The 288,358-nt window shown below is 36.5% G+C and overlaps 5 protein-coding genes across 17 annotated transcripts; 3 read left to right on the top strand and 2 right to left on the bottom strand.

Annotated features, from left to right (window-relative positions):
• The first annotated feature begins 4,941 nt into the window (after positions 1–4,941).
• LOC106067624 (protein dispatched homolog 3-like) lies at positions 4,942–43,013 on the top strand. Of its 4 annotated transcripts, XM_056007576.1 has the most exons (19): positions 4,942–5,081; positions 19,055–20,178; positions 20,567–20,663; positions 20,970–21,238; positions 21,704–21,864; positions 22,373–22,509; positions 24,397–24,521; positions 26,423–26,533; positions 26,993–27,136; positions 28,441–28,616; positions 29,834–29,924; positions 30,051–30,239; positions 31,039–31,220; positions 32,438–32,591; positions 33,049–33,218; positions 34,370–34,513; positions 37,206–37,338; positions 37,745–37,911; positions 38,945–43,013. In XM_056007576.1, exons 2-19 carry the CDS (start codon positions 19,062–19,064, stop codon positions 39,311–39,313), a joined length of 3,936 nt encoding a protein of 1,311 aa, XP_055863551.1. In that variant the 5' UTR covers positions 4,942–5,081; positions 19,055–19,061; the 3' UTR covers positions 39,314–43,013. The 4 variants fall into 4 exon arrangements, with proteins under 4 accessions (XP_055863551.1, XP_055863549.1, XP_055863550.1 ...); XM_056007574.1 differs by having other exon boundaries at positions 29,834–30,239; XM_056007575.1 differs by lacking the exon at positions 4,942–5,081 and adding an exon at positions 9,217–9,364 and having other exon boundaries at positions 29,834–30,239.
• Positions 43,014–44,473: 1,460 nt separating this feature from the next.
• Positions 44,474–64,700, bottom strand: LOC106059088 (carotenoid isomerooxygenase-like). Of its 2 annotated transcripts, XR_008774494.1 has the most exons (13): positions 64,490–64,700; positions 63,526–63,695; positions 62,625–62,883; positions 61,048–61,195; positions 59,010–59,148; positions 57,674–57,891; positions 57,080–57,328; positions 54,748–54,856; positions 52,773–52,873; positions 51,426–51,540; positions 44,686–44,929; positions 44,644–44,653; positions 44,474–44,609 (listed from the first exon to the last, which is right to left on the bottom strand). XR_008774494.1 is itself a non-coding variant. In XM_056008921.1 (11 exons), exons 2-11 carry the CDS (start codon positions 63,614–63,616, stop codon positions 44,733–44,735), a joined length of 1,626 nt encoding a protein of 541 aa, XP_055864896.1. In that variant the 5' UTR covers positions 63,617–63,695; positions 64,490–64,700; the 3' UTR covers positions 44,474–44,732. The 2 variants fall into 2 exon arrangements, 1 of the variants encoding a protein (XP_055864896.1); XM_056008921.1 differs by having other exon boundaries at positions 44,474–44,929.
• A 12,406-nt stretch (positions 64,701–77,106) lies between these two features.
• On the bottom strand, positions 77,107–241,666 carry LOC106058383 (uncharacterized). Of its 9 annotated transcripts, none has more exons than XM_056008744.1 (11): positions 241,469–241,666; positions 224,103–224,380; positions 101,712–101,778; positions 96,422–96,536; positions 82,813–82,973; positions 80,235–80,313; positions 79,866–79,942; positions 79,463–79,708; positions 78,945–79,070; positions 78,272–78,430; positions 77,107–77,997 (listed from the first exon to the last, which is right to left on the bottom strand). In XM_056008744.1, exons 3-11 carry the CDS (start codon positions 101,773–101,775, stop codon positions 77,645–77,647), a joined length of 1,380 nt encoding a protein of 459 aa, XP_055864719.1. In that variant the 5' UTR covers positions 101,776–101,778; positions 224,103–224,380; positions 241,469–241,666; the 3' UTR covers positions 77,107–77,644. The 9 variants fall into 9 exon arrangements, with proteins under 9 accessions (XP_055864719.1, XP_055864717.1, XP_055864713.1 ...); XM_056008742.1 differs by lacking the exon at positions 241,469–241,666 and adding an exon at positions 225,864–225,981; XM_056008738.1 differs by lacking the exons at positions 224,103–224,380; positions 241,469–241,666 and adding exons at positions 155,514–156,050; positions 190,015–190,634.
• LOC129922410 (uncharacterized) lies at positions 188,724–189,486 on the top strand. The gene is made up of 2 exons (XM_056008380.1): positions 188,724–188,762; positions 188,913–189,486. Exons 1-2 carry the CDS (start codon positions 188,724–188,726, stop codon positions 189,429–189,431), a joined length of 558 nt encoding a protein of 185 aa, XP_055864355.1. The 3' UTR covers positions 189,432–189,486.
• Positions 241,667–266,004: 24,338 nt separating the features above from the next.
• LOC129922409 (putative uncharacterized protein DDB_G0286901) lies at positions 266,005–269,253 on the top strand. The gene has a single exon (XM_056008363.1). The coding sequence runs from the start codon at positions 266,005–266,007 to the stop codon at positions 269,251–269,253; it is 3,249 nt and encodes a 1,082-aa protein (XP_055864338.1).
• The last annotated feature ends 19,105 nt before the right edge of the window (positions 269,254–288,358 follow it).

Genomic DNA, 288,358 nt, shown 5'->3' with positions numbered 1-288,358 from the left:
CTCCGTAAATGACCTGGAGTGTTACAATTCCAACAACGAAAAGTCTTTTTACTACGCCTTGAGGTCTGATAATGTTCCCGTTCACTTAAAGCCTTTTCCACCATTCTTCGAATCAGCCGCGCAGATCCTCCTCTTCCGCCACATTTAACGTCCGACAATAGTGTATGCTCCTCGCTGAAACTTCGGCCGCCTCGTAGGACAGGGCATAGATGAGGGCTTCGTTGATTTTCCGTTTTCCGCTTATTCGGATGGCTTTCTTAAGTTCCGAATCTCGCACTCCATCTATGAAAGCATCTGTGACCAGAACATCCAGAAGTTCCTGTGTTGCCGATGGGTTAGCAAGACGGGCGAGACGTTCTATGTCGGCTGCTAATTCCTGTAATGTCTCTCCGTTTTTCTGTTGTCTATTCTTTAATTGCATCCTGAAAACTTCCTGCAGGTGTTCATTGACGTATCGTAGTTCCATTGTTTTGACCATGGCATCGTAGTCTGTCCGATCCGTCATAGTCTGTAACTATTCGGCTGCCTTGCCTCTGAGTGCCAACATAAGACCAGTTGCTTTCTCTGCCTGGGTATCCCATCTGTTGACTTGCGCCGCCGCCTCGAATTGTAATCGATACACCGACCAAGACACAGAGCCGTCAAACACCGGTGGTTTAATCTTCCCCGTCATTTCAGTCACAGTGGCACCCACATCTTGTTTCTTTTGCAGCTCCGCCTTCATTTCATTTCGTAATTGTTGAATTTTAGAATCAACATCTCCCACCATTTGGGACCTTAATTCAGCGACCTCATTTCTTAATTGTTGTTTGAAACTGTCTATGTCATTTTTCAATTCGGCCACAAAGGATGCTATTGAGCTCAGTTTATTACCTAATTCGTCTTTAGGTTCATCCTTTACTGATTTCAGGTCTTCCTTCATTTGTTCTTGCATCGATTGAAAATGATCCCTCATATCCGGTTCTTTTTCAAACAAATAGGTGTCCGGATCCTGCTCTTCATCTATGATGCTTTGCCTAATACGTTCTTTGAGTGCCTTCTTGTTGCCGCTTACGTTCAGCTCCCTCCCTCTCAGTTCCTGTCTAAGTTCCTGTAATGACAGTTGACTAAGTGTTTTCTTAGACGCCATCCCGTATCAAAACGTTGATCAACTAAAACCAAAACTTATGTTGATCTACCCGAAAATGGAATCGTTCAATGTCTTATACCTAGATCTAGACCTTCTTCTCCACTTTCGTTGAGGATCCCACTTCTGACACCAATTGCTATAACTTAGCAATTAACCTCAACGAAAGTGATATAAAACAGAACGTTTAATAATCAATTATAAACTAAAACTAGAGCCAAACTTAGAATCACATCTCAGGCCTTCTTGTTTACATCGCTAATCATCGGCCATTTTCCTTCCTCCGTTCTCTATCATGTCCTCTGGTACACAATGTCGCGCCAAATGACAGTGCGCAATGTAGAGTCATAACAATATATAGAACAAACAAATATGAACAAAGAATAGGACAAAATAAAGCTACTAAGAAAATAAACACCTCTTGGATATGGTCTGTCAGTTTACATGCAGACTATATTGTGTCTTAAATAATAGTTTTACAAAACTTATATCAACGCACTGGCACTCTGTCTTTTCATGTGGCAAAAAATTTGTACACGTTATTTCTCCCACAACCCAATCTCGGATTAAGCTGAAATTTGCACAATTATTTCTTTTACCTGACAACACAAGAATCAATTTTAAAACATGAATCAATTAGTTAATTAACTATTTGTAACTAAATCTATTGTTCAGTAAATTTAACAAGGGAAAGAAATCGTGCTTGACACAATGGTGGTATAAGTTGAATTAGTCACCTTGAAGACTCTTTAACCCTGAGTGAACATTTTGTTCTATGCATTTAAAAACGATCATGTAAACATTCACCAAGATACCCCGCCCCCTTCTTCCATCCCCTTTCCCAACTTGTCCAGACAAGTGATAGGATCATAGCGCACTGAGAAATCTAAAAACTAAACAAAAATAATTGGTAAAAATATCTCTAATCGCACAGATTTATCATGTCTAATTCTGCTATGAGTACAATGACATGACTGATCCAAACTAATTGATACAAGTACACTTAATTTAAGTGTTTTTTTTTTTTTTTTTTAAAGTATCTTTTATGTTTTTCTTGTTACAAAGTTTCTATCATTTCGCTGTCCGTCTGTCTGTTTGTACAGTTGTTTCTTCCACTTCACAGTCTCGTATCAAGTTGAAACTTTGCACACATATTCATTGTTCCTAACAAAACATGAATCAATAAAAAAATATTAACCAATTACTTATTAAATTAAAAGTAACTAATTATTTTGGTTTTATATATTGTAAAAAGGAAATAAATATTACATTATTGAGATATATTGCTTTAAATTTGCATTTTCTTTCCCTTAAATATGCTTTAAAAAAATATTTTTGTGTATATCTTGCTTGTTTGAAATGCATATCAAATGAAGATTTCTGTTCTAAAATATGAATGATGCTGCCGTCTCTCTTACACTCCTTTCAACTCAGGATGTTTGTGACCTGAGGTTAAATCACACATCAAGATGGATGAGAAGTAGACAAGTGACTCGACACTCGATACACCAGTCTACTTGTTATTACAGGGCTCTAAGGATTGTCACTTCAACGCCTTGCAGTTTAATTGAAGTAAAGGTGAAGACATTTCGTCTGTCTTTTGTGAGCTCATCATAAACTTTCAGGTTGACGCTTTAGTAACTAGTTCTTCTTCTTCCTTTTTCTCATTATTATGCTGGAGCGATCGGATGAAGAGACCAATATATGAGATGAACTTCGCACTGGTATCTAAATCTATCTTTCTATAAGGGTGTTTGGGGCCAGTGTATTGTTCGGGCCTCTTGGTAAAGAATGTAGATTTGTAGTCACTAGTGAAACTTACTATGGGTGAAAGTGCAACAGTGCGGGGTGATTACAGGTGCCCAACCTGTGACCGTAGCTGTTTATCAAGGATTTGCCTCTCGAGACCTAAAATGTCAGAGTATGACATAATATATTAACAGCATTTATGTATTTAGGTCGTCCCTACATCTAATTCCGTCTCCTGTTTATTTATGAGACAACTATTTACAACACCTGTGCCAGAGTATAAACAGTGCATAAAGATTACAAATAATTTATAACGGGTGAACCACAAAACTATTAAAAATCTCCTTGCGGACCGCATGAAAATGTGTTTTCGGATGTTCCTTCAGAGTTGAAAATAATTTACTTCCTATTCCAAACAACCCGCAGAACGACGGCGTATGGAAGCTGGCAGGGTTTGAACCCGGAGCCTGGGACCATCGATAAGTCCAAATGACAGTCCAGCGCGCAAACCGCACGACCAGGCACCATGTTACAATATTTGAAACAATAAAATACTTATTCTCTATAGTCATTCTAAAGTGATCTCACTCAGTATGTAAGTAGATAAGTACAGCCTATATTTACCGCTGCACTGAAAACAAACCTGATGTAGGCTTAAGGAATAAAGGTAACATAACGGAGATAGACACGACAGTTATATTGAAAAACTAAGATAAAAAAGCTTTGAATTGATAGGTCTTAATTTCTTCTTGAATGTTTGTTCGCCTGAGCTCGATGGAGAGCGAGTTCCAAACGTTTCGTTCATAGACTGAAAAACCCCGCAATTTGACGGAACCGTAACTTTTGGGGAGAAACGCGGCACCACTAGAACTTTTTTGTCCATGGAGCGCATGGCTCTGAGAATACTGAAAGAATAGAGTTGATTTCAACAGCGCAGCTACCAGAACAGCATTCACACTCAGGTATATTTAAATATTTCAACTGACCCGAGGAGGGGAACAAAACAGTACCGCACCAAAAGGCTCAGAAAGCTCTAAAACACAGCTTTTTTCTTCCAATTCTTTAAATGTACGTTTTTTTTTTGTGTGTGCATCTAATCTAAGGTATTAACAATGCCAGTAGTTTACCATAAGTCAATCAATAGTTTAACATAAGTCGATCAACAGTTTAACATAAGTCGATCAACAGTTTAATAAGTGAATCAATAGTTTAACATAAGTTGATCAACAGTTTAATAAGTCAATCAACAGTTTAACATAAGTTGATCAACAGTTTAATAAGTGAATCAACAGTTTAACATAAGTTGATCAACAGTTTAATAAGTGAATCAACAGTTTAACATAAGTTGATCAACAGTTTAATAAGTGAATCAACAGTTTAACATAAGTCGATCAACAGTTTAATAAGTGAATCAACAGTTTAACATAAGTTGATCAACAGTTTAATAAGTGAATCAACAGTTTAACATCAGTCGATCAACAGTTTAATAGGTGAATCAACAGTTTAATAAGTGAATCGTTATTTCAATGAAAGAAGTTTCAACACCAAGCAATAGTTTCGTTTAAACTGAGACAATAGTTCGAAGCTCTACCACACGACCAGGCAGCCTCAATGCACTTTGTTTTCTAATGCACTACAAAAAAAATGTTTATTGATAATAATATGTAAATTAGGCACTTAAAGCGTCTCGATGTGCCTGGCGGCAACAACAACAAGCTCAGTTACGGGACTTGACAAGCGCCATCGTGTGTACTTTCTGTCATTGTGTTGACTGTTGACGACTGAAATAACAGTTTACATTCACAACAGGGGAACACTTTCAGAAAACTGCAAGGAATTAGTATAATAGACTAATAGGCAATAGTTTCCATTACTGTAAAGTAAGCATTCCCTTACTTGGACTATGAGGATGACCATTACTGTAAAGTTTTATGTTCAAAAGCCTTCTGTGAATTAAATACAAACAATGTGTTATTAACATACATTCAAGATTTACTTATGTGGTAAATATTTACTCCGTCTGTTCTCATCTGCAGAAATGTAATTGAATAGTGTCTACCTGGTCGTGTGATATGCACTTTGGACTATCGATGGTCCCTGGTTTGAACCTTGCCCGCCGCCATTCCTCGCAGCCCTGTGGGAGATTTGGGCTAGGATATAATACGTCTCAATTCTGAAGGAACGAGTAAAACGAAACAAATAAAAGGTATATGCTTTATATTGTAACCATGACTGTAACTTGTTTTTAAGGATAGCACTTACCTATATAAAAATCTTTAGCAAAAATATCTTCAAATACGGCATTAAAAAAACAACAACTTAATTTTCATTTTAAACGGAAAAATATTACAAATCTTTTTGATAAACATAAAAAAGGGTTGTTATTACCTTTGGTTTGTTACATTGGCGTCAGACTGGGTGACACCAATCGGGGGTGACACTAAAGTGACTAATGCTATTCTTTAAAGCAGTGTTGTTATCCTTCAGGGGAAGTTTTGGAAAGAAGAAGATCGCTCCCTTAGTATGCCTAAGTCCCAGAAATAGTGTAGTTATTTTTTTCTCGTCCCCTAAACTACTACGTGTCATAACCGTAATGGTGGTCAGGGTCGCTGGGACTTATCCTCTCTACGTCCCTGCTTTAGGATACCATGCAAGGCGTGTTTCCTGATAAAAAAAAAACTCGTCTACAGATACGCTCTCTTGCAAGAAAGATCGGGACATAGATCGTTATAGTAACTCCAGGATCTAGTTCACAGTAAATCAATCACAACTGACGTATTAGGTAGATATAGGCTAGTGCTGCACACGTGTAACCAATTCAATAGGAGACCAAAGCATACACAGTAAACATAATAGGGAAAAAAAGTTTGTGTTTGAAACGTCCCACACTATGACAAAGATCCGTGATAGGTCTTCAACGTCATCCATATATAGGCCAGTTCGTTAGTTGCATTTCTTTTAGATTGACTTTGTTCAGTCTTCGCATTTTTTATGTGTGCTGTTTACAATCATAACAAGCAAAATATAAAAAAAAAATCCTTTAAAAAAAACAACAAGAGATCTTATCTAAAGGGAAGAACTCCGCACTTAAAACTAGATCTATCAATAATATACAAGTTATTTCCCTTATTCGATGTCAAACTAAACAATTTAATTACCAATAATTAATTGAAAAATTCATTCGTTTTTCTATTGATTCATGCTTTTTAAGGAACAATAAATAATTGTTTAACACTTTAAAGCATCAACTTGATCCGAGAATGCGTGAGGGAGAAATAACGTTAAACCCAACAAATTTAGCCATATATGTGAATACTGAAGGATTAGTTTCTCTTGTTGATATCTAACAAAATAATTAATTACCAGTAATTTTGTTTTATTGTCTTATCTATGTCAATAAATAATTGTACGAAGTTTCAACTTCATTCGAGAATGGGTGCGGGAGAAATAACGTGTCCTACACACTTTTGACCAGACAGGCAGAGGGAGTTGATGTAAGCTTTGTAAAAATCGGTTGTGTTTAATCCTGGATACACTATTTATACATGCTAACTATCGAATAAGCTAAGAAAAAATAAGTAAACTGTATAACATTTCCATAAGAGACTGGTAGATCTTAAAAGAATGAAGGCTCCTAAAGGCAAATAAAAACAGGGTTTACCAACTTCTAATCTTTACCAACTTAGAGACACCTCTTCACCTTTTCTGCCGTGACAAGTTGGCAGTTCATTGACTGTTCTTTGATATAAAGTGTTTTACAACTTTAATTAACTGCCTTTGAGTCTTACTAGCTAGAAAAGGTGTCCGGCGTTGATTCCTAAGCAAAGAATTCTCCACTGTTGCTTGATTCACTAGAAAAACAATTTTCAAGACAGTGGCGTAGCTGTATTTTAATTATTAGTGGGCAGGATCGCTACATTTTTTTTTGTTAGATAATGTGTGGTCTGATTTGGAGCCTGTTTGTTTCGTATCCTTTCCTCTAGAAAGACACCGGAAGTAGAATATTTCAAAATAGGCTCATCTGCGATCTACGTCATCAATATTGCAGTTTGCACTAGCAAACCCAAAGAATATGCAAATCTATATATATAATTCTCTTCTTCCCTCAACAGTTTAAACGAGAAGTAAAGGAAAGATCACTCTCTTATTTCTGCGGATGGTCCACGAGAAAACAAGAGTAGTATTCACACTACGGATGACTGGCTGCGCGTTTGACTGTCGTTTAAATTTATCAAACCCTGCCGCTCCCATCCCCTCTGTCCTGCGGAAGGTTTGGACTAGGAATTAATCTAAATATATATATATATATATATATATATATATATATATATATATATATATATATATATATATATATATATATATATATATATATATATATATATATATATATATATATATATGTTAATAGCAGGGCCGGATTTAACCATTGTGTGGCCCTATGCAAAACGGATTTCGCGGGGCCAAGTTTGGGTAGGGAAGCGGATAATAAGTGAAATATTTAAGAGTTTGTATTAGAAAATATATTCGTCTATCCATTTTATTCATTGTTTACTACGTACCTACAGAATTACATTACGAGCCTTGCGTGTAGCAAAGTCATACAGTATATCATAATAATTATGTTTCCTACATAGATCACGCTCAATAGCAAGAATTACCAAAAGTTTAAATCTATCTTTGAGAATTGTTGACCTCAAGTAATTCTTCATTAGTTTGAGGCGCGAGAAGCTTCTTTCACCAGATTATACAATAACAGCTGATGCCTAATGCCGCGCGTAAGATTGGCGTTTTCCATATTGAATGACACCCCAAAATGACAATTTTTGTTTATATATTTCCGTATATTTTAAGGGCTGTTTTGTATATTTTGCGATTTCGGGAGATTTCCAGGAGCTCCTGGTAAATCGACAGGAGGGCGAGGGAAATCTGTTTTAAGTTATAAAATGGTTTAATTTAATAATTTATACACCTTGAATTAGATCGGGTCCTATTAAAGTGCGGGTCCTATGAAAGTGCGGGGCCCACTGCGGTCGCATACGTTGCAGTGGCCTAAGGCCGGCCCTGCAGTATAGCGGCGTATGCTACGCCGCCGGTCGACTAGTAATGAAATAAAACCCGTACATAGTCTAGTTTGAAAAACAAAACAAAACTAATAGGGTAAAAAAAAAAACACACCTCCGTTTCCTCTCTAAAAGCGAAATCGATTTGAAATAATAACCCAGCAGTTGACTCAGTCGCTCAGTGTCACGTGTTGGCTAGTGTAGACCGGGAGAGCTGAGGAGTTGGCAGGCAGCCCCGGTGTTATGGAGTGTGTGTTGTTATAGTGACGGTTGGAAGGGCTTAACGATTGGTTAGGAATGATGTAACATTGGTGGCATTGTCGTCATTTGGTCTAAGGACAGACGACTCCAGAACGTGAGACTGAAAAGTTGTGTTAGATTTTGTTAATAAAAGGCTATTACTTTTTTTAAATTTTATATCAACCGGATTTTTGTCTTAATTATAAATAAATTTCTATTTAGTTTTGTTCACAAAAAAGAAGTTATTTAAGTTATTTGATGTTTTATTAATTAAGATATACAAAAAAAGTTTAGTTGTCTATGTCTGTGTGGTGCTACAAGTCAACGACCGGTAACAACACCCAGGATCTGAAACGCAAGATCCACCCTCGCCTCTTAATATAACTGAAACTTAACAAAATCAGGAAAAGCCTTGGGCATAGGTAAACTAGGTAGCCGCCTAGGGCTTCCGATTTGTTGGTGGTCTTGAACAGGAATTATTTTTTGAGAGAAAAAAATGTGAAACATGGACGAAATCTTTGTATGCCTCTATGTTTACTAGCATAGCTCTCGAACATAGCAGAACTTTATGACTCTCTGTCTTCTAGCCTAGTTCTAAAGTCTCTACGATGGACTCATAGTTTATTCACACATTTTTTACATCTACTTGTTAGGCTACATATGATAGAAAGCCATTGTTTCTTTCTTTTCGTGAAATGTCGAAACATTATTTCTAGTCTTGTGACCATGAATCGTCTATGAACCACATTCGTGCAATCGGCGCTTTATGAATATAACTTATTTGTTGATTTAAATATAGAATAGATTCTGGAAAGTTGTTAATTCATTGCGTATTTTTTCGGTCTCATTTTCTGTTTTTTCTATTTCATTTGGGGTCGCCCTATTCATTTCACTTAAGTCCTCTAGTTACCTAAGCCCGGCCCTGACACAATGATGATGTGTGTGTGTTTTGAATGTGCTTGACCTTGTTTCAAACACATGCACATTAGACGGATCGTGATCTAGCTATGGGTTAGGGTTAAAATCTTTTTTACTTCCTTAAATCATCTGCTGTCGTTAGATTTATCCCGGACATGGCCAGATTTATTGCCCTGTATGCAATAGGCCTACTTATCTTTGTGTGCTAATTCTTTGGCCGAAAACGATTTTCTTTAAAAGACAAGGGTTTAAATTTTCTGTCTATAAAGTAAGTGAATAGACGATCTAGCCAATTTGGATATCAATGATTATTCTGGATATAAGGCTTAGTTATTATATGATATTAATATACTCATTTTGGTAGATCATTTTCGTATTTTCATAAGCCAAAATCTTTTGCCCTTTGGTTCTCAAGAATTTGGAGCCTGGGTGTTGTAGACCTACATCTGTTGAATATATCTTCTTCTTATCTTATATAATACAGACGTTACTTCAAAAAAGAAGATGATTACGTCCTACGCGTCATGCATTTAGTCATGCATATTAACCAATGACATGGTGTTCTTACAAAGCTTATATCAACTCACCCTGTCTGGTAAAAAGCTGGCAGCCTACACTCTACTAGTCCCTCACCGAAAGTTGAAACTTTGCTCAAATATTCACTGGCATAGACAAGACATGGATCAATTAAAAAAACAACAACAATATGTCAATTAAATACTGGTAAATTCTTTGATATCGAATAAGGGAAATAACTTATACATTATTGAGATATATAGTTGTAAGTGCGGAGTTCTTCTCCTAATAAGCTTTTTTTTAAAGATCCCCCAACACACACCTTTTATCTTTTTCGTCATTTTGATCTCATCATCCATATCAGTATTGAAGGGCTTAGATAACCATGGTCCTATGTCTGAGATTAACTACACAGTTGTTTCCTAGCTCAAGCATCTTTACATACTATTTATCTTTTAAAAGAACATACTTTTGTTTTCATTTGATTTAACTTGTAAGTCAAGAAATTAAGAAAAGCTGTTCAAATGAAATGCAATATGTTACATTGTATGCCAGACCTGAGCCAAAGCACGAAGTAAACACTTGAAGAAGTTGGTTTGCAGTTGGTGTGTGTGTTTGTGTGGGGGGGGGGGGTTCATGGGATAGCTCGTGTCTTGAAAGAGCTAGATTCACTAAAGTCCTTGCATCGGGCCTACACCGTTGAGTCAAGGCATGTTTAAAAGCTGAGCTAAGACATTGGGTGTCTAAGTGTGCCATATACGCTCCTCAATGGTTTATATTTACAATCGAAATTGTGAGTTTCAAAAAGTTCTAATTTCACTTACGTTGATTAGTCAAAAATCTTGATTATTTTCTTCAGGAGGGACTAGAAACTATTTTGTAAGAAACGCTTAGGTAACAGCCATATGTTTAAACAACCTTTTATTACGCTCTCCCAATTTTGTTGTTACTTTCTCTCTCACTCTGTCTCTCTCTCTCGTGTATTGTCCCTTGTGAATGGTGCGTACTGCAGGGCATGGAATTTTTTCTCCCCCCCCGGCCAAATATATATATATAGGCCCTACCGCCCTATACATATATGTGTGTGTGTGTGTTTGTGTACATAATTACTCTTAATTACATTCTGACCCTTCATTTCTTCGCCAAGCACTATTTCCGGTATCTACAGTGCATTATCCTGCTATTAAAAAGTTTTATTTCAAAAACCTAATCTACTACTCTTTCTTACTTAGATCCTCCCTCGCCGTTGGGCGGCAAGCTGCTTCCACAAAAATCTGTCACTGGAAAGCATCTTCCCACCTGCTCTGAGGACCTTCATGAAAGTGTGGCGCCAAGTTGTACTAGGATGTCCCTGTTTGCGCTCTCCTCGTAATGGCCTTCATGTCATCGCAACTTTTATTATGCGTAATTCATTTTGTCGGAGAACATGTCCCGCAAACCTCACGCGACGCTCTGTCACAACCTTACTAAGGGGCAGACTTCCAGTTCGCCATAAAATACCCTTGATTAAGACTCGATCTCTTCAACTGACTCCTAAAATCCGTCTTAGCCATCTTTGTTGAGCCACATTTAGTCTTTTTCAATTTCGGCAGATGACTATTCACTGAACATTATTAATGGAGCCCAGCCACTGGTAGAAATGTGTAACATCTCTTGGCTACGCTCTTGGAATTAGGTGACTGTAGTTTGCTTTAGATTTTATATCGTCAAAATCATCTGTTGTGGGGGGGGGGGGTGTTTAATCTAAAAAATCTCTGGAGTTTTTTGTTTTTTTTGACAAATTCAAAACCCCCTTAGCTACGCTCATAGAATTTGGTGACTATAGTTTGCTTTAGAATAATATTGAGAGAGGTTTCAACCTCAAAACTCTGTTTAGGGGGATTTAAAACTTTAAACCATTTGGAGGGGTTTTAAACTTTAAAAATAAGCCTTTTGGAGGAGAGGAATTTAACCTCAACCCCCCCCTTTGGAATGGTAACGCTCATAGAATTTTGAGTGTAATTTACTTTTTTTTTTATATTGAAGAGGTATTTTTTAGCATTGAACCCCGCTGAAGGGAGGTTTAAACTCAAAAACCCCTTTGGCTACGCTCTTAGCATTGTAATGTGCTGTTTTATACTGAAAAGGTATTTTTTAAAACTTCAAACCCCGCTGAATAGGGGTTTACACTCAAAACCCCTTTAATACGCTCATAGAATTTTGAGTGTGTAATTAGCATTTTTTATATTGAAGGTTTTTAGCTACAAAACCCCTCTTGGATAAGTTCATAGAATCTGGTGACTGATGTATGGATTTATACTGAAGAGGGGCTTTATCGTAAATTTCGGAGGGGATTTTTAATTCAAAATCTTCCATAGCTATGCTCTTAGAATTTGGGGATTGTCGCTTGCATTATTTTTTGTTTTGTTTAGTTTTATACAAGAGAGGGATTTAACTGCAAACCGCCTGGTAGGGGGTTTTAAATTCAAAACCCCCTTGGCTGCGATGGGGCAAGTGATGATTTAGTAAATTTCCCCTTAAATAAATAAAATCAAAGCAAAGAATCAGTCACTAAATTCCACCACCCCTGCGGCGCGGATTTCAATGCTTGGGGTTGGGGGGGGGGTTGAACCCCAATTCTAGCAGAATATGAAATGGATTGAGCTGATCAGAGCCACTAAATCGATGTAAAGACTTGACCTTTGGTTTCATAAGAGACAAACATATACTTGCTTTATACCTTTTTTTTTTTTGTCAATGTATACACTTAGATTCTCAACATACCTTACAATAAATAATAATAATAAAATACTAGCCTTAGACACTTGGTTTGATATTACCTAATGTTAATTTTCTGATTTTGTTCAAGTTATTATTTTTTTTTGTTAAAAAAGAGACATTTATGATATCATCGATTGCCTGCATCATAAAAAAGTCAAACTGACATGGTGTCCGGTGATTGTGTTAATACTGATATGGTTACTATGGTGATGGTTGGCAATAAGGTGAAGATGAAGATCGATAGCAGGTTCAATTAGGTCTATCTCTCTATCTCTCTATCTATCTATCTATCTATCTATCTATCTATCTATCTATCTATCTATCTGTCTGTCTGTCTGTCTGTCTATCTATCTATCTATCTATCTATTTATCTATCTATCTATCTATCTATCTATCTATCTATCTATCTATCTATCTATCTATCTATCTATCTATCTATCTATCTCTCTGGTTATAAGGTAAAGATGACGATCGATAGCAGGTTCAATTAGGTCGGTCTATCTATCTATCTATCTATCTATCTATCTATTTATCTATCTATCTATCTATCTATCTATCTATCTATCTATCTATCTATCTATCTATCTATCTGTCTGTCTGTCTGTCTGTCTGTCTGTCTATCTGGTTATAAGGTGAAGATGAAGATCGATAGCAGGTTTAATTAGGTCTATCTATCTATCTATCTATCTATCTATCTATCTATCTATCAATCTATCTATCTATCTATCTATCTATCTATCTATCTATCTATCTATCTATCTGTCTGTCTATCTGGTTATAAGGTAAAGATGAAGATTGATAGCAGGTTTAATTAGGTCTATCTATCTATCTATCTATCTATCTATCTATCTATCTATCTATCTATCTATCTATCTATCTGTCTGTCTGTCTATCTATCTGGTTATAAGGGGACGATGAAGATCGATAGTAGGTTTAATTAGATCTATCTATCTATCTATCTATCTATCTATCTATCTATCTATCTATCTATCTATCTATCTATCTATCTATCTATCTATCTATCTATATGTCCGTCTGTCCGTCTGTCTGTCTGTCTATCTATTCGTCTATGTAACTTCTCGTATCTCTGTATATTCATCTATATTTTCTCTATATTTTTCTTTAACATCACAATAGAGTATCACAAAACAGTTTATAGACCTTGTTTTTTTTGAGACTATCAAAAACAAGGAGACAAAAATATTGTTTAAATAGTACAAAATATTTGAAATAATTTAACAGTACTGCATATTGTGCTGATGACGTCATAAACATTTTTGTTCCATCACAACCTCAATAGCAAAGTCATATAACATTATTTATATTGTATAGGTCCCTATCTGCCAAACTGGCATCATCCCGATGTTTGCGAAGTTATAAGATCTGGATCTGCCGCGTTTTGTGCTTTGCCATTTTTGATCAGAGTTTGCATTCTTCAATCGGTCTTTCTTTTCACATTACTCTGTCACATGTTTCGAGTATTTTTTTTAGTGTTTAACCTTATGAATTTTTTGTATTGTCTTTTATTTTGTTTTGGTTGTGTCTGTTCCTCTACGTGTTACAAATTTGGTTGGTAAAAAGACTTGCATGATTTTGGAGAAAATTTTTTTTTGTTAGAGAAACTAAAAGACTGGTATTTATTACAAATCTTACATCAGGATGGCTGCCTGATTGTTTGCGCCTGAACTGTCGTTTGGTCGTCTTGACAGTCCCGGGTTCATGCTTTCCTGCCATTCCTCCCCGTCGTCCTACGGGAGGTTTGGAATAGGAAGTAGAGTATTTTCAACTCTGGAAAACATCTGAGACATTTTACATTTTACAAACTCACTCTGTCTGTCTGGCACACATTTTGTACACGTTATTTCTCCCACTTCTCATTCTCGGATGATGTATCATTATTTTTGTCGCTAACGAAACAAGAATCAATAAAAAAAAAGTAACCAATTATTTATATAATTAATGGTAATTAGTAAATTAAGTTTGGTACTGATTAAGGGAAATAACTCTTACAGTATTGATAGCTATGGCTATAAATGTACAGTTCTTTCCATTATATATATATATATATATATATATATATATATATATATATATATATATATATATATATATATACACTTAAAAAAAAACTTTTTAAAATATATTAAACTTGTTGTTGTCTTCATTTGACACATGACCCCCCCGCCCCTTTTCTCCACCTAGTCTACTACTTGGTCTTTTTTTGGTTGACTGATTCTCTGCCTCCTTCTTTGTAGTTCATGTACTTCTTCTTGAGCTGTTCTATTCTTAGTACAGCTTTAGCCTTCGCTTGTAAGCCATGGCATAGTGTGGGAAATGAATTGTTTGTATTTCAAGCCTCTGTGATTTAAGAACCGTTGAGACTTTTTTTTTCTGAAAATAAATACAAATGACCCAATGTAACATTAGACGAAAAAAAAAGTGTCCTCTTTCCATGGGTGTAGACAGAATTTTTTTGAAGAGGTGTCAGTTTTTTCCCGTTTTGTCTTTGTGCACACACACACACCACACCACACACACACATAACACACACCACACTACACATACCACACACACACACTACACACATCACACCACACATTGAAGAATTTGGTTTAAACCCGACCCACCCACCCCCATTCAATGGCCACGCCCATGCTTCTTTATGCCACTAGTATATATTAAAAACAGCTCTACTCGCCTCTATTCGACTAAAGTTTATAATGAAATTGAAGTTTCTATAAATTATACATGCATGGCTGGATGGTATAAACTTTTTGGCTACCTTACAATTGGACTCTAGTTCGAATCTCGATGTAGACAGGAATTTTAAAAAAATGAGATTCGACTAGAGCTGACCTCCCCTCCCCCCCCCCTCCAGTTGTCCACACAAACTATTAGACCATAGCTCACTGAACAAGATGGTGCATGAAAGATGCGCTGTACAACATCGATTTAAAAAAAAAAAAACAGTGAGCTTTGGTATCCGTGAGTGTGTGTGTGTGCCTGTGTCTGTGCGTGTATGAATCCTAATTAGCTTATGCTTACGTCTATGGACATAAACACAGTCTTGTCAACAAAATCTGCTTTAGGCCATAATGTCAATCTACACAAGCACATTAAATCCTACGAATCATGAACACGGCTGCGTGACTATAAGGAGGTTATAATGTGTCTCTTGCTGCTAAATAATTCTATCCTGGTAGTAAAATGTACAGGCCCTGGATGTAGATTTTCGCTTAAGGTTCGGATCAACCTTCTTAGATTATAGCCTACTAAAGACAATGCATATAGACAAAGTGGTCCAGATGAGCCGGAGGAAGGGTTCGAGAAGGGAGATAAGCCCAACGATAAGTCCACACATCTGAATACGATACGATATTGGAGATTTGAATGATTCATTTTAACTCGATAATCCCCTCTTTGTTTACATCGTTAGTTGTATCACAGTTCCTCTCGTCATGTGTAGATGGAGGGAAAACATTTTTGAATTTCGAAAACGGCTCTAACTAATTTCTGTATAGAAATTTGACAGTATAACTATAAAATTGTTAGCTAATTCGCCACACCATCAAAACACTGGTTAGGCCATTGTAATTGTTCAGAATTATTTCATTACCTTGCAATTAAATTTTGGCTTACATCTTTTTATTTAATCAATGTAATTATTTCGAAAGACGTCAAAGAAAAAAATATTATGTTGGAGACATTGCATCACAAGGCTTCAACGGGACTTACCGCACTCGACTCATGAATAGGAAGTTGAAAAAAGGCAAGATGTATTTCAGAACTTTTTCCAGTTAAAACCGGATACACATGTGTACACTTCCCAAAAGTCCGTTAGGGAACGGATGGCTTGCAATGTGCTCCATTATTCATTTGACACTTAGAAAGAATGTATTCTAAGGCCATGCATAGATCGAGATCTCTTCAAGTCCTGTCTGAAGATTCCACAATGGCGAGACTATTATTAAAATTGGGTCGTGCTCGTGCGACATACATAGCGCGCAGACTCCGGTCCTGTGGTTCCACTTGTCACAAGCGGCTAAAGGCCGCGCTAACCACTGCTAATTTCTTCATATTCCTATTCTGTAACCACCACAAAACCGCTTAAGGACCGCCACTCCAGCCATTGGTCTCTAAATACGGCGCCCTTATGGAACGGCGTGGCGGATTTGCTGGATTATGTTTTCAGTTCTATCTTTCAGCCTCACACCGGATGAGTTTTAAAAAACAAAGCGAAAAGCTTATCCAAGGTAACCCGCCTACAAAGGCCATATTCGCTACCCGTTGTTTGTCTATCCATATTTGTAACCAAACTGATGTTATAGTACACTCCTTATGTCTTATGTTTTTTTATGCGTTCGTCTGAAGCGCAGCGACAAAACTTCTGGTATGGATATTTTAATAATGTTAAACCTTCTTTTTCTTCTTCGTTCTCATTCATAGATGAGGTAGTCAGGTAGTGTGTCAATCTGTTATGCGCCAGGAGACCCATCGTCTCCGGCTTCAGCCTGCTTTTCTTTCTGGGTATGCTCCCATAGCCTTTGATCAGCCTAGATCATCTAAGAGGCAGCAATTGTTTTATTTCGGAGTTGTCTCTCCTAGATGAATTACTATCCCTACAAGTTTCATCTACCCGGTTTTATAGTTTAAGCGCTCTATACTCGCTTTTCGCAATCATTTCCTTAGATTTTTAAAAGATGTTTTAAGTAGATATCCTCATCACTGGAATACCCCCTTCATCCTCCATGACTGCAAACTAGTTGGTTCATGGCTGTTTATTTACACCTAACCCTTTTATTTAAGTTTTTTTCCCTATCCGCCACCTAGCTGGGGACGCCCTTGGTAGAAGATGGAAGCCCCCGTCCCCCACCCCAAGAATGTTAAACCGAAATCTTATCTATTCAATATTTTTGTAAAAATCATGGAAATAGTTTTTGAAGTCTATTCGCAAATTCTCCAAATGTTGTGTTATGCATTTCAGGGTAGGCCAATCAGCATAATATTAGTCACCGAAATGGTTACCAACTCACGAAGAGAAGGAAACGAGTCTATCAACTCTCTTTTGCCATTAAAGTTTTACGATGGAAGCGTTTACTATTTTTTTTTGAAAATGAAACAATTAAATAATATTTCTTTGTCTTGTAACGATAAGTTGAGGTAATTTGAAACAGAGAATATATCACCTAAGTAGGCCTATGCTAGTTTGCAAAACCTTTTTCAACCATGCAAACAATTTCTTAACTCATATTTAGGCTATCATTCATTAGCCTACAGCTGAATGAATAAAAGTTCAAATGATCGATTTAGAATTTTCCCTCTAGATAGTCAAGGAACATCGGTATGGAAAAGAAGCTAGGTACAACTACTTCCCATTTGTCACATATTTGCGAAAAAAAAAATCAGCATAGTAAATCAACGAGTACCCCCTTCAAACTCTTCCCGTACCTCTGGAGGTACGCATACCTCACTGCCCTATATAATCCAATATTGAAATGGATACACCTTTTTTCCATAAAACTAGCTAAAGTATTATCGCTTATTTATTAGACTCAACTACCGGCATTCTAGATCTAGATTTTATTTATAGATACACATCTAGATCAGGATAACTTGTTTTAATAGATAATTTAAAGGTACAATTCATTGACATAAAGCTTGACTTAGCAATATAAATAAATGAGTGACGTCATCATATATTGTGCACAGGACCAACAAAAATAGAATAATAGAGACCTAAAAGTAAACATCTTTCCTCTCTAGTCTAGACTCTAGTCAGTCTAGTAGATCATGTCCCACACAAACACAGACAGATTGTTGGAGATATTACTTCAAAAATAATTGATAGATCTACAGTTTCCGTTAGGATACGAGTCTAGATTATCATTATCATTTGTCGTAAAAGTAAGTAGATCTAATAATAAAAGATTGAAATAGATCATCTACTATGATCTACTAACTTAACTAACTAGAATAGATTGTCTAGGACTAGAAATAATATATCTAGTCTACTAGAGTTAGAGTACTGGAGTGTCTAGAGTTAGAGAGTGTTAGAGACTAGAGTCTAGTTACACACAGTAAGTGACAGTACTACTTACTTAGTTACTATCATAACTATGACTATAGTCAGATAGTATAGACTATCGCATACTATTAGTCACTGTCTATAGTATAGACAGTAACTGAGAGTCTGAGTAAGCACTAGATCTAGTCACAGTAGTACTATAATACTACTAGACTCAAGATTCTAGATTGAGATGATAAATTATAATAGATTCTAGACAATGAAGACAATCTAGATTCTAGATAGATTTACTTTTAGACTTTAGATTTTAGAATGTAGTGAGATTTAGATCTGTAACTAGTCTTGAATATATAAAAATAATCAAGACTATAGATAGTTAACTATAATATAATAATAAATATATTATAGTTAATATAGTAATATAGTTAAAATAGAATCTCTACTAGAGTCCAAATCTATAATAGAGTATATTTATTTTATATAAAATTAGATCTCTATAAATGTAATGATCTGACTAGTATTACAAATACCAATCTAGATCTAGACTCTATTGAACTCTATTCACTATTATATATATGTTCTAACTTAATGTCTTTTAATTTAATGTTTTAAATTTATGACTTTTGGTCCCAATAATTGCCAATATATGTTTTTCAGACCGACTATGGTGTGGGCAGCCCTTTTCAGGTCAAACAATAGTAGATGGGAGCCAGTCTCAAACACAGATGACCATGATGAAACTGGAATGGATGATCTTATGAGGATGGCCAGTGGCCAGTATCAGGAGAATGAAAGCACAGAACAAAGACTTTTAAACGACAGTTGCAGTCAGAACCTTGATGAAGCTGTCTTTCAACAAGCACAAACCTCAGTGTCTTCTCAACAATCACGATCATCATCATCACCATCAATGCTAAAATTTCCACAGTGCAGATGGTACTTCATCCTGTTATCCATCTTTACACCATTGGCCTTCATCGGCCTGAATGTTGGGCTTGGCTATTATGGCATCTTTGTCTATAAGCCTGAACTTCTTGTGATAGACAAGTCTGTCAAATCATTCAGCATTCCCAACCATGAAGCCTACATTCACTATGAGTCTTTCATGTTAGCCAAGAAAAATGTGACAGTAAGGTTTCGCAGGAGTGTAGACGTTTCCTTACCTATAAATACATTTTGGAGTAATTTTTCAAAGAGGATAGAATCAGATAATAGGCTCTTACCATCAGTGTTTTCTAAAAAGCTTGATGATTCTGAATTTCCAAATTTTTTCTCTTTACCAGAGGCTTCAGCTTTTTCATTGAATAATTTATACAAACGTCTAAAAAGGTCATACAGTGAAATTCGATGTCAATATCAAAGTAAAACCAGATGGAAAATGCATGTAATATATTTAGCGCATGGTGATAATGATACAAACATGTTTACCAAAGAGCGACTTCAGACTGCTCACCAGATTGAAAAGAGGATAATGGAGCATCCAGAGTTTACAAATTATTGTTTACGAGATCCTTACTTGGCCCAGTTTATCCCAGCCATGCAGAACATGCAAGGCTGTGTGCCTCCAAACTCACTGCTGACTTATTTCTTCCCATCAATGGATGACCAAGGAAGGATATATTATGACGAGATGGGGGCAACTATTGGGGATATTGACAGTGCTCTTAAGCTGGCTATGAACCATGAATCATTTTACTATTTTGTAGATGACAAAATCAATAAAACATACCCCAAAAGCCAGATGCTGCGGACAGAGATTTTGTTTGGAGCACCATTACATGGTAAGTCAATTAAAATATATATGATACAACAAATTTATATTGATTGCGTACTCTATGAGACTGCAATTGAATTGACAGATGGAAGCATGAACATTAGCTTTAAATGTGGTTTTATTGAAGGATTAACTAACTTATTATCAAATGTCTTTGACTAAAATCCTTCTAGCCGCACACACAATTTAAAATTGCTGGATTTTCTCTAAAATTGTAGCATTGGTGGATGGTCATTGTGATGTACATAATGTCATGCAGTTCACTAGCACTGGTGGACTCTTCTGTTCTTCCAATATAGAGCTAATGGTGAACTATTTTTGTAAATGGGTTAGGCTTTTAATAGATATTATAAATTGTTATGATAATTAACTTTTATTGTTGTTGATATCCTCAGGGTTTTGTTCAGCAGATAAGACTAAAAAAGAGGAAGATGACAAATTTAGAAACTTTGTTGTGACCTATATAAACAATTTATCCCATGCCTCCACAGAGTAAGTCAACTGGAGTTGCATTCCATTTCTTTATTTTTTACTAGCTTGTTTTTTGTATATATATATCAAATCCTTTATGCTTATTGCATGTGCTTTGGTCAAATCTCTTTTGTGGAGCAGCAGTTAAAGTCAGAAAATTAGTATCCATACAAAGTTTTATTTAAGAAGCAAAATAGAAAAATATTCTTGTGCTCTCTTGTCTCATAAAAAGGCAGAAAAAAATATTTTGCTTTTTAATTGCAGTAAACTTGTTAGTCATGAAATAAATTATTTGTGTGAGCTTTAGTTTCTATTTTATCTTTGCAGCAAAGTTCATGTGCTGTATGGTGGCAATGAAATTTTTGATTACGAGGTCACTACTACCTTTTGGAATGACGTTCGCTTGGCAGTCTTCTCACTGGTGGCCATATTTGTCCTGATGCTGGTGCTTTCTTTGTCACCATTTCTGACAGTTGTAGGGATGATCATCATAGGATTGAGCTTCCCCATCTCCTTGTTTTTTTATAGAGTTGTGTTTGGCATTAATGCCCTTGGGATCCTGAATGGAGCAGCTGCTTTTGTAATTATTGGTATAGGTAAGTGCTTCTGATATTTTTACATAAAATATTAACTAATTCAAATCTAAAAAAAAAACTGATTAAATGCCTAAACTGAATCATACATTTGTTCAATTTTTTTTTAATGATTATCAAAATAATGAAATTATATTTCTATGGTGCATATCTTCATGCAATAATTGTACCTCTTAGCATGATTAAAGTGTTCTTGTCCAGGTTGCAATTATAAAAGCTTTTAAAGAAGTTTATCAATGAGAGATTTTACTTGTGCCTGCTAGGTGTTTAGAAAACAATTGGGCTTGAATTAATTCTCTTATTAAAAAAGAATGGATGATGACCTAATCAAGTGGAAAATATTCTGGATCATCATCTGGATGGTCCCCTGCTCCCTGCCATCCCCAGATGTCACAATATATTTTTATATGTTTTAAATGGTATTTGTTAATCAAAACAATAATTTTTTCATGTGCATGACCTTTTCAGGGGTGGATGATGTATTTGTCTTCATCAACATCTATCGTCAGGCCTCACAACTTCAGGGCCCAGTTCAGAGAATTAAGTACACAGTAAGAGTTGCTGGAGTGGCCACATTCTTCACCTCCTTCACCACAGCCGCTGCCTTTGCTGCCAACTTGGCCTCTTCTGTAAGTCATGCATTCTTAGTAGGCACGAATATTCACACTTCCACAGCTCCCATTTGTCCTGAATGGTGAGATGTTGGCAACCTTTTAGCAAAGTGTAGCATGTATTTCATTCAGCGGGAGGCATTTCTTGACTTGATCTGACATACATTGTAGCATTTTTGAAGACAAGAAATTTTGACAATTAGACATTTTGTCAGAAACTATTACAGATGTTGTTTAATTCAGTTAAATATCTGAAAATTGTAAATTCATAAAAAAAAAAAAATACATTTTTTTCATAAGCAAATATTATAACTCAGGTTTTGTTGTATATTATTTGCACACAATCTTAAGAATTTTTGTTTCAAAATAGAAATAGCTTGATAAAAACATTTCTATATTAGCCATTATTTTATAATGCATTCTGTATTGGTTACTTTTTTTGTTACTTTGTTCTAATAATTTTTTAAATAATTCAAATTATAACTGAGAACCACTGCTACCAATCTTTTCAATGTGTTTATTTTAGATCCCTGCTGTTCATGACTTTGGCCTCTTCATGGCTCTGATTGTCTCAGCCTGTTGGATCTCTGTCTTTGTTCTCATGCCCCCAACACTTTATCTCTATGCATGTTTCTTTGAACCTTTGGAGATTTGTATATACTCGTAAGTATCATCAAGAGATTGTTTTAGACAATATCAGTGTCACAAACATAAACAAAAGATGTTAGAAGTTTTGTGGCAATTACTGAAATCTGTAGGTGCCAGAATATCTATTATAAAATAAAAGTAAAAAAAAAGGAAATATCTGAAAAACTATCTTGTAGGGTCTAGTTTAGAAACTGTGTTTCTCCAATGCTTTATACAGCACTCTGGTCTAATTACCTTATTATTGACAGAACATTTATGTAAGCCATTGAAGAATGTTTCCTTGCATAAATAAAATAAAATAATATTAGGAATTTCAATGAAAGTATACTACACTAAATATGAACAAATGTATTCAGTGTTTCACAAGTAAATGAAGGCCAAAGTAAAATTGTGTAAATGTGAGGTGAAGGATAGAATGATTATTAAAAATATTTAAAGGAAAAACAAAAATCCAGAAAAGAAAAAAACATTGAAAAACAAAATTAGAGTTTAATTTTGTTTTGATTTAAGCACATTTAAATATGTTTTAAATGTGTCAATTATTTGTTACTATTTATAATTTTTGTTTTTTATGATTGAACAGTTGTTCTTCTTTCACAAACATCTAAATATGCTGTATATGTGTCTCAGTAATTTGTTCTCATTTTAACTTCAATTAGTCATGGTTGACAGGTTCTTTGCCTGTGTGAATGCTTCACTGAGCTCAGGTATTAACTAGTTGTGTAATGGAATTCTATTGTGTGTTAGACAAACTTTAAACAATGACTAGAGCACTGCTTTACTAGGTTTTAATTCTATTGTTAGGGACTCTAGTAAAAACATCTGGGACTAGGCTTTATCTTTTTAACCAAGAATAAAAAGTACTTTCCTCTAATATCTCTGCATAGTCTTATAGGGTTGCCATGTGCTAGTGCTGCTGGGCTAACTATATAGGATTTAAACTCTTGTTGTCACTTGAGGGCTTGCCATAGTATTAGAGCTATCAGTGTAACATGGTGGCCAAGTCTTAGAAACTTATCCAATAAGCTAAAGTTTCAGGCTTTTGAGTCCTGTAGGACTATTACACGATATTTAAGGACATTCCTGTGTATTCCCAGTTCTGAAGAAACTGATAATCAGTATTATACTTATGAAGTTTTTTGTAAAATATCATTGGTAATTCTATCTCACCTGGGTAAAATTTTTTAAAGAGAGCTTTTATCTTTAAACTAAATAAGAAGATCCTAGATACTTTTTACGGCGCGACTATGCAAAATCTGCTTACATACGAAATAACTTGTTGGCAAGGCAATGCGTCATCTAAACTGTTGCTTTGTCTAGAAAACATCATAAAAAGGGCATACAAAATCACACTCACAACATTACCATATTTAATGGAACTTTTTGAAAAAAAAAATGTCTAAGAAAAATGTTTTAAATCTTGAAAGACAACGGCACCTGCTCCATCAGAACTACGCCAAGTCATCGCGAAGTGGGCGACTGCTCTCAAAACAAAAAAAGAGCGGTACAAAAACTTGTTTATACCATACTTGGTTAGACTATATCAACGCCACTCGTTGATTGGGAAACATGAAAAGGACCAAGATGCCTGTGTGTAGTCGCTGAATGAACTCTTTTATGTTGTGTCTGTTCTATTTATGTGTATGTTTCTGTTGTGTTGTCTTTATATGAGAAAAGAGTCCTTGTTATCCCAACAAATTTCATAAGGATCAATAAAGCAGACTTTGTCTTAGTCTTGGTCTTGTTCATTTAAATGTAAGTAGTTGTTGGCAATTCTGTGGGGAAATGAAGGTGGTGAAAGTCTGAAAGAATCTCAAAACGGCTGTTCACTAACTACATATAAAAAAGTATCTCAGCATCCTAAAATGGATTTTACAAATTTGAATCTTGTACTTCCTGCAGGTGTTTGTACTGCTGTGAAAAAAAAGTGGCTGCACCAGAACATCAGTTGGAAGGCTACACACAGAGTCTGGTTAGTGAGGACAGAGTCTATGAAGATGATGATGTTCAGATGCTGGTGATTGATGGTGAGGAGGGAATTGGGGATTTATTAGGCTTATTTTATTTGTAATTAAAAAAAAAAAATTTTTAAATCAAGCTTGCATATGTAAAACACCATTATATTTCTGAGTGAATTTTGTGGTCCAAATCTTGTGTTTAAGAAAAATCATTTACTTCACCATCATCATCATCAAACTCCATTTGAGTGAGGGCTTGAGCGGCTCAAATCATCTCTTGCAAAAGCCCTGGACAGAAACCCTGCTGTCTTGCATAGTGCATACATGTCACCATATAGGTTGAGAATTTTCGGTTTCCCAGATCTGTCGAGACGGAGATCAGCAATTCTGGGGCAGTCAAACAGAATATGAGGCACGGTTTCATCTTCTTCCCTGCAGATGGGGCACTGTGAATCAAAATTTTGCCATGGCTATGAGAAATATGAGCCAACAGGACAGTGTGCTATAATAGCTTGCTCAGGCCTGGATAGCCTCCACCATTGGAAAGTGTGGTCAGGGCGCCTCATGCACTCCCAGACTCCACAGGCTTTTTGCGACTTGTCCCTGCACTCAAACCACTTTTCCATAATTTACTTAGACAAGTGAGCGTACAAATCAATATACAATTTTGAAAATCTGAGTTTGATTTCACCCATTGCTTTTTGATACGCCTTGTGTTAGAATCTTTTTAATAAATCTGTTTTATTCAGAGCTTATTTCCAACTCACTTTAGACATTATTTTTTTTTAATATATAGTCTCATTAACTCTTTCTCTCCGTAATTATTTTCCTCATTCCAATAGTAATATTCATTTTGTTCATTTGTATTTCACTATCCTGTTCTGATTAAACTTAAATAACTTTTTGTTTTTAATTAGAAAATGTTATATTTGGTATCAAATTATTGGAGAATGCATGCTCTTTTTTACACAACACAAATTAAAGTTTATAAATAAAAAAAAAATTTACTTTAATGGGGTCAAATCAACGATGATATTGTTGATTAGGAGAGAAAGAGTTAAATATCTGATTGAGAGCAAGTTGGGGTTGTTAATGCAGTATTGATGTTACGCATACAAGGAAACTGCTTTCATGTTTTAAGACACTAAAAAAAAAAAAAGAGCACAATTCTAAACATTTCTGAAAGATAACCTTTCTCTCACATTTTCATTGTGTATAAAAAAAATAAAGTTCCCCTTTCAGACCTTGTGATCTATAAGAGAAGATGATGTAAAGGTCATCTGTTTCATTGTATATGGTATTCTAAATTGGTCAAACATATTTGCATGTTTCTTCATTGCTCAACATTGAACACTTTTAGAATGGGAGGATGGGATAGGATGTTCACATAATAAATACTTAATCAAGATTTATCTCTTCCATATCAAATACACATAACTAATACTTAATCAAGATTTATCTCTTCCATATCAAATACACATAACTAACACTTAATCAAGATTTATCTCTTCCATATCAAATACACATAACAAATACTTAATCAATATTTATATCTTTTATATCAAATACACATAACTAATACTTAATCAAGATTTATCTCTTCCATATCAAATACACATAACTAATACTTAATCAAGATTTATCTCTTCCATATCAAATACACATAACTAATACTTAATCAAGATTTATCTCTTCCATATCAAATACACATAACTAATACTTAATCAAGATTCATCTCTTCCATATCAAATACACATAACAAATACTTAATCAATATTTATATCTTTTATATCAAATACACATGACAAATACTTAATCAAGATTTATCTCTTCCATATCAAACTAATGAAAGCAGTTGATAAGCTAATTAGGCCTATACAAAAAACATTTTGAGCTGAAATATTTGTTTTATTTTTAGAAAAAAACATTTTTCTTCATGAGACATTTGACAAGTACTTTATTTTGTACAGGAAATGATCCAGGACTTGTTCAAGGTCAATGTGATGATGAGATGCTACTGATGGATGATCCATATGCCACTGTGGGAGGACGGCTTCTTCTTGTCTCTGATAGTGATTCAGGTGACCAGTCTATATTATCTAAGAAATAAGATACACATAATTTGCAAATCAAGTAATCTTTCTGGCACAAATCCTTATTATGTTTTCAGGCAGTGTTGCTGTAATGACTTTTATGTAACCTACTGTGAAATTACAATTTTTTGAGTGTATTGCGTTGGTTGAGAAAATTCTACAAAAGGCTATTTGGATACTCAAGTTGTATGAGCATAATGATATAGAATCTTGGACTTCATTGATTTAAAGCCAGTGATACTACAGATGTATAAGACTTTTGGTTGCTTATGACAAAATCAAAGTTTTCTTTTTCTTGTGCATAATTTGTCATAATAGCCAGTTACACTTCAGAAATGAAAGTGAATTTAAATGCTAGAGATGTTAACTTTTTACAAATTAATTTAATTAACTTTGCAGTTCTTTTTATTTGCAATCCATTTTTTTTGTTGGTGTTTGAATATTTAGTTAGTGGAGAGCACCAAGAAGTGACCAGGCCTGGCAATAGTGAGCCAGAAAGCAGTGAGAATGTCTGCATAGGCAAACTGATCCACAAGTTGCTTATGTTTTTGACGGATAGAATAATTATTCCTGTTAGATATGCTGTTATTGGTAAGTAGTCTCTAAGTTTTCTTTTCTCTTTTGGCTAATCTTTCCTCTGATTGTGAACTATTTGTTTCTGAGTATTTCTAGATGAATCTTTGTATTGACAAGTTAGATTTCTTTTGCTGTTGCCTTTTTTTTTACTCAAAATTAGGCTATTTATTACAAAAATCATTGTGCAATTTAAACATCAATATTTCTGTCATATCTCTATAGAATTGATCCATTATGGCAGCAAATCCAAAAGTAAAACTTTATCAGTTTGGATGCTTATTGTAAAGGGTTTCTTGACAAATAATGTATTTTACAAGTGTTTACTACTTAAGCTATTATTTTTAAGCAGTCTTAGAACTGCTGTATGATAGTAGGACTTCTATTAAAAAAAAAACAATTTAAACAACTTCTCAATTCTGTAAGTCAAATGATTGTTTACACTAAATTATGTGTGCATTAAAGTCTCACATCCAAATATTTGAATCAGCCAGCAAAACCAACAACTTAGGACAGTTTATGTCATTGATAAACATGCATGACTAGATTGACACATGAAATACATAGAATGTAATTATCTTGTTTTTTGATTTAACGTCTGTAATCTATAAGATAAGAAAAGATAAGACTGTGAGAGCTAATGGTGTATCACATAAAAAAAGCAGTCATGAGTGTCATGTACATTACAATACACAATCAATCTAATTTATTTTTTAAAGCAATGAGTGTTTGAAAAATAAAAAAAAATTCTTTTTAGTACAATTCAAAAATTGATTTTCATTGAAAAATAAATTTAAAAAAAAAGCATAATAATTGTAAAAATTTAAAAAGCAGATGAGTTTATTTATGACCAACAATAATTGGCCATGATGTGAGCATCAAGCTTAGATATAAATGTAAAACTCTAGTAGGATTAAAAAAAATAAAAATTTTAAACATATTGGTGTAAAATGAAAAGTATGGTTGTGATAAAAGGACAAAGAATATTGATATGATAACAAATATTGTCTATTCTGGTTAATTTAATTAGCCAGACCAGGATACTATCATTTTAGTCCTGTTAACTGGTTGATGTCATAATAGAAAAAAATAGGTTCAATACTTAAGGATTTGGTTTGAATAAGAGGCTGGCCCGATTTACAGATGGTCACAATAAACCAGAATCAACTGTATTTTATTTTTGTTTCTCATAGAAGACCTTTCTAAAAAAGTTTTCAAAGTGTATTTCCAAATTAAAAAAAAAGGCACAACAATGTTTTATTTAGATATGAGAAAAATGTTTATTGACATTGTGTCTTTGCCTTGACTACTGTTTCTATTAGGACTATGTGCAGTCCTACTGATAGCTAGCTGTGTGCTGATGTCACATCTACAGCCCTCCACACATCCACCTCAGCTGTTTAGGCCAGACACCAACATCCAGCAACTGCTTGACCTGAAGGCCAACTTCAGTTTCATTGACGCCATACAGTGTGATAGATGTTCAGGTTTATACAATGTCAGTAGAACTTAACAGCAAACTTTCTTGAGATTTGTAAATTTCAGTTTCTTTAAACTTAGCTGGGTTTTTTTTTTTTTTTTTAATCTTTTAGCCAACAGAATTCATTGGGCAAGGAATTTTTAAAATATTTTTTTTCTTTAGAGATGGAGTTAATATTTTCTCTCTTGAATGACACTCTTGTTGTTGATCTGAAACAAATATTTCGGTTGATTCTACACTCTGATTATTGCTGCTTTAAAACTCATCTCCCCCTGCCTCCGCAGCCCCCCAAATGTTTTGATTGTTGCAAGAGTTTCCCATTGTTAAACATCCTTATTTTTTTACTTTTACTTTGACTGAGTTTGATGTGTTTAAAGTGGGTTGCTATGTTCATGATTTTTCCAATAGTTGCGACAACAGATAATAAGCTCAAAGTTTTGATTTTATTTTTTTTTTCAAAGTGTTATTTATAAAGTTTTGTGAAAATATGAATATACATTGTAAAAAAAAATTTTTTTTTTTGTATCTAAATGGGATCAGATAAAATTTCATAGATGTAGTCATGAATTAAAATATTTGTGGGTTCCATACAAATTAATTTAAATAAAATGAGCATGGATTTTCCTATGATTCAATACCAAATATAACATTTACTGATTACAAACAAAAAAGTTCAATTTTAATTATAACATGATGGTGCCCTTTGAATGGACAAAGGGAATAATTCTGTCTGAATATGGAAAGTAATTTCAGAGAGAAAGAGTTAAGTTAGTAGGTTATGTTTTTTTTTAAATTTTTCCTTGACTAACCCTTCAGTGGATTTTACAATTGTATCTCATTGCTTACAGAATCAGTTGCTTTAAACTGTTAGTTAATTTGCAAGGGAGGGGTTAATCAGATATTTAGTTCACAGGGTTCATCAGACATTTAGTTCACAGGGTTTAAGAGAGTATTATTTCATCAGATTTTTCATTTCTAGTTTGAATTAGTGTCAAAGCTAAGGAATGTGGAAAATGTTCTAAATTCTGTATTAAAATCCATACCAGTTTTGGAAGATGGCTTCTCTTACAGAAGACCATCATGATTTTTCATATATTATGTTGTTGAATAATATGTTGAAATTATACATTTATTGTAAAAATTTTATAATTGCATATTTTTTTTAAACAATTTCTTAATGTTATAATCTTTTTTTAGTTTTTGTTTCTTAAATATTTTCTTGTTTAAATTTTCAGTTAAATCAAAGTGCTGGCAGTTCAAGAACAACATCTCTAAATATTATTTACAAGACAACTGTGCCACCTCCTCCCCTTGTGGGTCCAGATGGTGAGTCAAGCAATGATTTCATTAACAAGCTGACCATGACCTTGCTAGCCTACAGCCAGAAAACTGATTCTGTCCTCATTCAAATGGTGTCATATACCTTGTACAAGCTGATTAATATTTTTGCAGTCAGTCAGCCTCATCAGCAGGCACCTCCTACTGACTCTCTGACGACTCTTCAAGTCAAGTCAACCACATCACAGCCTTGGGGTTGGACTACTCATTTAAGGACTGCTGCACCTATCACTCCTCAGCCCTCGCCCAGAACAACAATTCGGAATGATGTACACCCCAGCTCTACACAGCATGACAACACTGGTGAGTAGAAACATGTATATCATCCTCAAAATTATACTTCTTGTGGTGGCTGAGTGGTAAAGTAAGGGATCTTGGGTTTGAATCTTGGGGATGGCTGGTATTTTGAATGTCAGAATTTTTTAGGATGCCCCTGAATCCACATTACCGTAATGAGTACCTGACATTAGTTGGGAAAATTGAAGGCAGTTGGTGGTTGTTATGGCCACATGACACCCTAATTAAACCATTAACTGTACGACCTGGCAACGAGCTATTGGTCTGAACTGCCCACAGGCTGTGATGTTGCAGGTCAGTGTTCAGGCCTTATATAATGAATGGTCTTGTTTAACAATGGGCCACAGAAACAACCCAGATGACCTTAGCTTCACCTGGGTCATAAGGTCTGAAAGAGGTGCCTTGCTTTCTGTTAATAGTTCTCATTTTTTTGTAAACATAATTTAATCAGTTACGTCTCCATAGGCTGATGATATTGCCAGATTTACTAAGTGTTTTAGCACTGCAGAAAACTTCAAGAAAAGACTCCATGATAGCCACTAGTTTTTGGTTATAATGAACGGACCAATAAGATAAAAAGAGAAAAGAAACATTTGATATTTTTGTGAATTTTTGTTGCTTGAATTTTAGGTGAATTTGTACATGTTGAGTTGAAACAATACAAATTTAGAATGCAGTTCTAAAACTCAAAACAAAGATCATGGTAAAGTGCAGAAATTATTTTTTTTATTATGGGCTTAGATTTTGTGTGTTCATAATAATACTTATTAGAAAGAAGGGATTTAACAACTTATTTCTTCCTCAGATGTCGGCACCCAAAAAATTGGTTCCGTAAATGCTACATTCAACCCTTGCTCCCAACAGTCTTGCAATAATTTAAAGGATAGACCCCTTCTTGAGTCTGGGGCCACAGTTTATGTTGTATTTGGAGTAACAGGTGTTGATAGGTCCAGAGAGGATGTAGGTCATGTTCTGGACCAGTACAAGGTTAGAGGCTTTTTTTTTAAATTGGGTATTCATGTACTTAGTTTACCATCACTACATTTTTCTGATTGGTTTACTTGCATCCCAAGAATCAAAGTTTTATAGATGTCAGTGCCCTTTGGGTTGATAGGGACACCATGTTGGTGATATGTTTGATGTGCCACTTGAAATGTAGCATACAATTATCATGTACAACATATAAAATGTAGCTTACAACAAATATGTAGAACACTTGAAATGTAGCATGCAACTATCATGTACAACACTTGAAATGTAGCATACAACTATCATGTATAACACTTGAAATGTAGCATACAACAATCATGTACAACACTTGAAATGTAGCATACAACTATCATGTACAACACTTGAAATGTAGCATACAACTATCATGTACAACACTTGAAATGTAACATACAACTATCATGTACAACACTTGAAATGTAGCATACAACAATCATGTACAACACTTGAAATGTAGCATACAACAATCATGTAGAACACTTGAAATGTAGCATACAACTATCATGTACAACACTTGAAATGTAGCATACAACTATCATGTACAACACTTGAAATGTAGCATACAACAATCATGTACAACACTTGAAATGTAGCATACAACTATCATGTACAACACTTGAAATGTAGCATACAACTATCATGTAGAACACTTGAAATGTAGCATACAACAATCATGTACAACACTTGAAATGTAGCATACAACTATCATGTACAACACTTGAAATGTAGCATACAACTATCATGTACAACATCTGAAATGTAGCATACAACTATCATGTACAACATCTGAAATGTAGCATACAACTATCATGTACAACACTTGAAATGTAGCATACAACTATCATGTACAACACTTGAAATGTAGCATACAACTATCATGTACAACACTTGAAATGTAGCATACAACTATCATGTACAACATCTGAAATGTAGCATACAACTATCATGTACAACATCTGAAATGTAGCATACAACTATCATGTACAACACTTGAAATGTAGCATACAACAATCATGTACAACACTTGAAATGTAGCATACAACTATCATGTACAACATCTGAAATGTAGCATACAACAATCATGTACAACACTTGAAATGTAGTACAGTGAACCTTTCATTTATGCATTTTTTGGACACTTTTAGTTTTAGCACAACTATTTAAGGTACAATCTTCATTTCTCTCTGACTTTGCAGAGCACTGCCAAATTTGATCCTGCATTCTCCAAAGCATTTGATTTCAACAATGCCAACATCAAAGAATACATCAATGAGATGTGCAAAGTGTGTAAACTCTTGGCTAATGCCACAGATCTGGTCAAACCAGGGAGTGCCCAATGTATACCAAATGGTAAATATCAACACCAGTAAAACCTGATTTAACCTGATGTAACCAGATCTGGAAATTTTACATTGAATGCACCACTTCATGCATGTTTGGCTAAGCAGGCAACATTGATCGAAATTCTCTTTCCTACTTGCCGCACAAGAATACTTTACAAAGGATCAATTTCTAATGAACTTGAAGTGGTGTGCAAAAAAGGCCAGAAGATGCTAGTTAAAACTTGAAATGCATAAGACCTTTTTTAAACAAAAGTCTTCTTTCCCTTCTGGTTTCTAATGATACATCTTGTCTCAGTTACTACACAACTGTCTAAAAGGATAAATAGATAAATGTAAAAAGCAATTAAATTTCATTTGATATCTTTGTCATGGCTACACATCTTTTTTAAAAATTTAATGATATTATTTATTTAAAAAAAATGAAATGAATTATTTTTAACTTTTGATGTTTGCTGAATTTTCAGTTCTGAAACCAAATGGACAACTCCTGTTGAATATAAATAGAGACATCCCAGAATGCTTAGATCTCCCAGACAGCAGTATCTCATTCCAAAGTCATGCAGTGGCTCATGCTGAAGGAGGTATTAACATTGTACGCAATCAACTGATTTGGCTAGCCTTTGCCTTCGAATCTGTGAGTCAAACTTGTGTTGTTTTTTTTATACCTAATAGAAAATTAAGGTTCTAAATTTTCACTTTGGATACCTCATTGTTTATAGATCAGAATCAGTAGGACTTCTCTTTATATGTGGTATCATAAAATTAAAGGAAGGAATCCTTTACTTTTTATTTTACCAATTAACTTTATCCCTTTTTTTAAAAACTGCTTATTATATAGTAATATGGCACGATTAGGAATTAATTTTTTTTTTGTTCATAAGTAGGAAGTTTTGACTTAGAGACAATAACGCAACTAGTAAAAACTAGACTAGGTTTTGAGAAAGAATAGCGAAATATGAACTGATGTAAACACACTTCTTTTGACAGCTTTAGAGAGAGTAGCTTTTATGAATGTAGCCTGACGACATTTGACGTTTACCTTTGTTATTATTAAACTTATTCGACATTTGCTATCAGCTTCAACTAACTTATCTTGTCGGCCTACCGCCTGTGTTATTGGATTTCGTTTTTTTGAGTGTTACCTTTGTTTGACTTAGATGCATAAGACAGTGTGGAAGCGCCAAACAATAGCACATCTTTCATGTTCATTGTGTTCTGGTTGAATCTATTTTGTGGACATAGGGAGAGAATCTGGATTTTTTCCATGCTTAGCAAACACAGCTCAATTTGATTTTGAGTTGCTTTGAACTTAGAGTCCCCTTGATAGGTAGCCACATGCCCACAAAAGCTGATGAACAAAGAAAGACTTAAAAATGGTTATAAATATTAATTGTCTTTAAAATTGAACTAGCACTTTGTGGTCCAACAGCCAATGCTCTATGTCATGGACAAGTACCCCTAGCTCATGAGTTTTAACTTAACACATAATTAGAAAGTTTTTGGGTATAGTCTGGCAATAAGAATAGAAGGCTTGAGCTAAGTTTTGCCTTTTGAACTTTGCATTTGTGATTTTAGGATATCAGATTTTATATTAGAAGTATCTGCCATCAGCTTAGGCGTAGGACTTAATCATCTTTTTTTTTGAAGTAACGTCTGTATAATATAAGATACACTATCATTTGCTCTAAATGTTCCTAGTGGTTTTAAACTGCTATTGCTATACATTGTTATAACTTATACAATGCTCTGTAAAATTATAACATTTGTCATATAACATCTGAACAGACTACTTCTGAAGGCCAGGCTTACTTTGAGGCTTATAAGCAGTACCTCAAGTGGGAAGAACTAATGTCACATATCAAAAACAATGTACTGTCAGCCAAGTCACCATTAAAATCTATGTTTCAAACATCTAAATTCTGGACCAAAGTAAGACATCATATTATTCTTCCTTTCTTTTTTATCTAGCTATTCTAAATAGTATTCTAAATATCACATAGTATTTTAAATCTCACAAAATGATCTAAATATTAGACAACTAGATTTGATTGATTTGTTCCCAGGGTATGTATATATATTTGTTTTTGCCATGGACCCACAAGTAGATGCTCCCACATACAATCCTTTGGCCAGCAAATTTTAGTTTGTATTATGCTGAATTGGATCAGCCTGTAAATTAAATTTGAGTATCACATCTCCTAGCCCCCCCCCCTTTCCCAAATCTTTATTTAGAAATAGTCTTATTTACACTATATGACTATACTTCAGCTTTACAGTTCTTATTGAAAATATTTGATAAGCTCTGTGATGTTTTTTGGCCTGGGCCTTTTTCTTATTACATCTTGCAAATTGTAATGCTCACCTAAAACTTTGGCTGTACTTTCTATAATACTGGCCACATTTCAACAATCCCCTTTTGCTCAGTGTATTCTAGTATAAGTAAAGTTAAAATTTGAACAGCCCGCTTTAAAATTTCCTTCCAAACATACTCACTTTTGGCCTGTGGTTTCTGTATCACTTTTTTCTCCCCCACCCTATTTGCCCTGCCCCTTCAAAAAAAAAAACTCCCAGAGATACACTTATTCCCCCCCCCCCCCCCACACACACACCACTCTATGCCTTAGAAAATACAATCTCAAAGTATTCCTTGATTTTTTATTCAACCCTTTTTCAAAATATTTGATATTCTTTCTGATGATTTTCAGCCAGATCCTTCCTAGTTCAATATTAAAGTACCATATTTCCTAAGATCTATGTTGCTTTTGGTCTGACCCCTTTTTTATCACTCTGGCGTCATAATGCTCTCTAACCCAAGAATCTGTATATATAATTCTCTTCATGGCTCAACAGTTTGGACACCAAGATGTAAAGGAAAGATCACTCTTTTATTTCTAAAAGTCGGACTAGAGTTACCCCACATAACACAAAACAGGGGGGGGGGGGAGAACAAGTTGTATTCACCCGTCACTAAATAGCAGGGCCAGACTTAACCATTGTGACCAAGAAGTCATGGAAAGATCACTCTTTTATTTCTGCAAGTCGCACTGGAGTTACCTTACATAAAACAAGAGTAGAGGGAAAACATGTAATCTACTCTGTATTCACCCATCACTAAATAGCAGGGATGGACTTAACCAATGTGGGGCCGTATGCGAAACGGATTTAGCAGGGCCAAGTTTGGGTAGGGATATGGATAATAAGTGAAAATTAAGAGTTGTATTAGAAAATAAATTCATCTTTGCATTTTTTTCATTCTTTACTACGTACAGAATTACTTTACGAGTCTTGTGCTTAGCCAAGTCATACAGCATATCATAAAAATTATATTTCCTACCTAGATCATGCTCAATAGAAAGAATTACCAAATGTTTCAGTCTATGTACGAGAATTTTTGACCTCAAGTAATTCTTCATTAGTTTGAGGCACTAGAAGCTTCTTTCACCAGATTCCACAATTAGGGGTATTGCATAATGCCATTTTTTTTTTATCGCTCGTAGGATTGGCGTTTTCCATATTGAATAAGACCTCAAAAGGACAATTTTGTCTATATATTTCAGGAGATTTCTATGAGTTTTCAAAAGATTTAAATAATTTTTAGAGATTCCCAGGACTTTTTCATATATTTTGCAATTTCGGAGATTTCCAGGAGCTCCTGGTAAATCAGGAGGCTGCGTGAAATCTGTTATAAGTTGTAAAATGGTTTAATTTAATGATTTATACACCTAGAATTAGCGCAAGTCCTATGAAAGTGCGGGGCCCACTGTGGTTGCATAGGTTGCAGTGGCCAAAGGCCAGTCATAAGAAATATTGGTGTATGCTACTCTGTGGGTCGACTAGTTCTATTTATTTCTTTATCATTATATATATAAATATATATATATATATTTATAAGATGATATATACTTTTAATACCTTTTCTTAGAAGTTTTTTTTTGTCATACCTAGATCATAAAGGAGTGGCTGAGTGGCTTCAAAACCAGATCCTGGTGAAGTCTGGGATTTTTAATTTCTGAATCTTTAGGGCACCTTTATGGGTACCTAACATTAATTGGGAAAAGGGTTGGTGGTTGTGTTGGTGACATGACGCCCTTGACTTTTACATCATCTGCCCTATAGATCACTAGGTCTCAAAGGGGAGCTAGATCAAAAGGCATCTTTGTGGTTGTGGATCTCAGGGTGGTGGGTTTATTGCATTTCTTTTACTTTAAAAAAAATATTTGAGTTTATGTTGGCTTCCCTCATTTTGCGAATGGTTCATCTTTTAGAAATAACATTTTACATTAACTATGGTCAGAACAATGTCCTCTAGGTAGTAGTTCCCTTAACTAATGTGTCCAATGAAATGTATACAGTTTGAGATCAGTGTCGTCACACTTTCTGCCTGGAGGTGTAGCACTGTGTGCAGCAAGCTGCCTAAGGGTTGTTGGCTCCTGATTTTTCCTCAAAGTCGACTCCTAAAGCCTTTCCCATGTATGGGTATAGCCACGAGGCAGCATAGTTTTGGAGTTTTCCTTCATCTAGTCTAGTTAATGAACTACCCAAGGATTATGAGCCATATTTTACAGCAAATGTTTTTATTTGTTTTGTTATCTAAAATTATTGTTTTTACATAAAAAATTAGGTACTTATGGAGGTGGTTGCAGTAAACAGTGCCATTTACGGCCTGGTGTTGTCCATGATCATCTGTATCATCTCTGTAGCTATCTTCACTGGGCATTTGTTGTTGCTGCTCATTATAGTTATTGCTATTCTGGGTGAGTACTGGTTTTGAAGTCTCTTGTAACAGTTTACTTTGTTGCATTGCTGTATCAATACCTTGGTGTTTAGACATCTAATGTTTAAGCTAGTGCTGTCACGCCCTATGGTTTAAATAGGATGTTTTATAATACATCCAAATGTTTTATTTACAATACTAAATCAAGAACCATAACGTTTTCATTTACTCATTTGTTGATTTGCAAATGTTGAGTTATAACGTGCCCTTAGGTATTGCAGTTGCTCAACTGGGATACGTTTTCACAGCTAAAATAATATATAAATCATTGTAGTCACATTACCTGTGCCTTTCTTTTGAATACTTTTATTGGATGAAAATGATCTAGATGGACTCTGTTACCAAATGCACTGACCCTGAGTACTTGTAACTGTTCTGTGTTTCAGTAATGATTTGTTGTGTGGTTGGAATATTTTATCTTGCTGGCTGGGAGATGGGGGCAGTGGAGGCTGTTTCACTGTCCATTCTAGTTGGTTCATCCGTGGATTACTGTGTCCATCTAGTAGAAGGCTACATACTGGCTGGCAAAAAAATGTCCCTTGCTATGGATAAGGTAATTTTATATTTCATGCATTCTGTCTGACTTTACTTTCAGCTTATATAGTTTATGTATGTTAGCTAACAAGCATCATTTTGATATTCTCCTCCTTGTATTTCAATTCTAATATGTTGTGATTCCATTTAGATTTAAACTTTACTTCTCTTTTCTCTTTTTTCCCAATTTTGTTAATTAATGTGTTTTAAGTGTTTTTCTAATTAAATTTTTTTTTTTTTAAAAACTTCATTTATTTGTGAGCTTTGAGTATATGTGTGTCACGTATCAATTTAAATAAACCTAAGCTAGGGTAATAAAAACTTAGTATAATTTATCCCAGTGGGAATATGGAAAACCCTACGTGCTGGAGCTGGAGAAACCCATGATGTCATACATCTGGTGACAGCGTAACATCTGGCGGGGTTAAGACATTTTTAGATTTAGAGATATATCGGCAGAATCCCCAGCATCACAGTTACAATATATTAGCATCTTCAACAAAAGGCATTTTCAACAACAAGAGAAACTTAACTGTAATAATATGTAAAAGAAAGAAGCATTCAAATTAGATAAATAAAAAAAAAAGTTGAGAGTTTGTGGTTACATCGTTTATAAATTGTACCTACCATGCAACAAATTATCATCAGTAATAGTAATAATTATAGCTTTTATATAATGCTACTTTCATGCTAATAGCGTGCTCAGAGCACTATGATTTCTGTGTCTGGTCTATAAATATAATAGAAGTAAACTTGAACTGACATAATAGATATATGATTTGATGGCTTGACATTCCATCTGGCATGAAAGGCATTGTTGTCAAAGTTGACTTGGGACGTTCAAGACGTCTAAATAATGGAGCAGTTTAAAAGGAAAAGTAAAATATCTGATGTAATAGCTAGTTTGTGTCATACAATTTTTATTTTTCTGAAAAGGCTGTTAAACATTGTACTCTAACATACATTTATTCTGTAAATAGAGTGAGATATAATTTTCATATATATGAATAATTATGATGTATTTTAAAATTTTCTGTATCATTTTATTGCAGCCTGCTTCTAGTATTCGACGTGAGCGTACTTCTTATGCAGTGCGTCATATTGGGGTGGCTATAGTCTGCTCTGCTCTCACTACCATCATTGCAGCAGTGCCACTGACCCAGACTTTCATCCAGCCCTTTGCCAAATTTGGCTCCATTTTGCTCATTAACACTACAGTTTCCTTGGTCATCACCCTAACCCTGACAGTTGCTTTGCTGGCCACCATCGCCCCTGCCCGCTACAAGGGAACGTGGAAATCATATGTGAAAGCCACGGTGTTGGTCCTTGTTCTGACTGGTGCCTTTTTTCTTGCCTTGTATATAGCCACTGTGGCTGGTGTGACCATACCTGGACCCTCTGGTCAACCTCTATTTTCTTGAGGGCATTAACTCTTAAATATACATATACTGTGGATCAGAAAATTATATTATTATTTATATATATTATTATAGTGAAAGAAACTAAAAATTACTTCAAAAGATTTTAATACTTGAAACCAAGATCAATTTAATTAGAAGTAGAAGACTTGACATCAATTATTCAAATGAATATCTTGAAGTCATTCACAAAATAAACTTTTTGATCTGAATTTTAAAGTAAATTATCAACTTCTGCTTTTCAGCACTGCAGTAGAATTAAAAAAAGAAAAAAAAAGGATAACAACACTTTATGTTTTGTTTACTTGTACATCTTTGGAAGGTTTGACCTGAAATTACTTTTCAAATGACAGAAATGCTAAGTAATTATAGGTTCTAAAAGAATTTTTGAAAAATGTTTCCAAAAAATAATTGATTTTTAAACGAAATATTAGTAACATTCAAAAAAACAAACAATGTGGCAACTATTCAGTTTTGGAATTTTAGTTCAGTATTTGCCACTTGCAAATATAATTGGGTCACAATGTTCTTTTTCAACTGTTGACAAAGAATTCTTTTGAAAAGACAAGGAAACTTATTTTTTGACACCATTTCAAATATCACTATAAAATAATATTATAAGGTAATATATATACATATTTTTTTTTAAAGAAACATTGATGCTAATACAATTGATACCATTACTAAGGGCATAGTGATGACATTTTTTTTTTCGATATCCTTAGGACATCTACATGCATTGTATTTATCATTGCTAACTGTAAGATCCATACACTGGCTTGAATTAATTTGTATAATTTTTTTTACAACATTCCAAATAATTAAATTTCTCAACTATTGGTATTTTACAAGTCTAATTAAAGGATGACTCAGTACATTAGCCTTATTTAAATACTGTCAATTTTCTTTTATTTAAAAATTATTTTGAATGACTTAATGTAATGTTGAACTCTCTGTTTTTGAGTACCGGCACTGAACTCATGAGATAAAAATGATAGTGACCTGAAACCCTTAAAAGCTTGATTAATCAATTTATCAAAGCCGCAAAGGGTTGTGTTTGATGAATTATGAACTACCAACTTTGTGATAAATGTGTATTGTGTTACCATGATACATTAATCCTATGTTGATAACTATTAACTCTCTGTTCTGAAGTATTTGTATATTGGTTAACTAACTTTTTTTTTTACAGCCTGTATATAAAAGAGAGTGCATTGTTTGTATGTTTGTTTCTATATCATTTTGTTTGTAACACTTGACAAGACAAATCTCCACACACCACTGCATCTCTTTTGTTTCTCTACTATTAGATTATAGTACACAAATCTTTATGCAAGTCTTCAATAGCTTTATTCTTGTTAATTTGAATGTAATTTGAAGGTTTTATTTTAGAATCTCTCTCTTTTTTTTTTTAAATTTATAAAGTTCTGCCTGTATATAATTATTTTTTGGTAATTAATGTAAAAGCTTGGTGAATGGTAAATGATGGCAGACTGGAAAAGCACATGACTTCCATACCAAGGGTGTCTTGAGTCAAATCACTTTGAAATCTGGGTAGAAATCTGGGATTTTTTAATTACTGTAAGGAGGTTGGTCATTGTGCTGGCCACTTGACAACCTTGTTTACTGTCTGCCATAAAAACAGATGAGCTTTACATGATCTGCTCCATAGATTGCTAGGTCGGAAAAATGGGTAGTTTTACTTTTGAAAGGTGAAAGTTATTCTAAGGGAATCAATTTATGGAAGAAAAAAAAAGAAAGTTGATGTTCTTATTCTGGTTCTTCTTGTTGTTCTGCTGTGTGTTAGAAATAAATGACATGATACCATGGGTCACAACTTGATCATCTCAATGTTTAGTCTAAGATTTTGTCTTTCACCTTCTTCTATACACACACACATATATACATATATATATATATGTGTGTGTGTCTGTGTGACATTGCTTTCAGACAATTCTCTATCTTAGCATACTGACTTATTCAGCTGTTGTCACAATTTTTGTCCTGAGTCTCACATGACTTTTTCTGTTTTTCAAAGATTGCCATATTTTTGTGTAGATATTTTTTCTCATGCTTTTTTAAAGTGCTTTTTATCTATAGTATAGGATACCCTGGCAGAGGATCATTTTAACAAGGAATGAAATCACTGATCTCATTGTTTTTCTTGTAAAAGCAAAATACTTCCCTATTATAGAATTATGTAAAAGTGTAGTGGGAAAATAGTTATCTCCATTTCAGTTTCAGTTATTGAAGTTTTTGTATTTGTTTATAGATTTTTAATGCCCAGAATTTTTGTTTTCAAGTCATTGTGACTTTTCCAAAAATGTACGTAGACTTTGCCAAACTGTAAATGATGATGAGTTGAGCATAGCATTAGAAGAGTGTTAGCCTAAGTTTTAATAATTTGAGTACAATTAGATGGATTGAAATGAGAGGAGGTAATAATTTGTATTCTAAGTGACATGATACTTATCTAACATCCATCTTCATAGTTCATGTAAAAAACTCAGTTTGTCTAGCATTTATGTAGCTTTAGGTAAGCATGTTTCTATGAATTCAACAAAAAAAAAAAATTTTGGCCATTATTTTGTAGAATTCATAGGCACACCTGTGGCTTAGTCAAGGGGCTCCATTACACAATAACACTTGATCATCTTGTGCAACATGAAGATGTTAGTTTATATTTCTGTACTTATCATTGCAGACATACACATTATTTTTTTTTTCAAATGTGACTCTTGAATCAAGTTGTCTTTCATATTCTACATATTGATGTATCATAGATGTTATAATTTCTCTCTATGCCTTGTATTATCTGTCTTTGCTAGTTTATTAAGTTTGTTTCCTTTAAACCATATTGATAGTACACCACAGTCTTGGAAGACTAAAATTTAGGAAATACAAAAGGAAAAAAAAAATGTTTCCAGAACATTTGGATTTTGTTTAGCATTGAAAGGATTAATGTCTTGTCCCAATGCCAACTTAATCTTTGCTGTCAATTCTGTCCAAGTAAGCACTCACAATGTGGTAGAGTTTAGAGTTTATAAGTCTCTGTGGCATTTTATGTCTTTTGGGGGATACTCTTTTCCCTTTGCAACTTGTTGTGTGACTAAAGAGGCCAATCCTTGAAACACAGCTGTGGTCACAGGTCAACACTGAATGCATCCAATGAACTCTTGCAGGGTGTTATGTATAGTCTTCAAATAGTGGAGAAGTGTCAGCTGTCCCTTTTTCACTCAACACATCCATTCATCAAACTTGGTACCTTTGATTTGTAGCTGGTGGAATATAGCATAATAAATGTCTGTCCAAAGCATCACTAGAAGATGTCTACCTTAGGGTTGTAGAGATGATTTCCTGTAGGCTTAGTTTTAGAACAGAAAGTAACAGCAAGGCATTTTGTTTTTCTAAATGTGATGTTAGTGTTAATGTCTTTTAATGATTTGTTACATTTAATTTTATACTTGTTTTAATGTGGACTAATAAGAAATCTAAAAATTATAAAAACGTAGATCTAATACTGATGTGAAATGTTTTTTTGTGAAAACAAACTGTATAGGTATTATACTTAATTAAATTTTGAATCTGAACAAAACAAAAATATCAAAAAAAATTTGTTTTGTTTGTAAATTACTGATTTGATCAATGCTGTTGTTTACTTAAGAATGATGGGTTTAATAATAAATGTTTTATTTGATCTTCATTTCTGTAATAGTTTTGATTTTTGTTTAAAACTTTGAATGAATTAATCTTGTAAATTGAAGAGCTCCTCACTGTTTAAATATGGATTTAAAAAGGTCTCTATTTGAAGTTGCACAGTTCACCACAGTGTACATGAGTTCACATCAGATTTGTGATTCCATTTGTTTCATACACTAATGGACTAATTATACACATAAAAGATGAGATAAGTTTATACTTAAGATTTCTGTAGACTGTTAAGTGAAATATAAACTCTTCTAGACTGTTTATTCGTTTAGTGAGATATAAACTTCTGTAGACTGTTTAATGAGATATAAACTTCTGTAGTCTGTTTAATGAGGTATAAACTTCTGTAGACTGTTTAATGAAATATAAACTTCTCTAGACTGTTTAATGAAATATAAACTGCTCTAGACTGTTCAGGAAAATATAAACTTCTCTAGATTGTTCAGGAAAATATAAACTTCTCTAGACTGTTAAGGGATGAATATTATGTTCTTATTATTACCTTAATCTGAAAGATTGGGTGACAGTTTGCAAGCACACATTTGATATATAGGTTAGGCATTTTAAAACACAAAATGCTCCTATGTTTCTAATTAGACACGTATCAAGCCAATCATTTGTCTAGCTTAGGGCATCATCCAACAACAAACTTATACAACAAACAAAAACAGTCTCATCCTGTTCATTGTATTTAATAAGTTTCATTATCATGAAAGATAATAGATGCACAGAACAATTTTACAGTTCTTATACAAATAAACATACAATTTTGGAGCTTGAACCAAAACCTATGAATTAGGAGCTTGATGTATTCATCAAGTAATAAATGATTGGTTAGTCTCAAGAGATTGGTAAGTGTTGTTGACTTGAAGCACCAAACTGCTGGTAGGCAACTAAACTGCTGGTAGGCAACTAAACTGCTGGTAGGCAACGAAACTGCTGGTAGGCAACCAAACTGCTGGTAGACAACTAAACTGTTGGTAGACAAACTGTTGGTAGGCAACTAAACTGATGGTAGACAACTAAACTGCTGGTAGGCAACTAAACTGCTGGTAGACAACCAAACTGCTGGTAGACAACCAAACTTCTGTAGGCGTATTATATTTTAACTTGTAAATTTGAAATAACCTGAATAAATTCTTTTGTGAACAAAACAAAATAGAACGTTATTACAATATAGAGAAATTCAACTTGAAATGAAATAAATAATTTAATAAATGCAGTAGTAGTAAGTAATACTATAAAATGGTATACTGAACAAAATCTCACTACAAAAACACGTCTTTTCACTCTGGCGTTCTGGCGTCGTCTCTAGTACCTACGATCGCTGACGACAATGCCATCATTCACAACCAATCGCTAACATCTTCCCAGTGTCACCATAGAAACAGTCTCAGAATGCCATGTTCCAAGTGACAAGTTGAATAGACCTAGAGTAAGTCTACTATCTAGACCTAGAGTAAGTCTACTATCTCCCTTTGGCCTACTTTCTGAGGTTTTGTCTCTAATTTCTTAATAAGCTAATGTAATTATGGTGATCAATATTGTAAATATAACAACACATTAAGGATTTAAAAAATAACACACACAAGTACAAATATTTATTAAAATACTTACACACACAAATACAAATATTTATTCAAATACTTACACACACAAATACAACTATACATTCAAATACATACACACACACAGTCAAGTAGATGCTCGTGAATTACAAATGGATGTCTACACTTGTAAACAAGTTCCTACTTTTTGTGTCGTCGCTGAACGTGCCGTGAAAGGTCATGGACATTTTAACATCGCGTGGAATGTAAGCTCGTGCCAGTTCCGTGAAGGACTTGGCATCCAGTATCAGCAAGAAGGAAGGCTCTTCGAGGGTTTCACATAGGACTGGAGACATCACAACACCTGGAGGAAAACATTGAACAGTCATTGACTACACCTGAAGTGTAGCATACAACTATCTTGTACAACACATGAAAACTGTAGCATACTACTATCTTGTACAACACATGAAGTGTGGCATACAACTATCTTGTACAACACATAAAAACTGTAGCATACTACTATCTTCTACAACAGTGATGCCCAAAATACGGCCCGTGGGACAGATGCGGCCCGCAACTTGGTTCTATCCGGCCCGCTGAAAGATCTTTGCTTTTTTGTGTAACATGATAATAAGCCAACATAATAGTTTTAGAAAGAAAGTGCTACTATTTTGAAAAAAACAAAAAAACAATACATATACGGCATTATCAAACAATTATGGCGGCATTCTTTATTTGAGCCCCAAATAAAGGATTGTTAAACTGCTCTTAAAGATTGGAGGATAGATGGGAATATTTACCAAAAAGAAACAAGAAAATAAGTCGGTGGTAAAACTAGCTACAATGTTGCTCACATTTTAAGCTGAGAAATGAAGACATTGCCAGGTGTGTAAAAAAATAGAATAAACCTCAAAATCCCATTAATAATGTAAGTAGTAGATTCATGGGTTTCTAATCAAATAGTTTCAGGTCAATTTCGGCAAATGGCCCGCGACAAAAGTGTTGGAAATTAAAATGGCCCGCGACATGAGTGTTGGAAATTAAAATGGCCCGCGACATGAGTGTTGGAAATTAAAATGTCCCGCAGGTTGAATTAAGTTGGGTATCACTGTTCTACAAGACATGAAGTGTGGCATACAACTATCTTGTACAACGCCTGGAGTAAAACATGCACCTATTATGTTGTATTTGCTGACCAATAGAAGTGCAGACCTAGAGTTTAGTGTTCTTAACGAAGTCAACAATCATAACTAGTTAAGTAAGGTGGCCAAACGTCCCGACTTACGCTTTGGACCGTCCTACACGCTTTTCATGAAATATCCGGGCGATACAGCCTGAGATGAACTCCAATTGGTGACAAGGCAGGGAGACCTAGGTCTCCCGTAGTGCTCTGGTAAGGAACTCTGCTGTGGCGCGAGACAGCCAATGTCCCCCTCTCATTCAAAAAGTCGATCAATGTCACACTTTTGATTTAAAAACTTTCTAAATCTTTGAACTAAAAACTTAAATGTACCACTTGCAGCGTTTCCTTCTTGATCCTTAGGCTTATTTCGTGTTCGATGCTTCGCAGACACCTGTGCTAGAGGCATGGCAAGTCCTTTTATGTTACAGCATCCTGTCTTCTTCTCAGAAACTGACGTCAGCACGTTTTCAATAGACTTTTGGCGTGTTGTCTTTCTACGTGTCTCTCGCTGATTCTGATTAAACAATCCCAGTTTACAGTACCGGCTTGGCCTTTTTCACTTCTCTTTAAATCGATGACGGAGTACAAAACCATACTTTTCAATTGAAAGCTCCTAGTAAGCCTCCATTAAGGTACTTCTACATTATCTAAATATTTGTTTAATAGTTTATTCGTAGCCGCTAAAGTTACTTTGCCTATCATATAGTTTTCAATCAATATCACTTTAATATTGCTAACAAACGTATGACCCAAAAATAAAACAAGATTATTAAGAGAGTTTGTGTTATCACACAAACTCAGAGGCGGCCCCCATCAAATTCACCAATGTTTTGATCATTTAAAGAAATTTGGCGTTATTTTTCACATGAAAGCAAACAGTGCAACACGTCGTCTTTGATAAGACTCTTCTAACTCTTCTGGAATAAGCAGAGTAGCTTTAAGTGATCACCTAAGATCAGCATGGAAACCTCCCGATACAGTGTGAGCTGATTACCTACTTTTATTGATTTTTACTCAAATGTAAAATCCCAATGTTATTTACATTTATTCAATTGTTATTGCACATTTTACAATAATACTTAATTAAAATTATAAACAGACTTAACATCGCATGAACAGGTTTCTTTTGTTATACTTTAAATGATATAACGTTGTGCGGTCATTTACACTTAAACTACCTTCTAGATGTGTCAAGGCATATTTGGGCATATATCTAGAGATTTTATTATTATATTTTCCCATGTGTCTGCTTTTACCAATTTATAATTTTTCCAACTTGTTTGTCACCCCTAAAATGGTGTCGACTGATGCGGACCGCACCTCTCACACCCCACCCCCTAGTGACGCCACTGCTCCAAGATATATCTAGAGATTTCATTATTATCTTTTTCAATGTGTCTGCTTTTGCCAAGCTATAACTTTTCTAACTTGGTAGTCACCCCCAAAATTATTGTGTGTGTAGGTCTTCTTTGTGTATAAGTTTAGTGGCGTAGCATCCATGGCGCGAAGGGGTTCAATGAACCCGGTCCTACGACCATTTTTTAGAAGAGGGGGATTTGACTGCAAAACCCCCTGGTAGGGGGTTTCAAACTCAAAATCCCCTTGGCTGCTCTGGGGCAAGTGATGGTTTAGTATTAAAATCTCACCTAAAATAAACAGAATCAAAGCAAAAAATCAGTCACTATATTCCGGATTGGGGATTTTCATTTCGTGGGTGGGAAGGGGGGTTTTACCCCCCCCCCCCGATACGCCCATGGTGGAAATTATAATAACTAAGTAGTTGAAAAATTTAAGCCTTCTCTTTTTATGTCTCTTGATCGACATATGTTCCTTTTTCGCTCCCCAAATATCTGGCCACCTTAGCTTAAGACTTAAGTAAAGACTTGAGAATAAAGCGATAACTCGTATGCAGCTGTGCAGTTTTAAAGTTGACATCTACACAATAGTTGTGTATGAATGAAAGAGAAGGGAGATCATTAGGAATCTACATGTACATAGTTTTTCTATAGTTAGTTTAAATTTGAACAATGCCAATTATATCATTGATCTAAGATTTATATAAAAAAAATATACTAAATTTTACTGCATAGATAAATCAAAGAAATATAGGAACTTAGCTTGACATAATTCAGAATGAAATCCTTTTGTAAAGAAATACAAAGAACCAAATTTATCTGCTTCTTTGGACTTATTTAAAACATAAAAAATTCGATTTATTAGTTCGTCGGGTTCGCGTTCTAGCTATAAATGAATTATCCCAAATCATCTATATTAAAGTTTTAAAACCTATATCAATGAATGTGCATTTTCCCCTATGTATATATTACGTAAACATGTGTTAGTTGTTTCTGTCATTTAGCCGTGCCCAGTGTTTGGAGATAATGAGGGTATAGGGTTGAACAAATACAAGACGTTGGTTGATTCTTACAGACCTCCCAAAGATTCCTTAGTTCAGGGGTGGGCAAACCTAAATCGGTACGTGACGTTTTGGCGCCGCCGTTTTGGTGCCGCCGTTTTGGCGACGGGACGTTTTGGCGCGAGATATCATTTGACGATAATTTAATAAGCACGTAGCTTTTATAACAATGTTTATTTCACTCTACCGTAATATTGTATGTATAGTATGAATTCTAACACAGTTCAGCGAATTTCTTATTGTTTTAATTTTAAAGGTTTTGTTTATTTCATGAATATAGGCCTATAATAAGTCAGATTCCTGAATGGTAATGACATGCTATATGTGAGTTCTGCTAATCGCACTGGATGACATTTTAGGATTTCTTTCCAAAAGATTTTTTTTTTATTTGACATTAGTGTAATATACGAACTAGCTAAGTGTCACACTTTAATATAACAAAAACCATGTTAACATCTAAAGCTCTATTACGCTGAATGACGACAATAACTCCACACATAGTAAAGATCAAGACACGGAATGTGGTCAGTACAAACTCTAACGTGAAAAGATATACTTTGAGAAATTGGGTAGGGGTGATTTGGGTGAAACATCTCGTATTGACGCAGGTATAGTTAAACAAATGAAGACAAGACCAGCACCGAGCACTGGTCGTTGGCGTCATGCGTCTGGCGATCATCTCTTTGGGAATGGTCATTACATGTGACACATATCCCGCCCCCTCTCTTCTGCTCACATTTCACTCCTTGTATATACTCTTTCCTCCACCCCTACCCTCTCTCACGCGATTTTTGTTTTTAATTTTAAAGTAATATCTTAAAAAACCTTTTTTGAAAATAAAAGTGTGCCTCTTAATAAACACATATACACAAGCCAAAATGTTTAAGAAAATGATGTGAAAAACAAACACACATTTACATTAATACGTGAAAAATATGTCTTAACACAAACACTCATGCAATGCAAAACATAGATATGAATAATTCTTTTAAAACAAATAATACAATAAACGTCCCGTCGCCAAAACGGCTTGCGCCAAAACGACCTTCGCGCCAATACGGCGGCGCCAAAACGTCCTGCTTCGAACCTAAATAAATCAAGTGTGCCACACATTACACATATAAAATTGCAAATATATTAAAAATCAGTCATTGTAAATATCTATAGAAATTATTTAAACTTTTGATTCATATCACTTATAATGAAGAGGCTAAAGAATCATTGTCTCTAAACGTCCTTATAAAATTTTGTAAGTAAACGAACATTATATTTAATAGCAATATTTTGATAAATTTAGTAAAAGACATAAGCCCAGGCCAGTATTTATTCAAAGCTATGAAGAACTGTGTCGAAAGGGTTGGCTTTTGTACAAGATGGCAAGGGTAACAACTGATGGAGCTTTGACTGAGAAAAATAACCTTTTTAATAAAATAAAGAAAATATCCCGAACATAAACTAGTAACTGGAAAGTTTACAAAACGCTACACTGAATTAATACGTATTGTGTCATACATGGAAATACGTATGTATCATGCATAGGGCTATTGTCCCCAGGGCCGTCCCTAGGCATAGTTTAAGTGTGCAGCTGCTAAGGTCCGTGATTGTTGGGGGCCTCGCAAAGGAAATAAGCTTTGATTTCTAGAGAAGGAACAGTGAAACTTGTATTCAATGTTATTGTTCGAATTTCATACTTTTAGTTTTTTCCCTTTATTTTGTATTTTTATATTTTATTCGGGGCCACCAAATTCACTTCGCCTATGCCCTCCAAGTATCCAAGGCCGGCCCGACTGGCAGTTCCGAAAAGTACATGAAGATTTGGGATTAAAACATTCTGATATTCGGTAACACAGTAGTATTCACTGGCCAATCATTAGATCAATATGGAATCTCAAGGAAGAAAATGTTAGGTTCCTTGATGGACATTGACTGTGACCCTTTCCTAATATTTCTAATGAAAGTTGAAGACAGACTTCATGTTTATCATCGGAAGCATTGCAATGTGTTGTTTGCACATGAAATGTATGTGCATCTTAAATCTTTTCAAACAAAGCTATTCCATTTCTTGAGGCCAGCATAAGAAATTAAGGCTTTATCATTTTACCTTAGCTGAAAGGTGAAACTATTTCTAGTGAAATGGTTGAAAAGTACAAGACTTATTTGGATTCCTTGATTGTGGAATTTTAAAACAAAATTTAAGACGACAAGAACTTGAAACCAGTTTTCAATAGCCTCAGTTCCCATTTCATGCAGAAGCTGGCTGAACTCCAGATGACATACCCCCAAGTAAATTATGAGCTGAAAGAGAAGTTATAGTCAGTTCCTTCGCGGGAGTTTTATGGGGTGCCAGAAGCTGTATATCCACACTTTAAGAAACTTTAAATTTCACATTTTTAAGGAACCACATTCCTCTTTGAAAAACCTTTTCTTTTTGTTTGAAAATTATCAAGTGTTAGAAAAGGTCGATGCTTATTGAAGATAATTTGACAGTAGTCACAAGAAAAACTACAACTAGTAAGGTAGTTCCATGGTTTCGGAACATTAGGCACGAGAGTAAACAGTTATACACTTCATATTAAGTACTACTATACATTCGTGTTGAAATGATGGATGTAAATGGACAATAGCGAAATAAATAAAACATAATTCGTAAAATTAGTTCAAGAAATTGCTAACTCTTGTTTTAATTCCTCATTTATATATATATATATATATACATATATATATATATATATATATATATATATATATATATATATATATATGGCCCGCCTAGTGGCCTAGTCCCCAAATTTTATTAATGCGGCCCTCGGTTGAAAAAGGTTGCCCACTCCTGCCTTAGTGTCATCTAGTGAGGACCAGATGTCCCAAGGTCGTTAACAGAAAAAATTGGAAGTGTGCCGTTATTGTGTATTGTCTGTCTTATGTTTTCGTGAAAATGTATTGTGAAAGGTCTGTCTTATGTTTTCTTGGAAGTGTAGTGTGTATTGACTGTCTTATGTTTTCGTGAAAATGTATTGTGAAAGGTCTGTCTTATGTTTTCTTGGAAGTGTATTGTGTATTGTCTGTCTTATTTCTTGGAAATGTATTGTGTATTGACTGTCTTATGTTTTCTTGGAAATTTATTATGATATATAAATTTATTTTAAAAACAATTCTTACCCTATCCCTTGTGGCCTTGTTTGATCAGTGTGGTGTGAAAAGAAACTATCCTGTCTGTTTGTCCAGTGTAACGAGGTCAAATAAAAAAAAAAAACTTACCATCGTCCTCATCCACGGCATCGGGAGCGGGTACAAAGATGGGTTCTCCAGGATAATAGTATTGAGTTTGTTTCCATTCTTTGTAAGTCTTCTCTTCCAGATCCACCTTGACAAGCTGTCAACAGAAGTATTGGTATTGTATGGTTAGATGATAGTTATATAGGTTGGTGTATCTGTATAGAGACACATAGTCCATTTATATATGTCGTACCTGAATACCACTACCATTTTTTTTTCCTAACAAAAACAAAAACAAAAAAACAACTAGCGGCCGTGACATTGCAGGTTTGAAGCACGGTCATGTCAAACGACAAAATTGTTCCCTAAAAACAAACAAAAAAAGGACTTCAACAAACGAGCCCCTCTAAGAGACGTTTTCAAGGGTCCCCATTGTCTGAGAATGATATGACGGGGATTTTATTTAATAGAAGGATTTGACGCGTCACTGTTTAAACCTGTGTGTATGACTGAGATGAATTGGATGTGAGAATAGGACTGGGCTCCAAACCCCTTGCCGTCAGCCTGTCTACGAGATAGAAACTCCAAAATAAAACCCCTTGTAGAAGACAGGCATAGAAGACGCAAAGAAAAATTAAAGAGACCCACGGTAGACAAGGCTTCTTCTGCATCAGATGTGGGAAAATATGCAGGTGGCAACTGGGTTTGCATAGACACTGCATACATCCTTAATAAAAGACATTGCCATTATCATTACATTTGTGATTACATTTTAAAATAGCGTTTTACGTTTTGCTACAAGTCTAGTAGATCTTTGAACTGTGTGACACAATGCTGTGTCTAACAGGAAAAATAATCTTCTTATCTTATCTTATCTTATATAATACAGACGTTACTTCAAAAAAAAAGATGATTACGTCCTACGCGTCATGAATTCAGTCATGCATATTAACCAATGACTTAAATTCTGCCAAGTCACTGGTTTTCCTGGCTAGCTCAGGCAACCCATTCCATGCTCTAATAGCACTAGGGAAGAAGGAGTAATCATACGAAAAAAAATATCATAGTCCCTACAAGTTCTATTATTCAAGCTATATAGTCCAAATGCAGTGCTATAGTCTTTCCAACAAAAATGTTAATGTTTCTATATTGTATCGAGGCAAGACAAACAGGAGCTACCACTAAATGTCCTAATTTGACGATAATAAAGTACACTACGAAAATAATGCTATTGACATACATACGCCTTCCTATGAAAAGAGTGCCAACTATTTATCTTTTCGAAACCTGGTATATATCATTAAATAATAAACATAAAAAGATAAATATAAGAATCTGTCAATTTCAAATTGCGGTATATCTCACCCGACTTAACCAAAGGGAACCTACCCTGTAACAATCACTGAAAACAGATGAACCATAAACAAATCTGTATTTCTTGCCGGCATATTTCTGATAGTTGATACGAGGTAATTCCAGGACGATTTTCTCTGTAGAGACATACAAGTATGAGCATGACACACAACATTACAACGAATGTCTCCAAAGATTCAAGAAGAAGAGTGCATGATATCATGGGGCTAATAAGACTCAGTTCAAAAACATATTTTAAAAACTACTGGAGATTTTCTTGACAAACTAAACAATGTCAAGGACGCTCTAATGAACTTTAAAATTATGAACCAAATCAAAGTCACAAACAGAAAATATTGAACATTTCAGTCCTAAAATATGCATATAAATTGTCACAACACTTTTAAAAACATAGCTTATCAACGCAAGGTTGTGAGCGCCGGAAGTGGTAATGGTTCTAAGCCCACCATTACCTATAAAATGCTTCCAATGGCACGCGTCTCAAATAGCCTATGACAAGCAGTCCAACTCCATGCCTTTACATATGGTTTAGATACTGAGCCCGGCGGAACTGTTATCACCAACAGGAGAAGGGGCAAAGGCAAGCAACTGGCGCCTAAACCAGTACGCTTCGGGCAGGATGGGCTAGTTAGCTTTGGTTGGCTACCCATTTAGGAGAAGGAAAACGGAATCCAAACCTCCGCTGCCTTGCGGCTATACCCAACACGGTCAAGGTTTCGGGAACAAACCCTGAGGAAAAATCAGGAGCTGGTGACCCTTAGGCAGATTGTGACACACCGTGCTACAGCCTGGCAGAGCCTGCGGCGCTACTGATCCTAAACTGTATCTGATATTAAGTTCCTTTGGTCTCATCAGCTGCGCGGAGAGAGGGGAACTGTGGGCGACATCGTTCCGACAATGGACAATGCCCAGGCTTTCATCTCGCTTGTTCGAGATGAACCATAGTCGTTTTACGACTGAAGGAAGCCATTGTGTTTGTACGACTAAAGGAGGCCAATGTGTGTGTGTGTGTGTTTATGTACGACTAAAGGAGGCCAATGTGTGTGTGAGTGTGTGTACGACTGAAGGAGGCCAATGTGTGTGTGTGTGTGTGTACGACTAAAGGAGGCCAATGTGTGTGTGTGTGTGTACGACTGAAGGAGGCCAATGTGTGTGTGTGTGTACGACTGAAGGAGGCCATTGTGTGTGTGTGTGTGTGTGTACGACTGAAGGAGGCCAATGTGTGTGTGTGTGTGTACGACTGAAGGAGGCCAATGTGTGTGTGTGTGTACGACTGAAGGAGGCCATTGTGTGTGTGTGTGTGTACGACTGAAGGAGGCCATTGTGTGTGTGTGTGTACGACTAAAGGAGGCCATTGTGTGTGTGTGTACGACTGAAGGAGGCCAATGTGTGTGTGTGTGTACGACTGAATGAGGCCATTGTGTGTGTGTGTGTGTACGACTGAAGGAGGCCATTGTGTGTGTGTGTGTGTGTACGACTAAAGGAGGCCAATGTGTGTGTGTGTGTGTACGACTGAAGGAGGCCATTGTGTGTGTGTGTGTACGACTGAAGGAGGCCATTGTGTGTGTGTGTGTGTGTGCACGACTGAAGGAGGCCATTGTGTGTGTGTGTGTGTGTGTGTGTGTACGATTGAAAGAGGCCAATGTGTGTGTGTACGACTAAAGGAGGCCGATGTGTGTGAGTACGACTAAAGGAGGCCAATGTGTGTGTGTGAGTACGACTAAAGGAGGCCAATGTGTGTGTGCATGTACGACTAAAGGAGGCCAATGTGTGTGTGTGTGTACGACTAAAGGAGGCCAATGTGTGTGTGTGTGTACGACTAAAGGAGGCCAATGTGTGTGTGTGTGTACGACTAAAGGAGGCCAATGTGTGTGTGTGTTGTCCACACTTCCTGTATTTCGTACACCGGATACACCAAAAGGCTTGTTATTGTTTGGTTTCCCGCCATTTATAATAAATCTCAAATAGCTACGCTGAAGGTACAACTAACCTGGTCTAAGATAGTCAGGGGTCAAGGACACAACTTTAGGGTTGTCGTAATCAATGACAGCAGTGGCTTTTGTGCGGCACAGTCCCACGAGATTTATGTCACATGGAGCCTGAAATCAAGCACCCCCCCCCCCTTCAATAATATTTAAATTAAATGTTGAGATATTTAGAAGTCATATATATGCTAATTATTTATGATATATGCACACTCAGTTCCTAAGGGACAAAGACTAGGCTAGCAAATGTTAGATAAGTTTTGCTAATGCATAAAATAAACTAAGACTAAGACTGCTTTATTGATCCTTACGGAAATTTGTAGTGATTGCAAGGACTCTTTTCTCATATAAAGACAACACAACAGAAAAATACACATAAATACAACAGACACAACATAGAGAGTTCATTCAGCGACTACATCAGGCATCTTGGTGCTTTTCATGTTCCCTGATCAACGAGTGGCGATGATATAGTCTGACCGAGTGAGGTACGAACGAGTTTTTGTATCGCTCTGTTCTTGTTTTGATTGACAGCATTCGCCCACTTCGCGACGACCTGACGTAGTTCTGATGGAGCGGGTGGCCGATGTCTTCGAAGATTTTTTCGATTTTCCTTTGACACTTTTGTTCAAAAAGTTCCTTTAAATACGGTAATGTTGTGAGTGCAATTTTTGATGCCCTTTTTATGATATTTTCTAGACGTCGCAACAGTTTAGATGAAGCGTTGCCTTGCCAACAAGTTATTCCGTATGTTAGCAGATTTTGTATAGTCGCGCCGTAAAAAGTATCTAGGATCTTCTTGTTTAGTTTAAAAGCTATTGAGTTTGAATATATAATTTTAGTTTTTCGTAATATGAACATTTATCAAGTATTATTTTTTTTTTGAAGCTAATTTAATTATTGTTTTCAAACAAATAAGGGGAAATAATTCTACCAAAAACGTTCTAATGGCTGACCAATGACATCCATTGACTCTTCAATCGGGAAGACCAATATGTCACACGCAGCAACGCTACACAGATGTTCACACCATCGGCAGAAGTTAACACTCGATAGGAAAGAGAATAAAATAATAACTTCTCCCTTCACTTTGTACTAGAGTCTAGGAAGACTCAATGGTCCCTGACAGAAAGTCTGAAGCCAGGGCAGATAATGATCTAAATCAGTGTTTCCCAAACTTTAGACTAAAGTCTACCCTTTTATAATTTTTGTGAGGCTAAGAACCCCTCGGCTTGTACCTAAGAAAAGAATGAACATAATAAATGGGTATTTTGTAAAAAATTAGCATAGTTAATAAGGTGCAGCGCGTACCCTCCAAAGTCTTCCAGTACCCCTGGGGGTACGCGTACCCACTTTGGGAAACACTGATCTAAATACAAGGATGCAAATAGTTATCCCCCGCTATCCCTGCTGCCCATGTCTCAAGTCTACCTCCATTAGCTAACCTTTTTACTTTTATGTATTAGGAATGACGATCAATGCAAATTCATATGGATATAGGATTTAATCCTATATTATGGTGAAGAGCTCAGTGCTACGTCACGTGTCTGGAAGCACCGAAGCAGATTCTTACACTTAGTTCCAGACATTTCTGAAGAATATTTTGTAGTTGATAACAAGTTTCTCTTTCAATTAAATAAATATCATTTTAAAATTGCAACTTAAGTTTTTTTGTTTGTTTTTTTATGCACCTACATATATAAGAAGCAAAGTAGAGAAAATGAGGAGCGTGGTCGAGAGGCTAAGTACCCTTGAACTTGCCTTAGCTTGGCTACATATGAAAGGGGTTCGAGGTTCGACTCCCGACTCGAGCAGAGTAGTGTTTACTGAGCGCCTAAAGGCAGCACGACCCCCTCCCCCCCACTGGTCCACAACTGAGATTGGACCATAGCGCTCTGAGCTTGCTAATAAGCATGAAAGTAGCGCTATATAAAAGGTATACTTTATTTTAAAATACAAACCCAGAACTAGTTGAAACAACATTGTACTCCCTTAACTGTTTCACACACTTATAATACATTTGATTATTGGTGACCCGAAAAAATATTTGGTAATGCAAACGGATCAATGCGAAATGGAATAGAAGATAAAGTGTGTGTCTGTGTGTGTGAGAGAGAGAGAGAGAGAGAGAGAGAACTATAAACATTTATATTGCTCAATGATTCCCAATCACGTAAACTCGTTCGTTTTTTGTCGATATTTCAGCTAAAAATTAGTCTGTTAAGTAATTTGTGTCTAATAATTGAATTAAGTTAAATAACACAAGTCTATGTATTTGTCTCCAACACTTTACAAACTATAAAACAAAAATCTGGGTATTTTCCAAACTCAACTCACATTTTCTAAGTTTAGCGGAAGTACAAACCGAGCGAAAGACCCAGCGTCTGGAATCACGAAGTCCGTCTTTCTCAAGCTCTCAAGATACAGATCCAAGATGGCGTCCACCTTGTGGTAGAGCACCAGATCCACCACCAGGAATCCATCTTCCTCAAAACAGTTGATGAAATGGAACACGAACGACGATGTTGTTTCGTACGTGTAGGGAAGTCGTCTGCTGGTCTGTCGGTCTATCACATGAAACTGTAGCTGTTAACAAGAACATAAAATATTTTATCGCCAGTTTGTCGATTAGAACATTATTATTATAGCTTTTATGTAGCGCTACCTTCATGGTTATAGCATACTCAGAGCGCTTTTGGTCCAATCTCATTTGTGGGCCAGTGGGGGGGGGGGGTATCTAAGAGTTGGTTTTCCGTGCTGCCTTTAGGTGCTCAGTAAACACAACTCTACCCGAGTCGGGTGTCGAACCTCGAGCCCCCTTCTAGCGCATTTGGCCTCTCGACCACGCTTCCCACCCACATTGACATTTATAAAACAAAAAACAACAGATACTCCAGCATTTTTCCTTATTTAAGTTATAGGAAGACTGACCGATTCTCCTTTCTTCACCACCAATGTCCCAGCTACTCCTTGCATGTCCACATGGGATATCTGAAATTTTTTGGTGTTGAATGTCACCGGCTGGTCAAGAAGGACAAAGTAGCGGTCACTCATTCCAAAACTGTGATTGTAAGCGATGTAGTTCTGCCAGCGACTGGGGACACTGGCAAGTATTTCAGCGTCGGACATTGACTGGACATTGCTGCCTTCTGAAACAGCAGATCAATGCACATATCTTATCTTATTTAATACAGACGTTACTTCAAAAAAAGAAGATGATTACGTCCAACGCGTCATGCATTTAGTCATGCATATTAATTATCATAACACTCTCCCCATTTTATTTTATAAGTTACAGACATTACGTCAAAAGCTAAGATAATTACGCCCTATGCAAATCCATGTATCTTGCATATACATGACTGCTAAGTCATTGATATTTTTGGATGATTCAGGTTTTCCATTCCAATGCCACTAGCATATGGAACAAGAAATGTGTCTTTAATTTTGTGTCTTTCTGAGTATTTTATCAGGTTTTGTTTTTGTATTTGTAAATGAACGCTCAGTGCTTCATGTATTATTTGCTACTTTCTTTTTTAGTCTTCTGAGCTGCTCTTAGTGTTGTGATGTCTCTACTCTTACTTTATAATGTGTTCTTATTCTGCTTCGACCAGTACATTATACGAGTCTTAGCAAATATTCGTTCTCTTTCAGTAAAGTATGGGTTGGGAAAGGGGTAATAACTCAATAAATGCCGCGGGATACACAATTGAGACCAAAAGAAAATTCACTGCGGATCACAAAGGTAGACGGCGAACATATAACCTAAATAGACCACCTCCAAACAACGGACACCCTTTGTCATCGGCAGTGAATTTTCTTTTGGTCTCAAATGTGTATCCCGCGGCATTTGTAAGAAACCTCCAGCTGTCTCGCTAGGAAGCCGCCTACTGTCAGGTGCTCTCTTCGATGTCAGTTTAAACAAGTTGGTGCCTAAGCTGGTCTTTAAAGCGTTTCCCGGGGAAGGCCTCTCTGCTACGTCTATCACCTTTCATTTCACCTATAAAGATTGCTTTTGGCATATGGTCGTTCACCATACGGGATACTTGCCCTGTCCAGTGTAATTGTCGAACTACAAGCAGTCATTCTATACTGTTCAACCGGCATTCGCAAGAACATTGTTGTTTGTGGTGCAGTCTTGCCATCTTATGTTTATGATGGAGCGCAGACATCTTGAAAGTGACAATACCACCCTACTACAAAAACTACATATAGTCATTTACCGGAGCTTTATACATACACATACGGAAGACTTATCAATACCCACCTAAATGACGAGGAATCTTCACAATGTTAAATGCCTGCCTGTAATCAAAACTTGTGCCATACGTGAACATATCTCCGTTTGGATTGAAGTGAGGATGTGCTGTTCCCGTGTGAATAGACACGATCTTACTCAGATCAATCTACAAGAGACAACAAATAAAAATGAAAATAAAAAATAGAATATCGCTATCTGCATGTCTGCATTATATTCTTGGTCAATTTATTCCCCTTAGTAATATTATAAGATAAGAATTTTAGGACAAGGAAAATACGCCAGACAAGAAAAAAAATACTTTAAAAAAAAAGCTTATATGAAGTTTAATTGTATCAATTAGTTTAGATCAGTCATGTAATTAAATCTGTAATAGATCTAGAGTCTAGACTACTAGACTAACAATCTGTGCAATTAGACATATTTTTACTAATTGTTTTTTTTTTAGCACAATTTTATATTTTTATGCTACTTTTAGCTTTCTCAGTGCGCTGTGATCCTATCACTTGTCTGGACCAGTTGGTCAAATGGGAAGGGGAAAGGGAACTCATGGCTCAAGCCTCCTCAAGCCGATGTACTGACCAGTCTGCTAGTGAGGTGCGTATGAAAATAGAGGATTGAATAGTCAGGCCTATCTATTGTTTGTTTCAAACTTACTTTAAAGTCGCAACCTAAAAAGGGGACTAATTCAGCTTATACCACCACTGAAGTCTAGTACAATTTCTTTCCCCGATACCGAACAAAATAACTGATTACCAATTGTTAATTAACAAATTAATTAATTTTTTAAAATTGATTCTTGTGTTGTCAGGTAAAAAAAACAACAATTGTGCAAAAGTTTCAACTGATCCGAGTTTGGATGTCGGAGAAATAACGTGTACAAACTTTTGACCAAGCAGACAGTGTGACTTGATATAAGCTTTGTAACAATCTACGAAGACTAACAAGTACAATTGAAAAACATGACTTTATATAGAGAGAATATATAGCGAGTCAAGGAACCAGGTCAGTACAGCGAATATATGACTTTCGTCATTTGTATTATATTATATTATACATATATCAACTCACTCTGTCTGGTAAAACGTTTTTCCTACACCCTATCTCGGATCAAGCTGAAATTTTGCACAATTATTTCTTTAACCTACCAGCATTGCATTGCATAGCATAAATATAAAATGTTCTTTCCTCTCGGTTAGTAAATCAGCCATCTTGCCATAAATGTGTAATACTTTTTTACTTACTTAATGTACAAGACTACGCTTAAGGTAACCTGCTTTCGTCATTCTATTGAGAGAGTCTCTGTATTTGTATAGGTCTAAGCCAACTCACCATTTCAATTCTCTTGAGAGAGTCTCTGTATTTGTATAGGTCTAAGCAAACTCACCATTTCAATTCTCTTGAGAGAGTCTCTGTATTTGTATAGGTCTAAGCAAACTCTCCATTTCAATTCTCTTGAGAGAGTCTCTGTATTTGTATAGGTCTAAGCCAACTCACCATTTCAATTCTCATGATAGAGTCTCTGTATCTGTATAGGTCTAAGCAAACTCACCATTTCAATTCTCTTGAGAGAGTCTCTGTATTTGTATAGGTCTAAGCAAACTCTCCATTTCAATTCTCTTGAGAGAGTCTCTGTATTTGTATAGGTCTAAGCCAACTCACCATTTCAGTTCTCTTGAGAGAGTCTCTGTATTTGTATAGGTCTAAGCCAACTCACCATTTCAGTTCTCTTGAGAGAGTCTCTGTATCTGTATAGGTCTACGCCAACTCACCATTTCAGTTCTCTTGAGAGAGTCTCTGTATTTGTATAGGTCTAAGCCAACTCACCATTTCAGTTCTCTTGAGAGAGTCTCTGTATTTGTATAGGTCTAAGCCAACTCACCATTTCAGTTCTCTTGAGAGAGTCTCTGTATTTGTATAGGTCTAAGCCAACTCACCATTTCTGTTCTCTTGAGAGAGTCTCTGTATTTGTATAGGTCTAAGCCAACTCACCATTTCAGTTCTCTTGAGAGAGTCTCTGTATTTGTATAGGTCTAAGCCAACTCACCATTTCTGTTCTCTTGAGAGAGTCTCTGTCTATCTTGTTCATTGTTGCTGTTTCTGTCAGCGCGTACAAGGCATCTGCAAACTCGACAACACTGACTGAAGTGTTATCTGTCCTCTCCGGTGGAAGCTCCGCGAAGTAAGTCTGCGACCTGGCGACACACAAGATCTTATTATTTTTTAACCAAGTTGAATATCTATATTTGTTTACTTTAGGATTCATAAATGTAAATATTCTGGATTTCATACTTTTGGTACTGCGTTCATCTCAAACTGGGCCAGATTTAAGTATGTGGTGGCCCCGGGCAGGATTTCTTGTGGAGGCCCCTACAATTTTTTCGTAAGCATTAATAAAGATCCACTTATGAATGAAAATACTGACATCTAGAGAGCAGACTATATTTTAGAAGAAAGTATAGCTTTTCATAATTTAATCTCATATTCCTTTACAAAACTCTTTTAATATGTATATTTTAGTTTTAAAAAGAGTAAAACATTTCTAAGTTTGTGGAGAGTAAGGCCGTTGATAGACGCAACATCGTAAATCCGAAGCTGTATTTATTTATTCAGAACATGCGACACACTTGTTAACCCTTTAGACGCGTGTGGTAGTTTAGCCTCTAACTCTAAACACTACGATTGTAATTCCATTTGGTACGCACTCATTGTAAAAAAAAGCTCAGCACTTTAAGGGTTAATACAATTTCTGTAAGACGTAAAAAATGAAAAAAAAAGTTTGACAAAAAAATATTGTACAACAGCAATAACATATCATCAGACAATAACAACAACATATCATCAGACAATAACAACAACATATCATCAGACAATAACAACAACATATCATCAGACAATAACAACAACATATCATCAGACAATAACAAGAAAAAAAAACAACAACAACAAAGACTTCAACATCTGTCAAAAATAAAGGCAAATTCCTCGTTTCATATGCTAGGACAAATTTGTACAAATGCTCCTTCTTCCCTAGTGCTATTAAAGCATGGAATGGGTTGTCTGAGCTAGCCAGGAAAACCAGTGACTTGGCAGAATTTAAGTCATTGGTTAATATGCATGACTAGATGCATGACGCGTGGGACGAAATCATCATTCCTTTTTTTTTTTGAAGTAAAGTCTGTATTTTATAAGATAAAGATAATAACAAATACAGACACAAAAAAAGACGACATAAGAAAATAGCATCCAAAAGTGTCAGATAGCCACAACATCACATAACAACATTAAACAACATCACACAACAACATCACACAACATCATGCAACGAAAAGTTCCTAACAAAAAAATCATAAAAAATGCCAAATCACAACTCAATCACTGCACTCCCAGGGAACATCTACGCAAGCGAACAGAGCCTTGACTTCACGAACCGTTAGAGGGTGAGCAGTAGGTCTATTTTAACTCCCTTCTTCAGAAACTAATTAATAAATCCATTTACCTATTTATCACATTCAAGCTGAAGTGAAATTAAGAAGTAAGGTACCAAGCTTCCGGAAGAGAGGAAGTTAATGACTGCTGGCCCCTTTGACCAGCCATATCGTCTGAAGAACTGCTTCAACTCACCCTTTGAAGACGCTCTTGCATGGATCTGGGATAGACTTAGGCCCACTCTTGGTTGGCACCAGCCTCTTTATACCCATAGCTTCGGCAACTGTGTTAGTGTCCAGCAGAGATGACCGGTAAGTTACCTGGCCATCTCGAACATTGAATTTATGAATGACCGAGAAACCATCGAAGAAGTGACGAATGTTCGTGCCATTGACTTTGTATAGACCGGCACCATTCCTGAAGAGACAGCCAGATAACCAGGCTGGAATACATCCTGAAACAAAGTACGATGACCAATCAATCAATTGATGTCTACATATCTATCTTTTGGGGGCGTGATGGCTGTATGGTAAAGTGCTTACATTCCAAACCGAGGGGTCCAGGGTTCAAATCCCGGCGAAGACTGGTATTTTGAATTTCGGTATTTTTAGGGCGCCTCTGAGTCCACCCAACTCTAATGGATGCCTGGGATTAGTTGGGGAAAAGTAAAGGCGGTTGGTTGTTGTGCTGGCCACATGAGACCCACCATAACCACAGGCTACAGAAACAGATGATATTTATAGCCCCGTAGGTCTGAAAGGGATACTTTACTTTTAAAAAAATCTATCTATCTATCTATCTATCTATCTATCTATCTATCTATCTATCTATCTATCTATCTATCTATCTATCTATCTATCCATCTATCTTATCTATCTATCTATCTATCTATCTATCTATCTATCTATCTATCTATTTATCTATCTAAGTCATTGGTTGACATGCATGACTAAATGCAGGACGCGTTGGACGTAATCATCTTCTTTTTTGGAGTAACGTCTTTATTGTATAAGATAAGATAAGTTTCGAAATGGAAAATGTTCATATTTGACTATTTAGACTCTTAGATTATTAAGAGATAAAGACAAACACTTACCTACAATTTCAGTCGGCAGATCGCCATTGGTGTCAGCGGTGACCACATCAAGTGTCATCCATTGAGGCGTCCTACCTGTCACCGCTTCCATGTCTTCTTAGATCATCGCCAATTATGTCACAGATTTGATGGTATGGGAGACAATTAGGCTACTAACGGCAGGGGAAGTACTAAAAAAAAAACAACAACACTTTTTTTTTAAAATTTCCTTGAAAGCTAGCAGCAAGAAATAAATTAAAAATTTTTCTTGAAAAAAAAAAAAAAAAACAGACACAAAACAATAATAAAAAAATAAATAATTTATCTTAGTAGATCTAAATCTGAAATTCACATTTATAAAGTATTGCATTTCATTAGACCATCACACCCTGATATACTGGACAGTTATCCATACTTTGGCTAAGCTAACTGGACATGTCCATCCCATCCCAGTGGCGCTACAGCCCATGGAGGGCTCTGGCCTGCTTTAACACATCCTTCCATTCAGATCTCTCCTGGGCCTTTCGTCTCCACGCCCTAACCCCAAGCTGCTTCAGATCTGCTTCCACGTCATCTGTCCATCGCAACTGGACATGTAGGCATATTATAAAGTACTTTTGATTTGAATTTCGTTTAAAGAATGATGATTGTTGCTATTAACTCGGACCGGTCTGATGTGCTATACTTGGAATGGTAGAATTAATGTTGCAAAAAAAAAGTTATCAAATCTCTAGGTTTTGATTCGGAACCAAACTTTGTATAATAATAATAAGAGTTGTCTTCGAGTCCGAAGATTATTGAGGAATGCAGTATTTCCCGTGGATACGCGGCTGTGACCTACATATCTTGCCACATCCATCTCTGAATAAAGAAAAGCTAAACGACCAGTTCGAAATGATAACAATTCAACCTACATTCAATTATAATTTAACAATCTTTTAAAATTTAACACTTTGAATATGTCTGAGCACACAAGGTGTTCTACCTTTTAGAAAAAGACCTAAATTGGTTTAATTTAATATAAAAATATTTGTTTCGTCAATACAACTACAGCAAGAATTGTTTCAACACTCAAGTTCAAAAACGAGTTTTGTATATCCTTTGTGTCCCAGAAACTGAGTCTCCTCAAGACGTTAATCACGTGATATCTAGGTCCTAACACCAAATGTGACTTGTCATCTCATCTCTCGTTAGTTAATCCCTTCTACAGCACGCTTCAGGCCAACTAAAAGGTAAAAGAAAGAATTGTGCGAAATGTCAGCTTGATGCTAGATTAGGTGTAGGAGAAATAACCTGTACAAGTTTTTTACCTGACAGACAGACAGACAGACAGAGTGAGTTGATATACGTTTTATAAAAAAAAAGATCAGGTTATTTGAAAGTGATTTTATATTTTCAGCTGTCTGGAAAGTTGAGTTGTAAGAAACTTGTATATGCGGGCTCAGACTAGACTAGCTGGCTATTTTATATAGGCTATAGCTGGCTGTTTTATATAGGCTATAGCTGGCTGTTTTATATAGGCTATAGCTGGCTGTTTTATATAGGCTATAGCTGGCTGTTTTATATAGGCAACTTGTTTACTTTAGGTCTACTTTAAAGTTGTTTTGAGATCTCTATTCATCCTATGTATGTTTTTTTTTGTTCTAGGACCCTGGACAAACAGACAAGAAATAATATTTTTTTTTGAAAACAAAATTACTAACAAATAATTGTGAAATAATTGTGTTTCTTCCTTGTCGATGCCGATGGTATACAATTAATTGAAACTACTGTAAACATTTGATAGAACAAGAAAACAAGACGTTAGTATTCGTTTAAAATATTTTATTATCAAAATCACAGAATATCCCTGTAATATGTTCAACACACATTCACGCGGACACCTAGACCTGCATTTCATACACCGCACATAAAAAAGGGACAAAACATCGAGAGGGAAGTTTTAGAGAAGGTGGAGGGAGAGAAAGAAGCGGAGAAGAGGAGAAGGAGGCAAAGTGAAAAGGAGGGAGTATGTAAGAGATGAGAAAGATTGTTAACTGAGACGAACATACAGTTCACTCTGGTTCACTGAGACGAACATACAGTTTACTCTGGTTCACTGAGACGAACATACAGTCCACTCTGGTTCACTGAGACGAACATACAGTTTACTCTGGTTCACTGAGACGAACATAAAGTTCACTCTGGTTCACGGAGACGAACATACAGTTCACCTTGGTTCACTGAGACGAACATACAGGCCACTCTGGTTCACTGAGACGAACATACAGTTCACTCTGGTTCACTGAGACGAACATACAGTTCACTCTGGTTCACCGAGACGAACATACAGTTCACTCTGGTTCACTGAGACGCGATCGTTAGGGTCCAAATAACTGGCTGATCCGATGACATGATTGTTGTAAGACGGAACGCTATAATTAATGTAACTTATAACATGTTTATTCCCGGGCATGCTACCCTGCCTCAAAGTGGCGCCTGGGTGGACACGATCGTAGGAGGAAACGATTAGGCTAAAGGGTAGCAAAACAAGACTCCCGTGGGGGTGCCTAAGGGGGTGCGAGAGCATCCTCATTGCACTGTGCGGAGTTGTAAAAAAGCTCCCACAACCTTGTCACAATCCAGGCGCCGTTCCTCAAAGGGCCGTTACATAAATGGTGTATCCTGCACGGTTAGCCTGGTATAGAAAAGGAAAATGGCAGGGGTCCATGTGCATGCGGTCTATGGCCGTGGGTCTGACACCCGCCAGACAGAACAGTTTACACTGTTCCCATTCAGGCCGGTGAGAGGGAGCTCTTGTTCACTTTTGCTGGCCTGGAGTTCCAAGAGCCGAAGGCTCAACTCTACCTGACAGTTTCAAGAAGAAGAAGAATAACATGTTTATTAAAACCTTAATTGTGCAATATACATACGACTAGAGAACATAGGCCTACAAACAAGAGCTACTGTTGTGTATGACATAAAAAAATGATCAAAAACTTTTGCCGTAACAATGTAATTCACAATGATTGCAGTCAACATTTAAAGAATTTTTTAATTTAGTGTAATATGACAGACTACACTTAAACCAAATCGCCACAAACCTATAACACAGCAATGGGACTGCCGTTATTTTCCACCTGTGTGAATTAATATCTCAAAAGTCTTACAGTATTTCCTAGCATCCTGCGTTGTCAATTGCAACATCTTATAGGAAGAATCACTTCCCTGGTCTTCCAATGTAGATGTTTCTGTGCAATACGAGCCACAATTACAGCGTCAAAATCGTCACTTTCATCGTTTCATTCTGGCTCGATGTCGATGAATCATTGTTGACCTACTGAAGTTCCACATTTCCGTTTGTCTTTCACTTTGAATGGGCATACATCCATATTCAAGACTAGCTACAGTGAGAAAAACATTGTTGAATTGTCTCGCTTTAATGGCTTCTTTTTACAAAGTATTAACTCTGTCTGGGTGGAATCTTTTACATGTTATTTCTTCATCTTCTTATTCTCTGATCAAGTTGAAACTTTGCACAATTATTTATTGTCGATGACAACATGTGAAACAATAAAAAAAAACTAATTAGTTAATCAATTTGTCGTATTTAATTAATTTTGATTGGTATAGAAGACGTACTAAGCTAAATCGAGATAAGCCTTGTCTAGAGAATAAGGTCATGCGCTAAAAAATTTAAGCTAACAAAGAACTACGAAAGCCTTCTATCTTTATAAGTACTTGAATAGCTCAGTGGCAAACACGTCGGCCTTCCATCGTGGAGGCTTGAGTTCGAATTCAGACTTGAGGACCTTTTTTTTAAAATTGCTTTTGAAAAGGCAGCACGGAAACCTTCTCCCGTATACCTCCTTCCCCCCCCCCCCCCCAAGTGGTTCACAAAGTTGACTGGACAATAGCGTATTGAACATGCTATAAGCGTAAACAAAAACAATCAGTAAAAATATTCCCAAATGTATTATTGTTATTCTACATTTACCTATAATTCGCCTACTCGATTGAGTCGAAATAACTTATGTAGGCCCAAATTTCACTCAATATAATTTTTTTAAATTGTAGGCCTACATGTTTTTATTCGTTCTAACATTGTTTGATTCGTTTAAACGGAGTTTTTGTTCCACATAACAGTACCAGTAGGCCTCTAGGTAATAGGATTTGTTACTATACTCCAGGCTACTTTAGGATTCGGTCCGAATAAGCGGCTTGTCTGATTATCCGTACTCGACTAGACAAGGAGAATGAGCTCCAAGTTTAAAAATAATTTATAGACCTTAAAGTGACCTCTCTCTCCTCATCACATGCGTGTAGGTCATGATCATAAATCATAGAGGAAGTCAAGTCAAATAACTCTGAGAAAAGCAAGAGGCAGACATAAAATTATCCTTCTTACTAGGGTTAAAGTAACCTTGCATAGCTTATTTTTCTCGTAGGGAACATTCTTGCGAATTGTGTAAATTTATAGATCTAAGTTCTGGATAAAAGTTACAGTTTCAGTTTAGCTTGACTTTAACATGGTATTAGATACACATAGAATACAGTTTCAGTCTAGCTTACTTTAACATGGTATTAGATACTCATAGAATACAGTCTCAGTCTAGCTTGACTTTAACATGGATTTAGATACTCATAGAATACAGTTTAAGTTTAGCTTGACTTTAACATGGTATTAGATACACATAGAATACAGTTTCAGTCTAGCTTGACTTTAACATGGTATTAGATACACATAGAATACAGTTTCAGTTTAGCTTGACTTTAACATGGTATTAGATACACATACAGTTTCGATTACTATAGTTCTACGAGCTGAGACAGAACCGCTTTATGTTTCATATCTCTTGACATCATCGTAATCATCTTCTTTTTTGAAGTAACGTCTGTATTATATAAGATACGATAAGATAGGTAACATTTGGAAGTGACGTTTTATGAGAAGTTATAGTGTGTGTGTGTGTTTACATAATGACGGTGAGAAGACGATAGCGATTGGTTGTGAAGGATGCAACAGAGGTGACGTTGTCGTCACTCTGTCTTAGTTAAGTGAGACGACTCCAGATCGTAAAGATGAAAGGTGTTACTGTAGTGAGTTAGATTTTGTTAAGAGATATTAGTACATTTATTTTATTTATGAAAATTTGATTTTGTCTATATTATAAATAAAGTTATATTTAGTATTGTTCACAAGGAAGTTTATTCAAGTTTTTCAAGTTTATTAATTAAGATATATTACGCCACCCGTTTGGTGCTACAAGTCAATGACCGCTAACAATTATTCATACTCTGCAGCAATCAGAAGACATCCTTAGAAGACGTCACGGGTCAGAACGAGTCAAAAAGAGAGAAAGTGGGTCGACGCCCCTCCCCCCTCCCCCCCCCCCCCAAAAAAAAAGATGGTTTTGCACAGTAGTTGAAATAAAAGAAAAAAGTACGAGGTAAAGAGAAAAATACACCTAAAAAATTGTTTGATGGTGATTGGATGAGCCGGGTCACGTGATAATTACAAAGCCAACTAAGCTGCTAGATTCAGGCGCTCAAAATGTAAAAGTATACAACACTTAGTCATATTGCTGTAGAAATGAAAAACTGTTATGGAATCCGCATGTAAATGAAAAAAAAATCAAATAAAGCATTAGGGTTTATTAAAAGAAGTTTCTACAAATCAAATAAGAACATTATACTAAGATGTTATTTAACCTTGGTTAGGCCATTAATAGAATATGCATCTTCTGTTTGGGACCCCTCAACTCAAGAAAACATGAAGAAACTAGAACAGACACAAAATAGGGCAGTGAGATTCATAACAAACGAATATTCACATTTGACTAAAGTAACACCTTTAGTAAAATCACTAAATTTAGAAAGCCTGGAATGGGTTGCCTGAGCCAGCCAGGAAAACCAATGTCTTGGCAGAATTTAAGGCATTGGTTAACATGCGTGACAAGATGCATGACGCGTAGGACGTAATCATCTCTTTTTTGAAGTAATGTTTGTATTATATAAGATAAGATAAGATAGGATAAGATATGATTAGCGACGAGTCATGAGTGCAGAGTTTCACATGACTACACAAACCCTATGAATTATAGATAAATTTTTAAAAATTAAGCGGAATTTTAAAATTTAATAGGTTCTCATTTTAAATTTGTTTAACAATCAAATAACGTAGGTAATTATAAAACTATATGTATTACAGTTTAAAAAAACGAAAAAAAAAAAGATTTTTTAAAGGGAGTGCTGTGGAAAGGGGGGGGGGGATGACACCCTGAGCTGACCGCACAGATTGACACCTACCCTAGTGGCGCCACTGGACGTAATCATCTTCTGTTTTGAAGTAACGTCTGTGTTTTATAAGATAAGAAGATAAGATAGAATTAAGACTTTAATCCAAACCACTGTTCAACGTGACTAAGTTAAGGAGGAAGAAGGAGAAAAGAAATCAATGACATATAATTTAATGGACACTCCCTGCTAACAGAAAGGTCACTGGGGCTACCGGTACGTTTTTTGTTTTCTCGTTATAATCTAATTTCTGGACAAAATGATGACGTAGGCCTACATGCAGTGCCGGATTAGGGTGAGGGCAGGTGGGGCTACTGCCTAGGGATTGTTATGCTCCATCCAAGACATATACAAGCGAGTCCGCACAGCTGCTCGGCTTTTCAGACGCTCTTTAAAGAACTGGATAACGCTTTGGTAAACCTTTAATAAGTTTATTTATAGGGGAAAATGGTCGCCGAGTCTTGTCCCAAAGCGTCTCTATTGTCACTCCTTCTATATAGCGTCTCTAAACATGGCGTATTTTCTGTCTAATTCTATCTACTCCCTTGGTCCTGAGATCAATAATCAAAATGCAATAAATATGTATCAAAACAGAGTCTAGACAAGAGAGGGACATCCACAATAGATATTTTTAAAAGAATTTCGTTGGGTCATTCAATTTTACCCAACTTATCTTATATAATACAGACGTTACTTCAAAAAAGAAGACCATTACGTCCTACGTGTTATGCATTTGGTTATGCATATTAACCAATGACCTTAATTCTGCTAAGTCACTGGTTTTCCTGGCTAGCTCAGGCAACCCATTCCATGCTCTAATAGCGCTAGGGAAGAAGGAGCATTTGTACAAATTTGTCCTAGCATATGGAACGAGGAATGTGCCTTTATCTTTGTGTCTTTCTGAGTATTTATGTGATTTTCTTTTGTATTTGAAGATTATGGTTCAGTGTTTATTTATAATTGCTACTTTACTTTTGAGTCTTCTATCCTGAAGTCTTTATAAATTTAGTGATTTAACTAAAGGTGTTACTCTAGTCGAATGTGAATATTCGTTTGTTATGAATCTCACTGCTCTATTTTGTGTCTGTTCCAGTTTCTTAATGTTTCTTGAGTTGAGGGGTCCCAAACAGGGGATGTATATTCTATTATTGGCCTAACCAACGTTAAATAACATTTTAGTCTTATGTTCTTATTTGATTTATAGAAATTTTTTAAAATAAACCCCAATGCTTTGTTTGAGTTTGACATGTATTACTGTCTGTTCAATTCTTAGAACTTCTAACGACAGTATTTTACATCAAACAGTTGGTAACACTGTCGTGGTTACGTAGTGTCCGCTTATAGCGTGCTCGGAATATAGCCTAAATGCAGCTTAGAAATTACCCTCTACATATACATATTTGGACAAAAATATTCAATTTAAATATTTGTTTTGGAAAAGAAGGAAAATGAGATTAAATTTACAACACTCATGTTTCCTTCTTCCTAAAATATGGCACGCTTTTAGTATAATTATTTATAAGTGGATTTTTTTTTGTAAAGCTTTTGAAAAAGTGGTGGTGGTATCCACAAAAATTCTACTGTGGGGGCCTCCACTTAATTAAATCCTGCCCTGCCTACATGTTTATCTCCCTCACACATTTAAGTTAAAATGTAAGACTCTTAAAGTGTGGATTATATAATATGTCTTTGTTTTGTCTATCTCACCAAATCTCGTTGCAATGTTCGAATTATCTGTATAACAGTAACCCAAGCAAAGTTTCAAAGTATCAAACCTGATTCATATAGATTGTCACCTCAATTGTCTAACATTTTACCATTGGAAATCCTATGCCGAACTGGGAGCCGAACTGGGAGTCGAACACATAATGAGGCTGTGACATAGCGTCGCGTGAGGTTTGCGGGGCATGTTCTACCACAAAATGAACTACGCATACCAAGAGTTGCAATGACATGGAGGCCAATTCGAGGAAAGCGCAAACAGGGACATCCTCGTATAACTTGGCGACACACTTTCATGCATGACCTCAGAACAGTGGACACAAGGTGGGAGGAGGCTTCAGGCATTGATCTTTATGGAGACAGCTTGCCGCCCAATGCGCCGAACGGCGCGAGAGGACTTAAGTAAGTTTTCAATTGATAGTGTATTTACACTTGAAAGGTCCTAATTTTTGTTAGATTTGTGGCATTTTATAAGTGCTAAATATTTTTGGGGATCTAGTTTTTTTCTTTCTTTCTTGTTCAGAAATGTATTTATATGCATCTATAACCATTCAGTAGTGCAAATTATAACATAGTATGTCTTGGGAATTGTGATATAATCAAAACACTAGTATGCGTGGAAGTTAGGAATGAAAAAGGTGGAGCTCTGAGATGAACATAATTTCAATAAATGGATGGATCAAGTCCATTTTTTTAAAATAAACTCTTGGGCATTGTGGATGTGTGTTATATATAGGTTGCACCACTCGGTGTATGGGAGTAACATCCCTTGTAACTGTTGTTGTCAACCAAGATGGCGTAAAATTAAACAGCTGATTTGGTGTCTTATCTTATATAATACAGACGTTACTTCAAAAAAGAAAATGCTTACGTCCTACGCGTCATGCATTTAGTCATGCATATTAACCAATAACTTAAATTCTGCCAAGTCACTGGTTTTCCTGGCTTGCTCAGGCAACCCATTCCATGCTCTAATAGCACTAGGGAAGAAGGAGTATTACTATTTGTACAAATTTGTCCTAGCATATGGGACGAGGAATGTGCATAGCTTATACCTAGAGTTTTGTAATTATTCATTCATGTTAATCAACAGGCATGACTATTTTTTTTTTTGTCATCTGACAAAATAAAAAAACTTGTTGCCATATTGGACCAATAAAGTTTACAAAATAAAAAAAAAAGTATTATTAAAAAGAACAAATAAACAAAACTTTTTTCAAATATTTGCCCATGTTTAATCTGGCAAAAAATTATTTCATTAACATTACATCCAAAATAATGGCAGCAATAGAATTTATGATCATGTACAGCTCAAGTCATGAAAAGATGAAGAAATAGTGTCTTAATATTATACAAAGAAATGTATCGTCAGAGGACCACATTAATGATAACATTAAATACTGCAGAACATTCAAAATATTTTAAGTATTTACCTAACTTCTGTAGAATTATTTCTGCTATGGAAACAAGTTGTTTGTAGATTCAAGTATAGGAGACTATATATGATATGTATGTAAGTCAGATGGGAAATTATATTTTAAAAACAAAAAGTTAAATTTTTGCTTTCTTTTATGGTTTTACAAAGAAGTCTTTTTTTTTTTACTATTGATTACATTATAAAGCTTGGCTCTGATTGATTTAAGATTTATGAAGCAAAACAAACAAAACAATAAGACAAAGTTTATTAGATTCTACTACCAGAGTAGACCCTCTCAAATGTGTAGCTAATAGAAAAACTGCAAAGCGAAAATCTATTTTTGGGATCAGTTAACATTGAAACTCTTACTTAACACATGCACCAAAGTCAGTTGCCACATTGTGATTCTTATTTAACAGTTGCTACATTGTGACTCTTGCTTAACACATGCACCAAAGTCAGTTGCTACATTGTGACTATTACTTGACATATGAACATAAGCTTATAGACAAGCAAATTTTCTCATCAAGCCAGATTTTTCAAATATATTGTAAGTTTTTGCATGTATTGCAATTCAAACATTTTCACTTATTTATCCCATATATTTTGAAAACATTTAAACACAATTTGTACAGATTTATATTCAGTTTGAAAGAAACCTAAGTATGGTTATGCCCACAAAAACAGTAAAAATAAAATAAAAAAATGGTGTAATAACTAGAAAATATAAAGTCATTATTATGACAAGCTATGAAAAATTATTGGCTGAACAACAAAATTTAGAGAAACACAATACAGGCCTTGATGCTGCTCTAAATTATGCCAACCAAATATATATATATATATATATATATATATATGATAAGGAACTAGGTTTACACCTAAGCAAAAGCAATAAAAAAAAAAAATAATTAGTTTTTGATGTTACATTGTTTGTTTACAATTACAATAAATTCAGTCAAGTGATAGACTATAGACTTTAGTCAGCATCACTACATGTTTATAGTAGATGTAAAGAGCTGCAGTGAGCTCATTTACACTGAACTGATATTGCTACTAGAACAAATGTTGCTTGAAGGACTAAAGGATGCTAAGGAAAGAGATAAACACCTGGAAAAAAGTGGAGATTTCATAAAAAAAATTGAAATTTATTAATTGCAACAGTTAAATGAGGATTTTTTTTAAGAAGATTTCTCAGCTCTGCCCTATACATTCTTCTGGATGGAAAGAAAGGTTAAAACTGGGGACCAATACCACAAGTTTGACAGCAACTGACCTATAAACTTGTTTTAAACATTCTTTTCAATTTTTTTGGTTGGGATATTATTTCATTTATGAGATCTCACAAAAAGACTCAGGAAAGTTTAATAAAGAAGATAATAATAGCAAAGTGATAAGAAATTCTTTTGATGAAATTTTTTTTAAACTTTTAAACATACTGCGCTGTGGTAAATAGACCACACCTTGTGAATGGCTGTGATACATTCTATAACACCTTCAATTTTCTTTTATCACAGATAAAAACACTAAAAACATTACTTAGAAAATACATAATGCGTAAAAGAAAAGAAAACTGAAATAATATAAATCCATGCTAAACAAAAGCAACAACAAAAAGCTGAAACAACATTGGGCAAATGTTTGGTTTGTATGTTGTTTTCGAATCCTTCAAATGTTCCTTCAGAGTTCAAGATAATTTCATCCTAGCCCAAACTTCCCACAAGATGATGGGGGATGAATGCGGGTTGGATATAAAACCGAGACCATCCAAACTTGATTCGAGTGTGCATACCACATGACCAGGCAGCCATACCATTGGAGAAGCATTGTAAGAAGCAGAAGTGTGGTGTCATGAAGGTGCACAGTTACCTTGCTAAAGCAGAATAGTGCTGTTTCCTACATTTAAAATAAAGCTTGAAATGACTTCATAACAGTACGGCTACATTGAGCTTTCTGGAGAGTGGGGTGTAAGAGCTACCTAAATTTGTTTGATAACAAATTCATTCACAAGAATGTTGTGTGTAACATCTTAGTAGGTATAACTTGTGATATATGAATACATTGTATGTAATGATCCTAAATGAAGACTTTATTTGGAGGGCCTTAATTAAATATAATGATGAAAAATAAAAAACAAAAACAAAACACTATTAGAAAACTTACCTAACAAAATTTTTTTTTTTACATTTAACCTCTAAGGACATGAATATCAAATATATTTGAAACCATGCACCATTTGTGAAACACTGAATGCCAAACAAAATGAAATAAAGGGAGACAATGCCTATTCATAAAACAAAAAATGCAGTTAACTTTATAAAAAGAAGTTAACACAAAAATATCAATAGCGAAAATGTTAAATGCTTAGTCTACTTGACTGGAAAATATATCTGCACATGCAAATACATCAATAAAAAAACAACAACATTGATGAAGTAAAATGAAGCATTGAATAAAACTATAAAATAAAACAACAAACAACAGAACCATAGAATTGTAATCTACTTGGTAAATCTCTTTTACAAAAATATAAAGTAATAATTAGAAATGGAAGTAGTTTATGTACATAGTCATTTATATCCTCCATAATTTGTTACCATTTCTGGCTTGAGTAACATCTTTAATCCCCATTAAACAGATTATATAATAAGATTTGGATGGTTGATACATTTCACTAAAAATGTTTACTAAACTCAACATTTGTGAAACTGTCCAATGAGAATGATTGGACATACAAATTTCACATCAACTGTGTAAGTTATTGGGATTATTTTTTTTTTAAATGTGAAAAAGTAGAAATAAGAAGGAGTACAGGAATTTTATGTTGATTTCAGGCTGGGAATTACTGAAATACATTTCTGTTAAATGTGGTACTGGATTTAAAACAACAAAAAAAAGAGAGTTTTAAAAAATTCAGTTTGAGACATAATACAAAATGAAATGCAAAAATATTGAAGCATAACACATTCCTTCCAATAATTAGAATATTATTATTTTAAAGGACATTTTGTTCAGCAAATTAATGTTTGTACATCATCACAAAGTCAAAGGTCATCACAATCATTAACATTATCATCAGCAACTTAGAGTTCAAGCACTCATTTTAATATATAGAAGTGTTCTTTTGTTCTCTCTATTGAACACATGTACACTAACAAGTATTTTAATACACATTTATGATAAGCTTGTCAATATAATGCAAGTTTTATATACACAGGAACCCATTGAGGGGCCCAGTTTCCATGTAAACTCCACTCAACCACGACATTTGAATGAGCAAAAAAAAGGTTTGAATAATAATAATGGATATATTTTAATCCAAACGAGAAGTAAGTTTGCTTTCAGAAACAGGCTCACTTATTGAATTCTATTCCATTAGTCACAGTTGACTATAAGTAGAAAATAAAATAAACAGTTTATAAAACTAAAGAATATCTCAATTTTTAAACAGAAAATGTATGTATACTTTAAGAAGAAAAACTTTTATATTAATGTAACTGTTTTCTTTACAAGTGCATTATTTTAACTACAAAAGTTACAATGACAAATTGATGAATAAAAACTGAGCAAATAAAAAAATGAAAATCCAAAAGTATCTAACAATTCACACAAAATTTAAACAAATTATGCCTGACAATACTTTATTTTAATATTTGTATGACTAATTGGTACTTATAATATTTTAATTAGCTGGAAACTGAATATGCACAGAAATTTAGATGTCTAAAAAGTTGTTTAAAATTTTTATTATATAAAATCAATGATTTTTAGAACACCAAAATTCTGTTTGGAATGTGCATTTTGAGTCTATGTTGTAAGCAATCAACTTTAAGAATCTAGATGTAAAAGCTGAAAAAAAAAAGAAAAAAAAAACAAAGACAAAGCAAACAAAAACAAAAAAAAAACATTAACTAAATATAGTAGCAAAACTTTGGTGATAACTTACATCTCAATATTTCCTGAATTTTTTGAAACTTTATTTGAAATGAATTTTAACTGAAGCTTAAATTCATAAACTATTTAGCTTTTTACTCACTAACTTTATTTATTTAATGTGCTTCCTTCAATCAGATTTCTAAAATAAGATAAAACTGAAAATATTTCATTTAAAAAAAAAAAAATCACACTAAAAATTATAATTGATTATAACATACTAATAAAATTTCAGTAAAATGCAACATGTCAACTTTTACTGACAAGAGTCACTTAATAAAAAAAAAAAATTACATTTGTGACCTGGTTCTATATAATTTTATTCAACACATTTATTGTCATCTACCATTTGATGAAATCTTTATATGCTGTAAAACAATTCCAAATTAATTATCAAAAATTTTCCTTTTCAAAAGAGTTGCAAAGGAATCCTTCATTCAAATAGATGTCAAAACAAAAAAGATAAGAAACAAAAAAAATACCTACATATATTTTTGTAATTAGCCATTGTTACTGTTATTGAACTATCATTAAATATTGCTACAAGCTGCATGCAGTACACATTAATATATCCATTCAGGTCTGCATATGAAATAAGGTATTTCTTCTAAATCCAATGCCCAAAGCATATTCATTTTTGTCCAGCAGCAACGAAGTATGCCATTTGTTGTTGTCTTAATCCTCTATTTTTATTGGTCAAAAAATATGTGAGCTCATCGGAAAGTACAAGCCCTTCACCCTGTAATGTTGCCTGGCAGTCATTTTGTATTAACTGGATTACATACTGAAGTCTCATGATGTGGCCTGTACAGGTTGTGACCACTGGCGGCTGAACTTCACCTCAGGGTAAACAGTAGAGTCTTCTAAAGTTGGAGCGCTCGGAGAGAGCTGGGGGCTATAGAATGTTCCAGGGGGTTTGTCCCCAGCCCCATCATCAGCACCATCTTCCAAATCATCTGTGGCTATGGCCAGAAGTTTTGTTCCTGCCTCTCCGTTGTCATTTTCCACAACAACAACACCACCCATTGGGACGGGAGGTGATTTCTCGTTGGCTTGGTAGAAACAAGGGAAAAATATGTAGACACAGTCATCTTTTAGAGATTGTCTTTGGTATCCAGTCTGAAAATCACCATCAACATTATAATCTGGAAAATAAACATTATTTTCTTTATTAGACATGATGATAATGATTAGACATATTTAAAAAAATATATAGCAATCAAATCCTAATAAAAACATAATAACATTATCTTAATATTACTTCACATTATATTATAAAACTTAAATGAATCAGATAAAAAATGTTTTTTTTAATTTTATTTTTCAATTCAAGACAATTTGACCACTATACATATGGCAGTAATTTATAAGCCCAACTATATGAAACAGTTAAAAAAAAACTTGTATAACTCTACTTACTAACGTCACTACGCAGACACATGCAAATCTCATTGGCTATGTCATCTCTTTTGACCTGACGAAGACCTCTAAAAAGCTCTGCAACAGTGTCTTTGTTATCCCCCTTCCACTGCTTCCAGTCTTGTAGGTAGCCATTCACAGTATACTTTGCTTGGCTATCTGTTGAATCATTGGAATGTAAGATAAGACAACACTTCAATCGTAGTCTGAGATTTGACGTAAACTCTGAGCTCTACTTCTGATTATATTCTACACATACTATGGAGTGAATGTGAATGTTTATGAGGTAACCACAAGGAAAGTGGCAAATGTTTGGCTGTATAGGCTGAAGAGTTTCTGGTGAAATCCAAATGTGGTCTGGAATAATTCAAGCCCAGGCATGCTAATTTGCCTCATAGTGGCAGGAAATGGGGGGGAAATGGTCCTAAGAGGAAGCAATTAGGCCGAATGAGAGTATTCCCATTGCACTGTGAGGGGTTCTAAAAGAGCTTCCACAACCTTGTCAACAATCCATGCAACCTTTAGAATTGAATAGACCTGCATTGAGTTGTACTAGCTGTTTGAAGATACTAACCACTAACCAACAACTAGGTATCAACAATAATATTTTTCCCAATGCCATAAAAATATTTTGGACATTCTCCCAAAATGGCTTTAAAAAAATTTTTTTTACCTTTATACTTTTCTACAATATGTTCAAAATGTCCAGGCTTGGGATGAGTCCTAAATAATTCTTGAGCAAGAGTCCAGATTTGTCTGTCTATCCTTTCCTCAATAAAACTAAATGATGTGGTCAAAACTTAAAAGAAAAAAAAAGAAAATTACAAGGAAACTTTAAAAAAAATAAAATAATTAAGAGAAATGTTGGAAAATTTTATAAAAGCAGAAAAAAAAACTTACTGAAAACATAATTTAAAGCAAGAAAATGTAAATAAAATTTCAATTTAATTTTCAGTTTAATAACCCTATTTTCTAATTTTTTTTTTATGGATATAGATTAAGAATAATTAGGTCTAATGACATTTTTTATTCTTTATATTTGATATATTTGTAGATAAATTTTACCAGTTCCATAAATTCTCAGTAAAAATTATGGGTATTCAAATTAGTTTTTGTATTAAGCTAGTATCTTTTAGTTTAAAAATAAAGGATTCCATAACAGACTCTCTACCTAACAAATTAATGTCTCACCTTTTCTACAAAACACCTGCTCTTTTTCACTTTCTTTAATGACTCTCTGACGCAGCTGCTCCATCTCTGACTCAGTCAGGGCTCTCAGATTGTTGTGCCGCCTAAGACTTTTCCGCCGGCAGATAAAGAACAACAGTAATGTCACTACCAGGAGTAAGATGAAGATAATGCCGCCAATGATGGCATACTGAAGGATGTCAGTGGAAGATCTTGATGGAGGGTGCAACTCTTCACAAGTACTAAGGTCTGCAGAGATAAGAGAGAATTTAAAATAATGTAATAGTATCTTAACTTTTTTTTGGTCCAATCTTAAAGTTAATATTGTTCATTCCTATTTTTATACAATTCAAATATTAAATAAGATGCATTGTTGCAGAATAGGAATTAAAACACAAATTCTTACTTTTAACTTCTGGTCCACACACATTGTCTTGTTCCCCATTACTTGGGACTAAAGTACATCTGTTCTGTTTCTCACAGCTGAAAGTGCCAATACATAAATACATTGAAAGCAATAAGAAATGTATATGTCAACAATAATGAGAAAGCGTACACTAATATAGTTAATAAATCATATAATAGCCATAAACTAAATCTAATTACGTCCACCATTTAGCTCTACATCTGGTTAAAATCTAACCATCTTTTATTTTTTTGTTTCATTTATATGCCAGTGGAAGTTGAACTAATTAGTTCCCTGTCTGATTTGTTTTGCTTTCTCCTAATCACGTGATCTGATGCTGTCAGCACTAATGAAGGGGTTTTAACTTACTTGGTTATAGGCTTGCACTTCTTAGCCCTGCCAATGGTGTCAGAGAACATCCCTTTGCTTAGACACGGCTCACAATCTCCTGGAAACAAACACAGATATATTTAAATATTTTTTCAGTCTAATTGCAGATATTGAATTTAGCTTAAACTAAATCATTTTTACGAGACATTTCAATCATTTTATATTGATCAATTTGGTTGTTGTTCCATTTACTTGTGACAAAAATATTTGGTATTCTTTAAAGAGGTCAGGATTACCTCCTTCTAAGCAGTAATAACATTTGTACGAAGGAGTGTGTCTCCTCCATGTTACAATGAGTTTGTAGTTAATAACTAAGTCCTAACCCTTTCACAAACTAAGGTAATTAGTAGAGATTTTCAAACAGAGGCCAATCCATGCATAGCAAGTCACTTGCTGTCACAGAATAAGGAAGTATTGATAAGTTAAGCATTTGAATAAGTCGTACAATAATTTGTGTGAAGTTTTCAGCATACAGAATGTAAGCTCTATCGGTTTATGAAATGTAACCGGGTTATATTGGCTTCATTAAAGTATATTTTTTAAATTAGTAAGCAACAGTGATCTCTCAAAATAGCGTCTTATATTTATATTATATCTTATATTAGCATATTATCTTATTTCAAAATCAGTCCCAATCTTCATTTTTCATTTTCATATGTTTTTCTTTAGGTTCCTTTAAATCGCCACAGCATTTAACCATATCACTTTCTGTTTAGTTTTGTATTGAATTTGTTTCCTTAACGATGTAAATCGGATCTTAAAAATTAAAATGAAAACAAAAAGCAGACATCTATGATCAGCTTTTCATGTGAAAATCCCTAATATATAATACAGTAGTGGTACTTGTAAGAATTAGTTTCACTGAATTAGCCCAAGAACTTTGGTATGTATCAATGTAATTAAAAGAAATGTACATATAGCATGATGCCTGATATTCAGTTAACCTCGAGGTTGATCAAATATGCATGAATTTAATAGAATTATGTGTAAAACAAAAAAAAAACAACTGATAAATGAAATGGCCATCACAACATTTTATCTGTCCCGGGAAACATTTATTTAACTAATCCAACATGTGATAGAGAAAAAAAATAAGAACATGAGATCATTAGACTGGTGACTGGTCATAACACTTGCAAATCGTAGACCATAGAAGCTAATACAATTTACCAGAAAGTTAAACCTTAGACCTTCAGGTTTTGTAAGAGTACTTCAGTCCATGTATTACTTTTTAAAACAAATTGCCATTCTCCTAAAATGCCAGGGTAGAGTTTTATGAAAGGGAAACAAAATTCCTGGCAGAACTCTCCACAGTGTCCACTGAGCAATGATGTGACGATGTGTGTTATGCCCTCTAGCAGCAGTACAATCTTTTCCAGAATGTTCATGCCATCAAAAATGTCTTGGAGGTCAGTTCTTAGTTTTGTTTTTGTTAGTTCTTACATCCGTTCTTAGTTTTGTTTTTGTTAGTTCTTACATACGTTCTTAGTTTTGTTTTTGTTAGTTCTTAAATCCGTTCTTAGTTTTGGTTTTTGTTAGTTCTTACATACGTTCTTAGTTTTGTTTTTGTTAGTTCTTACATCCGTTCTTAGTTTTGTTTTTTTGTTAGTTCTTACATCCGTTCTTAGTTTTGTTTTTGTTAGTTCTTACATCCGTTCTTAGTTGTGTTTTTGTTAGTTCTTACATCCGTTCTTAGTTTTGTTTTTGTTAGTTCTTACATCCGTTATCACAAATGAGTTCCAAGTGATTGCAGCCAACTCCAATTCTTATTGCCACAAATCTGTCATGCCCTCTGCACAACATGACACAATCATCTCAGGAACTTGAAAACTCTTGCTCCAAAGAACGTAATTTAATGTCTAAAAAATTAACAGCTAATACTCTATAATGGGCAGTAGAAATTCTTCTCAGTAGATAACCATACTATTGTAACTAATTCTACTGGACTCTAGGTCGTGTCCCGGACTCGGATTCTACTGTTCATCACAAACTACACTTAATACTCTCTGTACTGGCCCGTCTTGCTTTACCGAACTGAATCTTCTTGACTCTGACATTCTCGTTCTTTATTTAAGGTTTCCAAAGGTATTATCGAATGCGATAGAAACGCCACCGACGTGTCTCCAGTTCTTTGTAGATGATCGTATGTCCATGGATGGCTGCCTGGTCGTGCGGTTTGCGCGCTGGACTGTCGTTCGGATTTATCGACGGTCGAGGGTTCAAACCCTGCCCACCCCCATCCCCCGTCGTCCTGCGGGAGGTTTGGGCTAGGAAGTAAACTATCTTCAACTCTGAAGGAACATCCGAAACATGTCAAACATTTGACAACAAAACATTTTACAACATGCCACGAGTGATTTTCAAGTGGAGTTGTCAGATCAAAGAACTATTCTGAAAAGTCACGGGTTAGGGTCACGCGATGTACACTTGCCCCTGTTAACTCTGTTGACTGATTATAATATGGCTACCCCTACCCGCTTGGCCACTAAAGTTATAACAATATATATTTTATATATATGTAGCTAACAAAATATCGAACTGTTTGGATGGTAGTTACCATATAATCCAGGGGCCGTGCCCTTTTGACACTCCACGTTAGGCACACAAGCCCTTTGATCCTCATTGGGGAAGTGGTACCCGTCGTCACACATGCACGAGGCGTCTCTCTTGGTGTCGCCCATGTCAGCGTACTTCATGTGGGGCTTGTTGCACCTTCTCCTGCAAGTGAAAGAAAAAAAACACACCATAACGTGAGGTCTTTGCAACAGGAAACATTACAGAGTGAGAAGTGGTGGGGAGTTTTAATTGGGTATTTTACAGAGTGAGAAGTGGTTAAGTGGGGAGTTTTTTAATTGGGTATTTTACAGAGTGAGAAGTGGTTAAGTGGGGAGTTTTTTAATTGGGTATTTTACAGAGTGAGAAGTGGTTAAGTGGGGAGTTTTAATTGGGCATTTTACAGAGTGAGAAGTGGTTAAGTGGGGAGTTTTTTAATTGGGTATTTTACAGAGAAGTGATGGGGAGTTTTAATTGGGCATTTTACAGAGTGAGAAGTGGTTAAGTGGGGAGTTTTTTAATTGGGTATTTTACAGAGTGAGAAGTGGTGGGGAGTTTTTTAATTGGGTATTTTACAGAGAAGTGATGGGGAGTTTTTTAATTGGGTATTTTACAGAGTGAGAAGTGGTGGGGAGTTTTTTAATTGGGTATTTTACAGAGTGAGAAGTGGTGGGGAGTTTTTTAATTGGGTATTTTACAGAGTGAGAAGTGGTTAAGTGGGGAGTTTTTTAATTGGGTATTTTACAGAGTGAGAAGTGGTGGGGAGTTTTTTAATTGGGTATTTTACAGAGAAGTGATGGGGAGTTTTAATTGGGCATTTTACAGAGTGAGAAGTGGTGGGGAGTTTTAATTGGGCATTTTACAGAGTGAGAAGTGGTGGGGAGTTTTTTAATTGGGCATTTTACAGAGTGAGAAGTGGTGGGGAGTTTTTTAATTGGGTATTTTACAGAGAAGTGAAAGAGGAGAATGAGAAACGAAATAGATGGAAGAAGAGAGAGTAGAAAAGAAAGTAGAAGAGAAGTGAAAGAGAAGGGAGAGAAGAGAAAGTGAAAGAGAAGGGAGAGAAGAGAAAAAAAGAGAAGTGAACGAGAAGGAGAGGAAAAGGTGAGTGAGAAATGAGAGAAGGAAGAAGATGGAGACACACAAGAGAGATAGACTAGAGCGCAGTTCAAGTGAAACTAGAAAACAGGACATTAACTCTCCAATGTTGATAGTGCGCGTTCACTACCATACAAGCTAAATAAAAGTAGATTTTCATCGAGGGAGAGGGAGAGAGGTGGGGTGGGGGGGGGGGAGGCAATGTGACGGGGATGAGGAGATTGAGAGAAAACAAGAAACTGTTCTACAATAAGAACTGTAAACTCATGTGCCCTCGATTGCCTTATGCTGTCTGAGCTCTATAGGACAGATGCTGTAAAGGTTATCTGTTTCTGTGGCCCACGGCTAACGAGTATGTCATGTGGCCAGCACAACGAACAACCGCCTTTACTTTTCCCCAACTAATGTCAGGTACCCATTAGAGCTGGGTGGACTCAGAGGCGTCCCAAAGATCCCGAAACTAAAAATCACAGTCTTCACCAGGATTCGAACTTGAACCCAGGACCCCCGGATCGGGAGCCAAGCGCTTTACCACTCAGCCACCGCGCCTCCAAACTTATCTTATTATTTTGTCAGGTAAAAGAAATAATTTGAAAAAATTCAGCTTGATCTGAGATTGGGTGAGGGAGTAATAACGAGTCCAAACTGTTCCCATAGATACATACAGTGAGCGTTGTAAACAAGAAAATGTTTCATTGGCAGAGCTGATTTAAAAGATCAAATAAAAACATAGATCTCTACAATGTCATTGGAAATGCGCATAATAAACATAAAATGCATAGTCTGATAACGCATGTTCTATTGCAACAATGAGCGTCGACTAAAACTGATCCCCGAACAACAAACCTAGTGTTATGTATTAGTTTAGAGAGTAGGTTAGTTTTGTAAGACATATATATTGTGTATTGTTTTAGCGACGGTAAAAGTAGTGACGTAGTAAGACAAACGAATGACGTAGTAGACTAGGACGAACAGAAGAGCAACATGGCGATAGTAAAAGTAGTTTGTTTGGATGTTAGTTAGAAATAGCGACGTGTATGAAGACTAGGAGGACTTCCCAGTGATGAATAAAGGTGTCATTTTATAACAGTGAAAGTTGTTATCAAGTATATCTTAAATTTGTAATGTTCTGTGGCTAAATAATTGAGATAGAAGTGAAGTCAGATTAGATTAGATTAGCCCACAACAATAGTTAAACATTAAGTTTAAAAAAAATGGCAGTACAAACGTGCTTAGTAAAAGCTGGACTCTACTGTTATCAGTAAAAAGTAACAAGGACCTCACTCGGTACAACGTGTTGGTAGCTTCCCTTTGGTTCAGTAAAAAAAGGAAACTCAGTCGATCAGTTTTTCCTCTCATTACTTCTCGAGATGTGGCCGAGGGCGGCGAAAGTTGCTTTGGATCATTATCCAGGGTTTAATGTGGAGTATACGGTGAGTACTTCAATGGGAGATGATGAAGATTTGGGGTGTGAGTAGGTGCCAATGAAGTCTACGGGAGATGGGGGGTTAAAGAAGAAAAAAAAAGGGATGAATATGCGCGTGATGATAGGGGCGCCCCGAGGGCTACTAGATCTACGTGTCTCACAATGAAATGACTTCATAAAGGTTTAACCAGTGATGTATGGTGAACACGGACATAAGGGACGGAATCAGGCTTACATACCAAGGGAAAGAAGCCAGCTATAACACGAAGGGAGAGAATTAGACAGATGAGATTCAAATAGTAAAAAAAACTCAAAAATATAGTGTCCACAATGTCCATATAAATACACACACACACATATATATATATATATATATATATATATATATATATGATTTTAGAATAAAATCATTTGGAAATTACTTAGGCTTTTTTAACAGATCAAACAGTAGATCCAGCAATTTATATGTCATTGACAATTGACATGTCATTGTTTTCTACATAAACACCAATAAATACCAAATCGGTACGTATGTTGCACATATAAGTATGCACGTATATATGTGTATGTGTTCAGGCTAAGGAATCCCTTTGGAGTTATGGGCTACACAATATGTAGATGGCAAACTGCTGGTATGTACTAGATGTATATCATTTTTTTTTTAAAGTTTAAAAGCAATATTTTTGAACCCTTAAACGTCTGATTAAAAGTTTGATGCTCTATCGACTGAGCCCACCGTGCTATTAATATGCGAGGACATGAAGCTTACAAAGCAAAGCGCTTTAATACGGAAGTATAATCTTGTGCTTTCAATATGTCGGCTTAAAAAATTATATAGGGCCGAAATTGTGAATAAAAAAAAAAATCGTATTTGGTAAATTTAACTCTGAGGTTTCAATTATGAAAATATCTTAGACCAAAAGGTAAGTGATAACAGATTAAAAATGTTGTTTATTTGCGACCATGGGAAAAGGGAGAACTGATATTATCTACGTTACACAGCTTACAAAGACAACTGCAGCAATGTATAAGCTTCACAGATTTTAGACAAACTTCAGTAAAATATCTTAAATATCCTAGTTACACAGCGTTAGTAAAATGTCTTAAATTATACATCTGTCTCTGTCTCAGAGAAAACTTCAGCAAATGTTTTAAATAGCGATATCCTAGTTACACAGCTGTCTTAAAGATAAAAAAAACAACAACTTAATTTCACAATCTTTTTATAAAAACTTCAGGTCAATGACAGTGTGTTTTTCGTGTGTGCGAGTGTGTGTTTCGTGTGTGCGAGTGTGTGTTTCGTGTGTGGGAGTGAATGTTTTGTAGGATGGACAGAAAGAGAGATGGCAAATTCATAATCTATAGAGGTCACCGATGTCGTCTCGCCAAGAGGAACCATTATCAAAAAGATCTTACGGAGAAATTAATTTCTTTTCATCCGCACGTCGTCTGGGTTTTGCTGAAAGCAGACATTTTTTTTCTCTCTCAATAACTGGAAAAAAAAATGTACTGATCACTTTGAATTACTCCTCCGGAACACAGCCTCGGGAAACATACGGTAGTGAATTAATTAAATCTTTATCAATACCGGCTCTGACCCACAGAGGAAATAGACGAAAATACACACAGACAGCAACGGGATTTATTTTATACAAGTAACCAGAGACAAGAAAAGGGTGATATTGAATTTCTATACCGGGGAAGCAATTTGGGCCAGCACCGCTCAATTCGATGAGTATCAAAAACACTTCCGGAATAAATCTTTGGGGCACACCGCTGATCTGGTCTTCTCAATAATGAATGGGCAGATGCCGGACAGAAGAAGAGGAGGAGGGAAGAACGAATGAGGAAGAATATATTTGAGTTTTCTGGTTGAAACGAGTTGAGTGAGAATACAAGATGGGCTTAGAGATTGGGAAAAGATCTGCTTTTTCAGTAATAGCCACAGTTTTACAAAACTTATATCAACTCACTCTGTCTGTCTGTCTGGGTGGATACTTTTACACGTTTTATTCTCCCCCCTTCCTATTCTCGGATCAAGTTGAAACTTCATAGTTGAAGACAATACACGAATCAATAATAATAAAAAAAATCTAATTAGTTAATAAATTAGTGGTACTGGTAATTAATTAATTTTGTTTTATATAGAAAAAGGGAAGATAAACCATACATTATTGAGAGATAAGACAGCTTTTTATTTGCTGTGCTTTCCCTTATATAAGCCTAGTATTTAAAAAAAATATTTTCCTTGTTTTTCGGTATAAAACAGCAATGTTGAAAGCCTGTGCGTCTGAGCTTGAAATGTTTCTGTAGCGTCTCCAAAAGAGAAAAAGCATTTGGAAAAGTCAGGAAAAACAATTTTCCCTTGATAAAGTACTTAAGGCCTTTCATTTCATGTGTGGAGAATCGATCCATCTTTCGACAGAGTGATGTGTATATCGAAAGGTATCGTTTAGGTATTTCGACTTTTCCTCTATTTGCGAGAAAACGATTGTGCTAGAAACTGGAAAGTAGAATTTCCCAAATTTTGCAGTATATTGGAATCCGTCTAAAGGTCGATTTTACTTTCTGCGAATTCCATTAACTTACATATATATATATATATATATATATATATATATATATATATATATATATATATATATATAAATATATTTCATGTAAAAGCATAAGAAAAAAATAGTCAAGAGAATTATTAATTAATCCATTCTGGTCAGATATTCGAACCTCTGATCGACCGTAAACATTGATGACAAGGCATCAAACTTTATCAAGAACAAAAAAGATCAATAAGACCCCACCCCTCCGCCCTCGATCTCCTATCCGCATCCTCCTTTTGCCCGCCCCTGCTTTATTTGTTCTTTTGTGGACAGGAAGTAGGAGAGGCTGATCACTTCCGCCGGATGTCATCGAGAGCAGCGCGCGCAAGTCTCGTGTCAATAATGCCTTTTATTGGCGGGAGTTAGCGTAGGTGAAAGGGGGGACAAAGGCTAGGAAGAAAAAAAAAAGGAAGTCCAGGCAATACCAATGTCTGGACATGTCATGTCTGGACTCACACCAACTTAATGAATAATGTTAAATGCCAATGAGGCTGAAAGAAAACCCAAACAAACAAACAAAAAATAAAGTAAAATTAATGACAATAATACAAACTAATAGCAACGTAAGAAAAACAAACAAAAGCAAGACGAGAACTAAGAGAAACAAAACTTGTAATAGAATAAAAATCTCGTACGGGATAAAGTCATGAATCGATGTCTTTATAGTGATGTCTTTACAGTGATGTCTTTACAGTGATGTCTTTCAGTGATCTATGTTTAGTTAAACTTTAATTAAACCTTATTATTTGTCAAAACTGATTTCGAGATCATTTGTGAAACAGAAGATTGTTAGAATGTTATCAGCATCAGACTGGGAACTTGGTTGTGTGGCTTGCGCTTCAGACTGTCGTCGTAGCCCTGGTCCCTGCCCACTTCCATAGCCCTGGTCCCTGCCCGCTTCCATAGCCCTGGTCCCTGCCCACTTCCATAGCCCTGGTTTCTGCCCACTTCCATAGCCCTGGTCCCTGCCCACTTCCATAGCCCTGGTCCCTGTCCGCTTCCATAGCCCTGGTCCCTGCCCACTTCCATAGCCCTGGTCCCTGCCCACTTCCATAGCCCTGGTCCCTGCCCGCTTCCATAGCCCTGGTGTCATGCACGGTGTTTTTACTGGGAATTGCAAAACTTGTCCAAGAAACAAACGAAAGACTCTTGTTGTAAGTTTTCACTCTTCTTTGTCTATGGAAATGTTTTCATCAGGTTTTAAAGGTAACACTACGTTCCAATTCCTTGACCCAGCTCTGTAACAGTGTAGAGTGGATCAATGAAACAGGCCACCCTTCCAACCAATTTCTTTTCTTCCTTTCTTGTGCGGGTCACGTGTCAGACTTTAAAACAACGTATCTCAACCTGTACAACATGCAACACTTAAGATACTTGGTAGAGATTTGAGATGCTTCTAAACTCATATTTGACATCTCTTGAGGGAAAAAAATAAAACATTTTTTTTTGTGTCGATTATCAATGATGAAGAGAGGTAGATTTAGTTAGGAAATGGAAATATAACTCATAGGGTCCACGTGAGAAAGAGTTGAGGAACGTTGCTCTATGATACGACAAGTTGCTAAACATTTCACGACGTCTAATCGTCTGCCTGCACGAGCCCACGGCGAGCATAACATATATTTCCTCCCTAAACCACTGGTCTGTCGGGCGCCCTGTGTGAGCGGATCTTTCATTTGAGTGGTTGAGTTTAGCTCTCTGTGTGAGTGACAAACGAGCTGGGGGAGCTTCGTGAGTTTTTAGATCACTTTAATTCACTCTTTTTTTCATGGAGGAAGAGTATGGAAGAGCGGATGAGGCTAGAGAGGATGGGGATGAAGATAAAAGAGCACGGAGGGATTGAAAGACTGAGAGAGAGGGAGGCATGCAAAGTATACGAGATTAAAGGAGGATGATTAGACACCGAAGATGGTAAAAAAATATAGTCTATAGATATGTAGCTGTAGGTAGGTGGGTGGGTGGGAGGAAGTATGACACCTAGAGAGAGAGAAGAGAATAGACACACACACATAGATACAGAGAGAGACAGAAAGAGAGAGAGAGAGAGAAAAAAAAGCGATAGAAAGAAAGAGAGAGGTAAGAGAATGACAGAGGGCATTCAAGAGACAGAGAGAATGGATGGAGAGAGGAGAGATAAAGAGAGAGAGAGAGATGGGAGAAGGAAGAGTGAAATAAAGAGAAAAGAAAGGGAGAAAGAGAGAACAGAAAGAGAGAGAGAGAAAGAAAAGAGAGAGTATAAAAAGAATAGAAAAAGAGAAACAGAAAAGAAAAAAAGAAGTAGACATTAAAGAAAGTCACAGAAATACAAGTTTCAAGCAATTCTCCAGAGAATGACGAGAAATAGGAATGCTGGGAACACTTGAAGGCGGAGACAAAAGGTCGGATGGCAGGTTTATGGCACTACGAGGACAGGTCACTTGATCAAACAGTTGCTCATGTCTTTATTTCCACATGAGGTTAGAGACCACTGACGAATGTCGTTCCATTCAGTCAAACCACATCAGCTGTAAGGAACTCAAAATTCTACTGCATTCAAACGCTCTCAATTCTAAGAGTCTGTATTAGTTTCATTTAGTTTTGTAAAGATACTTTTGGAATCATTTAGTCTCTTAAATCATTTGTATCTGTTACATAGGAATTGGTTGGTTAATTAATTGGTTTACTACAAAGGCATTGGTTGGTTAATTGATTGGTTTGTCACAGTCGTTTTCTTTCCTTTGTTCGATACCAAACAAAATAATTAATTACCAATTAACAATTAACTAACTGGTCATTTTTTTAAATTGATTCTTGCTTCTCAGGTAAAATAAATAATTATGCAAAATTTCAGCTTGATCGGAATTTGGGTGTGGGAGAAATTAAGTGTACACACTATTTACCAGACAGACAGACAGACTTGATATAAGCTTTGTTAAAAAAAAAGTGTTTCAGCAAGTTCTTCTTTAGATGTCTCTATTTCTGTTTCTTTAGCTTGACCATTTTTTTTACCAAAAGAACACAAAATTAAGTTTGAAAACAAACAAAAAATGTTGGATATGGATTTGGCCCTTTCTGGTAAATTCTCTTTCAAATTAGGTACGATAATTTTATTTAGCGCGCTGACTGCATACCATCCCAATAATCTACCCCGCACCTATCTGGTAATGATATCTTGCAGGTTCTGACCTACTAGCCTAGTATTTGAAAAGCAAACAAATGGAAAAAAAAGGTCTCTTATTAATGCATACAAGTGACTAATTTCATGCTATTTCCAGGACTATTTGCATGATCAACGTTTTATAATTGCATGCTAGAAGTAGACCAAAGCTATCAGTGTGTTCGTGCGCGTGTATGTGTTCATGCGCGTCGAGTCGGAAATCATGAGTTTGTTAAATTCGCTTGAACAATTCACAGGAATCGGTGCGTGGGATTAACGCCCTTTTACAATTTAATAGCAGTCAAAGTATTGAACAGTTTTTGGTTCAATTTGAAGAAACGTAGAACAAGTAGTCTGTGGAAAAAAAAAAAAAGTTCGTCTGCTATCACCAGCAGCCAAGCAGAAGAGCTAACAAAATGGCGGCGGACAGCTTATGCAACGAGTCGGGATATAGAAAAACATTTAAATCTGAGATAAATGCTTTTGGTAACACGTGCATTATAGATCACGGAGGTTCTCAGTGTTTTAGGCATGTGCACTGAATAAGGCAATAGGTCTACAGCGGATCACTGTGTTGTTATGGAAAGTTAAACAGGCAGATCTGTAGGCCTACAGTGGATCAATGTGTTGTTATTGAAAAGTTAACCAGGCAGATCTGTAGTCCTACAGGGGATCACTGTGTTGTTATAGAAAAGTTAAACAGGCAGATCTGTAGTCCTACAGTGGATCAATGTGTTGTTATGGAAAAGTTAAACAGGCAGATCTGTAGGCCTACATGGGATCACTATGTTGTTATGGAAAGTTAACCAGGCCGATCTGTAGGCCTACAGGGGATCAATGTGTTGTTATGGAAAGTTAACCAGGCAGATCTGTAGTCCTACAGTGGATCACTATGTTGTTATGGAAAGTTAACCAGGCAGATCTGTAGGTCTACAGGGGATCACTATGTTGTTATGGAAAAGTTAACCAGGCAGATCTGTAGGTCTACAGGGGATCACTATGTTGTTATGGAAAAGTTAAACAGGCAGATCTGTAGGTCTACAGGGGATGACTATGTTGTTATGGAAAGTTAACCAGGCAGATCTGTAGGCCTACAGTGGATCACTATGTTATGGAAAGTTAACCAGGCAGATCTGTAGTCCTACAGGGGATCACTATGTTGTATTGGAAAGTTAACCAGGCAGATCTGTAGGCCTAAAATCGACCAAGTATGAAAATAGAAACGTATTTGTATGTTCCACATGTTTCGGATGTTCCTTCAGATTCGAACATGTACACATCCAAGCACAAACATCCCGAAGGGGACTAAAAGCGAACAGGCTTCCATTCAAACACAGGATCATCAAAACTATGGAAACATTCCACAGCACCTACCATACAAACAGGCAGCCATCCCTTTTTTTTTAAAGATATGCGACAATTGCGTGAAAAGCTGAATATCAGATGAATAAATACATCTAATTTATTTTCGCCCACATCGAACAGATAGAATGATGGCGATCGAGGCTACAATGGTGCAAATGGCTACAGACGAAATATAACGCTTCTGATTATAAACACTACAGATTGTTATAAAATATTATTATGTTTATTACTATTTTTACCGTAGAGCGTCTCTTAAACAAGCTCAGTGGTGGCACAGGTTTGGTTAAGGAATTGATACAGAGATCTAGAAATAATCATGTAGTCAGAGCCTCTAGCGATAAGCAGACGCGATATCGGCCTCAGGAGAGCAAACAAGATAAAAAACAGAGATGGAGGAGAAAGAGAGAGAGAGAATAAAAAGACCAGAGGCTTTGAAAATGGAAAATACCTATACAACGGACAGTACAAGATGTAGAGGCACAATATTTAAAAAAAAAAGGATGAAGGCCTATTGAAAAGAAAATACCATACTTTAGATGACTTGAATGTTAGATGACTTGAATGTTAGATTACTTGAGTGTTAGATGACTTGAATGTTAGATGACTTGAATGTTAGATGACTTGAATGTTAGATGACTTGAATGTTAGATGACTTGAATGTTAGATGACTTGAATGTTAGATGACTTGAATGTTAGATGACTTGAATGTTAGATGACTTGAATGTTAGATGACTTGAGTTATGAGACAAGAGAGCGTGGAAAAAGAATGAAAAAGAAAAAAAAACGACAGACAACCCCAAATATAAATCCTTAATTTTAAAATCCATAGTCTGATCAACAAAGTTCTTCGATCTGTTTCCGCACTCCCCCACCCCTCCCCTACATCGAACCATTTGCTATCTCTGGGAATGTTTTCCTAGCGTCCATGCTAGCTCTCAGATAATTTAATTTGGTGAGTAATTTCCTGCTTGACTTGGGGCGCCCGTGTAGGTTATGTAGCTGAGTACTTCCTTACATGGGGAGCTGTAACGTGCGCCCTTGCAGTGTATCTACCCCGACTGAAGGGATTTACAGAGTCGTTCGTAATTTGATTATATTTATCCTATTAGACCGCAATATATTTACTAAGCATTAGATGCACGCCTCAGTTCGTGCTTACATGGGTTGGATCAAAGCCTTTGCAGGGTAAACTGACTTAATGAACATTTTATGAAGCGATTCGTTACATTTCCTAAAGGGGCAGACTATACAAAGTATAACTAAGTAAGATAGGAAATTTACATACCGGGCAAGTAAAATATAACTTATTCATGAAAAAAAAAAGCAATCTATGGGGTCAACGACCAACCGCCTTTACTTTCCCAATGTATGTGTAACTTTGACTGCCATTGTAGCATTTGTGCTTAGTGGCAAAACAAATGAATTGTTAAATCGTCAAAACTGTTGTCTGGGTACCCATTATGGTAGAGGCGCCGTGGCTGAGTGGTTTGGCTTCCAAACCGGAGGGTCCCGGGTTCGAATCTAGGTAAAGATTGGGATTTTTAATTTCGGGATTTTTTAGGACGCCTCTGAGTCCACCCAGTTTCTAACATTCGTTGGGGAAAAGTAAAGGGGGATGGTCGTTGTTCTGGCCACATGAGACATTCGTTAACCGTGGGTCACAGAAATGGATGACCTTTACATCATCTGCCCTATAGAACGCATGATCAGTAAGGGGAACTTTACCAATTAGAATAGGGTGGACGCAGGGGCGCCAACAGGCTTCAGGAAAAGTCTCAGCCAACAGGCTTCATGAAAAGTCTCAGCCAACAGGCTTCATAAAAAGTTCAAAGCCAACAGGCTTCATGAAAAGTCTCAGCCAACAGGCTTCATGAAAAGTCTCAGCCAACAGGCTTCATGAAAAGTCTATCTTAATAAGTATGAAGCATTCGATAGTCGTTTATTTCAATAATTTTTGTTTGGTTGGAGCTTTGAAATGCACCATAGTTAGGCCTACATGTTAACAAGTCAAGGATTTAGTATTCATATAAATCTATGGGACAGATAACAAAAAGCCAAATAAGCGTCCAACAAGGCCATCGTGTGGTCAGCTGTCAGCCATCTGAGACGACCAACAGCTTTCACTCGGATCCGAACTCTGGCATTTGGTTACGAAGCCCATCACCTTATCCCTCGACCACAACGATTCCTTTGTTAATTAGGCTGAGCGTGAACTGCCGTGAACAAAGCTAGTGCAGAAATAAAATAACTTATCAATAGCTTACAAAAGTAATGATACAGAGCACCTGCACCGCCCTCTCCCTTTTGTTTTCAGTATTCACCTACACCTGGGGCTTGCACCAAGAGGACGTGTTAACCTCAAAACACAGACACAAGGATTACCCTAACCCTAACCCCAATGCAGGATGCAGGTTACTTTGTTTATCAAACAAGTTTGGGTCATTGGTACAGAGCACTGTAAAGACAATGGTTACAAGTAAGCCCTGTGAGGTAACTGTTTCTTTTTAAATGATTGCTCTCTGGGTTTTTGTTTCGGTTAGTCGATATAGTGATCTGGGTTTTGATATCATAAGGAAGGCCCTCGTGGTGCTATCAGTTTTGAAGATCAGCATGGTCGATAATATGACTAACTCTTCTAGTAACTAAACATTCTCTTTTAAATGCCATTTTATCATGATAAGGCTATGTGGTGTGATGTTACGCCTATGTGGTGTGATGATAAGGCTTGGTGGTGTCATGATAAGGTCATGTAGAGTCATGTGATGACATGGTTGTGTGTTCAGGACCGTATTTGGATAATAAGGCCCTAACCTATTTAAGATATGGGGCCCCTTGTAATTATCAAAAGGAAATGTTTCCTTTGTTTATTTTTTCTTTCTTAAGAGTGATTTAAAATATTCAAGAAATAATTTTTAAGGGGAGGGGGGAACACAAGTAAAATGAGGGCAATAAGCTCTAGCTTATGTTGGCTACAGCGCTGCATGTGCTAACATGATACGCCTATGAGATGTCATAAACATAGGGCTAAGTGGTGTCGAGTTAAGTCTTTGTTGGGTCATGAGTGTATATGGTGTCATTATAGTGTCATAACATGTGTATGTGGTGTCATTATATTGTCATAACATGTGTATGTGGTGTCATTAATAGTGTCATAACATGTGTATGTGGTGTCATTAATAGTGTCATAACATGTGTATATGGTGTCATTAATAGTGTCATAACATGTGTATGTGGTGTCATTAATAGTGTCATAACATGTGTATGTGGTGTCATTAAAAGTGTCATAACATGTGTATGTGGTGTCATTAATAGTGTCATAACATGTGTATATGGTGTCATTATAGTGCCGTAACATGTGTATGTGGTGTCATTAATAGTGTCATAACATGTGTATGTGGTGTCATTAATAGTGTCATAACATGTGTATGTGGTGTCATTAATAGTGTCATAACATTTGTATGTGGTGTCATTAATAGTGTCATAACATGTGTATGTGGTGTCATTAATAGTGTCATAACATGTGTATGTGGTGTCATTAATAGTGTCATAACATGTGTATATGGTGTCATTATAAAGCCGTAACATGTGTATGTGGTGTCATTAATAGTGTCATAACATGTGTATGTGGTGTCATTAATAGTGTCATAACATGTGTATGTGGTGTCATTAATAGTGTCATAACATGTGTATGTGGTGTCATTAATAGTGTCATAACATGTGTATGTGGTGTCATTAATAGTGTCATAACATGTGTATGTGGTGTCATTAATAGTGTCATAACATGTGTATGTGGTGTCATTAATAGTGTCATAACATGTGTATATGGTGTCATTATAGTGCCGTAACATGTGTATGTGGTGTCATTAATAGTGTCATAACATGCATGTGTGGTGTCATAAAGCGTTATAGGGTGTCAGAGTATAGCTACTTTACTGCTCCATCTGGTCACTTTATTTCCGGATATCTACTTGCGGGTGAGGTCACTTACTTGAGTCGGCATCTGTCATTTTTCCAGTTCTCGTTGGGTTGAAACGTACTGTCAGTACACGGCCGGCATTGGTATTTGTTGTCATCTGGTGGATCACATGGGGCGTGGAACTGTCCTGAAATACAACAGTGCACGGTTTATTTAGCAGCTCCGAAACTTAACTACAAAAATACATGTCCAGATAACTTGTCAGCATTTACAGGGACTACAAAAGAAAATGATTTGTATATATTGGTCCTTATGTTAGGTTAAAAATACATAACAGCGAGTTGCTAATCTGACTGAAGAAATAGCGACTGAGAAAATATTAATATGAATTTTGCACAATTATTTCTTTCACCTGACAACACAAGAAGCAATATAAAAAAAAAACAACTATTAGTTAATTAACTATTGGTAATTAATTATTTTGTTTGGTATCTTGAACAAGGAAAAGAAATCGTACTTGACAGATGTGGTGGTATAAGTTGAACTACTACCCTTGAGGACACTTGTGCCATGAGTGAACATTATTTTTTTTATGCATTAAAAAAAAACGATCATGTAAACATTCACCAAGATACCCCCTTCTTCCCTCCACCCTTTCACAACTGGTCCAGACAAGTGATAGGATCAAAGCTACAACCTAAATAAAAACAATTGGTACAAAAATATTTCTAATTGCACAGATCTATTATGTCTAGGTTTTTCATCTGTATAATTAGATGACTGATCCAAACTAAATGGATACAATTACATTGATTATAAGCTTAGTTTTTATTTTAAGTATTTTAAAATGTTTTTCTTGTTATAGTTATTAAGTTAATATTTATTTGATTAACATTGTCAAATTCAGTAGTATGTCTGATTATTTTGCGTTCTATACATTGAAAAATACTTAGAGAAACTTTAAATATTCCAATCCTCCTATATGGTCATATGTTTTAAAAAGAGCTCAATTGTTTTTTAAGAATGAAAGGAAAATTTTACTAATTCTTGCAAATATCAGATGTAAATTAATAATTTATAAAGATCAGCTGTAAATGTTTAAAGACCAGCTGTAAATGTGTACAATCTTATCATTTGACTGAGAAAAATCACTGCGTAGCAGTTATAAATAGTACATACACAAATTCTTGGAATTAAAATTAGCAGCGATCGTGCACGCTTAACTTCTATACACACACACACACGCAAACTACACACACAAACAAACAAACAAAAAGACATATCGATATACAAACAATAAACAAACTTATGGCGCCATTTACATTTAAGAAAAGTGTCAACGTTTTTAGTATATGTTTTTTTGTTGACGTCAACCAAGCAACTGAGGCCAGCAATCAGGTCATAATTGGATGGCCTGTGATCATAACTTTAACCTTGAAACAGTTTTGAGCCGATGTAAACACGAAACAATCAAGTCTTTCAAAACAATGTATCCCCCAACCACCCCCGCCCTTTCCCCTCCCTTACCTCTTATGCATTCTCACTTCTTCCAGACGACACTTTTCCGAATTCTCCCGGTATCGAGTCCACGAGAGAAAAAATAAGGTAATGATAAGTTAGTCGAATACGCCACCTATCGATTGCCACTCATCCAGCACAAGCGATGTGTCAGGGTGAGATCGATACAAGATGACGTATCAGAAATGTCAAACGCATTGTTTTTTCAAGTGCCGATTTTTTTTTATCACATCCTCCCACCAAATGGTTGTATCATCCCAGCCCACCATGTGGTTGTCCCCCAACACAGACTCAACTTGTCCTCGGAGAGTAAACACATGGAGGAGATAATTGCACTCGTTTAATTGAGGCAGGAGAGGAGGGTGGGGCTGGCGAGGCGTTGCGTCTTAAACCTTGTGCGTGTATCAAGTAATGAAGTAAATTGCCGTGCCTAGTGTTCAACTGTTAGTTACAGGTGATGATGACGTAACCGATGACGCCATAAGAGCACATGTTGTTGTATTAAACAACTGCATCAATACAAAAACAACAACAAAAACAACAAAAAAAAAAAAAAAAACATCAACAATAAAACGTCATGGGGTGATTTAGAGCTCCATGGTTCAAAATCTAGTTTAAAGGTGTACGATTGAATCCATTAAAGCCTGCGCACCTGGCTGACACGCATCGACTCCTTGTAGTTACAGCTTTATAATTGTGTCTGCTTTTTGTACGCCAACGGGTCAGACGCGAGAGCGGACTTAAGATTCCAGCCATTATACGGGAATCAAAATTCAAATTAGTGACCTCATTATTAAGATGAGAACATTGGTAACGTCGACATGTGTACAGATAAAGAAAAACGTCTAGTGACTATGTCCGAATTTCAACCTATGTATATTCAAATAAACTGTTTAAAACGCTGTGATATCTGCTAAATTAATTCAATAAATACGTATGTCAGTGAAATTTTTAGGGGTTTGACTATAAATAGCTAACTGAATCAGTGAATAATAATAATATATATATATAGGTCTTGATAATAAAAGTAACTGCTTTGATATATAGATCGTGATAATAAATGTAACAGTTTTGATATATAGGTCTTAATAACAAATGTAAGTACTTTTCTGTAGGTCTCGATAATAAATTGAACTGCTTTGATATATAGGTCTTGATAATAAATGTAACTGCTTTGATAAATTTGTCTTGATAGGGGCCTAATAAATGTAACTGCTTTGATAAATTTGTCTTGATAGGGGCCTAATAAATGTAACTGCTTTGATAAATTTGTCTTGATAGGGGCCTAATAAATGTAACTGCTTTGATTAGTCTCTTCTTCGAGTGCTCTAAATGTCAATCTTATTTACGAGTCTCGACATTCAGTTAAAAAAGAAAAAAACAAATTCCTGAAAGTGAATTCAAACCTACTAAGGGCTATATTTTAAGACGATTACTCCCCGTGTCTAGTCTCCCTTGAGTCTTTGGGCCAGGAAGAAAATTTCAACTCTGCCCCATAGTCTTGACTAACAACCCGAAGGCACTTCCGGTCAGTCCTAGAGACCTGGCCATTCGAGGTCAACTGTAATCAGATTAAAGAAAGAAGGAGAGAAAAAAAGGGCCGCAATCAGGAGCGAAAAGAAAACCTGAACGCAATCAGGACCTTAGTCTAGCATCGATTGGGTCGTCAGAGGCGTCTACTTTGATGAGGCAACGGAGAAATCTATGAGAAAAGGAAAAAGAAGGCGGGTGTTCGTCTGTTTTGTAATTGGCGCTTTATAATCGGGTATGGACTCCCCCGGGGGGGGGGGGGAGATGAGGCAGTGTCACAGTCTCAGTTCATTATATTTGTCATTTGCACGACGTACAATTTTTTTTATTTTAGTGTTTGTTTTTTGTTTTGTTTTTATATTCCTTGCAATTTGCTTACACTTTGTTTTCATGGAATTATAAAGCTGGGCAAAACTTGGAAGCAGGACAGGAAATGACGTCAGAGGACTCATACCCGGATTGTGTTTTTTTAATACCTTTTTTAAAGTAGTTAAAAGATAATTCAGAAGTTGGGATATAAAAACAAACAAATACTGAATGATTAATTTCCCTTGTTGGTATAAGAAAAAATAATTAATAACCAATACGTGACTTATCGGATAATGTTTTAATGAATTCGTGTATTGTCTAAGCCAATGAATAACTGTGGAACGTTTCAACTTGATCCGAGAATGCGTGTGGGAGTAATAACGTCTGCAAACATTTTGACCAGACAGAATGAGTTGCTATAATCTTTGTAAAAAGCCAGGTGTCTTTTGAAGAAATATCAATTAGATTGCTCTTCGCCCTGGTGGATAAACAAAGATGACTTATTGTTTCGCAAACAGCTTAGACAACTGTTCCAGGAAAAGATTAAAACTGAACCTACGAACTCTTAACAAATATTGATCAGCTTATGTTTCCAGATATAGTACTTTGTTGTGTTATAAAGTTCAACATATGTCAACTGTAGGCCTTTTTTTTCCGCGCACCTCATCGCCAGTGTCATGATGTGTACTTTAAGCGCCAGTGTCATGATGTATAGCCCACGCCTACATAGAAATGCCATGTCTCAAATAAAGAGAATTCAGTGTATGATGCAAACAAACAAATAAGAGAGATTCGAACAATCCTTTCATTGATTCCACGAACACAATGTGCGAAATATTTTTTAAGAATTATAAGACACCTACACATATACCAAATAATTATGTTATCTTGTATAATAAAGACGTTACTTCAAAAGAGAAGATAATTACGTCCTACACCTCATGCATAATTATGTCGCAAAGACATGTTTAAAGAAAATCCTTTGCACATATACCTTTAGGCTTCAGCTGCTGACTGATAATTAGCTACAAAAGTGCAGGGTAGGATTTACCTACGAGCAATATAAGCTATAGTTTAGAGGCCCCAAAGAAATAGCACTTCGACACAATATCTGCACATAAAAAACTTGACGTTTTTCTTCTACTTATAAGCAAGTTTGTGTATTTATACCAGAAGAAATGAAAGATTCACACTTCTGATAACCCTAACCCTAACACAAGACAAAGGTTACTTTGCTAAACGGCATGTACATTAGCCCTGAGTTTAAACGTACTGCTGAAATATAAACATAACTCAAAAGGGTTGATAATGATACTTTGATAACAATAGTTCAAGAAAAAAACAAGGTGTTTAGCACATTTTAAAAAGCTTCCCCCCCCCTCAACCGTGCGGACAATGGTCTTGTCAGATCTGACAAATATGCAGGTCTCAATTGGTTCTGTACACTCAGGTGAAATTCAGCAGCTATTCATAATGCTCAGACGAGTTCTTAATTTTAACAAGAAAAAGAAAAAACTTACATTAAGGGTATCAATTAGTTTGGATCAGTCATGTAATTAAATTTGTTATAAGCCTCAGTCGACAATTTATAAAGGGGACTAATTCAGCTTATACCACCACTTCAGTCAAGTACTATTTCTTTCCCTTGACTTAGATAACAAAGTAATTTATTACCAATAGTTAATTAACAAATTGGTTAATTGAAAAAAAAAATTGAGTCTTAGGTTGTTAGTTAAAGGAATAATTGTGTATAATTTCAGCTTGATCCGAGATTGGGTGTTTATAGAATAACGTGTACAAACTTTTGGCCAGACAGACAGACAGAGTTGATATAAGTCTTATAAAAGGTGGACAATATGTTCTGTTATCGGTATTATGTTAAATTGTTGTATAGGGTTTGTTCATTCAATTGTGTCTCAAGTAAAGTTCACAAAAATCTCTACCTAAGAGAAAACTCGAGTAGTTGGACATTGTAAAGTGGACACAACGAAGTAGATAGCCTTACCTGCTGGACACGAGTCGTTCTCTTTCTTGGGACAGACGGAGTTGTCCCCGTTGTGTGACGGCATGATCTGAAAAAAAAATAAAAAAAAAATTTAGTCAAGGCATACAACACATAATTATTTATATATTATGGGATTATAAAATAAAAGATTCTTTTTATGCGCAGTTGAAATAATAATATGGCTAGCCTTCAAGTCCGAAGATTAATGAGAAATACATATTTTCCGTGGCTAGTGGCTACGCAGCCCCAGCAGTGACCTACATATTGTGCCACACCTAGCGATATATATATATATATATATATATATATATATATAATATTTATATATTGTTATGACCTATGACCTGCAATCCACATTACTATTAGGATTAAGTGCACCATGAGACACAAGATATTTGTAAAAGATTACTAATGACAAGCATGCAGTAAAAGGTTTGAGGTAGAGGCTATGTTAAGCTGGTTTGGCTTGATATGTAATTGGTCTGAATAACTTAGCATGTTTTTGTTTTTAAATACAAATAAGATTCAAGATCAAACGGAGAACAATGATACTTGATCTATGGCTATAGCTAAATGTACTAAATCCTGAATGTATTTTCTCTTGAAGAACTGTACATTAACTCTAACCCAGGGGTTCTCAACCTGTGGGTCGCGACCCCCTTGGGGGTCGATTGACGATTTGCCAGGGATCGCCTAAGACCATCGAAAATATGGATTGTTATTGTCTATTTTTTTTATAGCTGTATGTGTGTGTGTGGGAGGGGGGTCGCATCAGAGTGGGGGATTGTAAAAAGGGGTCGAGGAGCTTAAAAGGTTGAGAACCGCTGCTCTAACCCCTTTTTTTTTCCTGTAAGTTTTTAATTCCAGAAGATATGAAATTTGACCATGTATTTGGTCCACGCATAAAGATTAGAACTTCTACCAAAGTTTACTCAATTTTGCTGATTACAGAGGACTAAATGTATTAAGGAAACCCCCGATCCCCCCCCCCCACACACACACATTCTGACATCTGGGTATCAGTATTCTAAGTTTGTAAAGAAATACAAAAGTAAACTGCGTGCCATGTTTTATATCGAAAACATGAACTTATTTACGAAACGAAAAATCGATGAACATTGTTTATTTTCTTCCCCCGAGAGAATTGCTGACAATTTCATAATACCACAATTAACGCAAGACTGTTGTCAGTGAAGATGTATATGTGTGTTTATATGTGAAGAATGTGTGTACCTAGACAAACTATACACACATAAGTGTAAAACCACAAAAGAATTCAAGCTGGGCTCTCTAGATCTAGCGAGCCATGTGAACATTCAATACCTGTACAATATCACATTCTTCCAGGTCACGGAAAGCTCTGACATAGTGATCGCTCGCGTGATAGATTATCTCGACGATAAGCTAACACCTTGCGCTCGCTCGCGTGACAGGCTTTCATTTCTAAGAGAAAATGCATAGTGCTCACCCGCAGAACCGAGACTATCACTTCCACCAGCCCACACCTTGCAGCTCGCTCACAAGACACGCCGAGTCTACGCCTATGACTTTCGGTGACCTTTATCATAATGACCTGCAGAGCTTAGATGCACGGTCTTCGATGATCGCTCAACGCAATGTAAAAAACAAAAACAAAACAAAAGCAAAGAACCAGTGGCGTAACTAAGGGGGGGGGGAGGGGGGGGAGAAATTTAAAATCCCCCCGGGCCCCCACCTAGGGGGGGCCCCCAAATGGGTGTCCGAAATTTATTTGTAAATACATACATTAATATATTTGATTGACAAATAGTGTCAACGGGTGTCTTTTTTTTCAACATTTATGGATTAAAAATTTATCACAAAGACTAAACCTAGATCTAGGTCTATCAGTACGTTGACTTTGTTGACATTTTAAAAATATTTTTTCCCACAGAGATCAAAGTTTTTTTTTAAAGTTAGTTTTACATTTTAAACTTTGTTGCCACGAATAAAACTGCATGATATACAGCGAATTCCAGGTATCTTATTACCTTTACTAATAATAGATCTAAATGGCGAGTATTTTATGGCTACACTAATTAACCTTGAAGCAAAATTTACAGAATCGAGTATAACAGATCCAAAAGTTATTCTTAATAATGCAAGAATAGTCCATTATTAGGGTTTGGCGTCTTTAATTTCAGAATTAAACTTCACTCTCGAGTTATTACCCCTCTATTCATCTTTCCTCAATCCAATGGAAACTCTATTTTTATTTCCATCTAATCCTGTTGAAGTTATTATCACACCCTTCCTTTTAAAGTTCTTAAGAGTGATATCTACCATTTGGAGGCCCTATGCAAAACTGATCGCGCGGGGCCTAGTCTGGGTAGGGATGAGCATAATGTCAATATTATTTTTTTTTGAATTAGAAAATAGGCCTACTTTCGTCTTTGCAATACATTTTTATCAAATGAAAGCTCGAAATGCCACTTTTTATTTATTGGCACCCCAAAATGTCAATTTCGTCTATTCTTCAGGAGATTTGAATAAATTCAAAAAAAGTTCAGGACTTTATCGTATATTTTGCCTTTTCATGAGATTTCCTGGAGGCCCTGGAAAATCAGGAGGTCACGAAAACCCTGTTATTTTATATACGTTATAATGGTTTAATTTAATAATGTACACTTAGAATTAGCGCGTGTCCTATGAAAGCGCGGGGCCCACTGCGACCGCATAGGCTGCAGTGGCATAAGGCCGGCCCTGTCTACTAGGAACTTTAACAATTCGTCCACTTCTGGTTGTCTTGACTGGCACAACAAGTTCTCTAGACGTTGGTCTATAACTGTCTGTTTCGTTTGTTCCAACAGTTTGCAGTTCATTGTCTCCATCGGTATCATAGTACCCAGAGATGTCTTCATCGAAACTCTTATTCAAAAAGCGTTGATTTCTTCTGTATGTTTTTCCGTTTGTCTTTAAGATGTAAGATCTGGGTGCTGAATGTTTTTATGACAACTGCTTTCTGCCATGTTTGACCTAGACGAACTCTCCGACAGAATAATCTTTAGGTAGTCTTGCTTTTGCATTGTATTTCACTTTGCTTTTCATCTGTCGTTCGTTGAGTAATGTCTCTGCATTTTCAGCTACCGATGGTTTAAATAGTTTGGGATCAGTTCGAATGATTCCCTGAGTCTTCTACTCGTCACCAGTTGTGATGGTGAATACGGCAGTCCACTTATCGGAGTATTTCTATACTCGAGCATAACGAGATATGGATCTTTCCCACTTTTGTATGCTCTGAATCCTTTTGTTTGCGCACAAAACATAAACAACCAACAATGACGTAGTACCATATAATATTAGGACAGAATCTTCTTCATGCAGTGGAAAATTAAGAATTTTTTGCCTATCTTGAATTCTGGTCAAAGCTCTTGCTCCCAATTAATATAGTTCGGAAGAAACTACAAAAGTCTGGACTGCATATACGGGAAGCTGCTGAAGAAATTAGTACCCTTTCATGCTTTCTGCAAAATGATGAGAAACTGACAAAAACCCAATCCAACAAAAAAGCAAAAGAAGGTAGTGAATACTATGGATTCCCTGTAATCCCTGTGGGAAGCGTGGTCGAGAGGCTAAGTGCGCTTGAACTTGGCTTGTCTTGGCTACCTAGAAGGGGACTCGAGGTTCGACACCCGACTCGGGCAGAGTTGCGTTTACTGAGCGCCTAAAGGCAGAACGGAAAACCAACTCCTAGCTTTGGACCAAAGCGCTCTGAGCATGCTATAAGCATGAAAGTAACGCTATATAAAAGCTATAGAAGAAAGAAAAGTTGAGATGGGAAGTTGAGTTCTAATGTAGGACTGCAATTCAACAGATTTCATATGGAGATGAAGGGCATTTTCAAAGGCTGGAAAGAAAATGGATACCTTTGGGTTTCTTCTTGAACCAAGACACCTGTTAGATGAAGACCCGCTCATGACAAACTGTGCTACTTTTCCTGTTTGTATGATGTCATTGATGCACGAGCACTCTTCATCAACAAACCAGTAATACAATCACCAATAGACATATTGAGGAAACAGGCTTCATATGGTAATTACGTGTGCTCAAACTTTGCAACCTCCTCCGAATACTGCTAACTCAGGCCACTTCCATTACGTCATGTGAGAGATCATTCTCAAAGCTCAAGTTCATCAAAAGCTATCTCAGAAGCACAATGACACAAGAAAGGCTTATCATGGCTTTAATGTCAGTGAAGTCACAAATACTAGAAAGTATCGATGTAGATGATGTTATAGATGTCTTTGCTGCACAGAATGCACGACGTGAAGCGATATCAATTGAGATTTGTCACTTGTGCATTATTTAACTAATAAACAAAGCTTTTATTCATTAAAAGAGTCTTGATTACTTTTTGTTAAGTTTACTGATATACTGAACCAATTTGATTTGGGGCTTATATATCTTTGCGTACATTATTCCATGTCATATGTCGAATGTCAAAATGCAAGGGGCCCCCAAAGAGGTCAATCCCCCCGGGCCCCCAAATCCCTAGTTACGCCCCTGCAAAGAACAAAAACTGTAGTTTAAATCTGCAAACCATTGAGGACAACGGAAAGAAAAAAAAAAAAACAAATATGGCAGATCTAGAGATGCTGGATGTATTGGGAAAGACACGCAACTCATTTCTATTTCACACTTGAGCATACAAAGCGAGAATAAATGGCGATGGACGCAAAACACAAAGTACAAACACACTGTGATGGAAGTGAATGTCAAATTGAGAGTGAAGGCAGCGTCGTCGTCTGCTCTTCAGGGACCTGGGGTCAAGAAAATGATGGGTGTCTCCTTGCCTCTAAGAAACTGCACGTTGAGAAACGACCTTTGACCTCTTTCAAGTGCCCTAACTCTCAACGTCTGGTACAACTTCTAAAAAATAATCAACGTCTTTTAATGTCCCTATGAGCCTGAATGAGCCAGGGAGCCCCTTTCGCGCCCTGATTGCCCCCTATGTTGTATCCACCTCTCACCCCTTCCCCCTCCTACCTAACCTCACAACCGCGGGACAAAGATTCTCTTTTAAAACTAATACGTCTGAAGTTTGAAGAAAACTACTGAGATTGATTAGCTGATTACCCAGAAGGCTATCAGTGTCAAACGTTATTTGGAGCTTTAAATGCCTGTGAAGTGATCGCTGCGGGGGCATGACATAGACAGATTTCACCCCTGTAGACTTATTGTACGTCAAAAGGTGAAGAGCTACAGAGAATAAGAAATGGTGGCAGTCGTATAAAGAACTAAGCATGCATCCAAATAGGAAAGATTACAGTCAAAGTTCCATAGCAACAAAGTTATGATAAGCATAGACTATAAGGCACAACGTAAAGTTTATCATGCGCATCTTTTTGCAAAATAAACAATGAAAAAAAAAAAGTTGAATAGTAAGGTTATGCGCTCAGCGCCTTGTTTAAACCACGTGACCAAACTCAACCAATCTAGCACGATGACATCCGTTTTTGTTTTGTCCACTTGAACTTTTTTGTATTTATTTTGCTGCTTCCTACCTTCTCTGGAATACTTGAATTGATTAAGATTTAACTCTTTCTCTCCGTAATTATTTACCACATTCTGATGGAATCAACGTTGGTATCGTCAGTTAGGAGAGAAAGAGTTAAAGGGTAATCCACAACAAGCTCTCGTGAAAATTCTGCTAGAGCCATGATGTCATGAATGGGACACAGCTATTGAAGCCTTTTGCGATCGTTCTCAAATGTAGACACTATACACGCATCGCAAGAACTAATACCAGCTGTCGGTGATTTTACCTTCATTTTGATTGCTTCGCATGTGGATCTAGATCTACTTTCTTTTAGACAGATACACTGTACGCTATACATAACGATAGACTTGAATACCTACAGACAAGATGTTGAAGTAATGACCAAGACAGAAGAGCTTTCAACATTATCTCTAATATAGAAGAAATATCACGTCAGTTCAAATGCTATTTAATAACAAATACCATTCTGAAATCAAAGCTCTATGACATTTTAAATTATTAAAAAAGAAACAAAACAGAATTGTAGGACAGCAATCCCAAGATCGTTATTCAGTAAAACAATATTTCAGTACATTGATAGTTGTTTTGTTTTTTGTTTTGCTGAGGACCAACTCAGCCAGGGAGCAACCACGGAAAAAAGTAGATGTATTAGAAGTTTGTAGAGTGACATTCGAATTTCTTTTTGGGACAAGACTCCCCCACCTCCTAGCCTTTAATTATTGTTTTTTTTTTACAGGAGTTTCCAGATGATAAACAAATGTTAAGGTGATCAAGTGTACATACGTAAACTATTTGAACTAGTGTTAAAGGCCAAACTTTTGTGGCTGTTGAAGTGTTGGTATTATGTTAACTTAAATAGCGCCATTGAACTGGACTTTAAGAGGATTTAGCGTTAGAAAAAAAAATCGCTCCCAAGCTTAAAAAAATGGATTTGCACATTAGAGAAGAAATGTTAAAAAACAAAAAAAGGTATTTTGTGTTTAACTCTACATCATCGTAAAACAAATGGTAATGTATTGAATAACTATAAATGTCGTTCCACGCAATAACTTCTTTTATTTTTGGAACAGACTCTAAGCAACACAACGCTTGTAGACAAGTACATTCCCACAAGCACAAGATGGCAACATTCCCTAAACAAAACATGAACTCCTAAAACTTTATGGCAGTCTTAAAGAAACTCAGCCGCCTGTCAGAAAGATTGAACAAAAAAAATCTAAACAAAATTGGATTTTAAAATTGAATTACCAGACCATTACTGTTCCCTTAGCAACGCCAGGCCTGGGGATGCCTTTATATAAACATAAGTTTTTTTTTCTGGGTTTTCCAGGCATTCTTCTGAGGAGATTTTCGTCTATGTTCGAATTAAACTTGGGGATTAGGTACATCAGTCTCTGTTAGTTTCGATACAGTCACTAGTCTTCAGTGATAACTCCATATAGACATTTATTTAGAAAGGAAAAGCCATAAAATAAAAGAAAAAGAAAACTTCTTTACACCTTTTTATCTTATAAATGACGGACGTTACTTTGCTAAATTATTTTCATCTCTGTCTCTCTCTCTTTTTCTCACACCGAGACATATCGTAATAGAAGGCCTCAACACTGACCTGCAACGTCACTATCTAAGGGCAGTTTTACGGACCTGTGACGTGACAACGATATACTGGTCTAAAACTGCCGACAGGTTGTGACGTTGCAGGTCTGTGTTCAGACCTTTTATAACGGTTGGTTACGCTTTCACTGACTCTCTCTTTGTAACTCACAAATACACTTTTATTAGAGCAACGTTTTCCTTACACAGGTAAATAGTAGGAAGTAAGTACACTCGCCTAGCATCAGCTTTCAACATTTGGAGACGCCACTGAGACTTTTTCAAGTAAACTAGCTCTATAGTTTAGCTCATTTCTACCCATACATTTTATTTTGGCATTCTAAATTGTACATTTAAACACAGACTATAAGTGATTTCTCATTGAAAAAAAAAACGCTTTGTATAAAATGCATACTGAATAAGGATTACAATAAGAAAGGAAACATCTGATATATTTTGTTAAGATTGTCCGAAATTTGTTGAAAAATAAATTGTAACGCCCCAGTAGAAACAAGCGTTTATAGATGAATGTAAAGTTTCATCTATCACAGATCTTAAGAGCAGATTTTTTGTTGTTATAAGCAGAAAAAAACCCACAAAAATTCCTTTTTTTTTGTACATGGAGTAAGGTAGGCTTAAAGAAATCTTCCAAATTGTGCATTCATCCGTTCCTTTTTGTAACAATTGACAGCATTTCTATGACATACTGCTTTGTGTTTTTTAAAGCATGTCAACGAAAACAAAAAAATACATCATGTAGAGATTTGAACCCTTTGAAGTTTATAACATTCAACTTACCACAAGAAGGTAGCGCCTGGCTGCCCACATTGTAATCAAGCATAGAACAAATACTCCAACCACAAGCCTTCCTATAGTAGCGCAACTCGACTAAGCCTCGGTTATCTACACACCATGACGAGCAGGAAATAAACATAAATTGTTTCGTTAAGCCTGCGGGATGTAAATCCAAGTTTTCTATTGCGCCGAGACAACGATTGTCTCTGCTATTCAGAGCCAAACATGCTGGCAGTGGAAGAAGGAACCGCGAGTTCGATCACAGTTTAACATCTCGTTGCCAGACGAAACTGTTCTCTGAATAACTTCGATATACGCCTGATACTTTAGGGGAAACTTCGCGGTAGAATAATAGCAGGTAATTGCCCTTCATTCACATGCGGAGTGCAGTGTCACGGCGAGCAGATGCCTCCCCCTCCTTTTCTAAACCGCTTCGTGTTTTTATTTCTTTTAATTTCTTTGTTCCGAGCCAACAGGAACTTTAAGTCTCAAGCTGAAGCTGCTTAACAAGAAATCCGTTTATACGGCATTCCCTTTGCTAGATATGGTAGTTTGTATTGCGGCTTGTTTTTTTTTTTTCTGATTTGAACTTGGTAGATAACGACCCTTGTTACAAAACATGCTTAGCATAGAATTAATAAAACGATAGAAGAAACACAAATGTCAGACATTTTGAGGAAAGGAGGGGGGATAGTTGTATTATGGGCTGACGGTGACAAAAGATTCTCTTAACCGCTGGGCCCCCCTGTAAAGCGTGGGGCCTGAAGCGGTTGCACCATTCACCACCCCCATAGGCGGCTTCTTCGCAAAGACGCGTACACGGACAGACACAGACAGACATAAATACATGTGCGCACTTTTAGCTTCCCTGATCAATTATGACGCATCTGGTGTGTTGCGTAAACTTCACTTTCACGGCTGAAATGTTTACGCAACATGCGCAGTCGTGCGCGGTCACTGGGTCAAGGAGCTGGAAATACATATCCACTCACGTACCTGTCCCGCTCCTCCCTGCACGACGCCCCTTAAATCTTGCACGCGTCTAGGTGAGTACTTCAAGTACTGAATCTAAACTCAAAAAAGAAAATCTTCCTCATAAAGATAGAAGAACGCACCTGCCTGTGGCTATATTGTGATACAATCAAATGTCAGAAATGATCAACAGATCTGAAATATCAGTCGCAGACGATAATAATTGCATTGTTGCACAGGTGACATAATGTTAGGCAGAGCCAGCTCTTTTTTATAAGATTAAAAAAAAACACTTTTGTCGTGAGGTTTTTATTTAGACAATAATCTTCTAGACATTTCTAAAGAATAAACCTGCCAGATAAGAGATAGTATATTTGTTATTTCATCATTTAGTACTTGATTAAATAAAAAAAAAATATATCAATAAACAAGTCAATTTTTAGCATGTAAATTGTGTGCTTTAAGTTTAGGTTAGCGAGTCTGTAGCCTAGGTAACCAAGAAGTTTTACTGACTACAAAAACACAAAAGTATACATGCCAGTGATAAATTAGATGAGGAGACGATAGATTGATAGATGGAAATGGATGACAGATAAATTAGATTGATAGACAATAGATTGATAGATGGAAATGGATGACAGAGTTAGAATGATATAAAGAAAAGAAGATGATGAGAAAGATAATAAAAGAATGAAGCATAGAGAAAAGTCAGAAGACAATCCTGTGACAAGAACAATGTAGAGACACCTCAGAAAGAAGTGATACAAGCTGATAGAGCCCCACCGCTACATTGAAGCTGCTAGAGAACAATGTAGAGACACATCAGAAAGAAGTGATACAAGCTGATAGAGCCCCACCGCTACATTGAAGCTGCTAGAGAACAATGTAGAGACACATCAGAAAGAAGTGATACAAGCTGATAGAGCCCCACCGCTACATTGAAGCTGCTAGAGAACAATGTAGAGACACATCAGAAAGAAGTGATACAAGCTGATAGAGCCCCACCGCTACATTGAAGCTGCTAGAGAACAGGAAAGAGCTGGGAATAGTTCAAGAATAAACGACTGCTAAGAGACTGCGAAGAGCTTTGGTGGGCATCATGTCTCCTCAACTATCTCAAGAGGACACAATTTAACTTTTGCTGTACTCTAGATGAATAAAAAGCAATAATGTTTCACTTCTATTCCACATTGATCCCCCCGACACCTTTCATCCAAGGATCTCCTTGCATACGTTAAAGAGAAGATTAGCCAAATAGTTTCTTCAGTACAAAGAAGAAGATTAGCCAAATAGTTTCTTCAGTACAAAGAAGAAGATTAGCCAAATAGTTTCTTCAGTACAAAGAAGAAGATTAGCCAAATAGTTTCTTCAGTACAAAGAAGAATATTAGCTAAATAGTTTCTTCAGTACAAAGAAGAAGATTAACCAAATAGTTTTTTCAGTACAAAGAAGATTAACAAAATAGTTTCTTCAGTACAAAGAAGAAGATTAGCCAAATAGTTTCTTCAGTACAAAGAAGAATATTAGCTAAATAGTTTCTTCAGTACAAAGAAGAAGATTAACCAAATAGTTTCTTCAGTACAAAGAAGATTAACCAAATAGTTTCTTCAGTACAAAGAAGATTAACCAAATAGTTTCTTCAGTACAAAGAAGAATATTAACCAAATAGTTTCTTCAGTACAAAGAAGAATATTAACCAAATAGTTTCTTCAGTACAAAGAAGAAGATTAACAAAATAGTTTCTTCAGTACAAAGAAGAATATTAGCTAAATAGTTTCTTCAGTACAAAGAAGAAGATTAACCAAATAGTTTTTTCAGTACAAAGAAGAAGATTAACCAAATAGTTTCTTCAGTACAAAGAAGAAGATTAGCCAAATAGTTTCTTCAGTACAAAGAAGAAGTTTAACCAAATAGTTTCTTCAGTACAAAGAAGAAGATTAGCCAAATAGTTTCTTCAGTACAAATAAGAAGTTAAACCAAATAGTTTCTTCAGTACAAAGAAGAAGTTAAACCAAATAGTTTCTTCAGTAGAAATAAGAAGAAAATTCCCAGAATGTTCAACTAGAACTGTGGCATGACAAAGTGTAGAGAAGACAATGATTACAAGTAATACTTTTTTGGATCATCTGCATCTGTTCTCTCCCTTTCTATAAATATATCTTTATCTTTTTGTACTCTATATCTGAAACTATCTTCGCTCTCTTTCTATGAAACTTCCTCTTTTTATATTTTTCTCTCTCCCCCTCATTTTTCCACTCTCAATCTCTAACTCTCCCTTTTATGTCCTCTCTCCCTCCCTCTCAAACACACCCTCTCTTTCTCAAGTGTGTATGAGAGAAGGTGTCTTAGATCACACTATTGATATTTCTGAAACCAGGTTAAAAAAAGAAGGTCCAGAACACAAACTCACATTCTAACCCTTCACACTATCCTCATTATGTTCTCTAGGAAGACTGGCCCAGCTCTATTTAACACTAAAACATAGCCACGTTTGAAGTGGTTGGTTGTAACCGCTCCTACCTACGTTTGGAGACGAATCGATTCCTACGGCAAACAACAGATGTGCTATATAATTAGTCTACTGGTATCGGAGCCATATAATTAGTCTACTGGTATCGGAGCCATATAATTAGCCTCCCGGTATCGTGTACTTGTTCGTGTTTTTCCAAGTTTTTTTTCTTCTTGTACCCTGGGTGGATAATTTGATGTCATTCCAGAATGGGAAACGTGTGGGGCTTGTGGGAAGGAAACGTGACACAGGGAGAAGGGGAGCCAGGGGTGTTTACTCAGAGGGAGATATTTGCACAGTTTTATGTTTGAAGATGAGTACTAAACGTAGGTCCGGGGAGGGGGGGGGAGGAAGTAAGATTCTCTTTGACAACATTTGAAAAAGTTCAGGGTGAAATAGAGAAACCTATGAATGAAAAGGGTGCCCAGTCGGGGAGCTGGGGGAGCGTCTGTGTTGACCAATATTGTCAATATATCTTATAACCAGATCTTGTCAAGTATTTACATAGGTTAGTCCTCTAGATTTAAAGATCTTTAAAATATTGATATATGAGTTCTATTATACAGAAAAAAAAAACCCATAAAGAATGGTTTGGAACATTCCACTGTTCCAGAATGAGAAAAGGTAAACATTGATTTGAATGAATCCAAATACAGACTATAAACTAAGTGATATAGATCTAGATAGAATCAAACTGAAGTGATATATCTTCATGTCAGAAATAAATATGCGATTAAAATCGATATATATATATATATATATATATATATATATATATATATATATATATATATGATGATAATGTTCTCATTGTGTTTACAAATATCAGACAACTTTGTATCTAAAAATGGTTTAGCCTAGCAAGAAATATTGAGTTTTAACAAAGAAAAAAAAAAGTAAAACTTTTAAAAGTTATATAAGTGAGGAAAATGTATTTTTCCAAGACTTAATGGTCAAAAGGAGGAGCGGTGGCTGAGTGGTTAATCTCTGGGCTTCCAAACAGAGGGGTCAAGGGCTCAATTTATGGTGTAAACTGGGACTTAACATTACGGGATATTTAGGGCGCCTCTGAGTCCACCCAGCTTTAATGGATACCTTATATTAGCAAGGGAACAGTAAAGACGGTTGGTCGTTGTGCTGACAATAGGACACGATCACTAACCATCGAACCATCGGCCATAGAGTGTGATGAGCTTTACATCATCTGCTCTATACATCCCAGGTCTGAAAAGTTTTTTTTAAAAGTGATTCGATGGTAAGAGATGACACCATAATAAGTCACAAATATATGTACAGTGCAATCTTAAGTCTGCGACTTTATTAAAGGCTTTGTCTTAAATCTTACTATCGATAATAAACATATAAACTATTCAGCATACCGCTATTCTCTTAAATACACACAATATATTAGACACACACTCCTAAACACATAAACACAAACAAACACAAGCGCTCATACACACACACAGGCATTATCTTTTATCCACTTTTCCACCTGCGTATAAACATTTGGATTTATCAGTCATCCAGCCTCGAAATAAGCCATACGTTTCCGGATAAGCCAGCTATTTATAGCTTGGCGGGTAAATCATTGTGGCCTCATCAGAGCCATATCAAGTTCAATCAAGGCACTCACATGTTGCATTCCGGACCAGGGAGGGAAGAGCAAAGCGCACGGTAACTGAGAAAACACACAGAGTGCTTCCCCCTTCTTTCAATTTCGTCTTTGAAAGTATTTTTCAGTCATTTCCCTTGAAAGACGCTCCCCCCCCACACACACACCCTTCAGTTTTTCTTAAAACGACAATTTGAGACCCAGACCTTGGTCTTGAAAAGACATTTCACCAACAATTAAGTACAGAGTAGGTAATAGAGACGCAGCAGCGAGATGGCGACGACAAGGTCAAGATTGCAATCCAATTGAACTTTCCAGAACCTTTTTCAGTTGATGCTTGTACTAGCTGGCAACATCAAATACTGACAACGTCATGGATATCAACTAGGGGAGACTAACTCACCCAGAAACTAAAAACATGATGAACGGGAACGCAAAGTTTTATGACGCAATAATCCTGTATATTTAAAATGATGTACAGGTACACAAAGTTTTATGACGTAAAATTGTGTAATATTTCAAGGATTTCAATCTGCCGAAAAAATTACAAAGATAGAGTGTCCAATGATTTTTAAAGGTTATAACGTATATTGCACACGAGAATAAACGATAATTTAATGCGAAATGTTACTTTGTAGATATTTTTAAAAGTTCTTTTGAAGATTTTGATTACAGTGTCATAAAAGTTTTAACATGTGCCAGCAAAGTGGTTTTAATTTTTATTTTTGGCTATTTTTTTTTTTTATGCTTGTTAACTGGTTACGAAGATGGCTTAACCAACGCTTAATTTGTTATCAGAGCGTAGCAGGGTTCCCGTGAGCCCAGGTTCAATAATATAATTATGCCTCGTCCCAATAAACAAAAGAGAAGGTGAAGTGTGAGAAATATTCCCCTGGTGGCACCGGGCGCAAAGACACCCATGTACGCACCTATACATTAGTAGACATATTCAAACTTGAAATCTTCGGTTGAGTAGATGGTGGCTCTATCCCCCAACCACCACGCCGCCTTCCTTAATCTCGATGCTAGGAAGAAATGCAATTACATCCGGCACTATGACAGCGGCCGTACGAAATGTGTACCGATAATCTTCCAACACACCTGAGTCAGAACTGAAAGATCACGTGACTGTCTCTGCCTCCAGACGGCACTATGATGAATGGGTGACGGGTTGCCTGTTGCACCTAAGATGGGGAAGTCAGATTAGAACAGACGAGAAGAGAGAAAAAAAAAGGAGGGAAGGCGCATTAGCCAGTTGTTTAGATTCCCCAAGGTGAAAACATTGCACCCAATTGCACCACATGCTAGCAGACGAGAGCCATGTGCACACATTGTTTGTTATTTTCATGCCAGTTTGTCTTTTTACCGGTTTTTCATCAGACGTCATTTTTTCCCCCCAACTCTTTCACTCAAGCTCTTTCCCGCGTAAAAAGTGAAACATTCAGAGGAAGTAGCGCCATATTTACAATCATGGCCGACAAACTTTTGACATCTGCTGCTTAACAAAATAACCGCCGAAAAAGTTTTTGTTTTTGCTACCGCTGTTACTGGTAACCTGCTTAAAACACACACACAAACACACACCTACACACAGAGGCGCGCACAATGAATGCCAACAGACTGCTTCAGCTGCAGGTAACTTTGTGTGCTCGTATGTAGCGCCTAGAATGAACGCAAGATAGGCTCAGGCTCCAGGTCCATTCATCACCTCGATTGTGTTCAACTCACGTGACTGAAGTAACTGTCAAACAGAGGCCAAGAGTCGAAGTGGCGAACACCATTTCACGACTTTCCGTGTCGGCTTTCTTGGCACGCGCTAGTATGATTCCAGGTGGTAAAAGTTTTTAACTTCTGCATCGAAACTTCTTTCAGTCAAGCTTTATATCGTCTGACATTTTTTTTTATCCCCCCCCCCCCACACCTTTTTCATATTTTTATCTCCTGACATTTCTGTATTAAATCAGAATAAGAAAAAAAAACATTTCCCGAATATTGTAATACATAGCAACAAAAAAAAAAGGGGGTGGGGTGAGGAATAATAATAGCCTGCTTTAGTAACATAGCCTTAGGTTGCATTTGTCCAGTTGTCCAATGTGTTATGTATATAATAGAATAAACTCCTGTATTTCTATGCTGCTGTATCGATTTATAAATATCATCTAGGTTTACTTCAAAGATAAGAAAACTGAAGTAAAATTATAGTTTAAAATATTTTTCAGATTTTGCTTATTTTAGAAATAAAATAAACATTTTAAAAGAACTTATTTAAAAAATCAACATTCAGACTTTGATTTGAAAATAAGATCAAAGTATTGAGATACTTCTTAGTAAAACACTCTTAGGACGTCATCATTAAGGTAACGTCTGTATTTCATAAGATAAACTAAGATGATTGATACTCAAGGGAGACAATACAGAATAAATAATCTATGTTTGTTTTTTAATAACTGTACAATTTTTACAATCACTTTTTTTTAAGCGTCAGCTTTCAAACAGTTCTAAAATCTCATAATTCTTAACGCAAACACAAACACGCAAACACACACACACACAGAAACACTAGCTCCCCAGGAAGACAGAGAAAAACTATAGCCTAAAAACTGGTCTGCCCTTCGAACGGGAAATCCATTGTTCTAATTATATCCGACGGAAGAGCACCGGAACTTGTCTATTATCCAAAAGATGGATGCCTTCCATCAGTAGCTGGTAGCGAATCAAAGAGAAATGATCCAATTATCAATGGAATAAAGATAATTAAATCCGAATCTTTCTTTCTTAAATTCTTTTTTCTCTAAAACCATTTTTTTAGGGCTCTGGATATTATAGCATCTTTAAAAGAAAAAAAAAATGGATGCCCCCTCTGGCAATAGGCCAGGTGATTTCTAAAACTAAGCCAATATTAAATTGTCGAAAGATTATTAATACGTATTTTCAAAAGGTTATTTATTGCAAAGACATTTAATTCATGCTTTCATTAGAATTAGATCAAAGAATTAAGCACTGCAATGAGGATTTTAATTAGTTTTTTTTTTAAATTTTTGTAAACATCGTCATTACCATTTCTTTATTTCTCTCATTCTTTATTGCAACATTTCAAATGATTTCTTGTGTTGTTTTTTTTTTATTTCATTCTATCCTCTTCCCAATTTATTCACTTAAATTATTCATTTCTTCAATTACCAGAAAAGATATTATTTTGATGATTATAAACTGCCTCGCTGATGAACGATAATTGCGTAGCGGCCACAACATATAGTGCATTGCGATTATTCGTGTATAAGAGAATGTTAGAGAGTTTTATTGCTTATATTATTTGCAGTTAGCGTTTAACATTATTGTATATATCTTTTATAATTTAGTTCCATATATCAAACAAGAAGAAGCTATAGTCAAAATCAGAACATCTAGGGGGAGGGAAAGGGGGGGGGTGTGGACATACTGTTGGACTAAATATTGGGCGTAATTTACAAAACGATGAAAAGATGTCTTCTGGAATAGTCACAAGACATCCATATTTATAAAAAGAAAAAAAAAAAGACTTGAAAAACGACAAATAACAACATGATACAAAATAAGATTAATAAAGTCTATCTCGAAGCTGTTTTCTAAAAAAAATACAATTTTGAAGTCGACTTCCTTAAATTCTTCCCATTGATCGTGACTTTGTTATGTTAACTAAAAGATAACAATTCCTAGGTAAACATTGGAAGTTGCACTGAACAAGTGGAAAATTAACTTCTTAGTTTGAAGAGCTCACGTGTCCTTTCCGAGAGCAGACCGCGAGTGGAACACGTTCTATAGTATTCTCGCGAGGAAGAGCGAGTTCCCAAGTGCTAGTGATGTCACTAAAGGGACTCGAGGTAGACTCTAGCTGACCTTTTCGCTGCAACAATACCTTGGTTAGCTGAACCGACTGGAGGAAGACCTCGCAGCTCCTGGTTTGATGTGATCAGTCAAGAGAGCGATGAAAGCAGGGGGCTAACCGATGAAAGAAGGGGAACTAACCGTTTATCTTTATCATTGATCATCACCTGGTCTCTTGAGGTATATGACAAGGGTTCTCAAACTTTTCGTGAGTTGTTTAGCTAAGTGGGGAGGAGGGGGCAGTACCACTTGTTAGGAGGAAAAATCAAGATGTATGTGTTTGTGCTCTTCAACAATCAATACTAGTTTAACAAGACACGTAAAACTAGACACGTTAAACTAGACTTGTTAAACAAGACTCGTTAAACTAGACTCGTTAAACAAAACTCGTTTAGTATAAGTTTTTATTCTAGTAAAGATATATCAAACAGCAGATATATCGACTTAAAGAGAAAACAAAATAGATCAATAGATCGAAGATCAAATTGAAACGCCGAAGTTTCATAAGCACTATAAATTATATATATATATATATACATATATATATATATATATATATATATATATATATATATATATATATATATATATCAAATGGAGATTATACATTTCAAAATATTAATATATCAGAAAAGAAATATGTCTCATTGATGAATAGTTAATGAGGAATATTTGTCAAAGTTTAACATATTTATGGATGTTATTAACTTAACGTGACACACAAGTAATAATGTTCCAGACGTTTTGGCGCACCGGTTTTGGCGCCTGCCATTTTCGCGCTAGCCGTTTTAGCGCAGGGGTGTGATCGTCCAGTCTCAAGATAGCAGCTGTGCGCGTGGCTCGCTAAAGCTGGTTGGAAACTTTCTTTATTTACAGAGGCGGCCCCCACACAATCCTCCCAAACTGGGTTTCTGGCAGAAGTTGAAATGACTTAAAAACTCAAATGGTTGCGCTATTATTATTTTAATTGAAAGTGACAGGCAGCCATTTTCTTGCAGGGTCGAGATTCATTAGAGAGAAACTAACTTCATTGTAGTCCACTTATCAGTATTTCCTGAGGTGTTTTCTGATGACGTGGCAGGTCTGCAGTAGAACCGTACTTTGAAGCATAACTAAAAACGTCTCAACCCCCTTTAGCTGATATCACGATTTGGGTATATTGTAGTTTTTGTAGACTTCCATAGTCACCTGACTTCCATAGTCACCCAACTTCCATTGTCACCCGACTTCCATAGTCACCTGACTTCCATAGTGACCCGACTTCCGTAGTCCCCTGACTTCCATAGTCACCCGACATCCATATCCATAGTCACCCGACTTCCATAGTCACCCGACATCCATAGTCACCCGACTTCCGTAGTCACCTGACTTCCATCGTCACCCGACATCCATAGTCACCTGACTTCCATAGTCACCTGACTTCCATAGTCACCTGACTTCCATAGTCACCTGACTTCCATAGTCACCTGACTTCCAAGCGTGAGTTTTAATATTTTGTTCTTTTTACATTTTCAGCTTAAATTTGATGAGAGAGTGATACAGCAATGTCAATGACAAATGCAGATTTTTAAAATATCATTATTATTATTGTTATTATTATTATTACTATTATACATGAAATGGAAGCGGCTTTTATCCAGATGACACAAAGGCAGACGCGCCGTGACGTCATAGATGTTCTATTTCTGGGCCCAGGGAAGCTTCCAGTTGCTCAATTGCTCCAGTTTAGAGAAGTCTATCAATAGCGGTCATGAAGCAAGCATTAAGTTTATTTTTATCGCACAAAATCATAAATGAGGACACTGTGTTAGTAAGTTGGTGTGTCGACAAGCGACATTCCGACTTGTGACGACATGGCACTAAACATCGTACCAGAAATAACTTCCTTCAAATTGGACTGACACAAAAAGGCCGTCAGTCGATATATATTTTTTTTTTTGTTACCTGATGACTTTTTTTTCCCCCGACAATTTATTATTTTTGTTGTCGGTTTAACAGTTTAACAGTTGAACATTAGAGCCGAAAGATATTGTTGTAATGTATCTGTTAGTTGTTAGGCGCTTCTACGCTGTGTCTTATGCAGATACGTCACAGGGAGGTAACACTCAACTAACGAACTCAAATAACACAGGCGAAAGGCCAACACTAGAAGTTAGTCGACGCTGATAGTCGAACAAGAAGTTTAGTAATAACGAAGGGAACTGTCGAATGTCGTCAAGCTAAATCTCTACGTTCATAACAAACTGCTTTTCTCTAAATCTGTCAAAATAGTCTGTTTAAGTTTATATATTCTTTCTAAAATCCTATTCTTGTTTTTACTAGTCGCGTCATTGCATCTTGGTCATTGTGTTGGCCAAATGACACCCTGGTTTACCATAGTCATAGAACGAGATGACCGTTACATCATTCACTCACTCAGGACTCACCTGGACACGTATCAGACGGGTAGTCCTGTAGGGGTAATCCTCCATGGCGGAGCTTGCTACGGTTCTGTACATATTTTATCCCTGATACTCGACCATCATTTAGGTGTAGTATGTCTTCATAAATATCCATTAAATCAATAAAGCTGTGTCTTTATAATGGATACGGATATAATCCACAAAGTCTGTTATAGAATATGTCCATTAAGAAAATGCAGTATATTTTCATTCATGATAAAATTTATCGTCTATTACTGTTAGACCCTTTGGTTCACCGCGAAACACAAAGCACTTTATAGACTTCAGCATAGGAAACATTTATAGATCTGATACTGAGCACTTTAGACTTCAGCATAGGAAACATTTATAGATCTGACACTGAGCACTTTAGACTTCAGCATATGAAACATTTATAGAACTGACACTGAGCACTTTAGACTTCAGCATATGAAACATTTATAGAACTGACACTGAGCACTCTAGACTTCAGCATATGAAACATTTATAGAACTGATACTGAGCACTTTAGACTTCAGCATATGAAACATTTATAGAACTGACACTGAGCACTTTAGACTTCAGCATATGAAACATTTATAGAACTGACACTGAGCACTCTAGACTTCAGCATATGAAACATTTATAGAACTGACACTGAGCACTCTAGACTTCAGCATAGGAAACATTTATAGATCTGACACTGAGCACTTTAGACTTCAGCATATGAAACATTTATAGATCTGACACTGAGCACTCTAGACTTCAGCATATGAAACATTTATAGATCTGACACTGAGCACTTTAGACTTCAGCATAGGAAACATTTATAGATCTGAGACAGAGCACTTTATAGAGTTCAGCATATGAAACATTTATAGATCTGACACTGAGCACAATTCAATCGGAGAAAAAGAAGAAAAAAATCACGTAGTCGTCACGGAACGTTTGTACACATCATTCTCTCAAATAATTGTGTCTTACATGTTAGCTGTTCATCCTTTAATTTATGAGATTAACAAGAAAAACATAAAAAAAAAATAATTTTAAAAAAGTAAAGTAATGTTGAATGTAATTGTATCAATGAGTTTGGATCACTCAAGTACTTATATGTATTATTGTACTAGACATAATAAATCTGTGCGAGTGGAAATATTTTTTTTATTACGAATTGTTTTGTTTAGTATTTAGCTTTCTCAATGCACTATGATCGTATCACTTGTCTGGACCAGTTGGGAAAGGGGGATTGAAGAAGGGGGGCTCTTGGTATATGATCATTTTTAAATGCATAAAAAATTTTCATTCGGGCCTCAAGGGACTCATTCAACTTATACCAACACATCTAACAAGTACGATTTCTTTCCCTTGTTCAAGATACCAAACAAAATAATTAATTACCAATAGCTAATTAACTTATTGGTTATTTTGTTATTGATGTTTGTGTTTGTCAGGTAAAAGAAATAATTGTGCAAAATTTCAGCTTCATCCGAGATTGGGTGTGGTAGAAATAACGTGTACAAACTTTTTACCAGAAAGACAGAGTGAGTTGATATAAGCTTTGTAAAAAGGTACACTCAGCCTATGGTAAATAGGTAAGCACAGATTAAGGTAAACAGGTACATACGACTTTAAGAAAATAGGTATAGAAAACTTAAGTTAAACTGTAAACGTGTTTATATTAAGTTACAGATAATTTGACAGATAATGCCACGGATAGTTATGTTCAGATCAACGAAACCATTGATTCTGGCACAAATGCACGTCATTTGTGATCAATAAAGTGACTAAAACGTACTAATTAGCGATCCGTGACCCAGCTCAACGTCCTAATTAGTGATATGTGACCCCGTTCAACTTATTTTGATTTGACATTCGTTACTTATATAAAACTATCAACGCGACACTAAGCCCATCATTGCTCACTTCATGATTACGTACAGAAAGAAAACGTTTCATCTGAATTAGTTTTTGAGAAACCTTTTTGTTGTATAAACCTGTTTCTGAAAATGACACAAACACTACTGTGGGTTATAACACGTGAAAGATAACTTCTAACGTTACAAGACCAATAGACATGGAAGATTGCACGCGATGCGAGTCATGTGGCTGATATGTTTTTATTTTATTTTTTTGTAAATACCCTAATCTTAAACATTTAGCTGTCAGAAACACAGAACAAACCAAACATTTAGCTCACAGTAACCCAGAACAAACCAAACATTTAGCTGACAGTAACACAGAACAAACCAAACATTTAGCTGACAGTAACACAGAACAAACCAAACATTTAGCCCTCAGTAACACAGAACAAACCAAACATTTAGCTCTCAGTAACACAGAGCATACCAAACATTTAGCTGACAGTAACACAGAACAAACCAAACATTTAGCTCTCAGTAACACAGAGCATACCAAACATTTAGCTGACAGTAACACAGAACAAACCAAACATTTAGCTGACAGTAACACAGAGCATACCAAACATTTAGCTGACAGTAACACAGAACAAACCAAACATTTAGCTGTCAGTAACACAGAACAAACCAAACATTTAGCTGACAGTAACACAGAACAAACCAAACATTTAGCTGACAGTAACACAGAACAAACCAAATATTTAGCCCTCAGTAACACAGAACAAACCAAACATTTAGCTCATAGTAACACAGAACAAACCAATTATTTAGCTCTCAGTAACACAGAAAAAAACAAACATTTAGCTGTTATTTAGCTCCTATTGACATGTCATCCAAAACTCTAGATAAACCAAACATTCAGCTCCCAACATCACGTCATCTCAATCTCAGAATAAATGTTTAGCTCCTAGTGGCATGCCATCCAAAACTCAGAACAACCAATTATTCAGATCTCAATAACACACCGCCATCTCAAATTCAGACCAAAGAGTTTATATTTTCTGTTGGACGCCTCACGAACGTGCCATTTCCCCTTTTTTCCCCCACTCATTTTAGTTTCCAGATTGTCAATAACAATTTGTTTCGGTAAAATGACAAGATTTTCAACTACATGTCGAAAGATGTCGACCCCCCCCCCCGGTCGTAGGACACAAGGCCTTTCCCCTCCCCCTTCATTTGCTTCTTTCTTCACCTCGATATTGGATCTAAAGGAAATCTTCAGGGGGAAAAAATGAAATTCTGAAGAGATCTCGATAGGCACTCCTTAGTACGCATGCGCGAGTCGTCTCCTTGACTCGAAGCAGAAGTCAACAATTTCTCATCAAGTTTAAGAAGACCAAACAATCAGGTAATGATGATATAAGCCGATTATTTACATTAATGTAATGCTTTTTTTTTTAAAGATGTCATTTTAAAATCAGAGCTTCTCAAACTATAAACTACATACAATAGCGACCACGAACGCTTTCCATTTAGACCTACTCAATTCGTATTTACTTAAAACCAACATGAAAATCTCCTCGCATCTCTAGTAAGACTTAAATAAGAAACTGTCAACTTTAATGTCAAGGCGGTCCTACTGTATGGTTCTGAAACATGGAGAACAACTGAAGCAACAATAAAAAAAAAAGTACAGACCTTCTTCTACAGATGTCTGAGAAATACCTAAAAATACACGGGTATGACAAAATAGAAAACACCAAATAGTGGGAGATAAGTGGACAGATAAAATATAGAAGTGCAGATCTTAGATAGAAAGTGGAGATGGATCGGTCACACCCTTAGAAAAGATACCAACAACAGAGCTAGACAGACCTTAAAGTGGAACCCCAAGGGAACAAGACGTAGAGGAAGACAAAAGAGAACGTGGCGATGCAGTATACTAGACGAAGCCAAGATGACAGGACAAGAGCTGGGAAGCCATTAAAAAACTAGCAATAGGAAGTGGAGAGTGGCGTGTTTTTACTGAGGCCTTATGTTCCACGAGGAACTCAAAGGAAAGACGATGATTATGATGAATTCGTATTTAAAGATAAAATCAAATTTAAAACCAATGTCAACAAAAACAATGTCAAATCACTGACTGAGAAAGAGGAAAAGCTCCTTCAGGTCAACTGAGAATGTGATTTGTTAAACATACAACGTGGTTGCAGACTTTTAAAGTGCAAAAAAAAAATGAAACTAAAAGAGAAAAACGTGGTCTCGTGGAAAAACATTTCATATGTACTGTTGGAGAATATTTATATTTATTTGTATAAGCTTAAATGTATAAGTATGAACAGAAAGTATGGCCTGTAGTCTTAAAGAGATTCAATCTAAATACAGGTGTTATGTCAGCATCACTGAACAAAATGTTCTTGAAGAGATGTAGAAACATGTCATTACGAACAGAAGCCAATCACGCGCACACACACACACATACCTACGCAAACAAACACACACACACGCTTGTGCAAAGAACAACAAAGAATCAAACGAAACTTTAAAAAAAAAGACTTCTAAAGAGTTCTCAGCACATCAAGGGAGATGAGCGAAAGGAGTCATTATCGGTGATGAAGCGATTGCAAATTCTAAAACGGAAGCACCGCACCCCCCGCTGCCCAACGAGTTAACGTCTGATCTGAGCTCGTTATAACATTGAAATTGTTTAGAAGTAGTGGGGAGGGGGGGAGATCACGTGCTCTTTTCTAGACAGGCCAGAGGTCAATGGGGTGTGCACATAAATAAATAACGCTGTAAGCTAAGTCTATAGCAAAGGCTTTGTCCTAACTGCATGTGACGTAACGACTATGTCGTAATTATCAATAGTAAATAAATACATGCATTAAAAAATTGATTATTTGTGTATGTCATACTCTCCGTCTGCCTGCTTGTGTGTGTGTGTGACAAACCCTAATCCCCCTCCCCCCCCCCCCAATTTTTTTTTTAACCAACAGAACTGCAACGTCACAAAATAAACTCTAGCAAACAAAATTTAAAAAAAATTATTTTTGGAAAAAAAAAAAAGCTTATCTGAACAGAAACATCGCGTGCATATTTACGACCCAAACTCTCAATACTGTAAGATGTTTTTCCCTTTTCTATATCAAACACAGTTAATTATAACTTCTAATAATTTGATTAATTGGAGAATTTTCTTTTTATTGATTCATGTTTTGTTAGGGACAATGAATAAGTGTGCAAAGCTACAACGTGATCTGAGAATGGGAAGTGGGAGAAATAACGTGTACTCAATTTGTACAAGAGACAGACAAACAGACAGAGTGACTTTATATAAGCTTTGTAAAAACGGCCGAATAATTTCGAACTCAGAGACTGACTGAGTCGTTAAATGGTCTTGCATCTGAGGAAAACAAAACTTCTGTAATACTATGAACTAACAAAACGGTAAATTCAAAGTAGCAAGCAACAAAGGACGACCAACGGTTGATCAGATCAACACAAGCCTCCCTTAGTTCTAGCATGAACCAGTTCTTTCTGGAATCAATCCCCCACCCCATCCAAAAAAAAACAAAGTTTAAATAAAATTAAAGCTAGTTACATCTGGTTCTACGCGACACAAGTCCCCTCCTTGAATCGCCACACTGACTTCAACTTCAGTAAATTGCCACACTTACTTCAGCCCCAGTTGATCGACCTGTTTTCTCTCGGAGCGTTGTCACATCTTTAAGTGAAGAAGACAAGTGTCCTCCCCTGACACCAGATTCTTGTTTTTATGTTTTTAAAATAAAACTTAGAAGCAGAGCCACAGAAAAAAAAAACTGAGCACTTTATCTAATTAAACTGTAGATATAATACTTTTAACATTTCAGCTTCAACACGCTTTGAATATCTATTTTCTTTGGTCTGAGCTTCAGAGAGTAAAAAGGTGCACCGTAGTGAACTGGATTCGTTCCCCCCTCGGGCTTGGAAAGTGACGTCATTGCACACATACATAGACAGGAGTCACACATACACCTATTGCAGTTTTGTGGATAAACCTTTCAACTAATGTTATAAGTTTGAATGAAACCTTTATCCTATTAGCGTGAAGGTTCTCATTAGGATGCTGGTAACAGTGTGCAAAAAACCAACTACAGAGTCTGGACTTCAATAACTAGACATTTGTATGTGCAAATAAACTACTACAAATAGAGTCAGGACTTCAATAACTAGACATTTGTATGTGCAAATAAACTACTACAAATAGAGTCAGGACTTCAATAACTAGACATTTGTATATGCAAAAAACCAACTACAGAGTCAGGACTTCAATAACTAGACATTTGTATGTGCAAATAAACTACTACAAATAGAGTCAGGACTTCAATAACTAGACATTTGTATATGCAAAAAACCAACTACAGAGTCAGGACTTCAATAACTAGACATTTGTATGTGCAAATAAACTACTACAAATAGAGTCAGGACTTCAATAACTAGACATTCGTATGTGCAAATAAACTACTACAAATAGAGTCAGGACTTCAATAACTAGACATTTGTATGTGCAAATAAACTACTACAAACAGAGTCAGGACTTCAATAACTAGACATTTGTATGTGCAAATAAACTACTACAAATAGAGTCAGGACTTCAATAACTAGACATTTGTATGTGCAAATAAACTACTACAAATAGAGTCAGGACTTCAATAACTAGACATTTGTATGTGCAAATAAACTACTACAAATAGAGTCAGGACTTCAATAACTAGACATTTGTATGTGCAAATAAACTACTACAAACAGAGTCAGGACTTCAATAACTAGACATTTGTATGTGCAAATAAACTACTACAAACAGAGTCAGGACTTCAATAACTAGACATTTGTATGTGCAAATAAACTACTACAAACAGAGTCAGGACTTCAATAACTAGACATTTGTATGTGCAAATAAACTACTACAAATAGAGTCAGGACTTCAATAACTAGACATTTGTATGTGCAAATAAACTACTACAAATAGAGTCAGGACTTCAATAACTAGACATTTGTATGTGCAAATAAACTACTACAAATAGAGTCAGGACTTCAATAACTAGACATTTGTATGTGCAAATAAACTACTACAAATAGAGTCAGGACTTCAATAACTAGACATTTGTATGTGCAAATAAACTACTACAAATAGAGTCAGGACTTCAATAACTAGACATTTGTATGTGCAAATAAACTACTACAAATAGAGTCAGGACTTCAATAACTAGACATTTGTATGTGCAAATAAACTACTACAAACAGAGTCAGGACTTCAATAACTAGACATTTGTATGTGCAAATAAACTACTACAAATAGAGTCAGGACTTCAATAACTAGACATTTGTATGTGCAAATAAACTACTACAAACAGAGTCAGGACTTCAATAACTAGATATTTGTATGTGCAAATAAACTACTACAAATAGAGTCAGGACTTCAATAACTAGACATTTGTATGTGCAAATAAACTACTACAAATAGAGTCAGGACTTCAATAACTAGACATTTGTATGTGCAAATAAACTACTACAAATAGAGTCAGGACTTCAATAACTAGACATTTGTATGTGCAAATAAACTACTACAAATAGAGTCAGGACTTCAATAACTAGACATTTGTATGTGCAAATAAACTGCTACAAATAGAGTCAGGACTTCAATAACTAGACATTTGTATGTGCAAATAAACTACTACAAACAGAGTCAGGACTTCAATAACTAGACATTTGTATGTGCAAATAAACTACTACAAATAGAGTCAGGACTTCAATAACTAGACATTTGTATGTGCAAATAAACTACTACAAACAGAGTCAGGACTTCAATAACTAGACATTTGTATGTGCAAATAAACTACTACAAACAGAGTCAGGACTTCAATAACTAGACATTTGTATGTGCAAATAAACTACTACAAATAGAGTCAGGACTTCAATAACTAGACATTTGTATGTGCAAATAAACTACTACAAATAGAGTCAGGACTTCAATAACTAGACATTTGTATGTGCAAATAAACTACTACAAATAGAGTCAGGACTTCAATAACTAGACATTTGTATGTGCAAATAAACTACTACAAATAGAGTCAGGACTTCAATAACTAGACATTTGTATGTGCAAATAAACTACTACAAATAGAGTCAGGACTTCAATAACTAGACATTTGTATGTGCAAATAAACTACTACAAATAGAGTCAGGACTTCAATAACTAGACATTTGTATGTGCAAATAAACTACTACAAACAGAGTCAGGACTTCAATAACTAGACATTTGTATGTGCAAATAAACTACTACAAATAGAGTCAGGACTTCAATAACTAGACATTTGTATGTGCAAATAAACTACTACAAATAGAGTCAGGACTTCAATAACTAGACATTTGTATGTGCAAATAAACTACTACAAACAGAGTCAGGACTTCAATAACTAGACATTTGTATGTGCAAATAAACTACTACAAATAGAGTCAGGACTTCAATAACTAGACATTTGTATGTGCAAATAAACTACTACAAATAGAGTCAGGACTTCAATAACTAGACATTTGTATGTGCAAATAAACTACTACAAACAGAGTCAGGACTTCAATAACTAGACATTTGTATGTGCAAATAAACTACTACAAATAGAGTCAGGACTTCAATAACTAGACATTTGTATGTGCAAATAAACTACTACAAATAGAGTCAGGACTTCAATAACTAGACATTTGTATGTGCAAATAAACTACTACAAACAGAGTCAGGACTTCAATAACTAGACATTTGTATGTGCAAATAAACTACTACAAACAGAGTCAGGACTTCAATAACTAGACATTTGTATGTGCAAATAAACTACTACAAATAGAGTCAGGACTTCAATAACTAGACATTTGTATGTGCAAATAAACTACTACAAATAGAGTCAGGACTTCAATAACTAGACATTTGTATGTGCAAATAAACTACTACAAATAGAGTCAGGACTTCAATAACTAGACATTTGTATGTGCAAATAAACTACTACAAATAGAGTCAGGACTTCAATAACTAGACATTTGTATGTGCAAATAAACTACTACAAATAGAGTCAGGACTTCAATAACTAGACATTTGTATGTGCAAATAAACTACTACAAATAGAGTCAGGACTTCAATAACTAGACATTTGTATGTGCAAATAAACTACTACAAATAGAGTCAGGACTTCAATAACTAGACATTTGTATGTGCAAATAAACTACTACAAACAGAGTCAGGACTTCAATAACTAGACATTTGTATGTGCAAATAAACTACTACAAATAGAGTCAGGACTTCAATAACTAGACATTTGTATGTGCAAATAAACTACTACAAACAGAGTCAGGACTTCAATAACTAGATATTTGTATGTGCAAATAAACTACTACAAATAGAGTCAGGACTTCAATAACTAGACATTTGTATGTGCAAATAAACTACTACAAATAGAGTCAGGACTTCAATAACTAGACATTTGTATGTGCAAATAAACTACTACAAATAGAGTCAGGACTTCAATAACTAGACATTTGTATGTGCAAATAAACTACTACAAATAGAGTCAGGACTTCAATAACTAGACATTTGTATGTGCAAATAAACTACTACAAACAGAGTCAGGACTTCAATAACTAGACATTTGTATGTGCAAATAAACTGCTACAAATAGAGTCAGGACTTCAATAACTAGACATTTGTATGTGCAAATAAACTACTACAAATAGAGTCAGGACTTCAATAACTAGACATTTGTATGTGCAAATAAACTACTACAAATAGAGTCAGGACTTCAATAACTAGACATTTGTATGTGCAAAACTACAACTCTGTAAGTAGACGAAATAAACTAATTCTTCTTAAAAAAAATTATGACCATTAAGTCTCTCTTTTAGTCTCTACTTGTATTACAGAATATTATCATATATTATAGCTCTTGTCTTTACATCAATGAATAATACAGAAATCTCTTAAACAGTTTCTCATTAGCAACAATGAAATAATGACGTGAAATGGAAGAAATAAGACGAATGAAATAATGATGTAACCAGGTTATTATTTAAAGCCTATATAAATCTATTGCTAGCATAAAGTATCTTTAGCTATCCTTTTGTTTTTGACAACCAGGACCGCATTTAGATTTGACAAGGCCTTAAACGATTTGGGATATGGGGCCTCTAGTAATCAACGCATTTTTCTAATGTTTTTCCTGAAAATGATTTAAAATATTCCTGGAAGCCTTTTTGGGGCCCCTAGTCAAAGGGGCCCCTACGCTGAAGCTTATGTTGGTTAGCTATAGGTAAATCCAGCACTGTTTAAAAAAACTAAAATAAAGACTTAGTCTAACAAAAACACAGAATAAATCTAACAAAAACACAGAATTAGTCTAACAGGAACACATAATTAGTCTAACAAAAACACAGACTAACTTAAATACAGACTTAGTCTAACAAAAAACACAGACTTAGTCTGACTAACTAAAATATAGACTTAGTCTAATAAAAACACAGACTCAGTTCGACTAACAAAAACACAGACTTAGTCTAACAAACACAGACTTAGTCTAACAAAAACACAGACTTAGTTTAACAAAAAACACAGACTTAGTCTGACTGTACGACACATAAGCCGATTGGACAGAAATACATTTCATTTGATAGAATTACCAACATAAGAAAATCGATGTCACCAGACATTGTCTATGTATTGAGAACTTTGAATAGAACATCAACTAAGTCCATACTAGAGCATTAAGCAACAGTGTTCAGCAGAAGTTATAGTGTATGCAGTCCACACAAATATTCCGAAACTTAATCTGTTCCAAAAATAACGCTAATCAAAGTGATATATACTAGAACAAAAACTGTTTTTAAAGCTTTAATTAATCATGTTATAGATTACATCTTGTCTAGATCATGTTATTGTTATATCTTGTGCCTATACATATATCGAATGTATAAATCTTCTATTTTGATGTATGCAGTGGGTTCTCCCTAACCCCATTCAAAGGATACATAGAATCAAATCAACGTAATGTATACAACAGCAATCTATTTTTAGTTTTTAAGCTTTGAACTAATAAATGTCATATTACATACTGTCCAGATATTGTTGTTGTAATTATTTTCTGTCTGTATTTAAGTAATTGCTATTATCATGTATGTATAAGTAAGATGTATGTTATTATATATAGTGTTAAGGTATACGTGAATCATATGTATTAAACACAACACACTGATGTACATGAAAGGGCTACACGTCTAAGGGTTATAAAATGAGGTCAATTACACACACACAAATCTACACGGTGAGTGATCATGGTAATAGCTGGCTTCAGGCTAAATACAAATTGGCTTTGTATACAAGTAAAACATTATCTGGCTTCGTTAAAGTGTGCTGTTGATTTCTTGATTTGCTGACTCTAGATTAAAATTGTGTACTTTCTAGAGCAAATAGTAAGAACAGTCACCCCCGCTCGATAACGTCAAATGTTATTGTGATAATTAAATACGCCTGTGTATTAACTCTGTAAACATAACAGCGAAACAAAAGGCTAGAAACTTATTAGGCCTAACAAAAAGTCGGAATGTTGACTAACGATTAAATGTTTTAAAAAGCTAAAGAACAAAATTTCATACGAAACGAAATATGAAATAACACTAATTTGAAAATTCTCTAATTATACCACGCCGACTTTTTAAATGTCAACAGATAATAGGCACGGGCAAGCCACGTGAGCCGATGACAAGTTGGCATCTGAAATGTCAATAAACAATAATTTGGAAATCCTCGGAATATCACCACAGAGCGCGTACACATTTGGACTGGTCCCCCTTTCTAAACACGAGTACATTTCATTCGTGGGTAAATCACTTCCGGAATTACCGTGGAGCAAATGAGCGCGCGAGTGAGGGCGGCCAGAGACGGGTGGTTGTAGGGTGGGCAGAAGGAGAATTGGGAACTTCAGAGAAACATTGAGTGACAGAGCAGCTTTGGTGAGTGGTTACGAGAGGGAGTGTGTGTATGAGAGAGAGAGAGAGAAAGAGTGAGGGAAAAAAAGAGAGAGGGGAAGAGAGCGGAATGGAGGGAGGGAGTGAAGAACAAAAGATAAATACATCAAAGAGAAGCATGAAGCAAAGAGAGAGGAAAAGGAAGAACTGCGAGAGAGAGAGAGAGAGAGAGAGAGAGTAAAAGGGAGAGCAAACAAAGAAAAGAATTAAGAGACACAATAGAAGAAAGGAGAGAGGACGCAGAGAGGCAGGCACAGCGAGAATGAGGAAGTTTGGCTACGCAACAGTGGATAAAAAACAACATTCTCTCCCTTTTCTTATTGCTATGAGTGATGGGAATAAGGAGGTGGGGGTGGGGGGGGAGCCTGACAGTGAAGATGGCGCTATTGATAATGTGGATCCATCGACAACCTACTGGAAAGCGGGGAGGGTTACGGAGGTTACACAACCACTCACTGACAAAACCTGGCATTCCTTAAGCAGCTCACTCGCAGAGCTCCCCACTGGTGAGAACTTAAACGTAACACTGCTACACCCTGAACCCCTCCTGGCGACATTTCAGTTCCACGGCTCGCGTTTCTTCCTTTAGTAACATTCTCTGGGCAGACAAAATAATCCGTGCACACAACTGGCAACTAGTTTGAACCGGTTTTAGCCACGTCTATTTCAAAATCAAAAACTTCGGTCAAGAGTAAATATCCAATGAATAAGAAGAGTCGCATAAATTGAAGACTTAAGCCGCGAAGTTTCTGGTTCAAATCTTAATGGAGATCCTTTTTCACTTTGGGATCAAATGCCTTGCACCCAGCAATGTCAATGCCAAGGTCGATGCCTGAGAACGTTAAAGAAACAAACTATAAATGACAACAACAATTTCTGTAGGTTTAGGTTCCTGAATCCAAGTATACAAATAAAGTTGTCTTCTACTCCATTCTCCATTCCACGGTAATTCCGGAAGTGATTTACCCACGAATGAAATGTACTCGTGTTTAGAAAGGGGGACCAGTCCATTATCACCACAGGGTGTTTTCACATTTGAACAGGAAAACATAATGAAATTCATAATGATCTATAATAAAAGATAATAATCTATAATAATCTATACTAATAATAACAGATATATTGGAGTCAACTAATTTTCTCCTCTTCACGAGACAGGCCGATATTGAAAGACTAAATACAACTTATTAGCACACCAGAAACTTGAGATTTATATATATTAAACTTTTATACTAGGGAGTCAGTGGTCTTCAACCTTTTTTGGCCTACCGCCCCCTTTTTGAATTTTTTCTTTAAAAAAATCCTCCAGCGCCCCCCTCAAAGAAAAACAGTTATAAAGAAGCGTGAGAAGGCAAATTTGAACAAAATATCATCTATCTATTAATTTTTATGGTGTCAATAACACTTATCCCGCTTGGGAGACGACCGCATGCTAAAGGCGATTGTTGTGAACTCCTTGGCCTATGACTGACGAGCTTTGAGGTGCCCCTCTCCCTCGTGAGCGCTATAGAGATTTATTCAGGCGCCATTTCGCTCTCACTGGCATAGATGAAAGTACCTGGCAGCATTCTCTGGCAGCAGATAGCCTCTGAGAGAAACAGTTCGAGAGCTCTTACAAAAACTGCTGGACAAACATTTGATACTCAAAGAAAAGCCAGCATACAACGGCTTTGTCTGCATAAAATTCGGGAAAATATGTAGGTCGCAGTTGGGTTTCCGTAGTTATGTGAAACACTGGACCCAGCCATAATCTTCGAATTAAAGGCAATATTATCATTATGCAAAAATTATGTCAAATAATTTGCAGTGATTACACACAAAAATTAATTGTAAAGACTTTCTTTCAAATCCTAAGAATAGTCTCCGTTTGAAGTTTTGAATATTAGGGCCTACTGTTTTTAGGTTTAATTGTAAATTTAGTTTTAATTTTTAATATAAATATTATTATTGCTGAATTCACTACAAAATGAAATTAAGCTAATGGTAACCTTGTGCCTCCGTAGTCTGACAATATTAGAAATTTCAAGCTTTAAGTTAGCCAAGGCAAGGCGAAGGTCTCCTCTATTTGCTACATCCAGTCTATTTCTTTGCTTATTCATTAACTTTCTTACGCACTAAATCTAGGTGGGTTAACCATGTATGTTGATGGAATAGCTAAAACATAATTCCATTTTCGACCAAAGTTAGGAATTTTACTGATGAAACATTTAAATGCAGCCACATCTCTTTTGTGCGTCTAGGGGCGAAGCTAGGAATTTCCATAGTTTGGGGGCCAGGGGGCTTGAAATCTTTGGAGGCCGATGCATTTTGAGTAATATTTAATTTAATTAATTAAAAAAGCAATAATTTGGGCCCCCTTCCTTTAAATGGGGGCCCGGGGGATTTTCAAATTTCCCCCCACCCTAGCTACGCCACTGTGTGCCTCCTATGTTTACATTCTTTTTTACTGAAGACATAGTTTTGTAAATCTATTTTTTCATGCAACTCAATTTGAACGTCAGTAACAGATGTTTAATAATTGTCATTTATATATATATATTTTTAATTTTAGAAGCGAATCTTAATTTCTTCATACAACATTGTTATGTGAATTGCATAGATATCGGTGTCCTTGGGCAGTAATTCATTTGTCAACAAACAAGTTATGTGAGATTGTAAAACTCTTTAAAATAGATTTAATATCTCGATAAAAGAGAAAATGATATTATCAATAAAAGTTAATCTCTTTCCTAGCAGTCGGAGGTTGGTTTCATTCATTTGTGTTAGATGCCTACCATGTAAAACATTTTTTTAGCCTGCTTTAAGTCATCGCCAATAGTTGAATCTTCCCGTTTCTCAAAAAAAATAATTATTTAAGAGCTTAAAAAACGAGCCATAGCCATTAACAAACCTATTTCGAAATCCAGGGAACTTCAGTTTACAGCAAGAGTCTAACACCTTTTTCATCATTTGTTTCACAAAACTGTTGAAAGATGCGCTTATTTTCGGCATGGGTTTGTATTTTATTTACAGTTTTATAATTAGATTCAAATAGAAATGAAATTGCGGGCTAAACTTTTCTTGTGTATCATAACTCACAATGTCAATAGTGAATAGATTTGTTCTTTATTACCTATGAAATCATTGTAGCGTCTAACCACTGATTGTTTCTTATATGTCCCCATAAGCTACATAACTAGACAATTTTGAAATAATATTTCATCTCTAAAAGAAAAAAAAGTCTTTGTGTTACACATGTTTTAAAATAAATTTAGTTTTAATCAATTTTTCAACAATATCATAAAATTTTTAAAAAGCTATGCATTTTTTCTAAGAAGCCACTAAAACATATCCTGCTTTGCTGTTTTTTGTTTTTAATATTGTTTTAATTGTAGATTTTTATAATTGTTCATGAGTATTCTTAAATTATTTTTGGATATCGCCATATGTTCGTGAAGCCGACTTGGTTTCATAACCTCATCTGCAAATGCCATCAAAGTAGAACTTACTATTTTTCTAATGGCAATTCCTTAAATCTCAAGGAAATATTACATGACATACCAGTGAGTTTTCGTAACATTTTATCAATGTTTTTTGTTTTTAAAAAGTTAAATTATTTTATTAAATGTTACCCGTAATGTTTTTTGCAATTAACATTTACATATTAATATATTAACATATGTAGATAACATAAACTATACCGGTAACCTAAAAGGCGTGTTACCTACTTTGTTTATCAAATCCTAAACGTTTATATGCGCGAGATCCATGGACAATAAATACTCTTCAATGATAGCAAAACTGTTAGAATTTTAAAAATAGAAAATGGGATTCCCGAACTCAATTTCTAACGCTGTTCCTATTCTTAAATTAGAAGCAAGTTAACTATAATTTGTCTATATTTAGTTTAATGTTGAAGAATTTTAAAATTTGTTATGTTTCAGAGCACCTTTAGTTTCTTCTTTCCGCCTTTATGCCCAGCGCCCCCTTACCGCCCCATTTTGTGCTCAGCGCCTCCCTACCGCCCCTTTGGCTCTCAGCGCCCCCCAAAATCTCGAAAACGCCCCCTAGGGGGCGATATCGCCCCCGTTGAAGACCACTGCTAGGGACTCATCGATTATGGAATTAAAAAAAAAAGCTAATAAACCCGAATGTAATGAAGATGACCTCAGACATTTACTAAGGGATTGGTTAGAACACGATGAGAAATTTGGTGCGAAAAGTTATTTGTTTCATCAAAAAAAGTTTTGGCTTAGCGGAAATGACGTGGCTATTAAAAAAAAACAAGGACTAGGATTTAAAGAGTAACGAAAGTAACCACAGAATACTCTTAGTAGCTTTAGAGAGAGGTCGGCTTTAGGTTCTGCAGTAGATATTTAACTTAGCGACATTCGACGGTTCCATTCATTACGTATTAAACTCAGTGTCGAGTACCTTAATCAAGTTGACCTTCACCTGTGTTGGTTCCTAAGGTGTGTAGACGTATCTGCACAAGACGCAGCGCGGAGGCGCCTAGAAGATTCTAATAAACATCAGAAGATTCTTTTGGATGTCAGAGGGATGAAGCTGCTACAGACCCGACACACAAGACTATTCTCAATTGACATTGTTAAGGGGAAATTACAATGAATTTTTATTTCCTATAGCGTTTATAGTTTTAGATCCTGACCGTAACAGAGTCAAAGCAGTAAATCCAGATGACCAATACAATAATATTAAGAAGATTTGTTTTCGTCTAAGAAAAGACACCATAGCGCACATTTGTTTTTTTTAACCGCGCCCGTAGTAAATTTCATAGTTGACAACAAATCTCAGAAAGAGGCTAGTACTAAAATCATTTTTTTTTCAGCTCAAAATTTTGTCATGACACAGTTAATATTTTAAAAATATTTATTAAATCGAATTTCCTATTAATCTACAAAAGCAATTAATGGCAGCTCTTCTACTTCTAAAGTTAGTATTCGCGATCTGGAAAGTCACTTTTACCCGAGACAAACTGTCGTACGGTGGTAGAACTATGGGCGCCATCCATCACTAGTAGAGGGGCTAGTACAGGTGGCACGCGAGAGGGAAGGGGACAAAGGGGAGGATGAGAAAGAAACAAAAAAAAAAAGCAAGTGGAAATTGGAAATAAAGAGACGGCTTCTGTTTGAGATGTCTGGAAACGGTCTGCTATGGATAGCCGGACAGTGGAAAAGAAAGGGAGGGGGAGGCGTGAGTTATCGAATGATGGATGGTACAATGATGGAATATTTTCAGATCCCCGGATTTGTAATGATTCTAGAATAAGGTCAGGTGATGATATTCCGAGCTCGTCTCTACCGAGGTCAAGCGAGTTGTTTAACGGTAGTCACGTGAACGAATAACCAGGTCAACTGACTCAGAGGTAAAGAAACAAGTGGTGTCGCTAGGAGATGCAAGAGGTGTGGACCACACCGGATGTCAACCATCAGCGGATGACAACAAGCTGGAAAAAAATCTTATTTGAAAAGTAAGTTGTAAGTGAAGGGGCGAAATAACTTTTTTTTTTGGGAAACTGTGCGATGACACTGTAACCGCACACCGGATGACACTGTAACCGCACACCGGATTACACTGTAACCGCACACCGGATTACACTGTAACCGCACACCGGATGACACTGTAACCGCACACCGGATTACACTGTAACCGCACACCGGATGACACTGTAACCGCACACCGGATGACACTGTAACCGCAAACCGGATGACACTGTAGCCGCAAACCGGATGATACTGTAACCGCACACAGGATGACAATGTAACCGAAAACCGGATGACACTGTAAACGCAAACCGGGTGACACTGTAACCGAAAATCGGGTGACACTGTAACCGCAAACCGGGTGACACTGTAACCGCACACCGGGTGACACTGTAACGCACACCAGCTGACACTAACCGCACACCGGATGACAACAACCCTAGCGACGACTATCAAGGAACTAAAAACGAGGACTAGTGAGAGGCAGGCCCGGCTTACTATTATTATTAAGTTCTCTCATTGACATAGGACTATGCTCCTGGTCTCATCTAGGGGGTCTATGGGAGTGCTGATAGCACATTTATTGTTAACTCTGGCAAAAAAGTTCGTAACTGGCTCAAAACATGCTGCGCCCTAACAAAATTTCCAACCAGAGATTTTCTTAAAAACAGCTCCTTTTCTTTAAAAAAAGTCAATGTTATGTTTAGCTTCCTTCCCGTCTGGATTTGTTCATATAGAGTATACGACGTAGAACCCATGATCAGTTTCGAGATATATGGAGACAGTGTAGAAACTATTCTAAAGACTGTTATACTATATCAAAATCTTAAAAGAATCGAGCTTTCCAAAATTTTGCTCTTAAAAAAAAATGATAGTCAAAATTTTTTTCCGCAACATTTAAAAAATAATCCCCATTAAGACCGTGCGATCTCTAGGTAACCGTAGGTCAATCCAAAAATTGTAAAAAAAAATAAATAAATATTAAATTAAAATAACTTTTTTTTTCAATGCTAGATTACTCAGTTTTCCTAAGTACTTTAAAATTTTTATTGATAGCCTCCCTTGCTTAACAGCGCAACCCTTACAGTACATTTAAGAAAATCAAAATTGCTAATGTTTATTGATGAAAGATTTTCTAACCTACTTGAAATATCTAAACACTTTCATGTAACGGAATGAAAACATTTTAAACCACAATCCATTATTTAATTTCCGATGACATAGGAATAGAAGCCTGCTGTCAGACATATAATAAAGATCGTAAGAGACATTTTGAAATTGAGGAATGGTTAAATGGATATATATATAGATATATATAGATAGATATAGATAGATATAGATAGATAGATATGTAAATTAAAAAACGTTTTTTGAATAAATAAATATCTATATATATATATTTATTTATTTATTATGTGTGTATATGCACTATTAATAAGTTTTTAATACGAAATACTTTTTTTTAAAATGGGAGGTAACTATGTAATCTTAGGACAAAATATTTTTTTTAGTTATCTACCTGTTATCTATCAAACTATTATACAACTCATTATATAAGCACTAGCGACTTGTGTCAGCATCAAAGCTTGTCATATCAATAAATAAGAGGGAAAAAAAAAGATTCTTACAGAATAAGAGAAAAAAAAAACATAGCCCTCACTGGATAAGCCAAGTGACTCGATTCTAACATAAGGTGTTTCGTAACAAGCGAGCAACGCATTTATTCGTGTTGTTCAACGCATTTACATTTTATGCGTAGAATGGTGAACCTTAAAAAGTCAAATAACTGCTCATGTAAGAATACTTGAGTAAAGAGCTGAAACACTTTGACGAACCTCAGCGATCTAAGACCTATATGCAATAAAATTATTATAATAATTTGAAAAATAACTGAGACATTAATAATAATACATTAATAATACATTGTACTGAAAAAGTCGACATAATTATAATGGGGTACAAATGTTTTAGAAAACTTGAAATGTTTTTCAGCGTCCGGTAACTTAATCCCCTGGTCACTTAATCCCTTGATCATGAAAATTTGTCAAAGTAAATAATTGAAAATGTGTGTGTTGGTCACTCTTTGACTGTAACGAAAGTGTCAGCTTGAAGAACGAGTTAAAGGAAAAAAACAACAAGAAGAAGAAGAGACAAACAGAGACACGACAAGGAGGCTGGTATACGAAATGTTTATCTTAACTCATCACACTAATAAACTGGTCAATTAAATAGGACATCTTTACCGTCACATGAACATTACAAACTGCACTCGAGAGGACAGGTCAGTGTAACAAGACAGGTCCATTCAACAGAGAAGGTCATTCCAAGAAGCAGGTAATTAGAAATCATGTAACAACAAAACAATTTCATGTCCATAAACACGGCCACCAAGGTTTAGGAAATTTTTTTATCAGCTTTTAAATAACATAGATACCCCCCCCCCTCCCCATTCCAGCTGTAGTTCCCCCCCCCCCAACAGCTCATTTCGCCTATGTATGTAAACTAGCTGTATTCTGTGCACAATACATTCAACCACGTATGTAATATCTGTACACAAAACATTTAGCCAATGTAGTAAAATATCTGTACACAATACATTAGCAAATGTAGTAAAATATCTGTACACAATACATTAGCCAATGTATGTAAAATATCTGTACACAAAACATTTAGCCAATGTAGTAAAATATCTGTACACAATACATTAGCCAATGAATGTAAAATATCTGTACACAATGCATTTAGCCAATGTATGTAAACTATCTATACACAATGCATTTAGCCAATGTATGTAACACATCTGTACACAATACATTCAGCCAATGTATGTAAACTAGCTGTACACAAAAACATTCAGCCAATGTATGTAAACTATGCATGTATATAAACTAGCTGTACACAATACATTCAGCGCGACTCAAAAGTATACTAAGAAGTTAAGAATGAGGAACACAACAACACATAATTGCGTATTAATTTTGTAAACTGGCGCGGGGAGAAGTAGATTTTGCCGCTACATCCGCAGCTGGAGATCGATCTCATCTCATTCATGGCACTGCGTGGTTCTGCCACAGTTTCCGCCGTGTGGAGCTGTACTGAAGAACTGTTACCAAAATGAGAGAGACTATTGTGGCAGTACAACAGAATGTTTTAATGTAATACACTTATTTAGTGAAACTCAAGCCTCATTTTCATAATCAAATGAGCGATTTAAAAAAAAGACAGATTTGCTTTATTGTAAATATTTGCTGATTAAACAAACAAAAGAAAAAAAAATCAAAGCTTGTCTAAGGGATAGAACCGCTAACTACTGCTATTTAACACAAGATGGAAGGTTTTAACTCCCTTTCTGCTACATAATACACAATTAATTAATTGCTACCACTTGATTAACTCATTTTTTTCTCTATTTATTCGAGTGTTTTCATCGAATTTGAATAATTATACAACATTTTAACTTGATACGAGAATAGCAGAAGAAATTACCTTACCTAACTCAAAAAATATAGAATCAACATTTTGTAAAAGTAATACCACCTCAACATCCCTAATAATAGGCAGCATTTACAGACCACCAAATTCTAGTTTAGAATACATGCAGGAACTATGTAATCAGATTACTACACTTAAAGAGACAAATAAAAATGCAGTTTTTTGGATTATGGGTGATTTCAACCTACCTGATATAAATTGGAAAACACTAACCATAGATAAACACCAAAACCTTAGGACATAAATGAGCTTTTCATAGAAACTTTACACAACCTAAGTTTAGATCAAATAATTAAAAAGCCAACTAGATTAAACAACACATTAGATCTCTTCTTAACCAACAGACCTGGATTAGTAGTTGATTATGATATTATCCCTGGTCTATCAGACCATGAGATCATAAAAATACACAGTCAGATAAAAGCAGTAGCCAATACAAAACCCAAAAGAAAAATCTTACTCTGGAATAAATGTAACCTAACACAACTACACCAAGCTGCATTAAACTTTCAACAAACATTCTTATTAGAAAAAGACATTAACCAACCAGTCGATGACCTCTGGAATTTCATTAAAAACAATCTTAAAAGCATTATAGAAAATCATATACCAACTAAATACACATCAAACAAAATAAATAAATGCTGGTTTAATAATAGACTAAAGAAGCTTTGTAAACAGAAGGAAAACCTATATAGAAAATTTAAAGAAACTAATGCAGAAAGAGTTTACAAAAAGTATAAAAAAATTTAACACTTAACCCAAAAAGTAAGCAGACAGCTGCAGAGTGAATACATAAACAATGTAATATCTAAAGATAACAACAAAAACCTATGGTCATACATTAAGTCTAAGAAAATGGAAACAACAGGCGTAGCGCCATTAAAAGATGAACATAACATAATACATAATGATAATGAAACTAAAGCAAACATTCTAAACAAATACTTTGCATCAGCATTCTCAGCCCCAGGAGACAAAGACATATTACTGAATTTGAACCAAGTAGACAACATAGAAGATATAGTAGTACAAGAAAATGGAATTCAAAAACTATTAGCCAACACCAAACCAAATAAAGCTTCTGGACCTGATGGTATTCCAGCTAGATTACTCAAAGAACTAAGTAATGAGCTAGCCCCAGTGTTCAAAATACTCTTTCAGGCTTCACTTAACCAGGGCAGAGTACCAAAGGACTGGAAAGAAGCTAATGTCACTCCCCTATTTAAAAAAGGAGAAAAATCTGACCCAGGAAACTACAGACCAGTATCACTTACCAGCATCACATGTAAAATCCTAGAACACATAATATGTAGCAACATCATAAACCACTTAGACAAACATAATGTTCTCACACCATACCAACATGGCTTTAGGAAATATAGATCATGTGAAACACAACTAATAGGACTAATTGATGATTTTTCAAAAGGTTTAGATAATAGTGAACAAATAGATGCTATCTTACTAGATTTTTCTAAGGCTTTTGACAAAGTTCACCACCATAGTTTGCTTAAAAAATTAAAATATTTCGGCATTAATGGTCCACTGCATCAGTGGATTAAAGACTTTCTGATAGGGAGAGAACAAACTGTAATAATAAATGGTTCTAAATCAACACCGATAACAGTAAACTCAGGTGTACCTCAAGGAACAGTCTTGGGTCCACTACTATTTTTAATTTACATAAATGATTTACCAAATTGCATTACTTCAGGAACAAAAGTCAGATTATTTGCAGACGATTGCATAATATATAGAACAATAAAAACAACACAAGACACAGATATTTTACAAAGAGAATTAGATGAATTACAGAAATGGGAATCAAATTGGAGCATGTCTTTCCACCCAGAAAAATGTCAGTTGTTAAGAGTAACAAAAAAACTAAAACAAATTAATTCCACTTATCTTATTCATGGCAAACCAGTAACACAGACTAAAAACGCAAAATACCTAGGTGTTATAATAAATGAAAAACTGTCATGGAATCCACATATTGATGAAACTACAAAAAAAAATCAAACAAAGCATTAGGATTTATTAAAAGAAATTTCTATAAATCAAATAAGAAAATAAAACTAAAATGTTATTTAACCTTGGTTAGGCCAATAATAGAATATGCATCCTCTGTTTGGGACCCCTCAACTCAAGAAAACATTAAGACACTATAACCGACACAAAATAGAGCAGTGCGATTCATAACAAACGAATATTCACATTTGACTAGAGTAACACCTTTAGTAAAATCACTAAATTTAGAAAGCCTTCAGGACAGAAGGCTCAAAAGTAAAGTAGCAATAATACATAAAACACTGAACCATAATCTTCAAATACAAAAACAAAATTTAATAAAATACTCTGAAAGACACAAAGATAAAGGCACATTCCTCGTCCCATATGCTAGGACAAATTTGTACAAATACTCCTTCTTCCCTAGTGCTATTAGAGCATGGAATGGGTTGCCTGAGCTAGCCAGGAAAACCAGTGACTTGGCAGAATTTAAGTCATTGGTTAATATGCATGACTAAATGCATGACGCGTAGGACGTAATCATCTTCTTTTTTGAAGTAACGTCTGTATTATATAAGATAAGATAAGATAGAAGTGGGAGAGAAAAAGTAACAAAATTTAATAAGGGAAATAAATCCATATATACATCCACATCTCCCATTAAGTAGCATTTATTCCCCATATTTCTAGAGCAAAAGAAAAATTAATTACACATAATGTATTAAATAATTGGTTAATTTTTGTTTATTGAGACATGTTTTGTCAGGTATAATTAATAAACTTGCTAAGTTTCAACTTGATCCGAGAATGGGAAATGGGAGAAATTTTTTTTTACCAGACAGACAGACGGACTGACAGACAGAATGAGTTGATAAAAGCTTTGTAATAAAAAAAAGTTTTTGTTGACAGTAACCTTCTCCGTCTAGTCATTTTATTTTTACTTGTTAATAGTAATGACCATTCAATTTAGGCCAACATTGCAGCATCCTAAATGAGGCTAATTAGAGAGCTACATTTGACTAATTGTGCGTGACGTCTGGCTTATATTATGAGATGTATGAGATATATGTAGCTAAAGTATGACTAATTGTAAGTGTGGCTTATTAAGACGTGTGGTTAATTGTGAGATAAGTTTGACTAATTGTGACATATGTGAGTCTAATTATAAGTGAAGTGTGAAATGCATTCTCATACATATGTTACATATAGCATACATTAAGTTACATATTTTTAATTACATATTTAATTACATGTTTAGTTACATATTAAGGTATAAATAGCTGTGAGATTTGATCAGGGCCATACATATGCGTTAAAAAATAGGTAGATTCATTAATTAATTTTGATTATTGTGATTCCTTATTTAGTAACATAAAATGGCATACCTGTAGAGAAAACAATTAGGCTTCATTAATATTTATATATCATGCATTCAGTTTTGTGTGTGTGTGTGTGTTATCTTCTTTAAATGTATCTTATCATTTGTTGTTGTTTTTGTACATACAGAATTCTGAAGTTTTTCTGTACTAGTGACGAGATCACGTGACGCTGGTGGTGTGGGGAGACAAGGTCAGCCATTTGTACTGAAGTAGCTAGACATTTGTGTTTAGGTTTATTTCTATCACGTGATTATGACTTTCCTTTCCACCCCCCCCCCCACTCCAAAACAAATTGTTTGCTCCTACACAGAGACAATGTTTTAGCATTTCGCTGGAATAGATTTGAACAGATTTAAAGAAAACAAAAACATATGAGATGTGTGATCAGTGTATTATATCATGACTTGCAAAAAATGTATTAATTCATTCATTAATTCACACACACAAAAAAAGTTTTAATTTTTAAGATGACTGTCTAATGAACGAAATACAACTGGTGAAACAAGAGAGCGTCCAGAGAATACGATCATGGATCAAGTCATTCAGTTTCACTTCAGTGTAAGCTATGCGAAATAGCCGAGACTTGGGGCTGCCACAACGCTAGCTAGTCGAACGCCTGTGGATTTATGGCAGCAGGCGCCACGTAGTGGCTTTGAGCAAAAGTCTAAGAGAAGAAGCAGGCCTATCTGCAGTAGACCCAACTTACCCATGCCATGTGTGTGTCCGGCTTTTTAAAGCCAGGATTGGACGTCGTCTTTGAATACATGGGAAATGAGAAATGTGCTCATCTTGGACTATAGAGTAGCACTTTAATACCGCACTCCTGTTTAGATTCCCCCCCTCCCAACTTGTCACTAGTATGACGACTGATTCTCATAGTATCATTTTTCGGTCTAAAGTTCTTTATATGAAGAAGGGTGCCCATATTATCTCTGGCAGCCCATGACTCATGGTCCCCATATTGTCGACTGGATTTCGAAGAAATACTATTTGACAGATGTATTTGAATTCATGCGGTAAAATTACTTTTGTATAGGTCAAATAGTCCGTAGTTATCCTCGTAGCTGGCCAATTTTACCCAAGGTTTATAAGGGAACAATCGGATATTACGTAACGCCCCCAAAAAATCATGTTTACCCCCTCTCCCCCTTGTAAAAAAATAGTAACAAAACTCACTCCCCCTTCCAGAGTAAAAAAAACACCCTTAAAGAAGATTTATGAAGCTTAAAAGATTATATTGATATTGATGGTAATGACTTTTATAATGACATATCGGCCAATCAACTTCCGGAAAGTTTGGCGATGACGTATTAAGTCCCCCCCCCCCCCCGTTTTCAGCACAGCATCTATACATCGTTTTTTTTTTCATTCGAATATTTTTTTTTGTAATGTTACGAAACAAATCTTCATATCCCCCCCCCCCTTTTTTTTCCTCCTTGTAACAAATCGTTAAACATGTTTTACTTCCCCCCCCCCTCCTTTCCCGAATCGTTACGTAATATGCATGAACGTTCGGCGAGGTCTCATTGGACATAAGCCAACTAAACAACTCTGATAATTAAATACTTGTAGGAAGGGGCTCCAGTATTAAGGTCTCGTTTGTGGATCTTATTTCTTCTTTCTGAAAGGGAAGGAACGCCGGAAGACTTCATCGAAGTTACGCCCCTTGAACAAGTTTTATTATTATCAGGTTATAACTCTTATTGAATCAATTAAATAATTTTTCCCCCTTGGTCTTAAGCTTGACAGTGAGAAGGATAATCGATACCACACAATGCCCTTTTTTTTGTTGAGCGTAATGGGTTCAACAGTTGGTCAGGTATCGATTACGGAGACATGGTGTAGCGATACAACTATTGGTCGTCTCAGCCAGGATAAGGTGAACTTAATGGGTCAAGTTCGGGGGCTTAATGGGTTGATTTTAACGCTTTATTTATGAACTAATGTGTAAATAATGATAACAGGGCCCGTAGATGCTAAACAAGTTCATTAATAATTAACATGTCCATAAATCGTGCTTCTGTGCCATTTATGCAGAGTCTCTATCAATGGGTAGTTATTTTGGCGACAGAGTTCAATAAGTTGAAATATGGTCACGCACCGCAGTGCAATGGTTGCACTCAGTACTGAAAAGCAGTACTTTCCATAGCAACATAAGTAAGATTAGGCCATGTCCTCCTTTTTGGGGCCGTGTCTTCGGTTCGGCCGGCATTAGCCTTACATTAGTGTTAAAATGTCCGGCTTTTTTTCAATGTCGTTAACTAAAGAGGCATATAACCTTTTAATTGAAATTCATATCTTCATATCGTCTGGTTTAAACATGAACACTCCCGATGCTTATAAAGATAAAAAAAATGTAAAGATTCAATGTAAAGTAATTTTACTTTCATGTGTAGTAGAGACTCTATATAACGAGTGGTATAATGAATGCATGTGGTAGTGACCCAGAATAGGTCTACATCTTTGTGTTTATTAATTAGAATTTGTAGTCAAGATGTCAGCTAATGGATGAGTAGCGCCTCTAGTGGACAGGCAGTCGTACCCTCTTTTTGAGGGCAGCTTGCTCACTCTTGGTCCCTACTCGGTACCCAACTCTCACCTGTGGCACCCAGAAGCTGTAGCATGCGCAGCGGCCACATCCCATGAAACGGCTTTGACTGGCCGGCTAAACCAGGCAGAAGGTATTTGACGTGTGAAGTCTGAACTTGGCATAATGTCACAATAACTAGACCAATCGGACAGAAAGGTAACTACCAGCACAGCGCTGTGGAGCACTCTAGAAAGTCGCTGGCCATCCATGCACCCAAGCTCATTCCTGGACGACTTGACCAATTCTAGCCCCTGGAAATTCTGGCGAGAGAGTGAGGTCGACGTATTGCGCGAATCGTCCTCACTTAAAAAAGTTTCAGCGCAAGTCACTTGGTCATACCCCCCCCCCCCCAAAAAAAAAAAAAAAGTTAATTAATAAAGCCTTCAGCCACCCTGGTAATCATCGAACCACGATGGACGAACTTAATGGACAGTGTGCGCGAGTTTCTGATGTAAGTATGAGTAAAGGTGGGCGGATGGTTTGGTTGTATAGGCTGAAAAGATTCTGATGAAACCATGAGGGGGAGGGAGAGAGGGAGAGAGAGAGAGAGGGAGAGAGAGAGAGAGAGACCTAAGGACACTTAACCCACTAAAGACACTTAAGAGAGAGAGAAAGAGGGAGAGGGAGAGAGACACCTAACCCACTAAAGACACTTAAGAGACTTAAGACACTAAAGTTACTAAAACCAATGAAGACCCTAAAGTCCTAGCCTATGCATTAATTTCAAAAGATATTGGAACTTTTCCCAGCATTCAAATGTATTTCTTAAAAACAAACTACAGCGGCACACAAGACAACTATAAATGTACTGTATTGAACTGAACTCAACCGCTACCACCCGGAAGTGTGCAGTCCAGTTGGTTCTATTTATTGACCACCGCTAATTAAGTGACTCAATCAGCTGATTACAAACCGTGGAACCATGACTTACTCTGATTGCGATGTGAGTGATTCATCTAATAGGCAAGTAATCTTTCGATGAAGAGGTGATGTCCCCTGCTCCAGTGCAGCTCTAGTCACGAGCCATGTTTATGGTTTTTAATTTTTTGTCGTCAGTCCACAAACACATACACAAAAGATACACAAACAAGAAAGACATTAAATTACTTTGGATCAGTAATGTCATAGGAATTATGGGATGTATGATTGACCTAGACTTAATAAATCTATGCGATTGGAAATATTGCTACAAATTGTTTTTGTTTATCCTTAAGCATTCTCAATGCGCTTTGATTCTATCACTTGTCTGGACCTGTTGGGAAAGAAGGAGGGAATAAGGGGATATCTTGGTGAATGTTTACACGATCGTTTTTTAAATGCATAAAAACCCCCCACAAAAGTTTACTCAGTGCTCAACATTCCTCAAGGGGACTAATTCAACTTATACCACTACATCTGTCAAGTACGCTTTCATTCCCTTGTTCAAGACACAAAAAAAAAATAAAAATAAATTAGCAATAGTTAATTAACAAACTGGTTAATTTTTTTAATCGATTCTTGTGTTGTAAGGTAAAAGGAATAATATTGAAAAACGCAAAGTTTCAACTTGATCTAAGTAATAAGAAGTGGGAGAATTTGTATCAGACAGACCGACATACAGACATAGTAAGTTAGCTTTGTAAAAACTATACCGTATCAATAGTCAAGCGATGTAATGTAACAGAAATGACACAGTGCACAGGTGAACAATATCTACAAACATTGCGCTGAAAGTCAAAGGAGTGGTGAGTAAATCAACATGCCCTTAATGAAACTCACGCACACATACACACATATCTTTACAATAAATACGTTTGACATTTACACAAATTACAATCTTTGCTTTTTTTATATTTTTTTCTTTTTTATTTCCATTTCAAATGAATCTCTCCTCACCAAAAAAAAAAAAGTTTAAATAAAAAGGTGAAGAATTCCTGGTAGTCATGGCAACGCGTAAAGGGAAAAGGAAAAAAAAACAAACACTATTTGATGTGCTTATACAGCTGAACGGTTGGGTGATGACAATGATTAGAAGTGAACCAACGTCGACAGAACGTCAGGCTTTGTGTGAGCACAGCTTTAAAAGGCGACAAGCAGAGGCGTGAGCTGACATGGGGGGAGGGGCCCTACTATTAAATCACGGTAAAGCACAAAACTAAAAAGATGGAGGCGCTCAATAGGTAATTAAAACGTGAAAGTAAAAACGGACAATTCTAAAACACATTATAGTAGCTGGGTTGTCGCTTTGAAAACAACCAACAACAAACTAACAGAAAAAGAAACAACACAGATCTAGTAAAAAAAATAATCTAGAGCTGAAAACCGGTACTGAATTTCTGGTTGATTGATACATACATTTAAAAAAAGCAACCAAAATATAAAAAATCCTTTCAAAAAAACAACAACAAAAAAAAAACAAACAACAAAGTTTATCTTAAGGGGAAGAACTCCGCCCTTAAATCTATATGTATCAATAATTTACAAGTTATTTCCCTTATTTGATATCACACAAAATAATTAATTACCAATATTTAATTGACAATTTGGTAATTTTTTAATATTATTATTATATGTTAGCTACAATAAATAATTGTTTAAAGTATCAACTTGGGCGGAGAATGCGTGATGGAGAAATAGCCTTAACAATTATTTAAGGGGACTAAACCCAACAAATTTAATCATATCTGTGAATACTGAAGGATTAGTTTCCCTTGTTGGTATCAAACATGATAATTAGTTACCAGTAATTAAATGAATATTTGGCTACTTTTTTCTGTTGATTCATGCGCTGTCTAGGCCAATGAATATTTTTGCGAAGTTTCAACTTATCCGCAATTGGGTGTGGGAGAAATAACATGTACACACTTGTTACCAGACAGACAGACAGCTATTGGTCTCCACTGCCCACAGGTTGCAACGTTGAAGGTCAGTGTTCAGGCTTTCTATGACGATGGGTCTTGTTCGAACTCGGGACCATCGTAAAACATTCCTAAGCGCATACCACTAGGCCAGGCGGCTATCTAGTTGATCTCCCAATAAAAAAATATATGACAAAAAACTGAAATTTGGGATGTTTAAATGAGAGGCAGAAACCACTTTGCTACCTAACAAGGGGGCTTGAGTTCAAATCCCAGGTCGAGCAGAGCTGTGTTCAATGAGCGACTAAAGTCAGCACGGTAAACCTTCTCCCAGATAACCCCTCTCCCCCACTGGTGTACAAAAGTGATTGAATCATAGCGATTTGAGTCATGAAAGCTGCGCTACATAAGAACAATTGAAAAACAAAAAACGTGGACCAACAATTCTTAAATTATGAACGAATTCGATCAAAATGATAAAACCATAGCAGAACGCAAAACGTGATGCCAGTAAGCACGTGGTTCCGACAATTATGGCGGTGATATTTCACTAGCATGTCATTATGTCTCTCTCTCTCTCTCACACACACACACACACACGAGCGTGAGGGAGTGAATGGGAGACAACAGGAAGTACAAGGCTAAAGAGAAACGAATTCCACGTCATTCATGAGCATAGGAACATTCTTACAATTGTTTGTACACGTGGAATTTAGAAATGCGAACAATGGCAGGCTTCTGCATTTCTATAACACGCACGAGACTCGCAGTATTTTACCCCCCCCCCCCTGCCTCTGTAAATGCTTTTAGAAAAGTACGTGGCCTGCAAAGTTTATGTTTAGGAATATCTACATTTTCATGTGTTTTATACGTTTGGGATATTCCTGTCCGAAATGAAGATTGTTAAGTCTCAGGCTAAACATTTTACAGGAGGACAGAGGATGGCGGCAAGCAGGATTCGAACTCGGGATCACTACAGTCTCACTCTGACATTTAATAATTGACCAGTGTGATACTCTGACATTAGTGGATTGAGCAGTGTGATACTCTGACATTTAATAATTGACCAGTGTGATACTCTGACATTAGTGGAATGAGCAGTGTGATACTCTGACATTAGTGGAATGAGCAGCTTGATACTCTGACATTAGTGGATTGAGCAGCGTGATACTTTGACATTAGTGGATTGAGCAGCGTGATACTCTGACAGTGGATTGAGCAGCGTGATGCTCTGACATTAGTGGATTGAGCAGCGTGATACTCTGACATTAGTGGATTGAGCAGTGTGATACTCTGACATTAGTGGATTGAGCAGTGTGATACTCTGACATTAGTGGATTGAGCAGTGTGATACTCTGACATTAGTGGATTGACCAGTGTTTCACTATGATCAGTGTTTTACTATGACCAGTGTTTCACTATGACCAGTGTTTCACTATGACCAGTGTGTCATTTTGAAGTTCATGGTAACTTAACGTTCATGTCGTTAGAATGTCTATCAAGATTGAACACACGTGAGTCAGTGAAGACTGCACACAAGTGAGTCAGTGAAGACTACACACAAGTGAGTCAGTGAAGACTGCACACAAGTGAGTCAGTGAAGACTGCACACAAGTGAGTCAGTGAAGACTGCACACAAGTGAGTCAGTGAAGACTACACACAAGTGAGTCAGTGAAGACTGCACACAAGTGAGTCAGTGAAGACTGCACACAAGTGAGAAGACTACACACAAGTGAGTCAGTAAAGACAAAGAACAAAAGACGAAGAACGGCACACTACAGGAAATACGAGGCAAGAGAAGAAACTCCATGTTATATTCGTGCTAGTGTCCCCAAGCAAAGATTTCAAATCAACTAACATTGGATGAAATATAAAAATTAATGCTAAATTTTTGAAATTCAGATATCGGAATTCTTAACCTAACACTGTCGCCCCAGCAAACAAGTAAGACTGTTGACCTACTTTAAGCACCGAGTGCTAATGTGATGGGTAAAATAATGCTTGGATTAACTTTAGAACTTATCTGTAACAAGCCTGAAACCAAAATTATACTTTAAAACAGAAAACGAAAAACAAAATTGTAGGAACATCTTAATAAAATAAATGGATTACTCCAAGCATTTCTTTTTAGTAGACCCTCAGATCTGGAATTATAAAATAATTCGATATTCAAAACTGCCTAAACCAAGAAATTCATCATAAATCTTATAGTATTTAAATAAAAGGAACTTTAACCATCTATGCCAAAATATCCGAAAGAATTGTATATGCAATAATGGTTACGCAAACTGCATCATGTATGAGATAAATCATCTTGACATTTAGTAAGACTGTTATGTATAAAACACAGTTGCATACATATGGTACACTTATAAATATATAGGTAATGCTTATGTGTAATTGTCCTATCCTATTAAATAAGATTTGCTCTGTTACAAAGTATCCTTACAAGATTCTTACTAGCGTACGTTACGTTGATCTATTTGTGAATTATTATTTTCTATTATTAATACTAATACAAAACTGTATTTTTATTGTACAAGTCCTGACGAATGAAAACTATTGTTATATTTTGATGATGTTTTTTTTACCACGAGGGTATTTTTTTTTTATAAATATATCTGTCTACATCTCATACTTGGAAAGAATATTCTTGTGTGAGTGTGTGTGTGTTTTCGAGTTGAAATAAGAGTTACATATGTGTGCGTGTAAAAAATATTGTTTGCGTGTGAGTATGCTTATACCATAGTTTTATTTATTAAATAGAGTTCTTGTGTGTGTGTGTGTGTCTGTTAATACAATTATTCCTTACAGAGTGTTCATGTGTATGTGTGCTGATACCATTGTTTTAGTGTTTGCTCAACTGATTCAAATTTCATAACAATAACACCCAACTACAATGCTATCAGTGACGTGAGACTGACACATGTGGCCAACCACACAGATGTGACGTCAGCACATCTCAGGTAAACTAACACCACAGATCGATCTTCTGGCAGACATTTTAATTGGAGACATTTTTTTTTCCTAGTCTTTCTTCAGTCTGAAGATAAAATATTTTCTGTCTCTGTATGTTAGTGGACAATTTGGAAAGTAGATTGGTTTGAAGAACTAAAAGAAAAAAACAGAACAAATCTTGTGAAAACATCTTTCATGGGAGAAAGCGCTGAAGTTTGAAAAGATATTTTTAGCTTCATCTCTAGGTCTTCATAAAGCAACAAAGGGTTTGCATGCTGACATAGTACTATATGGTACACTATATGTACTTGTCTTCCAGTTATTCATGCAATGATACAACATTGAGAGAATTAGCAGTCTAGAATACCCTTTGGTGTTCGTTAATCTTTAGGGGATACTGGCAATCTTTGGTATTGCAAAAAAAAGCTTGGTAATGGTCAGTCTTTTATGGGGTATTGACATTCTTTAGCGGTGCTAAAACAAAAAAAGCTTTGGTAATGGTCAATCTTTTATGGAGTAATGGCAACCTTTGATAGTGCTAGAAAACGTTTGGGTACTGGTCAATCTTTTAGGGGGTACTGACGATCTTTGGCAGTGCTAAAAGAAGTTTGGGTACTGGTCAATCAGAGAGATATAGGGAGGTTGGCTAACATTTGGCGTGACAGCAATCATTGGAGTATTGCAAGTTATTGCCGTACAGGCAATCTTTGGAGAGATGGTGATCTTTTGGGAGTGCTGATGATCTTTGGTGGTGCTAGCAATCGTTTGGGGCGTGTCCTGGCAACCTTTTAGGGGTACTGGCAATGGTTTAGACCACATTAGGGGGATACTGGGTAATCATTAGGATACTGGTAATAAATCAGGTATAGAAGTTTCTGGTGGTAGTAACAACCATTAGAATTGCTGAATCTAAATTGCGTGAGGTGTCAAAAACTTAAGACGACATCCTGATAAAACAATGTTTTCCATCCCCAAGATTTATGATATTTCAAGTAACCACGCAAACTCAGTTGCGATCTGCATATTTTGCCACACCTAGGTCGTCAGTGAGTCGTGTCTAAACAGAGAGTGTGAAATTGACCAGCGATTTCAAATAGGTTGGTTACTAAACACAGCGCTATTACACTGCAGTGGACAAAAATATTTTTGTTTTCAAAATAAGAGATGCTCGTGCAAATACGTTAGATCCAACCCAATTTACTTGAATGTTATAAATGAATAACAAAAAATACGTTCTAAAGAATGTATTAACTCTTTCTCTCCTAATCGACGATACCATAGTTGATTTTGACCTCATTAATTAAATTAATGTTTAGTTTTTTAAATATATAAAAAGAGCATGCATTTCCCTTTAATTATATACCAAATAAAACATTTTCTGATCACAAACGACAAAGCTATGAAGCCCAATCATAACAGGGGAGTGAAATAGTAACGAGCAAATGAAGAATTCCTTCGAAACGTGGAAAAATAATTACGGAGAGAAAGAGGTAAATTATTAAAAAGGAACACTATTCCAAAGTGAAGCTAATAAAACAGAACTTTTTTTAAAAACATGCTTTAGAGCACAAATCAGAAAAATCATCTAGTAAAATTGGATTGTATTTATTTTACACGTACACAAATTCAAATTGGAACCTATACATTTTGAAGCTGATCTGGTGAGTTGGAAAATAAAAAAAAATAAAAAAAATAAGAATCAATCGACTTTGACATGATCTCAAACGACTTTTGGCACCTCATTTCTCTTCCCACAGATATGAAATATTGGGTCGTGCCAGCAAACATTACCCAATTAGAAAATACAGTGAAAAGTATACATTTGGGGGGAAAACGAAGCTAAAAGAAAGAAAAACTCCTTACCGGTTTGGCCAAATCGACAAATTCGTAGACAGTATTCCAGATTTTATTCAAGTCCTCGTCTGATTTCTTTGTGTTGTTGAAGCTTCTGGTCATTTTCACAAAACACAAACGACAAGTATCCTAGGTTAGTAGAATACGTATTGTCAAGAAGTGGTGCAGTCGTTTGTTATAAGCACTTTGCAACGAGCGGGCGCAGTTCGGGGCTCATCCTCATCTATTTGATCTTTTTCATAAATGAATATTGTCGAAATTAATAACAATGGTAACGGATCCATTCTTCCGCTCGTCTGTGGAAATGCACAAAAAACAGTCTCGGGCTTTCAGATTTGTCATTATTAAAGATTTGATCTCGATAGTTTTGTGTATTTTTTTTTTAAAGAAAATGTCATTGCCCTCAGTGTCACTTAGTTAAACGATGAATCCTAACGCCAGACACAAGCTGCAGAGTTTATAAAAATCGCGTCACAGCGTCAAATCATTTGGCTAACCTTTTGATCCGTTGGTCAGAGCGGCTTTGCGGGGGATAACTCCAGACGACTGTTTAAACACAGGAAGAGATTAGCTAGATTAATTCCCCCTTTTTTTTTTCTTTTTGAAAGTAGCGCCAATGCTTTCAGTACTTAGATCCAGAGGCGTATCACACGAAATTCATATTACGCAGCCACGTTTTTATGACTTTGGTGACATGCGAAAAAAAAACAAAAAAAAACAACTAAATGCCGAGAAAATGTCCAAAAATTGATTTAGGTGCTGATTAAATCCAAAGAAAAATATTCAAAGAAAATAGCGTGTATTTTGTATACAGCAGATAAAATCAACTCTTGTTCAATTATACGTTAGTCAATAGTTATAACAAAGCATTTATTTAAAAAATTAAAATATATGGATATCTTAATATATCAAATGATACACTAGTTTCACATTTCTGGATAAGTAAAATGAAAGCCAAAACGGGAAACACAAACCTTCTAAAAAAAATTAAAACGGTTATATAAAAAAACTAATACACTACTACGTATAAACTAAATAAAAAATTGACAATTTTTAAAGCTTTATATTTCAAAAATCCATCGCCGTCTGCTATAGTCAGAAAGCTGTCTTTGAAACTTGATCATACTTGTGTGACCAAAAAGAATCGATAGTGCACGAGCTCTCCCACAAAACCCAGCGATTGAGTCGAACAAGGGAGAAAAACCTGGCTATGTAGGAAGTCTACCATAATCAGACACAGTAGAGAAGCGGGAAATGGATCATTTGACGCAGACGTTAAGTGTACAACAACATTAAAAAGATTTTTTTCCCCCAAGAGACAAAGTAATACGATTTTTTGTAAGATCTAGTTTATGGACTTTTTTTTTTACCAATTTTTTTTTTCACATAGTTTCTCAACGTAAAAAGAACAACCTTTTCCCCCATCTGTCAAAGAGAGCAAATTATGGGATGTTCTTGCTGGCCCAAATGATAGGTTTCATAATGACAAGCTGTGTGGTGAAAACTCGCTTGTTGTGGATGGTAAACAGAGACCAGGTAACGAGATAATAAGTATCAATTAGATCTGGCCGGCCATTACGTCTTGGACAGTGTCGGGTTACCTGCGGTGTGGCTGCTGTGGACATATGTTGCGTGTGTGTTGACGCGTGTGGTCAGGCCTTGACAGTCCAGAGAAAAAGTCTGTGAAGCGAGCATATGCACCTCTATTGTTGTATCAAAAAATCTCTCGATTTATTTTATCAAGCATTTTTGAAATATTCGATTACATTTATGTACTATTATATCAATACGTTTATGCAATGTTCTGATATAGACTAGTATTGACTACAATTTTCTTTCAAATTCTTTTGACTGTTTAAAAAAAATGCTGGAATCCCCCGTCACCTACTGGTACCAGGCTACAGGTAGTTTGAGAGTCATCGTGACACAAGCAAGCACCAATACCATAGATTTTGATCAACGGAGCACAATACATGCTGCCACTAGACAACGTCGATACAACGGGATGATGCTGATGGTAAACGAACTTTTCGAGTTTGTTCAGTAACATTGTGGGGGGACAATACCATCGGAGGAAAGGGGCGGGGGGGGGGGCGGGGGACACGGGAGTACATTTGATGATAGAACCAGACAGAGAAGGGAAAAAAATCATTTCCGCCACGAGTGGAGAAAACAACGCCGACTACTTGAGCAGCAATTACCGGGATCGATACCACTTACTTGACGCTTGGTATTCGCAGCAGTCATTATGACACGTGATCAATTATTACAGCGGATGCCCCAACCGTATAAATATAAATGTTTATCTTATCTTTCTATGATGTGACGGGGCGCGGAAGGGGTGGGAGGGTGGAAAAACTTCTATTGCAGTTGCCCTGAGGCGTTATAATTTATACAATGATTTTTTTTAGTCAAAGAATTTGAAAGAATGTTTTAGTCAATACTAGACTACATAAGTACGTTGCACAAAGGCATCGATGTCATAGTAAATACATGAACTAGTTAAAAGACCTTTTGGCTCTAACTAAAATAATACTTCTTTTTCGGTTTATTAACAAGTGAGGTGCCGATACATCGTTCAAGATCTAAATAAGCATTGACTCGTTTTTTAAAAATAAAATAAACAAGGTTACAAAGACATTTTGTGGAAACACAAACTCAAAATCGGTCCCCGAAGTGGTCCACCCAGGCAGGCCAAATGGGAAGGTTTCAATATTTTCAGGAAGAATATCATAATGAAATTCTATCAGAGTAAATGGAGAAAGAAGGTTGACAGATCTTGTGTGGTGCCCCAACGGTCCAGCAGACCAAGGGATAGGTGAAAGTGAATGTGAAGTTAGATGTGAGCCTGGCCTAACTGATGTCATATAATGATTATCTAATTGATCTAATTGTTTTGTAAAGGGTCAATCTTTTATTACAAGTCTCAATAAAAAAGTCCCTTAGTTAAGTGTTCTATGCGATATGTGGTCCATGTAGTTAACGAGATAATATGAAAAACTACTTATTAATTGTTGTTTTAAATTATGTTCCTCTTGTATGCATACTAAATAGTTTTTTTTCTCTTTAAAAAAAAAAGTAAACATTCTTTTTATAAATGTAGTAGTTAGTATGACAAAACTTACTTAACTTACAAAAAATCTAAAACCATTTGCATAAATATTTTAAAAATATCGTTAATAGTCTCCTCCCTTACTAAATAGCCTCCCGTATTTGTTACTATTAATAGTGAATAGTGGTAAAAATGGTGTATTTTTATTTAAAAACTGCTTGCATACTTAATTTTAAAAATTGCATTTTTCGCTGTCAGAAAAGAAAAAGAAAAAGGTATCCGTTGCATCAGAACTTTGAAAGGTCTAAAATATCATGATGTCGGATTTTCAATATCTAATCTAGTTTACGAGATCGAAACGGGTCGGACGGACGAGCTGACAGACCACACAAAACTAATAGCGTCTATTTCCCTTTCCGGGGCCGCTAAAAAAACAACAAAATGTTCTGTACAGTATACAAAATGATACTAAAGTGCAGACTATTAAATTTTATTTTCATTTAACATAAAAGCAGTAAACAATATTTTACTTTAATATTTAGGAAAAAAAATGAAGTTAAGGGTCAAGATTCGGTAAAAAAAAAAAAAGGGAAAGACTTCCGTGTTATTGGAGAAATGAAAAAATCTAATTTAAATAATGTTTGAGTAAATTTCAGATATCGTGTCCAATGTCCCGTATAAATATATATTTAAAAACGTTATCTTGTTTCGTAGCGCCATTCAAATGTTGCAGTTCTACTATGGTCGAATACATCGAAATAAAAAGTCGAAATGTCGTATGATCTACGTTGAAATGCCTAAAGTTACAGACATAGGAGATGATAGTGATAAAGATAAGCATAATATCCGCATAGTCACATCCCAGGTCAAAATAATATAAAAGATTTAACCTGTTTATGTTACGTGGTGTAGCCAACAAAGTCCTAAGAGAAGTGTAAACAATACGTTTATTTCTACATTTACAAACCAAATAACCAACACACATATACACCCGAATACACACACAAAGCTGCCGATTTAACTTTAATGTCAAACAGAAGAAAAAAAAAAGAAGCATGGCAAAACGAAAAAAAAAAGGCAATATGTCACAATGATTTCTTTAAGCCTATCGACTCGTATCAAGAACGCGTGTCATCCGAAATGTCAAAAACTCTGTCGCTTCACGCGCCGGCACATTTAATTTCGTTCGAGTCCACTCCAACGGCGCCTCAACCTGAGATGAAGTAAAGGGAGGTGGGGGGGTGTCCGATGCGAGCTCCGGGGGAAGAGGGCTAGAGGTGGGGAGCCTCAGTAAGGTTAAATGTGCGTGTTGGCGAAAGAAGGGTCGTCCTGGGGGAGTGGGGAGGGTGAGTGATAACAGAAAGCCACTACGATGACAATCACATTTCGCGGTAAAGAAAGGTTTGAAGAGACGGGGATGAGGCAAAGAAGAGATGTGTAATAAAAGATTTGTGTCACTGTCAATGGTCCTCCTCCTCCTCCTCCTCCTCCCCCTCCACATGACGACAGAAACAAGAGGATGATGTCAGTGTCAACATGAAAAATGGAAATTAAAATGATCGATCAATAAGGAAACGAAACAAAGTGTCAAACATAGACATTTTATTTAGACCGGAAATAAGTTCCCCTTCTCGCCGCAGATGCAATGGCGGCTAACGGTTAAGTTCTGTAAATTTGTTCGTCTTATCTTATACATTTAAGACGCTCTTCTAAAGAAGACGATAATTACGTCCATAGGTCAATCTAGTTGTGCATGCTAATCAAAGACTTTAACTCTCCTAAATCAAGGGCTTTCCTTGCTGATTCGGAAAAACCCTTTACATGATCGAATGCAGTAGGAAAGGAAGAGCACTTTTAAGAATTTGTCCTAGAATATGGAATAAGAAATGTGCCTTTATCTTCATGTCTCTCTGTTTACTTTAGTGCTTATATAATATTTTATGGTTTTTTTTGGTACTTTATTTTTTACGCTTTTGTCCTGTGGTGTCTGTAATTAGAGTAATTGTACGAATTGTGTCGATGTATCGAACTACGGTTAAAAATGCCAATGAATTCCAATTAGATTTATTTCTTTAGCTCCATGCCTAAAACGAAACTAAAAAACATTTAGAAATTCATAAAGGTCTATACCAAACTCTTGAGGAATATCATTAGGATATAATGAATTCCGGATATAATCGGGTAGTTGGGAAGACACAGAATGTCACAAATCAAAGCTTTAATCGGTTCCGTGGAGTTTATTCAAGGAAACGTTACAAGATTAAATCTTGTCTTTGACAATATCTCACTTTGGGTGAACAGAAGACAGGGAACAAAAAAGGCGGCAAATTCTAATGACAGTGGGCAGGACAGCCTGACGCTAATCAGGAGGTGGGCCGTGCCGGACGTTAAACTAACTATTGACCAGAAAAACCTGACAGTAACAAGATCATCGTGCTGCCCTAGTTTACCTGTCGTCTGCCGGTCGATGGACAAAACAGTATTGACCTAGTCTCGATTGTCCACAGGGCCTATCGATTCTCTCTTTTTTTACTTTATTATTTTTAATTGCTCAGCGCCCCCCCCCCCCCCGGACCTATCTTTTCCCATTCGTTGAAATAGCGATTGTTTATTTGTTACTTTTATTTCACGCGGTGATTGTTCCAGAAATTTTATGTGTTTGAATTTAATCTTAGGATCGATTTGACTAGTATCGATGCCTCGGTTAAACAGTATCGATGTTGGCCTGAGTGTTTGATGGAGAAATGGATTTTGAAAAAGTGTGTAAATAATAGGGACGACTTTTTTTTCTTTAGGGAATTGGGGGGCAGGGGTTGTTTGAGGCTCTAAGCTACAAATAGTAAACTGTCCAAGGAAACGGAGGGATAATTTAGTTGAGCGTGGTTGAGGGGGAGGGGGGGACTTTAAGGGGGAAATGTGCTTCCTTCAATGCCGACTTTTAGACAACCTTGCTTCAATTTAAATTTTCTCTCGCCATAGATACGTCTATTATTAATGTTTATGTTCAGATCTGAGGAAGATAAAAGGACCTTTGGGGTGGGTGGGTGGAGTAAGGTTAAACTCACTCAGTGGTAGAGAACTACACGCATATGTATCTCTAAACATATGCCTGTTTGTAAGGACTTATTTTTCAGTGTCGCAAAATATTAAGGCCAGTAACTTCTGCTGAACATTTTATTACTTCCCTTATTTTAAAATACTTTTAGCTTCATGCATAATTAATTGCTGCCTCGTAGGCCCCAGCTATGTTAATTCAATAGTTTCTGACATTTAGAGTAAAGTCCTCAAAAAAAAAAAAAAAAAAAAGGACAGCGTGAGTAGAAAGCACATTGTTTTAAAATACATTTCTTAACAAAAAAACAACAAAACGAACAAAGATTTGCATAACCTCGCGTTGCCTTTCTCTGACACTTACTTACCAAGAGTACCTATTGACTTCGAGAGTTGGCTCATTTAAAAACACAACACAACATTTCATCAACATAACCTTAATTGCTGCCCCGACCATAATCACCCGATCTAGCGGAGTTAGGTCATTTTGTGTACCTTCAAACAGTTACCCCAAGGGTACACGTATCTTCTGTTAGAAAAACGCTGTCCTGTAGCTAAATACAATAAACAACAACCATCGTCACAACAGGCGCAACATCATTTCCGACTGGTCCCACGCGCCTCCAGGAGCAGGCACTCCCCCCAGTTCCATCACTTGTCATCAATTCAACATCTCCCGTTCATTCTTTTTTTTTTACTCCTGTGACTTCAATATTCACGCTCGCGCAGCGTTTCCAAACGATTTTCCCTTTAAACAAAAACAAAAGCAAAAAAAAATAAAAAAATACCAGTTTGTCGTTTGACAAATATGGGAGGGACACAAAATCCCCCCCCCCCCCAATCCCTTTAACAATGTTTCCGCCCCTAGAAATCAAGTGAAAAAAAAAACCTAGATTTTGCTCCATGCTTGAATTCCAAATATAAAACGTCTTGGCTTCCACAGCGACAGGGGCGTGCGCCCAGGTGATAGTTAAGTAATTACCCGAGGGCGGAGTGTGCCGGGAACAAATGATATCTGACGACATTGGGTGACAGAGACAATTAGACACGTCAACACACGGCGACAATTATAGAGACTCCGATGTGTTCACCTGACAGATGGTGATTAGAGGCGTTTCCTTCGCCATCACAACTCAACGTTGGAAACACAATTGTGTGCAGGATGCAGTCAATGCTGACAGTATATATGACGGTTTGATTTAGGCATCTGGAAAAACGATGGCTTTCCCCGACGCACCTTTTTTTTGTGTTAAGTTGAATTGATCAAAAATGGGGGGGGGGGGACTTCTGGACTGGTGAGGCCTTTCTATGAAGATTTCTACGCTACGGAGGAATCAATGAATCAACACAAATTGTCAACGTTGTTTTGTTGCTTTGAGGTGTTCGTCTTGACTGCTGTGTAACCACTGATTTCAACTATTTTCGAAACAACTGTGTTTCGAGTGTAACCAGAATAGAGATTCCCAAGACGTTCTGGGTCAAGGACTTCTTCACGTTTGAGTTCAATACTTTCACATATATTTATATTTTTTTAGCGGCACCCGATAGAGGAAAAGGCGCTATTAGTTTTGTGTGGCCTGTCTGTCCGTCCGTCCCGTTTAGATCTCAGAGTCCATTCACAATATCAAACACAAAACCGAAGGATTTTTTTTTACGGAAATGTTTTTTTCTTGAGGCTTTGAATGAGAGATTGACCCTTTACAAAACAATTAGATCAATTAGATACGCATTATAAGACATCAGCAGTTAGGCCAGGTTCACATCTAACTTCACATTCACTTTCACCTATCCCTTGGTCTGCTAAACTTTTGGGGCACCACACAGGGTCTGTCAACCTTCTTTCCTCTATTCTTCTCTGTCATTTGCCTTTGATAGAATTTCATTATGATATTCTTTCTGAAAATATTGAAACCTGCCTTTTTACCTTCTAATAGAATTTAATACTGATATTTTTCTGAAAATATTGAAACCTGCCTTTTATTTCCTCCCTGGGTGGACCACTTCTGGGGCCCATTTTGAGTTTGCGTTTCCAAAAAAACTATCTTTGAAACCTTGTTTTATGATGATGTAGTCTGAATCGTGGAAACATATTTTAGAACAAGCTTAAGAGTGTGTTTAGATAAACCAGAAGAGAAGAAACTGAAAAGAAATGTAATAAGGGGATTAAATCCTTATATATAACAACATCTCACATTAAGTAGCATTGTCCCTCTTATTTTGAAATAAAAATAATTAATCACCATCAGTTAATTTACTAACTGTGTTATTTTTTTTTATTGATTCATGTCTTGTCAGGCTCAATGGATAGTTTTGTAAAGTTTAAACTTGATCCGAGAATAGAAATTGGGAGAAAAAAACACGTTCAAACTTTTTACCAGACAAAGTGAGTTGATATAAGTTTTGTACAAATGAGCTATTATTACAACTTGCTCAGGTATCATTGTGAAGACTCAGACTAACAAATAAATGTAAGTGTACCAACTACTTGAAACAAGAAAAACGTTAAAAATACATTTAAAAAAAAAGATAACTCCATTATAGAACTTATAAATTTGTTTAAATAAAAAAAATAAAATAATTTAGCTTAAATTTGGTATTGAACTCGTGATGTTGGCACAGTCAGCTTCTTGATTGAACCATTCTACCAGTTGGCCAACAGACGTTGTATAAGATATCTATCATTTATTTGTAAGTTTCATACAAGTAGAACTTTAAAGATTTATTCTAAATCTAGATCTACTCCTAGATTTAGAATCTAGACGCTTATGATATTAAATTTACTTACAAATATAAGCAAAGCTTAGATAAAATATCAGTTAACTTAAAGTAGCTTTAAGTTTATTAAAATATTTTTAGTATTGAATAATTCTAAGATCTAGGCATTGAAATAGAGACGTAGAAGACGATGCGCACATTTTTCCTGACCTTTTTGTATATAATGTTCCTCACGGGGCCGCTTCCTGCTACGTACACTGCCAGTGTACATCTCACAGAATCGTTACTATATGGAATTTTTCAAAAATTATTTTTGCAGTGTCTTAGTTTGACCAATAGAAATTGATATTTAATAGACAATTTATATTTAATGCAGTAATACAGTTTTGGTGGTTAATGGGTTAATAATAATTTATTAAACTATTACATAAAAAAAATTCTTTTTCATTCGAAAATTCCCTAACGCGATAGTCCTTTCCAGAACGCGATAGTCCTTTCAAGAACGCGATAGTCCTTTCAAGAACGCGATAGTCCTTTCAAGAACGTGATAGTCCTTTCAAAACCGATGTTGGTCCTAGATCTAAATCAAGTACTCAAGCCAAATTTACATATATTTATTTTTTACTTTTAAAAATTCCAATGGTCCAATTAGAGTTAGAGGCTATCAATTACTTTCTCAGCGATATACATCAACTGTTGAATTTCGTTAGTTGAAAATCGTTAGCGCCGTTTTTGATATCAGTTCATGCAACTCCCAACTTTCTAGTTCCAGATGACATGAAGCTATGACTTGAATAGAGAGATATTGTCAAAACGACAAAACAACGACTTTCAAGCCACAACACGAACTTATTTCTCGTTAGCCCTGGGACAAGAGTCTTGTTTGTGATGTATAAGCAGCTGAATAGGTTTGATCTTCAAAATGAAAGCAAAGAAACCCAGTCACGATTTCAACATTTGACCATCACATGAAAAAGACACGGATTACAAATCAAACAGACACAAGAATATTTTTATTTCCCTTGGCCATTAAATCATTGAATAAAATCCAACTTTCTAGTGTAAAATTCTCATGTCTAAGAGAAACTGAAGTAGGAAAGTACATATACTATACAAACGCAGAATTCGCTAACTTGTATCTCGTATTCCTACGCAGAAAGTTAAGATTAATTTTTTTAATAATAATAATGATCGTCATTGTCCGTATGGAAATTTAAGATTAATGTCTAGATAATATGAAAATATACGTTCTTTTTTAGCTTTAAGATGTATACATACATTGTATGTTTTTAGATAGGCTTTTAATAGCTGGTGCTTATTATGTACAGAAGATTGTTCAGTAATACGTCACAGCTCAGCCAGATGCTGTCTGAACATGTGAAATCAGTCTTTACAGAGTGTAAGTCTATACCAGGGGTCGGCAACCTTTTGAGTCGGAAGAGCCAAAAATTACAATTTACAAAATTTTTAAATTTTAAAGAGCCACAACGTTCTTTTTTTCTTGCCAGCAATACGTAGTACTCACAGTACTGTTTTTTTTTTATGAAAAAAGAATCTTTTCATAAGACAAAATATTTATTTATTCATATATAAGTAGTGTTTTCACAGCAAAAGTAGATATGTATATATATATATATATATATATATATGGCATTATTAGATAATTGTTTTGTTTATGTTGGTAGCAAATCAAGCAGTTAAACATTTATTTGCTACACTAACTTGTACTTCAATAACAAGCAATTAAACAAATTCAATGGGAGCGATGGCTTTGGTTTTAGAAATTTTGTATACATTTGGCTCATAACTTGTTTTTTAGTTTGAAACACGACTCTTTTCATTTGTTTGTTACTTCTTACTTTTAATAATATCATACAAGAGAACGCTTGCTTGGACGAATATGTAGATCCGAATATAACACTCGAAATGCCTAATTCTTCACCTCAATGTTGCAAACTGGAGGATTATTTCTTGCGCCGAATCAACTCGCGGCATTTTTTTTTAATAGATGTCCACTTGTTGCGTTACGTTACGTACATGCATTTCTGGACTTTCAACTTTTCCAACTTGCTTTTCAACTCTTTAAATTTTCAACTCCACAAAGTTTTACTTTCACTCAATGGCATTTCTAGAAATCCAATATCAATTTCAACTGGATCAATGTGGATGTCTTAACTATATGTGTTGATTAACTAGTAATGCTAGAGTGGTATTGTTAGTTTGTATCTTCCTGTTATTGTCTTAGAAAACTGTCAACAAATTCATCTTTGAATTATTTTTTTTGTAACTATGCTGAAGTAATTCGTGTCAACAGTTGCATTGATATTATCGCGATATTTCTTTAGACATTGAAAAAAAAAGTAACTTACCGCTCTTCTGCAATAATTTTAAAAAAAAAAAAAAAGGCTAATCTTCTACCCAAACATCGGCTGGGTTTCCATTTCCTTCTTGTTTAATATTCAGCTCATTTAATTTCGCTGTTAATTCCTTCAAGCACAAGCCAAAACGTTTCAACACCTTACCTTTAGAAAGCCATCTCACACTTTATTGTGAAGGAGATCGGAATACGGAGTTTCCATTTCGCTTAAGAATTCTTTAAACTGACGACGGTTAAGTGCTTTTGACAAGATGCTAATAACAATCTTACCGAACTTATGACCTCAACTATTCTGGCCTGAATCGTTTGGTCTAAAAGCGCTTCTTGGTGTATTATTCAGTGAAACGTAAGAATTTCGCAATTTATTTTGCTTTGAAGAATCGTAGTTGCTCCTTGTTATTTAAACGATTTTAATGTCTTCAATGTATTTTTTGCTCGGCATACGCTCTATCATCCCTTCTAGTTTGTCTCCAGAGCGGTAGCAATCCACGTTCTTCTTTTGGAACTTGGGAAGACATACATGACAAAAGGGTCAACCTATCCTGTCTTTTATGTTGCCAATTCAACTATAGCAAGTGACAAGACAGAAGAATATTGAATATATTCCACCTGCAAATATGTTACATTTGAAGACATTTTAGCTCTTCTATCTTGTATTGTTTTAGCTTTGATTTTTTTCAAGTTTTTTTTTTCGAAATCATGAAAATGTTTTCCAGATGCACGTATAAAGCAATCTTTGACATACCATATGTAAATGGTTTGCCTTTTTGTGCAGTTTCTAGTGGTACGTACTGGTACCCCAACGTTTGCCAGATCAGCATTACTTGTAGATTGCTTCTAGCTTTGAGAAGATAATTCGCTTCTAACTCATTTACCTGAAACAATAAACTATACGTCACAGCCGAAAGCGAATCAAAGCGTACATAGAAGCTTTAGACGACGGCGTCATTCAAGAGCTTCCGACGGACTGATTACAGTGACGACGCGTGTAATGGGGGAGGGGTGTGGTGAAAAGCGAGAACAAGTGGCTGAAGATAGAATCGGTGCCTAATCCTCGTTAAACGATTCAGAACTTTTTGAAAAAACAAAAATTTCGATAAAATAAATAATATTTGCGTATGGAACGAAAGAGCCGCAGCTTCACATCCAAAGAGCCGCATGTGGCTCGCGAGCCGCAGGTTGCCGACCCCGGGTCTATACCGAAACATGAACTCCTACGTAGGTCATAAAGTCACTCAACCATGTACGTTCTAAGCCAGGCATTGAAATGAAATCCTATAACTGCGAAGCCATTTTCTCCCTAGATCTAATTTCCCCATGACCCAGACATGTGTAAGAGTTCTTGTAATGGGTCTAATAAAAAGTAAATAGACTTTCAGTGACCACACAGTCAACAGTAAGAGAGCAATTAACTTGTTACTAAAAACAAATATTTGAGTCTCAAACAGTGGGTCACATGGTACCAGTTTTGTGAGTCTCAAACAGTGGTTCAGATTATATCAGTTCTTTACCATGTGGTCCGAGGAGGCACACAATAACATTTTAAGTCCAAAGCGGCGGTTCTCAACCTTTTTAGTTTATCGACTTCCTAATATAATTTCCCACTATGCGGCGACCCCCATTCGTACATTCCTTTTTCGCTTACAGATAAAGAAATGTGAGCTCAAAAAAGGGTTATTATTCATACTTGCATTTATCTTATCTTATCTTATATAATACAGACGTTACTTCAAAAAAGAAGATGCTTACATCCTACGCGTCATGCATTAAGTCATGCATATTAACCAATGACTTAAATTCAGCCAAGTCACTGGTTTTCCTGGCTAGCTCAGGCAACCCATTCCATGCTCTAATAGCACTAGGGAAGAAGGAGTATTTGTACAAATTTGTCCTAGCATATGGTACGAGGAAAGTGCCTTTATCTTTGTGTCAGTTAGAGTATTTTATTAAATTTTGTTTTTGTATTTGAAGATTATGGTTCAGTGTTTTATGTATGATTTCTACTTTACTTTTGAGCCTTCTGTCCTGAAGGCTTTCTAAATTTAGTGATTTTACTAAAGGTGTTACTCTAGTCAAATGTGAATATTCGTTTGTTATGAATCTCACTGCTCTATTTTTTGTGTCTGTTCCAGTTTCTTAATGTTTTCTTGAGTTGAGGGGTCCCAAACGGAGGATGCTTATTCTATTATTGGCCTAACCAAGGTTAAATAACATTTTAGTTTTATGTTCTTATTTGATTTATAGAAATTTCTTTTAATAAATCCTAACGCTTTGTTTGATTTTTTTTATAGTTTCATCAATATGTAGATTCCATGACAGTTTTTCATTTATTATAACACCTAGGTATTTTGCGTTTTTAGTCTGTGTTACTGGTTTGCTATGAATAAGATAAGTGGAATTAATTTGTTTTAGTTTTTTTTGTTACTCTTAACAACTGACATTTTTCTGGGTGGAAAGACATGCTCCAATTTGATTCCCATTTCTGTAATTCATCTAATTCTCTTTGTAAAATATCTGTGTCTTGTGTTGTTTTTATTGTTCTATATATTATGCAATCGTCTGCAAATAATCTGACTTTTCTTCCTGAAGTAATGCAATTTGGTAAATCATTTATGTAAATTACTTTGAATTACTGAATTACTTTTCCAATGCGTATTCACAACATACATGTTGCATACTTAAGTGACAATTTGACAAATAAGGCGAAGTATGGATAACTATCTTTGACACAGTAAACTACATTATTACAGAGATAGTGTTTCGACAGTATTTACAGACACGCCAATGGCAGTACGAATGTTATTTCTGTTCCACCAGATCATGAATTCAGTAACACAAATGAATGTCATCTTCTACATCGTGTCTGCTTCCGAATTTGGACTTAATAACTAACAAGGACGTCACCAAAACCAAAGAGCCAAAACATTCATTTTCATGGTACCTGAACCTGGCATGACATTGCCCTTACAAAAGGCAATCCGTATAGCTCATGACACCCGGGATATATCAGAGGGACGACTCGGATGACATTCTTACATAGAATTAGTGACAGTGTATTTCTACATAGAATAAGTGACAGTTTAGTTCTACATGGAATTAGTGACAGTTTATTTCTACATGGAATTAGTGACAGTTTATTTCTAAATAGAATTGGTCACAGTTTATTTCTACATAGAATTAGTGACAGTTTATTTTTACATATAATTAGTCACAGTTTATGTCTACATGGTAATAAAAGAATGCAGAGTCTTTGAATCTACATATAAAACATTTTTTTTTTAAGATAACGTATGAGATACACAAGATGATACGTGGGGAGATTTGTCATGTCACTTGAAATGTCACTTGACAAAAGACAACTCGAATGTCTTTAAGGAAAGGCAGTTTCATAAATTGATTAACTCCATCATTCTCATATCCTGATTTTGATAATAATAAGGATTGTCGTCGAGTCCGAATATTAATCAAGACTAAAGTATTTTCCGTGCGACCTACATGTTTTGCCACAGCTAACACAGACATAACCATTATCCGCCGGTTGTCGATTTAGATTTTCTTTTCGCGTCAACGTCTATCCTCGGCAGACGATTTTCTTTTAGCCATAAATGTGTAACCCGCGGTCTTTTGATATTGGGCTATTGAAAGAATATTTTTTAAAAGAATATGCAATGCTCAGGGCTTTCTTTTTTATGTGCTACATTGAGTGTCAGACTCGGGCGAATAAACGGGTGGGTAGGTGACTACGTCGATAGGCGATTATGGGCATATGTTAATAATTGTTTACTCTACATATAACATACATTATGAAACAGCAGAAAACGTCGCCATACAGGCTAAGCAACCCCCAACCCAATTTTTTTCCCCAGATCCTTCCAAATAGTACAATCCAGTCTATGGAAAAAAAAAATAATTTAATGTTAAAAAAAAAAAAAAGGAGACTTTTGCGGGGACGAAGTCTCCAAAAGAAAGTCTTCATTCACTAAATGACATTGATTAATGTCATAACCTTTGTGAATTGCGCACCGCTTTTTTCACCAGCTTTTTAAACGAAAAGAAGAAAACAAATTCCAGTTCAGTCTTGTGCTACACCAGATTTGTAATCAGCCGCCCCCCAAGCCCCTGCTCCAGTGATTTTCAACTGTCTTGCAAAGAAGTTATGCTCGCTCTAATATTTAACACAAATTCGTGACATTGTAGGTATTTATAATAGAAGCCAGCCAGAAATACAAATTAAAGTGATATTGTAGGTATTTATAATAGGAGCCAGCCAGAAATACAAATTAAAGTGATATTGTAGGTATTTATAATAGGAGCCAGCCAGAAATACAAATTAAAGTGATATTGTAGGTATTTATAATAGGAGCCAGCCAGAAATACAAATTAAAGTGATATTGTAGGTATTTATAATAGGAGCCAGCCAGAAATACAAATTAAAGTGATATTGTAGGTATTTATAATAGGAGCCAGCCAGAAATACAAATTAAAGTGATATTGTAGGTATTTATAATAGGAGCCAGCCAGAAATACAAATTAAAGTGATATTGTAGGTATTTATAATAGGAGCCAGCCAGAAATACAAATTAAAGTGATATTGTAGGTATTTATAATAGGAGCCAGCCAGAAATACAAATTAAAGTGATATTGTAGGTATTTATAATAGGAGCCAGCCAGAAATACAAATTAAAGTGAACAATATCCTACGGGCTAAATCCCATTTGTTAGCAAACCCAACTGCTGTAAACATCATTTTTTCTTACATTTTATATAAGCCTATAAATATATATAAACTCTTCTGTTCCAGCAATGTCACTCATTTCCAACTTTACCAACCACACGTGCTTCGGTACTTTATCTGTGAAACTAAAGGCCGACTATAGATGTGCACATTAGCTTATACCTGGTGTCACACGTCGCAAATGAAGCTCTCTTTTTCAATATGGGCCAGTCCACACACGTGACCTACTTACATAAAAATATGAGCACATTACAATGTCATAATAACCTAGTTAGAAGCACATCACACAAATAATAGTCTTAATGGCGCATTAATATCACAATGTCCATAGGAGGCATGTACCAAGTCATGTACCTGAACTGACTCACCGAGGGTTTAAAACCGTTAGATCTACCCAATGGTACTTACAGATCTACGCAATGGTACTTACAGATATTCAGTTTAAACTCGTCGCCTTGTTTACTTACATGCTAAACGAAACTGAAACTGAAATATCACGGAATTTCATCTCACCATTAAGTGTCGTTTCAACCCAGAGGCTGGCATAACACGAAGAGTCTAAATGACTGTAAAAACATGAATAAATAAAACAATAATCTGGACAATAAAACCGGAGCCAGCTTTTCTAAACAACCTCAAACGATACGATAATGGCTGCAGACGACAAGTTGTCATGCCATTATGACCACAGCGATGGATGCCGCTCAGCGGGGAGTTCAGCTCAATACAGCCTGGTCTAACGTTGGGAATGAGTTCAGACATATCTGCTTGATTTCCCTCTATTGTGAAAAAGATGAGCACTTCAAAACACCAGCATGAGCGAGCGTGAGTGCGTTTTACGAGCAACATGTGTGTGTGTGTGTATGCTTATTTTAAGGTAAATGATTGTTGCCTGAACTCTAGCAGGAGGAAAACATTTGAAAAAGAAACAAGGAGGTTTAGAAGCTAAACTGTTTACTCTCAAAATCGTTTGTTAATGATGTCAGTCACGTGACAGTCAGCTGTCAGTAGGTGCAAGTGACGTGGCACCAGACTCAAAGTCTTGACTTAAAAAAGAATCAGAGTTAAGTCTGCAGTCACAAGAAAAACAGTTTTCGAGATGAACTATAATCGTTCTACGACTGTAGGAGACTGACTAGCAATTAGAGTTAAGTGAAGCGTGACATAGGTAAGCGTTGAATGACTTAGTGAGGTGTTAACTGACTTGGTGAGGTTCTGAATGACTGAGGAGTTGAAGATTAGTGAGGCGCTGAGGGACTCAGTATGGCATTAGTGAGGCGTTGGGTCACTAGGTGATGAGTTTAGTGACTTAATGAGGTGTTTAGTGACTTAGTGAGGTGTTAAATGACTTGGTAATTTGCTGCATGACGTGTTAAGGTGTTCAATGTCAACGTTTCAGAGTTATTTGTTTCACTTTTTAGTTTAGTTTCACTGAGATATGAGTTTCTTTTTATTTATTAAATAAGAGAGGAAAGAGATAGAGGGAGGGAGATGTAGAGAGAATGAGATAAAAAGAGAAGTGGGAGAAAGAGATAAAAAGAGAAGTGGGAGAAAGAGATAAAAAGAGAAGCGGAGAGAAAGAGATAAAAAGATAAGTGGGAGAAAGAGATAACAAGAGAAGCGGAGAGAAAGAGATAAAAAGAGAAGTGGGAGAAAGAGATAAAAAGAGAAGAGGAGAGAAAGAGATAAAAAGAAAAATGGATTATAACACTAGTTAAAGAAAACAACAACATTGCATATTAAAGCCAATGGTAGTGATGGTAGTGATGGTACCCATGTTTAATGAATCGGAGAGATACAAGACATAGAACTACATCTCGTAGACTTCTGGAATAAAATAGAATGAGGTAAACATTTAGATAAACGAGACGCGTCATCTGCTTTGTCCTGTATCAAAGTTATCAAAGAGTCCATCGCCTAACTACTCGTCATCTGCTTTGTCCTGTATCAAAGTTATCAAAGAGTCCATCGCCTAACTACTCGTCATCTACTTTGTACTGTATCAAAGTTATCAAAGAGTCCATCGCCTAACTACTCGTCATCTGCTTTGTCCTGTATCAAAGTTATCAAAGAGTCCATCGCCTAGCTACTCGTCATCTGCTTTGTACTGTATCAAAGTTATCAAAGAGTCCATCGCCTAACTACTCGTCATCTGCTTTGTCCTGTATCAAAGTTATCAAAGAGTCCATCGCCTAACTACTCGTCATCTGCTTTGTACTGTATCAAAGTTATCAAAGAGTCCATCGCCTAACTACTCGTCATCTGCTTTGTACTGTATCAAAGTTATCAAAGAGTCCATCGCCTAACTACTCGTCATCTGCTTTGTCCTGTATCAAAGTTATCAAAGAGTCCATCGCCTAGCTACTCGTCATCTACTTTGTCCTGTATCAAAGTTATCAAAGAGTAAATTGCACAGTTTCTCGTCATGTATCAAAGTTATCAAAGAGTAAATTGCACAGTTTCTCGTCGTGTATCAAAGTTATCAAAGAGTAAATTACACAGTTTCTAGTCGTATATCAAAGTTATCAAAGAGTAAATTACACAGTTTCTCGTCATGTATCAAAGTTATCAAAGAACAACAAAACTGCATAGCTTACCTTACGTCTCAGAGGTTAGACCTAAGCGACTTTATCCTGGGGAAACCCAGACCCAAAACAATTAAAACGCGGGCCTTATAGTCACAGGAAATACGTTCTAGATCGGGACCCTACCGCTGACTTATGAATGACACATATTAAGATGAAGGAGGGGGGTATAAAAGAAAGTTCCCCTAGTAAAGAAGACACACACGCACGTCGGTACATATACACACCAGGGAGGAGACATGAAAAAGATACAGTTGACACACCGCACACACTCGATATTTCACACACAGACGCAATAGACAGATGCGGGTTACTAAAAGATGGTTTAGAAATGTTCATGTTTTATCATTCTGATGTTTTGATTACCATACGTGTTCAAACTTGTAGGGTTATGTCCAATTTAAGTCCAACTAGGCCAGACATAAATGGGAGTAAGGAAAAGAAGGTAGTTGACTGTTTCCGGAACAGATGGTAACAGTTCGATTATATCAATCAGAAAAGTCAAAATTTAAATGACAGGATTGTTATATACATTTTTACAACAGTAGATTATCTTATTATAAATATTGTTTCTTCTATCACAAAGCCGATTCTGTTTTTTGTGTGTTTATGTGTCTCACAAGTTTACATGTCTCAGTCCTCTACTGATCTCAGCTAGTCTGAGGTAAATAGATCTCTGAACTATTGGAGTCATTTATCTCCATCTTTGTTCTTATGTTACTCATTGGTTTCTCCCGCATGTCATGGAGTCTCGTAAAATTGTTTTTGAAACGCCGATTGACCTTTTAACAGTTCCAATCTTTCTTCACTTTTGTTTTTTGTTTTGTCACTTTTAGACTTTAAACAATTTTTAAACTTTTAACTCCAAAACAAAGAGCTGAAGACATACAAGTTCTACACTGGTTACATCTCGTGGAGGAGGTCACAACTTGGACCATCTGGCTCTATTTTCTACTATGGTCCATCTTTCTTGGTGACACAGCTTTGATGGTCACCTTTCTATGTATCACAGCTACATATTCCGTAGCATGTTTCTAAAAGAGCTTCCGCCTCTCGATGAGGAAGCCTCGAGACAGAAAGATGTTCATGATTATATTCAGGCCAGTTCTTGCAGCAATCAGGAACCATTTTAAAACTGACATCTAAAGGCCAACGTTGCGCAACAAGACGTTGGCCTACATTGGGAGTGCAGAGAAGTGGCCAACAGTTTTCTGGTGCACAAGAAGCTTTAGCAAACATTTCAAGAGGCTCTGGAGATAGCGAGTGACAGAAGAACAAATTGAAACAGATTGCAAAGGATACCTGCATTAAAATGAGATAAGTATGTGAATGAGAGAGAGAAAAAGAGAGAGAGAGAGAGAGAGAGAGAGAGAGAGAGAAGAAGGGAGAGAGAGAAGGAGGGAGGGAGAGAATGACAGGTGACAGAAGGAGAACAATAGTATGCGTGACTTGATGAAAGATAAAAGTATATGAAGGTACTGAAGCGTAGCGGATCTAAACCCTATTTTTGAAGTTTCCCAAATCTCATCACTATCTAGCAGCCGGTCAGCGAAGCAATATTTGTCCTCACTTTACCTGTAGCTATAGAGATATCAAGGCCACGGAGTACAACAGATAAGATAGACGAATTATTGAAGGTGATCTATAAGTCTGCTAAGTTAAACTTTATATAAGTGCGACTCATTTAGAAGCAATTACAAGAACACAATAAAACTTATCTTACGATGGAATTATGTGTCTAACGAAATAAGCCTATTTTGAAAATTAAATAGCACGCCGTTGTATTGTCAACTACAGCTAAAAGAAACTTTTTTTTTCTGCCTGTTAATGCAGCTTTATTTATCGAGTGCTTATATAAATAAAAAAGATTTTTCCAAAATTAATACGCATTCTTGTAGTCTCCCTCTCTCGTTTAATTCGAATTAATGTTGTATGGTGACTCTGTTTGCTTTTTATTTCTTTGATAAGTTCATGTTATTGACTTTTATGAAACTAATTTAAGCTTTTCGCAAGGACCTACGAACTAAGTTAAACATCACTCTATGCACACACTAATTATATGTTGATTTATTCAATACATCTCTACGCTAATACGTCATTTCTATGCAATATTTGAGCTTTGTATAGCGCCCAGGCTAAGACAGTCGTTTGAAAGGGGGGGAAAAAAGGTTCACCAAGTGACCCCGGCGGAGCTGTGTATATGGCTTAGGTTGGATGGTTCAGATTGAATGGTTAGAAACGCTAGACTTAAGAATCGATAAAGCTTACTGCATAATCCCTAACCTGGTACAAGAGTCAGTCAAGGAGAGTTCACTATTTACAGTTTTAAACTGTTCTAATGGCTCGATAGGGAGTGGACAAAGTTTATTACAGTTGACAAACAATGTAGGTGTGAACAGTCAGACAATGGAACAATAGGAGAGATAGATTAGAAAGAGATGATAGATATATATGTAAAGATAGATAGTTAGGTAGATAGATATATAGATAGATAGATACAGACAGACAGACAGACAAAGTTAGTCAGAGAGTGGAAGATTCAGAAAGAGAATAAAAAAAATAGAGAGAAAAAGAGAGACAGGAAACAGCTCTTTAGAGAGAACGAAAGAGAGAAGTTCAAAAGTAAAGTAAACTTAAATGGTACCACGTGATGTTAGTTAATCAAAATAAAAATAGTTTAATCACAATTATAGCAATAAATGCTAGTCATCTATCAAGCATATATTTATGGACATATTCTAAGATTAATTACAGTCCTCTATTTAAAAACTCGATAACATCACCAGATTTACCAAGGAACACAAACAACCTTGCAATGCTTCTAAAAAAACAACAACACAGGTGTTGATACACTGCACTAATCAACTTTTGATTGGATATTAATTCCACTAGCTTCCACGTAGATCTATATCCACAAGAAATACTGAATCACAGCCACACAGTGTCACTGACGTGAATAAGAGTCTGAACCACCTGTTAGGTCGTGTTACATTGTTCGTTTCTTTACATTAACATAAAAAAAAAAAAATCAAACGACTTTATTAGCTTAGTGAATCAACACATCTATCTGTAGCATCACGGCTAAGTCGATAGACAACACAAGGTGTGTTTCACACAAGAGCGCACACACATTCACACCACTGAGACACACACACACACACACATGTGGCAGTGTTATCGGGGCGACCATAGCTTTTCTTTGGTCTAGTTTTGTAGTTAGGAAAGCCGTAACAGAACTAGGTCTACACCTTTTTTTTTTCTTCTTACTAACCCAGCAGACTGCACTACGCAAGTCAGCTGACAGGTACTGGACATAGACCTACAATAACACTTGCTGGATGGAGACAGACGTTTCTTATTAAGAAAGTTTTGATGTTCTTGTTGATTTGTTTTATTTGTTTCGGATATTCCTCCAGAATTACAGATTTTTGCATGCTAGACCAAACCTCCATCTTACAACCAAACATGTTTCCTAATCAGCATAACTTAAACCTTTATATAATTATAATAATAACAATGCTTGACTAAGAGTCCGAAGAATAAAAAGTAAGATTTATATTGGTCTAGAACTAATACATTTATACTGATTATATTTCCCTAAATAAATAAAGCTTTCCGACTTAAACTTGTATCGCCGACTTCCCAGTATTCAACACTCCAACCTAGCACAACAGGTCGGAATAGGACAGAATGCATCTGACCTAGTTACAACGAAACCTGTTTCCTAATCAGCACAACTTAACCTTACATTTAAAAAATATTATTTTTTGAAACAAAACAAACAATGGCAAATATTTGGTTGTGCTCTCTCTATCAATTAGTTCTCCCCAGGGAGGCTGCTCCCAATTAAAGTTCCATTTGCCCCGATTTGTTGAAATGTGCGTGGCGGATTGGGAGCTTGGGCGCCCTGGTCATCATTACAGGATATTAAAGTAAAACCCTGGGAGCCGGGACATCTGGACAGCTGGAGATGAGAGAGAGAGAGAGAGAGAGAGAGAGAGAAGGGGGGGGGGCAAGTTTTCTTCGCCACGGCACTGGTTCAATAGTTTCACCCATTGGAGCTGAAGAGAAACGCGAACAAATTACAAGGGTTCTTAATCGTGTCAAGATTGACCCCCCCCCTTTACCTCACACACACACACACACACATCTTTCACTCAAACACACACATATACAAACACATGTCAAAGTAATAACTGTCAATATTGTTCCAAAGTAGAATACGGGTTTGTTTGTTTTTCCATTTTGAAAAAAATAATTTTAAAAATTTCTCAACGAGTCAATGTCTTTCAAGTGACTTACTTTTGTGCAATACGTTATTGCATGCAGCAGCAATACCTAAAAAAAGAAAGAGCTGTATTGGTTATGAAGCTGTATTTAGTGGTTACTCACCAGCAGAGAATGGACTAAGAGTCTTGTGGCGTAGCTAGGGTGGGGAGAATTGACCACGAGTCTTGTGGCGTAGATAGGGTGGGGGAGGGGTGTCCAAATTAGAAAATCCCCCATCGGGCCCCCACTAAAGGGTTCCCCGTAATGAAAATCCGAAATTTGTTTTTACATTAAATATTACGCCATTATCTCATGATGTCGGACGTAAAAATGCAGGTGCCCCTAAAGAGGCCGAGCCCCTCCCCCCCCCCCGGGCGCCAGATTCCTAGCTACGCCACTGAATCTTATGACTTAATAAGCTGATAACGCGATGACAAGATCTGAAGGATAAAAGACACTGTTGTTTGTAGATGATGTTCAATGTTCGTTTGTATATTTACCTGTTGGGATTGTTCATTCAGAATTGTAGATTTTTACATCCTAGATCAAACTATTCCTCGGGACGGCGGGGGGATTGCGGGGGGTAGGATTCAAACTCGAGACCATCGAGACGCATGTCCGGAGAGTATACCATATATCAAAGTTTTCATTTATCATTGAAATTAAAATGAATCAATACAGTTACAAACATAATTACGTAATGAGTTTGTGTATTAAGACATTGACCTAAACCATTTGCCTTTGTCAAACACTAAGCGCTGTCACTAGTCCCAGAAGTCGAGGAGATCATGAAAACATCGTCAGGCTTCTTTGTTTACCAAATCATGATTCTCAATAAAAGTAAAATAGTAAAAAAAAATACTTAAAAAAAAAACACCTGATGTAAGGGAAAGAACAACACATTTAGTGGTATATCTCTTAATACTGAAAGATTTATCTTCCTCCTTTATGTAAAACCAAATTTACTATCACTAATTAATTAACTTATTGGTAATTTTTTTGATTGATTCATGTGTTGTCATCGACAATGAATAATTGTGCAAAGTTTCAACTTGATCCGAGAATAGGAAGTGTGAGAAATAACGTGTAAACAATTTGTATCAGCGTGAGCCGATATAAGCTTTGTAATAACTATCTTTCTATCAGATTCTCAAATACCAACTGAGATCTAATTCTCTGAAAGACTTTCACTATCTGGAGTAATTGACCATTTTGTTATTAGGTTGAAACCCAGTTTCTTTTCTGTACGAGGTGTTTTTCTGAATCACAGTATTATAGTAATTAGCATGCCAGTGTCCCACGGTTCTAATTAGAGCATCTGATGTAGGACACAAGTATTAAGTCCAAGTCTAATTACAGGTAGGTCAATTGAAAGTCGTCTAATTGTTTAATTTAGACACGTCCCCAGGTAAACAAAACACTTTTGTTACCAATGCATTGCGTCTAGCCAATTATCATCCGTCTTTCAATTATACAAAATAGAGTGACTATTTATAGATGTAATACATAAAGCTCGAACTAGCGGCCTAGAGGTGATGACGTGTTACTTCCTGTCTTGGTTGGTCTCTAGAGCTACATACAGCTCTGAAATCATCTCAAGATGCCTTCACCTTGTTATAATATTTAGAGGATGTTTTTTTTAAGGACAAGAAAAATAAATAGAACAAACTGGAAGTTAAAACTCGCTACCCCAAAGTCGGTGGTTATTCAAAGTCATCAAAGTCGTTACTTCAAAGTCGCTACCTCAAAGTCATTACCTCAAAGTCGTTACTTCAAAGTCGCTACCTCAAAGTCGTTACTTCAAAGTCGTTCATGTATACATTATAGAGAGATAGAAAAAGAAGGATAATAGAATATCCTTTGTTAGTTTTGTTATTCCTGAAAAGCTGACTGCACACCTTTGACTTCAGTCTGTAGTCTCAATGACTGCACACCTTTGACTTCAGTCTGTAGTCTCAGTGACTGCACACCATTGACTTCAGTCTGTAGTCTCAGTGACTGCACACCATTGACTTCAGTCTTTAGTCTCAATGACTGCACACCTTTGACTTCAGTCTGTAGTCTCAGTGACTGCACACCTTTGACTTCAGTCTGTAGTCTCAGTGACTGCACACCATTGACTTCAGTCTGTAGTCTCAGTGACTGCACACCATTGACTTCAGTCTGTAGTCTCAGTGACTGCACACCATTGACTTCAGTCTGTAGTCTCAGTGACTGCACACCATTGACTTCAGTCTGTAGTCTCAGTGACTGCACACCTTTGACTTCAGTCTGTAGTCTCAGTGACTGCACACCTTTGACTTCAGTCTGTAGTCTCAGTGACTGCACACCATTGACTTCAGTCTGTAGTCTCAATGACTGCACACCTTTAACTTCAGTCTGTAGTCTCAGTGACTGCACACCATTGACTTCAGTCTGTAGTCTCAGTGACTGCACACCATTGACTTCAGTCTGTAGTCTCAGTGACTGACAACATTGACTTCAGTCTGTAGTCTCAGTGACTGCACACCTTTGACTTCAGTCTGTAGTCTCAGTGACTGCACACCTTTGACTTCAGTCTGTAGTCTCAATGACTGCACACCATTGACTTCAGTCTGTAGTCTCAGTGACTGCATACCTTTGACTTCAGTCTGTAGTCTCAATGACTGCACACCATTGACTTCAGTCTGTAGTCTCAGTGACTGACAACATTGACTTCAGTCTGTAATCTCAATGACAGCACACCTTTGACTTCAGTCTGTAGTCTCAGTGACTGCACACCATTGACTTCAGTCTGTAGTCTCAGTGACTGCACACCATTGACTTCAGTCTGTAGTCTCAGTGAGTGCACACCATTGACTTCAGTCTGTAGTCTCAGTGACTGCACACCATTGACTTCAGTCTGTAGTCTCAATGAACGTGAAAAAGACTGCACTGGCCAAAGAAACAATAAACTTTGTTTTATCCTAGATGATGTCTAGTATGAAGAACTTTTTTTTTGTACTATAGTTCATTATTAAACTGGGATAAGAGGCATACGTTGCATAAATAAAAATATTTGCTAAAATGTGCTAAGCGTTTAAACACAGCAAGTGCATACTGGCCTCCCCCCCCCCCTCCCACGCTTCCTGTCTCTCAATCTTGTTAAAATTGGACATAATTATTTATAGTCAATGACAAGACACAAATCAATAAAAAAAAAACAACAAACAATTAGTTAATACATTAGTGGTAATTAAATAATTTATTTTATGTAGAAAAAGAAGCTTATTCCTGCAGTACTGAGATATATGGTAGTTGGTAGAGTGATGTTCTCCTTAGATCTGCTTTGTTTTTTATTTATTTATTTATTTATTTTTTTATTTTCCATCCATCCATCCCAGTGGCGCTACAGCCCATGGAGGGCTCTGGCCTGCTTCAACACATCCTTCCATTCAGATCTCACCTGGGCCTTTCGTCTCCACGCCCTGACCTCAAGCTGATGCAGATCTGCTTCCACATCATCAATCCTTTTTTTAAATTTTACTTTGTTTTAAATTTAAAATAAAGAAAAATAAAACAAAACCTAACCTATAAAAATATATCTATGATGAAAACATGATTGTTACGTGTCTACTAATGATCAAGTATCACCAATTACATAATCAATATATTAAAAAAAATAATTAGAAGTTAGGAGCTCCTACTTTGCATCAGAATCTCGGTTGTTTATTTAAGTGGGGGCCCAGACAGCGAGAGTTATTTGGCAGTCTAATTTGTTCGTGACGACAATGATGAAAGAAAAGGTACAATAAACAGTCAGCTGATGGCCGAGATGAAACGCAAATATTGATCCAATGTCCGAAACTGGTCCTCGGACCAAGGAAAAAAAACATCCACAGATTATCAATTAGACTTAAGACTGATCTCGAGAGTCGGAAAATATTTTTCTTCTTGAATATTTTCAGACCAACTTAAAAAAAAAAAAAAAAGGAAAATGCGTGCCATTGATCTTTAGGTCAATTATTTGATTGATTTTTTTTTACTTGTCTGCTCAGACCTTGTCTTATTATTTCTGACAGACTAGAAGGTGGGAGGGGGAAGGGAGAGATGTCAATTAGGAAATGAGAGATTGGTGGTTACTGTAATTTCTGACGTGGTTAGCCGCGAGGGTTTACTATGGACTAACAAACTGATGTGATTTGTTTTTTTGGTGTGTGGGAGAGAGAGAGACAGAGAGAGAGACAGAGAGAGAGAGAGAGTTGAGTTTCACTGAAATTCTAACACTGTGAGATCAACATATGTTTTTAGATGTTTCTGATAGCATTAAGAATACTTTTGTTATAATTAGTATAAGCTATAACTTTCAACTATTTATATTCAAAAGTTGTGGAATCTTCATATGTATATATATCCATATTCAGTAGAATCAGGTTTAATGGAACACATCAGGATCAGGATGTGATATGCGCTAGTCTTGGTTTATGTAACATGTGACCAATTTAAGAATCAGATATACGATTGCATTTTTGGTTTCAATTATCCTTGCTGGGCTACTTAGGATTGCAAGAAATTGCGTTCAAGTCACGGAACTACTTTTGTTCTACTCAGCAGCAAGCGTAGAGATACCTGACAGGAGATTGAACAGACGAAATGAAACAAGACAACAAACATACACATGTTATAATGTCCCCTACATTACATTTTAAAAAAAAAGTCGTCTTAAGTTTTTCATATATAGGTGAGTGCCATAAAACTGAAATCATATGGAACAAAAATAATGATGCCAATTAATCTAATATTGTATAAATTATGTTTATTTTTTTAAAGTTCCTTTTTTCTGGAGTTAGGAAAATTGTTGAATTCATAACTAGTCAAGAACAATAGACATTTTCAATTTTTAAAATACTTGTGGAGCTTCTGGCGCTGCCTCGAGCCCGCTATTAACTTCCCCCTCCCCTGCATCTATGCACACCTTTTCCTGATCTATAATGGAATGATGTATCTTCTCTAGTGGCAGCATCTGCTTTGGAGAGAGAGAGAGAGAGAGAGAGAGAGACAGTGCATCTCATTAGGTAATCCGCCATTAGATACGTTGCCATGGTGATGGTGGCAGGAAAGTTGACATTAGACGCCATGATAAAGATATTATGAAAACGTCGGACTATGAGATGAGATTAAAACAAAGTACTTTAATAAAGTGACCCCCTCGCCAACCACCATTTTAAATTAATAACTTCCAATAATGGATAAATATACAAAACAAGCGAGCAAATTAAAAATGAATAAAGACGCCAAATTAGTTATCAAGGAACATAACTCTGTGTTGGTAGAGATAATATTTTCATAGCTTTTGGAATCAACAGAACAAACTAAAGCGTAATTTCAATTACAAATACGGAGCTAGTGTAAAATAAAAAGATGTGGCCCTTGGGGCGTGTTACAGCGTCACATTTGGAAATCTAATAGCACCAAAAACAAAAGAACAATTAAAAATAAAAGAAGCTTAACAAATCATGAAAAAAAAAGTAAAAATGTGTTGCTATGGTTACAAGTGCAGTAGAACAATTTGGTGTTGAATGAACTTTAGAATGACAAGATGGCGGGAAGCGGGTGAAAAAAAAAAAAAGCGCCAAACATGACTGGCTCGAATAGTGTTGCATGAAGCGGCAGACGATAATTGTGCAATTAAAAGCGCGCGTGAACCATTATGGCGTGCAGAAAAAAACAAAAACAAATTAAAGACGTTTTTTTCCCAGTTAAACTGTTGTTGCATTAAAAAAAAAGGGGGGGGGGAGATGAATACAAGAATTGATATCGCCACATATTCATTGGTTATGTTTTTACACACAAGAAAATACAGAAAGACATGCAGTATTTAGTATGAAGGGAATATGACCACACATACAGACAGTATTTAGTATGGAGGGAATATGACCACACATACAGACAGTATTTAGTATGGAGGAAATATGACCACACATACAGACAGTATTTAGTATGGAGGGAATATGACCACACATACAGACAGTATTTAGTATGGAGGAAATATGACCACACATACAGACAGTATTTAGTATGGAGGGAATATGACCACACATACAGACAGTATTTAGTATGGAGGGAATATGACCACACATAGCCAGTATTTAGTATGTAGGAAATATGACCACACATAGCCAGTATTTAGTATGTAGGAAATATGACCACACATAGCCAGTATTTAGTATGTAGGACATATGACCACATATAGCCAGTATTTAGTATGTAGGAAATATGACCACACATAGCCAGTATTTAGTATGTAGGAAATATGACCACACATAGCCAGTATTTAGTATGTAGGAAATATGACCACACATAGCCAGTATTTAGTATGTAGGAAATATGACCACACATAGCCAGTATTTAGTATGTAGGACATATGACCACACATACAGACAGTATTTAGTATGGAGGACATATGACCACACATACAGACAGTATTTAGTATGTAGGACATATGACCACACATACAGACAGTATTTAGTATGTAGGACATATGACCACACATACAGACAGTATTTAGTATGGAGGACATATGACCACACATACAGACAGTATTTAGTATGGAGGACATATGACCACACATACAGACAGTATTTAGTATGGAGGGAATATGACCACACATACCGTGTGAAGCTATGTTAGTGTGTGTGTGAGAGAGTGAGAGGGGGGGGGGGGAGAAGGAAATAAAAATGGGAGAGAAACAATATTTTCGGATCACCTTCTTTGCTAAAAGTTGCATTTTCGATCGTCGTGACCTTGACACTCAACACAAATCAATCATTTCTTTAGAACAGTGATTCCCAAAGTGGTCTATATAGACCCCCAGGGGTCTACGAAGACTTCCAAGGGGTCTACGAAAGTGAAAAAGTAAATTGGGTGTCTATGAGATGTCCATGGGGGTCAATGACTTTAATGTTCACACCCCATTAATGTAACTATTTCAAACACTTATAAATGATTTGTACCTTAGTTATAAATGTGCGTAGAGTCTTTGAAAAGTTAAATATTTGTATTTAATTTCAATACTTATTTAAATAGTTAATTTTGTCTACATGTAAGTAATTTTGAACGAAATGAAATCTTGATTTTAAAGCGTTGATTATTTATTTCCTTGTTAAATAAGCGGTTGTCTATAATAAGAGTGTTTATATGAAACCAATTACACACGAGGATTATTTGAGACGATGCCACCCTTATAAAAAGAGAAAAGTGAGAAAAAGTTCAGAATAGACTCACAAAATCTTTCTTCAACATCATATAGAAAAGATGGTGGTTTGTGAGCGTTTTACAAGATCTCTTTACCTATAGCCAAATACGGAAAAAACTGTAGATAAAACATTGACTTTACCAGCCCTTGAAGTAGTTTTAAAAACTTGTACACAAACCTTCATCTGATATTATGAAACGAATTTCTTCTAGTAACACTACAGTTCAAGGGCACATCGGTGGGATGAGCATTAACGCTGCTAACTACCTAATGGTCTTCAGCTCCATATTTTTCCCCAGGGCTGACCCAAGAAACCTTTCCCAGGTTTGGGTGTATAGCTGCTAAGCAGCAGAGGTTTGAATTCTATTTTCCTTCGGCTAGGTGGGCTGCAAGCCAAGGCTAATGAGTTCCTCCTGCCCGAAGCTTACTGGTTTAGGCGCCAGTAACTCGCCTTTGCCCCTTATCCTGTTAGTGAAAACAGTTCCGCAGGTTCAATATTTGAGCCAAACGTGAAAGATCAAGAAATACACGAGAGACTCTTTGTGTAAACTTTTACAATAATACATAAGGCAAATTAATCAATTAATATTTAATGTTTGTACGACTACTTCATAGAACAACGAATTCCTATATGAAACAATAGCCGTAGAAACGGATGATGAATATGCAAAAAAAAAAAAAAAACATTTCCAATGTGTATGGTGATTCCAGCATTACATATTAATTGTTATTTTAATTGGTTTAAATTTGAATTATATCTGTAAAAAAAAGATAGATCTCTCTAACTTATGATGTAGCTTTACATTACCTTTCACTCTTTGTTAGAAATTAGTTTAAAAAATTAGTTTGTGAATGTGCAAAAATGCAATATAAGTTAAGCAGGGGGTCTACCGAAAATCAGAAAACATGGCAAGGGGTGTACGAGAAAAAAAAGTTTGGGAACCACTGCTTTAGAACCTGTTTTAACATAATGACAAATGAGACGTCCAATCTAGTGAGGCATGCAACCCTAACAAGTGCTACACAAACATTTTAACTGTGCTACCTAATCAATTTAACAGTGCTACCCAAGCATTTTAAGAGCTACCCAAACATTTTAAGAGCTACCCAAACATTTTAAGAGCTACCGAAACATTTTAATAGCTACCCAAACACTTTTTCAGTGCTACCCAAACATTTTAACAGTGCTACCCAAACATTTTAACAGTGCTACGCAAACATTTTAAGTGCTACCCAAACAATCGTGCGTCATAAATATTTTGATCACAGTATCGCTTTTTTTTTGGGTAGACATGCATATTCTTTATTGTTACTGCACTTAACCTTAGTTGTTTTATTTTAAATTTCTGATACTGTCCAAGAGAAAAGTCTTCAGCTCATCTGAAATATCATTGCTTAATTCATTAGTACATCGACCCGACAAAAGTGTTTCTACCTAAAGCTCGAGCTGCTCAAGAGGTATTATCATTCTAATTTTCCCTACAATCCCCGCAGATCTCCCCTTACATTAGATTGATTGCGCGAGCACTTTTCTATGTCACGTGATTAAAATTTACATTAAACGTCATTCGTTTAAGACATCGACTTAACCAATTCTACTTTTCTTTTAAAAAAAAATCTATCCGCATGTCATAGTTTGAAGTGCACAAAATTAACAAATAATGTGGATGTTTTAACGAGAAATATATTCGTAAATAAACAATGTCAAGGACGCTGTAGTAAAAGTTCATTGTTGCCAACTAAAAAAAATAAAAATTAGTTTTTGCTCTAAGAAAAAGGGCTTAGATATCTAATAGTACAGTGCTAAAAGTGTACCTATTAAAATGAGTACCTAATCAACAATTCGTAGGCCTACATGCTGCACACAGTATACAACAGTGTGCCCTCAACATTTTCCTTAACGGAACACTTCTCACATTCTGAGTACTGAACTGAACGGAACACTTTGCTTATTTTCTAAAGAGATTAATTCACGTGGTGACCTACTAGTTAATTGTTCCAGTAGGTCGTGGAATACCTATTCAGGCCTCGTGGAACACTAGGGTTCCGCGGAACACAGTTTGGGAAACACTGGTACATAATATAGAGCTAGTTATTCATAGTTATTTGCTTTCTATGAACATCTGAAATAGATCAGTTTCGAGAAAAAATGAATCTTTCCAGTTACTTTCATCAATTAACAAATATTTATCATCAAACGCAATACATGGACAAACCAAACACATTAACAAACTAAAATTAGTTTTTTTTTAATTAGTGGTAATTTTGTTTTATATAGAAAAATAGATACATCTTGCAGCATTGAGAGCTATTTCAGTAATTGTGACTTTTTTTCCCCTTGATGTAAGCTTTGTTTATTCTTTCTTAAGTTTTTTTTTAATGTCCATCTAGTTTTCAATGTATTCATGTTTTGTGACTTTAAAAATGTCCATCTAGTTTTCAATGTATTCATGTTTTGTGACTTTAAAAATGTCCATCTAGTTTTCAATGTATTCATGTTTTGTGACTTTAAAAATGTCCATCTAGTTTTCAATGTATTCATGTTTTGTGACTTTAAAAATGTCCATCTAGTTTTCAATGTATTCATGTTTTGTGACTTTAAAAATGTCCATCTAGTTTTCAATGTATTCATGTTTTGTGAGTTTAAAAAAAAATAATATAGCCTACATAATGTATGGTACTATTAATAATTGGAAATTTTTGAATGTATATTAAAGCTAAGTATCCGACTCAGAAACTTCTAAATGATACAAGCAAAGTTTAGTCTTGTTTTTTTTTTCTTTAATTCAGTCATTGTTTTCCGACACTAAAGTAGGAATGTATAGTTCAATTAGAACTGCTTAAATTATGTATTGTGCTAGGATAACCAATACATTGTGGTCGTGTAGGGGATGTCAACAGAATGACACAAAACTTAGAACCGTTGTTCCAGCTGCATGTCAGGCTGTTGTGTCCCGGCTGTCACTTCTAGTAGCTGTGGCCCATCCGTCATTCACTAAAGCTGCCGTGACAATAAAGAAGATAAAACTGTGACATTGAGCCAGAACGATGGGGCTGCTGCTGTAAGCTTTCCACCGGCATGAACTCTCGCTCGCTTAATTAATTACCTCCCCTTGACACCATGGAAATTTTAAATTTTCAGGCTTTTTTTTTTTAAATGCATAAAAAAATGTATGATTTTTTTTTTTTTTCAAATGTTCTTGATGTCCGGTACTTTTTATAATGGGAGATTTTGAGATCTGGTTGCTGAGAAGGATAGTGGTAAGTAGGAAGGCTTGATGTTAATCTGATCAAATGTGATGTTCTTAAAATAGCGTCTCTAGAAGTGTAAAGCGGTCTAAAGAATTATGCTTACATGGTTAGCGTAGGGCAAAACTGAGTATTTTATTCAAATGACCCTGATTAGCGTAGGACAAAGCGCAATACTGTATTGAACAAGGGTTAGCAGATAGAGTAGATTGGAGAAAAAAAACAATACGAAAGACTAGAGAGGATTTGGCTAAAGTAGAGCAGACCAATGGAAAGAGAAGACAAGACAAGAGAAGACATGAAAAGAGAAGACAAGAGAAGAGAAAAGAAGACATGAAAAGAGAAGACAAGACAAGAGAAGACATGAAAAAGAGAAGACAAGAGAAGAGAAAAGAAGACATGAAAAGAGAAGACAAGAGAAGAGAAGACAAGACAAGACAAGAGAAGACAAAACAAGAGAAGAGAAGACAAGAGAAGAGAAGTCAAGAGAAGACAAGACAAGAGAAGAGAAGGCATGAAAAGAGAAGACAAGAGAAGAGAAGTCAAGAGAAGACAAGAGAAGACCAGACAAGAGAAGACAAAACACGAGAAGAGAAGACAAGAGAAGAGAAGTCAAGAGAAGAGAAGTCAAGAGAAGACAAGAGAAGAGAAGTCAAGAGAAGAGAAGACATGGAAAGATAAGTCAAGAGAAGACAAGACAAGAGAAGACATGAAAAGAGAAGACAAGAGAAGAGAAGTCAAGACAAGAGAAGATAAGACAAGAGAAGACAAGACAAGACAAGACAAGAGAAGAGAAGACGAGAAGACAACAAGAGAAGACAAGACAAGAGAAGACAAGACAAGAGAAGACAAGACAAGAGAAGACAAGACAAGAGAAGACAAGAGAAGAGACGAGAAGACAACAAGAGAAGACAAGACAAGAGAAGACAAGAGAAGAGAAGACAAAACACGAGAAGAGAAGACAAGAGAAGAGTAGTCAAGAGAAGACATGAAAAGAGAAGAGAAGACAAGAGAAGACAAGACAAGACAAGAGAAGACAAGACAAGAGAAGACAACAAGAGAAGACAAGAGAAGACAAGAGAAGAGAAGACAAGACAAGCGAAGAGAAGACAAGATAAGACAAAACAAGACAAGAGAAGACAGACAATATGCGAGTAGACTAGAGTAGAATAGAGCAGAATCTAGATTACGGTCAAATAACTTAGTTTGAAACGCGATTCTTTGGACTAAATTAGATTTTTAAAAATGTATATGTATAACTTACAGCTCACGTGAGAAAACAAAATACACAAACGAAACTTCAAACTATTCCAAGATGTCCAAATAACTCGAGACACACACAAAATATTTCCACATCCTTTAACTGTATTTTGAAAACGAGATCTAGACATCTACCAACAGACGTCGTCTAAATGCAATGCATATTTAAATCAATCCATTTTTATGCGCACGTACAAGTCCGTAAGAATCGCGCGCGTGCCGAAATAAAATTTGAAGATAAATATAAAAAAGGGAGATCACTTGGAAACAATCAATAATGCAAAACTCGAAAAAGAAACAACACACACAAACTTTCTGCTATTGCAAGGGAGACAACTCTCAACATCAAACACAATTCTGCTGCAATAATGATGGCGACAACGTTGACAAAAGCAGACGTCGGATCCGTGAATGCAGAACGTTTGCTTGCCAGTTCAATTGGCGGTGGGTTTAGTCACTGAGATAAACTTAGTATCGATCTGGTCCTCTGCTACCACACACTCACATACTAAAACTCGCACACACTTCGAACTGGTGGCTTTAATATTGCATCGCGGACAGGTGAAAATTGCTGCCAAGGGCAGAACACACACACACACACACACACAAAAGGCATCGCCATAGGTCACTGGTTCTTAAAATATGGCGAATCGTAGCCTACACAAGACATCCATGTAGTTGATAGGTTTTAGAAATAGAGTTATTCAGTAACAAAATTTAAATGACTGGTTCTTAAACCATGATGAGTCGGCTACAAGACATCTCCAAAGATAACTGGTTCTTTAAATATCACTGACAGATTGACTGGGGAGTCTCGCGGGGGCCAAAGTTGTAAATTAACAAACTTGAGAACCTGTGTTATATAGACCTACAAATAGACCATGAGTGGTTATTAAATGAAGAAGTTCTTCCTTGCCTCTTTGTGTCTGTTTGTTATCTTTAACTGTCACTAATTGTTACTTCTTCTCTGTTATTTAGAATTCACCCCATGAATTGAGTAAACTATGACGTCGGACATTGAGTTCAGTATTGGATTGCCCATGTACTAGATCATAATGAGAGATAAATGTCGACATGAGTCAATAACAAGAAATCTTTGGAGAGAATAACACCTACACTATGTAAAGAGAAAGTAAAGATATTTTCTATGTAAAGAGAAAACAAGATATTTTCTATGTAAAGAGAAAGTAAAGATATTTTCTATGTAACGAGAAAGTTAAGAGGTCTTTTACGTAAAGAGAAACTATAGATATCGTCTACATAAAGAAAAACATTTTATATATAGTGCATAGTATAATGTAACCACTTTAATGTCATATCATAGAAACAGACATTAAACATTGAAGAGTACGAGAATAAAAAAAAGAATTATGCGTCCACAAAATGAAATAGGATTCAATGTAAATACAGACATTACAATTTCATTGTGTCGACTAGCCAAAGAGATCGTTTATAGCATGTTTTAAACTTTTAATTACAGTTTGTTCTATTCATGAATGTACTTTCTGTACGTGCGTGTCTGCGACGTGATTCAAAAGTTTCACCATTGAAGCTGCTTCCCTTGACGTTCGTCGCTCTTGGACTGATGGGGGACAGTCACAATTTCTGGAGAAAAAGTCCAGAGATATTTTTCAGATGATAACACCAGGGCCACATCTTTTGTTTTCGATGTTAATTCTAGTTTGTGTTTATTTTACTTCGGAACTACACGCGTGTCATTGTGTGTACATTGAATACATGTGACTATAGGGAAACAAAGAAAGAAAAAGTGATGTCTAGTATTTATCGCTTCACATCGACTGGCCAGTTCGTGAAATCGATCAACGTCTGATCACGTGCACATCTTGCGTAGTTTTCTTAAATACTGTTCTAACAAATGTCAAATTACTTTGAGATGATCAATTTCTATCCTTACTTGTTACAACATGATGAATATTTACGACATTTTGAATGACACATCAGATTGGTATTTTTTAATCTGCATCGATTTGTTGATCACTTGGTAGTATCTGTGCATCGGGTGTAGCCTTGGTCTTTGGCCAGTGAGACGTGACAGTACGTGACAGTACGAGATATGTTCTAGAACTTTCATTTTGCTAGGCCTGTATATATGACACTAACAAGAAAGCATGCATATAGAAAACTTTACTTACACTAGTGATGGTACGCAACGTTTGCGCGGCCAATTTTAGCGCTAGCAGTTTTGGCGATACCTTTAAAAAACCCACAAACCATTTCACTCTACTATAGTATATATAGTATACATTCTCCGCACCATCCGTGTACACGGTGTAGTAAAGTTCGGACTATTTAATGATTACATTATACAAACTATGGTATGTGACATTTATATCGATTGTAACACGCCCTCCTCCTCCCTGTAGTAGAAGTTGTGCCTAACACAGGATAACATTTACGTTTAAATTTAATTTTCTTTAGTTTGGTTGGAGATATCGTGACTAAAATAAACTTTCTTTGTGTGAACCGAAAACTGCATCGATATTTTTTTTTTATTTCTGTCATTATTTCATTTTGTTTTCGGACAATATTAAAACCTGAAGATGTCAGTGACGTAACAAATAATTACATTACAAACTTTAATCTCAAATCTAATGGACGAAAAAAAAATATCGTTGTTCTTTTCAAAATACATCTGAACCAACACACATAAAACAGAGATACGTATCGTGTCTTTAAAATGATAAAATGAACGTGTCTACTCTGTCTAAACCATGTAGCGTCAAAATGTCCCGCGGCTAAAAGGCTGCGCCAAAACGTTCTGTATCCCAAGAGCCGGGGTCAAATACAAATAAAACCGCTGTGAAATAAATCACAAGAAGTTGAAGAGATAAAAGAGGCAGGACAGTCTTGTACAAAAAGCAGCAGACAAAATGAATCTATCGTTACCAGCGAAACCAACAGATATTACCCAGGAATCCACAGCTGCACCGCTTACCTGTCTTGGATCAGCACATCGGGTATTGGCCATTGATTTCCTGGCACTTCGCGAAGCGGCCGGCCAGTCACACTTCGGGTTTTGGCCGTTAAATGTGTAATGCGAGTATATGTGTAAGAGAAGCAAAATATGTGTGTGTTAGTTTAGGCTCGTGTTTGTTTGGAGTCCAAGTTTTGTTTGTTTGTTAGTGTGCATTAGTTGCGTCTTCCTCTTGTTGCTGGTTTTTTTGTTGAGCCATTTTCAGTCCTGCACCAGTGGTATGAGTTCTATGCTATTCTCTGTCATCAGTGAATCAGCCAGAACTTGACAGTAGCCACTATACTCGGAGTGTGCTCCCTGGTGATGTGACGTAGGCAGTAGCCACTATACTCGGAGTGTGCTCCCTGGTGATGTGACGTCGGCCAGAAAATGGAACTGTGTTTATCATAACAGAAATTTTGCGTGCAGATCCGGGTCATGGTTAGAGCAGGTTCAAGGTCAGATTAATAAAGATTTGCATTAAACATCGATATTCAGAAATGTCTCAATCTGACGTGGATGGCCTGACACTGAACGTATTGATGACATTAGATTGGTGTCATCGATTGGTGTCATCGATTTTTATCTACTAAGCAAATACTGTAAGACCTAAATAAAAACAAGGTTGAATTATTTGACATGTATAGGTTTCTGCAGTTCAGACAATAGCAAAGGGACCTCATTCATAATTCTAGAAGTAGCAACCAATGGATGTAGTTTTCTCCAGCATTACTATGTACATGAAGTATATAAATAATTATTGTGAACCATATGACTTCGAATGCATTATGTCTATAATTATTGTGAACCTTATGACTTTGAATACATCATGTATCTATGATTATTGTGAACCTTATGACTCTGAATACATCATGTATCTATGATTATTGTGAACCTTATGACTCTGAATACATCATGTATCTATGATTATTGTGAACCTTATGACTCTGAATACATCATGTATCTATGATTATTGTGAACCTTATGACTCTGAATACATCATGTATCTATGATTATTGTGAACCATATGACTCTGAATACATCATGTATCTATGATTATTGTGAACCTTATGACTCTGAATACATCATGTATCTATGATTATTGTGAACCATATGACTCTGAATACATCATGTATCTATAATTATTGTGAACCTTATGACTCTGAATACATTACGTCCCTATAAAAAACAAGCTATGAACTAGGGGATGCCAGTTGAAGTGGACCAGAAGTTTTTTTTTCAGTAACTTCAAGTGGTCATTCTATTTTTATTGTGGCCGTACCATTGGGCGGCTATAGATTTGATAGTCCCGCAACATATGATCCCTGCCAGTTTGGGTAGCACATTAGAGTATCGCGGCTCAGTAGTCTGCCAAACAACGGAAGTGTCTGGGTGACTTATCTGTTGACATAGCAACGCCGCGTATCGATTGAAACAAAGAAAAAGCAATTAGGGGATGATTGGTTGGACCTGACTGCATAAAACTTTCAATTGTCGCCCACCATACGCCACATTTTCTTTCTGACCGTCCCCCTCGGGGACTTTTCCCAGACCGATTTCTGTTAAGTTGCCAATAAAAAAAAAAGAAGAAACCGTTTTAACGTTGTGACAATGGGACATCAAGGAGGAATGGATTTAATTGAAAATCAATTTCCTTCCTGATGCCGTGCTACAAATCCGCTCAACACAAAAGAGAAACCGGAACTTCGAAGAAGGGGACGCCACACCAGTTTGAACGAAATTTTGTAATGAGGTTATATTTCCCTAAAAACTAAAATTTGCCTAACACGTTGAGAAGACATGAAACATTCACCAGTAATGCTAAGAAAAAAAAATTCTACTATAGAAAGTGTTAGGAACCTGTGCAACTGTTTGTACAGTTACATGCATGTAAAGTGTATAATTTATATATTAACAAATAGAAAGGATTGTCATTATATCTCGGATTATCTGGAAGATAGTTGAAGATCACAGCAAAATTCTAATCGAAATGAAAAAAAAAAAGAGCTTTCCGCCATGTTGATAGAATATATATATAGCTGCCAAATGTTTATGATATATAAATATATGTGTGTATGAGTAGATGTGAAGATTTCACTCAATAGGCCAGGAAGTTTTACTTTCAATTTTTTTTATAACTTAGGATCCATAAGTTGTTACCTAGTATATTGTGACGGTCCAGATGAAGCTTCTACCTTAATTTACAAACATTCCCTAGAGACTAAAAGATCCAAGCAAATATTTATTTCATTCTATTATCAACGTCTCACATGAGTTACTGTAAGACTTACTTATGTCGAGCTATAAATATATGTATCCCAGGCCCCATGCTTTGATTTTTATAGAATCTTGATAATTAGAATGTTAATGTTCACGTCACGCCAATGAACGGTCAATGTAAAGTAGCATTCCCCTTTCAGACCTTGCGATCTATAATGTTAAGGTCATCTGTTTCTTTGGCCAGGGGTTAACGAGCAGGGTGTCATGTGGCAAACACAACGACCAACCGCCTTTACTTTCCCCAACTAAAGAAAGGTACGCATTAGAGTTGGGTGGACTCAGGGGCGCCCTAAAACTCCCGAAATTTAAAAAAATCCCAGATTGAAACCTAGGACCCCAGGTTTTGAAGCCAAGCGCTTAACCCCTAAGCCACCACGCCCGAACGGTCAGTGGATTTTTATCAAATATTTCGTCAAAACAGAATATAAAAACATTCTACAAGTGCCCATGTGTTAATACTCGCGCATGTTAATTAGAGACTTAAGCTCTGCTAAGTCATTGGTTTTCTTGGCTGATTCAGGCAACCCATTCCATACTCTAGTGGCACTAGGGAAGAGGGAGCGCTTGTACGAATTACCCCTAAAATATGGACTAAGAAATGTGCCTTTATTTTTATCTTTCTGAGAAAGGTATTTGCGAGGCCTGTGGATCTCGTGATATGACCATACAGTCTTAGTTTGCATTTTTTGACAACGGTCACAAGGTCATCGCGGGGCCTCATTGCCAGTATGACGCTTGTTTTTTTGTTTTTTTTGTATTTAGCAAATTTTAATCTACAATCTCTAGGCTATCAGCACACGTCATCGTCAGACGGTCGGTCATTGTACATTTTCTACTTATGGAAAAATGCCTGCAGAGTGTAGCTATGTATAGTAAAGATATGAACAAATAGAAAGGATATATAAATATATATATATATATATATATATATATATATATATATTTCATATTTATATATATTTATATATATATATATTTCATATTTATATATATTTATATATATATATATATTTCATATTTATATATATTTATATATATATATATTTCATATTTATATATATTTATATATATATATATATATATATATATATATATATATATATATCAGTTCGCCAATGGTCAATAAATGACGGCTATGATTATTAACTTACAATATTAGTTCTAAATCTTTCGTATATGTACTTCCGACTGTTAATAAGAAAAGATATTTACACATGTACTAACTGTATGGCTGACTGGAAACGTGCTGGACTTGTTCACCTCTAAAGTAAACGCTTAGAAAACATTTTTTGTGAGGTCAGGAAGTAAATGTTTTATCTGTCGGTGCATTCTATTTTAAAATGAAATAACAAATACAATTTTATCTCATTTTAAAATGTCACTATCAATAATAAGAATAAAAAAAAAAAAAAGCTTTCAAGGTGGAAAAGGGAAAAAAATTAGAAATAATGTTGGCTGAACTCCCTTAGCTCTTATCTCACACTGGCCAGCAGGTCTAAGGGAAACAACCAAGAAATAAGAGACGTTCGATGAGAAGCGATGATCTGCCCCTGTCCAGATTTCTGTTATTGAATCAACGAGCACAGAGAGTTCAATGAAGCGATGGGGATGGCGGGAAGGAGGGTGGGGCGAGGCCGCACGAGATTACGTGTCACCGAGAGGCGAGCGCGCGCGAGCGCGTGTGTGATAAGAAGATACTGAGTGTCTTTGACACAGTTCCCGTTTACTGAGCGTTTGGTGTTACGTATTTCCAGTGCCGAATTTAGATCTGAAAAGGCCCTAAGCTATTAGAGATATGGAAGCCCATTTTGGGACACTTCATAAGTCCAGATTCTATACGTCAGTGCAAAATATTTCTTGGGGACCCTAAGCTTTAGCTTACGTTCCCTATAGGTAAATCCGGCTCTGCGTGTTTCATCTATATTGTGGCATCAAGGTGTTAAAGGGGAATTTTACTTTACATTGACAGTTCACTTCGTATAAGGCCTCCCATTATCTAAGGCCGGCCCTGGTGGCATTTTGTCTCGAGAGTCTTTTCTTTTCTCTTTGCAAAGTCTTCTGCGGCAAAAGAGCATAAAGCGAGTTCCAAGCTTCTGATTTTATCATCTGTCATCGAGTACACCATCTTTAGGCTTGCTCTCCATGTGGGCCGGATCCTGTACCTGTCATCGAGTACACCTTCTTTAGGCTTGCTCTCCATGTGGGCCGGATCCTGTACCTGTCATCGAGTACACCTTCTTTAGGCTTGCTCTCCATGTGGGCCGGATCCTGTACCTGTCATCGAGTACACCTTCTTTAGGCTTGCTCTCCATGTGGGCCAGATCCTGTACCTGTCATCGAGTACACCTTCTTTAGGCTTGCTCTCCATGTGGGCCAGATCCTGTACCTGTCATCGAGTACACCTTCTTTAGGCTTGCTCTCAATGTGGGCCAGATCCTGTACCTGTCATCGAGTACACCTTCTTAAGGCTTGCTCTCCATGTGGGCCAGATCCTGTACCTGTCATCGAGTACACCTTCTTTAGGCTTGCTCTCCATGTGGGCCGGATCCTGTACCTGTCATCGAGTACACCTTCTTTAAATTTGCTCTCCATGTAGGCCGGATCCTGTATCTGTCATCGAGTACACCTTCTTTAGGCTTGCTCTCCATGTGGGCTGGATCCTGTATCTGTCATCGAGTACACCTTCTTTAGGTTTGCTCTCCATGTAGGCCGGATCCTGTATCTGTCATCGAGTACACCTTCTTTAGGTTTGCTCTCCATGTAGGCCGGATCCTGTATCTGTCATCGAGTACACCTTCTTTAGGTTTGCTCTCCATGTGGGCTGGATCCTGTACCTGTCATCGAGTACACCTTCTTTAGGCTTGCTCTCCATGTGGGCTGGATCCTGTATCTGCACTTTTTTTCAATTGATATTGAAACGCTTAGCATGCATCAGTACGCTATATCACCAAAGTGGACGACCCGCAGTTCTCCTGCCCCATATCTTTAGATCACTATGTAATAGTGACATAAGGTGCAGGGGGCGCGCTGGCTGAATGGTTAAGCGATTGGCTTGATAACCTAAGGTTCTGGGTTCGAATCTCGGCGATGACTGGTATTTTGAATTTCCGGATTTTTAGGGCACCCAATGCTAATGCGTAACCGACTTAAGTTGGTGAAAGTAAAGGCGGTTAGTCATTGTGCTGGCCACAAGAAACTCTGCAGAAACATCTGCCCTATTATAGATTTTCTGATAAGATATACTCACTGTAATAGAATACTTTAGAACTCTTCAATTCATGAGTTACATTTAAGCTTTAAATAGAACAAGCGCAGTCGACTTCAAATTTATATTTTAAACACATTATAACTACACTGGGCATGGAGATCTTTTTAGAGTACAAAAAAAATTTCTTTTTAAAAGCTGAAAGAAGGCGTTGTTTTGTAAAGTAGTTACAAGAAGTTGTTTTTTTAAACCCTAACCTATGTAACATATCATTTAATGTTTAGATCTAGATCTATAATTAAACATCGAAAATAAGAGCACTCTCGTCTCCTAATTATTATTTTGAAATTTTTAGATACATAATTTAGAAAGATCTTGGTAATCAATCTATTGAAATGTAAATAAGATGATTAAAATCAACAGACGTGAATTATTTCGATCTAGGATTTTCGAAACATTATCTCAATGGAAGAGACAATGGCTTTATTTTCGTTAATTTGCGTTCTGTGATTAATAGCCCATTCTATTTTTAAAAATCGGCAAAATGGTGTAGCATTATTTCTAAACTTTGAAAACTAAAGATCATTACTTTTCTTTTCTTTGATTCGGGGCGACTTCCCTTACAGCTCGAAAAAGAGTTACGTACTTAACAATCTCTCTCTATATATATAGGTCTGTGATCTGATCATTATCGGATTGGAATATGTTTCCGTTTTTCAGTCTAGGTCTAATATATATAGGTCTGTGATTTAAACTATATATGTCATTGTATACAAGCATTGAAAGGAAATATTGGTATTAAAAGTATCCCCCACAAACACACACACACACTTTTCACCACACTCATAATATCATCAATACCAATAATACAAATAATAAAAACAAACTAAATGAAGCTTCATTACATCGCTGTTTGAATCATTAAAACTGACGTATTATTCGCTGCGGATCTCAGACTTAATAATTCAAGAGCAGAACATTTTCTTGTTTTATTAATAAATGAATAGAGCATAATTGGGTTTGCTAGTTCAAATAGTAGTGGTCTTTATTTAGGGGAAATAATGTATTCATTTACTGGGAATAGTTTAGTTATAAACGATCAGTTTCAGAATAATAGTAAGTTGATTTAAATAATAACAAGGTTACAAAAGACAGTTTGTGTGGAAACACAAACTCAAAATCGGCCCCCGAAGTAAAATGTTTTACATAATTCGGATAAGTTGAAGATAGTTTACTTCCTAGTCCAAACCTCCCGCAGGACGACGGGGGATGGGAGCAGGCAGGGTTTGAACCTTCGATCGTCGATAAATCCAAATGACAGTCCAGCGCGCAAACCGCACGACCAGTGGTCCACCCAGGTAGGCTTTAATATTTTCAGAAAGAAAATCCGAATGAAATTATATCAAAGACAAATGAGAGATAAGAATGGAGAAAGAAGGTTAACAGATCTTGTGTAGTGCCCCAACCGTCCCGCAGATCAAAGGATACGTGAAAGTGAATGTAAAGTTAGATGTGAACCTGGCCTAACTAGTTTGTGGTCTATAGGGCAGATAATGTAAAGTTCATCTGTTTTTGTGGCCTACGGTTAACGAGGGTGTCATGTAGCCAGCACAACGACCAACCGCCTTTGCTTTTCCCCAACTAATGTCAGGTACCCATTAGAGCTGGGTAGACTCAGAAGATGAAAATCCCAGTCTTCACCAGGATTCGAACTCGGGACACTCGGTTCGAACTAAATAAATTAATTGTTTTGAAAAGGCTCAATCTCATATTCGAATCCTCAAAAAAAAAAAAAAAAAAAAAAAAAAAAAATTTCGCTATATAGAAAAAATGTTTACGAAAATGATGTTTATAAGATTACTATTAGTCTTAAATTAGGTCTAACATATAATGCATACTAATTAGCTTTTTCTTATAAAAAACTGCTTGCATAATTAATTTTAAAAATTAGAATTTTCGCTTTCAGGAAAAAAAAAAGTAGCCGTTGCATCAGAACTTTGAATGGTCTAAAATATTGTGAAGTCGGATTTTCAATATCTCTTCTAGTTTACGAGATCTAAACGGGACGGACGGACAGACGGACAGACATTTCGCACAAAACTAATAGCGTCTTTTCCCCTTTCGGGGGCCGCTAAAAAAATAATTAAAAAAGCGAACATTTTCTGAAACAGTCATACCATTCTTCATAAGCTGTGCATTGTGCTTATATTTTGACCTCTTAAAAATAATAAACATAACACATATCCTTTATGCCTGAGAAAAAGTTTAAATATATCAACTATAAATAGATAGTTACTTAGACTCTTCTATGTCTTCACAAAATATGTTAGCATAATAAATAAATAAAAATTAGAAGAAAAAAAATTAAATAAAAAAAAAAAATGAAATAATAATAATAAAAATTAGAGGGAAAACAAAATCCACGACATTGTCAATTACTGAAAGTGAAGTCCAGAGAGGCTCAAAAGTAAAGCGCAGTTCTTGTATGTCACATACAGGTCAAGAACCTGTGGTTCACCAGACCCGTCGACAGGGAGATCAGTGATTGGGTTGCAGTCGAAAGAATAGGAGACAAGGTTTCCCATTCCTCCTCGCTGCGGGGCCACCTTGAGTCGAAGCTCTGCCAGAGCTGCCAGAAATATGAGACAAAAGGAAAGTGACCCTTCCTACACTGTTCCATGATAGCTTGCTCAGGCCTTGGCAGACCCCGTCAGGGGAAGGTGAGGTTGAGCGCCCAATGTGCTTTCAGATTTTGTCCCAACACTCAAACCATTTTTCTATTAGTTTTTTTTTTTTTTTTTGTTTTTTTTTTTAGTGTTGATAGTGCATGTTGAAAACTCACAACCTGCTAGGTAGGTGAGGCAAAGAGTTTGTAACGCTGTTGCCATTCACACCCGAGTGACCTGGTACCCACTGCATTATTGCCAGGGTGCCATAGCATTGGTTAAAGTCGTGTGAAGCCATGTGGACAGTATTGAAGGGGAGAGGCATGGTCCAGGGCTTTACAAAACCTCTAGCAAAGGCTTCGAATGTCAGTGACCATGACAACCTGTCTTCCCCTGACACGTCCCTTGCCAAGCCTATAAAGTCAAAGACTCGTTAAGGCTTCTTAGACTGCTTCTTAGACTGCCAAAGACTCCGCATCGAGACCTCAAGCATTACCACGTGATATTTACTATCCAGGAAACTCAATGGCTTCATAGCCCGCTCTTCCAGAATCTATGGATGCCGACCCATTAGTATATTTAAAAAATACGATTTAATTCTATTGTCGTTTTACTATTTAAATTGCGGTGACACATCTGCAATTCATCGCCGGAGAAACTCAAGTTCGATTTTCTTTGACATACCTGTGGATTTCCTTACACCCGTCTCAGCACCAGCAAGTTATTTATAAAATTAACCATTTTGTAATATTCACCAAGAAACCTTAATATTTATTAATAACCAAAGAAGCAGAAAATAAACAATACTTGAATAAAAAATCAAAGCTTATATTAAGCGTAATTGTATCCATTAGTTTGAAGTCATGTCATTGTAGGTATAAATAACAGAGACATAAATCTATGCGATACAAATATTTTTACCAATTGCTTTTGTTTAGCTCTTAGCTTTCTCACTGCGCTATGATTCTTTCACTTGTCTGGACCAGTTGGGAAAGGTGGAGTGAATAATCTTGGTGAATGTTGACATGATCGTTTTTTAAATACATAAATTAAAATAAAATGTTCTTTCAGGGCTCAAGATTCATACAGGGTACTGATTCGGCACAGACAGGTCACACAAAACTTATAGCGTCTTTTTCCCTTTCATTGGCCGCTAATTAACAATAGTTAAATTACTAATTGGTTAATTATTTTTTATTGATTTTTGTGTTGTCAGGTAAAAGAAATAATTGTGTAAAATATCAGCTTGATCCGAGATTGGGTGTGGAAGAAATAACGTGTACAAACTTTTGGCCAGACAGTCAGACAGAAGAAGCTGATATAAGTTTTGTAAAAAAAAAAAAGCTTAACAAAGGAGTAGAACTGTATATTTATAGCCATATCTAGCCGTAAGGTAAGAATTATTTCCTTAAATTAACATCGAACTAAATGAATTAGTTGCCTATAATTAATTAATTAATTGATGTATTCATACTTTGTTAGAAACAATGTATAACTGTGCAAAGTTTCAACTTGATCTGAGACCAGGAAGTGGGAGAGATGACGTGTTCACAAACTGTACCAGACAGTGAGACAGACAGAGTGAGTTGACCGAAGCTTTGTACCAGACAGTGAGACAGACAGAGTGAGTTGACAGAAGCTTTGTACCAGACAGTGAGACAGAGTGAGTTGACAGAAGCTTTGTACCAGACAGTGAGACAGACAGAGTGAGTTGACCGAAGCTTTGTACCAGACAGTGAGACAGAGTGAGTTGACTGAAGCTTTGTAATCACAACATTTAGTGACACTTCTGGACAGAGAATGAAGAGAAAAGAAACTGCTCAGAAAGTATACAAGATACATCCGCATTTCCCTTTTTGCACTCATTCGTACAAGAGCTCCGTATTGCTTTATGCCATTAGAGAATTGTACGGGTTGCCTGAATCAGCCAGGAAAACCAATGACATAGCAGAGGTTGTTTTTTTTTACATCAGCTTACTCGACATGGAGACGCGTAGGACGTAATCATCATCTTTTGGAATTAGAAAGTCTGTATTAAGCGAAAGTATTGATAAATTAATTACTTCACAAAGCAGCTAACAACATGTCTGTGTACTTCTGAATACTGCTTCTAAGCTAGTCCGCTTCTAAGCCAAGTCAAGTACAATGTACACATTTCAGACCTAGCGATTTATAGGGCAGTGGAAGAAGAGAGAGAGCGAGAGAGAGAGAGAGAGAGAGGGAGAAACATTAAAAGAGACATTGACATTAACCTGCAATAAGTTACATGACTGTCTCTAAAGGTTTACGGTAATGCAGTCACTGAAGTTTAAAACAATTGTAATACTTATAGTCTTACTTCAAGCCTACAGCTGTTGTTGTTGTTGTTGTTGTTTTTGTTGTTGTTGTTTAATTTGGTCACGATGATACAAAGAGTTGCAAAACGTGTGTGTTTGTGTGTGTGTGTTTGTGTGTGTGTGATTATGAAAGGGAGAAGAAACAAAAAAAAATGGCCAAATTGTCAAGCATTTATTTATGTCCTCTGTTCCCCTCTATCCGGAGGGCCCCCCCCCCCTTGTTCAACAGGCTTTTAAAACAGTTGAACTGAAAACAGCGCATTAATAGAAAGCACGACAAAGAAAAAACAAACGCGTGGCTCTGTCCCCAGTAGCCACATCCAAGCTGTCTCGTGCTGTCTCCACATTCCCACATCACTTATTGTTCCCTAAGTCCGGGTCGATGGACACTCTCCTTTTAAGTCGTCAAAGTTAAACCCCTCCTTTACACCCGCCTCTGCCCTTCCTCAACCTACCTACTCCGTCTGTCTCCCCACCCCCCAAATTCCCAAACGCCCTCACTTCGTCTCCTGCCAATGTCACGCCACGGACCAGATATTCTCTATAATCTTGAGTCAATACAAACCTTCCCTCGGCCAGTCAGAACTTCAATTGACTTTCGGCTAACCATATTTACACTGAACACATCTTTTCTTTTTTCCTAGTTGATTGGCGCAAGTATTCTTTTTTTTTTCCAAAAAAAAAAAAAGCCCATCTGGCCTTTTATATTCACGTGTTGACAGTAAGATCCATATACTTCCTGGCCAGGAAAAAGCATTTCAAGACTTCTCGGAAACATTTTTTTTCTATATAAAAAAAAAGAAAGAGAAAGAAATTCTTCCCTGAAAGTAGAGAAAGTGAAATGGAGGTTCAGATATAGTGCAAAGAGAAGAATGAAAAAGAATGTTTAATATCTTTCCATCATTTTAATTTTGCGCCCACTAAATAATCGATTTCAGGAAAGTAAAAAAAAAAAACTGCCAAAAATAGCAAACAACTAATCAGACAAGAAATAAAAAGCTTGATTTTAAAAAATTTATGAAACAAAAACGATGATAGATAAAACTTAGAGTGGTGCTTTTATAAAGTAACTAGCTGCTATTTGTGAAACGCAATGCTTGAAGTATTTGGTTTATATATATATATATATTATTTATTTTGACCATTTTAGGCTATGTAGTTATACACTGACAAGGCATTAGCCACCCCAATAAACAACCACAGCTTCCTCACCATGAACATCAACAACCAACAAAACAATCGCAGCATTTTCACCATGAAAATCAACACCACAATGAATGACCACAGTATCAACACTTGACAAAACAACCACAGCTTCCTCACCATGAACATCAACACCACAATGAATGACCACAGTATTAACACTCGACAAAACAACCACAGAATCCTCGCCATGTCTATCAACACATCGGCAATGTTTTGTGTACATCGACAGCTCACCAACATTGACTGTAACTAAATCATTCCTAGATGTGAGCTTTATAATGAACCGGATGCAGAAGGATCATTGGTTTACTATTTAATAGCCACACTGAACTACAAATGGTGACACAATTCACCACTTGTTTGATGTCACGATTTATCACGTTTGATGTCACGATATAACACTTGTTAGATGCCTCTTTTTTATCACTTGTTAGATGCCTCTATTATCACTTGTTAGATGCCTCTATTTATCACTTGTTAGATGCCATACTTTACCACTTGTTAGATGCCTCTATTTATCACTTGTTAGATGCCTCTATTTATCACTTGTTAGATGCCTCTATTTACCACTTGTTAGAGGCCTCTATTTATCACGTGTCAGGGCATAATGTATTATTGATCAATATACTTACGCAAAACTTTAGCATGTTCGATTATTATTCTTTTTTAGAATCGATACTTTAAAAAAAATAAAACTACTGACGGAAAGACTATTGAGCAGACCGAAAAGGAACAATAGGTGTAGAGAAAGAAGAAGTAATGGGTAATTTTCTGCCTGTAGTGAGATTCTGTGAATGGAACAATAGGCGTCCTCAAGCTTTAGACCATAGCGCCAAGTTCTCAAAGTGAAATCAAAGGCACATAGTCCTAGGCCAGCTTCCCTTTTATATTTCCACAGATGGCGCTGCCAGGAACATCCTGTCTCATTAGACACCGAGGACGTCACCGGAAGGAGTAGACATTTCAACTTCCGGCCAAGAAGCCATTCTCGCTTTTCTTTTGCTGCCAGTGCGCATGCGCCTGCGTGAGTGGATGTGTGTTAGTAGGCGCGCGCATGCGTATATCAGTGATTTCTTTAAAGCCTATGTTTTGAGTGCCCTCGACATTTGATGACCAACTTAAGAGAGGAAAGAGGAAGAGGTTTGGAAAAAAAGGGGGGGGGGGAGAATATTGCTGATGAAATAAATCCTGAAAAAAAATTTAGTTTTAGAGCTTCTTAAAGATCTTAAATTGGAGTAAACTTTTTTTTTAAAGTGTAATTTATAATAAAATTATAATCGGATATATTCCACTATAGTATTAGTTGTTCTGCAACATATTTTTTAAATACGTCTCTCTCTCTATATATATATATATTTATATAGCTTCGATCTTTAACATGTCTGAAGCAATATGCACTTAAGCGTCTATCGAAATTTAACAGGTATCTTAAACAAGGTGAGAAAGGTGTGTCCGCAACCGTAGGTGTCGAGAAATAACGTGTAAAAGCTTTTGGCTAGACTGACAGACACACACACAGACAGAGTGAGTTGATATAAGCTTTGTAAAAAGCTAATTCGGAAGACATGTTTTATTAGAAATAGAAGCACTATTTAAATATCTGCTCGATCCAGTTTAAAAAAAAAAAAAATTTCTTCAAATCCGTTTTGTGCTAATAAATTGTAAGGACATCAAAATTAAAATCTCTCCGAAGTTTGGTAGTGAGTCCTCAAAGGAAAAGTCTGCAGTCAGTCAGTGAAGTGTTAAAAACATGCAGAGCAGATAGCAAGGCTTTAGTAGGAGTCTTAGTTTGACAAAAGACAACTATGGTTGAATTAGGTAGTAAAAAACCTAGTGCGGATGAGTGCTCACCCAAATGTTATTCGCCTTGGTCTTATCTGTCGTCTGTTGTGGGAGTTGGGCTTTCAAAGATAGTACACGGTGCTGTGTATGTGTGTGTGGGGGGGGGGTTGTAGGAGATGTAAAGAGTAGTGTAGAAAATGATAATGCAATCCAAGGGTTTAGAAAGCAATGTAAATAACACGCGACCTAATGGATACGTAAACATCTGTGTTGAGGGTAAACGTAACCATGGAGACAACATCCACGAAGCAGAAGGTGTATACAAAAAAAAAGCGCCAAAACTAATGCAGTAATAGATTGTTGAAACAAACCTGCTAAAAATATCTGGAGTGGACAGGTCACGCTGACACATTAAAACTTGTATTTTAACACTTGCTTGCTATAAGAAACTTTCTATAGAGCCGGGGCGTGTTATGCACGAATAGAAGAGAATATACTTGCATCTTGTATGTTTAAAATTTAGTGAGGCAAAGGTGCTTCTGATGATACGTATGTGCGATATAAAAAGTGTATAACATGGAAACTTGTATCTTATATCATCTAATAATTTAGCAGGTGTTCCTATAACGTGCAGCCATGTGTCTGTGAAGGTGCTAGGGTTACTCCTTGTTTTAAACTGAACTTCAAGCATTTCATTTGTGACGAATTCATGACAACTTTCCCATGAATGGTGTAGACAAATAAACGGACTCTTATGAATTGTATGCTCATTACGCGTCGAGAAATTTTAATGGTCAATTTGTATCAAGCCTATATCAACTCACTCTGTCTGTCTGTCTGTCAGGTAAAATGTTTTGTGCACGTTGTTTCTCCCACACCCATTCTTGGATCAAGCTGAATTATTTCTTGTACTTGACAACTCAAGAATCAATTTTGAAAATGTTCCAACAATCAATTAAAACAATTTACCAAGTAGTTAATCAGCTATTGTTAATTCATTATTTTGTTGGGTATCTCGAACAAGGGAAAGAAATTGTACTTGACTGAAGTAGTGATTTAAGATGCATTAGTCCCCTTTATAGGTCGCCGCTTTAAAGTAAGTTTGAAACAAACAATACATAACCATGCAATCTTCTATAGTCATAAGTACCTCACTAGCAGAGTAGCAGACTAGACAGAAATAGCTATCATTATGTCCAACACCAAATTCCTGTAGCGTGCAGGGTTCAAACTCGGCACCATCAGGAAGTCCGTCCGGAGTTTTATTTCAAAATCGTTCTCAGCTGTGACTTTGACTGCCTCTGAAGAACTAGTGCTTTGTGGCAACAGAAAATTATTGGTAAAATGTTGTCGGAGCGTTCGTCTCGGCAGTCACGGTTTCGTCCTAAAATGGTGAGTCAAGTTACTGGTCAGGTTGGGCTCACATTATAGAAGTAAGAAATATTGTAAAATTGTTCAGGCACCTTTCTATAAAAAATTACAACCATATCATAATACTGACCCATACAACATGTCAATACAAAAGTTTAGAACCACTGAGAGAGATTTATTGAGTACACGGTCAAGATATTAATGTGCAGATGTTCGTCTGTCGGGATGTTATTGTATAGATGTTCGTCTGTCTAGATGTGATTGTATAGATGTTCGTCTATAGGGATGTTATTGTATAGATGTTTGTCTATAGGGATGTTATTGTATAGATGTTTGTCTATAGGGATGTGATTGTATAGATGTTCGTCTATAGCAGTGGTTCCCAAACTTTTTTGTCTCGTAGACCCCCTTGCCATGTTTGCTTTTCGGTAGACCCCCTGCTTAACTTATATTGTTGAAAATCCCAGTCTTCACCTGGATTCCAACCCGGGACCCCCGGTACGGAAGCCAAGCCAAGCCAAGGTTTGATTAGCAGGATATATATTTAAATGATTTACCAAGGTAAAAATCATATATTACTGTATAAAATAATTACATTAAATGAATGTAAAAATTAAAATGATCTGCTTTAAATGAAATCTATTATCATAGACCCCCGTGGACCTCTCATAGACCCCCAATTTATTTTTTCACTTTCGTAGACCCCCTGGAAGTCTTCGTAGACCCCTGGGGGTCTATATAGACCACTTTGGGAATCACTGGTCTATAGGGATGTTATTGTATAGATGTTCGTCTGTTGGATGTGATTGTATAAATGTTCATCTGTTGAGATGTGATTGTATAGATGTTTATCTGTTGAGATGTGATTGTATAGATGTTCATCTGTTGAGATGGGATTGTATAGATGTTCATCTGTTGAGATGGGATTGTATAGATGTTCATCTGTTGAGATGTGATTGTATAGATGTTCGTCTGTCGAGATGTGATTGTATAGATGTTCATCTGTTGAGATGTGATTGTATAGATGTTTATCTGTTGAGATGGGATTGTATAGATGTTCATCTGTTGAGATGTGATTGTATAGATGTTCGTCTGTCGAGATGTGATTGTATAGATGTTCATCTGTTGAGATGTGATTGTATAGATGTTTATCTGTTGAGATGTGATTGTATAGATGTTCATCTGTTGAGATGTGATTGTATAGATGTTCATCTGTTGAGATGTGATTGTATAGATGTTCGTCTGTCGAGATGTGAATGTGTTATGCGAAAAGAAATACAACAACGGAAGGGTGGAGTGAATTCAATCAACAATAAAACTAAATATCTACTTAGAAAATAATTTTCTTTTGTTTAGTTTATAGATGATATATTAAAAAAGTGCATTACTGAAGGAATGAAAAGAAAGAGAGAGATAGAAACAAAGAGAGAGAGAAAGAGAGATAAAGAGAAAGAAAGAAAGTGAGAAAGAGAGAAAGAGAGAAAAAAAAACAGAGAAAGAGAGAGAGAAAAAAAAAACAGAGAAAGAGAGAGAGAAAAAAAAGAAACAAAGAGAGAAATAAAGATAGTGGGAGAAAGAGAGAGAGAGAATGAGAGCGAGAAAAAAGGAAAAAGAGAGACAAAAAGAGAGAAAGAAACAAAGAGAGAGAAAGCGAGAGAAAGAGAGAAAAAGATAGAGAAAGAAAGAGACAGAAAGAGATAGAAAGAAAGAGAGAGAGAGACAGAGAGAGAAAGAGTGTGTGAGAGAGAAAGAGATTCTCTTGGCGAGAGAAATCAATGGTAAAAGGAAAGGATAGCTGTGGAGTTAGTAATGAAATGTTGTATCGATCCAGGCCTGGGGGGAAAGGGAGATAAATCAAACATGATCTTTATTTTGAGGAGTAATGGACGGTACACCAAGAGAAGGGGCCTGGATGGTGGAGGAGGGGGAAGGAGTAAAGAAAGAGGCCACATGGGCACGTGACGGTGATGGGGGGAGAGGAAAGCCAAAATAACATTAGAGATACGGGTCTTGCGAAGCCTGGACAAGTGTGACCAGTGGACACGCAGACCGCACGGAAACTCACTACGAGTAATTCGGTCTTTTTAGCGTTTGGAAAAAGGGGAAGGGGGGTAAATGAACAACACCCCCCCCTCTACCCATGCGCAGTCCGTCTTGTCTCAGTGTCGGTCAGAAATTATCGCCATAATGACAGAGAGAGGAACAACAAAGAAACAATTAATAGTTTAAAAAAAAAAAACAAGGTTATAAAGACAGTTTGTGTGAAACACAAACACAAAATAGGCCCCCAGAAGTTATCCACCTAGAGTCCAGGTTTTGATCACGGAACATCCAGTTCCAAGTGCTTTATCCCTCAGCCACAGCATCTCCATATATTCATTTAGTGTACACTTATATTTTTTTTAAATAATAATTTTTAACTTTATCCATACATTCAAAATTAATAACATGTTACATGTAATAAAGAGAAACTAAAAAAGATTTATTCTTCTTACGAAATTAGATAAATTGGCAACACGAAAAAAAAATATTCCTGAACGTCTTTAAGCTACAATTGTGTACAGATGACAAGACTTTCACCTCGAAAATAAAAATTAATATCTCCATTGTCATCTGTCATACAAACTAGACATTGATCTAGCTAGATCTAGACCTAGTTTTAGATCTAAATCTAGATTCAAGATTTAAGTCTAGGCCTAGAAATAGATCTCAGTCTCGAAGTCTATATCTAGAGTTAGATCTAAGTCTATATTCAAGTCTAGATCTAGATATAGAATCTTGATATAGAATCTACTATATCTAGACTCATGGGCGTAGCCAGGGGGGGGGGTTCTTGGGGTTCAAACCCCCCCCGAAATGAAATCCCCCCCCGCAGGGGGGGGGACGGAATTAAGTGACTGATTTTTGCTTTCATTTTGTTTATTTTAGGTGAGATTTTAATACTAAATCATCACTTACCACAGCACAGCCGATGGGGGTTTTGAGTTAAAAACCGTGTACCAGGGGGTTTTGAGTTTAAACCCCCCTACCAGGGGGTTTTGAGATTTTAAATTAACCCTATCAGGGGGTTTTGAGATACAAATCCCTCTACCAGGGGGGTTTTGAGTTTAAAACCCCCTACCAGGGGCTTTGAGTTTAAAACCACCTACAAGGGGTTTTGAGTTTTAAACCCCCTACCAGAGATTTCTGCAGTTAAATCCCCCTCTTCTATAAAACAAAACAAAAAAAATGCAAACAGCAATCCCCAAATTCCAACAGCACAGTTAAGGAATATTTTGATTTCAAAATTTACAATAAACCCCTCTTTAATATAAAAAAGCAAATTACACATTCAAAATTTTATGAGCGTAGCCAAAGGGGTTTTGAGTTTAACCTCCCCCCCCCTTTCAGTTGGGGTTTGAAGCTAAAAAGTACCTCTTCAATATAAAAAAAAGCAAATTACACACTATAAAATCTACGAGCGTAGTCAAAGGGGTTTTGAGTTTAAAATTCCCCTACAGAGCGTTTAGAGTTGAAAACCTCTCTCTTCAATATTATTTTAAAGCAAACTACAGTCACCTAATTCTATGATCGTAGCTAAATGGGGTTTTGAATTTAAAAAAAAACAACAAAAAAAAACTCCAGAGATTTTTTAGTTTAAAACCCCTCAATAGATGATTTGACGAAAAAACTTTCCTTTTCGATATAAAATCTAAAGCGAAATACAGGCATGTAATTCGAAAAGCGTAGTCAAGAAAGGTTACAAATTTCTACCAGTGGCTTGGGCCCCATTAATAAAGTGTGAAGACTTCTGCCGAAATAGAAAAACATTAAATGTGGCTCAACAAAGATGGCTAAGACAGATTTTAGGAGTCATAGAGATCGGGTCTAAATCAAAGAAATCATATGCCGAACTGGGAGTCGAATCCTTAGTAAGGTTGTGACAGAGCGTCGCATGAGGTTTTGCGGGACATGTTCTCCGACAAAATGAATTACGCAAAATAAGAGTTGCGGAAACAGCTTTCCGGAAAATGCGCCGAACGGTGCGAGAGGGTCTAAGTCAGTAAGAATAGCACATTAGCTTTTTAAAATAAAACTTTTTAATAGCAAGATAATGCACTGTAGATACCTCAGAATATGCATTTTGTTGGCTTACAATACCAGAAATAGTGCTCGGCGGCGGGGCTTCGCCCCGCGCTGGGGGAGCGCTGCGAGCTCCCCCAGACCTTCTTGCTAGCAAGGGCAGGGAGTCTACAATAAACAATAAACGTCAGAATGTAATAAAGATTAATTATGTACACACACACACATATATATATATATAATTTTTTTCCTCGGGGGGGGGGGGGGGGTTTGGTCGGATGGGTCCCCCCCCCCCCAAAACCCTCCCCGAAAAAAAATCCTGGCTACGCCCATGTCTAGACTACAACTCGTATTATAAATATAGATCTATGTAATTTAGATTGTTGTCAAGTGTATAGCCTAATGATGTGTGAAAACTGCGCGGTATTAAGTAGTTTTTTGTTTTTTTTAAACTTACAATTGAAACGAAGTTCGTATTAAAATTCTTTTTAAAAACAATATTTGAATCAATATTCTATTCCATGAGTTAGTTAATAAATGGAAAATCTTTTTTATAATGATCCATTGATACTTTTTCAATCGTGATACATTGTTTTTGTACCAATGTGTGAATCTATGAATGAACCTTTTAATAAGACTTACTTCCCCGATAAGTTTTTCATTGAAAAGTGGTGTAATTTTTTTGAAAAATCTGCTTGCATATATAATTTTAAAAATTAGATAGTTCAATTTCGGAAAAGAAAAAGTAGCCGTTGCATCAGAACTTTGAATGATCTAAAATATCATGATATCCGATTTTCATTTTCTCTTCTAGTTTCTGAGATCTAAACGGGACGGACGGACAGACAGGCCACACAAAACTAATAGCGTCCTTTTCCCTTTCGGAGGCCACTAAATATGAAAAAAAAAATTTTGTGTACAAAGATGAGTGACAATTCTAGTCTTTTACCGATGAGCCTCGCATCAATGACTAAGTCGCAAGTCTCTCGAAAACAATCATAGCAGCAGGAAATATTCACGAGCTTTACAATGTACACTTTCATACTCATTGAAGTGTTTTCATCATAAGTATGTAAGACTAATGGTAAAAACCTGCCTGGGTTTTTCCAAATATAAATTTCATAAGTAGGCCGCTAGGTTTTTACACTTAAACATTACTTACTCAATATAACCAATTTAGATTTAGATTGCTTCTTCAAATACAAACTAGTTATGTGAGCGTGGGTCCAAGTGCGTGTTTAGATTAACGTTACTCAGACAATACCCTTTAGCCTCAACGTTGCGCTCGGGTGTAAGAGATCGTTAGAGAAGACCAATAGGCCAATAGGGAAGCAAACAAAAAAAAAAAACTTTGGAGCCTATGGACTGAGTCCGTTGCACTTACGGGTATGGAAGAAAGCCCCAACAAACATGTCACAATTCACAGACCTCTCCTCAAACGGCAAATTTTATGGCGGACATCCGCAAGGCTGATGTGGAACAGGAAAGGAATACGGAGTTTCCCCTAGTGTGCTCGGTCTTCGGTCTCACCTCTAACCCTAGCGTCTTGGGATACGAGGCATCGGTAATAGAGATGTAAAAAATGTATGTCAGCTTGTATCTTTTCTAGACTGGAAGTAGTTCAGCTGCAGGGGATCTTCCATCGACCTAGAGTTCCAAGAGTCTTTGACTCAACTCTTAAGAAAATTACAAAGAAGAAAAAAGAAGACCTTTAGCGTGTCTCGCGAACTCTGCATCTAGAGAAAATATTCGAATAGTTTAAAACGAATCTAAGTGTCTCTAAAGTTCATAGCGCCACTAGGTGAGGCTCGCGTAATATATGTGGTACATGGCTAACTCAAACGTAATCATTACAATGAAAAGAAATATTCAGTGACATTACAAAAAGTAAGTTATTACACAATACGTGTGCCTTAAGTGATTAAAAAAGGATGCGCAGGGGATGAATGGTAAAACGCTTGGTTTTTTAACCAACAGGTCCAGTGTTCGAATCTTAGTGAAGACTGAAATTTTGAATTTCGGGATCTTTAGGACGCAATTTTGTTCATTTCATTTTTTTTAAATTTGTAACTTTAAAAAAATCAGTTGTCTTAAAAAAAACACAACATTACTGCTCAATAGACTGCCAGATGTACAGCGGTTCAAAATCCAATAGTGTCTATATTGCAGACATTGACCAAGTAACAGAGTACAAAAATAGCTGACTAATCGAGAAGCATCTAAAATAGTCGCTTTTCGTCTACATTTAAAAATAAAATAGTAACCACTTTTTTAAAAATTCCAGTCGACAGTAGTAATCAAGAGATGGCAAGCGAGATAACTTTTGATTGTTTGTCTCTTCCTTGCACTTGCTTATCGAACTTGACAATGCCAGGCTCTGAGATGGTATTTTCCGAGCGCGCCTGTTTGTTTACTGCGTTCAAATGTCAAGAGGTGCACCGCGGAGCAGCGTTCATTTAGCACATATGACAGGAGGGGGGCATAATTGGAGACAGAGGCTCTCATTGGCACACAGATCTAGATCTTCGTTAACGTGTTCTGGTTTTTTTCAAACTCATGGTATTGATTTTAAACCGAAGCACTTCTCCACCGAGCAATGAGTTACGTTTAAAAGAGCAGTCTATGATATACAGTAGTTCGCCAAGTGATAGAAGGAACATGGCACTAATATCTTGGCATATCGGAATGGAGGGGTGATGTGGCAAAGCGTTAAAGCGCTTGGCTTCCTAACCGAGGGATTCCGGGTCCGAATCTCGACGAAGACTGGGATTCTGAATTGTTAGGACGCCATTGAGTCCTGACATTAGCTAGGGAATGTACAGGCGGTAGGTGGTCATGCTGGCTAAATGACACCCTCGTTATCCGTAAGCCATGGAAATTGTTGACCTTTACATATTCTGCATTATGGCTCGCTATGTCTGAAAGGGATATTTCTTTTCTACTTTTTTTTTACATTCGGTTATAAGAGCGGCATTCAACCAAATAAAATCGGTAGCACAATTTCTTATTGAAGTATATAAAGTGAGTATAGGTAATATAGGTAACTAAGCAAAACATAAAGTTACAAATATAAAGATACTAATACTTTAGACAAAAAAGGGTAACTTTAAACCTCAATGCAACACACAAACACACACACTTTTAACAAAGTTTATATCAACTCACACTGTCTGTCTGTCTGTCTGTCTGTCTGTCTGTCTGGTAAAATGTGTGTAGACGTTATTTCTCCCACGTACATTCTTGGATCAAGTTGAAACTTCGCACAATTATTCATTGACATAAACACGACATTAATCAATACAAAAAACCATATAGTCAATTAATTATTTTCTTTGATACCAACAATGGAAACTAATTATTTTATTATTTATAACTGTGGCTAAATTTCTTGGGTTTAGTCCCCTAAAGTAATTGTTAACGCTATTTCTCCCTCACGCTTTATCCGATCAAGTTGATGCTGTAAACTAGTGTAAGCAATTATTCTACCTAACGAAACATAAATCAATAATAATAATAAAAAAATAACCAATTAATTAATTATCGATAATTGATTATTTTGTTCGTTATTAAATAAGAGAAATAACTTGTACATTATTGATATAGTTTTAAGGGTGGAGTTCTTCCCCTTTAGATAAGTTATACATATTTTTTATAAGGATTTAAAACAATGTTTTGCTTGTTGAAACTGTACTCAGAAATAAGTTGACGCAAATAGCAACGAATATTTTAAGTGGCTATCATTACACGAGGAATGTTAATAAGTATTTAGACTTCTTTAGAGGTTATAGTTACAATTGGAGCCACACTAAACTATATCCACTTGTAATACAACCGAGCCTTTAAGGTTTACATGTCTTGTATTAACACATATACAACAATAACTTTTACATAGCATGAGCGTCCCTGTTCAGGTGATATTACAACTATGATAGCATATAAATTGTACATAGTTTGAGATTTTCTGTTAATGTGATATTACAACTATGATGGCATATAAATTATACATAGCTACAGATTTTCCTTGCTAAGGTGGTATTACTATTAAGCCTATAAGTCTTAGACAACTTGAGAGCCCCTGTGTTTAACGCGAGCTTGGATTGGGGGGGGGGAGGGGTACAGCTATTTCGCCTATGAAAGTGAGTACGAAATTAGTTTTTGGAGTAGCTCCAAGTGGACAGGAGTGGCTACATTACAGGGGTGAAGTGTGAGCGGGTGGGAAAAAACTTTGTCAAGTCAGAGTGAGCAAGAGTTGGCCTGACAATGAGGAGCTTATATCACTGACTAACACAGTCGGTAGAAGGGTGAGATGAGTAGCTGCTGAAGTCGTCTCACTGCTGTAACTGTGGAACACGTACATATTAAAACAAAAGAGCTGCTAACCAAAATAAAAGGCAACACAAGGAAAAAACAAACTTTACAGTAGAAGCAACAATGACCAATGAGACATCGCTGAAACGGAAATCCAAATCTATATCTATAATCTATATCTATAATCTATATCTATAATCTATATCTATAATCTATATCTATAATATCTATAATCTACAGGTATAATCTACATGTATAATCTATATGTTTAATCTATATCTATAATCTATATCTATAATCTATATCTATAATCTATATCTATAATCTATATCTATAATCTATATCTATAATCTATATCTATAATCTATATCTATAATCTATATCTATAATCTATATCTATAATCTATATCTATAATCTATATCTATAATCTATATCTATAATATAAAGCAGAATGTAAAGCGTTTGTATGTATGAATGCATGTCCCGAATAAAAATCAAAACCGTTTGACCAGTCTTGATAAAATATGGCACAAATTTTCCTTAAAATCATGGCAAAGACCGTAGTGTATTTGTAATGTCCCTACCACAACCGGTGGGGGGGGGGGGCGCTCAAAAATAGACAAAAGTACTTAATTCTATCTCTAGTAAAGAACGACATTTTTTAATACATCGGGTAAACCCGTTTTCACAGTATTTTATATTAGATATGAATAGGTCGGCTGAATGGGTAAACCCATTTTCACATTCTACTTTTATTTCCGTAGCAAAACAAAATAAATAAATAAATAAGGGAACATTCTCCATGTTTAACATAGATCTAAATTCAATGCAGTAGATCAGTAATACCCAAACTAAGGCCCGCAGGCCGCGAATCATATCCGGCGTTGAACATAAAGAGTTGTTATATAAATTGAATCAGTACTGAGATCTTTGTACAATTCCTTTTGTCGTCTGAATTGTCAATACCTAGCAGCAACACAGGATCTGGCGAACAAATTACTCGACCATCCAGATTGCCCATAAGTATTTTTGATCAGTCAAGTTTCGCCAATCCCATAGCTGTAAGCGTAACTACTAATGTGAAGGTGAAGTGTTGAAACAATGCATGATGCACACATATGAAGGCAGCACTAAGTCCACGATGTACCTTTCAACAAGGCTAATAGCAAATGATATCTTGTCTGATCACCTCCCAATAGAAAATGGCGTGAAGCAGGGTTGTGCACTTGCCCCTACATTGAAGAGAGCACCTGACTGCTGGCGGCTTCGGAACGAGAAGGATGGAGATCACTTACAAAGCCCGCGAGATTAACACCCTAACCTAAAATTTATAACGAAAATCCGCGGACAGCTGTTATGTCTGCTCTGAATGTGGCAAAGTATGTAGGTCGCAGCTGGGGCCGCGTTGCCTATGGAATGTTGTTTATATTTGCATGTATATTGTTATTGCACAGTAGTTACGCTGAGGTGGTCACTTGTAGTCAAACTGAATTTCCATTTTGTAGGACCAATAAAAATTATCTTCAGACTCGAAGACAAACCTTACTTTTAATTATAATATCAAATATCAACAAACGTAAGCAGATGTCTTTCTTTAGGAAATAAACTACAACAGCAGTCAGTCTTCTTTTCATACTGTGTCCTTGACATTGTTTAGTTTTTCTATCTTTTAAAGTCTCTCCCAGATCTTCCTCTTGTTATTGTATCACTTTTTTTCCCCTTTAGGTAACCCACATTTCTCCATATTGCTTTATCTTCTTAAAATAAATTAGCCTATTGTATTTCATCACAATACCTCTATTCAAGTCATAACTTCATAGAGGGCGAAACCTGGACTAGCGCTTTCAGGAATGCAAAGCTTTTCTGATTGAAAAGTTTAATTAAATAATGTCCAGTAACGTTGAACCAGGAGTCACTATCGACAGTCTCCGGCAAATGGTAGGGGGGGGGGGGATGGGGCTGGGTACAAACATGCTCCATTGTTTTTTAATCAAACATTCATTAATTTTTTATAGAGACAAACAATACGTGACATAAAGGAGTTAATGTCTTTTATAATAAATTTTTTAATGTTCATCTTGTTGCTTTAAGAATAGCAAGCAAATCTTCCGTGTTACACTATCGTAAATTAAAAAAGGTCGCTGTGTTAAAAATATCTTCATGAAACTCTCCAGTAGTTGGCACAATGTATAGACTAGAGTGAAAATTTATCTCTTAGTTTAGTGAATGATTGTAAATGTCATTATGGACCAATACGTGTCTATCTACAGCGAACACAAACAATCATTGTCAATCGGGTTTGATCTATCAAGGTAGAGTGATCGAAGACAGACAGAGGGAAGACAGAGAAACAGACAGAGGATGGTGATTTCCCTTCCGGTCTTGTCTAGTTGACCAAACTTAATTGAATCTGGAAACTGATTGCTCACGTACGGAGACGACCCGTGATCTAGGCCTGGCGTGAGCAGAAATAATTTCTGGACTTATTTCATTACTTAATGCATGAGAGAGGGACGGAGAGAGAGAGAGAGAGAGAGAGACAGAGAGACAGAGAGAGAGAGAGAAAGAGATGTGTTTTGTATGTGTGCAGGGCCAAAACTTGATAGGATCTTCCCATGTTGATGTTAAAGAAACATTGCTGTGGGAGACACAAAATGCTATCCATTTGAACTATGAAACACAAGTGTTACGTTACTACTGGGTGTCCCGCTGTTTGCATGTGTAGATAGTGTTACGTTACTACTGGGTGTCCCGCTGTTTGCATGTGTAGGATGTTCGAAAGAAAGACTCAAGAATTAATAATGTAACTGGAATGATGATTAGAAAATACTATTTCATAAAATTCGAGTCAGATATCGGAGTTATTGTTGATCTGTTCATTGAGTCAGTCAAGCTCCCATATTATCATCTAATTGTACTGGTACTAACATTTATGTTGCTTAAAATAGATGACCTCAACATCATGTGATAGCAAATTCTGAACGGGTAACTTGACCTACAATGAGACATGACACTAAATTATGACAAACAGAGATATGATACACTGAAATATGACACGCTGAAATATAGCAATGTATTATGGCACACTGAAATATTGCACACTGAGATATGAACAATTTCGATAGCATATCATCTCCAGGTATCCAATGACATACTGAATGATTGTAGCGTTGAGTGCATTAGCTATAGAAACACAGTATGAAAGAGTCTATAAGATGAGATGACGTATACAACTGCGCTGGTGTTATATTATGCCTATACATATTAAAATCCTTTAGCGGTCAATACAAACATACAACTGACAGTGGCAAATAAAGATTGGAATTTTTAAAAAAATATAAGGAAAACTGTAACAGCGAAACCAATGAATCCTTAATAATGTATGCTGAAAAAAGTTTGTCTTTGAGTTGATAAGTTATAAAAACATTAAATTTTGAGATTATAACTTATAAAAACATTAGTTTTTGAGTTGATACATTATCAAGACTACTGGCTAATGTATATATCAATCTATAGGCAATGTCTTCGATTCCGAAGATTTAATATGGAGTGCAGTATTTGACATGACCAAGTCAACCCAGTTGCATATTTTGCCACACGTTATGCAGAAAATGTCGTTGTCCACAGGTAATCTTGTCTTTTCGTCGTCTTCGGCAAGGGCCCTTCTTTCAGTCTCAAACGTGTCCCCGGCAGTCCACGCGACCTTCGTGAGAGCTCTTCAGCTGTATCTTTCAAGGGGCCACCTGCTGTCAGCTGACTTCCTCTATACCAGACACTTCCAGATAGACTTTCTCAAACTTTACCAAAAGTATATATATATATATTTTTTTCGACATGAACATCTTTCCTTACTTGAGAAAACAAATTTGAGTCAATCCAAAAAAAAAAAAAGTCAGAATAGTGATAGTTAGCCCCAGTTGTTGGGGAATACGACATTTAAGGGGCCCCGAGCTCAATATTGAACAGTAAAGCGCTTGGCTTCTGATATTCTGATTCTGGGATTTTTAATTTCGGGATCATTGAGTCATTGAGATTCTGAGTCCAGCTCCAATGTGTACGTGATATTAGTCGAGGAAAAGTAAAGGCAGTTTGGTCGTTGTACTAGCCACATGACACTCTAACCGTGAGCCACAAAAAAAAAAAAACCCGATGACCTTTACATCATCATCATCATCATCTTTCCTTTGAGTTCCTCAAGGAACATAGCGCCTCAGTAAAAACACGAGACTCTCCACGGTCTATTGCTTGTTTTTTAATGGCCTCCTAGCTCTTTCCTGTCCTCTTGGCTTCATCTAGTATACAGCGTCGTCATGTTCACTTTGGTCTTCCTCTACGTCTTGTTCCCTGGGGGTTCCACTCTAAGGTTTGTGCAGCTCTGTAGTTGGTATCTTTTCTAAGGGTGTGACCAATCCATCTCCACATTCTCTAAGATCTGCACCTCTATATTTCTCTGTTCACCCCTCTCCCACAGTTTTGTGTTCTCTACTTTGTCAAACCAGTGTAGTTTTAGGTATTTCTCAGACATCTGTAGAAGAAGGTCTGTACTTTTTTGTTGTTGTGGCTTTAGTTGTTCTCCATGTTTCAGAACCACACAGTAGGACAGCCTTGACATTAGAGTGAAAGAGTCTTAGTTTAGTCTTGTTTGAGATGTGAGGAGATTTCCAGGTTGGTTTTAGGTGTGTAAATGTCTGGCGCGCTAGATTTATACGACGTTTACATCATCTGCCCTATAAATCTGAAAGGAATAGTTTACTTACTTTATACAGTACCGTAGTTTACATTCAAGTGGCGGGTATTGTGTTCGGAAACAAAAGTTATGGCCATTAATGGAGGCCATTCTCTTCAGAAATGTCTAAATGTAAGAAATGTAAAGCCTTAAAATAAATTTGAAGGGAAGGAAAAGCTATACATGGACGTAGAATTCATTCGAGAGAGGATACATTCTAGAAAGAAAGAGATTCCAAAAAAAAGCCAGTGTACTTGATGAAACTGTTTACCTGCCCCCTCTCCCCGCCCATTCTTTCAGTTGAGCACAACAGATAAATTAGGGAAACACAACTTATGAAACCTGGTAACTTTACAAATTACGGCCCCTGCTAAGGTGCCGGCTGTAGATATCGAGGCATCTCAGAAATTAAGTTCCGAGAGACAGAGAGACGAAGAGAGAGAAAGAGAGAGAGAGAGAGACAGAGAGAGAGAGAGAGAGAAGAGACAGTAAGATAGAAAGAGAAAAATATAATAAAGAGAGGGGAAGGGGGAGAGACAGGAGGAGGAGATAGAGGGCAGGCACTTTTGACGATCTGGACATTTCCTGTGCTGCCTTGTACATGAACCCAAAACAGCAACTCATATTTCGTTATTCTCAATAACTCAATTAAAACATTACAAGAATTAACACTTGATCTTCTAATCAGTTTTCTTAAGACATATGTATGTGTAAATAAAGTACACTTTCTAACTACATAGTTGTCGCATACCAAATATTTGTTTTTAAACTAATTCAATAATTCTATATAAATCACTGCACTCGTCCTTAATCCTCGGAGTCTAAGACTTTGCCATTGCTATTACAATTCAATAGAAATAGATCAGGATTATTAATGCATTTATGAGTTTTACTCTAAACTGATATAAATTCAGGATTGATTTAAAGCTATTTGAAAATTGTATTTATATTTGTTTTATAAAAATGTAAGATCTTCGGTTTACTTCAGGAAAATATACAAATAGAAAAATACCAACAAAAAGAAGAAGTAACAATACACAAAACGTTTTTTAAATCTATTCTTCATCTACCACTAGATTATTGTTATAAATTTCTCAGCTTCAACATTGCAAGGAGTGAGTTTACACAGCCAAGTTCTTCTACTACAGCCCATCTAGTTTCTAAACAAGACGGTGCGCAAAATTTTAATTTACGTCTATCTATATACTCCTTACTGGATACAACTTAAGGTTGAGTCCGGGAATTCCCGCTGAAACGTGTTCAAACTAAAAGCGGTAAGCCAAATTTCATTTTAGGATGACTTTATTTTGAACATTACAAAGGCCAAACCAGAAATTCCACTGTGTGATCAATTAGTATTTTTACCACAAAGATGCGCATTAACTGTCAAATTTCTAAGAAAATCGTTAGATCTTCGATTTGATATCCGTGTCCACCCATGAAAAGTTTGCAAGCTAACAACAAAAATGTGAAAAAAAAAAAAAGAACTTTCTAGTCAGAATATTTCATTCATAAGTGTGTGTAGAGCTAGACTTAAGGTAAAGGACAATAAATTTATGGACAAACTTTATCAAAGAAGATGATCAGGCAGAAGTATAAAATAATGACCGAATCGCTTTAAAAAAAAAAGTGGGAAACCATATACAGTGAGGTAGTACAGCAGTACCAATAGTTTCCAAATATGATAGAAATAATGGAAGCAATAGCAGTCCAAAGTTATCTGCATCAAATGTGTCAGATACTTATTTTAAAACATATAAAGTACGTCATAACGTATATACATAGTTTCTGAAACTGTCAGGTGCTATATATATATATATATATATATTTATTTATTTGTTCTATGTCCACAGTGGTAAGAACAAAGAAACATAACACAACGTTCTTGAAATCCTGTTCTAAAAAAGACTATTATGTATATGAATATAAAATGCATGTTTACTTATTTAAAAAAAAAGTAAAATATAAAAACATTATTACAGCGGGCACCGATATTGCATTACTTATCTTGAATCAATAACTAATTTTAAATAGATTAACAATAATAATTGTTTACGATAAGAAATATTTTTATTAATTGTTTTTGTTTAGCGCAACATTGGTACTTATGGCATGCATTCTCTGCAGGGTACCGCATTCTTTACACAAGGCCATCTCCCCTTAGTTGAGTACATTTTCTAAATAAAATAAAATAATACATCTAATCACGACTAATTAATTAATTAACTGTTCAATTTTTTGAGTGATTCGTGTGTTGCTTTCGACAATGAACTATTGTGCTAAGTTTAAACTTGATTGGAGAATGGGAGAAATAACGTGACCAAGACAGACAAACAGACTTACAGACGGAGTTTATAAAAGTTTGGCGTACCTGACATTAGTTGGAGGATAGTAAAGTCGGTTGGTCGTTGTATGACCCTTATATTATCTGCCCTATATATCGCAAGGGCTGAAAGGGTATTTTTTTTCCTATTGATTTGTTAATAAATAGAGATACATTTATTACATGTATACTAGTTGATAAGTATAATGTCAACACAGTAAAATGTCTTTATTAGAACACATTTGTTGAATCTTGTAATCAGGATCCTATTTAAGACTTGACAATGCACTTAGTTATGCGGTACCAAGTTATCTTAAGGCTTTTTTCTTTTCTTTTGCTTTTTCTTCAGAATGATTTAAAATATCCTCAAAAACCTTTTTTTTGGGGGGCCCCAGCAAGTGGGGGCCCATAAACTATAGCTACTGTAGCCTATATGTAAATCTAGCCATGACTTTATCAGAACAATTAGGAGGTGTGAGTGTGTGTGTTTGTGCATTGTAAAGTTGTTTACCAATCCTAAAGTAGATCTAGATCTTGTAGTATTTCAGAATAATTTCATAGATGTAAGTCAAGTCCGTACAAATGTGACATATAAAAAAGTCTACATTAATTTTAAACAATATTTCATGTAAGTGGTGGTATTCTCTGTGTGTGTGTGTATGTGTGTGTGTGTGTGTGTGTGTGTGAGAGAGTGACAGTGGTGCTTGTGTAGAGTATTTGAGATGTAAATCTAGAACAATGTAAAGAGGAACACAGAAATAAAACAGACCAACAGTTCCACATATACACACTCTCTCCCACACAGAAGCAGCGAGATCTAACAACAGTTGATTTAATTAAACCATTACTTACCAGATTAAAATGAAATCTTTATAATCACTCACTGCCTGATGACTTGTTAATCCAAGCACAGAATAGAAACACTTGCTAGCCTATATTAGCCTAGAGACAAAGATAGATGAAGGTGTTCTTTTAAGTATCTTTTTTAAGTTCCTTTTTTTTTAATCCTTGAAGTGAACACACAAAGTAATTAGCGTTAGCAGCACTAAAGGGAGAAAGCACACAGACCACGGGAAATCCACAAGCCAGAGATTTGCTTAAATAATTGACAAGTCCTTCCAGTGTTCACACTGTTTACAGAAAAATAGCCAAACTTAAAACATTGTTTGGGTAACACAGTAACACACACGCGCGCACACACACACAAACAAACAACAAAGAGCAATGACAAAACGGCTATCTCCTTATTACTACAACAAACAATTCTGTTTGCCCCGGGGCTGTGTTTTCAATGGCGTTCCGTTAGGGAGTCAGTTATTCGTCTACACACTGGCACGTGAATGTGGGGGGGAAGAGTTAGGCGTACCGTTGTTCCTCACTCCTCACCAACAAAAACACGGCCACCCCTTCCATCCCCCTATCATATCTTCTCTCTCTCTCTCTTTTCTTCTCTCCCCCTTTTTTCCCCACTTTCTCTTCGCTAATTCACTTAAAACTCAACTCTCTATCATAGCCAGATGAAAAAAAAAAACAACACAAGAGCGCATACCGTTCCCAGCTACTAATTTTCTCAGAGAAAATGGGAATCCTATAAAGAACAGATTCGATTATGTTACAAGGTATCGATCCTCTAAAATGTAAATAATGTGTACAATATATTTTTTTAATGCCTCTGTCTTACCGAATGACAAATTACTATCTTGACATCCTACAGTTTGCCGCAAAACTGATATTACTGAAATTATAAGCTGGATGTAACTGGAGAGTGAGACTAAAAAAAAAAAGTCCTGGAAGATGAATCTCTGGAAATGCCAGTAGAAAGCATCACCAGATCCGGATAATAGCACGTGCACACACACGCACAGACGTACTCACACACTCTTGGCATAGAAGGTTCACAAAATCAATAGTTTGCTAAAATGTTTTGGGATAACAACGTATATGTTTTTTTGTTTGGTTGTTAAATTTGGTGATGATGTTTAAAAGTACGCTGGTGATATCAGACATTCGGTAAGCATTGAGTAATCTAGCATCTGGATAGAAGACTACGTTCTTTATTTATATACATCTTTATATATTATATTATATTTATATATTTATCTTATTGGAAGACTGCTGCGATAAAAGAATCATATATACATAAGAAGCTCTCAATAGCTTAGAAGTATTGACATGCTCATTATTCATTTGTCTAGATACAGGAATAGAACCTACAAGGGCGAAAAGTTTCCCACGGGACCCCTGGGCGAGTGTCATTGGCGGAGCCTGACCCTAACTCTAACCCAAAATATCATGTTTAGAACTTTTCTGGTGATTAGTATCGATGCTGAAAAGGCTTCAGCAACTGATTAACAAGTCTTTGTTAAGGAGAATTGTTTTCGTATAAATCCACCTCATTGTATTTCAGTTTCTAGTGTATTAGTACGATACTTTAGAGTTCATGGTTGAGGTCACGCAGATGTGTACGATGGGATGATGGTGACAAAAGAATCTCCACATCGCGAGGGCAAAAGCAGGCCCAGAACCTTGGGCGGTAACCCCCGTCCAAAGGTCGCATGTAGAATGTAGATTACATTTACAATACTATAATTGTGCTTATTTAACAAGATACACCTCTAAAGATTTTATCTGTTTGCACAAACGTGAATATCTGTAACATCAACATATCAACAAACAGAGCAGAGAAATCCGTGAGAAAATTATTGTAACCAACACATCATGAAAGTTTATATTTTGAATAAGATGGGTGGGGAAGACAGAGACAGAGAGAGAGGGAGAGACACACAGAGAGTGGGGAGTAAACTCACTCATAGCGCTTAACTTTTTTTTTCTCTTACCCAGTTCTATGTGGGTCAGGAAACTAATAAAAGGGGAGTTAGCCGCTGGGTGTTTTTCTTCCTTCCTATTTGTTTGAGTGGATGAGCCGGTCAGACAATGTCCTAGCGGTGAGAGGAGAGTGATATCTAGGAAGGGGGGGGGGAGAGACGGGGGTATTATGGGGGAGGGGACAAGTCATAACAGTACGACACGTGATTTGAGGACACATCTACTAACTACATGATTTGAGGACACAGCTACTAACTTTGTGAGATGAGAACACAGCTACTAACTACGTGAGGTGAGGACACAGCTGCTATCTACGTGAGTTGAGGACACAGCTACTAACTATGTGAGTTGAGGACACAGCTACTAACTATGTGAGTTGAGGACACAGCTACTAACTACGTGAGTTGAGGACACAGCTACTAACTACGTGAGTTGAGGACACAGCTACCAACTACGTGAGTTGAGGACACAGCTACCAACTACATGAGTTGAGGACACAGCTACTAACTACGTGAGTTGAGGACACAGCTACCAGTGGTAACAATATTTCTCATACATTTGTTTTCTTTGGCACGATGCTTTCATTAATCGAGCTCTTGAATGCATAGCAGTTTCAATTAAAGCTGGAGAAACATTCCTAAGTAAACATCGCTTTGTGGATCTGTGTTCAGATGTATCCCCAGACGTTTACTCCCACTACACCATGTAGGCGTATGTTTGAATGTACACATTTGAAGAAAAACTTGAGGTTCTTGTGTTTATGCAACGATTACTTTAATTATATTCACAATATCCTTTTGCATTAGCACTGTAGAAATGAGACGTACACAAATGAAATCAACAAAATGTTCAAGTCATCAGGTTTTCTACTGTTCGAACAAAATGTTCAAGTCATCAGGTTTTCTACTGTTCGAAATTTCACACCTGCCCTCCCCTTCCTTTCGTACACCTCTCTTTTATAAATTGGACATACATTGTATTCTTAACATAGCATCCTGTTCATGTATCACATCAGTCACCGCACTTGACCTTGACCTATCCCTTAGTCTGTTGGACCGTTGGGGCGCAATGCAAGATTTGTCGACCGTTTTTATCCATTCCTCTCTGTCTTTTTCGTTAGTTAGAACCTCTTTGAATGGCAGGCCCGTCCATTCTTTTACGTTGTCTTCCCATCGCTTTCTCTGTCTGCCTCTTCTTCTTTTTCCTGGTACTGTTCCCTAGAGACCTTGTATTATAGCCATAGATTTTTAGTTGGCGTTTTTTTGTTTTACCATAGTTATCAAGTCATCATGGTGTCCAATGGCTGCGGTAACCCGTGTCTCTTGGTTTGTGATGCTGTCTTTAAATGTGAGTCACTACACACACACACACACATTATAGCAATGGAATAGTAGTAAGTTCCCCTTTCAGACCTAGCACTCTATAGGGCAGTTGATGTAAAGGTGATCTGTTTTCTGTAGCCCACGGTTAACATGGGTGTCACGTGAACGGTGAACAGCACAACGACAAACCAACTTTACTTTCCAGAAAAGTCAGGCAGACTCAGAGGCGACCAAAGCTCCCAAAATTTAAAATCCCAGTCTTGACCAGGATTCGAACCCGGCACCCCCAGTTCGGAATCCAAGCTTTACCACTCTGCCACCGATTTTTTCCTATTAGTGTAGAAACTTTAAAAAAAAAAAAAAAAGAAAGACAACAGGTCCTGATTCTAGAACATGTTAATCCAGAAAGTGTCAGACTACTTTTGTAAACCAATGTCAGAATGGATGATCTGTTGAATTAACCTTTTTTTTTTCTCTTATAGAAATCTCCTTTAATAATCCTCTACAGAAGATTTATGTTAGCACTCTAGCTAGACCTCTAATATTATTATCTTACGGGTAGACTCACTGATAGAAATTCAGGGCAATGAAAAATATGAGGAAAGACGTTTGACAGATCATATGTAGTGCCCCAACAGCTCAACAGACTAAAGAATGGTAAAGGCGAGGGTAGACTAATACAAATAAATAAAATAATAAATAAATAATAAAATAATAATTTTAAAAAATTTCATATGAACTTCAGAACACGTCAATTGAATGAGACATTTCAGTATACAAAAAGAAATGGAAGATTGCTGTGATAAAAGACTCATAAAAGACATTTCTTATTTAATATGCTACTTCAAATTCATACAAGTGCTCCCCCTCTTTCTATGTACGTTAGAGCTTAAAACGGGTTGCCTGAATCAGCCAGGAAAACCAATGACTTTTAAGTCTCTAACTAACATGAAAGACTAGTTTCAACAAAGGCCTACATATAATAAGTCATTTTGTTTTGAAGGTCCGTCTGTAACGCCATTTCGGATTAGCTCTACTAGAGGAAAACAACTATCATCCACATGATGAAGATATTAATAGCAGTTAGGTCAAGGTTAACTTTCACATTTCTAGCGCCATATTTTCTACTAGTTTATGTTACTGACTTACTTGACTTAACCTTAAGAACTCCCGAGGGAACATAGGGTCACAAGCTTATATTATTACAACTGAAAAAAAAATCTTAAGATAAAAGAAAGTATAAGAGTGATGCAGAGGTGGCCTTAGGGTGGTTGTGAGTGGGACAACCGCCCCCGGGCCCAGCACCTTAGGGCGGCCCAGCGATAAAGAGAATCGTTTGTCACTGTCAGCACATCGTACAAATAAATATTCGTTGACTTGATATGACTATAATGACACTCGCCCAGGGCCCCGCGCACTGCTAAAGGCTGCTTCTGAGTGATGAAGTGTACAGGGTCTACTATGTATAGAAATGACCTTCAACTCTGACCTGTTCCAGGAAACAGAGAACGCTTTCTCTCGGCCATATCTTGCAGAGTTGTCGTTTCTTTTTATGTTAAAGTCGCTATGACATCTTATTATTTTTAGCTTTTTTTTACTCAGGCAGGAAGGAACCTGTCAGCCGTAATTATCCCAGGTCGCAGTATTTGGATGCCACCAATTAAGATTCGGATTCATGTAGCGCGGCTAAATTGTGAAAACTGGTTGAAAAGATGCTAATGATGCCAAACGGTGCACGACAACTCGAGGATCGAGCACGGATGAAAAATAAAACATGGAGGCTTGTGGAAGCTGGGAGAATGGCTGTTAAAAAAAATAATTCATTAACCAGACCCTGAGATCTCAATTCTGCATAATATAATTGGCTGTGAACATTACTACACAATATCTTCCTTAAATATACAGTAGACATAGACACTGTAAGCCCTTGACATAAGTAGCAACTTATTTTCCCAATACAGATGTTCATCGCGTCAGCAGTTGATTACGGGAATTTCCAAAGACTATTATTGTCGCTCTAGAAGATGAGCTTTAAATGTTCAACACTAAACGCTTGATACTTAGAATTGCTGAAGATATCTGAAAACGCTTAGAATCCCAAGACAGATTCAAGCCCGGGGCTGAGCAGTCATGAGATGTAGACATTATAAAGTTACGTCGAAATTTAGACACATAGAAACGTACTTAAATCTTTATCTTTATAGAGCTTATATCAACTCACTCTATCTGTCTGTCTGTCTGTCTGGTTAAAAGTTTTTCTCCCATTTTTCCCTTCTCGGATCAAGTAAAAACTGCACTAATATTCATTAAACCCGTCAAAACATAAATCAATCCAAATGCACGAATCAATCCAAAAACTAACCAATTAATTAATTATTTAGTACTAATTAATTAATTTTCTTTTATATCGCAGAAAGGGAGATAAACCCGGTAATTTTCAGATAAATGGCAGTACTTAGGGTTCCTTCCCTTAGATAAGCTTTGTTTTCAAAAGGTATTCTTAAAGGTATTATTTTTCTTCTATTGCTTGCTGTTTTATCATTCCCAAACTAAAACTCAATCACGAGACCAAGAAAAACCTAAGAATTTAAAATGCACTTATAGGTTTCTAAACCATTAATTAAGGAGCTATGTATGAAAGTAATAACTTATTAAGATTTGAAATCTAAGAGAAAAGCCAAGCTTGGAGTTTCCATTAGAAACAATAATAGAAATGGGGCAGATATGCTCTCATTCACAATTACCGGAAAAAAAAACGTATAATGTACAGATAATTGTAACTTCTATTTCCTTAACAAAAATTAATTAATCATATGTCGCCCAGAAAAAAAAATTGTTTGCTAGCCAAATACTTAGCTATATAACATTAGAAGAATACACTGTCAGGAGATTGAGTTTTTTTGGCAAGTATCATTCCAAATTAAATTATCGTATAGGAACTTCTAAATCTGAAATATGTGTCTGCTTCTTTGGGAATTTGGTTTGAATAACTCTCAAACCTATTGCTATAGACACTTCTAAATGGTAGGCTATATCTACATTTCTTTTATGCCTAGTTGACTCTGAAATTTTCCTCCTCTAACCCCCCCCCCTTCCCCTCCCTGTATTGCTTCTCCAACTTCTCTCTACAAGAAAAAAAAACAGATTTTCTTAGCTAAGCTTTGATCTCATGGATTATACAACTAATCCCGTCTGAGAAAGATTTAATCTTCTTTAAGCTACATTATATAATAGTTCAACATCTCGCCCCAAATCTTCCTCAAAACACACATACATAACTACACACACATCCACCAATAAGTAATACATGCTCATAGTAAACTACATAGAGACATTAAATTCTAAAGTCCAGCATTAACGTCTGACTCCAGGAAGTAGGACTACATTTCAAATGTTCACATTGTACAACAAGAACAGGAGAAACAATATATTTAAAAAAAAAAAGAACAACAAAAAAAGCTTCTACGAATTGCAATTGTATTAACAAGTTTGGACCAGTCATATAATTAATAGATCTCAGCGGTTCTAAACCTTTTATGCTCGGCGACCCCTTTTTACAATCCCCCCACTCTGCCGCGACCCCCCTCCCCCACCCACGACACATACACACATACAGCGAAAGAAGAATAGACAATAACCATCCATATTTTCGATGGTCTTAGGCGACCCCTTGCAAAGCGTCAATCGACCCCCAAAGGGGTCGCGACCCACAGGTTGAGAACCCCTGATCTAGACCAACAACAATAAATCTGTGCGATTAGAAATATTGTTACTAACTGTTGTTGTTTACCACTATTTCATGCGTTTCACTGTCTCACTACGTTATGGACCAACCATTTGTCTGGACCAGTTGGGTAAAATATTGCTTTCTAAAAGCATTTTTAAAAAGGTGGGAACGACCTGAATTTGAACTCGTGACTCACGCCTCCTCAAGCTGACATTCTAACCACTCTGCTATTGATGTGCGTATGAAAATAGAAGTTGTATAGTTATCTATTGTTTATTTCAAACTTACTTTAAAGCGGCGACCTATAAAATGGACTAATTAATCTTAGACCACCACCTCAGTCAAGAACAATTTCTTTCCCTTGTTCAAGATAACCAAAAAAAATGTAATTACCAACAGCCAGAGTGAGTCGATATGAGCTTTGTAGAAAGAAGCATTCTCGATATAGTAAATTCTTTAACTGATCGAAAATTTAAAACACACTATAATAATATAATTCCCAAGATCATTCTTCCCCCACATAGCCTTAAAGATCACATACACACAAACATACATACACACACACTTACATGATACATACACATAAAGTAAATAACTAAAAAGCTTATTTGAAGTTTCCTTAAACTTTGAAAAAGAAAAAAAAACAACTAGAACAGATCGCTTGATAGTGCCATCGCCTGGGCCACACAAACAAGATAATTAGAAACGATTTTTTAATGCTTCCTTTAAGACGTTCTTTGAAATGTTAATATTCAGTGAGTAGAAACCAAAATAAAAACTATAATTATGTTTTATTCACTAGGTTTTTTAAGTAATCTGTCCGTGTTTGGATATACATATGTCGTAGTGTGGGAAAGCGTAAAATTCAATAGCGTTTTGTTTTTGTTTTTGAATTTTTAATAAGAATTTTTAATAAACTCGCTCAGCGTTAGACATTCTGTATGTTTGACGTGTGCATATCACGTGAGTTCAGGGCGAAAAACAAAAGTCATGTGGCAAAGACAGAGTGATAGGTGTGGCAAAGTTAGGGGTTCGAACACCACACCCCCAGTTCGCTATCCTGGACCAAGTTGTTTTTTTCCGATTCAATCAAGTTAAAGAACAGCCTGTGTAAAAATTAATAATACTCAGCTTATTCATTAATATAAAACAACATATTATTAAAAAGATCATAGTTTTACTAAATCAAAATGTTTTTTTTTCTTTTGGTATTTTTTCTTTAAAATAAAAGCTTTTTTTCAAAGACGGTAAATCGGGATCGAGTTACAGGCAGTAGTTTTTACGAAAACGCTACTCATTAATAACTATATAGTGAAATCATTTCGTTTTAGTTCATCTATGAATTGTGGGAAAGTATAAAAAAAAATTTATACAAAAATAAACAATAAATAAGTTCTTCATACACACCATTCATTTAGTGAAACATCTAGTTTCAAATTTATAATTTCGGAGCTGCTTTATAGCTGCAATATTAGCAAACGTTGGTCCACTCTGTACTTTATGGCTGCAATATTAGCAAACGTTGGCCCCACACTGTACTTTATGGCTGCAATATTAGCAAACGTTGGTCCCACACTGTACTTTATGGCTGCAATATTAGCAAACGTTGGTCCCACACTGTACTTTATAGCTGCAATATTAGCAAACGTTGGTCCCACACTGTGCTTTATGGCTGCAATATTAGCAAACGTTAGCCCCACACTGTACTTTATAGCTGCAATATTAGCAAACGTTAGCCCTACACTGTACTTTATGGCTGCAATGTTAGCAAACGTTGGTCCCACACTGTGCTTTATGGCTGCAATATTAGCAAACGTTAGCCCCACACTGTACTTTATAGCTGCAATATTAGCAAACGTTGGTCCCACACTGTACTTTATGGCTGCAATATTAGCAAACGTTAGCCCCACACTGTACTTTATGGCTGCAATATTAGCAAACGTTAGCCCTACACTGTGCTTTATGGCTGCAATATTAGCAAACGTTAGCCCTACACTGTGCTTTATGGCTGCAATATTAGCAAACGTTAGCCCTACACTGTTCTTTATGGCTGCAATATTAGCAAACGTTAGTCCCACACTGTACTTTATGGCTGCAATATTAGCAAACGTTGGTCCCACACTGTACTTTATAGCTGCAATATTAGCAAACATTGGTCCCACACTGTACTTTATGGCTGCAATATTAGCAAACGTTGGCCCCACACTGTACTTTATAGCTGCAATATTAGCAAACATTGGTCCCACACTGTACTTTATGGCTGCAATATTAGCAAACGTTGGCCCCACACTGTACTTTATGGCTGCAATATTAGCAAACGTTGGTCCCACACTGTACTTCATGGCTGCAATATTAGCAAACGTTGGTCCCACACTGTACTTTATGGCTGCATTATTAGCAAACGTTGGCCCCACACTGTACTTTATGGCTGCAATATTAGCAAACGTTGGTCCCACACTGGACTTTATGGCTGCAATGTTAGCAAACGTTGGTCCCACACTGTACTTAATGGCTGCAATATTAGCAAACGTTGGCCCCACACTGTACTTTATGGCTGCAATATTAGCAAACATTGGTCCCACACTGTACTTTATGGCTGCAATATTAGCAAACGTTGGCCCCACACTGTACTTTATGGCTGCAATATTAGCAAACGTTGGTCCCACACTATACTTTATGGCTGCAATATTAGCAAACGTTGGTCCCACACTGTACTTTATGGCTGCAATATTAGCAAACGTTGGTCCCACACTGGACTTCTTAGGTAATTATATCAAATGTAGCTTTCCACCCCCCACCTTTTTTTTTCGCCTGGTCCAAATGTTTGTTTCATTTCACTACACACTAAGTCTACGTTGGGTGAGTCTAAAGAGAAGGGGGAGTATTGGTTGTTGACAATGCGGAATTTATACAGCAAATGCAATTATCCATGTGGTGTAGGGTCATTAATCCTATTGCATGTCTGTCTTTCTCTCTCTCTCTCTTTCTGTCTCATCTCCTTTTACGACAATTAAACTTTAATGATAAAAACATTATAGGCGAAGCATACGGTTAATAATAATATTTATTTACAGAGAGAGAGAGAGAGTATTTAGAGAGAAGGGGAGAGACAGAAAGAGAGAAAAAGAAAGATATGGAGAGAGAGAGAAATGGGGAGAGACGGGAGAGAGAGATTTGAACATCTTTATAACACGTTTTGTTCACATATGAACATTCACGACTCATGCTCTTCAATACATCACACCATGTATGACTTCACATTGTCTCTATGTCACCAGGTCTCAAATACATCACACCATGTATGACTTCACATTGTCTCTATGTCACCAGGTCTCAAATACATCACACCATGTATGACTTCACATTGTCTCTATGTCACCAGGTCTCAAATACATCACACCATGTATGACTTCACATTTTCTCTATGTCACCAGGTCTCAAATACATCACACCATGTATGACTTCACATTGTCTCTATGTCACCAGGTCTCAAATACATCACATCATGTATGACTCCACATTGTCTCTATGTCACCAGGTCTCAAATACCTCACACCATGTATGACTTCACATTGTCTCTGTCACCAGGTCTCAAATACATCACACCATGTATGACTCCACATTGTCTCTATGTCACCAGGTCTCAAATACATCACACCATGTATGACTTCACATTGTCTCTATGTCACCAGGTCTCAAATACATCACACCATGTATGAATCCACATTGTCTATGTCACCAGGTCTCAAATACATCACACCATGTATGAACTCACATTGTCTCTATGTCACCAGGTCTCAAATACATCACACCATGTATGAATCCACATTGTCTATGTCACCAGGTCTCAAATACATCACACCATGTATGACTTCACATTGTCTCTATGTCACCAGGTCTCAAATACATCACACCATGTATGACTTCACATTGTCTCTATGTCACCAGGTCTCAAATACATCACACCATGTATGAATCCACATTGTCTATGTCACCAGGTCTCAAATACATCACACCATGTATGACTTCACATTGTCTCTATGTCACCAGGTCTCAAATACATCACACCATGTATGACTTCACATTGTCTCTATGTCACCAGGTCTCAAATACATCACACCATGTATGAATCCACATTGTCTATGTCACCAGGTCTCAAATACATCACACCATGTATGACTCCACATTGTCTCTATGTCATCAAGTCTCAACATTCCAATAGTCGCCAGTTTGTGTTTTGTCTCTAATAGAGACTTTTATTCCACTGGCCAACTCAACAAATCAATATGTCGTCATTAAACTGTTTGTATGATGAACAGTCTGCATTTTATGACTTCATTCAAATCTGATGGCGTGTGGGAAAGTATGAAAGAAAGAAGCCAGAAGTTACAACAAGTAACAATGATATAGGCGCACTTCCGTTTCATTTAGTCCAATTAAAATGAAGACTTTCAGATGTATGTTTGTTTCTTTAAGTTTCAGACCTTGCTTTAGTAATTAAGATTATAACATCTTGGCCCAAACATCCTGCTTCCTTTAGTAATGAAAATTATAACATCTTGGACCAAACATCCTGCTTCCTTTAGAAATGAAGATTATAACATCTTGGCCCAAACATCCTGCTTCCTTTAGTAATAAAGATTATAACATCTTGGCCCAAACATCCTGCTTCCTTTAGTAATGAAAATTATAACATCTTGGACCAAACATCCTGCTTCCTTTAGAAATGAAGATTATAACATCTTGGCCCAAACATCCTGCTTCCTTTAGTAATAAAGATTATAACATCTTGGCCCAAACATCCTGCTTCCTTTAGTAATGAAAATTATAACATCTTGGACCAAACATCCTGCTTCCTTTAGAAATGAAGATTATAACATCTTGGCCCAAACATCCTGCTTCCTTTAGTAATAAAGATTATAACATCTTGGCCCAAACATCCTGCTTCCTTTAGTAATGAAAATTATAACATCTTGGACCAAACATCCTGCTTCCTTTAGAAATGAAGATTATAACATCTTGGCCCAAACATCCTGCTTCCTTTAGTAATAAAGATTATAACATCTTGGACCAAACATCTTGGACCAAACATCTTGGACCAAACATTCAGCTCGACTGCTGAGGAGGAAATGGAGAATGATTCAAACTCGGGACCATCGTAACGATAGTCTGATGCGAAAACCAAACGACCAAGCAGTGGCTAGATATGAGTCAAGTATTACAATTCGAGTAGGTAACAAACAGGTAACAAACAGGTAACAAGCAGGTAACAAGCAGGTAACAAACAGGTAACAAGCAGGTAACAAACAGGTAACAAACAGGTAACATTCTGCAATCGTCTTTTATTTTCGTACATTTTGGTGAAAACTTTTCGAGGTGCTTCTAAAAAAAAACGTTAAAAAAGTAATGGAAGGTGAACATTCATGTGTACAAATCAATCTATTAAATCTCAATCCGATGTTCCAATGTCTGATAGTACATGTTTTAGAACTGATGTTACAGGACATACCCAATGTTCGGCACTCTTTTCTTACAGCTACTTAGCACACTTTACAGCACTCTGTTCTTACAGCTACTTAGCACACCTTACTGCACTCTGTTCTTACAGCTACTTAGCACACTTTACAGCACTCTGTTCTTACAGATACTTAGCACACCTTACAGCACTCTGTTTTTACAGATACTTAGCACACCTAACATCACTCTTTGCTGTAATGAGGACCCCCCCCCCCCCCATTTCACTCTTAGAAACGTTCAATCATTCCCTTTACTTGACACTTCAAACAAATGTACCGATTGCCGCGTTATGAAAATACAATCAGGCATAAACTGAAAACATCGCGTACACTTTAGACCCAGTTCATTCCACTAAGGTAGAGACGTCTTCAAAGACACGCCATTAACTCATCCTTCTACTGTACAGAAAGACGTTTTTTAAAAACCGTATAGTATAAAAGCGTCTTCCAATAACAAACACTTAATGTTCACGCTTACTCACACACATGCACCATAGGTCAACACTACGCACACACAGGTATACATCGCCCACTCCCACACCTACAGAAGGAGCAGACACGCGCACACTGGCGCGAAACAATAAACCGTGAGCAAGGGAATCCTGAGAGAAGAATGTTAACCCCACGACAATGTCTGCAAGGTGATTCCTGGATGAAGCCTCACGCTTGACTAACGTGTACCCTAACGAGCGGTTAGAAATAATGGGCCACAATTTATCCCCCCGCTCCCTCACACAGAGGCCTGTCATAGTTTTGTTTTCATTTACCTCGACATCACGTGATCATTACGTAGAGCGAAATATTCCGTCCAGTGTTTTGGCGGTTTGAGATCAGCTGAGCTTATATGGGCTTTATGTCAATCCTGTTATTAAGCTCATTTTTATTTTACACCCGGTTCAACGCATTTATGAGTATTTAGATTTGGTTTCATTTTCCTCACGATTTTTTAAATTTAAACTGGGCTATTGTTTCGTCTAGGCCAGTGATGCCCAAAATACGGCCCGCGGGCCAGATCCGGCCTTCGATGTGGTTCCATCCGGCCCTCCAAAAACGTCGGTGTATAAAGTGGTTGAAAAAGTGTATCTTTACCTACATTGGGGCACTAATATTATTCTAATGGATTGGTACCATGGCCTTTAACATGAATACTTTATGAGATGGGACTCTGAATGTAGAATCTAAAAGTAAAAGTTGAACGGATCTTGACATGATAAAAAGCTTTGTTTCATAAGGAAAGTGTGACTGTTTCAAATAAAGAACAAAAATATAAACGGCATTTTTTATTTGAGCCGCGAATAAAAGATTGTTTCACTATGGGTACTAAAACCACAGGTTTCTACTTTCCTATAGTTTCAGCTTAATTGCATTTCATTTCTGCATCTTTTTGTTGGTGTGGCCCGCGACACGAGTGTTGGAAATTAAAATGGCCCGCAGGAAGAATAAGGTTGGGCATCACTGGTCTAGGTTATTTATTTTAACCAGTTTATTTACCAACCAGGTAGTTTTCTTTCTTTTTTTTTTTGGCTGGTTTGCTTAAAAAAAAAACAGGATACCTTTTTTAATTTATGTAAAGTCGGTAACAATGCAACATTTTCAATTTGTTAAATTCCTACCATTTGAATTTTAAGTCTTTGGAAAATCGAAATAATCTTTTCTTTAGTTGAAACTGTACTATGACAGCGCAACGATACCAGAAATACCCAGAGGAATAATTCGTTTATATCGTGCAGGACAGTCAGCAAAATGTATTATTTTATGTATACGTGAATGTGTGCGCGTGTGTGTGCGTTATACAAAAAAAGTTAAGATTTACAAAGGTTAGGGGCTTAGGGCTAGGGTTTGGAAAAAAATGCACCCCTCACTAAAAAGTTCTGGATTCACTTAGCTTTTTATTTAATTGACAATACATTCACATTGTTTTTTGTTTAAAATTAATTACACATCCACCTTGGTATTCAAATTGGCTATACATCCACCTGTTGTTGTTTTTTTATTGACTATACACCCACCTTGTTTTTTTTTTTAAATACAATACATCCACCAAGCCTATTCGTTAAGCCACTATTTATCCACCAAGCCTATTCGTTAAGCCACTATTTATCCACCAAGCCTATTCGTTAAGCCACTATTTATCCACCAAGCCTATTCGTTAAGCCACTATTTATCCACCAAGCCTGTTCGTTAAGCCACTATTTATCCACCTAGCCTGTTCGTTAAGCCACTATTTATCCACCAAGCCTATTCGTTAAGCCACTATTTATCCACCTAGCCTGTTCGTTAAGCCACTATTTATCCACCTAGCTTGTTCGTTAAGCCACTATTTATCCACCAAGCCTATTCGTTAAGCCACTATTTATCCACCTAGCCTGTTCGTTAAGCCACTATTTATCCACCAAGCCTATTCGTTAAGCCACTATTTATCCACCAAGCCTATTCGTTAAGCCACTATTTATCCACCAAGCCTGTTCGTTAAGCCACTATTTATCCACCAAGCCTATTCGTTAAGCCACTATTTATCCACCAAGCCTGTTCGTTAAGCCACTATTTATCCACCAAGCCTATTCGTTAAGCCACTATTTATCCACCAAGCCTATTCGTTAAGCCACTATTTATCCACCAAGCCTATTCGTTAAGCCACTATTTATCCACCAAGCCTATTCGTTAAGCCACTATTTATCCACCTAGCCTGTTCGTTAAGCCACTATTTATCCACCGAACCTATTCGTTAAGCCACTATTTATCCACCAAGCCTATTCGTATAGCCACTATTTATCCACCTAGCCTGTTCGTTAAGCCACTATTTATCCACCTAGCCTGTTCGTTAAGCCACTATTTATCCACCTAGCCTGTTCGTTAAGCCACTATTTATCCGTCAAGCCTATTCGTTAAGCCACTATTTATCCACCTAGCCTGTTATCTACATCCATTTTTTTTTTATTCTCTGTAGATCTTTACCCACTTTGGCAGCGAATGGCTAAAATCTGAAGCTTGTATATTAATTAACGGAAATTTTTATTTGCCATGAAAACAATTAGTTAATAAAACCATTGCATGTATTACTTTTCAATCTTGGTATTCGAGTAAGTGCATCTCACAAGAGGAGCCAAAAATTCACTCTACTATCTGGGTGTTAGGTTCAAGTATAACAAATGGCTTATCTATAGTCACTAAGAGGTTGGCTGGCCAGACACCATATTGAACTTGTGTCAAGAATTCCTGTGTTAGATTCGCTATTTATGAGTGAGTTTGTGTTTCTGAGCTACTGGACATGAAGGAAGGAATTAGACTGTCATTACAAAAAACAAAAGAACCGGACATTTTCACAAAGGGGCCTCATCGGACACGACCCCAAAAAATGAGGACGTCCTCCTTTTGCCGAATGTATAAAAACACTTGAATAAAAATGTTTATCTTAAAGCAAAAAAATATATATATTTAGTATGTATAATAATAATATAAGTCATTAAGAGAGAGGATTTAACTGAAACCTAGCTCTGAATAAGTTTTTCATGTCATACAAAGACCGCATCACAAACCAAGAGATTCGAGACAGGGTTACTGCAGTGATTGGACCCCACGATGGCCTGCTAACTATCGTAAAAAAAACACAATCTAAAAATATATGGCTATAATACAAGGTCTTCGGGGCCCGCAAAGACCTTCCTTCAGGGAACAGTACCAGGAAAAAGGAGAAGAGGCAGACAGAGAAAGCGATGGGAGTACAACATAAAAGAATGGACGGGCCTACTATTAAAAGAGGTTCTAACTAAGACAAAGAACAGAGAGGAATGGAGAAAGACGGTCGACGAATCTTACATGGTGCCCCAAATGTCCAAAAGACTAAGGGATAGGTAAAGGTTTAAAAAAAAAGGTTTTAACGGATATCTCCTAACCGGGACAAGAGGAACATTAAAATAACGTAACATAAAACTTGACAATGTTATCAACTGATCAACGTAACCACAACAACAATAAACAACTGACTATTGTTATTAAACAAAACAAAAAACAACAACATCTAAAATAAAGCACATTAAAAACTTTCAGCCGTCTTCGAAACAATAAACGAAATTGAAAAATAAAATAAAAATAACACAAACCTTATAAGTGAAACTGTTATTTATCTGACCCACATACATAAAAGCCACGTCTAGCAAGTCTAGTTTTGATAGTTCAAGGACTCGCTTAGTAAACTATCAATATGTTTAGACGTGACCATGAAGTAAACAACTGAGATCACATCAACTTTCACAACCTTTTAAAGCCATTCAAATGGTGTTAGATGTGAAACTCAAGTATCTGATTCAAACCATGGAAACATTTCCAGCATGATCGTGATACATGAGCTCTAAACTACCGCTCGGTAATCGCTACAGAGGATTGAAACTCTGGCCGGCGCCATCACCTATCGTTCTGCGGTGTATATGGACTTGGATGTAAATCACGTTTGAAGGAATATCCGAAATATAAAAAGCATATTACAAACCATATAACTGTTGAAACCAAAAGAACAAAACAAACCATGAAGACCACTCAAAGCATAAGAACTATACATCCTATGTAAACCCTTTACATCATGTAAACCATTCAAGCCAGTAGTAAAACAAAATAAACGAAGATAAATAGAATGACCATTAAAAGTAAAATATAAATTGTATAAATACACTATATCTCCATTAGAATCAACACCTATGTAGCGAAAGTCTTACAGCACAGCTTTAACTACTGCAAGGTTTAACTACTGCAAGGTTTAACCAATGTAAGAACCATTAAGTATCACCAACACAATGTTAAACCAATGAAAGCAAATCCATGAGAAAGTATTACCAGTACAAGGTTTAACCAGAGTCTAATCCATGTAATAGCACAGCCTACACACTCCAAGACTAGCGTGACGCCTGCTGACAACAGACCGGTACCTCCACCAGTGAGCTGAGAGTGAGCCAAGTTTCGAATCACATAAAGTGAATCTAATTTCCCTCAGGATCGTCGGAGGTTTTTTTTTTCTTCTTCTTCTCCTTGCCTTCAGCCTTCGATCTGAAGTTTGGTAATGCTTTCTTATATCATAACATTAGCTGTGTGGGAAGGTGTTGGTGTGTGTCGTGTGCATGTGTGTGGAGAAAGAAAGAGAGAGCAAATATTCTCGCGAGAACAGACAGACAACGCGGAGGCCAATGTGTGCTGGTCAGTACGGGTCAAGCAGGGTCAGTGCCGGGGATCAGATGTAGACAAACTATTTGCATTGTCGGCGAGGAGGTGTCAGATTTCTTTACATTTTGTTGAGCATATCATAAGTTTTGACATATCACTGTTTATCTATGTATGTATGTATGTATCTACCTATCTGTCTGTCTGTCTGTCTGCCTGTCTGTCTATCAATCTATCTATCTATGTACGCATCTTTCGGTATAAATGCATCTAGTTCTGTATCTATGCATCTATGTATCTCTTTTTAAGCATGTCGTATCTATCTATCTATGTATAAGTAAATATATATCTATTTATTTATGTATCTGTCTATGTATCTATATCTCTAACAAGACTCAGAAGACACAGAAGACACATGTATAGTGCCAACATTTCGCAATTTGAAAATGATAAACGTATGAAGGCCGAAAATCTGTTTATACAGGTCATGTCAAAACAAAAGCGTCCAATCAAACGACTATCCCAAGTCACGTGGTGTTACACGAACGTAAACACACTTTTTTAAAATCTACATTGTAATTGTATGTACCGGAATCACATTTTTATTTGCCACGGGGTCATTTACTTTCGAACAGACTTCTGACATTCTGTGAATCAGTGGCGAGCTAAGGGATGTGAGAGTGGGCGGTCCGCCCTTAGTGTCTAATTACTGCTAATTGGAGTTTTCATCTTTTTAAAACATCTTTAATCTAGCAATGGTTTAAAATGTTTATCTAGTTTAAACATCAACAGATTAGAGGTCTACTGACCTGCCGTCAGAATGTGTGTGTAAAAAGTGCAGCTACGCCCATGACTTACAGACTGCTCATATCACGAGGCATTACAAATTATGTTGCCAATGATACGTCTGCACTCCAGCGCAAGCCATTATTGTGAGCTGGCTCATACAACTCCCGGGTCAATATATGGAATGGTGCTCAACAATGCGACGTGGAAAAATTCCAGACAAGAGACAAAAATAAGGCTTTGGCTGTTCACCTTTAACCTTTAACCTTTACAGATAGATAAAAACGTAAGTATTATATTAATCTTATTTAGGTCTAGAAGTAAATCGGGAACTGATACGAGTTTATATATACACACATTGTGATACTATACATTCACCATTATGTGTTTATTACATAATGCACTGTGGGAATGTATTAGGCCCATCGGGAATCTCATAAAGCAGCCCTTGAAAACGGCTTCATTGTTCAGTAGTTTACTCTCAGTGGTCAAAGAGAAAACACATGTACATTCAACATTTTAAACTTGTACAGGTAGTCACACAGTCATTTTCTCATTCACTCGAACCTTTATTCATATCGTGTAAATTGTGCTGCGATGCACGAAATCAAGGTTACACAGCTTTTGATCAAATGACCCATATTGAAACGCACCTAAAGACTGACCCTGTCACTCGGTGGACGCATCAAGGTTCTAAGAGAAGTGTAACAGGAAGGTTATTTAGATATTTTCTTCTTGAAGCTTCAAGTTTCTACACAGAATAGTTAAATTAATGAAAGGGAAATAATTCGTTCCCTGTAGATGTGCATGTCGGTTTAAAAAAGCCTATATTTTCAAGAGACGACCTTGTTTCAGGCTTCACATTCAGTCTACAAATAATTCAATTCGTAACGAGGAACTCTGTTATTTATGCTTTTAACAAGTTCCTCCGGCATTCCATTGGGCATTGGGTCATCAGATTGAACTTCTGATTATACCATGCCTTATTTACCATCTGAAATTGTCATGTAGAGTTGTGCATCGCACTTGGAACTCCAAGGCCAGCAAAAGCGAACAAAAGCTCCTTTCCACCGGTATGGAATGGGCAGCAAGCTCCTTCTTCCCGTCACCCTGTCCGACGGGGAGTGAGACTCGGGGTTAAACTTAGAGTTTGTTTTGCGTTCACTTCCAGCGGACTAGAGACGCCGCCGAAGGCCGCACCACTGGGACCCCCTGTCGTATTCATATACTATACCAGGCTAACCGTGCGGGACACGCCATTTATGAAACGCCCCTTAAGGGACGGCGCCTGGACGTTGACAGATCAGCTCTTTTACATCCCCGCACAGTGCAATGGGGTTGCTCTCGCACCCTCTTAGGCAGTCCCGCGGGAGCCTTGTTTCGGGACCCATTTGGCCTAGTCGTCCCATTTCACGACCGTTTTCACCCGGGCGCCACGATGAGGCAGGGCAGCAAGCCATAGTAACATGCCCCCGTCCAATCAGCTCTTTCCATCGACTTATATGACCAGGGAATCAAGACCATCGTTGTGTGCAAAGAACTCCAAATATTAGTTGATGTTTAGTACTGAGTAAAGTAAAAGTTCCCCTTTCAGATCTTGTGGTCTATAGGGCAGATGATGAAAAGGTCATCTGTTACTCTGGCCTACGATTAACGAGGGTATCATGTGGCCCACACACCGACCAACCGCATTTACTTTTCCCCAACTAATGTCAGGTACTTTAGAGCTGGGTGGACTCAGAGGCGCCCAAAGATCCCGAAATAAAAAAAAAATCCAGTCATCTCCGGGATTCGAACCCGGTACCCCGGTTCAGTAGCCAAGCGCTTTACCGCTCAGCCACTACGCGTCCTGTTTAGTACCGAGGTTTAGTACCGAGGTAAACACATAAACTTCGCAATACCCGATGTCAATATTACCCATTCAATAGGTGTCACTTGCTCGAAGAATAAAATAACAAATAATACTATTTCCCACGCCCTCCTAAAAAAAGTTAAAAAACAAACAAAAAAAAACAGGTAATAGATATACCTATGAACATTTGCTACCACATTTGTTTGGCTGCTACGTTATGACATTGTAGCCTGACTGACACGTATTCGTCCTATACTTTGATAAGTATATACATAATACTTAGAGCATCGACAGAGTGATGCTATTGCTATACAAGACAAAGAGACAACCATTACTGTAAAGCGCACCGAAACCTTCAGCGTTATCAAACTTTTTGCCACAGTCAGAACCTGGTAACAGTGAACCTCCTGACACAGTCAAGCAATCGACACAGCGATGTCTCCGCCATAGTGATCTATCGACACAGTCTGACTACGAACCCTAGTGCGTGTGTGACTCATATCCTACACAAACTATACCTAATAAAGTTCGAAATGCCAAGTCGAACAAGCTGGCATTACTGTAGTTCCCGGCCCAATCGGCTAATTAAAATTTCGCCACCGACACGCACCCTTGGCTAAGGTTAATTAAGTCAGAACAGCGTCAAGAAAAATCGGAACATTCACTCTTCTGTATGAGAGGATGTCAGATTGAAGTCATTACACACGGAGTACACCCTCTTTCAATCTTCCTCTCTCTCTTTCTCTCTCACTCTTTCTTTCTTTCTCTCTCTCTGACTCTGTCTCTATCTTTCTCTCTCTTTCTCTATTTCTTTCTCTCTCATTTTTCTCTCTCTTTCTCTTTCTCTCTCTATCCCTCACTTTCTCTCTCTCTCTCTCTCTTTCTCTCTCTCTCTCTTTCTCTCTCTCTTTCTCTCTCTCTCTCACTACTCTCTCTCCATCCCTCCTATTTCTTCCTTCCAGAATCATATAAACAGTATTTGCATTTACCATATTTTAAAACGTTGTCAACAAACTATAGAGTATCAGTAGTCATGCATTACGCAATACAAACTCTTTCCACAGGGACCTGACTTAACGATAAACTAGAAAAAAAAAGTTTTTCAAAAGATTAGACATTAAGCAACACACAGCAACAGAACCAGGCTACAGCATTCACATTGACATTATGAGCCAGAGCCTAAACGAAACGGCGCTTTAGCAGAATGGCCCACAGACTAAACAAAACAGCGCTGTAGCAGAATGGCCCACAGACTAAACAAAACAGCGCTGTAGCAGAATGGCCCACAGACTAAACAAAACAGCTCTATAGCAGAATGGCCCACAGACTAAACAAAACAGCTCTATAGCAGAATGGCCCACAGACTAAACAAAACAGCTCTATAGCAGAATGGCCCACAGACTAAACAAAACAGCGCTGTAGCAGAATGGCCCACAGACTAAACAAAACAGCTCTATAGCAGAATGGCCCACAGACTAAACAAAACAGCTCTATAGCAGAATGGCCCACAGACTAAACAAAACAGCGCTGTAGCAGAATGGCCCACAGACTAAACAAAACAGCTCTATAGCAGAATGGCCCACAGACTAAACAAAACAGCGCTGTAGCAGAATGGCCCACAGACTAAACAAAACAGCGTTATAGCAGAATGGCCCGGAGACTAAACAAAACAGCGCTGTAGCAGAAAGGCCCAGAGACTAAACAAAACAGCGTTATAGCAGAATGGCCCAGAGACTAAACAAAACAGCGTTATAGAAGAATGGCCCAGAGACTAAACAAAACAGCGTTATAGCAGAATGGCCCAGAGACTAAACAAAACAGCGTTATAGCAGAATGGCCCGGAGACTAAACAAAACAGCGTTATAGCAGAATGGCCCGGAGACTAAACAAAACAGCGTTATAGCAGAATGGCCCAGAGACTAAACAAAACAGCGTTATAGCAGAATGGCCCAGAGACTAAACAAAACAGCGTTATAGCAGAATGGCCCAGAGACTAAACAAAACAGCGCTATAGCAGAATGGCCCAGAGACTAAACAAAACAGCGTTATAGCAGAATGGCCCAGAGACTAAACAAAACAGCGCTGTAGCAGAATGGCCCAGAGACTAAACAAAACAGCGTTATAGCAGAATGGCCCAGAGACTAAACAAAACAGCGCTGTAGCAGAATGGCCCAGAGACTAAACAAAACAGCGTTATAGCAGAATGACCCAGAGACTAAACAAAACAGCGTTATAGCAGAATGGCCCTGAGACTAAACAAAACAGCGCTGTAGCAGAATGGCCCAGAGACTAAACAAAACAGCGCTGTAGCAGAATGGCCCAGAGACTAAACGAAACAGCACTATAGCAGAATGGCCCAGAGACTAAACGAAACAGCTCTAAAGAAGAATGGCCCAGAAACCAGACGTAGTAAACCTAAACGCGAATTTAAATTATTGCGTAAATTTGTCGAAATATAAATAACTAGTCGACCTGCGGCGTACCACACGCCGCTATTTTGCAGGGCCGGCATCCTTAGGCCACTGCAACCTATGCGACCGCAGTGGTTCCCGCACTTTCATAGGACCCGCGCTAATTCTAGGCGTATAAACTATTAAATTAAACCATTTTATAACTTATAAGAGATTTCCCGCGGCCTCCTGTCGATTTACGAAGAGCTCCTGGAAATCTCCTGAAATTGCAAAATATACGAAAAAGTCCTGGAAATATCCGGAAATTATTAAAATCTTTAGAAAACTCATAATATCTCCTAAAATATATAGACAAAAATTGTCATTTAGGGGTGTTATTCAATATGGAAAACGCCAATCCTACGCGCGAAAAACAACAACATCGGCATTATGCAATACCCGCAATTGTGGAATCTAGTGAAGGAAGCTTTTCGCGCCTCAAACTAATGAAGAATTACTTGAGGTCAACAATTCTGTAGAAAGATTGAAACATTTGGTTATTCTTGCTATTGAGCGTGATCTATGTAGGAAATATAGTTCTTATGATATATTCTATGACTTCGCTACACGCAAGGCTCGTAAAGTCATTCTGTACGTAGTAAACAATGAATACAATGTACAAGACGAATCTATTTCCTAACACAAACTCTTCATGTTCACTTAGTATCCGTATTCCTACCCAAACTGGGCCCCTCGAAATCCGTTTCGCATTGGCCCCACAATGGTTAGGTCCGGCCCTGCTAATTAGTGGCGGGTAAATACAGAGTAGATTACTTTTTTTCGTCCCCCCACCCCTCTTTTTTCGCAGCTAAAACTACGTGTGGTAGAAATAAAAAACCTGATCTTTCCATGACTTCCTGGTCACAACGGTTAAGTCCGGGCCTGCTATTTTGTGACGGGTGAATGCTACTTGTTCTCCCCCCGCCTCTTTTTTTTTTTTTTGTAGGGTAACTCTAGTTTGACTTGTATAAATAAATGAGTGATCTTTCCTATCTATAATGTATATCTCTTGGGCCATGAAGAGAATTATATATAAGTAATGTTTTGTTTTACAAAAGGTGAAAGACATTTTGTCAGATTGTGTTATGAATTATTTGCTTGGTTGCTGAAGTTATGAATTATTCGGTTGGTCACTGACAACATTGACTTAGGGTTAATGTAAATGGTGGACCTGGGAAAGTCAATGTCCTCAAGTTTTCTTTTTGACAAGTAGCAAAAATGTCAAGTCATGACAAAACTATCAGTGCAGTAGTAAAAACTTATAAAGGTCAGTGAACGTTGGCTACCAATCGTTCAGCCTGTTGCCAGTCTTTATAGTTTGAGACGCAATAAGAGCGGTGGGAAACTGGGGGCATTGCTAATGAAAGCACGGGGGGGGGGCGTTCTAGGTCTAACTGACATTGTCAAATCTCGATATAGAATAGAGTCAGCTTCCATTTGATGCCACAATTAAGACTTGAAAATCAAATGTATTCTTATACTAGTGAGACTTCACAATCAAACGTATTCGTATACTAATGAGACTTCACAATCAAATGTATTCTTATATTAGTGAGACTAACAATCAAATGTATTCTTATATTATTGAGGCTTCACAATCACATGTAAAATATTTGTTTTACATGTTTCGGATGTTCCTTCAGAGTTGAAGACAATCTACATTCAAGTGAAACTTCACCATAAAAGTATTCTTATACTAATGAGACTTCATAATTAAATGTATTCTCATACCAGTGAGACTTCACAATTCACACCTCGTTCTTCCGAAACCACCTTTTCTTACCCCCTCTCTTTCCTCAAAGAGACCCGTGACTTTTGGTTCAAGTCTTCAATTCGTCACGTGTTCTCAGTTACAGGGAAAAGGGGGAAGAAAAAGGGAAGTTTTAGCTGCCAATAGGATTATGTTAATAAGTGGTTCTAAAACTAGGTGATAATAGCACCTTCTGGTGGCAGGGGTACCGACGTTGAAGAGGTGCAGCTTGAAGTGCTCAAAATCTTTTCAACACATTAAAACAAAACAAATATAGAAAACAAGCACAAAGTGAAGAAAAAAAAGATGATTAAAAATAACGTATATAAGGGAGATAGCCGCACCATTACGGCTATATATATCAATACTACAAGTTTTATCTCTCCTTTTTATATTAAACAAATTTAATTTCGATTAAATAATTAATTAATTGGCTAATTTGTCATCGACAATCAATAATTGTGCAAAAGTTTCATCTTGATCCGAGAATGGGAAGTGTGAGAAATAACTTGTACAAGGTTTGTGTCAGACACACAGACAGGGAAATGATAAAAGCTTTGTAACAATGTACAAGAGACAGAGCAAAACACTTGCCAACAGGGCCGGTCCTAGCAGCCTTATGCGAAACGGATTGCGCGGGGCCTAGTCTGATAAGTATAATGTCAAAATAAAGATTTTGTATTAGAAAATACATTCGTCTTTGCAATAAATTTTTATTAAATGAAAGCTGACAATACCGGGTTTTTTTTTAATCTCGCGTAGGATTGGCACCTCAAAATGACAATTTTGTCTATTTACCAGGGATTTTTATGAGTTTTCATGAGATTTTTTATAATTTCAGGAGATTTCCGGGACTTTTTGGGTATATTTTTCAATTTCAGTAGATTTCAAGGAGGTCCCGGAAAATCAGGAAGCCGAGGAAACCCTGTTATTATATATATAAGTTATAATGGTTTAATTTAATAATTGGAACCTAAAATTAGCGCGAGTCTATGAAAGTGTTGGGCCCACTATGGTCGCATAGGTTGCAGTGGCCTAAGGCCGGCACTGCTTCCCAAATGTGTCTTACACCCAGGGACGTAGTTACAAAATGCAAGACTGTGCAGCTGGGTCTCACCCTTATAAGGGGCCTCGACAACATTTTAAAAGTAAAAAAAATATTTTAAACAAAATATGTACATGAAATTTCATCCAATTGTAGGTGTTTAGACACTGCGGTGTAGAGAACAAAATGGCTTGCAGGCTTTCACGTTTTTTTGAGGGCAAACGAATAGATTTTGGTAGCACCATATGAAAACATGGCTCTCATGGACGTCCATTTTATGGACGTGCTTACACTGCAGGACGTCATGTTTTTAACGTAACGCCTTAACCGGGTAGGTAAAAATGATAGCTGTTGTTTTTTTTTACATGTTTATTGAAAAAAAATTCACATTCAATTTCTGCCAGCAACTTTTATCGATATATAGGTCAGGCTTCCATCCCACAATGCCCAGCGCAGACGGGTTATTGTTTTTCTCAATAATCAGTTTTACAATCTAGAATCTAATTTTTTTTTTCTCAGCATTCTCAGCGCTCAGATCTGATCAAGACGCGGTGTATCGTTGTTGTTTTTTTTTTTCTGTCTTTCAGGTTATGATGACAGGACCAAAGGTAATAGAGTTTTTTCTGATGAACTATAACACTGGCAGTACAGGACTCTGTGTTGCAGACATATTGAGTAGATCAGTGAAGCCTCAGTGTGTGAGGCGTTAAAAGTGTGAATTAAATTCCGTCTGTTGGTGTCTTTCAGGTCAAGTGTAAGAAGCATTACTTAATAGTGTCTTAGTGTTGGTCTAAAGTCAATTTAATAAAGTCAGTCTACATAGAGCGTAAATAAATGTCTTAAAGAAATTCTTGTGTAGACAGACAGACAAATAGATAAAATAAAAAAATGAGAATGACAAAGTGAAGGAGGCACTGTTTAATAGAAGGGCTAATTGAGAGTAAGAGAGAGAGAGAGAGAAAGTAAGACAATTACAGAAAGAGTAAAAAAGAGAGAGAGAGAATTACAGAAAGATTAAGAGTGAGAGAGAGAGAGAGAGAGAGAAAGTAAGACAATTACAGAAAGAGTAAAAAAGAGAGAGAGAGAATTACAGAAAGATTAAGAGTAAGAGAGAGAGAGAGACAGAGAAAGTAAGACAATTACAGAAAGAGTAAAAAAAAAAGAGAGAGAGAGAGAGAGAGAGAAGTGCAGAAAGCAAAAAAAAAAAACAAGGTTACAAAGACAGTTTGTGTGGAAACACAAACTTAAAATCGGTCCCCGAAGTGGTCCACCCAGGCAGGCTTCAATATTTTCAGAAAGAACATCCGAATGAAATTATATCAAAGACAAATGAGAGATAAGAATGGAGAAAGAAGGTTAACAGATCTTGTGTAGTGCCCCAACTTTCCCGCAGATCAAAGGATAGGTGAAAGTGAATGTAAAGTTAGATGTGAACCTGGCCTAACTAGTTCCCCTTTCAGACCTTGTGGTCTATAGGGCAGATGATGTAAGGTTCATATGTTTTTGTGGCCTACGGTTAACGAGGGTGTCATGTAGCCAGCACAACGACCAACCGCCTTTACTTTTCCCCAACTAATGTCAGGTACCAATTAGAGCTGAGTGGACTGAGAGGCGCTCAAAGATTCCAAAGTTGAAAATCCCAGTCTTCGAATCCGAGACCCCCGGTTTGGAAGCCAAGCGCTTTACCGCTCAGCCACCGCGCTTCCCCTTTCCTAACTGATGTCTTATAATTGATCTAATTAGTTTGAAAAGGCTAAATCTCTTTTTTTTTAATAAAAAAAAAAAAAGGAAACCTCAGAATTTGCGCTCAATCTCTTAAACGAATGCTAAGAAAAAAAAATATACGTCTATCTCTCTTAATAGAAGATAAGTTTAGGATAATGCGGTTTACAAGATTACTATTTGTTTTAAATTAGGTCTAACTTATAATGCATACTAATTAGCTTTTTCTCTTTAAAAAACTGCTTGCATAACTGATTTTAAAAATTAGATTTTTCGCTTTCCGAAAAAAAAAAGTAGCCGTTGCATCAGAACTTTGAATGGTTCAAAATAGTGTGATGTCGGATTTTCAATATCTTTTCTAGTTTACGAGATCTAAACAGGACGGACGGACAGACATTTCGCACAAAACTAATAGCGTCTTTTCCCCTTTCGGGGGCCGCTAAAAATGTTTCGAATTATATTTAGATCTAGATACAACAGATTTTGGAAGGGAAAAAAATACGCATAAATCATGGTACAAAGACAGACCGAGAGCACTTTATTTCTCTAGCATTATGTTTCTCAAACCTGGCTCAAGGTTTCTTCAAATTAAAATCAAGACAAAAATACTAAATTTAGCCAGAAAGGCAGTTATGTGGTGACTGCACCAAGGTTGTTACAGAAATGTAAACAATAATGTCTTAACACATTTGCTTCTATTAGCGTTTAACCAATTTACAGAAGATTAAATAATGCAGGGGCGTAATTCGTTTCCCGTACAGGAAATGTAAACAGCTTTCGATTTCTGAGTTTAAAACCAATAAATAGAAGATACGGGCTTAATTCATTGGTAAAATAAGTGTTAAGCTTTATGTAAAGTCTTCATTTGTGATTCTGTTATTTCTAGTAATGATAAAATGTATTAGTATTTGTTATCTAGTGCGTTTTCATGAGTTCTATTTAAAATCTATTTCCCAATGAGGAATTCTGATATTTTTTTTTAGCTTCAAGGGAATTAATTAGCATAAAGTTTGATATTGTGTCATTAGATTTGGCGCATGGTTGCTAGTCAAGCTGTATCCGCGCTGCACAACCTAAGGTAACACAGATTCCAAGTCCCATGACACCCTTGTTTAACCGCAGTTAATATCTGTTCTTTTTCTTAATACTTTTCTATTATTTTTTTTATTCTTTTTTGACCCAATTAGAATGTGTGTGACCTAATTTATTTAAAAACTTTAATTATACTTTGTAAAAAAAAATGCAATTGACGTGTTTTTTTTTTTTTAAATTACCCATAATTACTTCAAATTAATCAAAAATAAAATTATAAAATTATTGTCCATACAAAAAAGGCTTGATAATTATCTTTGTTTCAATCTGACAAAATTATTTTCAATGTGACCTACTTTCAAACGGTCACCATAACATAGTACGGGCAAACCAATCATACGTACGCGCGCACAACATATACATATATATGCATGTAAATATACATATGTAATACCATAATACCAAACACAGAAGATATATAGCTTGAAGAGGTTGACATACCCATTAGGCATGGAATTAGTTCGTTAAGCAAGCCGACTTTACACACTATGCACATTTGGAATCTAGAACTAGGTTTATAAATCCAGAAGTAAAAAATCAGATAAACAAAAAAAATATATATTATTTTAAAAAAGAACCTTGCCGATATGATCAGAATAATAAAACTCTGGGTGAAGAGAAGAAAAAAAAACTGTTACGAAGATGAGAGCAGACGCAGCAAGGAGCAGACGAGCCTCGACACACTTCTGCTTTACTAATAGCACAAGAGCAGACGAGATAAAGGGGAAGGAATCACTTCGCTTTTGGCTTCCAGAGAAAAGGGCGGGAAAAAAATGAGTGAGGAGAGAAAAAAAACCGGGGTAAGAATATTGTTTGAATGGGAGCCGTGCCGAACAGTGGAACCTGGGGATGGGGAGGAGGTAAGGCCCAAGGATTTGGGAAGGGGATGAAGAGAGGTGTTGGGGGGAGGGTGTAAGCTGTGTGACTCCCGGAGGGAATAGAATCAGCAGAAATTGGTGAGAGTACTCTTCCAGTTAGTGCTTCCCCGCAAGGATGTCGTCTGGAAAAATAGTTGGAGTCTTCCATGTCGTCAATGGAGTGGGAGTGATTCCTCGCCCGCTTGCAACCCTCAGCGGAGGAGAAAGAAAAAGGACATCTTTAAATGGGGAAAATGGGGGAGAGAGGGGGGTGCAATCTTTAGGTTTCCCATTTTTTTTTTATTTCCTGAATTAATTGGCGAGATCAGAGCAAGTGGTGAGTTGGAAACAAGAAGTTTTGGTGGCAGTAAAACAGAGAAGGTCGACTCTTGTTTGGGTGGCAGTAAAACAGAGAAGGTCGACTCTTGTTTGGGCTTTTGGCTAAAGGTGTGTGTATGTGAGGGGAAAACAAAAACAAAAAAAGGACCAGTGAGAGAGACACAGACACACAAGCTTAATTAGGGGAAAACCCGCTAAATAACTGCCATTTATCTCAATACTGCAGAAATAGGCTCCCTTTTCTACATAAAAAAATTGCCACTAACAAATTAAGTAATTGGTTAAATTTTTGTATTGATTCTCGCACTGCTCTGACACTTCTCTGCCATTGCTCTGACACTTCTCAGACACTTCTCAGGTACTTCTCTGGGATTTCTCTGACACTTCTCTGACACTTCTCTGGTACCTCTGAGACCCTTTTCTGGTACATCTCTGGTACTTCTCTGAAACTTCTCTAGTACTTCTCTGACACATCTCATGTTCTTCTCTGACACTTCTCTGAAACTTCTCTGGTACTTCTCTGAAACTTCTCTGGTACTTCTCTGACACATCTCATGTACTTCTCTGACACTTCTCTGAAACTTCTCTGGTACTTCTCTGACACTTCTCTGGTGCTTCTCTGACACTTCTCAGGTGCTTCTCTGACACTTCTCTGAAACTTCTCTGGTACTTCTCTGACACTTCTCTGGTGCTTCTCTGACACTTCTCAGGTGCTTCTCTGACACTTCTCTGGTACTTCTCTGACACTTCTCTGAAACTTCTCTGAAACTTCTCTGGTACTTCTCTGAAACTTCTCTGGTACTTCTCTGACACTTCTCTGGTGCTTCTCTGACACTTCTCTGAAACTTCTCTGGTACTTCTCTGAAACTTCTCTGGTACTTCTCTGAAACTTCTCTGGTACTTCTCTGACACTTCTCAGGTGCTTCTCTGACACTTCTCAGGTACTTCTCTGACACTTCTCTGGTGCTTCTCTGACACTTCTCAGGTACTTCTCTGACACTTCTCAGGTACTTCTCTGACACTTCTCTGAAACTTCTCTGGTACTTCACTGGCACTTCTCTGACACTTCTCAGGTACTTCTCTGACACTTCTCTGACACTTCTCAGGTACTTCTCTGACACTTCTCTGAAACTTCTCTGGTACTTCTCTGACACTTCTCAGGTGCTTCTCTGACACTTCTCAGGTACTTCTCTGACACTTCTCTGATACTTCTCTGACACTTCTCTGGTACTTTTCTGACACTTCTGGAACAGTGGTTAAGGTATTTGCTTGAGGAGGCTCTCGAATCCGGTCGTTCAACTTTTTAATTTATTTTGTTATAAATGCATTTATAAAAGCGATGACGGTAATATGAACTGGAAACACTTCTTTCCCTCCCCACCACTTTCCCAACAGTTCCAGACACGTGATAGGATCATAGCGTATTAAGAAAGCTAAAATCATGACACTGCTCTAAACAAAAACAATTGGTAAAAATATTTCTAATTGCACAAATTTATTACTGTCGGTCTAGATCTTTTACAAATTTAATCACATGACTGATCTCAAGTTGATGATACACCTACACTTCATATAAGCTTTGCTTTTTTTAAAGGTATTTTATATATTTTTTTTAAATTTTGTTTGCTATGACCGGATAAAACTAATTCATGTGCAGCCTCTCATTTCATTTAAAAATTAACTATGCAACAAAATTTTCGACAAAATACACCACTTTTAAATGAAAACATTCAGGGAAGGTAAGTTTTTTTTTAAAAAAAGGTCAAAGACTTTATCTATAACTCAAGCTTCATTGATTGATTCGCGCATTGGTAAAAAAAAAATTATATGTAAAGTCACAATGGAAAAAAGTCTCGATGAATCGTTGTGAAATATTTATTCAGCTTATTAACTAACTCACGAAATAAAATACTGATTCATATGTTGCTTTTTTTAAGAATTTTAATACCGACTTCGCTGTAGTTATAAAGTTTAAAAAAAAAACGAATTACTTTTATAGCGCGCAGTTTTGACACATCCTCATTTTACACTTAACAATCTAAGAAAGACTAAAAAGAGGCCAGATGTAGATCTAGATTTAGATATGAATTTATTAATAATTTGAACAAAATGTACATCTATGAATTATTAAAACAATAGCTTATCTTCTGACATCTAATCATCTAGTCTAGTTCTACAATGTAGATCTTACTTTAGAATTCTAGATCTAGTGTAAATCGAAAAGATCTACAGCACGCCTAATCGTCGTCTTACATATTCAATAAGATACAGAATGACTGCACCTACAGTAGGTGAAAGCACAATATATTGCACTGCTGCTATGACCAGGTGAAACAAAACTGTCTTTGCACTGTTACTTTGACCAGGTGAAAACGACTCCATTGAGATAACAGAAAGCAGGCTCAGATCGCTTCATCCCATGCCAAGAAATGTTCAGAACTGTTCACTTCTGTGTCAGAGTTTGCGAACATTTACGAGTTTCCTCCTGCCTGGAGAGGATTCACCCTGTTCTTAAAATTGATGCAGACATGAGGGTTGAACTCAATTCCCTTTTATTCCTGTTGAAGTGCTTTCTCTCTCACAGATCCATCAAAGTAAAAAGTTTGAAGAAGTCAAGATAATAAGTTGAGAGAGAGAGAGAGAGAGATAGAGAGAAACAGTGAAAAAAATGAACATTAAAACAAGAAAGGTTTCTGAGCTTGATTCAGAAGGTTGAGGGGGGGGGGGTCAGGAATTTCACAAAGATATAGCAAGTAACACCCAAAGATGTAACTAAATAGTAGCAATGTGTCTAGTAGAAGTAACACAAACCCAAAGATGTAACTAAATGGTAGCAATGTGTCTAGTAGAAGTAACACAAACCCAAAGATGTAACTAAATGGTAGCAATGTGTCTAGTAGAAGTAACACAAACCCAAAGATGTAACTAAATGGTAGCAATGTGTCTAGTAGAAGTAACACAAACCCAAAGATGTAACTAAATGGTAGCAATGTGTCTAGTAGAAGTAACACAAAACCCAAAGATGTAACTAAATGGTAGCAATGTGTCTAGTAGAAGTAACACAAACCCAAAGATGTAACTAAATGGTAGCAATGTGTCTAGTAGAAGTAACACAAAACCCAAAGATGTAACTAAATGGTAGCAATGTGTCTAGTAGAAGTAACACAAACCCAAAGATGTAACTAAATGGTAGCAATGTGTCTAGTAGAAGTAACAAAAACCCAAAGATGTAACTAAATGGTAGCAATGTGTCTAGTAGAAGTAACACAAAACCAAAGATGTAACTAAATGGTAGCAATGTGTCTAGTAGAAGTAACACAAAACCCAAAGATGTAACTAAATGGTAGCAATGTGTCTAGTAGAAGTAACACAAAACCCAAAGATGTAACTAAATGGTAGCAATGTGTCTAGTAGAAGTAACAAAAACCCAAAGATGTAACTAAATGGTAGCAATGTGTCTAGTAGAAGTAACACAAAACCAAAGATGTAACTAAATGGTAGCAATGTGTCTAGTAGAAGTAACAAAAACCCAAAGATGTAACTAAATGGTAGCAATGTGTCTAGTAGAAGTAACAAAAACCCAAAGATGTAACTAAATGGTAGCAATGTGTCTAGTAGAAGTAACACAAACCCAAAGATGTAACTAAATGGTAGCAATGTGTCTAGTAGAAGTAACAAAAACCCAAAGATGTAACTAAATTGTAGCAATGTGTCTAGTAGAAGTAACAAAAACCCAAAGATGTAACTAAATGGTAGCAATGTGTCTAGTAGAAGTTACACAAAACCAAAGATGTAACTAAATGGTAGCAATGTGTCTAGTAGAAGTAACAAAAACCCAAAGATGTAACTAAATGGTAGCAATGTGTCTAGTAGAAGTAACAAAAAACCAAAGATGTAACTAAATGGTAGCAATGTGTCTAGTAGAAGTAACAAAAAACCAAAGATGTAACTAAATGGTAGCAATGTGTCTAGTAGAAGTAACACAAAACCAAAGATGTAACTAAATGGTAGCAATGTGTCTAGTAGAAGTAACAAAAACCCAAAGATGTAACTAAATGGTAGCAATGTGTCTAGTAGAAGTAACAAAAACCCAAAGATGTAACTAAATGGTAGCAATGTGTCTAGTAGAAGTAACAAAAACCCAAAGATGTAACTAAATGGTAGCAATGTGTCTAGTAGAAGTAACAAAAAACCAAAGATGTAACTAAATGGTAGCAATGTGTCTAGTAGAAGTAACACAAACCCAAAGATGTAACTAAATGGTAGCAATGTGTCTAGTAGAAGTAACACAAAACCAAAGATGTAACTAAATGGTAGCAATGTGTCTAGTAGAAGTAACAAAAACCCAAAGATGTAACTAAATGGTAGCAATGTGTCTAGTAGAAGTAACAAAAAACCAAAGATGTAACTAAATGGTAGCAATGTGTCTAGTAGAAGTAACAAAAACCCAAAGATGTAACTAAATGGTAGCAATGTGTCTAGTAGAAGTAACAAAAACCCAAAGATGTAACTAAATGGTAGCAATGTGTCTAGTAGAAGTAACAAAAACCCAAAGATGTAACTAAATGGTAGCAATGTGTCTAGTAGAAGTAACAAAAACCCAAAGATGTAACTAAATGGTAGCAATGTGTCTAGTAGAAGTAACAAAAACCCAAAGATGTAACTAAATGGTAGCAATGTGTCTAGTAGAAGTAACAAAAACCCAAAGATGTAACTAAATGGTAGCAATGTGTCTAGTAGAAGTAACACAAAACCAAAGATGTAACTAAATGGTAGCAATGTGTCTAGTAGAAGTAACACAAAACCCAAAGATGTAACTAAATGGTAGCAATGTGTCTAGTAGAAGTAACACAAAACCCAAGATGTAACTAAATGGTAGCAATGTGTCTAGTAGAAGTAACACAAAACCAAAGATGTAACTAAATGGTAGCAATGTGTCTAGTAGAAGTAACACAAAACCCAAAGATGTAACTAAATGGTAGCAATGTGTCTAGTAGAAGTAACAAAAACCCAAAGATGTAACTAAATGGTAGCAATGTGTCTAGTAGAAGTAACACAAAACCCAAAGATGTAACTAAATGGTAGCAATGTGTCTAGTAGAAGTAACACAAAACCCAAGATGTAACTAAATGGTAGCAATGTGTCTAGTAGAAGTAACACAAAACCAAAGATGTAACTAAATGGTAGCAATGTGTCTAGTAGAAGTAACAAAAACCCAAAGATGTAACTAAATGGTAGCAATGTGTCTAGTAGAAGTAACACAAAACCCAAAGATGTAACTAAATGGTAGCAATGTGTCTAGTAGAAGTAACAAAAACCCAAAGATGTAACTAAATGGTAGCAATGTGTCTAGTAGAAGTAACAAAAACCCAAAGATGTAACTAAATGGTAGCAATGTGTCTAGTAGAAGTAACACAAAACCCAAAGATGTAACTAAATGGTAGCAATGTGTCTAGTAGAAGTAACAAAAACCCAAAGATGTAACTAAATGGTAGCAATGTGTCTAGTAGAAGTAACACAAAACCCAAAGATGTAACTAAATGGTAGCAATGTGTCTAGTAGAAGTAACAAAAACCCAAAGATGTAACTAAATGGTAGCAATGTGTCTAGTAGAAGTAACAAAAACCCAAAGATGTAACTAAATGGTAGCAATGTGTCTAGTAGAAGTAACACAAAACCCAAAGATGTAACTAAATGGTAGCAATGTGTCTAGTAGAAGTAACACAAAACCCAAAGATGTAACTAAATGGTAGCAATGTGTCTAGTAGAAGTAACAAAAACCCAAAGATGTAACTAAATGGTAGCAATGTGTCTAGTAGAAGTAACACAAAACCCAAGATGTAACTAAATGGTAGCAATGTGTCTAGTAGAAGTAACACAAAACCAAAGATGTAACTAAATGGTAGCAATGTGTCTAGTAGAAGTAACACAAAACCCAAAGATGTAACTAAATGGTAGCAATGTGTCTAGTAGAAGTAACACAAAACCAAAGATGTAACTAAATGGTAGCAATGTGTCTAGTAGAAGTAACACAAAACAAAAGATGTAACTAAATGGTAGCAATGTGTCTAGTAGAAGTAACACAAAACCAAAGATGTAACTAAATGGTAGCAATGTGTCTAGTAGAAGTAACAAAAACCCAAAGATGTAACTAAATGGTAGCAATGTGTCTAGTAGAAGTAACACAAAACCAAAGATGTAACTAAATGGTAGCAATGTGTCTAGTAGAAGTAACACAAAACCAAAGATGTAACTAAATGGTAGCAATGTGTCTAGTAGAAGTAACACAAAACAAAAGATGTAACTAAATGGTAGCAATGTGTCTAGTAGAAGTAACAAAAACCCAAAGATGTAACTAAATGGTAGCAATGTGTCTAGTAGAAGTAACACAAAACCAAAGATGTAACTAAATGGTAGCAATGTGTCTAGTAGAAGTAACACAAAACAAAAGATGTAACTATATGGTAGCAATGTGTCTAGTAGAAGTAACACAAAACCCAAAGATGTAACTAAATGGTAGCAATGTGTCTAGTAGAAGTAACAAAAACCCAAAGATGTAACTAAATGGTAGCAATGTGTCTAGTAGAAGTAACACAAAACCCAAAGATGTAACTAAATGGTAGCAATGTGTCTAGTAGAAGTAACACAAAACCCAAAGATGTAACTAAATGGTAGCAATGTGTCTAGTAGAAGTAACAAAAACCCAAAGATGTAACTAAATGGTAGCAATGTGTCTAGTAGAAGTAACACAAAACCAAAGATGTAACTAAATGGTAGCAATGTGTCTAGTAGAAGTAACACAAAACCCAAAGATGTAACTAAATGGTAGCAATGTGTCTAGTAGAAGTAACACAAAACCCAAAGATGTAACTAAATGGTAGCAATGTGTCTAGTAGAAGTAACACAACCCAAAGATGTAACTAAATGGTAGCAATGTGTCTAGTAGAAGTAACACAAAACCCAAAGATGTAACTAAATGGTAGCAATGTGTCTAGTAGAAGTAACAAAAACCCAAAGATGTAACTAAATGGTAGCAATGTGTCTAGTAGAAGTAACACAAAACCAAAGATGTAACTAAATGGTAGCAATGTGTCTAGTAGAAGTAACACAAAACCCAAAGATGTAACTAAATGGTAGCAATGTGTCTAGTAGAAGTAACAAAAACCCAAAGATGTAACTAAATGGTAGAAATGTGTCTAGTAGAAGTAACAAAAACCCAAAGATGTAACTAAATGGTAGCAATGTGTCTAGTAAAAGTAACAAAAACCCAAAGATGTAACTAAATGGTAGAAATGTGTCTAGTAGAAGTAACAAAAACCCAAAGATGTAACTAAATGGTAGCAATGTGTCTAGTAGAAGTAACACAAAACCCAAAGATGTAACTAAATGGTAGCAATGTGTCTAGTAGAAGTAACACAAAACCCAAAGATGTAACTAAATGGTAGCAATGTGTCTAGTAGAAGTAACAAAAACCCAAAGATGTAACTAAATGGTAGCAATGTGTCTAGTAGAAGTAACACAAAACCAAAGATGTAACTAAATGGTAGCAATGTGTCTAGTAGAAGTAACACAAAACCCAAAGATGTAACTAAATGGTAGCAATGTGTCTAGTAGAAGTAACACAAAGGAAAGAATTATTTTTTTTCTGTGTGAATCTATATATGCAGAGAAGCATTGTCTTTCTGAGCAATGTGTAGGAGACAATACACCTTTTACAAAGCTTGTATCAACTCTCCCTGTCTGTCCGTCTGTCTGTCTGGTTGAAAGTGTGTACACGTTATTTTTCCCACACTCATTCTCGGATCAAGCTGAAACTTCGCACACTTATTCATTGACATAGACAAGACATAGGTCAATAAAAAAGGTAACCAATTAGACAATTAATTAATGATAATTCATTATTTTGTTTAATAGCAAAATAGATAAAGGGAAACTACTACTTCATTATTCACAGATATGGCAAAGACCATCGGCTGACTATTAGCATGAATAAAGAAGCCGTGATGGGGTCACCTACTACAATATCACCCTCCATCCCCATTGATGAAACCAAGCTTGGTGCAAAAAAAAAAAACCAAAGCGGGGGGGGGGGAGTGTGGGGGGGCTTCAAGGTGTTTTGTTCAGGCAAGAGCAAAAATCAAATTGATTTCACTATCGCTGGCTGCTTCCTAGGGATCGTGAAGATCACGTGACAGGAAGGAATGTTTCGTACTGAGATACTCGCTCGAACGGACCTTCCCAGCATCTTTACATACCTCAGACAGCGCCACCTGCACTGGTTTGGTCCGCCTAATGAACGATGAATCATCCTTTATGGACAACTCGCCTTGGTCACAAGACAAACTGGTCGTCCCCACCTCCGATGTATGGACGTTATCAGGCAGGAACTCAGAGCAGTGTTCATCGATGATACCTACTGGGAAGACATGGCTCTGGACCGTGGAGAGATGGTGACCAACAAGGTTATGGACATCGAAGAAGCATTGGCCTGGGTATGCCAAATAAAGGATGTCTGGTTCCTCTAACACTAAAGCAAATGTCACATTTGCCTCTGCTATATGTGTACGGGAGTGATTCACCCGAGTAGTGCTTCGCCAGATAAATCATACTAGGATTAATGGAGGCTCGGCAGTGATATGTATAAATGTCCTGCATGTTAGTGGTACCTTTTAATATGTTGATAATAGAATCTGCGCTACAAATAAACTCCATGATAAATATATTTATGTGTGATACAGCGTAAAATGAATTTGTCAAATATTTATTTTAAAGTTTATAGATTTAAGGAAAGTATTTCAAAATTTGAATAGTTTTAAAAACAATCTTATTTTAAGATCAACATGTACAGCTAGATAAACATTCTGATCATATATAAGATTTTATTTTTAATAGACACAATAAAAATAGAGAATAAACGATCTTAGCCATTCTTTATTTATCTCCCCTTTTTACTTAGAGCATAGTTAAAAAACCAATTCCCTACAAAATCTTAAGAGCGTATGTCGGCTGATGATAAATTCTTCCTTTTCTGAGGTTACGATGGAGTTATATGACAAACACAACGACCAACCGATCAATCTTTACCAAATAAGGTCAACCAAGTCGTAAACTTTAAAGAAATAGAAGTTTACAAGAAAACATACTACGGAAGTTGAATCCAATACTTTCAGTTGAACCATCAGATGGCTACCAAACTTTCCTTCTTTCTTTCTTGAAACGGGAGTCTATTAATTTTGAATAAATGACATTTTTAGAACACTAAAGTTGTGAGTATGGGAAAGAGAATCTCTTAATATACATATTCAAATTCTTGTCCATGGAAATACATTAGAGCGATTGATCTGCTTTCTAATTAGAATGCACTAAGACTCCACGGCCCAGTAAACAGCCTGGATGTCAATTAAGACAAGAGTCAGGCACTATTTTTTTTTTAAATCAGTGATACGAAACTAGACTTTCTAAAAATCGATTCGACAACGGATTGGTATTGGGTTCATACGAGTAAGTGCTCAGATAACGACTTATAGGAAAATCGAAATAAAAAAAAAACTCAAACGATAAAGAAAAGAAAAACACACAAATATTATTGGCAAGACAAGCATTCAAGAGGGAGGTAATATTTTAGAGTTCAATATCAAGGGAGATAACCAAAGAAATAGTGTTTAAACGTCAGTTCATGCAAACAAAGCCGCTGTTTAGAGAGACAACAAGCTGCAATTCATTTTATATATAAAGATGCGTGTAAGCATAACATTCCAACATTGCTTTAAACTGGGCCGGCGCAACGATTAGGTCAGCCTGGCGACCTCGGTAGGGATATTAGGCAAAGAAATTGCAGTATAGGAGATACGGTAAGGTTATTTATTGCAGTACTTGTACAATCGGTAATATTTGATTAGATATATATATAAGACCATAAGCATTCCAACAAACGTTATGCTGCTCCAACTGTGGTTTAGAAACAGACAATAGAGTTAAACTCTACATTTGATAAGCACTGATTCTTTGGGGGGAAGAGATTCAAGAGCGAAATTTCTTATTTAAACCTAATCCAAGACATTCAACTTATCAAAGACATTCAACTTTATCCAAGACATTCAACTTATCAAAAACATTCAACTTATCAAAGACATTCAACTTATCAAAGACATTCAACCTATACAAGAGATTGAACTTAATCCAAGACAACTTATACAAGAGATTGAACTTATCCAAGGCATTCAACTTATTAAAGACATTCACTGAATCCAAGACATTAACTTAATCCTAGACATTCAACTTATCCAAGACATTTAACTTATCCAAGACATTCACTTAGACTTAATCCAAGACATTCACCCAATTCAAGTGGAAACAAAAGATTGAAATTATTCATAATGCATGTCTGCATGGCACCAATTTAGTTTTCACCTACCCTAACTGATGATGGTGCCAAGATGGGCATGTTGTGGAGGCCTTTGGAGAGACACCCAGATCCCAGATGTCTAGAAGAAGCTGGTTGGTGGCGCATGCCCCAGATTGGACCACAGGTAGAGTTGAGATGAACCGAATAGTGAGGTAGAAAGGTAGACAGCTTTTTTTTCTATTGTGATATAGAGAAAGTAGATTTTTAATAATTGTGGATTAGAACGGTAGAGAACTCATTCTCACTAAAGGGAGAAAAGGTAGACAACTCCTTCCAAAAGCGAAGTAGTAAAAAATGTAGTTAGACAACTCTATTACCATTGTGATATGATAAGGTAGATAACTCCTTCCACTGAGATGTATAATGAAGTCTTCTAATTGCAACTTGGAACTAGTTGGCTACTTTGAACTTTATGAACTGGATGGATACGTATTATATACACAAGGGCTACATACAGAATAATTATTTAGATTGATCTAAGGCTCTTTAAGCTTGATGGTAAAGTTTCCGCCTTCGACTGACATTCCCTAGGTCTTACGTTCACATCATACTGAGAGACTAAATAGTTTACTCCGGAAAAGTGACCAAAGCTTGTATGTCCAGAGTCCAGTCATTTAAGTCATCATCAAGGGGACATGAAGGTTGGCTAGAATACTGGGGGAGACGACGCTTCCTTATACACCACTTCATATCAACTGTAGTATGGTCTGCCTACAGGAGCCTAACTTCTGGAATTGAAGTTTTAAGTTCAGACCCAAAGCGGCGATGTAGCTCGCGCTCCAGACGAAACAACATTAGCCGAGTTTTAAACCTAAAACGTTCGTGTCGATCACCTTCTTTGAGATATAATTAATTAAGTTTGAGATTTATTTCGTGCATCTAGCTCGGGATGTTTTCCTGCAGATGACAAGAAAAAAAAATCGATATTCTCCATGACACGTAATCGATAGCGCCACGTGAAATAATTTTTTTTTCAAACTGTCACATGCTGAACACAAGGAGAAAAAAAAAAACAAAAAACGACACAAGTACAACATCTCAGTGTAGTCGATGTGATACATACAGTATGGGATATAGTTCTATAGACACATAGTTTAAGAAATACTACTATAGACACACAGTTTGAGAAATACTACTATAGACACACAGTTTGAGATATGTTACTATAGACACATACTTTGAGAAATACTACTATAGACACAGTTTGAGATACGCTATTATAGACACACAGTTTGAGTTCTAATGTAATCTTCTGTTCTCCTTCAATCCTAGATCGACTTAAGTTCATCTCGTAGGACACTTATTCATGTGACTGTGGAGTCCTATTCGGAAGAGATATTCCCGTCCGCTTGCAAACGCAGGTGAAGGTCACTTTTGCTCTGGTGGTAGTGGAACCAGAAGTTTTTGGTTAGGCTTGCTTTTTTTGTTCTTAAAGCTTAGGTCGATGTTGTTTTTTACTCCCGTTAGTTAAATTATAATACAACTTCATGAATACAATCAACAGATTCAAAACGTGACACTGGTATTGTGTTTAAAATATATTTGGCTGCAAGGGAAAGCTTCGAGAGATCTCAGGACCCACGGAATACGGGCTCCTTTTAATTCAGATTAGCTACATCTAGTTTTCTTTTTAACTTTAAAAAAAATTGCTCCTCGCGCAAAGGTCCAATCTCTTATGTAGGGGAAAGGGTATCTGGTAGGTTAGACCAAAAGCTTGTTGCCACGTCACAGGTCGTGTTATTAGTCAAAACTGCCAACAGGTTGGACGTCGCAGATCAGGGTTAAGACCTGCTATAACGATAAAACTCGGCTGATGTGGATCTATAACCAGGAGTAAATGGATTTGCGTTAATTACTTACTCTAGTAATAGAACGTCAATACCATAGGAACAACATGAGGAACAACATAAAAACAACATGAGGAACAATATGAGGAACAACATCAGGAACAACATCAGGAACAACATGAGGGGCAACATGAGGAACAACATGAGGAACAACATGAGGAACAACATGAGAAACAACATGAGGAAGAACAAGAGAAACGATATGATGAACAGCATGAGGAGGAATAACATGAGGAACAACATTAGGAACAACATGAGGAACAGCATGAGGATCAAAATTAGGAACAATATGAGGAACAACATAAGGAACAACATGATGGACTACGTGAGGAACAACATGAGGAACAACATGAGGAACAGCATGAGGATCAAAATTAGGAACAACATGAGGAACAGCATGAGGATCAAAATTAGGAACAATATGAGGAACAACATAAGGAACAACATGATGAACTACATGAGTAACAGCATGAGGAACAACATTAGGAACAGCATGAGGAACAGCATGAGGATCAAAATTAGGAACAATATGAGGAACAACATAAGGAACAACATGATGAACTACATGAGGAACAACATAAGGAACAACATGAGGAATAACAAAAGGAGCAACATGATGAACTACATGAGGAACAACATAAGGAACAACATGAGGAATAACATAAGGAGCAACATGATGAACTACATGAGTAACAACATAAGGAACAACATGAGGAATAACATAAGGAGCAACATGATGAACTACATGAGTAACAACATAAGGAACAACATGAGGAATAACATAAGGAGCAACATGATGAACTACATGAGGAACAACATAAGGAACAACATGAGGAATAACATAAGGAGCAACATGATGAACTACATGAGTAACAACATAAGGAACAACATGAGGAATAACATAAGGAGCAACATGATGAACTACATGAGTAACAACATAAGGAACAACATGAGGAATAACATAAGGAGCAACATGATGAACTACATGAGTAACAACATAAGGAACAACATGAGGAATAACATAAGGAGCAACATGATGAACTACATGAGTAACAACATAAGGAACAACATGAGGAATAACATAAGGAGCAACATGATGAACTACATGAGGAACAACATAAGGAACAACATGAGGAATAACATAAGGAGCAACATGATGAACTACATGAGGAACAACATAAGGAACAACATGAGGAATAACATAAGGAGCAACATGATGAACTACATGAGTAACAACATAAGGAACAACATGAGGAATAACATAAGGAGCAACATGATGAACTACATGAGGAACAACATAAGGAACAACATGAGGAATAACACAAGGAGCAACATGATGAACTACATGAGTAACAACATAAGGAACAACATGAGGAATAACATAAGGAGCAACATGATGAACTACATGAGTAACAACATAAGGAACAACATGAGGAATAACATAAGGAGCAACATGATGAACTACATGAGTAACAACATAAGGAACAACATGAGGAATAACATAAGGAGCAACATGATGAACTACATGAGTAACAACATAAGGAACAACATGAGGAACAACATAAGGAGCAACATGATGAACTACATGAGTAACAACATAAGGAACAACATGAGGAACAACATAAGGAGCAACATGATGAACTACATGAGTAACAACATAAGGAACAACATGAGTAACAACATAAGGAACAACATGATGAACTACATGAGTAACAACATAAGGAACAACATGAGGAACAACATAAGGAGCAACATGATGAACTACATGAGTAACAACATAAGGAACAACATGAGTAACAACATAAGGAACAACATAAGGAACAACATGAGGAATAACATAAGGAACCACATGAGGAATAACATAAGGAGCAACATGATGAACTACATGAGTAACAACATAAGGAACAACATGAGGAATAACATAAGGAGCAACATGATGAACTACATGAGTAACAACATAAGGAACAACATGAGGAATAACATAAGGAGCAACATGATGAACTACATGAGTAACAACATAAGGAACAACATGAGGAACAACATAAGGAACAACATAAGGAACAACATGAGTAACAACATAAGGAACAACATGAGGAATAACATAAGGAGCAACATGATGAACTACATGAGTAACAACATAAGGAACAACATGAGGAATAACATAAGGAGCAACATGATGAACTACATGAGTAACAACATAAGGAACAACATGAGGAACAACATAAGGAGCAACATGATGAACTACATGAGTAACAACATAAGGAACAACATGAGGAACAACATAAGGAGCAACATGATGAACTACATGAGTAACAACATAAGGAACAACATGAGTAACAACATAAGGAACAACATGATGAACTCCATGAGTAACAACATAAGGAACAACATGAGGAATAACATAAGGAGCAACATGATGAACTACATGAGGAACAACATAAGGAACAACATGAGGAATAACATAAGGAGCAACATGATGAACTACATGAGTAACAACATAAGGAACAACATGAGGAATAACATAAGGAGCAACATGATGAACTACATGAGGAACAACATAAGGAACAACATGAGGAATAACATAAGGAGCAACATGATGAACTACATGAGTAACAACATAAGGAACAACATGAGGAATAACATAAGGAGCAACATGATGAACTCCATGAGTAACAACATAAGGAACAACATGAGGAATAACATAAGGAGCAACATGATGAACTACATGAGTAACAACATAAGGAACAACATGAGGAATAACATAAGGAGCAACATGATGAACTACATGAGTAACAACATAAGGAACAACATGAGGAATAACATAAGGAGCAACATGATGAACTACATGAGTAACAACATAAGGAACAACATGAGTAACAACATAAGGAACAACATGATGAACTACATGAGTAACAACATAAGGAACAACATGAGTAACAACATAAGGAACAACATAAGGAACAACATGAGTAACAACATAAGGAACAACATGAGGAATAACATAAGGAACAACATGAGGAATAACATAAGGAGCAACATGATGAACTACATGAGTAACAACATAAGGAACAACATGAGGAATAACATAAGGAACAACATAAGGAACAACATGAGGAATAACATAAGGAACAACATGAGGAATAACATAAGGAGCAACATGATGAACTACATGAGTAACAACATAAGGAACAACATGAGGAATAACATAAGGAACAACATAAGGAACAACATGAGGAATAACATAAGGAACAACATGAGGAATAACATAAGGAGCAACATGATGAACTACACGAGGAACAAGGATAAGTGTCATTTCTAATACATTTCTTGGCGGAGTATTTCGTGAACTTCTGCTCTAGACTTTTGTTTTCTCTCCTCCTTGAATGAAGACTTGTGTTTCCCATTCATGCTGGGTCACGTGTTCAACTATTTAACATACTAATTGGGAATTATGAATGAATGACTTCGTAGCGGGGCAATGCCGAAATCATTCAACGAGCTGACCAACCCAATAATAGAAACATCTGATTCAATTTCAATTATGGTGAAACTTTACACTGCACGCGATGCCGCCCGTTACTTCTGTTGACTTCAGTGGCGGATCAAGGGGGATCGGTAGGGGCGATCACCCCCCCCCCCAATTCGGCTGACCTTCCCTCCCGAAGGGGAGGGGGGGCGGACGAATTTTAGTATAGAATTCACACAATTTGTATACGAATTTTTACTTATCTTAATAAAATATACGAATTATTTATATTTCAAACTATTCTTAGATTATTTCGCCCCCCCCCTCTAGTATGTTGGCCGATTTGGTGGGGTTGGGAGGGGGCGAAGGCATCAATCCGCCCCCTCCCCCATCAACTTTTGAGTGGGGGGGGGATGGTCCAATTTATCTGTAGAAATCACAGCTTTCTAACAGAATCAATTAAATATCTATATGATTAAAAGTTGTTATTGATATTTTAACCAATCTTTATATTATGTCGTTCCCCTGTTGGCCGATTGGGTGGGGGGGGGGCGAATACCTCTACTGCCCTTCCCACCTATAAACCTTCTGAGTGGGGGGGGAGGTCCTACTTTTATGGAGAAATCATAGTTTGTAAACAAAATTAGTTGAATTCGTATACAAATTTTATATTATGTCGCTCCCCTTCTGGTTTCTTGGCCGATTCGGTGGGGTAAAGGGGGGGGGCGATTGCATGTACTGCTAGCCCCGCTCTAGCCCTATGAGTGGGGGGTGGTCCTATTTTTATGGAGGAATCATAGTTTGTGAACAAAATTAGTTGAATATCTAAATAATATAAACTACGTATTGATATGTGAACCAATTTCTGTATTATGTCGCACCACACACTAATCTCAAATTTTATGATTAGTAAATATAAAAGGAAAAAGGTGGTAGGGGCGATACATGACACCTCCTTTCCCTCATCGGACAAAGCAATACTTTTTCTTTTTGTATTATAGTTAAGAATTTACAAAATTAAAAAAAAAATATGTCACTAATATAATTTATATATGCTATAAATTAAATTCTTATATCGAGTCGCCCCACCCCTATTATTTAATGCCAAATGCAATCATTAGCAGAAATTATAAAAAGGAGCGAGGATTAATCGTTTTCATTCTACCGCCCCTCCCCTTTCCAGACAGAGTTTATGTAATTTCACATGAATTATCATAATTATTTTAAGAAAGACTTTGCTTTGGAAAAGTTAGAATGCAAATGAAAATTTTCAGTATACGAGTCACGATTGAGATGAGTTATAAACAGAAATAATGCCTTCCTAGTCGCCTTCTCCCAACCTTTACTCAATCTGATATTTTTCTAGTTAAATTTGGGACTATAACTCACAATTTATGCTTGGATTTTATTGAATATTATTTATCGAATTTTTTTTTCGGAGGCGATTCTCAAAGCATTAATCTAAATATGTGGGGTATTTGATCTTTTCAATGAACAAATCGGTATTATTTGCAATGCATTATGGGCCTATAAATTCATATTACAATAATTTTCAAGTACAACATTATTCAAAAGGTCCTTTTTTAATAGGATGAATAATGACCTTTAGGTAAGGAGAATGCGATTCTTCAGTGAAGAATTGAAGAAAACGCTTTTGACGTCTGGGCTTCGCCCCGAACTCCGCTGAGGATTCTTACAACGCTCCCCCAGACCCCCAAGATATCAAGAGAAAGGGCTCAATATGACTGGGTTTTTTTTTCACCGAAGGTTGAGAAACACTGCTTTTTAAAATTCTCATATATATACGCATGTTTATGCATAGGGTTAGGGTTTGGAAAAAAATCGCCCGCCCCCCCCCCCCACTCCAAAGTTCTGGATCCTCTAGTGGTTGAGTTATAATGTTAAGTTCCGACCATGTATCTATTAAAGTACATCTATGTTCACATTTAACGCGAATCCTATATGACAGAATAAGAAACAGATGTCTAATTTTGTTTGTCTGTTTTATAAAATGTATTAAATGATCTTATACACGCTTAGCAGTCAAGGAAGGAGGAATGGGTTGCATCTGCCCCCTTCATCTGGTTATCACAGGCAAGAAAAAACGGACACAGTACAAGGAATTATTGAATTGTAGATGTACCCTACCTTTTGATTAATATCATTAATTTTAGGGACAAAAAGGACAATAAGTAGACCCAGACCAACCAACAATAAAATGTTAGTTTTCTTAAACTATGAAGGAAAAAAAAATGCATCTAATTAGGCTTTTTAGAGTATGCATACCTACTTCTAACGAAATTACAAAAAATGTTTGTGGTCCGCTATGCCGTAAACTTTTATGCTTTGCGCTATTCTTATCCTCTTATCTTATATCTTATATATTATATATTAAAGACGTTACTTACAAAATAGAAGATAATTATATCCTACGCATTTCATGTGTCTCGTCTAGCCATGCATGACTCAAACCGAGACCACTCGTTTTAGAAGGCATGAACACTGACCTGCAACGTCACAACTTATTGGCAGTTTAGACCAATAGCTTGTTTGCCGCCACGTCACAGGTCCGACGTTAGCTATTGGTCTAAACTGCCAACAAATAGCGACGACTCTGGTTAGTATTTGGGCCTTCTATAACAATTGATCTGGTTTGAACTCTACTAAGTTGTTTGTTTTCCTGCAATAGTATATGAATCTTTAAGAACTTTTTTCATTTACTGTTATTGCTGTTATTCAGATGTCAGCTTACGCTTCGAATATTTATCCATCAGCTTTTATTTTTTATTGTTCGTCCATCGTGGTTCGATGATGACCACTTTGTCATCCAGGGGGCTGAGGGCTTTGCGCTGGGGTTTTGTGCCTCCTCATGTGGCTGGTGAGACCTATGTGAACCCGGAATGTTCGGCTGCACACTGGGCAGGTTATTCCAGCTGGAGCTAGTGTCATTGGCCTTGCTTTTCTTCTCTGGCGCTTTTCTTCTGCCAGCATTGTTCTCTTTTCCTCAGTAACCTGTGCGCCAGTTTTCACAGCGCGATGCAATGATGCTCTGTCATGTGCCTCTGTCTCCGAGGTGGCTGGGTCTATGCTGAACGCCTTCAGAGAAGCTTTGAGGGTATCCCTGAAGCGCTTTCAAGGACCACCTTGCGAGCGTTTTCCTTAGCTTAGTTGGTCATACAAGAGTCGTTTAGGGTAGCGGCAGTCTTCCATTCTGCAGACGTGTCCTGCCAATCGCGGACTGCATAAGGATTGTGTGGATGCTTTGCAGACCCGCTCTTCGAAGGACTTCAGTATCTGGTATTTTGTCCTGTCATTCGACATTCAGTATTTTTCTTAGACATGTCATGTGGAAGTGGTTCAGTTACTTTGCATGTTTTCTGTACACTGTCCACGTTCCAGACGTTTTTAGACAGTCTGCCATAGGATGCAATGGCTTTGGCAATACGCAGGTCGATTTAGTTATCGATCTTATGCATAAGCTAATGGTTAGATGGGCGTGCGAAATAACAATTTAACTAACACGAATCACCAGACTGATGTAGGTGTGTCGTGGATTCTCAGTGTCATCGGTTGGAAATTTTAGAAGGAGGCTTGCCCTACTTCTTTGAATGACGCGATAGAGTAGAGAATTGTACAAAGGACGTTGATTGGCTTGTAAAATATGTAAATGTGATATTCATGCGCAAAATATAGTTCTATCGCAGGACTGTTATTAAACATTGTTGTTTTGCCAAGCTGCGTCAACAATGATCATAGAATAGTTCGTAATAAACATATTAAACAGTAGTGGGGGGGGGGGCAGTTGATCATTATTCCAATTATCCGCTCGGATTAAATTTCTACTAAAGAAGGTATTTTAATTGTTCACAAATTATTTTTTTCTGTGGACCCATTACGGTCGTCTCGTAGACCCCCACCACAGTTTTAGAACCACTGTTGTAAGGAATGTGCATTGACTTCTGACATGACCTAAAGACACCTAACACCTGCTAGAACAATTGGTGACATATCTTTTGAAAACTCCAGGTGCCAACTTCAATTATATTTCGGAGCAAGGGAAATAGCCCAATCAAAAGTAAAAATATTTTCTGTGTTATCGTTCTTTGACTCTACTCAGTGCAGTCGCTCTCTATTAAATGCGACTTTCTTTTTCAGGCATGTTTTTAAAGAGATTGAAGATAAAACAACATCATCAACAACAACAACAACAACACTAAAACGTATATAGTATTCAAACAAAAGTGTTAGGATTCAATTCGATGTGAAATAAAAAAAAAACAATGAAAATTTTTGGCGCCATTTCGTGTTCCTAATCAATACAGGTTGGTGCAGATCTCAAGTGCATGCACGTGCTCAACCACTTTCTCAATAATCGACAGCAGACGTGGCAATGTCGTGACTGGTCTACTTTCATCCAGGGTGTTGAAGATTACGTCTGTCACTGAACATAAAAACAAAGTGTTGGGTGCAGTCTCCGTGAACACAAATCTGTTTGGCATGTCCCTTCAGAATTGAAGAGGAACACATCCTATCCCAAACCTCTCTCAGGACGGAGGGGAGTGGCGATGGCAGCGGGCAGGGTTTGAACCCGGGACTGTCGAGACCAGTCTAGAGCTCATACCATATGACAGGGCAGCCATCTATGTTCTCTAAGCAAAGTGTTTTATCGGCTCGGCATCTAGTTCTCTAAGTTTTATATTGACTGGGCATCTAGTTTTCTCTACGATGGCCGAATTGAAGTGATGGCGAACCCTCAAGTGTTACAGTTACACTAAGAACTATGTTCCACGCGCTAAATACACAGAGAGAGTTGTCCAATGAGATTCAGTCACCAGCGATCACATGTTCCAGCAACTCGTACGTTCCCAGGATTCTTTTAGAACGGAAGAAGAGAAAGTCTGGGAGTCCAAACATGGTCAGTAGAGCTGTGTTCGGGAACTTGTGTTTTCTAATAGAAGAGATATCTAAAGATTATCTGTTTCTGACACCAATTCTGATAACAAGAATAAACAAATGAGCAATGTAACCAGCGAAATGTTCCACGCTATTGCTCACCCCTAACAGCTGTGTTTGAGAAAAGATCGTTAAAAAATGTTAATAATAAAAAAAATGGACTTCGAAATTTTATATTCATGAGTCTGACCACTACTGACCATTAAGACGATCAAATTTTGGTGTTGCTATTTTCTTGTTGTATATGAATAGTTCAATTCATATTAAAACTGGTGCAGATTTTTAATATACCAGTTGCTAATTTTTTAACCCTTAAAAAAAAAGTGAAATATTTTGCTAATGATTTCAAATCTCAAAACAATTGGTCTGTTTATTATTCTTTTCACTACACATTGAAAACTTATTGCAACGGAATGAAGAGAATTGTTATTTTTACATCAAACGGTCTTCGTTTTTTTTTTTTTTTTTCAAGTTTCTAGTTTCATCGCCGTAAAACATTTGAAAATGCTTATCACCTGCAGAACAGACAACAAAAAAAAACGTTTAATGTGATACCAATAACGTGTGACAAATTCAAAAAGGGAGGGGGTTGAAGTGTTCTCTTGCAATCAAAGCATACTATTCATCCTGGTGAATACAAAACAGTCTCATGTCTAGGTCTAGGAAATAAAGAGGCAGCACTGGCTAATCTTATCATGCGAGGGACATCATTCGAGATAATTTAATGCCCGTACCTCTATATAGGCTTGAACGTCGTAGGGTCATCTTTGTGTAAGACGTTTTGCCGCGGACCTACTTTTTTTTTTTGTCCCACAAAAGTCGTCAACAAAACGATGTAGGACATTCAGGAGTATTTTGTTCCATTATTCCGACACAAGAAATTTGCACAGAATCAGGTCAGCGGAGACGTTTTAAAATGTCTTCTTCAAAAGTTTTGAACCCATATTGTTGTAGCCACCTTTGGCGAAAACGGTAGACATTTTAAAAATGTCCTTTTTAGAAAATGAAAAAAACATCTCGTACTTAAAATATTTGTATTATATTTCATTTTAATGTCATTTTACATGGATTATATTCAAATTGTTAATGACTATATAAATAAACATTTTTCCTCCGTGAAATGTAAATGGAAAAACGCTTGTTTACGACTCATAGACAGCGAAAAGCCATGATCTATCAAAGGAGGTCGGAAAGAAGGGGGAAGTTCATTCTCACAAACATGGAGAGGGAGGGGCACAAACGTTGCATGGCATATTTATTCATCACTAAAATTAATGCAAAAGAGACCGAGGAAATGATTTGAATTCTACGAGTTCTCACCAAAAAAAAATAATTTTGGTCGAACACCAGTATCTGGCTGTACAGGAATTATACCTCGAGAGTGTGGGACCATTAAGTCTGTAAGTGTCATAAGAGATGAACCCAGAACTCCTGTAACTCTAGACCAAGGGAAGCTCCCCACTACCAGCCTGTTTGATTGTTGAGCATTGAGACCCAAACATAGAACCGCTTCTCCACCCCACCACTAACAATTTTTGTTTAAAATACATTTTTATTTTTACAAATACATACAAGCTACAAAAATTAGGCTTTAGCGTTTAAAATTCAATAACTGGACCCTTTCCCTCCTTAATAATGGGGCCTCCACCGCCCTACTGCACAGGGCACATTCTTAAGTCCGTGCCTGTTTTGATTAAATAATACAAAGATAGGGATAAAGCATGACAGAAGTAAAACAACGGACTAAAGTATGCGATTAGGGCCTCATCACGGCACTTGTAATCTCGCGCTTCAACAAATAACACCAGCCAAGAGATTCCTCCTCGCTTCTCCGGCACAACTCAACGGGGCTTTCACTGTACTAGCAAGAAAACCCGGCCCAGTATTAACTGAATTTTTCTTTCGAGTGGACAAGGCGGAACGCACAACTCGATTACAAGGGGACATCAACCAAAATATTTTGAGCTTCTTTCATTTTCTAAATGGACGCGCCGGTTGGTCAACAAGGGAAGATTGCTGGGTAAGTTATACAAATGAACAGTTTTCCTTGATGAGACACTAGGTGTATGAATGGAATGGGGCAAAGAAGATGGCGTTTGTTATATACTTTTTATTTCAGTAATTCGATTAGCGAGCTACTCTCAGTTCAATTAACAACCTACTAAGGCATCGATTCCTTAAAGTGGAACAGAGCCCAGGACTTCAGAGAGGAATCGATTACTTAAGACACGAAGAGGACACCAAGAAAGAAATCGATTACATTTACTCGAAATTATTTTTTTGCTGCGAAGAGATTTAAATGTCGAACTTTCAGCAGAAGGGAATAAACTTTTCTTTAAAATGTGCGGATTATCATCCGTCCTATTTTTTTTTTCGTGGCTATTATTACATTCACGTCTGGTCGCTTTCAGCTTTCATTCAAAGGGAGGTAAGAATGGGAATGTCCAAAAAAAAAAAAAAAAGAAAAATTAACAGACGTCAGAGCCCGCCTTACTGAAACTTCAAATTTTGAAAGCAGGTTTAGGTAATTAGAATCTTTTGGCTAGCTGTTTGAAAGGGAAATTTGTATTTTAAATTATACTCAATTAACTGAAGAGTCTGTGACTGCTGTCTTAGAGATGTAGGTCTTCCTCTTTTCCTTTTCTAAACAACTTTGCTATAATCAGGTTCATAAACCGCCTCATCAGTGCACATGAGTACACATGACACAGGCAGACAGATAGACAGACAGACAGAGAGAGAGAGTTAATGATTCAAACGTTGGCTAGTGATGCATATGCTGTATACAATCTAGGTTTTTTTTTTAGCGGATTCCTTTATAATAGGTTACACCTTAAAGGCCTTGCCAGATAAGTACTAATTTTAATAATACTTTAATTTATAGAGCGCTGTTAACCAACAAAATGTAAGCTGTGATAACTTTACAAACATAAACATGAGAGCTTCAATGACAGACCGTAGCTTTTGAGGGAGAAACGTGGCACCACTAGAAGAGTTGAGTCCATTGAGCGCAGGGCTCTGAGGGACATATGGAGTAATCAGTTCGATAAGGAACAAGGGCATTTCTTTATTATAGATGACAAAGTGTGGCCACCTTGTAGTGACATTGTAGTCGATTCTCGTTTTCACGGGAAGCCAAAGGAGTGTTCGTAACAGAGTAGTAGCAGAATCTCGTCTTGTTTTTCTTAGGACTATTTGTGCGGTATTGTTCTGAATTCGTTGCAGCTTGACGATTTTGTACCTGCTAGCACGGCGTTCCAGTAGTCAGGGCGGGAGAATATGATTGCCACAAATAACTTTTGTTGACTATGTTCGATGAGTTACACGTTCCCCGGTAAATGGCGTTAGTTAACAAAGTAGTAATTTCTTATTTGAGAGTGTCCAAACTCAATGTTAGCACGACGACGTGTGTCTCTTAGATATACAGCATGACTACATGTGTCTCTTAGATATGCAGCACGGCGACGTGTGTCTCTTAGATATACAGCATGACTACATGTGTCTCTTAGATATGCAGCACGGCGACGTGTGTCTCTTAGATATACAGCATGACTACATGTGTCTCTTAGATATGCAGCACGGCGACGTATGTCTCTTAGATATACAGCATGACTACGTGTGTCTCTTAGATATGCAGCACGGCGACGTGTGTCTCTTAGATATACAGCATGACTACGTGTGTCTCTTAGATATACAGCACGACGACGTGTCTCTTAGATATACAGCACGACTACGTGTGTCTCTTAGATATACAGCATGACTACATGTGTCTCTTAGATATGCAGCGCGACGACGTGTGTCTCTTAGATATACAGCACGACTACGTGTGTCTCTTAGATATGCAGCACGACTACGTGCGTCTCTTAGACATACAGCATGACTACGTGTGTCTCTTAGATATGCAGCACGACTACGTGTGTCTCTTGGATATACAACACGACTACGTGTGTCTCTTAGACATACAGCATGACTACGTGTGTCTCTTAGATATACAACACGACTACGTGTGTCTCTTAGATATACAGCATGACTACGTGTGTCTCTTAGATATACAGCACGACAACGTGTGTCTCTTAGATATGCAGCACGACTACGTGTGTCTCTTAGATACGCAGCTGTGACGATTGGTCTCGGATATACACGATCGATTTAAGTAGAATGTAGAGCCATCAGCCAAGGATGTGTCTGCTTGATAAAGGCCTTTGTTTTCTTCTAATAACAAAAAATCATAATCTTATGGGCGTGTTAAAATGGTATATTGAATGTATAATATGCGATAATTGTCTTCTCTTTTCAATGTTTAACGATTTGACCTTGACACAAATTCAGTTCGCTCGCATAAAAAATGTCTAAAAATAAACTTTCAGAACTTAATCTTCGTTAAAACCTTCACCTTGAAATTCTTTTTTTTAATCCCCTAAAAAACAAATTACTAGCGATTAGTGTCAAATATTTTAAAGACATTTTGAAAGAGAAGATTGAAGGATTAGTGGAACTCTTTTTTTTTCCCGGAAAGCAAAACATATATACCTATAACAAGAGGAAGTTGAAACAGAGACTGTAGAGTGGCCAAGTTTGTGTTTTTGTTATATGTTGTATGTTTTCTGTTGTATGTTTTCTGTTGTATGTTTTCTGTTATATGTTTTGTGTTATATGATATATATATATATATATATATATATATATATATATATATATATTATATGTTAAATGTTTTATGTTTATATTATATATGTCTTATGTTATACGTTTAGGTTATATGTTTATGTTTTATGTTATATGTTATTATGTTTTATATTAGATGTTTTATGGTATAGATGTAAATGTTTGTTTACATCTATCCCTGCATTAGATGTGGCTGACCTTCTATTCCTAGTTTAATGTTTGCTTTCTTTTCCTCCATTGACATGGGAGGAACTCAACTTGGTAGCAAGGCAGGTAGGTTCAGGACTTTCTAGCGCCCTGGTAACTAACACTGCTCGATTGGTAGCAAGGCAGGTAGGCTCAGGACTTTCTAGCGCCCTGGTAACTAACACTGCTCGATTGGTAGCAAGGCAGGTAGGCTCAGGACTTTCTAGCGCCCTGGTAACTAACACTGCTCGATTGGTAGCAAGGCAGGTAGGTTCAGGACTTTCTAGCGCCCTGGTAACTAACACTGCTCGATTGGTAGCAAGGCAGGTAGGCTCAGGACTTTCTAGCGCCCTGGTAACTAACACTGCTCGATTGGTAGCAAGGCAGGTAGGCTCAGGACTTTCTAGCGCCCTGGTAACTAACACTGCTCGATTGGTAGCAAGGCAGGTAGGCTCAGGACTTTCTAGCGCCCTGGTAAGTAACACTGCTCGATTAGTAGCAAGGCAGGTAGGCTCAGGACTTTCTAGCGCCCTGGTAACTAACACTGCTCGATTGGTAGCAAGGCAGGTAGGTTCAGGACTTTCTAGCGCCCTGGTAACTAACACTGCTCGGTTGGTAGCAAGGCAGGTAGGCTCAGGACTTTCTAGCGCCCTGGTATCTAACACTGCTCGATTGGTAGCAAGGCAGGTAGGCTCAGGACTTTCTAGCGCCCTGGTAACTAACACTGCTCGATTGGTAGCAAGGCAGGTAGGCTCAGGACTTTCTAGCGCCCTGGTAACAAACACTGCTCGATTGGTGGCAAGGCAGAAAGACTTAGGTTTCCCGTCTTGTCCAGAAACTCTTCTGGATTGGTAGCTAAACAGAAAGAATTCGGCCTTCTGTCTTGCCCTGGTAAAAAAGTCTTCTGAATCGGTAGCAGGACAGAAAGACCAGACCTCTGGTAGTGCCATGGTAAGAAACTCATTTGTTCGGCGTAGTGCTTCTATTGAACAGAAGTACCTAGAAACAGGGTTCTCAACCCAGGGGCGTAGCTAGGAATTTTTCATCATTCGGGGGCCCGGGGGGGCTTGACCTCTTTGGGGGCCCCTGCATTTTGCGTAATATTTAATGTATATAACACTAATTTTGGGGCCCCCTTTAAGTGGAGGCCCGGGGGGATTTTTAAATTCTCCACCTCCTCCTCCCACCCTAGCTACGCCACTGTCTCAACCTGTAGGTCGCGATCCCATTGGGGGTCGCCTTAGTCCATTGAAAACATGGATCTCCAAGTGATATGATAACTTATGCTTTTTTTTATATAAAATAGCTACATAAGTATGCAACATAAAACTGGTGAAGAAATAGAATAATGAAAAGTGAACTGTTTTATAACATTAAGAAAAGCACAGTTACTTAGGCTTATGATTTTTACGGTTGGGGGTCGCCGCATAGTGGAGAATCGTTAAAACTGGTCGCCGACCTAAAAGGTTGAGAACTGCTGATCTAGAAGAATGAAAAGAAGGGTAACGTGGCCAAGTGGAGCTCTCTGCTGTTGGGCAGAATGATTCGGTTCAAAGTCTGACTAGTTCAGCGGTCCAGTAGTTTGAATAGTAGCGACAAAATTGCATTAAAGACTAGTTTATGTGTGACTTGAGACAAATAACAAACGCACTGTTGTCAGTTTATCAATGAGAGAGAGAGAGAGAGGGAGGGAGAGAGAGAGAGAGAGAGAGTGAGAGATTAAGAAAATTATGAATTGAAACAATATTGATTTATTGTAAAGAAAGAAGTGTGGAAAAAGAAAAGGTCACCTTTACAGAAGCAGGTCAACAGCAAGTGGTCAAGGTACTTTAACAAAATGACCAATTCATCTTAGGAAAGACGGAGAGAAAGACACACAAAAAAACAAGTAAAAGGTCAAGACAAAGACAACTGACACAAAAAGGCACAGAGACACATAGATCTAGAGAGGATGCGCGCTAAGACCTTTGTTTGGCTACTCGGATATTTGATTAGGGAGCTAGCCAAGCAATTAGCTTGTCTAACCCTAACGAGTCACGTGATTAACTGGCCAATCCGGAGTATGTTTAAGGTCATGTGACTTGTTAGAAAATCTTCAAATTTACTCCATTTTTTTTACTTGACATATTCCTTTTCATTAAGACACACACAGCTTTAAATGTACACACATACACACACGCATACACACTATGCTTTCATAGAGAACGTTCATTCAGTGTCTACTTGGTTTCTAAAAATAAAGTAACACATGGATATAGAACCGTCTTAGTGGGACTATGTATTTCATTAGGACTAAATGTTTCATTAGGACTATTTTTTTTTTAGGTTTATATATTATTAGTGCAGTACTGTTATGACTATATATTCTACATATTAACATATAGCTTATCATTACAATATGTCTGACTATGACTTTGAAAAAAATGATGATTGATATGGATTATAGCTGGACATAAATTAAAAAGCAATAGAACAAAAAAACAAAAACAAAAACTTTAGTGCAAGTGTGAATTGAGAACCTTGAGATCCTTTGTCAGTAAAGATGGAGGGACTATTTCTCATAAAAAAAAGTATCACAACAGAGCTGTGAGGACAAGGTGGGAAGGGGGCGGAAGGGTGAATGTCTTGAGCTGAAGGAGCGACAAGATGCTGAAAATAAGTTGGCACAACTTTCTTTTAGAAACTATATCTATAATCTATAATTGGTTTCTAAAAGACAAACAAGAAAAACATTAATTTGAGTCTGCGCTTCTATGTGTGTCCGGATATAGTGTACATCACCTTTATTAGATGTGTCCGAGAACTGAAAGTATTACCTAGAATGAGAAACAAAAAAAAATGTCTACACAGTCTGAAACAAAAAAAGAAATCTAAAAATAGTTTCAACATTTCAAATACCTCATTGATCTTCTAAAACTGTCTCGTCTTTCCATGTCATTTGTTATCTGTAAAACTCGGACAGTCTCACTGCCTCAAATTTGTATTTATTTTGCAAGCCTACGCAATTTTATTCCCTTGACTGAATGACCTGAGCAGAAGTCAAATAAGACATCCTCTTTGTTTTCTCTTTGTTTTATTTTTCATCATTGTGCTCTTTGTTGGTTGCTGTCATCCACACTCGAACATCGAACCAATCATCAGCGACAAACTTCACTTCCGGGGGAGGAGATCGAGACATCCGGTCTGGTAGAGGACGACGGGAAAAAAACGAAAAAGTGTCATTTTGTGGCTAGGGTTCGGAGAAAGAGAGAGAGAGAGAGAGAGAGAGAGAGAGGTTTAGAAAGACGGAGGAGAGGGAAGAACTGTACTGTCGTGAATTCCCCGAGAGAGCTAATTAGACCTCGGAAATCTGCTTACAGACTTGATAGGGTGTTAGAAGGACGGCCATCGGAAAACAATAAATTTCAGATTTAAGGTCAACGTATAGAAGAATGCCCGGACGCGACGGAAGTGGAAAGATTTTTTGTTAATTTTCGGTGTTTCGTTATGTGGCCATCTGAGGTTGAAATTCAGTTCGGGTTGAAGGCGTGGACTAAGTCTTTTGAATGTTAGGTGACTGATACACATACAAGCGTTAATCTTTGACAATAAAGACCTAAATCATGTTGATTTTGTTCACTTATTCAAAATAATGTTCTATTCAGCTTAAAATTTTCCATATGCCAGGGCAATGAAGGAGCAGTATATGAAAGTATATTGTTCTATTTGCAATGTGATGTAACAATAAATGAAGACTAAATATATAAAAACGTTTATGTTAGTCGTATAGTTTTCGTTCTATGAATATGCAAATATTTTGAAATGACTGAATGACTGAAGACGAAAAATCGAAAAATAAAGCAGTCTTTTTTCATCCAATGTGAGTCAAGTTTTGTCGTCCCAGAATGGATGGACACAAACCTTTTAACCGCCCAATCCTTTACTTCCCTCGATGTTAAGGGAACAGTTGGCGGATACATTTCATGTGTGAAGGTCATGGCAAGGTCTTGACATCAGAGTTCAAAAGCACATTGCTCTTATAATGTTATGACATATTTACTCTGAGTGAAAACGATTGAGAAATGAGCTTTTGAATTGTCATCTACCCCCCACCCCAAAACCAATGTAGATCTGGGTAACTTGCTCAACCAAATACACCCGTCCATCCAAACCCTGTAAAGTTATCGACTATCCTTTGGAAATGAGGCTATTTATGCTAACCCAACCCTCTCCCCCCCCTCCCCATTCAAGACTGCACAGAATAGCCAGGGTTCGAACCTAGGACGATTTGGACGACAGCCGATGAACATCCAACTGACCAGGCAACAATTTTTCTTATGTGACGTGATCAGGTTCTAACTTTCTTTTGATAGAGACTAGTGTACGTCATATTTTAACTCAAGAATATTTACAGATAGTTTGAACCTGAAGACGGAGCCTGCTAAACCTGTACAACATGAAAACAGATGTGGAGGTTTCTATTAAACAGATATTTTACAGATGATTTCCTAAAGGTTTTTACTTGCTGAAAATTCTTTACGCACGGATCTTGTTATGCAAATAAGTTATTCTTAAAGCTATTTAAATTAAAATAAATATCAATAAAGATCACAAACTATTTATGTGATCAGAAAAGAAAATATCAAATTAAGAAAACTATATAACGAACACGATTGATAATTAAAGGAACAAAAGCAAAAAAATATTTATTCTTTAGTTGTTTTTTTTAATTCATTAAGGATTAAAGGATTCATCGTGTTACTAATTAATCAACTTGGCCCTGGGATAAAAAAAAAATTAAAAGAACCAAACACTGGTCAAAGGATATATACATTTTTTTCTCATTGTTTCCTTCTAACAAAACCCCAACTCAATCTTCAATGTACCATCAAATTGTATTCCAACTGTAAAAGAGCGGTATAGTCCAAAGAAAACAACTGAAGTGGTCGGCAATCGATTTTCATCAAAGGTTCTGTCTATGCTGCCCCTCGAGGTATTTTCTTATTCCTCCCGTTGGGGCTCGTTAGTCATTTTCAGTCCTGGGAAGCCAACTGACAGAAAAACTCCAGCCGTTCAGAGGAAACCTCTTCTTGGGTTGTCTTCCCATTGGTGGCCGGAAGCGTAGACTTGTGGGATAGCTGAGGACGGAAATAATGACCGCCTTCTCCCCGGGGGGCTTGCTGCGACACACGAGGGCGTGGGAGGGGGGTGGGTGTGATGGTCAGAGAGAATTGTAGGTTAAGATATTTATCTTCTAGACTCTTCCATCTAGAACTGCGTAGTCCAAGACAGCCTAGAGGCCAGTTTCCTAAATTACATTATGTATAATCCATGAGGCGACATCTTGGTATTTAGAAAACTAATCAAGAGAATCAAACAATCTTATTTAAACGAAACAAAACCTGATGACTTATAATAATTGCAACGGACTTCTCTGGCCACTTTCAGTCGCATAGCACTAGGTAAAAAGGAGCACATTTTGGAGTATCTATAAAAAAGTTATTCCAATAGCGCTATTTACCGTTCTACAAATCTGATTCATAGCTAAAATAAGCTATCTATAGGACCGTTGAAGTTACTAGCTATGAAGCAGAAAAAAAAACAGCTGCTAGAATGACTAAAAAAAGACTGATCATGAAACTTGAATCCAACGCAAACCATTGTTAATTAGGCGCAACATATTCGTACACTTAAGAAAATATTTTGGACTATTTCAATTAAAAGACCACCTAATAAATGGACGTTACGGTGAAGTAATATAATAATATTAATGATAAAGTCATTTATAAAACGCATGTACGTTCGACTTGTGATTATAATGTATTTCTACAGTGCCTTGATAATAATCCTAGATGCTTGGGTGTACTGTATGGGTGTACTGTATGGGTGTACTGTATGGGTACTGTATGGGTGTACTGTATGGTGTACTGTATGGGTGTACTGTATGGTGTATTACATATGCGAGTACAAACAAGGAACATACATCGCCACCAAGGATCAAAACACAGTAACTAAGTTCACTAGTGATGAAATAGAATAAAAGAATACAGAATGGGCCACAGTTGAGACAGTCACTAAATAGGATGTTACGTTAGCCAGCACAACGACCAACCGACCTTTCCCCAACTAATGTCAGGTACCCATTAGAGCTGGGTGGACTCAGAGGCGACCAAAGATCCCGAAATTAAAAATGCCAGTCTTCACAAGGATTCGAACCAGGGACCCCCGGTTAGGAAGCTGCTTAGCCACCGCGCCTCCCCAATACCTATGTCCTCACTAAAATGTCGCGTTCAAAGTCTACAGCGCGTCTCTGGTCTAAACCAAGTGCCTAACACGCCGAATGACTAAACAATGGGATGTGCGGCTAATTGGTATAAGACTTCTATACATCATCAGCTGGAGGAGATCTAGTTTAAACATGGATGTAGAATTTAGGATTTTTAATTGAAGATTAAACTCGGCGGAGTTGTGTCTGGTGAGTGCTTAAAGGGAGCACGGAAACCTGCTCCCAGAAAGTCCACGCAAGAGATTGGACAAGAACAACCAAAGCGATGCCTCAATGTGCACGGGAGACGCCCTAGATCAGCGGTTCTCAACCTTTTAAGATTGGCGACCCCTTTTTACAATTCCCTCTCTGTCGCGACCCATCCCCCCCACACACACACATACAGCAATAGGAGAGTAGACAATAACAATCCATATTTTCGATGGTCTTAAGCGACCCATGGAAAAGGCAATGATGAGTTTTAACGAATCCAACAATTTTCTCAGTAAACAATGTTTCACTGAAGCCTAAAATCTTATCAATCTTATAAGAAAAAGAAATCGATACTCCTACAAAATCGATTGTCCTATAAAATCGATGCCATATTGTAACATAGACATGTCTTTTATACTCTATTTCCCAATAATGTTCCAACCAAAGCCCACTCTGTGTTTGATTCAGTTCCACACTTCAATACCAAAGCCCACTCTGTGTTTGATTCAGTTCCACACTTCAATACCAAAGCCCACTATGTGTTTGATTCAGTTCCACACTTCAATACCAAAGCCCACTATGTGTTTGATTCAGTTCCACACTTCAATACCAAAGCCCACTATGTGTTTGATTCAGTTCCACACTTCAATACCAAAGCCCACTATGTGTTTGATTCAGTTCCACACTTCAATACCAAAGCCCACTATGTGTTTGATTCAGTTCCACACTTCAATACCAAAGCCCACTATGTGTTTGATTCAGTTCCACACTTCAATACCAAAGCCCACTATGTGTTTGATTCAGTTCCACACTTCAATACCAAAGCCCACTATGTGTTTGATTCAGTTCCACACTTCAATACCAAAGCCCACTATGTGTTTGATTCAGTTCCACACTTCAATACCAAAGCCCACTATGTGTTTGATTCAGTTCCACACTTCAATACCAAAGCCCACTATGTGTTTGATTCAGTTCCACACTTCAATAGTTTCCTCATCCATCGACACGCTTTAAAGGCCATCATGACGCGACCTAAACATGTTGATAGTCGATATATCTCTCCAAACGATTTTCTATCCCCACAAATTTCCTCTTCACCTAGTGACAAAATAATCTGGTTCCTATAAAATAATCTGTAAAGATAACAAGCACTGGCTGAAGAGAAAACAACAAACTCTGGCCAGATAACCAGATGATGGAAGAAAGAGTGGTCCCAACAACGTTTCATCTTCACCAATCATCGCGCGGCTTTCTCCCGGAGTTTGCTTATGACTTGAAGGACCGTAAACTGTGTTTGATGGATGGGCAGGGAGAGGCGGAATCTGCAAAACGATTTTTTTTCTTTGGATGAGACTATAGTATAAATGCTGAGTAACTTAATACAAACATGACTTTGTTTTTTGAAAGCTATGGTGAGATAAACTATTGGAGAGATATTACTGTGTACAAATAGCACAGGAAAATGAAATTTTAGAAATTCCTAAGAAGATTCTCTTTGGCTGTCAGAGGTCGGTACTGCTGCAGACCTGCCACATTATCAGACTTTTTTTTTCAGTGGACACTGTTAAGAGGACTACAATGACTTGGCTTTCTCTCTGACGAAGCTCGACCCTGACAGTGCCAGAGAATGTAAATTATCTACTTTAAATATTAATAATAATAATAATTGCTTATTAAAGAAATGTAAAAAAATGGACATTATAGTGTTGTTGTTTTTTTTTTTTTGTATCAAGATGAATTTGAAATAGATTATTTTAATTTCACTTAAAATTTCTTTAAAATTTCAAATTTTCTTAAGGTGCAATCGGGGATCACCCGCACGTTGTTTTCAGTGTGTTTTATTTTCAGTTTAATTAACAGATACCAAATAATTTATGCAAACTTAGTAAAGAATACTTACAACTATTACATTTCATTCAATGTTAAAATAATTTATGACTGTTAGGTGCCCACATCACACCAGTCAAAATACTATTTCATCTTTGAAATACTCAATATAAAAGTAGAACATACGACATCGAATCACTTGAAAGCTACAATTCTATCTGACATTTTAGTTAGACATTTTCATCGGAACAGCTTTGTCGCAAAAAAACAAAAAAACAGATATCCCACACTGAACTGATTCCAGATATTAAATACTAAAATTGAATTTAAAAATATATATTTGTTTGAAATGATGAACTAACTTGGTGGGCTCTACAAACAATCAGACCTAACTTTGGTGACCCTGAGGCGGGGAAGAAGAGAAAACTGTGCCACATATTCCTTTGACTTGCTGATTTCCGTCTCAACAGGTCTGGGAAGCCTCAAGCTCTTGACCTGAATGCAGTATACACAGCAGCAGCAGCAGCAGGGTTTCTGTCCAGGACTTTTACAATAGAGTTTGGTAAAAATCGAAATAAACAAAATGATATTTGTAAGTAAAGTGAAAAAAAAATATTATAAATAGAACTAATTAATTGCCTCAAATTTAAAGTTGGCAATGTCTAACCAGAAATAATAAAACGAAATAAAAAAAAGGGCTGTAATTGAAGAAATGCACCAAAAGGCATGAACCAAGAGATATGAACCAAGAGATATGAATTATGAACCAAAAATATGAACCAAGAGATATGAACGAAGAGATTGAAACAAGAGATATAAAGAATTAGACATGAACAAATTGAAATGCGCCAAAAGACGAGAACCAAGAGA

This window comes from Biomphalaria glabrata, chromosome 13 (genome assembly GCF_947242115.1).
Source record: "Biomphalaria glabrata chromosome 13, xgBioGlab47.1, whole genome shotgun sequence".
Classification (NCBI taxonomy): Eukaryota; Metazoa; Mollusca; class Gastropoda; family Planorbidae; genus Biomphalaria; species Biomphalaria glabrata.
The sequence above is the reverse complement of the archived record's forward strand: the minus strand, read 5'-3'. Positions and strand labels throughout refer to the sequence as shown.

Coding starts and splice junctions, on each gene's coding strand:
- LOC106058383 (XM_056008738.1), bottom strand. CDS start 155,606: ATGACCAGAAGCTTCAACAACACAAAGAAATCAGACGAGGACTTGAAT. Junction 101,779..155,513: donor TTGTCGATTTGGCCAAACCG/GTAAGGAGTTTT, acceptor TTTTTTTTTCAG/ATCATGCCGTCACACAACGG. Junction 77,998..78,271: donor GTGTCTGCGTAGTGACGTTA/GTAAGTAGAGTT, acceptor TTTATTTTCCAG/ATTATAATGTTGATGGTGAT.
- LOC129922410 (XM_056008380.1), top strand. CDS start 188,724: ATGGGAGATTTTGAGATCTGGTTGCTGAGAAGGATAGTG. Junction 188,763..188,912: donor GGTTGCTGAGAAGGATAGTG/GTAAGTAGGAAG, acceptor TGATTAGCGTAG/GACAAAGCGCAATACTGTAT.
- LOC106059088 (XM_056008921.1), bottom strand. CDS start 63,616: ATGGAAGCGGTGACAGGTAGGACGCCTCAATGGATGACACTTGATGTG. Junction 62,884..63,525: donor TCTGCCGACTGAAATTGTAG/GTAAGTGTTTGT, acceptor ACTTTGTTTCAG/GATGTATTCCAGCCTGGTTA. Junction 44,930..51,425: donor TGCCGTGGATGAGGACGATG/GTAAGTTTTTTT, acceptor GTTTTCCTCCAG/GTGTTGTGATGTCTCCAGTC.
- LOC129922409 (XM_056008363.1), top strand. CDS start 266,005: ATGAGGAACAATATGAGGAACAACATCAGGAACAACATCAGGAACAAC.
- LOC106067624 (XM_056007574.1), top strand. CDS start 19,062: ATGGTGTGGGCAGCCCTTTTCAGGTCAAACAATAGTAGATGGGAGCCA. Junction 20,664..20,969: donor TTATCCCATGCCTCCACAGA/GTAAGTCAACTG, acceptor TTATCTTTGCAG/CAAAGTTCATGTGCTGTATG. Junction 37,339..37,744: donor TATAGTTATTGCTATTCTGG/GTGAGTACTGGT, acceptor TCTGTGTTTCAG/TAATGATTTGTTGTGTGGTT.